Below are 288,358 nucleotides of genomic sequence, written 5' to 3'. Positions count from 1 at the left end.
GGCGTGTCGTTCCGCTCTTTTTAAATGTCGGCGTCGGGGCAGCATCCACCCCATTTAGCCAGCCCCTCACACCAGCTGGCATAACCCTTTCTTGACCAGCAGAACCCTCCTGTCTTTCCGGACCACCCAAGCGACGAGAGACGCCACATGGGAAGGAATAGCAACTCTTCACGAAATGCAATTAGAGAGGAAAACATTCATATCTTCCGAATTCTCAATACTAGAATTGTAATCACCATTCTAAGCTATACCTACCCAAATCGATTTACTAAGAATAAGATGATTGCGGTAAACATGAGAGAGGGTAGGCCACTGTGTGCATCGGAAAGGCATGCCACCTATCAACCCTTTCCATGGGAAAATGAGATTAACTGAATAGGTCATAGCTCTTGGCATCACTGCCATGCCTTCGATTTTTTTGTCAATGAGAAACATTGCGTCTGTGTTTTATTTCTACCAGCCTGTGGTGTGGTAGCTATATAGTTTATGGCATGCAACATTCAGTTTTCTATGAGATTCAGATGATTGAAACGTGCCAATGGCGGTTGAGCAGCAGCTGACTTTGGTCTCTAAGTCATGGTAGAAAAAAAGAAAGAAACAAAGTGTATGAAGCTGTACACTGATTTGGCGTGTTACAACCGAAAAAACAATGTATTGAACTGCTTATGAAGGAGCAGTGTAGGAACCCTCTAGTGTGACAGATAGTCTGTTGGATATGGTCCTCCTACAGTGCAGGTGATGAAACTTTACATCTGTCTGTGGAAGCGACTTCGATCACAAACCACCTGCTTCAATGAATTGTATATTTAATAAGATCGCCACATATGTTTCGGTAATAGACACGAATGCTCACTGAGAGACTAAGATCTCCTTCGGACTAGCTGTATGTAGTTTGGAGATGTGTCGCAAAATCTTCGTCCTTCCTCCATGCCAAGTATGATGTGTAGTCTTACTAATTTTCACAACATGAAACACCACTGTAACTGTTCGTACTATCTCTCCTACTACCTCGTGTTACAGGGGAAAGCTTCGTTGGGTGCTGATCTTACACACTGTAAACGGCTGGCTGAGATTTGACAGAATGTTCACATTTCCACCGAATGGTCTAAACGCGCACCTGTCGCATTAACTCAGCTCGTCCTGTTTCCCTACAAGATGCATAAGGTCTTAAATATAGCGCTCTCTGAATTCCGAACCGGTCAGGCTTAAATTGGGACAATCACATGGACTAAGCTGCAGGGAGGGTGGAGCAGAGACTTAAGAGCATTTACAAGATGACGAGGATCTGCCTAAAAAACAGAGCTGGAATTTCTGTCGTATAGGATCATTAGCAGACAGGTTCAAAAAATGTGACTCATTTCGAGATATGAGAGTGCCATGAATATGATTCACCAGTGGCTGTAATCATTAAAAGATGACTCTACAGGCTCCAACGCAAGTAAGTGGTTGAATGGATAGACTTAATTCCAAATCACGGACAGCATTTCTATCAGAAAGCGTAACACTGTCAGTGGCTCGTGTGTGTGTGTACCTGTAGACTGAAGACCACTTGTTATGAATGGTGACGGTAACGTAGTTGCGAATATCATGCTTTTAATATAACGGTCCTGATGTGAAATATATATTGTGGACTGTAGAATCCCTGTACAGTCAGCTTCAGATGTCATTTCTCAATACTGTTCCGTTGAAAGGAACATCGTGTCCCTCCACGGATTCCCATTTGACCTTCCTGGTAAGTGTAATCGCCAGCCGGAGTGGCCGAGCGGTTCTAGGCGCTTCAGTCTGGAACCGTGAGACCGCTACGGTCGCAGGTTCGAATCGTGTCTCGGGCATGGATGTGTGTGATGTCCTTAGGTTAGTTAGGTTTAAGTAGTTCTAAGTTCTAGGGGACTGATGACCTCAGAAGTTAAATCTCATAGTGCTCAGAGCCATTTTTTTGAGTGTAATCCGACTACAGGAAAAATCAAAAACTAAAATTACTCGCCATGCAAAGTGACTCTCATGATCAATTTAATTTCGAAATAACGAGTACATTCTGCGGTGATTGGTAGTTTTAGTATCAAAATAGTCGAAGTAATTCTTTTCCTGAGCGTACACAGGGTGGGTATGTCTCTGCTGATCATTTGTGATCGGTGGCGGTACACTTCGCTGGACGTGACAAAATAATGAGATGCGAGTGCAGTCGAACGTAAAAACTTTTACCGATTTTGCTCATAAAACTGAATGAAAATTGACCTCATCTATTTTCATGGACAGAGGACATTTATTATCGTCGCGAGTGTTTTTTTTCGTTTTTTAATAGTTCCTTTATTATAAGAGTGGAGTCGATGTTAAATAGTTCAGCGCAGAACGGCGGGCGACTTCTTTACGAGACCGCGGCTCCCCCTTGCTCGCAGCTAATGTGTCCTCCATGACGTTAAACAAAAGTATTTTCCACCACAGAACGCGAGGCCTGTTGGAGGCATCGAGGACCCGTCTAGTTTGTGACAGCTCGTCACCACAGCTACGCCCCCTAACCATTAGGGGCGGCTGGGTCGCTATGCTTTAGACAACCAAGATGCATTTGGGAAGGCCGTCCTTTTACCTCATATTGTTTAGTTAACTATACCTCCTTTTGTGTTGGCGGAGGACCATCCTATCAAGGCATCCAGCGACCACCACATGTCGCTAGTCTGCTGGTGGCGTAGCTCGCTCCCTCGGTCCATCCACCCTGTTGGTGGAGAGAGGGCCTCGATATTCGGAAGTTTGTGATTGTACATCGAGGAGAACGCAAGTTCAACTACTGTCTCCTCTGTAGTCTTTTAGGATTACGATTTCCCCCAGTACATGTACTGCGTTATGACCCGTTCAGCACGAGTGCTCGTTCCTCATGTCAATTTCTATGTGTAATTAGAAGCATGCCGCATATTTTCCATGAGCTGTGATAGCGTGTCTTGGATTCGGTTACCTGGATTGTAGGGTGATTTGCAGTCGGTGTCTCTAGCGAATTTCGACGTCAAATAATGGTAGATGCTGTACGCTAGTAGGTAATACACTTTTTAAAACTCCTCTCTGTCCAACACCAGCATCTAGTCAGCTGAACGTATTTCCCATCATAAAGAATAAAGATAGTACCTTACGCCCCAGCCTTTTTCACCCTAGCTTGTAGGTGTAGGTTAGAATTTGACTGATTCTGTCGCTGGTTTCGAGTGGTGTTGCGAAGTTTTTCCCAGCAGGATAACACCAGCTGTATGGTATCGTCAGTTTATGCAGCGTATTGCAATTTTTTCCGTCACTGTCTAGCGCTATACACATAGTTGCGTAATTAGGCCCGATCTTCCATGTGTTAGGGGGCGTACTTAGGCTTTCCACCCACTACAATCAGGGTTCGAGTCGCTGATATGTAGCGTTTTTACGTGCATTGAGTGTTTGTGCATGGCATTATTTTCGTTCGTTTAAGCGTTGTGGGCGTGTTTGCATAGCGTTACACATGCGATATTTCAGTGATCTACAAGTTGTTTGCACATTTGTATGCCATGTACTGGATTATTTCGGTAATTTACGAGTTGTTAGCGTCTCTTCTCGTCAATGTACTGCATTATTTATGGGTAGTTTCCAGGTCTGTAAACTGTATATTGTGACCTCAAGCACGTCAGGGTGTGCGTTTTGTATCAGTCTAATAACTAAACTGTGTTACATCTGTCCCTAAAAAAATTGTTCCAAAAATAAATAAAATACATTCTTTCCTCTCTCCAGCAGCCCAGAACAGGCTGATTCTTTTTCCCGCCAATTTTCCCCCTCCAGACCGGAGGAAGGATGAAGAGGCTGGGGCACACATGCAGCTGAGAAATACGCTTGTCGTCAGCATGATACTGTGCTCCTATTGACTGAACTGCACGATCACGTGACCTATCGCGGTGTCCTCTTGCGATGAACTGGCCAACGAGCTCTGTTCTTTGGTCTGCTGAATCGGCGGCTGTTGTTCCTTTTGTGTTGGGAGGTTGTACGTAGGTTGTAGAAATGACAGACATATGTTTCGATGCATTGTGTAATGCACCTTTATGCATCTCAATGCAAAGCATTTATTTGCAGGACCGTTCTTTTCCCCTTCATATGTTCAAGCACTAATGCTCACTTCCACTCTTCATGCAGTGAGCTGTGGATGCAGTCCTCCATTGAATGAGTTCATGTTGTTGTTGTTGTTGCTGTTGTGGTCTTCAGTCCTGAGACTGGTCTGATGCAGCTCTAAATGCATGTAATACAGCTATTAAAACTGCCCCCATCTGGCACCAACATCTTGCTAATTGAAACATGCTCCTTCCACACCAACATCTCTAGAAGCACTGATATCTCAACCTCTTGTGGTGGTAACACCACACTAAGCCGCTAATGATGTAGGTAGATAATAAATTAAAAATAATTCACCAATTTCAACAAATCTAAACAAATTTAAATAAATTATATTCGTACTGAATGGCATCATGAGCAGTTTCTAGTGGGGACAACACCATAATAACTCCCCTCAGCGGTAGGAGTAAGCTCTTAGTGCAAAATTCCCACCAAAATTCGAAATTCACACCCATTTTCCAAGAGGATGAGGCGCCATCATGCGAAAATTCGGAAACGGGGTAGGAGAGTTACTGGGTGACCTGTAGAAGCACATAACTCAGTTTCCCGCCAAAATTCAAACTTACTGCCAGGGGGGCGTGGCAATTTCAAGCCATAAGCCACTATCTTTTATCAACTGATGTCACGGCCACCATCTTTTATAACGTCATGGGTTGTTACCAAGTCGACAGACCGTCATCTGGGATGATATCATCGCCGCCATCATGAATGCATCTGGCAACAGTGGAGAGTGGGTTGGTACGAACTTTCTCCCATTACTAAGGTTCCGTGCAAGTTTGAATCAAATTTTATCTTCACAGTCTTTCTGCGATATATACGTTGAGGGAAGCAGCACATTTGTTGACTACCCTAGGGAGGTACGCTCTCGGAACTTTAAGGTACGCTCTCGGAACTTCAACAGTGAACCACCCAGCGATGCAGAACGCCTCTCGTGCAGCATATGCCGCTGGAGGTAGCTGATCATATCCGTGACACTTTCGTCCTCACTAAATGAACCTGTAACGAATCACGCTGCTCTTGTTTGAATCTTCTCGATTTTCTCTATCAATCCTATCTGCTATTGGAACAAATGGTTGAATGAATAAATGACTGTTTCAGATAGAACAAAGACTTGAATGAGCAAGAGGTTTGGGGAAATCCTTGCAAACTGCGTATGTCTCGTAACAGACGGTTGTCTAACTGGTTGGTGTTGGTAGCGCTATCGCGAAAACCAATACACAGTCGTCTGTCATGTGTCCACCGTGGAGTCTGCCACTGTTTAAAATTCATGAAATGAATATTAATCATTATGACAATTTACAATATTTATTTAATGTATTGTGCTGCTAGGAGTAATTCACGAAAAGCTAAAAAAAATTGTACAGAGACAGGTTTCGCATAGTTGTCATCCTGTCTGGAAGAAATTTATTGCCGTGAACTTACGAGAACGGGGCCGTTCAATGCAAGAAGAGGTGGCTAAGGTTCTCTTCAAAGCATTTTTCACTGAATTCGAGGAGATGGTGGTGGATTATATTGGAAAAGATTCGTCAATAAGTGCCCGCCAACTTTCCCGTGAAATACGCACTTGAAGAATACGATGTGGGGAGTACTAAGGAACTAAGTACACCACTATCACAAGTAATGTGTGTAAATAGTGAGGCCAAACAATTCTGAACTCATGACTCAATTCTGTCAATGGCTTATCCAGCGGAGCACTACAATGTCGAACTTTCTACAGTTTTGATTGTTGATGCGTGACGGCTTTCTTAACAGCAGCGGCAATGGCCAGTCTTTATTTGTTATACTGGATAAATAATCCAGAAATGGAAAGACGCATAGGCACTTGGTGTAAGTATTGTCGAAACCACGTACCTACCGACTTTATTCTTTGCAGACGACCATATACTAACGACTGAAAGTGGAGAAGATTTACTAAACTCTGTATAGGAACTTGCAACTGTAATCACAAGGTAAAATTTGAAAATTTCGGGAACAAAAACGAAGTAGCGGGTATAACTGGAAAGATCTTTATGAATAAAATTTCAATTAATATAAACATAATACTATAGGTAACAAATATTATTTGTGTTTTAGCCATATTTCTCATTCTACAAGCCACAATGACGTAGAGAATACTATAATAAATTAAGTAGGATATTAGTGGGAAAATTTGTTAAGCAAATGAGGAAAAAAAGTACAATTCAGAAGAGACAATACGATTGAAAACCATATATTCTATACGAGACTGAACGATGGTCCTGCCATCAAAAAGTAAAGGCCGAAAAACAACGCACAGATGAGACTCTTACGTTCCCTGAGTGGCGTAATTTCGAGGGAACAAGTGATAAATCAGCATATAAGGAGACAATGGCATGTAGAGGAAATAGTACATGACGTGCAAACATACCAAGGTAAATGACACCAGAATTTTATTAGGATACCGGAAACGAGGTTGTCACGAACAGTTTTTTCAGTAGTAACATCGAAGACTCCGCTCGAGGGCTGGGTGTTGTGTTGCGTCTTCTTTCGTATCGTCGTTATTGACATTCCAGTATTGAGATGAGTGTATGGGCATGTACCGAAAGTCAGTAAACTGGAAAAATAAAATGAAATAAAAAGAGGATTAGATCGAGACTTCATGGAAGATCACCAGTCACATGGAGCATTTCCTATGGGGGCCCTTGACGCCACTGGTGTGTGAAGCTCCAGCACTAACTGAATAGGAACTGACTGGTTGGGTTCTAGGAGCCTGTCTCATTAAACAACAGACAAAACGCATAAAACATTCTTGGACTTCTTGCTGCATCAGTTCAGGGTAAACCATCGAGCTTTCAACGATTACCTCCATCGTCTTTGTCAGGAGCAAATGACTGTCAAAACTGCTCCTGTGGCGGCCTTATATAGCTCAAGGACGGATTCTGATTGGTTGGCAATTACGTCATACTGTCGCAGATGGTGTCAACGTCTGCGCTGGTGGTGCCACCGCTCCCAACGTAGCGTAAACATTGCGATGAATATCTCTGGCTCTTGTCTCTATCGAGAGCTCGATTCCATGCAGCGCTAACATTATATACACTGTCAGTGTTGGAGATTTTCTCACACATTCTCATTTCTACAGCCTCTTTAATTATAGAATGCCAGCCAATATGTAGGAACCTTGGGCGAAACTTTTGTTTCGTTAAACAGTGCTTTATGTTTGTTTGTGTTGCTGTCCTGAGCAACTGCAGATTTCTCCAGTTCTAGATTCTTAATATGTCGTTGATGTTCTGCACAACGGTCAGAAACAATGAGGATGGACTGTCCGACGTAATTGCCTCTGCACTCACAAGGGATTTTATAAATCCCAGAGACCCTGAAGCCGAGACTGTCCTTAATAGGGCGTTGCATCTCCTTTATCTTCTTAGGAGGGCGGCAAATAGAATTGATACCTCGTCTTCCCAGGACTCTGCCTATTTTGCTGTATGTAGTGCTGCAGAATAAAAGGAATACAATCGGCGGCTTATTATGTGAATGTTCAAAAATTTCACGTTTCCTTTTTTTGGAGAACTGCGATTTCATATCACTTGACCCATAGCCGTTCTTTCGGAACACACAATTCAAATGATTACTTTCGGAATCCAAGTGGTCCTCTGCAGAAACAGGTTTTCCTCTGTTTACCGGTGTATGTAAAGGTGCTCTCTTCTGGAGTGGACTGTGAAAACTCTGGGCGCTAAGATATAAATCCGTGTGTGTCGGCTTGCGGTACACTGAGTGACCGAGACGTCCATCCGACTTTCTTTGTACAAAAACATCTAAAAATGGAAGCCTTCCTTCTTTCTCTGTCTCGATTATGAATTGTATGTTTGAGTGTATACTGTTCATATGTGCATGGAAGTGCTCAAGAGCTTCTAAGCTGTGTGGCCAGACCATAAAACTGTCGTTAACACAACGGTAAATTGAAGATGGACTTAATATCACTTGACCCATAGCCGATGGAACGTGCATTAAATTTGGCTATGAAGTCAGCGTTCTCCAAGAAAAAGAAAAGTGAAAATGTTGAACATTCACATGATGAACCACCGATTGCATTCCTTCCCTTCTGCGGCACTACATACAGCAAAATAGGTAGATTCCTGGAAAGACGAGGTATCAGATCTATTTTCCGCTCTCCTAAGAAGTTAAAGGAGACGCTACGCCGTTTTAAGGACAGTGTCGGCTTCAGGATCTCGGATTTACAACATCCCTTGTGAGTGCGGAAGCAATATATCGGTCAGCCCGTCCGCACCGTTTCCGACCGTTATGCAGAACATCAATGACATATTAAAAATCGAGAACTGGAGAAATCTGCAATTGCTGAGGGCAGCCTCACAAACAAACATAAAACACTGTGTGACGAAACAAAAGCTTCGTCCCAGGCTCCTACATATTGCGATTATGTAATTAAAGAGGCTGTAGAAATAAGAATGTGTGAGAAAACCTTCAGCCGTGACAGCGTATATAATGTTAGCGGTGCATGGAATCGAGCTCTCGATGCAGACAAGAGCCAGAGGTATTCACCGCAATATTTACGCTACGGCGGGAGCGGTGGCACTACCAGCGCAGACGTTGACACCATCAGCGATACCATGACGTAATTGCTGACCAATCAGAATCAGTTTTTGGGGTATGTAAGACCAACACAGGAGCAGTTTTGATAGTCATTTGTGCCAGACGAAGACGATGGAGGTAATCGTTGAAATCTCGATGTTACCCTGCTCTGGCGCGGCAAGAAGTCCGAGAATGTTTTATACAGCAATCCCGTCGCGAAAGGCATCGTTCTCAGACAACATGCATGTTTGGGATAGTATAGCAAAATTTTATTTGGCGTTTAATGCTGCACTGAGGCAAATGATCATCTTTTTTAGTAGTTTATGTGAGCTTGAGCTGTTACTGTGAGGTGTAAGTTGTTTATATCAGCAAAACTCATTCGTTTCTGGCGGTTAGTTCCTCTTCCCAAGGTACTCAGTTTAAAATATTCCACTACTTGTATAGCGTTGACTATGAAGGTTTACTGCACCCTGTGCAAATAAGCCAACGGCCGTGCTCCACTGGTAACACAGGTTTTCGTCAGATCACCGAATTTAAGCGCTGTAGGACTTGGTAAGCACTTGGGTGGGTGACTGCCTTGTTCTGTCGAGAGGCGTTGGCTAGTGAGTGCATTGAGCCCTTGTGACACTAACTACGGAGCTACTTGATTGAGAAGTTGCATCTCCGGCCGCCAAAACTGACAACGGCCGTGTGCCGTGTTCTGACCACTTGACCCTCCATATCCGCATTCTGTGACGCCTTTGAGACGAGGATGATATGGCGGTCGGTCAGTCCCGCTGCCCCTTTAAAGCCCGTTTGGACTGAGTTTGAGTACAAATAAGACAGCAGAGCTGACTAGCGCAAGTACTGTCATATGTTCCTCAGTTCTACTTGAAGCAAATTTTTACAAGATATTCTGAGCAAAACCATGATGACCTATTTACAATTAAATCACACAGATTCATGTAAACCAGTGCAAATACCAGTAATTTAGGTCAAGCGAGGCTTTACTCGCGCTTTTCACTCATTATATTCCTGATTGCAAATTACAAAGATACAGTTTTCTCGACGTTCTAAAACTTTCAGTTCTGTACTACAATTAACGCAAATATGTTGAATGTGTAATCAGGTGACTGAACTGAAAATTTATTTACTGGAAGATGCAACACGACACTGGACGGAGAGACAAGTACAGACGCTAAAGCAATATCGAATGTGCCTAGAGGACTGGATAAGGACAACTTAGCCTATATTTCGTGTTTTTTTATTAATGACTCGGCGGATAGTATTACTTGCAATCCTAGACTCTTTGTTAATGGTGCTGTTATATAAGTGGATGTTTTAAGCGATTAAATTTCAATAGCAACTAGTTACGTCTCGAAAAATTATCAGCCTGAGGAAAACACACATAATACAGAAAATATTGTTTCTGCGTCCTCCACTAAAATACGCAACACAATTAAAGAGTCGCAGCAACGGTGAATCAAGTCATAGAAATAACAGAGAGGTTGAAACACATAAGCTCAGTTTTATGCAAGATAGATGACTTTTGTCTCATTGTTGGGTCACTAGGGGACTACAGTATATATTTATTGGATATTGCTTATTACACACTGGTATGGTCAGTGCGGCATTGCTGCTGTCAAGTATGTGGAATCCACAACAGGTGAGACTAACATAGTATATGAAAAGCTTAAAATGAAGAGTGGTGAGAGTCTTCATAGGTTTATGGTCTGGCGAGCGAATGTAATCGAAATACTGGGAGACAGTAGAAGAAAGATGTCGTATATCTCTCGAAGGCCTGTTTATAAAATTACACGTATCAGCTCTCAGAATGGGAAATATAAAAATTTTTCAGATTCTAACATATCACTCAAGTAGCAACCGTGATGATAAACGTAAACTAACAGAAGCTTCGCCAGAGACATATAAACAGCCATTCTTAATACAACTCCTCCAGGAGAGTAACAGGAAGAATCTTATTGTTTGGTGCAATAAAAAGAAACCTTTGTCATAACGTCTGTAGTAATCCACAGGAAAAAGATGTATTACTTTCACTCGTTTCTGTTAGGTACTATAGATAGTCCTCATGGAAGGTTTTTTTGTTGAATTTCAAACCATGCAGTGTCACTGGCAAAACCATCGAACGGTATCTCGAGGCAGCGTCCTGACACCTATACTATCCAACATTTTTAGTAACGACTAGCATTCTTCACCTAATGTAAAGAGATGTATATATGTCTGACAATACGGTCTGTAGCTGACGTTCTTGTGCCTCGAGTAGGTCATCAGCCAGCATGGACAGACAGCGGAAGTTTTGTGAGAAAGACTATTGGACCTCCGGCGTCAGCACACGTCTCACAAACTAGTTTCCAAGCTTATAATTAAATGTGTCCTTTGAGACTCCCGTCTCGTTATTATCTCATGATAATGATCAAATATGATCGAAGCAGACTAAATCAATTAAAATTTGTGCCGCGGCCGGGACTCGAACCCGGGTCTTCTTGTTTACTAGGCAGATATGCTACCACTTCAACACCGAGGCACTTTGGCGGACGTAGCTGCACGAACTACCTAGGTCGAGTTCCCTCCCCAACACAAACTTTAATTCATTTTCCCTTAATGTCGTCACTATTGCCAGGGCTCGCCGGTATTGGCGAGCTACCCAGCATTGGACGTAGCGGGACGTCTGCTGTACCATATGGTGATCTTCTAAGATCTTATAATTAAATGTGTTAAAACACACACTTGTTTCTAAAAGCATTCGTAAGCAGTGTGTAGTTCGGCGGTGTCTGCTAACGTCTTCTCTCCTACCGAGTGATAAATATTGTCAGTTCCAACTGACTTATGCCTCCAGTGTGCAAATACAGGGGGTGCACAAAAATATGGAAACACCAGGCCTAACACTGTGTAGGAAAACAGTTGGCATACAAAACAACTGCCAGTCGCCTCGAAATGGATAAATACAGGTCCTGCACCGTTTTCAATGAATCTCATATCGTTCTCCTACAAAATAGTGGCAAGTTCAGGTAACGCTGATGGAAGTGGGTAGCAATAACGCTCCCCTCTTTCCAAAGTACACCACAAAGATACAAAAATCAGAGATCTGGTGAATGTGATGGCCAGGGGAGATGTGACAATTCACGCTTGTGCTCACAAAATCAGTCCTGAACGATGCGAGCTGCGTGAACAGAGGCCCAGCCTTCTTGAAACACAGCATCACCATTTGGTGACAAACACTGTATCATGCGATGTACCTGATCATCCAAAATGGTCACGTATTTCTTGATAGTAAACTGACCTTGCATAGTAAAGATGGGGCCGATGGAATGCAGTGAAAATCTGCTAAAATCAAAGCCTCTCCATATTACACTCGTAAACTCAGCCAGAATTTGGAAACAGTGTGAACCAAGATTCATACGATTCTTCCATTGCTCTGTATCCGGTTTTTACGGCTTCGGTACCACGTTTTCCTGTTACGGGAATTTGCATCACTGATTATTGGTTTTGGAATTCCAGCTCACCCTCCAAATTCCTTGGCTAAGAAGCACTCATTTTGTTGATGCCGACAGGATTCACGAGTGCGATATACTCGTACAGTGCTGCAGTTACTTTTGCTGGTGTCATCCTCTTATTTTTAGTCACAATCCTCTTCAATGTCCGTGCGTCACGATCACTCAACAAACGCTTTCGCCCGCGTTGTGACTTAGGGGATAGTGTTTTTCCGCTTACCCTTTATGAGATCTAAATCTTTGATATGGTGCTTGTTGAAACACCAAACACTTCGGATGCCTCGGTTACGGAAGCACACACTATATGAGGGCCAACAAATGATCCACGATCGCATTTACTTAGTTTCGACACGATGCACACAAAACTACGCAAACACTGTTCTGAACACTTGCGCCGCATTGAGGACACTGCACAGCTGCCGTTCGTGGTCAACTATAACAGCACAACGTGCAGGCGTGGCTACCATCTGCGTGTATGTTGAAGCATACATTTCTCGCATGGTTTCTATATTTTCGTCCAACGCCTGTAGACCAACACAAAAACACGTTCTCCGATATGAACATTCAATGGTGTTTGGGAGGTCTACTGGAACTTAACTGTCATCCCAGTCGTTCCGCTTTCCCTGTCAGTGTTTCCAGGCGACTTGGAGTCACACTGTAAAGGTCAATTGCACACTCCCTGGTGCGGCATACAGCCTATATAGCCACATCTCGAAGACATGCATTTCTAATTTTCATCTGAAAAATAAGGAGGCAGTAGGGAGCCTCAGCTATTACAGTTTGTCAGATGATAGAATCATGTCGAAACTACACTCCTGGAAATTGAAATAAGAACACCGTGAATTCATTGTCCCAGGAAGGGGAAACTTTATTGACACATTCCTGGGGTCGGATACATCACATGATCACACTGACAGAACCACAGGCACATAGACACAGACAACAGAGCATGCACAATGTCGGCACTAGTACGGTGTATATCTACCTTTCGCAGCAATGCAGGATGCTATTCTCCCATGGAGACGATCGTAGAGATGCTGGATGTAGTCCTGTGGAACGGCTTGTCATGCCATTTCCACCTGGCGCCTCAGTTGGACCAGCGTTCGTGCTGGACGTGCAGACCGCGTGAGACGACCCTTCATCCAGTCCCAAACATGCTCAATGGGGGACAGATCCGGAGATCTTGCTGGCCAGGGTAGTTGACTTACACCTTCTAGAGCACGTTGGGTGGCACGGGATACATGCGGACGTGCATTGTCCTGTTGGAACAGCAAGTTCCCTTGCCTGTCTAGGAATGGTAGAACGATAGGTTCGATGACGGTTTGGATGTACCATGCACTATTCAATGTCCCCTCGACGATCACCAGAGGTGTACGGCCAGTGTAGGAGATCGCTCCCCACACCATGATGCCGGGTGTTGGCCCTGTGTGCCTCGGTCGTATGCAGTCCTGATTGTGGCGCTCACCTGCACGGCGCCAAACACGCATACGACCATCATTGGCACCAAGGCAGAAGCGACTCTCATCGCTGAAGACGACACGTCTCCATTCGTCCCTCCATTCACGCCTGTCGCGACACCACTGGAGGCGGGCTGCACGATGTTGGGGCGTGAGCGGAAGACGGCCTAACGGTGTGCGGGACCGTAGCCCAGCTTCATGGAGACGGTTGCGAATGGTCCTCGCCGATACCCCAGGAGCAACAATGTCCCTAATTTGCTGGGAAGTGGCGGTGCGGTCCTCTACGGCACTGCGTAGGATCCTACGGTCTTGCTGTGCATCCGTGCGTCGCTGCGGTCCGGTCCCAGGTCGACGGGCACGTGCACCTTCCGCCGACCACTGGCGACAACATCGATGTACTGTGGAGACCTCACGCCCCACGTGTTGAGCAATTCGGCGGTACGTCCACCCGGCCTCCCGCATGTCCACTATACGCCCTCGCTCAAAGTCCGTCAACTGCACATACGGCTCACGTCCACGCTGTCGCGGCATGCTACCAGTGTTAAAGACTGCGATGGAGCTCCGTATGCGACGGCAAACTGGCTGACACTGACGGCGGCGGTGCACAAATGCTGCGCAGCTAGCGCCATTCGACGGCCAACACCGCGGTTCCTGGTGTGTCCGCTGTGCCGTGCGTGTGATCATTGCTTGTACAGCCCTCTCGCAGTGTCCGGAGCAAGTATGGTGGGTCTGACACACCGGTGTCAATGTGTTCTTTTTTCCATTTCCAGGAGTGTATTTGTAGAACAAGGAATGATCCAACACCAAAAAGTCTTTTTCACAAAGAGGTGGTGGTCACCGTAATGAAGATTTTGTGAAGATGAGCTCTGTGACTGTGCGGAAATTCAGACTTTGGAATACTTACGTAAGTGGAAGTATTACCTCTTTGCACTGAATAACATCTAATGCAGTGTCACAATAACTCCATTGATGAAGCCCATTATTGCGCTGAACACGTATTTACCACTTCATTGTAGCTATAATATGATTTTTAAGATTCCGTTATAATGTATCTTCAGTTTCTGTAATTGTATTGATTTAAACTCTGCATAGCTTGGTACATTTTTGTATTATCTGTAGATAAGTCGCTTTTGATTCGAATAAAGAAAGAAATTATGAATTCAACTGGAGGGAGATGGGGGAGGAATGTCCGACAATATGTGAAAGTTTCTTCCTTCGGCAACTGTTCCATCGCTCTACCAGCTTACTGTCGTAAATGAACCAAAATAAAGAAAATGTCCCCAAAATTTCTTTTTGATTTTAATTTATTAGGTGTAAATTTTTACTATAAAATTTCGGAAAGAGCTGTAAAGTACGCCTCATTATACACTGATTATTACCTGCTACACTCGCTGCACGGGATCTGATTACTATTGTAGATCACGTACTCTCTAATGTACGAGTTACGCGCAGCGAGAACTTAACTTTTAGTTAGTATCTCTTTGCGATCGCTTTTCACACTTCTGTGCGTTTCAGTTCGCCCTGCTCGTCACAAAATAAGCAAAGTTGTTACTGAATTGCTCGGATGAGTTTACGCGAGCTTGAGTTAAGCTCATTAGCGACAAAAGTGGAACAAAAAGTGGAACTCTGAATTCTGTACTGGTCATTCGGTCCGGCAGAGAAAGCTAAATGCAACGATTAGATCTTCAAACACGATATTACACTGAATTCAGACGTGCGCTTGTAGCGCGTGTGCGTCGTGGAACTTGCAGGGTAACGATATTTAGCAGGCTGTAATATTCCTGATTGGAATATTGCTATTAGAATTTTTGGTCACCTGGGATGCGAAAGCTGTAATAACAGTGTTGTGTTTATTTAAAACTCAACGTACTAATTTCACTGCTGTTGCAACAGTTTTAACTGCAGAGGTTATACCTAATTTTTTTAAGTTACTCGACTTCAGTTGGTAAAGACTGAAATAAGTAGATACTTACACTATTCCCTCCACTGTAAAGTTATTATCAAATAGATTTAATGTGAAATGTACTAATATTATTATGTATAGAGAAGTCTGTGAATACAGAGTGGATAAGGCAGATAATACTCTCTCATTCACGTAAATTGTAGTAGCTTTAACAATCGGCTACAGTCCAAGTTGGACATGCACTTGTGTTATCCATGTGGTTACTAAATAGGTGCTAACTTTCATTATGTTCTTTAACAACTCTCTTTCAGACGAAAATAAACGGAAATAGTTCGAGAAGAACAATGCCTAATTTCACTGAGGAAACCCAGGTAAGCAACGCCGTACAGTAATGAAATTCTTTAAGGAAACAATGCCTTCATAATAAGGTGCACTACTGTAATTCGTTGATATTTTAGCGATATACTTTCTAACTTTATTCTAGATGAGAAATAGTAATAGCACTATAAGAACACTGATTCATCGCTCATAAAGCCACGCAGGAATACCATGTTATACATAATCACACGCACAACAAACAAGGAAATGTACACTGAAGCACCAAAGAAACTGGTATAAGCATGCGTATTCAAATACATCTACATCTACGTGATTACTCTGCTATTCACAATAAAGTGCCTGGCAGAGGGTTCAATGAACCACCTTTCAAGCTGTCTCTCTACCGTTCCACTCTCGAACGGCACGCGGGAAAAACGAGCACTTAAATTTTTCTGTGCGAGACCTGATTTCTCTTATTTTATCGTGATCATCATTTCTCCTTATGTAGGTGGGTGCCAACAGAATGTTTTCGTAATCAGAGGCGAAAACTGGTGATTGAAATTTCATGAGAAGATCCCGTCGCAATGAAAAACGCCTTTGTTTTAATGATTGCCACTCCAATTCACGTATCATGTCTGTGACACTATCTCCCCTATTTCGTTATAATACAAAACGAGCTGCCCTTCATTGTACTTTTTCGATGTCATCCGTTAATCCCACCTGATGCGGACGCCACACCGCACAGCAATACTCCAGAACAGGGCGGACAAGCGTGGTGTAAGCAGTCTCTTTAGTAGACCTGTTGCACCTTCTAAGTTTACTCTACCCATAATATTATCTATGTGATCGTTCCAATGTAGGTTATTTGTAATTGTAATCCCTAAGTATTTAGTTGAATTTACAGCATTCAGATTTGTGTGACTTATAGCGTAATCGAAATTTAGCCTATTTCTTTTAGTACCCATGTGAATAACTTCACACTTTTCCTTATTCAGGGCCAACTGCCACTTTTCGCACCATACATTTATCTTATCTAAATCATTTTGCAAGTCGGTTTGATCATCTGATGACTTTACAAGACGGTAAATGAGTGCATCATCAGAAACAATCTAAGGCGGCTACTCAGATTGTGATATGTAAACAGGCGGATTAAGGAGCTGCGGTCGGCAACGCTTATATAAGACAAGTATCTGACGCAGTTGTCAGATCCGTGATTGTTGCTACAATGGCAGGTTATCAAGATTTAAGTGAGTTTGAACGTGGTGTTATAGTTGACGCACGAGTGATGGGACACAGCATCTCCGAGGTGGCGATGAAGTAGGGATTTTCCCTTACCATTTCAGGAAGTGTACCTTGAATATCACGAATCCCATAAAACATCAGATCTCCGATATCCCTGCGGCCGGAGGAAGATCCTGAAAGAATGTGAACAATATCTTGCATGGCGTTGAGTGTGGCCCTCCAAATCCATAGACTCCATATTCGCGTAATAGTCGAGAGATCCCGACCAGCAGTAATATCGAGAAGAAATAAACCCCAGTCTCGGTAGGCCACGATCCTGCTGCTGTCGAATTGCGGCAATTCCTGGCACAGGCTTCTCCTTCTTACACGAAGTATAACACCGTCTATCACAAATAGCTAATATTCAAATATGATATCTTTACGAGAAACACGCTACACAATCTTTCCTTATATACAGAATGTAAATAATTTGCTAGCACCACGTTATCCTCAAGCTGCATTCTCAGTGTTGGAATTTCATTGACTAGCACTGTGATTATATTTCTGTATTTTATTGAAACCTGCTTTTTGATTACTCACATATAATGAATAAAAAATTACTTTACAGCTCTGACAATCATTTTCTGTCAATTTCTTTACTAATTTTGTCGGAACTTTGACACTAAGGATGATACCTGAGGATGAGGACAAGGCAGCATGCCTCAGATGATGCAGTTCATCGCGCTTGTCGAACAGGGAGCAACAAATCCCGTCTCCAGTAAAATGTAGTAAAGGACAATGGTTGTCCGAGGAGCGGGTACTCAGTAACTACTGCAGTGCTGAATGGGACTATCTTACAGTAGTTAGACGATGTGCTCAGCCTGATGTTGTCGTTCATATAGTCCAAGGAGAGTCTTGCCGTATTTGGCTGACATATAGCATCGTTTGGGACCGGGTTTCTGATTTTCACTCCTGAGCCACGTACAAATATGCGCAATGGAGGCAATTCTGTTTCCTTCTCATGCCACTGACACAATAATATCGTCCACCCAAGAATTTTCCATCAGTTTGCTAGCACCACGTTATCCTCTCCCTCCTCTGAGTGTTAACGTCTCATGAGGAACTCCTTGAGTTCGACGTCGTAACAGGTTATTGACGTTTACGGCATTCGACGCTCCACATATTGTCTACCAAGTAATTACAATACTGGTTGCTGATTGCAGCGTGGGGCGGGTCTGCAGGTATCCAGTGGTGAGCACAGCATGAGGCTACGGGACGTAGTTGAACTGCTTAGACGACGAGTAAATTACAACAGTAGTACAGCGCAAGTAGAACTGATACAAAGCAGAGCAATGGCAACGATAAACAAAATAAACATTGCATTACATCTACAACAACAGTTGCCGAAGTTGACATGTCGTTGGAAAGGATTCCGAGGAATTTCGTAGAGTGAGAAAGAAGTAGCAGATGAAATATTAGCGTTTCAGCAAGATGAGTCAGTAGAATGGGGGGTGTCGTATTCGCTCGACAGTGCGGACAACGTGCATGAGGTGTTCGTGATTAACAAGTGAAAGTGATCCTGAAGCAGGTGTCACGTCATGCAGTTCATCAGCCTTGTCGGACAGGTAGCCACAGATCCCATCTCCAGTAAAACACAGTAAAGGACAATCGTTGTCCAAGGAGCGGATACTAAACATAATTATGTACGTGGAAGATCATCCGCAGCATAGTGAAATAACAATTATGAACGAATTTAGAAGTCCACTGCAATATTACCGTGTAGTGCTTAAGAAAAACTACAAATATTCAAGTGTTGGAAAAGGAGGACTGTTTACAAAAGCTGGTATTTGTGCGTTTCAAGGATGCTCGATAAAATTTACAGGCTGCGCGTGTTAGTGATCTACTACGTTATGCACATCAGATTGCGCGCGACGTAGATTATAGTGGTTTCAAAGGTAGCAGTGGATGGTTGCATAACTTCAATAGTGCTGCAGAACTGGAAGACGCAAGATAACGAAATTTCAAACAAAGCGTTGAGGCGGCGCGGTTCCTTCCGTACCTTTACGACGAACCTGCACCTACCTGTGAATATTGTCTCAGCAGATCATCAGTAGGGAAGCCGAGCGAAACCTACTGTACTTCGACGTGAACCAGGCTGCAATTAAAGTCACTATCTACGTTTCGGGAGAAAGTTTTCACACGAAATGAAAGGTGGGAAATTTTGTCCTTAATATATTCCAAAACTTAGGTGTACACTGCCAAGCCCGTGCTAGTCTCAACACGCTCACAACCCTTTTCACTCAAGTTAGCAAGTTTATGGTGTTGCATTTCCCGACAACTCAATAGCTACAAAAATATTTATTGTTTTTTTATTAAGAATGCTCACCAAATATTAAGTCTGTCGGTTCCTAATGCAGTTACAGTTTTTAGACACCGACCTGCTTAATACGCCGCGCGGAATTAATGTCTTTCCTCGTCACAAAATTCACTAAAAAATTCCGAAATTTCTACACACCCATATGAATAATTATGCCGTCACTTTACAACACTTTTGATGTATGAAACACTGCTAGATCGGCAACTTATCATTTCCATCGGAACTACTACTACACACGTCCGAACTGTTTCATGACTAGGCTCCGACTCCTCTCTTGAATACTCTAAGTCTTCTCTACTAGCAGAGAAGGCGCGCGAAGAATACTGCTTTACCATTGGTCAGTTTACTCAACAGCCAACATTCTCCCGCGTCAGTCCACGCTTTTCATCAATAACCAATCGGAAAATAGTAAACCTAACCACTGCACTTTTTACCGACGTAATTATCTAATATGCTCAAGTTTTGTTTATGCATAAAGTTATTTACTATTGTTATTTATTCCTGAATTAACTTTCCATTAACCATAAACTTACTTTATGAATCTATTCCACAAAAATCGCCTTTGTGCACATCCGTACTTCTTCGAAATGTTCCCACACTAAATCTCACTACATAACTCGTTAAACAATTATCTTCATATTAACCTTAAACCACATTCACGCATCATTCATACTGCTAAAACACATTTATAATATTTTACATACACAAAAAGACATAATAACACTTTATGAAAATACTAGAACAGTTTATGAAAAACATCTTTAGTGCACTCTAGGTGGCACAATCGAAACTAAATCATAGTCCCCTATCCAATACTGTCCTCTATAGGCTGATGCATAAACTACCTGCGCGTCCACTCTCGCGTCACCATCAGTCACTATCCAGCTCTGAGACACCTCTCCCACTTAACCGCCTCCAAGGCAGGATCGGTTTCCGGCGCTACGCCTCAGCGTCAACTTGACAATGCACAGCAGATTGCGGAATCGGCCCGAAATTTCTCAGATGAGATAAACAAACTTATCCCAACGTTTGGTAAAGAATTTGTTTTCAACTCTGACCACTTGGGATTTGGAGAGGAAATTAATTTGAAAAGAACCTGGGAAATTAGAGGTACCAAGAGAGTTGTCTCAACTTACATGAGTGCCTCAACGTATTCGTATACAACTATACCGACTGTTTATTTGTGTGGTAGATTGGCTGGAAAGGTATTTATTGTGTTGCAAGAAGTTGAAGGTGCTCTGTCCCATAAGATTCTTTCTCGTGTGCTTCAACTTGCAAGGGTAGTGTCACTGCAAGTAAGAGTGGGAAAACTGGCGTAAGAGAACTACAACTATGGTATGAACAGTGATTTTGACCGATAGCTTCTTAAAATAACTTATGTTTGCTTGATTCCTGGTTTACGTATAAAATCATGTTCCATTAGAGCAAACTACCCTCCTGAAAAGTGTGTGACATCGCAGTTCGTAGCGTCTGGAACCAGTGGATAAATGGAGCCTCTGGATGTTTGTTTTTTCCGTGCCTGTAAAACATATTAGACCACTGTCTGCAGCTACGCTACTCCAGTTTCACAATAAGCTCCGCGACAGACTGTTTCGCATTCGGTTGCATACCATCGCATTCCATCAGTTCTCATCATTCTTTAAGAGTGGATACCTAGCTGAACATCCTACACAGTTTGTAATTTGCAAGGAGTTCGTGTTACAGCTTGATGGTGCGAACCACTGTGATCACTGTGGAGCGTCATTTTTCATTCAGTGTAGAAGGTCTAAGTTAATGATTTGTTTTGAACATTTCTTGAATGTGGAGGATATCCATTTTGTGAAGTGTAATACGTACATCACATAGAAGGTAGATCTCCGCATCTCCCAGACTGTTCCCCCCCTGATGCACATGGTGAGCCGTTACCAGCTAATACGTTTCCTCTCATGATTAACAACAAAGCCCTTTCAAATAAACATTACTTAAGACTGAACTTCCAACCTAGCAAACAAGGGGTTCCTTGTCAGCGATTCCTGCCTGACTAAGTGAGCGTTGGCTTGGCATGCTCACACTCCTTGCCTTCCACATTTTCCTTTTGGTACCTTTGCTCATGTACACTGCAGAGGACGTCCACATTGCTTCTTCCTACCTATCGTTACGTTCCTTCTGCTATAGATTGACACGGATAAGTTACTTTAATTTCATATTAAAAAAGTTTTATAATATATTCACATAACACTTAACGATCATTTGTTAAATCTCAATTACGTAGTCAAATACAAATTTCAATTGCGCAAAGAAACACTGAAAACGTCCTCTCTAATTCTGCATATTACGAGAGCACGACAAGTGATCCGCAAATTCGCAACGTGTTTAATTCAGCCACAAAGTAATTTATTTTTCTGTCGGAGGGGAGACAGCTAAATGCGGATTTAGCCTCCTGTTAAAAGCACTATATGGAATATTCTCGCGTGAGTTACACCGTTGTTCCTTTATTTGGATTTATCTATGCTGTCATAAATGTAATTCGGCAGGTAAAGCTTTTTTTCATTTTATCTGTATGTTTTGATGTGACAAAGGATTGTTAAGTACTTCCAACGAAATTTATTATATCGTCAAGTGAGACTGTTTTATTTTGTTATTTCAAGCATGTCATTTCCTATGAGTGATATGCTTTGCAATGACGCGGGCCTGCGACATGTCAACATCATGATTATGACCATCACATGATCGTACTCATCAACCATTTGCCTTCCGTTACTGACTAACGACACCCTTAAGACTTCTGAAAGCCTTGGCTTACATGCCCCCTGCATCCAAATAGCTCCTGCAGATTTTCGAATGTTGTTTCCGCAGCTTCCAATAGGACGTCATCTCGGTCTTATTCTTACACTATGTGATGAAAAGTGTCCGGACACCTGGCTGAAAATGACTTACAAGTTCGTGACGCCCTCCAACGGTAATGCTGGAATTCAGTATGGTACTGGCCCACCCTTTTCCTTGATGACAGATTACACTCTCGCAGGCATACGTTCAATCATGTGCTGGAAGGTTTCTTGGGGAATGGCAGCCCATTCTTCAAGGAATGCTGCATTGAGGAGAGGTATTGATGTCGGTCGGTGAGGCCTGGCACGAAGTCGGCTTTCCAAAATATCCCAAAGGTGTTCTATAGGATTCAAGTCAGGGCTTTGTGCAGGCCAGTCCATTACATGGATGTTACTGTCGTGTAACCACTCCCCTACAGGCCGTGCATTATGAACAGGTGCTCGATCATGTTGAAGGATGCAATCGCCATCCCCGAATTTCTTTTCAACAGAGGGAAGCAAGAAGGTGATTAAAACATCATTGTAGACCTGTGCTGTGATAATGCCACGGTAAACAACAAGACCCCTCCATGAAAAACACGGCTACACCATAACACGACCGCCCGCGAATTTCAGTGTTGGCACAACACACGCTGGCAGACGACGTTCAGCGAGCATTCACCATACCCACACCATGCCATTGGATCGCCACATTGTGTACCGTGATTCGTCATTCCATATAACGTTTTTTCACTGTTCAATCGTACAATTTTTATGCTCCTTACATCAAGCAAGGCGCCGTTTGGCATTTACCAGCGTGATGTGTGGCTTATGAGCAGCTGCTCGACCATGAAATCCAAGTTTTCTCGCCTTCCGCCTAACTGTCATACTACTTGCAGTGGATCCTGATACAGTTTGGAATTCCTGTGTGATGCTCTGGATAGATGTCTGCCTATTACACATTATAACCCTCTTTAACTGTCGGCGGTCTGTGTCAGTCAACAGACGAGGTGAGCCTGTACGCTTTGGAGCTGTACGTGTCCCTTCACGTTTCCAGTTCACTATCATATCGGAAACAGTGAACCTAGGGATGTCTAGGAGTGTGGAAATCTCGCCTACACACGTACAATAAAAGTGACACCCAATTACCCGACTACGTTCGAAGTTCGTGAGTTCCGCGGAGCGCCCCATTGTGCTGTCTCACTATGTCTAATGCCTACTGAGGTCGCTGATATGGAGTACCTGGTAATAGCTGGCAGCACAATGCACCTAATATGAAAAACATGTTTTGTGGGTGTCCGGATACTTTTGATCACATAGTGTAGCTCTTGGAATCTAGCAAAGTACTTCTTTGCTCGATTTATCATGTTTTCACTTCGCTGTTACTTTTTCCTACGTATATTCCATTTGTATTACAGTCATAATTCTGTATTTCACTCCAGATTATACTTCGATGCATGTAACGTGTCAGGCAAGCCCAACACCTTACATGAAAACCCTGACATGATAAGCAAATCCAGTAGTATGTCACATAGCTCCGAATAAATCGTGACATTAAATTAACCAAAGTAATACGAGTAACGAGTGAGCAAATGGAATACCACAGACTAACACAAGAATGCCTAAATGCATGTCGTACCTTCCCACCATGAGGCAGACGCAGTTCCGAGGGGAGAAACGAGGACAGAAGCCGAGAGCAGAACCGTGTTAAGCTAGAAGGCCCTACGATAAGGGACCGACGGTCCAGCCTACCTGTACGACTTCACCACCCGCACGTTTAGCGTGAGACTTTTTTGCGTCTCAGGTACGTCAAGGACCACCCCCAGCCCATGTTAAAAGCTAGAGCCCTCCAGAAAAGCAGTATAGATCTTACGATAACACAGAAAGGGCCACTACCACCCGCAAGTTTTAGCGTGAGACTTTTCGCGTGTCTGTTACATTAGGACAATCCTCCAGCCCATGTTAAAAGATAGAGCCCTCCAGAAGAACAGTATGGATCTCACGATAACGCTAAAAGGACCTCACCAGCTGCAGGTTTTAGCGTGAGACTTTTTAGCGTCTCCGTTACGTTGCAAACTTTAAAAACATTGCCCCACCACGAAAAGTATAACGTTTCTCATTGGATAGACAGAATTTTTGTAGGCGGAGCTTAAGGTTAACATTGAGACCCTGATTGGTCAGATGAAAGTACAGCCAGATAGTTTTTTTTTAAACTAACTTCGGTAAATTGTTGTAAGGAGAAGTTAGGAAAGAGTTGGTTCCGAGACGGCGAGCTGGACGGCTGGTGCGCCGGCCGCTGTCGCCCTGACGCTGCCTTAACACCGACAAGGTAATGAACGCACGTGATGCCGCATTTTTGAGCGCATAAGGCTTCACTCAGAACTGCAGAAGACTCATCTGTTACACCCCTTTTTTGCGTAATACTAGTGTCGATCGTTAATTAAAACTCATGGTGTTCACATTTGCCACTTGAAGAACAGATTTGAAACGCGATGATTTTTCTGTTATATAGTTATTGAGGAGCCACATCAGCCATTGTAATTTACGACAAGTTAGGTAAGTAATTAAAGATAATTGAGAGTCACTGTAGACCATTTTGATAGTTTTCTCTTTTGTGAAACTTAATTTAAACCTAGATTATAGATGTGATATGGCATAGGTCATCCTTCGATCGATTGTAGAACTTGGAAACCCATTTAGGGAATATTCGTTCACATTTTTGTTGGACGCTGTTGGTTTTTACCATCCTGTATTAAAACACTTGCTTTTATCTATATTGCAATTTATAAACGATGTTTTGTGAATAGAATAAAATTATCAATGGTAAACTTAACTGCTTTTTCTTCGTTATTTTACCAGCTAACTAAAAATAGGAAAGCCTTGAACCCGTTTCACTTTATTTAGTTAGTATTCAGATTCTTTTACAGGGAGAGCAGTGGAACTGACGCTGAGATCATTTAGTATTTGGTTATATCATCGCTAGTTTCACTGAACTCTTCTGAATTCTACATGTCATGTGTGGTCTGGCGTCTCCTTACAACAACAGGTCCCAGGTTCAAACTAGTCAATTCCCTAAAAAACAAGCTCAGAGCGTCGTTGGGCGAAAGTGGTAGGGAGACACGATATAGAACAATCAGACACCACCATGAATGTTTAGATGCATATACACTGATGATGATGCAAAACTATATGACCACAGGCCATAAGCGGGGCAAAGACGAAAATGGAATGCGGACAATACGGGCCATAGATTTGTAAATTCACTCACATGAGAAACAAAGGGCTTTTCTTTATATCACGGCGCTTGGGAACGAGCGTATAGGAAACGGCGAAGTTGGTCGGCTGTTCGCATGCTTCTATCAAGAGCGTCTATGGAAAGTGGTTGATGGACGGTGAGACCACAAACTAGCGACAAGGTTCTGGAACTTGGAGGTAGGAGGCTTGCCTTTTCCGTAAAGCGGGATAGACGGCAGTCTGGCAGAGCCGGCGAAGCGGGATAGACGGCAATCTGGAAGATCTGGCGACAGATTACAATGCTGGTGTACGCACAGGTGTTTCGGAGTAAACAGCTCGGCGTGCATTGTTGAACACTGGGCTCCGCAACAGACGACCCCTACGTGGTCCACGTGGATCTACCAATTGTAGTGGATACGCTCTTCGTACAGAAACCACTGGCCCGTAATTTGAGGAAATTTCGTGAACTCTGCGTAGACATCTTGCGTCACACTCATGCAGAAGCTTACCAAGGACTTACCAAATCCATACCACGTAGTATCGATGCTGTTCAGCTTTCCAGAGGGACCTCAACGCGCTATTAATCAGGTAGTCGTAATGTTTTGGCTCATCACTGTATTTAGATGCAGATAATAATTCCTGCATGTTTCAGAGGAGCTGCGAAGTCAGCATTAAGCTGTAAACTGGTTCCACGTCATATAACATATATAAAACGTGATTTGTGGCTGTGGTGTTGCCAGTTATAACGATACTGTAGCTCTTTTTATGGACTGATCGTCATAACCAAGTGAAAAATCACGGAAACAGAAATAACCCAGTAAAATAGGAAGATATTAAGTCGAAAGTGAAGTTGTCGTTACCAGAGTGCTTCTGAAAACAAAGACCACATGTAAACTAGTACTGGTGAAAACTGCTTGTTAGCATAGAAAAGCATTGTTTAGGCCTTGGGATGGCAACTGGCGCTGTAAGACTGATATCCAATTTGGTCGAATGACAATTGGGCTTGATCCATGGGTTTCAGGATGCCATGTGAGGAAAGTGGGAGTTGAGTGTCACATGATATGACAGAGCTCCGATGGATGATACAGATTTACGGGTTGGTCAGAAACAGTCGGAAAAGCTTATAGGGATGTTGCAGGATAGGTTGTGCTGTAAAATAACTGTTGAGAAAAAATTCGATACGTTAGGCCGATTCAGAGTTAATTAGCATTGAAGTTGGCCAATTAGGCTGTTGCGCGCAAATTCAAGCGGCCCCCAGAGGCGATGTTGCCAAATGTGTTCTTCTTTTGGTCTCCTAAAAGCGAACAAGAGAGCGATACAAAAGTTGTACATGGGATTGTAATAAGAATCTAACCTAATCCAAAGTCTGAGCAGCCTCGTGCGCTGTCATCTACACCATGGGAACAACTCACACTAATTGTATCTGGCGGGCCGCTGCAATTTGTTTGTGCATAGGCATGATTGGCTCAATAAAAAGCTAATTAACTCAGAAACGACCTAACGTATCGAGCTTCCTTCTTAACAATTATTTCTCAGCCCAATATACTCTGTAACACCCTCATAAGCTTTTCAGCTTGTTCTTCACTACAGAAATGGTTCAAATGGCTCTGAGCACTATAGGACTTAACATCTATGGTCATCGAGCTTCCTTCTTAACAATTATTTCTCAGCCCAATATACTCTGTAACACCCTCATAAGCTTTTCAGCTTGTTCTTCACTACAGAAATGGTTCAAATGGCTCTGAGCACTATAGGACTTAACATCTATGGTCATCAGTCCCCTAGAACTTAGAACTACTTAAACCTAACCTAAGGACATCACACAACACCCAGTCATCACGAGGCAGCGAAAATCTCTGACCCCGCCGGGAATCGAACCCGGGAACCCGGGTGTGGGAAGCGAGAACGCTACCGCACGACCACGAGCTCTTCACCACATTGAGTGATATTAGCTACTGTAATAAAGAGAGTGCTGGCGCATCCAACTGATGCTGCTTTTTGCAACCACTGAAAGGTGACATAATCGTAGACAGTGCTTAGAAAGAGTTACGAAAGATGGGCGAAAGGACATACTGTGGGTACCCCTAGTTATAAGGAAACATTATCATGTCTGAATGCTAACGTTCGAAATTTAGCGAGTTTTCCTGAATACATTAGCCGTACATACGCTGCACTGCAAAGTATATGTTTTATATTTCCCACCACCAGTGTGTTTCCATCCTGTGTTCAGCCCGAAAATTGCACCCTATGTCCTTGACACGTTGGTGTATGAATAGCATAAATGAGGTGACAACCTTCACCGAAAAATTAGACGAGGCTAAAATAATCGTATAAGTCATTATAAATGGGACTATTTTCTATCACCAAGGAGCAGAAAACCTCGTGCTGTTCTATGAATAATATCTGAACTACATGAGAGTCCATTCATAACAATAAAGATGTAAGAAAACTCTTCTGTTATTTCCGTTCGTCTTTCTACATCAAAATATACATCCATGCTGTCTACTGAAGATGGTGCTTGTTATCGTATCAGTTATTAGAACTTCTTCCCGTCGCATTCACGTGTGGCGCGTGGGGAAGAATGGTTGCTTAAATGCCTCTGTGTGCTCTATTGTTAGTCTAATATTGTCCTCGCGATGCCTATGGGAGGGATACGTAGCGGGTTGTAGTATATTCATAAATTGTTCACTTAGAGCTCGTTCTCGAAACTTTCTAAATAGGCTTTGTCAGAGAAGAATGTGTCTATACACAAGCATCTGCCAGCTCAGTTAATTTAGCCTCTCCTTGGCACTATCCAGTGGGTCAAACAAGCCTGTGAGCTCTCGTGTTGTCCTTTTTTTATATGTTGGTCGTGCTTTGTACAGGCGCCATGCGCTTGAGCCATATTTTACGATGGATCGCAGGAGTGTTTTGCAAGCAGTCTCTGCCAATGACCCAGAGTCTGCTACCTGCATTATCTACGAATGAGCCTGTGTAATAGGTCCACTTCATATCTCTAAAACCTGTCAAACCCAGATATTTCTACGAACTGACTGATTGGAGCTGTGTCTCATTGATAATGTAATCGTAGCATACCAAGTTTTTTCGTTTTGAGAATTAGAGTATATTACATATAAAGGAAGTAACACCCCTGCGAAACCTTATCGTGATCCAACTGAATATTTGTGTAAATTTTTTCAGACAATATGTCGTTATAGATAACCGTATCATCTGGAAGAAATCAAACATTATTATGCTGACGGAAAAAAGTCGCGACACCAAGAAGGAGGTGTGCGATGTAAACCAAAGTTGGTAAGCATATTTTTACATGTGAAAGATATTGTATGTTCAAATTTCGCGCTAGTTGCATTAAGAGTGGCTCTAGTAGCGCCACTATGAGGATACAAATCAAGCTTGCTTTAAACACACGTTGAAACGGTAGTGAGCGTTAGTTACCTTTGAGACTCGACGTGGTGAGCTGATGTTAGTCAATAGTGTCTTTAAGGCGACAGAGACGCCATAATCAGCTCGTCAGTGAGTTTTATCGAGGTCGTGTGAAAGGGCTACGAGTAGCTGGCTGTTACTTATGCGATACTGCAGGATGACGTGGCAGGAATGTAGCCACTGCACATGATTACTGGCATTGGTGCTCACGAGAATGTACTATCGCAGGAAGACTGGGCTCCGGACGGCGACGTGGCACTGCCGAGAGGGAAGAACATCGTGTTCGGTGTAAGTCTCTGGCACATCGTACTGCATCTGCAGTAGCAATTTGAGCGGCAGTTGGCACCACGGTGACACGGCGAACTGTTATAACTCGGTTACTTCAAGGACAGTTCCGAACCAGAAGCCGTGTAGCGTGCGTTTAACTGACCCCAAACGAGCGCCATTTGCGACTTAAGTATTGTCAAGCGAGTGATGATTGGAGGGCAGGGTAGAGGTCTGTCGTGTTTTCGGATGAAAGCTGGTTCTGCCTTGGTGGCAGTGATACTGGTTAGAAGAAGGCCAGTTGGGGCCTGCAACCAACCTTTCTACGGTAAAGGCGCACTGGATCTACATCTAAAGTTATGGTCTGGGGTGAGATTTCGTATGACAGCAGGAGCACTCTCGTGGTTATCCTACGCACTCTGTCTGCAAGTTTGTACGTCAGTCTTGTGATTCGATCTGTTGTACAGCCATTCATGATCATCATTCCGGGAGGTGTTTTCCAACACGCAACGCTTGCCCACATACCGCTGCTATAAGCCAACATGCTCTACCGAGTGTTGGCATGTCGCCTTGGTCTGCTGAGCCACAAGATGTGCCTCCAAACGAGCATATAGAGGGTGTAATTGAACAACTCCATTGTCAGCTACAACCTGCATTAACCGTCCCTGTATTGGTCGGCAAAGTGCAACAGGTCATACCACAAACTGACTCCGGTACCTCTTCAACACAATGTATGCTTGCATTCAAAGTTCTGACGATTTAACCGGTTATTAATATAGCAGCATTTCATATTTGCAATGGCTTATTTCGAGTTTACTTTAACCTGTAATCTTGCAATATTACTCACTTAAATATATTATTTAGATAAATTTATTACGGAAATTTAGTTAATGTACATTAACTATTTTTTGACGTTGCAGTTTTATTCCGTCAATGTATTAATATTGCTTACCAGATCATAATATACAATATGAAGAGCAAGGATCCCAACACACTTCCTTGAGGCACGTCTGAAGTTACTTTTTCATTTATCGATGACTTCCTATCCAAGACAACACGCTGCATCCTCCCAAACCACGTATTTTCAATCCCGTCACAAATTTGCCCGATACCCCACATAATCGTGCTGTCGATAATAAACGTAGGTGTGGTATTGATCCGAATGCTGTTTAGAAGTCAATAAATACTGCATCTACCTGACTGCCTTGATCCACGGCTTTCAGTGTTACGTGATCTAGGAATCCATGGTTGTTGTAATAGAGAAGGTCAATCAGTTAGAAATACCTCATTACGTATGAGCTCAGAATATTTTCTAAGATTCTGCAACAAATGGATATCGAGGATATTGGATGGTAGTTTTGTGGATTGCTTCTGTTATTCTTGTAGAGAAGTGTGACCTTGACCTATGCTTTCTTCCAATTACTGGGCATGGTTTCTTGATCGAGGGATCTACGGTATATTCGGTATAGAATCTGACAGGGTTTCTAACAGCCCTGGTGTCTCTTAAATTTTAGTGTTTATAGCTCTTTTGCAACACCACTGACAGTAATATCCATATCACCCATCTTTGCTACGGTTCCAGAATTAAATTGGGGCAACTGTCGTTGAGCCTTTAGCAGCCTCTGGTGAAGTATCAGTGCAGCAGTTGTGCAGTATCGAGTCGCACATTTAGCTTTCATATTTGTTTTGTAGTTTTATGCTTAATTTCTTTCCGAGTGTTTGTGCGCTTGCATATTTAATTACATAAAATCCTTCCGTATTTCAGAGGAGTAATATCGCTTATTGATAGCCGTAGAGTATAAATTCGCGGAGTCGTTAGGTATTAGCAGTAGGATGGATAGGGTGTGTGCGTGCTGTGTGCGGGCATAGGAGGAAATGGCCGCGGTTCGCGAATAGCTAAGCGTGCTGTTGGCCTCGGTCAGCCGCCTTCAGGCTGCTGCCTCAAGGTGCAGCGACGGCGGATGGTCTGGCGCGTCGCTTGAGACACCCCAGGTGTCGCTTGCTGCGTCCGTTGACTCCGCCGCCGCGGCACCTTCTAGTGTACCCGGCGCGTTGGGGCCGCCCTCACCTCCGTGTGAGTGGCGGACTGCAACGCGTTCACGTCGCTCGAGGCGGAGGGCCAATGTGGAGGCTCGCCGGCTGGCCTCGCCCGTTAATCCTGTCAGTGGGCAGGTGGCCGCTCCTTCAGCAGGGCCCGAGCAGGCACATGGAAGCAAAGGCTTGCTGGTTATTGGGAGCTACAACGTTAGGCGGGTGATGGCGCCCCCTAGGGAAATAGCGTACAGGGCTGGAAAGAAATCGAACGTGCACTCGGTTTGTCTGTCGGGGGGCCTCATCCAAGATGTGGAGGCGGCCTTGCCTGCGGCTATCGAACGTACGGGGTGCAGTCGTTTGCAAGTAGATGCTCACGTCGGCACCAATGATGCTTGTCGCTTGGGTTCTGAGGCGATCCTCAGTTCGTACAGGCGGCTGGCGGATTTGTTGAAGACCGCTGGCCTCGCACACGGGGTGCAAGCAGAGCTCTCTATTTGCAGCATCGTTCCCAGAGTGGATTGGGTCCTTTGGTTTGGAGCCGAGTGGAGGGTCTCAACCAGAGGCTTCGTCGACTCTGTGATGGTTTGGCTGCAGATTTCTAGACTTGCGCTATTGGGAGGAGAATTGTAGGACGCCCCTAGATAGGTCAGGGGTGCACTACACAAAGGAAACGGCTACTCAGGTAGCAGAGTACTTGTGGCGTGCACATGGTTTTTTTTTAGGCTAGGCAGTAGTGCGAGGTGTCCTGATGAACACTCACCAGTCGACGTGCAGGCAGGGAAATCAGGACACGCTCAGTGTAAAGACACTACAGCTATCAAGATATTAGCAATAAATTTTCAGATTGTTCGGAATAATGTTCATGAATTTACTGCCCTCCAGGAAGCGTGTCGCGCGCAAATTATTCTCGGGGCTGAGACCTGGATGAACCCTGAAATAGGATGTCCTGAAATATTTAGTGAGAGTTGGAAAGACAGATTAGACACCGTAGGAGGTGGTGGTGTCTTCATTGCAGTTGCAAAAATACATTCTGTATCGCAGAAGTACTCGGATCATGCTATATTAGTCGGAGGCGACTTCAATCTACCTAGTATAGACTGGGATGTCTATGGATTCATTACAGGTGGTACAGACAAGCCGTCGTGTGAATTATTTTTGAAGACATTATCCGAAAACTGTCTTGAGCAGCTAAATCGACAGCCAACTCGTAATGGAAATATTTTAGATCTGGTAGCCACGAACAGACCAGACCTCATCGACGGTGTCAGTGTTGAGACAGGTATTAGTGATAATGATATTGTTATTACGACTATGGTTACGAAAGTTAAAAAGTCGGTCAAGAAGGCTAGGAGAGTATTCTTACTAGACAGAGCAGATAAGCAGTTGCTAGCATCCCACTTAGTAAATGAATCGACTTCATTTCCTTTCGGTACGATGGACGTGGAAGAATTATGGTCAAATTTTAAACACATATTAAATCACGCATTGGACAAGTATGTGCCGAAAAAGTGGGTTACGGACGGAAAAGACCCACCGTGGTTTAACAGCGCAATTCGGAGAATGCTCAGGAAGCAAAGGCAGTTGCACTCGCGGTACAAGAAAGATCGGGAGAATGAAGACAGGCAAAAGTTAGTAGAGATTCGTGCTGCTGTAAAAAGAGCGATACGCGAAGCATTCAACCACTACCACCGTCATACCTTAGCAAAAGATCTTGCTGGAAACCCGAGGAAATTCTGGTCTTATGTAAAATCGGTAAACGGGTCGAAGGCTTCCATCCAGTCACTCACTGATCAGTGTGGCCTGGCAACGAAAGACAGCAAAATGAAAGCTGAAATTTTAAATTTAGCATTTGAGAAAGCTTTCAAGCACGAGGATCGTACAAAAATACCGCCGTTTGAGACTCGTACAGATTCCCGTATGGAGCACATAGTGATAGACATCCTTGGGGTTGTGAAGCAGCTGAATGGGCTGAAAATAAATAAATCGCCAGGTGCTGATGGGATTCCAATTCGGTTTTACAGAGAGTACACTACTGCACTGGCTCCTTACTTAGCTTGCATTTATCGCGAATCTCATGCCCAACGTAAAGTCCCGAGCGACTGGAAAAAAGCACAGTTGACGCCTGTATATGAGAAGGACGGATCCTCAAAATTATAGACCGATATCCTTAACATCGGTATGTTGCAGGATTCTCGAACATATCCTCAGATCGAATATAATGAATTTCCTTGAGACAGAGAAGTTGCTGTTCATGCATCAGCACGGCTTTAGAAAGCAGCGCTCCTGCGAAATGCAACTCGCCCTTTTTTCGCGTGATATCTTGCGAACCATGGATGATGGGTATCAGACGGATGCCATATTCCTTGACTTCCGGAAAGCGTTTGACTTGGTGCCCCACTGCAGACTCCTAACAAAGGTACGAGCATATGCGATTGGTTACCAAGTATGTGAGTGGCTCGAAGACTTCTTAAGTAATAGAACCCAGTACGTTTTCCTCGATGTTGAGAGTTCATGGGAGGTGAGGGTATCATCTGGAGTGCCTCAGGGAAGTGTGGTAGGTCCGCTGTTGTTTTCTATCTGCATAAATGATCTTTTGGATTGGGTGGATAGCAATGTGCGGCTGTTTGCTGATGATGCTGTGGTGTACGGGAAGGTGTCGTCGTTGAGTGTCTGTAGGATGATACAAGATGACTTGGACAGGATTTGTGATTGGCGTAAGGAATGACAGCTAACTCTAAATATAGATAAATGTAAATTAATGCAGATGAATAGGAAAAAGAATCCTGTAATGTTTGAATACACCATTAGTAGTGTAGCGCTTGACACAGTCACGTCGATTAAATATTTGGGCGTAACACTGCAGAGCGATATGAAGTGGGACAAGCATGTAATGGCAGTTGTGGGGAAGGCGAATAGTCGTCTTCGGTTCATTGGTAGAATTTAGGGAAGATGTGGTTCATCTGTAAAGGAGACCGCTTATAAAACACTAATACGACCTATTCTTGAGTACTGCTCGAGCGTTTGGGATCCCTATCATGTCTGATTGAGGGAGGACATAGAAGCAATTCAGAGGCAGGCTGGTAGGTTTGATCATCACGCGAGTGTTACGGAAATGCTTCAGGAACTCGAGTTGGAGTCTCTAGAGGAAAGGAGGCGTTATTTTCGTGAATCACTACTGAGGAAATTTAGAGAACCAGCATTTGAGGCTGACTGCAGTACAATTTTACTGCCGCCAACTTATATTTCGCGGAAAGACCACAAAGATAAGAGAGATTAGGGCTCGTACAGAGGCATAGAGGCAGTCATTTTTCCCTCGTTCTGTTTGGGAGTGAAACAGGGAGAGAAGATGCTAGTTGTGGTACGAGGTGCCCTCCGCCACGCACCGTATGGTGGATTGCGGAGTATGTATGTAGATGTAGATGTAGATGTAGATTTTCCTTTGTGGGGAACAATCGAAAACAGAGTTCAGCATTTCTGCTTTAGTTTTGTTATCCTTACTGTCAGTTCCAGCCTCGTCCGTGATCGTCTGGGAATAATTTCGGTGCCACTAACAGCCTTTGCGTATTACTTGAATTTTACTGTGTTTTGCGAGAGATTTTTCGATAACATTCTGCTACATTTTCTTTGAAGGTTTCACGCATTGCCCTCTTGATTGCCAAACTCTTTTCACTCAGCATCTCCCCAAGACTACCATGCTTTCTTTTATACCGATTAGGCCGTGGGCTCTATTTCTTTGGAAGTTTCTTTACAGTTACCGTGTAACGTGGAGTGACCCTCCCATAGTGAATTGCTCTACTAGGTACAAATCTATCAAGTGCATGGTGAACTGTTCCTTTACACTTGAGCTACAGTTCTTCCACACACACCTGTTCAGAGTTAAATGTTTCACTTTCTTTATGAGATATGACACTACTGCTTATAATTAAGCTTTCGCTACTTGAGAGGGCACTCACGAAAAACAAATGGTCGTATTACTAAGAAACTTTGTGGAAACATTTTTAAGGACACGTGGAAGAGAAATAACGAATAAACCATTAAAAGACACACGTTTTAGTTTCCATATGAGAGAGTTAGATGTATTAATTGCGTACCATGTTTAAGTTGTTCATTGCGATGACCATCAACATCTACGACAGCCTAGAATTGCACAAGAGATTGGTCTACTTCTGCCCAAACCACCTCAGATAGGAAGCTGGCTACCTCCCTCGCTATGCTCATGTTCAACCTCCAAAGGGTGTTAGTGTCCCGTAGATAAACCATGTCCTTCAGGTAGCCACATAGCCAGACATCACAAGGATCCAAACATGGTGATCTTGGTGGCCACGTAGTTTGGAACGACCGATCAGTGATTCGGTTTTCTCCAAATGTGTTACAGAATGTCCGAATGACTTCACGAGCAATGTGAAGTGGAGCTCTATCGTGCATCCAAACATTTGAGTCCACAGTGAAAGCTCCCGTAGAGCACAGGTCGCACGCTGGAGAAGCAGATCACAGTAAAATGTGTCCGTCCTGGGGCCTTGGGGTCCGAGTTCATCAAAGAAAAATGTACCAATCATGAACTGGGTCGTGAAGCCACACCGCACAATGTTCACTACGCAGCGGAACTTCGCGAACGTTCGTTGGCAGTAACGATCCCCAAATTCGACAACTGTGAGTGTTCACTGCCCCATTGCGTGTTAAGTGCATTTCATCACTCCACAAAATCTTCCATGGCCACATGTCATCAAACGCAATCCCTGCAAGAAACGTCAGAACAAAGTATACCCGAATACCTGCGTCACGTGGTAAGCATTGGTGGGTAATGCGAAGTTTGGACGTTCATCAGTTCACAATTATTTGCAGTGATTTTCGAACGGTGAATCATGGAATATTCAGCTGTCGTCACACAGTTCGTGTACTCCTTGAAGATCGCACATTGCGTCCAGGAATCTCAACCACGTCTACAGTAACTTGTTCAACAGTTTGTGGCGCAACTGACTGTCGGCCGCTCCCAGGAGCAATTTACAAATCGCCAGTTAATCCGGACTTCAGATTTGTGTGCTTCAACCCCAGTGCGGAAAGAGGACCTCTCCGTATTCCTTCAATGCGTCGATACTCGCAGAGAACAGTAGCGCTACTGTTTTGATAAAACAGCTTTGGGATTAAAGTCCTGCTCACCTTTTCCAGACTCATGTTGACTGTCTGCAACTGTAATGCACACCGACGCTTGTGTTTCACCCCTACGTCGCCGTACCAGTACTGGCGAAATCACCACACTGACACTATTAACAAAGCAAATCAAGCAGCGAACAGTCTGAACATCGTTCCAATGAAGTTGGCCACCCATACGGTAAATAGTTTACCGTCTACATTGGCTCAAGCAAGGAAAGTGTAATTATAACCACCCCGTATGTTAATAAACACGTAAATCCTTCTACTTGTTTAACACTGCGGTGACAAAAGTCATGGGGTACTTCCTAATATCGTATCGGACGTCATATTGCCCTGTGTAGTGCAGCATCTCAACGTGGCATGGAGTCAGTAAGTCGTTGGAAGTTACAAGAACCCTCCACTCGTACTAAACCTCTAGAAATGATTCAATTTATCCGGTAAGTCCGTAGATGGTGGTATAAGGAGCTTACATTATAACTGGCCACTCTTTCCCACCCGAGATTTGTGATAATTAAGCCAGTTCGTCCTTGAACTGACCGAATATGAATTCTTCCTACCTGTAATGTGGAGAAGTTCTTTTAATTTTATGTCCCTTTGCGAGCCATAACGTCGCATTCTGGAAGTGCAATACTACTGTCTATGTTTCACGTAATGAAGCGGGAAGAAGTGTTTTGTGCAGATAATTTTTACATGAGATGCCATTAAGGTATGTTTATTTGAAAAACACCGTAAATTGAATTTGTTCACACTGATTGTAAGCTAACTATGGACGGTTCGAGAGCATGATCTACCAGACGACTAGATCAAAAGGCATCCTACTGACGACTGACATGGCCGAAGGGCTTCTAGGCGCTGCAGACTGGAACCGCGAGACCGCTACGGTCGCAGGTTCGAATCCTGCCTCGGGCATGGATGTGTGTGATGTCCTTAGGTTAGTTAGGTTTAACTAGTTCTAAGTTCTAAGTTCTAGGGGACTAATGACCTCAGCAGTTGAGTCCCATAGTGCTCAGAGCCATTTGAACCATTTGACGACTGACGACTATGGCGCACACCAGTAAAATCGGTATAGTTCGTAAAACATCGTACATCTTAGGTTATGACAAAGTTATTCAGTTATTTATAAATCTCAACGTTTCCTTACATTGTAAAATTACTAAAAGATAGTTTTTATGACCCATAGACTCCTTCTAATGTCTGAGTAGCAAAAGGTGACTTCTGTTAGCAAATGTTTATTAATTACAATTTACTTGATTCGCGTCAGAATAAATGTACTTTCCCTTCGTATCTCTTTGCTGACGCCAAAAGCGATTTCTGCATCGGCATCTCATCCCACTGGCTCTGAAAGCGCCAGATGGCCAAACGCCTCTATTAGCCAGTAAATAGCAAAACTGGAAATAAAGTAAATTGCTCTCTTATCTTCAAATAAGAGGTACCTTACAAAGCTCCGCAGAAACATTGAGGTATGCTGGCTCTATAGCGGTCCATAATTGCAAAAGTGCTGCCAGTGCAGGATTTTGTGGAGTAACTGACCTCTCGATTATGTCCCACAAATGTTCGATGGGATTCATGTTGGGCGTTCTGGGTGGCCAGATCATTGGCTCGAATTGTCCAGAATGTTCTTTACACCAATCATGAATACTGGTGATCCGATGACATGGCGCATTGTCATCCATAAAAATTCCATCTTTGTTTGGAAACATGAAGTCCATGAATGGCTGCAATTGATCTCCAAGTAGCCAGAATAACAATTTCCAGTCAACACTCGGTTCAATTGGACCAGAGGACCCAGTCAATTCCATGTAAATACAGCCGACACAATCATGGAGCCAGCAACAGCTTGCACGATGACTTATTGAGAACTTGGATCTATGACTTAGTGGCGTCTGCGCCGCACTCAGCTCCTATCATCAACTCTCAATTACCGAAATCGGGACTCATCCGACCAGGCCACAGTTTTACAGTGGTCTAGCGTCCAACCGTTATGGTCACGAACCAAGGAGAGACGCAGCAGGGGTTGTCGTGTTGTTAGCAAAGACACTCGCATCAGTCGTCTGCTGCCATGGCCCATTAACGTCCAATTTCGCCGCACTGTCCTAACGGATACATTCGTCACATATCCTACATTCATTTCTGCGATTATTTCACGATGTGTTGCTTGTCTGTTATCACGTATAAATCTATGTAAAGGCCTGCTGTCGGTCGTTAAGTGAAGGCCGTCGGCCAGTATGTTGTCCATGGTGAGAGGTAATGTCTGATATTTGGTACTCTTGCAGACGCTTGGCACTGTGGACCTCGGACCCACGAGTTCAGTAACTATCTCATTGCTTATTGAACGATTAAACTATTCATTAATTACAGTATGACTAGGGAATATATGTACTAGTATACTGAGGTTTTTCTGAATTCCCAACTATATCTGGAGGCCTATATCTGAGACCCAATTATAAGTTTGTTCCCACCCTTGATACTGAGTCTGACCCAAACAATCTCACATGAAGCCTCAGTTTCAGTCTCAGTTGATTTGGGTGCTCGTCTGCTGCGATAAATACACCACCCCCAGATTAGTTGAGATGCCTTATAATGATACCCAAATAAAAACTGATATTTTCGAATAGCATGACTTTCGTCATCACTGCGCACTTGGCTGTGTTCCTGAGTTCCACAAATTATTTTCTTAAACATGTTTGCATGGCCACAAATTTTCTTCCTAACGAGAATTTATAACTCGCCATGCATTGTTTATAAGGTCTAAAGCTGACTAACGGGGAATGTTTGTGTTCGAGTTCCTCTGAAATGGTCCGCAGCTCGTGGTCGTGCGGTAGCGTTCTCGCTTCCCGCGCCCGGGTTCCCGGATTCGATTCCCGGCGGGGTCAGGGATTTTCTCTGCCTCGTGATGAATGGGTGTTGTGTGATGTCCTTAGGTTAGTTAGTTTAAAGTAGTTTTAAGTTCTAGGCGACTGATGACCATAGATGTTAAGTCCTATAGTTCTCAGAGCCATTTGAACCATTTGAACCTCTGAAGTTAATATCAAGTGAGCCAGCATGGTAGAGGGAAATAAGCAGTTTAATGTGGAATCTGAATCACTGTGCAACTTAAGTCTTCCACATATGCAAATAGTTTACAGGGAAGAAAGTCACAGCAGCAAGAAGGCACTGACCCTGAAACGTTACAGGGCAAGAGAAGCAAAACAATACACACTCAGACATCACATTCAATACTAATGTCAGGAATAGTACTTCAGTCTCCTGAAAACCGTCGTGCTAAACATGAAAAATTATAGTTTCTGAACGTTTTGTTATTTAAATCAGTGGTTTCCATTTATAGAATTGTTACTCCAAAGGAAAGAAACGTCGGTAGGGGAGCTAGGGGTTAAAAGCAAAAGTGCTGAATAGTAACATCTCACATTTTTCGTAAAATGTCGTTCGTAGAATATCCCAGAGGGTGTAATAGGTTTCAGCTGTATTCCTAAGGATGAGAACAAAGGAGTAAGTTGGCTCTGTGAGAGAGAATAACTAGTTTTTAATGTGGTCGGCGTAAAAATAAATTTTCTATAATTTTTCTTACTGATTTTCTGGTAAGGGACTTTATTTTAACTAATACAGTAGTGGAAACCTATATAACGGAAGGGTTCCTACGAAAGTAAAAGTACAATGTCTGAAGCATACATGTCTCATATTTATTACGACAATAGTAGGTACATATCAGACAAACAATCATGACGGATTTACGTAGTTTCTTCCATAACATGTGTACCAAAATAAGGCGTTTGTATTTCCTGGATGGAAATTGATATAAAGGCACTTACTGTCCTGTTGTGTTACTGCAGTGTCAGTACTTTGACCCACCTCTGTTCTTCCTATTTAACAACTTTGACCCACCTCTGTTCTTCCTATTTAACACAAAAGTTCTCTTCGGCATTCATTTTGTTAGGGTTTGTAGGTGTTGCATATAAATTGTCGCCCCCTCTTTTCGTATCGCTCTTTTCAGCTCACGTACTGCCTCAAATGGTCTTCCGTTGCGATAAAGACAACCTGTAAGTATTCCCCAAAGGTTTTCCCCGGGGCTCAGATCTGGACTACATGCAGGTCATCGCAAGCCATCGGTATCTTTATTTTGAACCAACTTTTAGGTTGTAGCAGAAACATGCGCATATGCATTACCTTGTTTGTTGAAACATTAGACTTCCGTTCGCTAGATCTTTACACATTCTAATCACTTCTGTCTCTAACATCTCAGACCACATGTGAGTTCATCCTAGTGTTCAGCCAAGCAAAGCGTGATTTACCTTTAGCGCAGAAGGCTGCCAAAGTCGTAACATCTCCACAGCCAAAATTTCTGCTCATTCTTACCTGTTGCTGAGTTCTCAGATTATTCCAATTGTGCCGTGCGCAGAAGCCTTCCGAAAATTATTTTCTATTTACCCGACTGTATGAGCCTCTGTTAGAGTTGATGGTGGTATAGATTCTCTTTGCCGGAGAGTAACTCGTGTGAATGTGGTCCGCTAGGCGGCGGTTGCGTGTGGGCGAATAGGTTTTGGGTTAGCAGGAAGGTAGTGAGCTGGGCCGGTGTTTTGTGCCGAAAAACATGTTGGCTGGACCTAGAGTGATAGTTCGGCCCCCTTGGGGTTGAGGACCGTTTGTTTGATAAGAACCACCTCTTCTGGATTTAAGTGTTCGCTGATCGCACTGTACTGGTGTTCGTAGACATGTTGAGAGTGAACGGTGTCTACACTGTCGGATCCTGTATCCGTTGTCCGGAATAGATTGTCGGTCAAAGCAAAGCTGTAAGGTCTGTACAGTCTTCACTATGCTTTCGGTGCACCCTGGTTGCATTTATGGCAAGTACTTGTTCACTCCACGCGAAGCTGAGTAATTTCTCCTCAATATCTGGTTATTTTATTTGTTCATGTTGTAGAGGTTATCATTGAGTCTGCCATTGTGAACGCCAATTGTATTGCGTGTATGTGTGCAACCGGTTTTAACCGATTTATGTTTCAGGTTTTATTATGCCAATTTAATGATGTGTGTAATGTATCGCCAAGAAGTGTACGTAAGACTGAAGTGTGGAATAAATACGATTGGCAAGCTCAGGGCACTGTAAACCCACTGTTGCAGCCGTGGATGAATTCTAATGCTGCAGATCAATCTCTGAATTAAGTAATCACCTTTTGTTGTTGAACAATTCGCGCCTCCTTATTTGTCGTTCATCTGAAGGCGCTCCGCTGCTAAGCTTATTTTGATATTGTCTGGTACTTCCGTTCAGTGCTTGAGTAATTCTTAAATTGTGCCACGATTGAAACTGGTGTGCGTAAAACTTGTGATTAAGGGTCCCGGTGTAATTTTATTGTGTATTTTAAGTTCTGTTGCTAAATGATTTTATCTGAAGATAGTTTTGAAGTTTGAATTGATGTCAATTTATCATTATGAATTTTGAATAAGTTTTTACTATATGCCTTTTTGAGACAGGTTTGGTGGTTATAATTTTAATGCCAAGTAGTTATCTAGTTCCAGCTGAAAATTTTAATTTTTATTACTTTTGTGGCTTACGTGCTCATTTTACAGTATTATTTAAGGATTTTATATATACATCGTTAAATATATACAAAAATATACGTAATATAAACAAGCAAACAAACAATCCAGAGAAAATATTACAACTGAATATCTAGGTCTCTTAAGCACTCTGCAAGTCTTTGTGTTACCAAATGTAGCTCGCTGAGTCCACCAGGAAATTTTCGTAGCACACACTCTTCAATCAGTTGGTGCATAGTTTACACAGGATCGCCACAGTCATACGTCAGGGGGCATCTTTCAATCACCATTAGTACAAACAGATGCAACATCTTCCATGCCTTGTACGGAATCGATTCAGGAGCGGCCATAGTTTTCTGGGAAGACGAAGCTCATTCACACGTTTGTTAGAGTCAGTCATACAAGATGAGAGTTAATCGGAGGATACTTCTACCAGACCTCTTCCCGTTCTTGACAAACGTCATATGCAAGAGGCAATCTTGCATTAGCCATGGTGGTTTTCTACATATGAGTCTGTGGAAATGTGCATTCTGTAGTTGATTATATACTGTAGAAGTGAGTTCTGCTGAATGAAACACATTTCGAGCTCTCTTATTGCTGCTGCTTCTCGTCTTACTCATGGAGGCCCAAATTACATAATACAGGGAGCCAAGGAAGTGGTGTAGATTCAGTAGTGACTCTGATTATTCTCATTTCTTGGTGCAATGTGATGTCAAGTATACATAAATGTGCACTATTTTTCCATACTGGAGCACAATATCCTGCAGTCGGGCAGACTAATGCCACTATAGCAGTACGAAGAGAATCTGCATTTGCACCGCATCCTGACCAAGCTAGATTGCTGACAATATCAATTCTGATGTTCACCTTTTTGCTACCTTTTCTAAATGGTTTTTAAAGGTATGAGCCTGGTCTAAAATAACGCCCAAGTGCTTAGGGTATGGGTTATGTTCCAGCGGGACGTTTTCGAATACCACATTTAATTAGCGATTTGCCCCACTGTTATTAAAATGGTAAGCGTTTACCTCCGGTTTGGAGGGATTCGACTTCAATCCCAAGTTCTTGAAATAGTGGCCCATTATGTATAAATCTGTGGTAAAAAATCCTTCACACTCTTCCAGCTTTCTTGCTTGATAACCTAGTGCTAGGTCGTCAGCAAACCGTATCTTTTTAGCCCTAGTGTTGGGCATATTGCTGGTATAAAGATTAACAAGGATTGGTGTGAAGACAGATCTCTGTGGTAGCCCAACAGTCAGCTATCGTCATCTGCTCTCTTTGTTTGCAAGGGATACTTGAAATCATCTGTATCTGAGCATGCTATCCATTAAATTAGGCAACGTTTTACATGGTATGACTTCTGCAAATTGAAGTAGCAGGCCATGTCGCCATACGGTGTTAAATGCTGCCGCAAGATCAACAAATACTGCTGCAATCATTGATTTGGATTGGTACCCTGCTTCGATGAAAGATGTTAGTGCCAATACCTGATCACAGCAACTGGGATTCTATCGAAAACCGGCTTGATGCAGTGGAGTTACTTTGTCAGTTAGTGGCTTAATTCAGTTTAGCAACATTCTTTCTAGTATTTCATAAACTATGCTAATTAGTGTTATGGTCTCTGATGTGATGCTTCGATACCATCTTTACCAGGTTTTTTTGACAGCTATTACCTTTGCAGTCCTAAATTTTGTTGGCAATTTTCCAGTGATCGGCATCATATTATGTAGCTGCAACAGTCGCTGCTTAATTTTCGGATCCGCGTATTTTAGGAACTCTGGATACATTTCGTTGAAACCATCCACTCTGTTTGTATGCACACTTGCCAAAGCTTCCTATAGCTTATGGGTTATGAACTCATACTATTACATATATACTGTGCACAACTATTCCAACCGACGATATTACTTTTGCTATAAATACTAATCCTTTTTTCTTCTGGCTGGAACTATTAAGTTTTAATCTTAATGTGGAGTAACGGTGTCAGTTGTGATAGTGCCTTTAGTGAAAACGAATCCTTCTTGTGACCGTTTCTGCACAATTTAGCTCTTTCGAATGTCATCGGTAAGATATACTTACCAAGTGGTGTATATTAACAGATTTTATAGCAAGCCGAGGAATCGTAAGCGTACATAGAGGGTGCTCGTGCATCATTATGGAAGCTGTTGCTGCGGAAAATTAGTGAGTAGTTTGAAGAGAGAATGTGGCACATATTATGTGTCAATCCAGATATTTTTCCTGGAAAAACAGAAACAACGAGATTCCAAAACTAGGCAAATATGCACATAGCCGTATATTCGATGCCGAGCAGGAAAAGAAACTTGCAGACTACACTAAAAATTCTGCCGAACCGTACTATGGGTTGTCCGCGAGGAACATTAGGAAGTCAGCACATCAGCGTAATATACAGAATGTACTCACTTTCCCCGAGATATGATGTGAAAAAGAAATGGCTAGAACGGATTAGCTGAATGCCTTCCTGAAACTGAACAGTGCATCATCATTTCGTCGTACAGAAACAGCTAGCCTCGTTCGAGCAATGAAGTGCAGTATAGAAAAGATGTATCTAGTTTCCATACCGTGCAGGCTCCAATAAAAAAAAAGTTAGCAGAGGAGAAACAAGTTAGAGCACATGTAATGGGATAACTATTTGGCGGTTCCCACGTCACTGATCAAAACGCCCTCAGTCAGCTGATGAGGGAATTTGTGGATTCTTCAGATGTCGGGTGAGTTCTGAAATGGGTTCGTGAATGAAATGTCAGCCTGCAAGCTGAATGCCAATTTATAATATCCCAAAAATCGTTGCAGATGCCCTGTCTGAAGCTGAAAACCAAGGAATAGTCTGTCAGGATGCTTTTCAGGGTGTAGAAAAAATTACGCTACCAGTCACAATAAAAGATTATTTATTTGTCATACTACCGGTTTCGGGCTTGTGCCCATCCTCAGGTATTTATACAATCATGTATATATTTATGTTGCTTGAGATCACTGTATAAATAAAAAAAATATTTACTGGTGAGTAAACAGATACAAGTGGGAGAATTGTAAGTGGCAAGGCAGCATTTATCTGTACTTAATATAAAGATGAAGCATCGTTATTATTGTTACGCTGTGGTGACAGTACCTATAATAACGATGCTTCATCTTTATGTAAGTACAGATATATTTACGGCAAATGCTGTCTTGTCACTTACAAATCTCTCACTTCTATCTGTTTACTAACCAGAAAATAAGTGTTTTGTATTTATACAGTGATCTCCAACAATATAAACATCTACATGAATGTATAAATACCTCAAGATGGACACAAGCCCGAAACCGGTCGTGTGACAAATAAATAACCTTTTATTCTGACTGGTAGCGGAAATTTTTCTACACCCTATAAAGGAACAGTGACGGAGTTCACCAGCATCCACTATGGGTAAAATTCATTCAAGGATGCTTTGCAACTGGTATTTGGACATTTTACGAGAACATCTTCTAGATTAAGACTTTGCGCTATGCCAGGTTACTGACAGAATAAATCCAAAAAACGGCCCCAAGGATCCTACGAAGATCGGCTAGTAGTGCCCCGTCGCCGAAGGTAACTGAGGCTTCAGTTTTCATGTGAGATGGTGCGCCAAGACTCCTGGAGACAGCTTGAAGAAAACTCCCACAAGATGCCCGTCTAGAAGGAACGGAAAAAGTTCAGTTCTAAACACTCCCGAAATCCGAACTTGTAGAAATAGCAAATAAAACGAAGATAACTGCTGACAAATAAGTTCCAAAAATCCAAAGACAAAGAATGAACTCTTTCAAACTACATCACTTTTGGGTCGGCGGAACTGAGAACGACGAAGGTGATGTGAATGTTTCTGTCGTGTGTGCATAGACAATTAAAAAAAACAACAGCTCATGAGAGGATGTGGTGCAGTGTATAACATGATCGAAGTGGGCTCACGTTAGATACACAAAGGTAGAATAATTTTTCAGATTATAATTTATGTTTACTGCATGCTCGTCTTATAAATATTAGAATATTATATTCCTACCTATCAGTATTATAATATTTATACGACTACTTTTAGCCTTACAAACAGGTGTTACATTGCAATTCAGAATTTCACCTTTCTGTATGATGTCTTAAAAATTATAGCAGACAGTATATAATGGCATGAACAATCATGTTATAATTTGTTTGGAAGAAAATATACCATAACAAAACTATTAACGACACCAAGTGAATGTGTTACAATACTTCAGTTTACATACATGTGCTTTACACCAGCGAAATATATGTAACACAGTGTGAAATGTTATATAACTTGAAACATCAAAAATCTTCGTTACTCGAACTACTGCAATACAGTGAGCGCCACTACTGCCAGCTAAATAAAAGATTCAAACTACGGAAGGTACTAACTACTGATAGGTATAGTTAGCAAATGAAAGATTTTAATAGAGAACAAACAATGAATTTACCTTAATAGTCATCAAAAGTCATAATATATATTGCAGTTCATGACATCTAGTCTTACAAATTTCAAAACTCCGCCATTTCTCTCCTCACATCCACCACTGCTGGCGGCTCACCTCCAACTGCGCAACGTTACGCGCTGTTAACGTCCAGCTGCCCAACACTACAATGGCGAGTATTACAACAATGCCAACCAGCCACTGACTGCACACAGCACAGCCAGTGATTTTTCATACAGAGACCTATGTGGCGTTACCAATAAAAAAACCTAAACAGCCTACTTACAAACTGTTAATAATGAATAGATATTCGTTACTACAAAGAAGTAAGGATTTAATTCAATAAATTTCATAATTTTCCTGCAATAAGTGGATTATAATCACAAAATAACTGAATTTCGTTACAATTGAACCCGGATACTCTACACGACATGTTGAAAAATTTGGACATGGGAGACATTTATTTTTGAAATTCTGAACGTTGGCCGACTGTGCGAAATAACGAAAAAGATTTTCTCAAATTTAGCTGGATATCCTCAATATTTACTTCCGGTGAATCTTGTTGACCGGAAAGTATTCTGAGAGGGTACACACATCAGTTTAAGAATGCAACCCCAAATAAGCACTCAAAAATAATTCATAACAGAAAACAGTGAACTTTAATTACTTGCCCATGGAAGTTATATGATCAACTATCCATAAATTAATGTTTCATTAAGTACAGAGTTCAACTCGTTGAATTCGCCTGATATTGAATTAGGATAATGACACCATATACAGGAGAAAAGTAGGATAAATGAAGAAAATCTACGAAGAACAACACTAAAATACGATAATGATGGAATGAATTACTCCTATTGGAACATAGAGCTACAAAAAAATCATTAAATTAATTTTGTAGAATTTGAGTAGGGATGAGATGTGATTTTTTTTTTTAAATGGCCTTCCTGTAATGTTTCATCACTGCTCATTACGTAATGCATGAGGAATACATCTTCACGACAATTAACATCCAAATGACGAGATTTACGGTCGGTGTATCTCGGTTGTAGCTGTTTTACAACATCCTCGAGCACAGGAACTACGGCCGAAAGTAAATGAAGGTAAATTCCTGGCCATTAAGAGCTGCTACAGAAAATTAATGTTTCCAGTATTTAATGAGTTCTGTGAGTCTGCAGTGCGCCGTTTTCTCCCTTTTTCACGTTTTTAGTGCCTTCTTAATCAAAACTTCCCTTGGAGTTCCCTGAAGTCAGTTGTAGTTGTTGCATGCTTTGTTGCATCATCAGATGGCAAAATGAGGAACTAACAGTCGTTCAGGACAAAAATGTTTCACGCCTAGAGCGAGAAGATTTCGTTTTATGTGCTGACTCATGGCGACAGGGTAAGAGGTAGCTTACAAACAATTGAAAATGGAATGACTTCAGGTAATTAAAAATAAAGTTCTTCGTTAATGTAGAATATGTTATATATGGTAGACCATACGTAGGTTTAAAAGCGAGTTCAAACACTCTTCATTTCGCTAAAAATCTCAGTGGGACAACCACTTGCAGAATTAGTGTGATACATAGTTTTAGACACAGCGTTTACGGTACTACACTTAATGATGATGAAAAATTAATTTTAAAATCCTCCAAACTATCATACTTGAAGCAGAAGCGATGAGATAATAGCTTAATTTAGATAGCAGACAGTTGTCTAAAGTAAGGAGCTTTTACCAGATAAGCAACAAGGCTGGGAATTATGTATGATTAAGCTCCACCCACCTTGCCTCATTTGGTGTACAAATACATCAAAGCAACCTAATCCAGTACAATTAAAAAAAACACAGAAAAAGCCTGCCGGAGTGGCCGAGCGGTTCTAGGCGCTACAGTCTGGAACCGCGCGACCGCTACGGTCGCAGGTTGGAATCCTACCTCGGGCATGGATGTGTGTGATGTCTTTAGTTTAGTTAGGTTTAAGTAATTCTAAGTCCTAGGGGACTGATGACCTCAAAAGTTAAGTCCCATAGTAGCCAGAGGCACAGAAAAAGATTAAAATTTTATAATAACGAAAACTAGTAATGAAAGGCATTATGTACATCACTTGTTCGTATTGCGTAAATAAAGTTGTGTGCATGTTATTTAATCACCATGGCTATGATAGTTAATAATAATAGTAGGAAAGAAGAATATTGTGAGTCACCACTGTATATCACTAAATGCCAGACAGTTGGAGTTTTTCGCAGTAAATACCAAAGCACAAAATGTCTCAGACAAAGACGTTCGATGTTAAGAATCTTCCGAGCTACACACATTGAACCAACAGTGCTTAAAACTAATACAGGTGTGGGCAATGACATAAAATGCCTTAAAAATTAGATCTTCAGACCATCATTTATACACTCCTGGAAATGGAAAAAAGAACACATTGACACCGGTGTGTCAGACCCACCATACTTGCTCCGGACACTGCGAGAGGGCTGTACAAGCAATGATCACACGCACGGCACAGCGGACACACCAGGAACCGCGGTGTTGGCCGTCGAATGGCGCTAGCTGCGCAGCATTTGTGCACCGTCGCCGTCAGTGTCAGCCAGTTTGCCGTGGCATACGGAGCTCCATCGCAGTCATTAACACTGGTAGCATGCAGCGACAGCGTGGACGTGAACCGTATGTGCAGTTGACGGACTTTGAGCGAGGGCGTATAGTGGGCATGCGGGAGGCCGGGTGGACGTACCGCCGAATTGCTCAACACATGGGGCGTGAGGTCTCCACAGTACATCGATGTTGTCGCCAGTGGTCGGCGGAAGGTGCACGTGCCCGTCGACCTGGGACCGGACCGCAGCGACGCACGGATGCACGCCAAGACCGTAGGATCCTACGCAGTGCCGTAGGGGACCGCACCGCCACTTCCCATCAACTTAGGGACACAGTTGCTCCTGGGGTATCGGCGAGGACCATTCGCAACCGTCTCCATGAAGCTGGGCTACGGTCCCGCACACCGTTAGGCCGTCCTCCGCTCACGCCCCAACATCGTGCAGCCCGCCTCCAGTGGTGTCGCGACAGGCGTGAATGGAGGGACGAATGGAGACGTGTCGTCTTCAGCGATGAGAGTCGCTTTTGCCTTGGTGCCAATGATGGTCGTATGCGTGTTTGGCGCCGTGCAGGTGAGCGCCACAATCAGGACTGCATTCGACCGAGGCACACAGGGCCAACACCCGGCATCATGGTGTGGGGAGCGATCTCCTACACTGGCCGTACACCTCTGGTGCTCGTCGAGGGGACACTGAATAGTGCACGGTACATCCAAACCGTCATCGAACCCATCGTTCTACCATTCCTAGACCGGCAAGGGAACTTGCTGTTCCAACAGGACAATGCACGTTCGCATGTATCCCGTGCCACCCAACGTGCTCTAGAAGGTGTAAGTCAACTACCCTGGCCAGCAAGATCTCCGGATCTGTCCCCCATTGAGCATGTTTGGGACTGGATGAAGCGTCGTCTCACACGGTCTGCACGTCCAGCACGAACGCTGGTCCAACTGAGGTGCCAGGTGGAAATGGCATAGCAAGCCGTTCCACAGGACTACATCCAGCATCTCTACGATCGTCTCCATGGGAGAAAAGCAGCCTGCATTGCTGCGAAAGGTGGATATACACTGTACTAGTGCCGACATTGTGCATGCTCTGATGCCTGTGTCTATGTGCCTGTGGTTCTGTCAGTGTGATCATGTGATGTATCTGACCCCAGGAATGTGTCAATAAAGTTTCCCCTTCGTGGGACAATGAATTCACGGTGTTCTTATTTCAATTTCCAGGAGCGTAGTAAGCTGCCATAGAGATAAGTGTTCAAAAGAAATGTAGAATCTAGAAATGAAAATGTATTTGCTGCACTTGATCTGCTTCTATATTTCAGTCGCCAACTTTCTCCTACGAACGCTAAAATAGTTTATCGACTGCCATCTATGTACTGTGGAACAAAAGCAAACTGGTGCTTTACATTTATTATATAGGGAGAAATTACCATCGTCACAAAAAAAGAGAAATCAGAGCTCGGACGGAAAGATTCAGGTGTTCGTTTTCCTCATATGCTACTCGAGAGCGGAACGGCAGAGAAATAATCTAAGAATTGGTCTATGTACCCGCTGTAAAACACTTAGGTGTGAATTGCAGAGTAATCATGTACACTATCTAATACAAAGTATCCGGATGCCTATTACTGAACAATAATGTGGGGTGAATCCACCTTTCGCCTTTGTGACGGCTTGACATCCGATGGGGACTCTTTAAATGAGGTACCTGAACTCCTGTGGAGGAATGGCATCTTATTCTTCCTCAACAACCGAAATCAGAGAAGAGAGTGATGTACAATGAGGACTGGAGCGAAGTCGACGATCTGATTCAACTCAAACGTGTTCCGTTGCGTTCTGGTCAGCACTGAGGGCACGCCAGGACATTTCAAAAATTTTATTCTCCACTAGCCATTTCCTCACATATCATGCTTTACAACAGGGTGCATTGTCATGCTGATACAAACCATCATCGTCTCCGAACTGCTCCTCTACTGTTGTAAAATGTTGTCCTCTGCTGTTCTAAAATGTGTTCTTATCCTTCTACATTTGACGTTTTTTAAGCGCAAAAGGGGGACAACACCCTAATCATAACATCCATACCGTAGCATGACCTCTGTCGTACTTCTCAGCCGACAATACACCCGATGACAGGTAACGTTTTCTAGGCACCCCAACCCTTACATTGGCTTCTACAGGGTGTAGCGGGATTAATCACTTCAAATCACTCGTTTTCAGTCATCCACTGTCCAGTGGCGTCGCTCGTTAACCACCTCAAATGTCGCTTAGCACTCACTGGGTTATGAGGAGCTTCTCGATCATTCTACTACATTCGTTTTAAAATCCTACGCTCGATCATTGTGCTAGTTGGACTCCTGGTAATACTTCAGTACTCACGATTGACTGTATCCGCTGATGCGATTTCTTACAACCACGCTCAGCAGAGCCAGACAGTCTCTGTCCATCAGTATATGAAGTATGGCTAATCTTGGTTTAGCTGTGGTTATTCCTTCGCGTTTCCAATTCACAGTGACATCATAGACACCGTGTGGTTCTAGGCGCTTCAGTCTGGAATCGCGTGACCGCTACGGTCGCAGGTTCGAATCCTGTCTCGGGCATGGGTGTGTGTGATGTCATTAGGTTAATTAGGTTTAAGTAGTTCTAGGTTCTAGGGGACTGCTGACCATAGATGTAAAGTCCCACAGTGCTCAGATCCATTTGAACCACATCATAGACAGTCCACTTCGTTAGCTTGAGAAGGGAAGAAATCTCCCTGACGGATTTACTACTCAGTTGACATCCAATGACTAGTCCACGTTCGAAGTCACTGAGCCCTCCTGACCGAGCCACTCTCTTGTTACTACTTCTCTCCTGACAATAAAAATACTGCCCGTCTCCTTTTATACGGGCGGGTTCGCGCCTCATAACATCAATTCCACATTATATAGGAGTGTGCGGATATTTTTGATCGCATAGTGCAGATGTAGACGCAGATCAAACCAATTAGAAGTTGATATGCAACACGTGTTTGGCAGAGATCTGGCATCATATCAAGAAGTGTAAAGTACTGTACCTCAGACTAACACTGTTGCTTTTGCCTGCGACGTGTTGTCATATTCAGTACGAGGCACAGCTGTCTCTAAGGGAGAAACCTAACGGCGTCCCAGCCCTGATTATGCAAATGGCAGCGGGGTGGGCCGCGAACCTGAGGCCAGTCCCTCGTAAACAAAAGAGAGATGCGGGTGTGCGTGCTGCCGCAGCCGCCGCTTGGTCGCAGCCCAGGGCTGGGATTAGCAACTTGGGCGCAGCGCCACCTGCTGCCTCCTGCCTCACCTGTTAGCAGCCACTCCCGCTGTATTCTGCTCACCGCTACAGTGTCGACGTACTACTGCAAAGCTACCAGTAACAAAGTGACTACATTCACACGCTATTGCAATCGACGTTCGTTTCGTGCCGCTTTATAAGCTTATGCTTACTGAATTTTAGTTGCAATAATACCAGTTTGGCTTTATGTCGCACTTCTTAAATTTTTTTCTTGAGGTACATTCTCAGTTTTCTTCGATTCCATATAAAAATGTCCTGTGTGATATTTGGATTCAGGAGGACAACGGGGGAAAGGTACGCTGGGTCTTCGTAACGGCTAAATTCCGAAAAAAAGTTAAACATCGGTTTCGCAAAGCATTACATGTACATGATAAAGTAATTAATTACCTAAGCTAGGTAGATTCTTTACTTCATTTATCTCAAACGTATGGCTTCTCGTTTCAGAATTTCAAGAGAGGAAGAAAGTGGGCACAGTAACCTGGACCAACCCAGCAGTCTTTCACTTTCGCTTAGCTGTGAGCGCCGCGTGGCATCCCGGGTGCAGTCGACGATGGTGTAATCGATATCGCACAATGTTCTGTTCTCAGTTGTAGTAATACACTAATAATATACAGTGACATCAGTTAGTACGTGGAGAAGGTGATTAGAGGAGTGTCACCTTCCATATAAATAATTTCTACCATTTTATTGTAAGGCTAGTCACTTAAACAAGGTAGAATGCTCTGGAGAGGTATATCAAATCAGTCTTCATACTGTAAACATCAACAACAATTATGTGATTCTTGAGTTTCTCCCGGCGTATTTGCTAATCAAAAATCCACGGGTGTACTGCCGGTACACAGTATACAGTGCCCGTTGGACACTGTATACCGGCAGTACACCCGTGGATATTTTGATTATCAACAACAATTATAATTAACTGTGAACGTCATAAGGATGACAACACGAAAGTAGAATTCTACAGCCAACTGGAACAAACGTACAACTTATTAAGTAGGCACAATGTGAAAGTAGTGTTAGGAGATTTTAATGCCAAAGTAGAAAAGGAAGGAATCTACAAATCAACCATTGGAACTTTTAGCTTACACGAGGAAAGTTCAGATAATGGGAATCGACTTATAAACTTTGCAATGCCAAATGGTCTCACGATAAGCAGCACAAAATTTCAACATAAACGCATTCATTTAGGAACATGGATATCACCAGATGGAAAGGTGGTCAATCAAATAGATCATGTAGCTATCCAAAAACGATTCCAAAACAGTATTAAAGATGTCAGAACCTTTAGGGGAGAGGATTGTGACACAGACCACATGTTAATCATATCAAAAAAGAAAGTGAAACTCAAATGGAAAGTAAATATAAATAGAGAAGAAATTATAAGATATAACATAGGAAACCTGGCGAAAGTAGATATAAAATAAAATTTTACAAAAGAAATTAAAAGCAATCTAGCAAAACCGAGACTGACCAGTGCAGAACCACAGGATTTCGAAAGCAGATGGAGACACCTGAAAGACTGTATTCAAAAAGCAGCTTCCAAAATCATAGGTGAAAGAAAACGACCTAATAAAATTTGGCTTAACTCAAAGTGTCATGAAAAGTGCTGGAAAGAAGAAATTCGAGGAATGCATGGATTAAAGAAAGGGACAATATGACATTGAAGGAAAGATACTATAAACTCCGTCAAGATACGCAAAGAACCCTAAGACAAGAGAAAAGGGAATACGATAACAATATAATCAGAGAAGCAGAAGATGATTTCCAATATCACAGGACAAGGCAGATGTATCAAAATATAAAAAAATCCTTTGCTAAAGTCAATAAAAGGGAACAGTTTATAAAGGATCAGTATGGGAAAATATTGATCAACATAAGTGAGATACAAAAAAGATGGAAGACATGCTTTTCACAACTTCTCAACTGCAATGACCCACACTCTTACTTGAAATTGGAAGAACCTGATACAATTGATACAGCTGATACAGTTACTACCCCATCAGTAAATGAAATACAACAAGCAATAAAGAAATTAAAGAATAACAAGGCTTGTGGCGAGGACAAGATATACCCTGGGTTATTAAAGAATGGAGGCCCGCAACTGGAATTAGAAATACAGGCTGTAATAGAAACAATTTGGGAGCCAGAAACCATTCCTGCAGACTGGAAAAGTGCAATTGTGTGCCCCATATTTAAGAAGGATGATCCACTTGTTTGTGATAACCACAGAGGAATTGCCTTACTGGATGTAACCTAGAAAATCTTATCGAGCTGCCAATTCAACAGGCTGATACCAATAACAGAAGAACTGATTGGGGACTACCAATGCGGTTTCCGCAGAAACAGATCCACATTAGATCACTTATTCACCTTAACACAAGTAACTGAGAAGGCGTGGGAATTCAATGCAGATGTCTACATATTATTCGTAGATTTTAAAAAGACCTATGATAGCAGACACTTCTAAATATAACGAAGGAATTTAAAATACCTTCAAAATTAATCAGATTAGTTAAAATGTGTATAGATGAAAGTTTATGTCGCATAAAGACACCGGTAGGAGAAACTGAAGATTTTAAGGTGTACACTGGACTGAGACAAGGGGATGCCATTTCACCTATTTTATTTAACCTTGTCCTAGAGAAGATCGATAGAGAATTTTCTAAAACCAGTCCACAACAGAACATCTGGAAAAGTTTTGTTGCGGTATAGTCGGACCCATCTAACCTGTCCGATATTTTCTTACGAAATTTTCCTAATTACAAAAATGACAAGTATGAGTTGTTAGTGTCACTAACTTTTACTTGCAGCAATGTTTAGATGGTGTACAGTATCAAACTTTTAACGTCTGGAGACCACAGTCCTACTTGCTGGCTGTTTCTTGCAAATTGGGTGCACGTCCATCTGTTTCTGTGCAGGGGCGGCCCGTAGCTCGTCTGTGCATTGTGCAGTTACAAAAAACGCCGTTTGTGACAAACGCTTTTCCGAACACTGCTAACGCTTTTCTTTTAGTCAGTAGAGTATTAGCGTATGTTCTGCACTGTAAAAAAAAACAACAGTTTACTGGCTGTATCCTAAATACTTTCAACTAACATTGACCATGTGGAACTTAACTGGAATTTACTTCATTGTCAGGGCAAAGAAAACAAAACTATCACTGACATTTTTTACCATAGCATGATGAGGATAAGGGATTCGATTTATAACTTTGGAACATATACAAATAAAACTTCACCTGCACTAGCTACCAGCGTTGTGTTCTTCATAACTTAGTTCATCCTGAACACAGCAGCATTTAATCTGAAGACTTTAAGACAACTGGTATTACCTTAGCGTATGCCAATCACTCTGTAATGAATATTATTCTACGAAGATTTCGGTCGCCAACTCTGAAGGACAAAATACACTTTAATGTTCCTGAATTAATTTTGATTTTAGTGAAATAAAGTTAATTATCATTCCTAATTGCCTTTTATTTGGAGATAAGATGGATGCAAACTGTGAAAGTTCTATGTAGCACAACGGCTACCATTTTAAATTACATAATTAATGTAATATTACTTTGAAGTAAAATCAGATATCAGCAAGTTAGCAAAGCGATCACTATATATAAATGAACCAATAATAATTGGAATATAATTATCTGGAGCATTCGAGAAACAAGCATTGTAGCAAAATTTTGACCCAGATACGATGTTATAAATCGTATAAATTTACATACAAACCTTTTCTATGAAATTTATGACCAGAAACAGGGTTCAGAAAATGACCATTGGAGAAATAATTTACAAAGCTTTTTCAACATCTGATATTATTCCAAAATGATACAATAATAACTGATTGTAATTTTCTGGCATAGCTCTAAGCACAATTAAAGTTAGGAAAACTTTCTTGTCTTAAATGTTGAAGCTGTAGAAGTACCATCGCAAAGTTTTAATTGCTGGCAATTTGTTAAGCTCTTCACGTATCACAGCTGACGGACAAATGTATTGCGAACCACGTTTACAGCAGACATCAGTGTTCTTGAAGTGGCCATGGCTCAGAATTCCATCTAGTTTATGACCAGACAATCTTGCATTTTGCGACCCACAATTTTAGGAGACTACAGAGCGCCACAAATACCACCAAACACACCAAATCTCAGTATCTTACTTTCTATAACACACTATTTGCGCAATTTCATCTCCTCGGCAATAATACAGTTCCAAATCCGAACACACTGGTAATATCTCTTCTTCTCCCGCCTTTTCGACGCCTGCGCGCCACTCAGCGCTCCAAGATCATCCAAGCAATCCAATGTGAAACCCATAGTGGATCTCCGCCTTGCGTACATCTCGTTCCAAAGTGCTAATACATAATAATTGACCCTAAGAATATTACACTCATATTTACTTCAATGAAAATTCAGACAATCATATAACGATTATTAACAAATAGTTATTTATGCACTTTCATTCAGTTGGTATTAGAAAATTGAAAGTTGTTTTTAAAGACGACATTTCCATATCGACTCTTGCGTTCACAGAAAGAAACTAAACTTTTTTACAAATTTTAGTCTCAATATAAGCGCTTATGTGTCATAATGATGAGGCAGATGTGGAAATATTGCACATGCTATTTTGATGTTGTACGGCCACACATATGAGATGAAATTTAATAACGTGGCAGAGTGGACAGAGAGAGAGAGAGAGAGAGAGAGAGTGACAGAGAAAATTTACTGTGGTATATGAATCATAGAGATGGTGGTGACAGTGAGATAGACATGAAAATATTGTACATAATTTTTGACGTTGTACGTGAGCCGTGTCGGTTCGTTCTGGGTTTTGCATCTTTGCCTAATGGCGCGATTCGTCTCTGTCTAGTCGCCGGGTGGCACTTCGGTTCGTTTTTAGTTGCCTCTTTGGTTGCAGTTACTTGGAGATGGTTCTTGACCGCTTGGGCAGGCAGTCGGTCGCAGTCAGGAAGAGAGAGACAAGAGGCACATGCGACGTACGGTGAGCTGTTCACGGAGCTTAAGGGCGCACGATTGTCTAAGCGGCCGGTGGTCGGTAGAGTTGTGTTGGTCAGCAATACTTTGGCCTAATGTCGACGCTGCCGGTTTACTTTGGACTAAGGAGGCATCGTTGCTGATGTGGGTGTTGGAGTCCTGCCCATTTTCTGGTGGTGTGTGTTCTACCCTTTGGGGTTAAGGAACTACTTACTTGATTGACACATGTGCTCTCGTGTTGAAGTCGCTCGTGCTACGCTGTATTGCCTGTGGTTCTCCATCACTCTGTCTCAAGTGTTAAATTTATCTTTTGGTGCCTCTCTTTGAAATTATCTGAGTGGCATATTCAATGTGTTTTAAAATTTTTTATAACTACAACTTGTTCAGTGTCTATTTGCCTTGTCATCCAACCTAAAATTGACTGTGACAAATGTTCTAGGCCTCCATGCGTATTAGTGACCACTGAGATCGAAACTGAGTCTTATTTGTATTGGAAGTCGTTGCCTCGGCGCGCTGAGTGGCCGCGCGGTTAGAGGCGCCATGTCACTGATTGCGCGGTCTCTCCCGCCGGAAGTTCGAGTTCTCCCTCGGGCATGGTTGTGTGTGTTATTCTTACCATAAGTTAGTTTAAGTAGTGTGTAAGTCTAGGGACCGATGACCTCAGCAGTCTGGCCCCATAGCAATTCACACACATTTGAATTTGAGTCGTTGCTTCACTGACTGATTTAACGGCTGAAAAATTGCCTACGGCCGTGGTAAGCAAACGCTAGTGGCCCAGTGAATCTTGACTCGTTTGGATAGTTTAGTTCCGTAACTCTGATAAGATTTTGCCCTTTTCAAGAAAATTAATGTTTGTTTTAAATATAGTGACTGTTGTAGTTGTTTGAGTGTCAGCCCTCTAGATTTGCCTGTTACCTTTTAACACACCTAAGTTAATTCGTTTGAGTTGGCTGTGATTTCTTGCGTATTACATTGACTTCTTGTTATATTTTATTGCAAGATTAGCCGGTAGAAGTTCTTATCCTAATATTCTTGATGTAATGCGTAAGGTTTCGCTGGGGCTTGGGGTCGCGCTCACATTGAGTTTCTTGTCTTGGTCTGAGCATTTTCTTATGTTCTATGATTATTATGCATGAATTATATATTTGCTTATTTGCTTTCGGCTTTCCAAGTTGTTCGTAATTTCGAAGAGAGGCACCAAGAGGTAAATTTAACACTTGAGACAGCGTGATGGAGAACCACGGGCAATCCAGATTAGTGAGAGCAACTTCAACACAGGAGCACATGTTTCAATCAAGTAATGAGTACCTTACCCATCGGTTCATCGGGCGTAGCCTTTCTGCGTCGACTGTGTACGGGCGTGCGGACGGCGCGCCGCTTCCCGTCTCACCGTAGCCTCTGAGTGGCGGCTATCTTGCTATGGCATCCCTCTTAGGTTGAGTTTCTATCTCGTAGTAATCTGGACTTGATTTAACCGGAATTACCCGTTACCCGTTATTCTAAACCATCTTATTCAGAACTGGCCTACCATACCCACTCCTTCCAGGTTTTCCGTTTTTGAAGTTCGGTTTTAACGTAAAAGTTTTAATATTGGGTAATGCTCAATTTGTTAAATGATATTTTATTATTTTTCCACAGCAGTGTCTTGATTATGCCCAAGGGGTTTGATCAAATATTGGATATTTGTGTTGAGAATTGTTTCTCTGCTCGATGCATAAAATACTAGTATTTAACCAGCCTCAGCTTATCAAATACCAGACTTATGTAATTTTATGTTACTACACTTCTTGTAAGTTATATTTATATTTGTTAATGTCAAGCACCCCGTTTAGCCAGATGTTGGAATGGTAATCTTTAACATCTCTGCTGTCATTGTTTGCCCAGTTCTAGGCGTTTGGTTAAGTTATATTTGATTGTGCTACTTGTTTGTTAGTCCTTTCTTAATTGGTGTATTTTATTCATTTAAATTAAATAATTAATTATTGGTTCAATTGAAGATATTTTGCAGTAACTGCGTGAATCAGTTTTATTTTATTAGTGTTTTTGGTATCTGTGCAATAAAAGATTTTTGAACTTTTGTGAAGTAACAAATGACTTGTGATAAATTACCTGCATCTTACCCATGCCCGTTTAGTTGTTTACTTAACCTGGGGCGTCCAGTGACGTTTCAGTATGCACACGTATATGAGATGAAATTTAATGATGTGGCAGTACGCTATAGGCAAAGGTGGACATTTTTACAGTGTGTGTGTGTGTGTGTGTGTGTGTGTGTGTGTGTGTTGGTTGGTTGGTTTAAAAGAGGGGGGAAGGGACCAAACTGCTAGGTCATCGGTCCCTTGTTCCGAATAAAACAATGCCACAAGGGTGAGAGAAAAACAAGCAAGACTGACAACACAAAATGGAGAGAAAGGAAAAACCACAAGAACGACGGAAGGGCAACAAACAGATAAGTGGAAAAAAGGGGAGAAAAAAGCACAGAAACTCAAGGAACAGGCAGAGGAGATTAAAACGGCTGGCTGACCATGAGAATAAAAAGGAGAAGCCAGCCACTGTGCACCACGTTAAAATCTCCATCCTAAAAGCACTATGGTGGAGGACACGGGGACAAAGGACATGCGCTAAAATTTAGATCGAATGATAAAACCCACCCTCACGAATAAAACGTAAAACTGAATCAGCCAATGAGGCGTTATCAGATAAAATTAGAGGCAACGAGTCCGGTAACAGAAGATTTCGTCGCAGGACAGTCAAAGTGGGACAGTGCACCAGAATATCGGCCACTGTCAACTGGGTGCCGTACCGACACTGAGGCGTGTCTTCACGGCGCAGGGGGTAGCTGTGGGTCGCCCGGTCATGGCCAATGCGGAGCCGAAAGAGAACCACAGAGTCCCTGCGACAGGCCCGCATGGAGGACTGCCACACATTCGTAGTCTCCTTAATGGCACGCAGTTTGTTGTGCCTTCTGAGATTATGCCATTCCGTCTCCGAAAGCCGAAAAACCTGGCGACACAAAAACGAACGCAGGTCAGTTATTGGAATGCGGATCTCCATAAGCGGTTTCCATGTAGCCTGTTTGGCCAGCCTGTCAGCAAATTCGTTGCCTGGGATCCCGACGTGTCCTGGGGTCCACACAAACACCACAGAACGACCGGACCGTTCCAGGGCATAGATGGACTCCTGGATGGTCGCTACTAAAGGATGACAAGGGTAGCGCACTGGTCGATAGCTTGTAGGCTGCTTAAGGAGTCAGTACACAGACGAAACCACTCCCCAGGACATGAACGGATGTGTTCAAGAACACGAGATATAGCCACCAGCTCTACAGTGAAAACACTGCAGCCATTGAGCAAGGAATGCTGTTCAATATGTTCTCTATGGACATGTGCGAAGCCGACGTGACCATTAGCCATCGAGGCCCGGTGTAAACCACTTCATGGCCTCGGTACATGTCAAGAATCGAGACGAAGTGACAGCGGAGAGCCACGGGTTGAACTCTGTCCTTTGGGCCACGTGAAAGGTCCAGGCGAAGCCGCGGCTTAGGTGTACACCATGGAGGTGTACGTGATTGGACCTCGAGTATAGGTGGTAAAGGCAAGGACTCCAGTTCAGATAGAAGGGATCGGACGTGAACTGCAGTTGTAAGCTCTGACCTGGGCCGCCGATGTGGGTGGAAAAAGGAGACGGTAATTCGGATGCGCAGGAGAACTACGAACGTGTGCAACGTAACTGGTGAATAGTTGTGCACGCTTGACCTGCAATGGAGAGACTCCAGCCTCCGCAAGGACGTTGGTCACCGGACTCGTCCTAAAATTTCCCGTCGCTAGTCGAACACCGAAGTGGTGCAATGGCTCGAGTAAACGCAACGATGAGGGCGCCGCCGAACCGTAAACCAGACTCCCATAGTCAAGGCTGTATTGAACAAGGGCTCTGTATAGTTGCAGCAGCGTAGAGCGATCTGAACCCAAATTGGTGTTGCTCAGGCAGCGGAGGGAATTGAGGTGCTGTCAGCACTTCCGCTTAAGGTGACGAAGCCAAGTCAATCGGGCGTCGAAACCAAGTCCTAAAAATCGATACGTCTCCACTACAGTGAGGGGATCGTCAGTAAGGTAAAATTCTAGTTCCGGATGGACGATACGACGCCGACAGAAGTGCAAAACACACGACTTAGCGACCGGAAACTGAAAGCCGTTGGCTAGAGCCCATGACTGGCCTCGTGGATGGCTTCCGGTAGGCGCAGCGCAGAAACACCAGTACTGGTGGAGCAGTACGAAATGCAGAAGTCATCTATATACAGAGAGGTTGAGACGAACGGCCCTACAGCTGCTCCTAGACCGTTAGTGGCCACTAAAAATAGAGATAAACTCAATATAGAGTCCTGCGGGACCCCATTGTACAGGACATGAGGATAACTATGGGAGGCACCAACTTGGACACGGACAGTACAAAGCGACAGGATATTCTGGATAAAAATCGGGAGTGGGCCTCGGATACCTCACTCATATAATGCGCCAAGGATATAATGTCGCCAGGTGGTGTCATACGCTTTTCGTAAATAAAAAAACGGCAAGGTGTTGGCATCTGGAAAAGGCTATTCGGATGGTATACTCGAGGGACACAAGATTATCAGTGGTAGACCGACCGAGGCGGAAACCGCCCTGGCACGGAGCCAGTAGGCCACGTGACTCCAGGACCCAACCCAACCGCCGACGCACCATACCTTCCAGCAGCTTACAAAGAACGTTGGAGAGGCTGATGGGCCGATAGCTATCCATATCAAGCGGGTTTTTGCCGTGTTTGAGCACTGGTATGATGCTGCTCTCCCGCCAGTGCGACGGAAAGACGCCATCGCACCAGATCCGGTAGTAGACCACGAGGAGATGTCCCTTGTAGTCAGACGAAAGATGTTTAATCATCTGACTGTGGATCCGATCGGGCCCAGAGGCTGTCAGGGCATTGTTCATGAGCACTGAGGAGCTCCCACTCTGTAAATGGGGCGTTATAGGGTTTACTGTGGCGTGTAGTGAACGAGAGGACTTTCTCTTCCATCCGCCGTTTGAGATTACGAAAGGCTGGGGGGTAATTCTCCGACGCAGAGGCGCGAGCATAATGCTCAGCAAAGTGCTCGGCAATCGCGTTTGCGTCGTGCGGCAGGGCGGGGTCGGTCGGTCGTTCTTCGTTCTCCTTACTCTCTCTCAGTCACTTTCATCGAACATTTCACCTACCTCTATACTTCTTCTTTCCGACGTCCCTCCACTCAGCAGTCGTAGATACGCGCTAGGCATTGTATAGCAGTGTTGATGAAACAGCTACCTTATACCTACCACACAGAGGCCGCGTAACACAATTTGCAAATCAGTTCCTGTAAGTTCATTTTCACAAATTTCGGGCGGTAGGAGAAGGCAGTTTAATGGCATTATGCATTTGAAAATTCTGTTAATGTCTTTTTATTCCTAAGGAAGCATATGAAATTGCTATCAAATCCGTATTTAATAATGCAAAGGATCTTTCATTCCAAGTTCACTGTTTATCTAACATATTTCACACGTAAAAGCAGTCAGAATTCGAGCAACTCCGACCCGATTAATTTTGCGATCTAACAGTCACTGACCTACCACTATTAGCGAGTTGAACATTCGGTCGTGTCAGTGGTCTTCTATGTTAGAAGTGCTCGCCAAAGTATTCCATAAAGAAGACGGAATATGCCGCGCGCAAATGTCTCTACAACCAAAAGATCACACGCTTATAAAACTTCAACTAACTTATTTAGAAACATCAAACATTCCTCAAAATGTCCGTAACTTAAGCCGCCTTAGTCACGACACGTTTTAAACGCAATGGACTCACTAATTATTCGTTTTACATGTTATTTTCACGAAAACATCTAACATGGTGTTACTCGGAAGCAGGTTAGCGAGCGGCTCTCTCGATGCTCCTCTCCTCTCTGCCTATCTAACTGTCAGCAAGCGGGAACCGCTTAATTCTGATTGGCTATTGATCTGAATGACTAATCAGAATGATCCTTCCAGATCATTCTCGTGGCAAAACTTGCCTTAGCCAAACATAAATCAGATAGTCATTTACGTCATTACAATTTCAATTTCTAATATATTGTTTAATAAAATAGAACGAAATGCAAAATATTCTTTAAATTAATATAGAAAATTTTTCCGCTTCAGACTTTTATTCGGGCTGCTCTCTTACAAAAGCAAGCACACATCGACATACGTCATCTGTATCGTGGTTGCAACATAATTTTCCCACGGTTCAGTTTTATAAGGTTTTACATAAAATGACATTAAGTTTTAATGTATGTCCCACATACACTCTCTCATTCATTCCCTTGTATTCACACAACAAAATTATAAGCAAATAATAATTTTGAGCAGTTTTTTACACTATGAAATGCAACGTAACTAAAGTTTTGAAAAGAAAATCCTAATAAGTTGCTTTTATGAACTGTTAATTTTGTAATGGCTTATGTTGATAAGGAAAGTCATTTGGTTATTGTTCCTAATTGAGTTTTAAAATGTAAGTATCGTTTTTAGGATATTTTGGTAATTTTCATAATCTTCTGAACTATACTAGATAAACATCTGAAATTTTTACGACCTCCTTTCCTTGATAACAAAAGATTGTGTATCAAGTTTGAAGAAACTCGGATAATAATTACTATGGTTTATGTAGATTCCTAGGGGTATGAATTTGCGTACCGACTGATTGTTACTTGAGACCGTCCTCACGGCTGGCAACGTCAGCTGCGCTGTGAGTCAGAGCGAAGAAAAAACATAGCCATCTTGGAGCCACCGTCCTACACGGCTGCGTGCCTTACTGCATCGAATGTTATTTCGTAATAACTTACTACGTTATAGTAGGTAGAAAACATGCCAATTATGTTAACACCAAGAACAGCTGTAGGGATCTGGTATCCAAAAACTCGTTTGATTTTTGCCCAGACTTGGAAAGGTGAGGTATGGCACCCAGTGGTCGACACGTACCTCTTCCAACACTCCTGTTTCCGCCTTTTGATGAGCTGGCGAACGTGGGCACGGAGCTGTTTCAAGGCTATGAGGTGCTCCAGGGAAGGGTGCCGCTTATGCTGCCTCGACGACTTCCGGCGACCACCATGGAACTGTCTTTCGCTGGGGCACCCTAAAGAACGAGGGATCGCGTTTTCCGTCGCAGAAACGATCGTCGTAGTTACCTGCTCAACCGCCACATCGATGAGATTCAACGGTGACAGCAGAGGCGAAGGCTTCCCAGTCTGCCGTGTTTAAAGTCCATCTGGGCAGGTGTCCATGGGCCTGATTCCGGGGCATTGACAGGAAGATGGGGAAGTGGTCACTACTACACAGGTTATCGTGTGCTCTCCAGTGGATAGATGGGAAAAGTCCAGGTCTGCAAACCCAGAGATCAATGGCCGAATATGTGCCATGTGCCAAACAGAAATTTATGGCGGCCCCAGTATTTAAGAGGCAAATGTCAAGTTATGACAGTAAATTTTCGACGTCTCTGCCTCGGCCAGTAAGAACTGTGCCACTCCACAAGGGGTTCTGAGCGTTAAAATCTCTCAAAAGTAGTAAAGATTTAGGGAGTTGATCAATCAGTGCAGCCAATGCGTTCAACGGTACTGCACCATCTGGAGGAAGATATACGTTGCTGCAGTTATTTCCTGCTTCGTCCTTATCCTGACAGCCACAGCTTCAAGAGGGGTTTGAAGGGGTACCAGTTCACTGCATACTGAGTTCAGGACATATACGCAAACTCCACCTGACACTCTGTTATAGTTGCTACAGTTCATGTAATGTCCCTTATAGCCACGGAGGGCAGGGGTCCACATTGCTGGGAACCAGATTTCCTGGAGGGCAATGCAGAAAGCAGGTGTAAAGCTTAACAGTTGCCGTAGCTCAACCAGGTGGTGGAAAAAACCGCCGCAATTCCTCAGGAGGATGACGATATCGTGAGGCTGGGAAGGCATGAAGTGCACAAGGAGGCAGGTTATGCCTCAGGGTCACTTATTGCCTCCGACTTAGTATTTGTAGCCATTTATGTGGTGGATGAGGCATCGGTGATATCCAGGTCCGCAGGGGAAGCTAAGATCTCCACTACATGCTCAGATGCAGAACTGATAGGGAGTGGTGGTGTTGGAGCCACCAGAGGGTCCTGTTTCTTGGCAGGCTTCTTCATAGTTTGCTTGCTCTCTCACTTCTCTTTAGGGGCTTGCTGGGAAGATTTCTCTGAAGCAGCTTCAGGCATGGAGGAAGACCGTGAAACTCTCCTTCCAGCAGCTGTTGGCTTCTTGAGCCACTGGCGAGTGTCTGCCGTGGCATTAGTGGAGACCTTGGGAGAGAGGGCCCCAAGAAACCCCTTCCGCATGAGAGGAGCCGGAGTAGGCTGTAGCTTCCCCATCAGGGGGGAGGAGACCGATCTCCCCTGCGTTTTGGGGGGCCTTGCTCCCGAAGTAGGTTCTTTGGGAGCAACAGAGGAAGATTTTTCCCCTACCACCAAGGGAGCGGATGTATTCTGGTGGCCCAGAGGGCCCACTGGTCGTGACACAGAGTGAGGAACCACTGGAACTTGGGATGGCGATGGTGATGTAGCTGCAGCGTATGTCGACGTCAACCGAATGGGGTGTAATCCTTCGAATTTACGTTTAACCTCTGTGTAAGACAACCGGTCCAGGTTCTTGTGCTCCATGATTTTCCGCTCCTTTTGGAGTACTGGGCAGTCTGGCGAGCAGGGGGAGTGGTGCTCTCCACGGTTGATGCAAGTGGGAGGTGGCGCACATGGAGTATCTGGGTGCAGTGGACGGCCGCAGTCTCGACATGCGGCGCTGGAATTGCAGCGGGAAAAGATGTGCCTGAACTTCCAGCACTTAAACACTTAAAGCACCACATAGGGGGGGGGGGGGGGGAGACGTATGGTTTAACGTCACAGCGGTAAACTATCATCTTGACTTTTTCTATCAATGAATCACCCTCAAAGGCTAACATGAAGGCACCGGTACCAACCCTGTTGTCTTTGGGTCCCCTGTAAAATGAACATCCCACCGTTCTAAATTGGGGCAGAGCTCGTCGTCAGACTGCAAGAGGAGGTCACGATGTAAAATAATCCCCTGAACCATGTTGAGGCTTCTATGGGGAGTGACGGAAACAGGAGTATCACCCAGCTTGTCACAGGCGAGTAACGCTCGGTATTGGGCTGGGGATGCTGTCTGGATTAAGACTGCACCGTTTCGGATCTTGGACAGCGCTGTCACTTCTCCAAACTTATCCTCAAGTCGTTCAACGAAAAACTGAGGCTTCGTAGGTAGAAAACAGTCCCCATCGGTTCTGCTATAGACTAAAAACCGAGGCGTATATGTCTCTCTCTGTTCTGTAGCTCTACGTTCCTCCCATGGTGAAGCGAGAGAGGGAAACGATTGATGATCATACCTGTCGGCATTGTATTATATCTTTCCCTCCTTAGAGACTGTTGGATATTGCGTGCAGAGAAATGCATTATTGTCATGGGGGCGAAAGAGGACAGGAGGCAACGGAAGAAGATGACTTACTGGAAAGCGTCCTCGCCCAAATAGTTGAATTGCAGGTGGAGATGCAAAGCTATGACAAGAGATTCAGGAGATCAAATCTAAGGGCAGTCATGCATCAAGTAAGGCATCCTTCCCCATATGGCCCGCAGTTTCGTAGAATTTTGGAAGTAGCGGGTCAAACCATAGAATGGGACCTGAACTCATAGGGCCGAGGCTCCTTTTAGTCGCCTCTTACGACAGGCAGGAATACATCGGGCTTATTCTAACCCCCAGACCCACAGGGGGAGATGTGTGTGTGTGTGTGTGTGTGTGTGTGTGTGTGTGTGTGAATTATTTCAATATAACACTGACTGAAGAGGGGGAGGGGGAAAGAAGAGGGAGGTGAAGGAGTGGAGACATATCTTGCCGCATGATGATGACTATTGAGAAGATGGCTGGGATTTCCGTCTTATTGGACTGACACATTATTTCCCTTGCATTTGGCAACCTGCGCTACAAGCTGGTTCTAGAAACTTTCTAAGAGGGCTTTCCTGCGACAGAATGCGTCCATCTTACAGTGTCTGCTAGTTCAGTTCTTACACCATTATGTGACATTGTTACACGTGTCGAAAAATTGTGTGACCATTCATAGTGCCCTTCTGCGTATGCATTCAGTAGCACCTGTTAATCATATTTGGTACGAGTCGCACACATCTGAGTAATATTCTATGATGGGTCGCACGAGTGTTTTCGCTTCCTTGTAAACTGATTGCGTTTCCCTTGTATTCTACCAATGAATGGCATTCTGCCACATCCATTGCCTTAAACTTAAACAATGTGATCGTTCCATTTCATATCCCTGCAAATTGTTACACCCAGGTATTTGTATGTGTTAACCGATTACAATTGGAAATCATTGATATCATAGTCGTAGGCTATTAGGTTTTCTTCGTTCTGTGAAATACATAGTTTTACATTTCAGAAAATTTAAATCAAACTCCCGAACTTTGCACTCACAATGTCTTTGTCCTCTCCGCTCTTTCTATAACACAATCGTTGTCTATTATCTTCGAGTATTTATTATTTATCCACCTCTTCATCACTGCCACTGTTTTCTTGACACACAGCACAAAAAAGCTCGAAAATATTTGTATAAAAAATTTTGGGAAAAATTTTAAAGGTGCTGAGGAAGGTCCAATGAGTCTTTTAAATAAACAGGAACATATTCGCATGTTTTGTGCTCCGTTAGGAGCCTTTCTCCACTGGTTGCCTCCTTTTCCCTGCTGCAGCAGGACATGTAACTCAGATGAAAAGAACTGTATTGGTCAGTCAAATTGAGATTATACACTTTTGTGAAACTGAAATAACGGAAAACTAATTTTACACCTCAGACTGGAATTTACGTGTAAAAAAATATGTTGCATGTGCTTCATTACTACAATATGGGCTTCCCAGACGATACCGGAGACACATTACATAATATTTTTCCGTTCTAGGTCACTATATAAACTACGTTTTCGCCTCAAACCGAATTTTACGTTCGTATTTTACATGCTCAAGTAGAGTAACGTTGAACCTATCTCGGAAACGGGTAAAGGTATGAAGAACATTTTCAAGATTGTTCGAGATTGGGACCTTAGAAATAAATCGTAAAAATTATAGCCATTTGTTTTGCATAGCCGTCTAATCCGCGGCTGGGTTTTGGTGATTAAGAAACAAGTTTTTTGCGTGTTTCTCAATAGTGGAAAAATATTTTTGAGTACTAGGAGATGGCTCTTCTACATAAATGCCTAAAGAATATACTGTTAAAATTTTGAGCAATTTGGTGCGGTTATTTATTATTTAGATTTTGACTCATACCAGATTTTTCGTGTACAAGTACGGTGATTTTGAAACTCTGTATCTCAGAATCGGATAAAGCTATAAAGAAAATGTTCAAGGTTGTTTGAGATCGGAATCTAAGAAACATATGGTAAAAATTTCAGCAATTTGCAATGGGTAGCCATCTTGGAATTCTCGACTGGGTTTCGGTCCGCTGGTGACGGCAGACATATAGGAAAAACCGCTTTTTGATGGGTTTCCGAGGAACCGTCCATGAACTAACTGTTCCTTCGTAAGTCCCATTAAGCCCACCGTAGACCACGTCAGATGCATAAAGTACCAACCGAATTGCTCTATTTACCTAAGCCCAGAAGTGTGTGATATTCACACAGGGTGACAATTCTTGAACTGTATGAAATAAAATCGTCATAGCTACTGAATGGTTTGCATTACGACGTTAAAACTGCACGGTTGGCAGCAGGGCATGATGGGAATTAGTATGCTCATGCATGGTTTGGTGTAGCGACGAAGCCCACTTTCATTTGGATGGGTTCGTCAATAAGCAAAATTGGCGCATTTGGGAGACTGAGAATCCGCATTTCGCGATCGAGAAGCGTCTTCACTCTCAACGAGTGATAGTGTGGAGTGCAATGTCCCGTAACGGAATAATCATTGCGATATTCCTTGCTGGCACGGTGACTACCGAGCGGTATGTGAAGGTTTTGAAAGGTGATGTCATCCCCATTATCCTAAGTGACCCTGATTTCGACAAAATATGGTTCATACAAGACGGAGCTCGACCCCATCGAAGCAGGAGAGTGTCTGATATCCTGGAGGACCACTTTGGGGTACCCAGAGGCCAGTGGCATGGACCTCGATTGGCCGCCACATTCTCAGGATCTGAACACATGCGACTCCTTTTTGTGGGAGCACAGAAATAACCGCAAAACGATTGCTGAGCTGAAAACGTCATTCAGGAGGTCATCGAAAGCATCGATGCTCCGACACTTCAGCGGTTTGTGCATAATTTCGCTATTCGCCTGTGCAACATCATCGCCAACGATAGCAGGCATATCGAACATATCATAACCTGATTCTGAAATCAGTAGTGACGTTTACATGTTGAATAAAGTTTGTGCACGCTGTAGTTTGTAACTAATTTACGTTTTTTCAATATACTTCAATAAATTGTCACCATGTACTTTGACCATGTACTGTAGGATAATGACATTAATGCGCTCCTTCTGTTGGGTATACAAAGGGTCCCTTGCCCAAGGAGTATCCAAAACACTTGACTCTTCCTTTTTATCACCAACGGAAACTGAGATATGAGCACTGGAAATTCCCGTCTGTTGCATGCATAATGATTATCCGCAAGGTCATTAACACACAACATGGACAGGAAGGGCGATAACACACTTCCCTTGCCACAGTTGAACTTACTTCTACGTCTGTCGATGACTCTGCATCCACGCAAGTTGCTGCATCCTCTCAACCAATTAATCCTCGATCTAGTCATAAATTTCTGTTGATACTCTATATGATCGTACTTCTTCTAATAAGCGTTGATGTAGTACTGAAACAAGTCCTCCTTGGAAATAGAGGAATACTGCATCTACTTGATTGCCTTGATCAATGGGTTTCAGTACCTCATGTGAGAAAAATGTGAGTTGTGTAATCATAACATGTAGGCTTTCACGCCGGGGTCTTCATTAGTTGAAACTTCCGGCTGAGAGGCCGTGGTAGTTCTGTGAAATTTCTTCTTCTTGACGTATGGTGGCGCCCTCTTTGCGGTCTATACAAATAGGACCGCCACTGCCTGGTAGCCAGTCGTTGGCTCACCTCGGAAGATGTTGCCCGCAGTTGGTAACGAAACATCAGGAAGAATTAGTTTACAGATCGACCATGGCCTCTCAGCCCGGAAGTTTTAACTAATGAATGTGAGTTGTGTTTCACATGATCTATGTTCTCGAAATCTGTGATTTTACGCACGGAGAAATCATTCTGTTCAGCATACCTCATTAGGTTTGAGCGCAGAATACGTTCTGAGATTCTGCAATAAATAGATGTGAAGGACGCTAGATGATAATGTTTATCACTTCTACTACCCTTGTTGATGATGGCAGTGACTTGTGCTTTCTTCCAACAGCTTTACATAGCTTTTTGTGTGAAGGGACTACGGTACACTATAGTTAAAAGAACGGCTAACGAAGTCGCTAATTCTGTATAGAATCTGATAGGGATTCCTTCAGGGCCTGGAGTTTGTCCAGTTTTAACGACTTCAGTTGTTTCTTAGCGTTGGTAGGACTAATGTTTATTTCACTCACCTTTCCAGTGGTATGCCAATTAAACTTCAGAAATACTCCTGAGTTTTAGTGTGTAAATGTACATTTTAAACGAAATTAGGCATTTCTGCTTTTGCTTTGCTACCCTCAATTTAAGATCCTTAACTGGACACTTAACTTTGGTGCTAGTAAAAGCCTTTACATACGACCAGAATTTCTTTGGATTTTGTGGAAACAAATGCTATGGTAGTCTTTGAAAATTTCACAGCTAAACGTGTTTCATTCAACATCTATCTACTGTACAGTTCTCTGCTTTATTTTACATGAATTTTGCAGTTGTCTCTTTCTTTATATTGGCTGTTATGCCATGGAGGAACCCTTCAATCATACACTGTACTACAGCGTACGTACCTATCTACTGCACGGTCAACAGTTTTTAGTTAATTAGGAGTACAGTGACGGCTGTGGACGTGTGGAAGGGCGGTTCCTCTGGTGATCAGGACCACGATGGCTCTCCCACCTGGTCATTGGGGGTTCATGGATGATTTTTGAGAGGGGGTTCATGGCATGGGTACAGACGGTAGACATAAACAGTTCTTTATTAATTCATTCAAATAGGATAGTATTTCTGGTGTTGTGTAGTGTCAGCCTGTGACATTGCCACTTGTAACAGCAGGCTAGGCAGCTCGCAGAGTGGTCAGCACGCAAAGCCGAGAAAGCAGCGTGCTGAGATGGCATTATAGGCATGCTGAGTTGAGTCGACAGCGGGGGGCAGGAAAAAATGGAAATGTCGTGTGACTAGGGCCTCCCGTCGGGTAGACCGTTCGCCTGGTGCAAGTCTTTCGAGTTGACGCCACTTCGGCAACTTGCATGTCGATGGGGATGAAAATAATGATAAGGACAGCACAACACCCAATCCCTGAGCGGAGAAAATCTCCGACCCAGCCGGGAATCGCACCCGGGCCGTTAGGTATGACATTCCGTCGCGCTAACCACTCAGCTACCAGGGGCGGACGGGGGCCAGGACATATGCCGCTCCGTAATGGACACGAGGCAGGGCAGTAGCGTCTTCTCACTTTCTACAGTTCACGGTGCTGCCCCTATTCCGTGCACCGAAGCCGAAGCCTTGGGAGAAGTGTCATGCGGCTGACACACTCCAATGATGGTGAGCTAAGAATGTGGTCTTTTGATCACGTTCCAGCGTCGACGGCAATATAGCTACGGTGAAAAGTTCAAGGCTATAGCTGGAACCTGCTTTGTGCTGCTGCGCTGCCCAGCTGGTCGACAATGATAGTTGGCCTGGGAGGGGTTTAAATGCCGCTGCTTCCAACTGACTTTCCGGAAATGACTGCACTTTATCGCCATAGAAAGGTCTGGAAGAGGGTCGGTGATTGATGAACTGCGATTCATCGCCATGGAAAGGTCTGGAAGAGGATCGGTGATTGATGTTCGTCTGTTATCAGGCGGCAGTGGACCGAGCTTCAGAAATGCAGAAACTTGCTGGAGGCTGGCAAATGTCTCGGGTCATTGGCACACTGAAGCGGCGGCGCGGAAGCGGTGGCTTCTGCTTAGATTCTGTATTGGCAGGGGCGTTGTCTGGCCCAGATCAGAGCCTAGGTCGCAGTACTCTGACCATGGGTCTGGCAGTGTCTATTCCATTACAATTTCTTCTACCTATGGAAAAATTCTGACCCCGAATTTCTGTTGAAAACTGTCTGCAACTGTAGCCCTGTCATTTCATATTGTGGGAAGGAAACGGGAATCAGGAGAACACTCTAAATCATTCACTACGTGTATGCTAAAATTCGCATCTCCATCATTCTCGTATTACTTACACCCCATTCCTCTAATATCTCGAGTAATAGTATCATACGAGGCCTGTCTAAAAAGTATCCGACCTTTGGCCGGAAAAAAATATTTCGAATACCTGACGGGGTTGGGACCCTTATCCCCTTCAAAGTAGGCCCCTTGTACTTGCACACATTTAGTCCACCGATCCTTCCACTACTGGAAACACCTCTGGAAGTCTTCTTTTGGAATGCTGTTCAGCTCTGTCGTCGTGTTTCGCATTAGCTCTCCTCTACTCTCTAAACGCGATCCTTTCAGTGGCGTCTTCAATTTTGGAAACAACCAGAAGTTGCAAGGAGCCATGTCTGGAGAGTAGGGATGTATGTGAACGGCGGTATTCCATGTTTGGCCAAGAAATTTTGGATCAAGTGGGATGAATGTGCGGGGGCGTTGTCGTGATGCAGTTACCAGTTTTTCGCCGTCCACATGCCTGGTCATTAGCGTCGAACTGCGTCACGGAGTCGCAGGAGAACATCTTGATAGTACTCCTTTCTCACTGTTTGTCCTTCTGGTGCGTATCCATGATGCACAATTCCACGGACATCGAAGAAGATAGCATCACCTTGGTTTTGCCTCGCACCTGCCGCACTTTCTTCGACCTTGGAGACTCGGGATGCTTCCATTGCGACGACTGTCTTTTAGTTTCTGGGTCTTACCTGTACACCCATAACTCATCTCCAGTTATCACGGCGTTCCGAAACCCAGATTCAGTGTTCTTGGAGTACAGAAGGTCCTCTGCAACATCAAAACGGAGGTCTTTTTGTTCCGCCGATACGAACTTCGCAGCCACTCGGTGCATGCTAAACTCATCAGGCAAAATTGCATGTGCAGTATCTTTACTCACTCCAACCTCTTGGGCAATCTCGCGCACGGTCAAACGACGGTCTGCCATTAGCAAATTTTGCACTTTCTCAACAACAGCTGCACTCCGAGCACTTTGGGGCCTGCCAGAATGCTGGTCACTCTCCGCTGATGTGCGGCCACTTTTGAATCGGTTAAACCACTTCTTAATTGGTGTTACACCCATCGCATCTTCTCCAAACACCTGCTGAATCTTACGAATTGTTTCGCTTTGAGAATCACCAAGCTTTTGACAAAATTTGATGCAGTATCTTTGCTCAACACGTTCAGTCATCTTAAGAGAATCGTTAATCCGACGTACACGTTGTGTATCACCTCACTCAGCGACCGACAGGCAGCGACTGACGCTCTGGAAGGCGGGGACAAAATTCACGCATGCACGTAAAGGTCTCTTTCTTTACTGTATACAGTGGCGCCGTGCTATCGTTTCTGTTTTGCGAGGTAGAATCAAAGGTCGGATACTTTTTAGACAGATCTCGTATATAACGTTAAGTCGTGCTCTACATTTGCAGATTCAATATTACATACTCTCTGGTGATAACATTAGAAAACCAGGTCTCCGTGGCCTGTACACTTCTCTTTTCGTTAATCTTTGTGTATACTATCCTGTTACTTTATCACTAGGACCTAGATAGTAATGAAAACTACCTGCAGAAGGAAAGAATTCGTTGGCAGAATTACTGATGTCGAATTCTCAGTCCTACTGACTGGCAAGAACTCTATGACTCCATGAACACAATTCACTACGACTTCCTAACACACACTTCATCCTCATAATATATCAATAGACGCACTTAATGCTTAATCATTGTATTCCACACTACACTCCATAATGAACCATATTTGAACTCAGAGCTGCCTCTCATTCGAAGAGAATTCAGTTATTCTACTGGTTCTATTTTACTGAGCTCTCTGATAGCAAGGAATTACTTCTTGGGTCAAAGTCACATTTCAGCTTCCCTCCTGTGCGCTTAATACACATTTGGAAACCGCCACAAAACTATCTGTAGTACCAGATACGTTCTCCCATAATGTCATTTTTATACAGACACCATTAGCAGCTTAACTGCTATCATGTGCACTGTATACTGGTCCACACGGAGCACTTTAACTGATGTCGTCATGTCTAACGATCATCCTGTATCCGTGTGGTGTTATATTGTTGCTTTGGGTCAGTCACACATAATGAAAGGACAGGAAATTTGAATCATGCGTGTGTTCCAGTTCCTAGACCATGCTTTCTTGGTAAGTGCTGAGCTATCACTGTCTACAACTACCATATTATTTACTTTACAACATGAAATTAAATCACATTCACTACCAGACTATCCTAGTTCCTAACACACACTTTACTAATTATTCGAACTACCAATGTGTCCTACTAGACTAAACACGTTAAATCGCATATTTTATATAACATAAGTCTAATCTAAAAGCTCCTCTAATCTGTTACCTAAAACTCAATATTTACAATACTCACTCTGTCTTACAAAATTCATATTTACTGGTATTTTGGTCTGTTCCTAAGTTCTCTCTGCACTTACAGTTCCCCTCGTCAAAGCCAGGCACACTCCCAGCACTGGATTGCATATTGCCCTTTCCATCAGTATACCCAACAAGTCACGTCATAAGATTTAGAGCAAAGTGGCCTCTACCATACACTACAACTAGGTTAGAAAACGACAATGTAAACAAGAAGACTGCAAGGATACAAGAGACATATGATGCGGAGATACCAGAACACAAGAACCTCACTAGTGAAAATAGTCTCCGATGCTTTTCACGTATGTGGCTGTCCCAGTTCAATCTTCACTTATATTCTACTGTCATCAGAATGAAGCGTATCTACTTCGTCTCCACAGCGATCCACCGTTGATACCAAAATGTAGCGCTACAGCGAGATGCCCCATGTTAGGCGCAAAGATACTTTGGGTTGGAGATGAAATTGCGGTGGAGCAGTTTATAACTTCTCATCTCTTCTTGCTGCTGTCCCTTTCGCTCTGTGCTGGTAGATACTGAGCCGATAAAAAGCAGCGCTGAAGAAACGCTGACTAAATACTTGCCAAACAAAGGTCGCATAACTCGAGCTTGGAGGCAGAATTTGCAGGTTTGTAAAAATTTCGGGTGTCCGGGATACTAAATAACTTGCTCGAAAATGTTCATTGTTCGACTAATTAGGCTGTATTGCACCAAAAACAAGACGTAAATGCCTATGACGTCCGTATTTACGGTCAAAACTGTTACGGTGCAAGTTGGTTACTGTTTTAACTGCCGGCCGGAGTGGCCGAGCGGTTCTAGGCGCTACAGTCTGGAACCGCGAGACAGCTACGGCCGCAGGTTCGAATCCTGCCTCGGGCATGGATGTGTGTGATGTCCTTAGGTTAGTTAGATTTAACAAGTTCTAAGTTCTAGGGGACTGATGACCTCAGATTTATGTCCCATAGTGCTCAGAGCCATTTGAACCATTTTTGAACTGTTTTAACTACAATGATAAATACATAAACAGCCGGACGTTCACCCGTCCGATCCGAACAATTTTAACGTTCCACACAGTCACCGACCAACAACCGCGAGTTACCACATCAAGTCGCTCAGTGGGCTTCTTAGAAAGAAGTTCTCGCTATAGTAACTGCCGATCTTCACGAAACACGCCACGTGTCATTTGTAGTACAACAAGAAAGTTTACACGCAAATGGCTTCCAAACAAAACCACTTAAAATGGCTATACTTTCACTAAAATGTTTAATACTGTACTCGTTTTATAACTGCAAAGCGGAAACCGACAAAATGTAACACTGCCTTCATCTTGGCACAAATTTGTGTAGCGCAGTTTAACGCTGATGTATACTGCAAGAAGGTTCGTGAGTCACTCCTACCGACTCCGAACTGTATCACAAATACTACAGTACAATGATTTAGTCAGCCAATTAGAACAGCTCGAACCCTCAAATACTCGCAACAAATACTACAGTACAATGATTTAGTCAGACACTTAGAACAGCTCGAACCCTCAAATACTCGCAGTAATTCCTAAGTCATCCAACGGACTCACAGAAAGCAATTTATAAAAGACTTCATTTATTTACGAAACCAAATTGAATTTTAATGAAACAAAGTGTGACTTATCCTCAGAATTGAAGCACTAATTGATTTAACACCTAACATCTCTTCTGGCTGATTGTATACATAGGACACACATTACATACGTCACACGATTACTGACTGCGCAAAAATTACACCGAGCATAAATTTTATAGAATTCTTGATAAACTAAAACACTCACACTTTACGTATGCCCTCTCACCTTCACCACAACACTCACAAAACAAACTGTAATTAAATAATGCATTCTGAAGTAATTACTATTAAGTCAGCAAGCTACTGTAATGAAAACAAAGAAAAGTCTAGAAAAACAGCTTCTATGAATTGAATCTTTTTTGTTATAATTTCAACTGATTTTATAAAAGAATACTTTATTATTCCTACAGCAGTTTCATGACAGCAGAATAGGTATTAAGCGTTTTAGAAACAATTTTATATCCCGAAAAGTATTGAAGATATTGAACTGTGATTTTTACAGTATAGTTGTATTGTTAATCCAGATCTGTATATGAAATATGAAAAAGATGGAATGGAAATTAGTATTATTTCCTTATATGCATTAGGAATGTGCACCACGAGATCTCACGCACGTTACGATTTTGTTGGGCCAAACTTTTCCCGGGTTTTCGGCAAAATCTATTGCTAAGGTATGACGCTATGACAGTAGCAGTTATTGTAAGTTACAAGTATCTTTTTTTTCCTTACAGATGCACGAATTTCTATTAACTTTCGCCTGTCGTCATTTGCACGTTCTCTTTTGCACCGCAATTGCAGCAGCATTAGCTTCCTCAGCATTTTCCGAATTTAGTTGTTAAATCACAATTGGTCTTTTGCGTCTTAATCCACTTACTCGTCACATACATTTCTAGAGTGTGATTTACAATCAGTTTAAACTTTGGCCATAATTTCTCTACGTCCATCGTACTGGAACTAAATGATGTCAGTTCATAGTCTAGGTGCGATAATAACAGCTGCTTATGTGCTCTTTCTAGAATAAATACCCCCATAGTCTTCTTGATTGATTTATCAACCTTGGTAACCAGAGCCACTTTGATGACATGATGGTCATTAATCCCATTCTGTATACTGACGTCGTCGATTAGGTCAAGTCTGTTTGTAGCTACTAAGTCACAATTCCATTGTGTGTCGGCTGTTGAGCTGTCGAACTACCTGCTCAAGACACTTTTCGGAAAACGTGTTCCAAAGAACTTCGCAAGATTGTCAGTCTGTCCCCCCCGGCAATAATCCATAGACGTCCCAATCTATAGGCGGTAGATTAAAGGCACTTGCAACTAATATTACGTGATGTGAGTAACTGGGCACTACTACCCGTAGACTTTCTTATAATGACTGTAAAACCATCATAGCAGAATCGGACAGCCGGAAAAAAGATCCAACAATTAACTTTATTTCACCTAGACCTGGAATATGTGACCAGGCGACTTCTATCATACTCAAATTCGACCAGAGTAGAGACAATACTTTTTTGAGTGCAATGAACGCGCTCCTTCCTATAGTGTCTAATCTGTCTTTTCAATATAATTTCCATGAATTGCTGAATATCTTAGACCTCTCTGCTTAGGGTTTCATCCAGCTCTCGGTCTCAAACATAATTTGAGCTCGAGACTTTTCTTGGAGGAGTGTACATTCAATAATTTTGTTACGGCTGCGAGTTTTTTGACAAGTCTTCATCAACCTATTGCCTAGCCTAAAAAAAGCCATATATATTCACAAGTACTGTTACCTGAGCAGCTGCTTCCTTTGTGTAGAGCACCCGTTACCTATCAAGGGGAATCATATAATCCCCCACCCGATAACACAGGTCCAGGAAGCTGCAGCCAAGACCGTCACAGTCGACGAAGCCTTTGGTTGAGGTCAGGACATAAAGTCTTTGTGAATTTCATTCCGTGTACCCAGTTGGACAGCAACTATTCCTCGCAGGCAGACGCGTGCGCAATGTACGCACAGTCAGCATTTGAAAGAAGACACGTAGTTGGGCTCAAAGAAGCCCGTTTGAGTAATCGGCGAATCGCTCGGCATCTGAATAGGAGCAATGCTAGTATTCGATGATGTTGGCAGCATTTTATGAACCATGGCCGAACACAGCGTCAAGAAGGAAGCTGTCGACCTAGAGAGACGAAAGAACTTGAGGACCGAGCAATCGTCAGAAGGCTCTCAGAGATCTGGATTCATCGTTATCATCGATCCGACGTGCAACTGGTGCTTCAGTGGCGAAGAAGACCATTAATAGGCGGCTCACAGAAAAGGGGCTAAGCTGGCGGCGTCCCTGGCACCGAATACCGTTGACCTCTGTGTAGCAACAAGCAAGTATGCAGTGTTATCGGGCACATTATGCCAGGAATTTTATTGAATCTAGCAGAATTGTTTCCAGCGATGAGTCCCGCTTCGTAAAGAGCCTCAGTCTGTCACAAGAGGTCTGGAGAGATCCCGGACAGCAGTAAGATACCAACCTGACCGTCGTTCGCCATACGACAGACAATGAAGTGTGACGGCCTGGGGTGCCATTTAATTTCATGGCAGGACGCTTACAGCACAGCAGCGTCCTTCAGCACGGCGATTATCGACGATATTCTACGCCCTGTTTTGTTGTCCTTCGTGACAAGCCATCCTGTGCTTACATTTCAGCTCGGTAATGTCCGTCCGCACACGGCAAGAGTTTCTATTTCTTGTTTTGGTACTTGGCAAACCCTACCTTGGCCAGTAAGGTCACCGGGTCTCTCCCTAACTGAGAAAGATTAGAGTGTTATGGCTCGGGGTCTCCAACCAGCTAGGGGTTTTGAAAATCTAATGCGCCAATTGAACAGTATTTGGCACGATATCCATGACGAGGACATCAAACAACTCTACTAATCAGTGCCAAGCCGAATAACTGCTTGCATAATGGCCAGAAGTGGACCAACGCATTACTGGCTTGCTCAATTTGTGAAGCTTTTTCTCTTGAATAAATCATCCAATTTTTCTGAAACTGTAATCATTTGTTTGTTTGTAGACGTACATCATAGCTACCGATTTACATCCCTTTCGGATAATACCTCCGTGGTGTGTCTTATTTATATTTTTCTCAGAATGTATTTAATATTACAAGTGCACTGGGAACATTTTCTGGCCTTCTTCTCCTTCGTCCTTCACTTTCGACCGCCTTACCAATCTAATTTCTTACAGAATCAGTAATGTCGTTCTCATCTGTGGCCTCAGTTAATCGGTTCTGCGTTGTTGACGCCAGTCCAGCGGCTAAAGCCTTCAAGATTTTATATCGCATTGTATTCCAGTCTGCACTGTATCGCACTGCAGTATAGAGGGCTTTTACTGTAGTAATTACTCTCAACTGCACTTCAAATTTATCAGTGTGTAGTTGTACTTGTTATGTATTTGAAGATACCAAAAATATAATAAAAAGTATATAGCTTTTATAATCAAGACTCCAATTAGATATAACAAATCCGACACTTAAAACTGTAGTGAGTCTCAAGCCCGAAGGGTCAACGCTATACAAGTGGTAGAGGAACGAAAACGTAGTGCTCGTGATTAGGAAAAAATTCTCGTAAATGACTATGAGGTCTTGAATGAGCAGTTTGTATGATACTCATGTTTGTGAACCGTTCATGGTTCGCCAGAACAAATTGTTGCTGCTTTGACGATGGTAGCGCTTTTACGGTATGCCATGTGTCAAATGACAAACTTAGAATAAAGTCTGCACGTCTACAGATTCTGGTTATAGGTTGCGGTAGCGTGTGGTGGCGACAGCGGCTTCAGCTAGGGTATCCTGGTCTCACTGGCCGGGGACTCAAGTTCGACTGACTGATTCCTGCAAATAATCAATACTGAGACGATGCCAATACAACAACAGACTAACAGGGCACTATTTGTGTACAACAAGATATTAAAGGTCACAGTTTTTCAAACAGACACTACCTCCACAAATGGATCCCAACTTTTGTTTCCTTTTTACAGGTCGACTACCGTAATTTATCAGCACTGAGAAGACTAAGTTTTCAACAATCAGCGACTTCTGGTTATATAATTATACATAGTTATAAATTCGTTTTAAGTTAAGTAACAACGATGCTGCCTTTAAAAATAGAGAAGACGTTACTACTGCTAACACTAACATCATCACCATGGGTATTACTAAGAATACACCCTAAACGTTTCTTAATGACTGACGTTGGTATGTAGTATGCATTACGTCTGAATACTGAATGGTTGTTAGTCAAATAGTCATAAAACAACACTCAGGAAACTTATCCTAGAGGAAAAGGTCACAGCTCTCTCTGGTCAATAAACAGATTTATAATAAAACCAGACGTACAAGTGCAATGCTCGTTACCTTCACTGAATAATATGTGAATGACCGGTGAGTTTGGTCACTGCGCAACGGTAACTCCGTCACAGTGAGAACAACAAGTTTAGATGTGCCCCAGGTTACATTACATTTATTATTAGTGGGTCGTCTAACCGTAGAAACGTTGCAGAACAATTTAATGCATCTATGAATCTAAGTCACGACTGGCATTAACAAATATTTATTTGCTCTAATGAATGATATAAATCACAACAAAATTACCAGAGAACGAGGTTCCCTAAACTTAAATCAAATAACAAAATGACGCTAACACTACGGGGAAGTGCTAAAAAGTATGAGAATTATGTGGAGAAAGCGAGACAAAATCTGCTAATTTGGGAAGCTCGCGAAATCAAAGTCAACGATACAACAAGAAACCACAAATTACAAGCAAACCAAGCAACAAACGTTGAATTGAAAGCAAGCAAGTAATCAATGAACTGCTTAGAATATTGATGATGTTACCTCGACTGCGAAACTTACATTTCCCCAAGAACAGCTCGAGTGCGCCGGCCAGCACCATTTAGGAGTCCGTAGAGAAAATACCTAGCATGGCGGCACGGAGCTAAATATCCCAGAACTCCGTTCAACTACTTCACGTTTTGAAAAATTCCATATGGAGGAAACGACTTATTGCTGTTGCCATTGTGATGCAGAGTATATTGCTTATTTCATGAAAAAACAGGGGAATACAGTAGAAAGTTCCTATTGTTCACAGAAAAGATGCACATTAAAAAGCAACATGTTGGTACTGGGCTGCACTAGTTTCTTCTCGATTGCTTAACTTCTTCGTGCCAAGCACTGTGGTTGGGTGAAAGCAGCCGTTTTTCTCACTCTGGCCCTGTGGCAACTCGACATTTGATGTTCGTGTAGAAAAGGAAGAAATGTCAAACTCAATTATTGTCTCGGAGTGGCAGCGGCTGGATGGCACTCCCTGTCCTCAGCTAGGTCAAGCGCCGGCTCTGCTCACAAAAGCCTGAATCAGGCCCCAGCTTCACTTCGTAAAAGCTGTCCCTCTCCTTGGGGAGGTTTGCCTCTGCTAATGAGATTCACTGACTGTTTTCTGTCTAGAACCGGATCCTGAGGCCACACCGAGAGTGTACCTTCCCAGCAGGAAAAACTTAACGCCTTCCTCCCAAGCCAGAATATCCAGTGCTTTCAACCACATAACCACCAAGTAGTGGTAGAAAATGATACGGTATCACTTCCCGATATGTGACAGTAATGTCACATTCAACATAGGCTATGTCTACCTCTTCTATAATTATTTCTAATATTATTATGATGCATAACCATAGAAAACTGTATATCTGTTTAACAGTTTTTTTTTTTGCATCAGAGATTCCTCATAGTTACTCAGTGCTATACTCTGTGCCCAGTCTGTCGATTCACTTCCTGCTCTGTCTGTGTTGCAGACGACGTTGTAAAGGACTCTGAATTCTTCACCAGTATCAATTTCGGTAGCCTCGTTGTCTCCACACTTTTCTTCTATATCCCCTGGCTTCTGGGGGTAATTCTCTGGTCCTAGGGCACATTGCTATATCCAACGTCGATCGTCACCTCATGACGACCCACGTCACCCCAGTCTCTTGGATGCCATGGGTTCACAGACCTGTACTTCAATGGCGATGCTATTCCCTTGGTAAAGAGGCAGTAGGTTGATTGAAATAATGTACCTCTCATCCCGCTTTGAATAATGCATTATCAATATTGTCGAGTATCTGCCAGGTTGTCTCATAGTGCAGAATCTCTCTAGAGTAAGGTATTGCCGCCCAGCACTAGCCAAGTTCACATACAAATGTCATTCCCTGAAAGTGTGTTACGAAAATTCTTCTCATCCTCGGGCACATTCGTTTGTGTCTCTCCTTCTAATTCGGAGTAAATACGTGACATACAAACCAAGGCCCTCAGAAAGCAGGTCAGCCCTCTTGACAGCTTCAGGTGTTGTAATTCAGGCGTTCATTTGAAGTTTGTGAAGAAGTTAGGTTTGTTTTCATTTCCGGTGTCTTTCCAATGTTCCTGCCATAGGAGTATCTGGATTCCTATTTGTTTTCCATCTCTGGTGCTCATTATGGACTCTTCTGTCTGGAACGAAAGAAAGGAAGAATCAAAGAAGAACAGAGCTTAACGTCCCGTCGACAGCGAGGTCTTAGAGACGGAGCGCAAGCTCGGATTACGAAACGATGGGGAAGGAAATAGGCGGTGCCCTTTTTCAAAGGAACCACCCCGGGATTTGCCTGGAGCGTGCACTGTACCGGAATTGCCCTCTATTACTTCACGTAACTAACCCTGTTGTTAGCAGACACAACCCATTCACAACAAGAGAAGAAATGGGGGAATTTTTTTTAAATAGTCTTACGAATAATGATCTATAATGTGAAGGAACGCAGCGGTAACACTCTCGCTACACACAATTTCAAGTTCTATGGAATTGCAGTTGAGCACACAAATTGCAGATATTTGCGTGGATTGTTATCGATATGGTTTTTAACTATCTTTTTGTTATGTGTTATTATCTTACGGTCAATACCAGTGACTTTTAATAGGTTGTTCCTCCCTCATTGACGTCAACACACTAATGAAAAAATGCAATTGCGTGCCGTTCACTGTAATACCAAAGATTAAATAACATAAACTGATCGAAATTAATCTGAAACTTTTTGTCTAAACACGTATGTAAGAGGTAGCGCTCTATAACAGAAAAAACTTATTTTTTTAAATCTTAACCTTATAGAGTAGCCAAAAATCTCTGCCAGCAATACACACGTCAGACCGCTCTTTTACCGCTTCATATTCACTTAGCTTTTGAGCTTTTGGTAAAATCACAGTAAAAGTTGATATATTTTGCTACCCTCTTACTTACGCGTAATACCGTCACCAAAAATCCAAAATGCTTTAAATGTGCGTATTTGGACAGATACAGTCAGCGATCTGTTTTGTTGCTACGGCATCGCACGTCAATAATGTAAACACTGTCTATGTCTTTAGATTAGGAAACTACGTTCGGGAATCAGTCCTTCGCATTTGCTGAACTTTTAAATACATAACTCAATATAACATCAAAAATAGTTCAAATGGCTCTGAGCACTATGGGACATAACATCTGAGGTCATCAGTCCCCTAGAACTTAGAACTACTTAAACCTAACTAATGTAAGGACATCACACACATCCATGCCCGAGGCAGGATTCGAAGCTGCGATCATATCGGTCGCGCGGTTCCAGAGTGTAGTGTTTAGAACCGCTCGGCCACACCGGCCGGCTAACATCCTTTTAAAACAAACTACACTCCTAATTGTTTTATTATGATTTTCTCAGTTAAATGATCTTAAAGTGAAAATTCTTTAGCTGATAAACATTTCAGATTACCTGTCTTGGCTTCATTTGTCACTAACGAATCTCTGAATTTGACAGCTCTCTTCTACTGGTTAATATTCCACATTTTAAGATCTCGCTTGTTTCTGTCATAACGAATGATTACTCGCAAATGGCAATTATTTAGTAACTTCGGGATAAATGAGAATGGGGGCCTAGGTTTGGACTTTTAAACAAAATTAAGATTATTTCCTTCTCTTTAGTAACTACGTACAGAGACAAACGCTAACGAGTGCTCGAGTGACAAACAAAACTAAATCCCCACTCTAAACTAAATGAAGTAATAAAAAAACAATACCACAAATTTTAACTCAATTGAAAACACAAACTGCAAAATTCTCAGCCCCTTCAGGAGTTAGCTATCACTGATACCACTCACAAAACGACAATGAAAATGTGTTGCTCGTCATTATTAACCACAGGAATAATGGTTTCAGTGGAATTCCGCTTAAATATGGTGCCATTAGGGTATTGATCAACACCAAACGTTACTATCACAGCTCTGAGTTCGGTGAACTTTATCAAATTTGGGAACCACTGGTCTGGGTGCTCCAGTAACTATCTTCAAATCTCTTCAAAAATCGCTTTACAATTAATCACAGCACCCACTTTACAGGCGTGCTACAGATACACCTCGACTCGAATAGCTTCAGCCCCATCGCTGAAAAAAAAAACAATACTTCTTCGATTCACGGTTCACAGTCCTCAAAAAGCTCGTAGCCGCGTTACAAGTACAAAACTTAAACCCAGACTCTGTTAACTGAAGAATGCGACACTGCAACAATTTTTCAAAATAAATCGAGGAGCACAATAAAATAAAATTTTTTCCAGCCCATACCCGTTACTGCAATCTATCTGCAAAATACAGACACTCTCAGTCATACGTTTAAAATTGTGGAAGCCGTCTACACACACTCTTAGCGTCTCTTAAGTGTTTCTCATTGCTCCTCGATAGTAACTGCCTCTCCTCGGGTATAAAACCATAGCTGAACCATTTAGTAGACAAATTATATCTTAACAGTTATTAGTGAGCAATATGTAACCGTCGGTAGTTCTTCTAGAGGCTAGCTGGTGCACGTTGGTCCTGGCTGTAGTACTCTGTGGTTATCTCTGGGCTGACAGATGATCTTTACTGCTACATCCTGATCGTGCTGTACAATGTACTCCACTATCTGCACAAATACACAAGAGTTTATACATGTACGAAGTAAATATTTTCTGATATAACTAGTTTTGTACAGAAGAATGCTGAAGATTAGATGGGTAGATCACATAACTAATGAGGAGGTATTGAATAGAATTGGAGAGAAGAGAAATTTGTGGCATAACTTGACTAGAAGAAGGGATCGGTTAGTAGGGTATATTCTGAGACATCAAGGGATCTCCAGTTTAATATTGGAGGGCAGCGTGGAGGGTAAAAGTCGTAGAGGGAGACTAAGAGATGAATACACTAAACAGATTCAGAAGGATGTAGGTTGCAGTAGGTACTGGGAGATGAAGAGGCTTGCACAGGATAGACTAGCATGGAGAGCTACATCAAGCCAGTCTCTGGACTGAAGACCACAACAACAACAACACCAACACAACTAGCTTTGGGGGAAGGAAATTTAAGGAGACTGCACCAGCAAAGAATACAGGGAAATGAGGAAGATCACAATGGAAAGAAGGCTGTATAAGAGTTACGAATGCGTACAGGGACAGTATAAATCATTATTATGGCTTTACTAGTTATGACATTAACTGTCGTCTGAAGCTGGAGATGTCATTCAGTTCTCTAACATACTGCAGAGTCGGGTTTCTACTTCTGAGAGAAAGTGGCTGAAGGACGGAATGGACAGAAAAGATTGTGCTCAGATGGGAATTGTTGTTTTTGCCATGTTGCTGAGACAAGAGCGTTAAGGTCGAGAAGGGATATGGAGGACAGTGTACGTTGACAAGACAGTAGAGAAGACAGAGCGTATGGAAATCTTTGCATGTGTCTGAACGCAGCCAGCATAGCAGTGTATATGACGTTGAAACGTGATCAAAGCGTCTAACGTCACTGATGCAACGAACACAGGTACTCATAACCAGTTCCAGGCGCCGTGAGCTTTCCTAAGAAAGACCATGCAGGATAACACCACTGTAATCAATAATTGGAAGTATAAGTGTTTGTACAATTATTTTAGGTCATGAGGATAGAATTTTCTATATTTTTGTAGGCATGGAGAGATTCTGATGGCTTTTTGTACTTTGCAATTACATGCTCAGTACAATTTAGATTTTCATCTATTGTTAGTCCTAGACTCTTCGCTGAAGGAGAGAAGTTGATATTTGTCCCATTTAGGGTCAAATATGGTTCGTGTTAATGATCCTAGAATGACCAACCACTAGCACATTGGTTTTGTATGGATTGAGATTTATCCCTATATCCTGCAAACATTTTCATAGTTCATACGGATCAGTACTGAGATTGCCGATAGCTGGTTTTGAACTTAGATACGAATGGAGGTCATCGGCATAAATCTGATATTGTAGTTGGACAAAGCTGCTTCGAATCCGGTTCTGTCTCTCATCAAACAACAGAGGGACAGAATTAGTGCTACCTCACCTGTTGATTGATAATAACTATCGATATTTCTGATGTTGGTTATCCTTGTTTGTGTTGACACTTGTTCTGTGTGTGGTGTCTTCCTTGTTTCTCCTCTGTGAACCGAGGCATTAACTTTGCTTGCACATTTCTTCTTCCTTGCATTTGTGCCTTGAGAATGGCAGGATGTGCTCGTGTCGAAATATCAGCGGTGTTCGACGACGTCACCCGGCAGCAAACCCGTAAGTTATTTGAACATTCAATTCGCCGGGAAAAGTCAAGGTCTCACATCATATTCAATGGTATCGTCGACCTATGTTTTGGCAAGTACTTGCTGTCCGTTGTGACAAACACACATTGTTTGTGCACTGCGCCTCGCTGACGATATATTTTAGTTTCTATGTTTTATTACGTCCACAATTCAGTTTTGTGCACTTCGCCAACTTTGTTTTAATCAGAACGTTTTAGAAAAAAGCGAAATGACTCTGGAATAAACAAAAGTTTTATTACAGTCGCGAAGGACGGAATATTTCTCAGTATTACATACGACACCTATCTGGTACTTAAATTAAATGAGATATTGTTATACAGTCAATTTTATATAAAACGTAGGTATCTTCTCCATATTTCATTCTCAACATTGTGGCAACTAAAATCGACCATACGGAAAGTAAGTATACGCTATGGACTTTTAGCTCTGCAAACTCTTCAAAATATCGCCGGCCGCGGTGGTCTCGCGGTTCTAGGCGCGCAGTCCGGAGCCGTGCGACTGCTACGGTCGCAGGTTCGAATCCTGCCTCGGGCATGGATGTGTGTGATGTCCTTAGGTTAGTTAGGTTTAAGTAGTTCTAAGTTCTAGGGGACTAATGACCACAGCAGTTGAGTCCCATAGTGCTCAGAGCCATTTGAACCATTTTCTTCAAAATATCGTGCAATGGTTTACTACATTTAATGCTGCACAATAACTGCGTTGACCATCGAAACAAAATTAAATCATTTATGGGGGGAAGGTATCAGTCATGAAGATGTGTAAAAATCAAATTTTTGGGCTAAATAGTTTTTATGAAATTGAATGATAAATGTGTCAAAGCAGTCGGAACACCATGTGTGTGCTCAGGCGAGCAATGCAGTGATGTCAAAATCGAGCACAGCGCGGAATGCGGGAAGCACGTCTCTGTAGCAGCGGAAGGGTCAATGCGGCCGTGGTGGCTTTACTTCATAAACTGCGCCTAAGTTTGCGAACTATTCTATACTATGGCGCTGCTTCTCTTGGCGCGTGCGTCGTGTGCAACTGGCAACGCAGCAATCTCCCGCGTCTGGGCGGGCATGCGCGAGCCGCCAAGATAAAAGAATTGAACTATAGTAACTGTCCATGTATTGAGCGACCAAGTGCGGCAGGCATGGAACTCCATGCCAGAAACTGAAATCTGGCACCTGTACAACACAATGCATGCACGTTTCCATGCTTGCATTCAACATTCTGGCGGTTAGATCGGCTATTAGTGTACCAGCATTTCACATTTTCAGTAGCTTATCTTGCGTTTACATTAACCTGAGATCTTGTAATGTTAATTCACGAAATTTCATTACCATACATTAATTATTTTTTGGTACTGCTATTCTTTTTCTGTGAATCTAGTTGTTCCCAGCGATGTTAACGAATATAGCGAATACTTTAAAATTCCAGTTCTTTTACTTTTTGTATCTCTTCAATTCATTAAGTGAGAAATTGTAAAGCAATATTTCTATAGGTACATAATAAACCTTAAATGATGCATTATTGCTATATAATGACATTTTTTATGGTTAGCTATTATAAAATTGACCCCGGTAGGGCCTCAGTACAGGATCAGCCTAGAGGTCCACAGATATCAAATACAGGCCTGAACGTCATTGTGAGACAAAGCTCTTAGCAAGTTAAGCATTCTGCAGACATGCAGTAGTACAGTATTAAGCAGCACTTTATTTTCATGCAGATCAGCATCAACTTATCAGATTGACTGTACTTACTTCGTGTTGGCGCAGGTAGAACGTGGTGTTCCTGTGCGTGACGTACCTGGTGCCGGTGACGGCGATGGCGGTGTGCTACGGGCTGATGGGCCGGCAGCTGTGGGGAGACCGCGCCATCGGCGAGAGCACCGACCGCCAGCAGGAGGCCGTCCGCTCCAAGAGGAAGGTACTCACCCTTACCGCGTCTTTGTCTGCTGTGCTTAAAAATGCCCTTATAAGCATTTCCTAAGGCGAATGCGATTAAAACGTGAACAAGACAAGCACGCCGGACAAAAAATTCCTCACCTCCAGTAGACATCTCGCTAAATCGTGCAACTGCGTCCAGCCTTCATAATGGCCACAAATTTCTCCAGGTTAAACGTATTTAGCTGAAGCACTCACTGATATTTAAATCCCGTAGCTATTGATCGTTACGTATAGCCGTTGTTCAAATTAGTCGCAGTAATTTCTACAGGATTCGAATCGGGTGATTTAGCGGGCCACTAAAACGCGATTTGGTGCCTAAGTGACTAGAAAACAGGTAATATATACGGGAAAGAGCGTCTACAGCCTACACTAAGGTGTCAAAAGTTATGGGACCCCTCGTAATGTACTGTCGGACCTCCTTTTGTCCGGCGTAGTGCAGCAACTCCACATGGTAACTACTTAAAAAGTCGTTGGAAGCCCCTGGAGAAATGTTGAGGCATGCTGCCTCTACGGTCGTCCATACATGCGAAAGTGTTGCCGATGACATATTTTGTGCACGAACTGATTGCTCCATTATGTCCCATAAATGTCCAATGGGATTAATGCCGTGCGATCTGCTTGGCCAATTCATTCGCTCGACTTATCCAGAATGTTCTTCAAACCAATCGCGAACAACTGTGTCCCGGTGACGTGGCGCATTGTCATCCATAACATTTGGGAACATGAAATCCATGAATGGCTGTAAATGGTCTCCGAGTAGCTGAACATCCAGAGGACCCTGTCCATTCCATGTAAACACAGCCCACACTACTATGCAACCACCACCAGCTTGCACGGTGCTTTCTTAACAACTTGGGTCCATGGCTTCGTTGATTCTGCACCATGCTCGAACACTACGATCAGATCTTACCAACGGAAATTGGTGCTCATCAGACTACACCACGGTTTTTCAGTCATCTTGGGCACAACCGCTATGGTCGTGAGTCCAGGAGGGGTGCTGCAGGCGATGTTGTACTGTTAGCAAAGGCACTCGAGTCGGTCCCTTGCTACCATAACCCATTAACGCCAAATTTCGCTTCACTGTCCTAGAGGATACGTTCGTCGTACCACACACATAGATTATTTTAAGTTATTTGACGCAGTCTTTCTCGACTGTTAGCACTGACAGCTCTATGCAAACGCCGCTGCTCTCGCTCGTTAAATGAAGGTTGTCAGCCACTACGTTGTCTGTGCTGAGAGGTCCCACCTCAGTGTACACTGTGTGATGAAAAGTACCTGGACACCTGGATGAAAATGACTTACAAGTTCGTGGCGCCCTCCATCGGTAATACTGGAGTTCAATATGGTGTTGTCCCACCCTTAGCCTTGATGACAGCTTCCGATCTCGCAGGAATACGTTCAATCAGATGCTGTAAGGTTTCTTGGGGAATGGCAGCTCATTCTTCAAGGAGTGCTGCACTGAGGACAGGTATGGATGTCGGTCGGTGATGCCTGGCACGAAGTCTGCGTTCCAAAACATCACAAAGGTGTTCTATAGGATCCAGGTCAGGACTCTGAGCAGGACAGTCCATTACAGGGCTGTTACTGTCGTGTAACCACTCCGCCACAGGCCGTGCATTATGAACAGGTGCTCCATCGTGTTGAAACATGCAGTCGCCATCATCGAATTGCTATTCAACAGAGGGAAGCAAGAAGGTGCTTAAAACATCAATGGAGGCCTGTGCTGCGAATAGTGCCATGCAAAACAACAAGGGGTGCAAGCCCCCCCCCCCATAAAAAGCATGACCACACCATAACACCACCATCTCAGAATTTTACTGTTGGCACTACACACAGTGGCAGATAACGTACACTGGCCCTTCGCCCTACCCACACCCTGCCATCGGATTGCCAGGTTATGTACCGCGATTCGTCACTACGCACAATGTCTTTCTACTGTTCAATCGTCCAATATTTACGCTCCTTATACCAAGAAAGGCGTCGTTTGGCATTTACCAGCTTAGGAGAAGCCGCTCGACCATAAAATCCAAGTTTTCTCACCTCCCACTTAATATGTCATAGTACTTGACGTGGAACCTGATGCAGTTTGGAATTCCTGTGTGATGGTCTGGATAGATGTCTGCCTGTTATACATTACTACCCTGTTCAGCTGTCGGCGGTCTGTATCTGTCAACAGGCGAGGTCAGCCTGTACGCTTTGGTGCCGTACGTGTCCCTTCACGTTTCCACTTCACTATCATATCGGAAACAGTGAACCTAGGGATGTTTAGGAGTGTGGAATGCTCACGAGCAGATATATGACACAAGTAACGCCCAATCACCTGACCACGTTCGAAGCCCGTGAGTTCCGCTGAGCCCCCCATTCTGCTCTCTCACGATGTCTAATGACTACTGAGGTCGCTGATATGGAGTACCTGGCAGTAGGTGCGTGCACAATGCACATAATATGAAAAACGTATGTTTTTTGGGGTGTCCGGTTACTTTTGATCATATAATGTAGTATTCTGGGCACACTCTTCATGATGTGGGTCGCGGAATGTTGAATTCCCTAACGATTTCCGAAACAGAATGTTCCACGTATATAGCTCCAACTACCGTTCCGCATTCATAGTTTGTTAATTCCCGTCGTGCGGCCATAATCACGTCGGGAACCTATCCAAAGCAATCACCTAAGTACAAAAGCTCCGCCATTGCACTACCCTTTTACGTTGTGTACGCGATGCTGCCGCCATATGTACATCAGGATACCGCTTTCTCATGGCATTTGTCACTTCAGTCTATTCATAATAAAGATCTAGGAAAAAGGGAAAAACTTGGTCACTGGGAAGATTGATATATCCATCCTTATTGATGGTACCCTGAATGAATAAGCGCAAGTCATGGTATGCAAAATACCACCAAAACGTAAGAGATCCAGTTTTGACCATAGTTACGCCATCCATACGTCGCTGCCTGACCAGCTCAGTGGGTCGTGGTGCACTCGTCGCCTTCTATCATTTAAAAAGAGGGGAAATTGTGACATTTCATAGCACGTTACACTCATCCGGTAAGCCGTAATTTTTCCCGAGGGTATGTAGCTCTATTCTATGGTTAAATGATAATGGCATCCTTTTGGGTAAAAAGTTCCGTAGGTAAAATAGTCCACCATTCGGTTTACCGGGAGGGGACTACTCGGAAGGACGTCGTTATCAGGAGGAATGAAACTGGCGTCCTACAGGTTGGAGCCTGAAATGTCAGGTCCCTTAATGGAGCCTGTAGGTTAGAAATTTAAAAAGGGAAACGGATAGGTTAAAGTTAGATATAGTGGAACTTAATGAAGTTTGTTGACAGGACGAACAGGACCTCTGATCAGGTGAATACACGGTTATAAAAAAAAAAAAAATCAGGTAGGGGTAATGCAGGAGTAAGTTTAATAATGAATAAAAAATATGAACTCTATTAGCTATTGTGAACAGCATAGTGAACGCATTATTGTAACGAAGATACTCACTAAGCCCACACCCACCACAGTAGTACAAGTTTATATGCCAACTAGCTCCGCAGATGAGGAAGAGACTGAGGAAATGTACGATGAGATAAAACAAATTATTTAGATAATTACGGGAGAAGAAAATTTAATAATCATGGGGGACTGGAATTGGATAGTAGAAAAAGGAAGAGAAGGAAAAGCAGTAGGTGAATATAGATTTGGGGAAAGGAATGAAAGAGTAAGCCGCCTGCTAGAATTTTGCAAAGAACAGAATGTAATCATAGCTAACACTTGGTTTAAGAATCATGAAAGAAGGTTGTATAAGTGTAAGAGACCTAGTGACACCGGGAGGTTTCAGATTGATTATATAATGGTAACACAGAGATTTCGGAACCAGGTTTTAAACTGTAAGACACTTCCAGAGGCAGATGTGGACTCGGACCATAATTTATTGGTTATGAACCGTAGATTAAAGTGACGAAACTGCAAAAAGCTAAGAATTTAAGGAGATGAGACCTGGATAAATTGAAAGGACCAGAGTTTGTAGAGAATTTCGGAGGGAGCATTAGGGAAGGATTGACAAGAACAGGGATATGAACTAGTGGAGACAACACAGCATCAAGTAGGTAAAAAGACGAGGGCTCGAAGAAATCATTGAGTAACGCAAGAGATATGAAACTGTACTGATCAAAGAAGAAAATATAAAAATGCAGTAAATGAACCAGGCGAAAAGGAATGCAAACTCTTAAAGAACGAAATCGACAAGAAGTGCAGAATGACTAAGCAAGAATGGCTGGAGAGCAAAGTAACGATGTAGATGCATGTATCACTAGCGGTAAGATAGAGGCCGCGTACAGAAAAATTAGAGAGACCTTTGGTGAAAAGAGAACCACCTGTATGAATATCAAGAGCTCAGAGGGAAAACCAGTCCTAAGCAAAGAAGGGAAAGAAGTAAGGTGAAAGGTTTATGTAAAGGGTCTATACAAGGGAGATGTACCTGAGGTCAATGTTATGGAAATGGAAGAGGATTTAGATTACGATGAGGCGGGAATATGTTACTGCGTCAGGAATTTGACAGAGCACTGAAACACCAAAGCCGAAACAAGGCCCCATGAGTAGACAATATTCCTTCAGAGCTACTAATAGCCTTGGGAGAGCCAGCCATGACAAAACTTTTTCATCTGGTGAGTGAGAGGTATGAGGCAGGCGAAATACCCTCAGATTACAAGAAGAAGATAATAGTTCAAATTACAAAGAAAACAGGTGCTGATACGTGAGAAAATTACCGAACTATCAGTTTAATAAGTCACGATTGCAAAATACTAACACGAATTCTTTGCAGAAGAATGGAAAAACTGGTAGAAACCGTCCTCGGTGAAGATCAGTTTGGATTCTGGAGAAATGTAGGAACACGAGTGGTAATACTGACCCTACGACTTCTCATAGAAGATAGGTTAAGGAATGGCAAACCTACGTGTATAGCATTTGTAGACTTAGAAAACGCTTTTGACAATTTTGACTGGAATACTGTCTTTCAAATTCTAAATATGACAGGGTGCGAAAGCCTATTTACAATTTGTACAGAAACCAGATAGCAGTTGTAAGAGTCGAGGCGCACGAATGGGAAGCAGCAGTTGAGAAGGGAGTGAGACAAGGTTGTAGCCGGTCCCCTATGTTATTCAATATGTATATTGAGCAAGCTGTAAAGGAAAGAAAAGAAAAATTTGGAGCAGGAATTTATGTCCAGAGAGAAGAAATAAAAACTTTGAGGTTTTCCGATGACATTGTAGTACTGTCAGAGACAGCAAAGGACTTGGAAGAGCAGTTGAAAGGAATGGACTAGAAGATGGGATCGGTTAGTAGGACACACTCTGAGGCATCAAGGGATCACCAGTTTAGTACTGGAGACAAGCGTGAGGGATAAAACTCGTAGAGGGAGACCCAGAGACGAATACAGTAAGCATATTCAGAAGGATGTAGCTTGCAGTAGGTACTCGGAGATGAAGAGGCTTGCGCAGGGTAGAATAGTATGAAGAGCTGCATCAAAGGAGTCTTTGGACTGAAGACCACAACAACAATAACAAATGGAATGTATTTCATGTGCTAAAATGGCTTGAAGTTCACATGTATCTTCGCATCACAGTCGTAAATTCATTTGGTTCGATGATCTTCGTAAGACTATCACAGAGCAGCTAAGATTGCCCCTAATTATACCATGCACATGTTGCCTAGCTAGTCCTATTGTTTTTCGTTAAAAATATTTTTTTTTGTTCTTGTACTGTTCAAAGCTGATGCAGTCTGGCCTAAGCGTCTAGTTGAACTGCTACTTCAACAGACGTTGTTTGTACTTCAAAACTACTGACGACGATTGCTTCTCAACGCAACTTCTTTAGTAATCAAAGGACAACTTTGCAAAGGAGTTACGTGTTTGGAACTGGCTCCCAGCTATTAGGGACATGTATTTCTTCACTCTTTTGCGGACTTAGAAATGTAATGAAATCATTTTACATAGGGATACCACCTCTCTTCCCCGCCAAGACTGACTGACTTCCTTTGCAAACCATGCTGGGCCCGTCCAGTTGTATCCCGAAGAGGGAATAAAACTAATCTCCTCGTGAAACATCAAATTTTTCCTCTTCTACTTCAGAACATGCTGGACCAGGATCACTTCGACAGCTGAACAATCCATTAGTGCAGACTAACATATAAGTGTGCGATGATAATAGAAGATGTGGTAAAATAATGTTTTACAAATCTAATTTGGAATACAGATCCTCGTGTACTTGATTACACACAAGGGGCAGTCCAATGAAAACAAGACAAATGGAAAAAGCAAGCAAACTTCTTACTGTTTCAAAAGCAATCGCCATAGCTATTAACACATATACAGGGTGTTACAAAAAGGTACGACCAAACTCTCAGGAAACATTTCTCACACACAAACAAAGAAAATACACTCCTGGAAATGGAAAAAAGAACACATTGACACCGGTGTGTCAGACCCACCATACTTGCTCCGGACACTGCGAGAGGGCTGTACAAGCAATGATCACACGCACGGCACAGCGGACACACCAGGAACCGCGGTGTTGGCCGTCGAATGGCGCTAGCTGCGCAGCATTTGTGCACCGCCGCCGTCAGTGTCAGCCAGTTTGCCGTGGCATACGGAGCTCCATCGCAGTCTTTAACACTGGTAGCATGCCGCGACAGCGTGGACGTGAACCGTATGTGCAGTTGACGGACTTTGAGCGAGGGCGTATAGTGGGCATGCGGGAGGCCGGGTGGACGTACCGCCGAATTGCTCAACACGTGGGGCGAAAGGTCTCCACAGTACATCGGTGTTGTCGCCAGTGGTCGGCGGAAGGTGCACGTGCCCGTCGACCTGGGACCGGACCGCAGCGACGCACGGATGCACGCCAAGACCGTAGGACCCTACGCAGTGTCGTAGGGGACCGCACCGCCACTTCCCAGCAAATTAGGGACACTGTTGCTCCTGGGGTATCGGCGAGGACCATTCACAACCGTCTCCATGAAGCTGGGCTACTGTCCCGCACACCGTTAGGCCGTCTTCCGCTCACGCCCCAACATCGTGCAGCCCGCCTCCAGTGGTGTCGCGACAGGCGTGAATGGAGGGACGAATGGAGACGTGTCGTCTTCAGCGACGAGTCGCTTCTGCCTTGGTGCCAATGATGGTCGTATGCGTGTTTGGCGCCGTGCAGGTGAGCGCCACAATCAGGACTGCATACGACCGAGGCACACAGGGCCAACACCCGGCATCATGGTGTGGGGAGCGATCTCCTACACTGGCCGTACACCTCTGGTGATCGTCGAGGGGACACTGAATAGTGCACGGTACATCCAAACCGTCATCGAACCCATAGTTCTACCATTCCTAGACCGGCAAGGGAACTTGCTGTTCCAACAGGACAATGCACGTCCGCATGTATCCCGTGCCACCCAACGTGCTCTAGAAGGTGTAAGTCAACTACCCTGGCCAGCAAGATCTCCGGATCTGTCCCCCATTGAGCATGTTTGGGACTGGATGAAGCGTCGTCTCACGCGGTCTGCACGTCCAGCACGAACGCTGGTCCAACTGAGGCGCCAGGTGGAAATGGCATGGCAAGCCGTTCCACAGGACTACATACAGCATCTCTACGAACGTCTCCATGGGAGAATAGCAGCCTGCATTGCTGCGAAAGGTGGATATATACTGTACTAGTGCCGACATTGTGCATGCTCTGTTGCCTGTGTCTATGTGCCTGTGGTTCTGTCAGTGTGATCATGTGATGTATCTGACCCCAGGAATGTGTCAATAAAGTTTCCCCTTCCTGGGACAATGAATTCACGGTGTTCTTATTTCAATTTCCAGGAGTGTATATTATGTGGACATGTGTTCGGACACGCTTACTTTCCATGTTAGAGCTCATTTTATTACTTCTCTTCAAATCACATTAATCATGGAATGGAAACACACAGCAACAGAACGAACCATTGTGACTTCAAACACTTTGTTACAGGAAATGTTCAAAATGTCCGTCGCTAGCGAGGATCTATGCATCCACCCTCCGTCGCGTGGAATCAGTGATGCGCTGATGCAGCCCTGGAGAATGACGTATTGTATCACAGCCGTCCACAATACGAGCACGAAGAGTCTCTACAATTGGTACCGGGGCTGCGTAGACAAGAGATTTCAAATGCCCCCCACAAATGAAAGTCAAGAGGGTTGAGGTCAGGAGAGCGTGGAGGCTATGGAATTGGTCCGCCTCTACCAATCCATCGGTCACCGAATCTGTTGTTGAGAAGCGTACGAACACTTCGACTGAAACGTGCAGGAGCTCCATCGTGCAAGAACCACATGTTGTGTCGTACTTGTAAAGGCACATGTTCTAGTAGCACATGTAGAGTATCCCGTATGAAATCATAATAACGTGCTCAATTGATCGTAGGTGGAAGAACATGGGGCCCAATCAAGACATCACCAACAATGCCTGCCCAAACGTCCACAGAAAATCTGTGTTGATGACGTGATTGCACAATTGCATGCGGATTCTCGTCAGCCCACACATGTTGATTGTGAAAATTTACAATTTGATCACGTTGTAATGAAGCCTCATCCGTAAAGACAACATTTGCACTGAAATGAGGATTGACACGTTGTTGGATGCACCATTCGCAGAAGTGTACCCGTAGAGGCCAATTAGCTGCTGGTAGTGCCTGCACATGCTGTATATGGTACGGAAACAACTGGTTCTCCCGTAGCACTCTCCATACAGTGACGTGGTCAACGTTACCTTGTACAGCAGCAACTTCTCTGACGCTCACATTAGTGTTATCGTTAACTGCACGAAAAATTGCCTCGTCCATTGCTTGTGTCCTCGTCGTTCTAGGTCTTCCCCAAGCGCGAGTCATGGGCTGGAACGTTCCGTCCTCCCTAAGACGCCGATCAATTGCTTCGAACGTCTTCCCGTCGGGACACTTTCGTTCTGGAAATCTGTCTCGATATAAACGTACTGAGCCACAGCTATTGCCCCGTGCTAATCCATACATCAAATGGGCATCTGCCAACTCCGCATTTGTAAACATTGCACTGACGGCAAAACCACGTTCGTGATGAACACTAACCTGTTGATGCTACGTACTGATGTGCTTGATGCTAGTACTGTAGAGCAATGAGTCGCATGTCAACACAAGCACCGAAGTCAACATTACCTTCCTTCAATTGGGCCAACTGGCAGTAAATCGAGGAAGTACAGTACATACTGACGAAACTAAAATGAGCTCTAACATGGAAATTAAGCGTTTCCGGACACATATCCACATAACATCTTTTCTTTATTTGTGTGTGAGGTATGTTTCCTGAAAGTTTGGCCGTACCTTTTTGTAACACCCTGTATGTAACTGCGAGACAAGACGGTCAATATCTTCATGGGAAAATGTTTGCGGTTTCCTACGAACCATGATTGTACACAGGGGTGCACCTTTTCGCCCGGAGCAAATCGACACCCACGAATATTCACATATTGCCAAGGTTGTCTAGAGTACACTGCAGAATCCCTTAAACATTCACCATACAATCCCTATTTCTCCCCATGCGTTTGCAATATTTTTGGTTCCCTGAAGAAAGACTTTCGTGTTAGTCGATTGGCTTCGGACGGAGAAGTGCACGCCTAGGTACAATCATGGTCCCGTGGGCAGTCGCAAACATTTTCCCATGAAGGCACTATCCGTTTTGTCTCTCAGTGGGCTAAATGTATTAACTGTTATGGCGATTGATTTGAAATAACAAAAAGTTTACTTGCTTTTATCCATATGTCACGTTTTCATTTGACTGTCCTTTATAAATATAACTGACGTCATTTTAAAATTCAGGGTGAAAACTGGATCTAGACATGATTCATAACAAATCATAGACTGTCAGTTTTCACGGAAATTCGAAAGGAATTGTCACTAGTGAGCAATATACAAATGTTAGTTGCTGGGATGATCTGCAGTTAGGTGGAACATCGATAAATGGTAATCAGAGAATGATCAGTAAATCTACTGCACCGTAAGTTGCCTCCATAATTTTTAACGGTTGCTCATCAGTCTCAGCATGGAGATTGAATACGCAGCTAGCCTTAGAGTCAGCCGTGGCCAGAGGAAGCCTCTCACGGACGATTTCATCAATGATCCTTAAATGTGAAAGTCTTGCTGATCAGTACATCTGGAACGCCCTCTAAAAACTATTTCGTACTAAGTACTTACAAAACTGAGTCCGACCCACTCTGACAGCCCTCAAAGGCCTCTCGATAACGCAATTTAATACGTTAAGCGTTTTGGGGATCACTGATTCAAAGTTTCAGAGGAATGATAATCTAGTAAAGTTGTTGTTGAAAATGAAGCTCAAGAGTGCTCACAGAAATTTTCATACTGAGAATGATGCCCTTCATGCTCAATTGCGAGATGTGCACGTAGCAACTATAGAATCTGAAGTTATAGCTTAGCATCGCTTTCTCCAAAATCTTTCACATCAGAGTATAACATCCCAGCTCCTCCACCAAATTATAACATTTCAGCTCCTCAACACCAAATTAAAACGTTGCATTACGAGGTGTCTGCTTCGTGCAAAAGGTCTTGAGTTCATATTGACGACAACAAGTAATTCTTCATTACAGACGTTTATTTACAAACAGAACTGACAGACTTCACAGACTCAACAACTGACTCTCAGAGCTAACCGCACTGCATATCCGAACTGGCAACTGACAACTCGTAGGTGTATTAATATCTTTCCAAACAATGAGAGTCTTTGACAATGTTTTGTTTACAATACGATAGCAATTCACGACTTAAAACTAAATTAGACATTACAGAATTTTAGTACAGATTAAAGTAAGTAAAAGGATTAGTACATATAAATTCTTACAAGCATAATTTCCAAATAGATTTTATAACATTTTTCTACCAGCTTCTGGATAACCTTCACCAGATTTGTACCGATGTTTCCAGAAATATCTTGACATTTGATTCTGGATATTTCTTGAGTGATTTAGAACAACTATTTATATGTAAAATGATTTAAATCGTGTTTCAAAACGTAAATAAATCTTTTTAGCAATATTTCTTGATACAAATCGTCTTTCGAAATTAGGTTATGAAACAGTTTTCACAAGTTTTCGTATTTTTGCGATCATAATATAGAATTTCTCCATAGAAAGTTCCAGAAGTGTGCATTAAACGTTCATTTACAGACTTTCTCTTTAGCTGGTGAGCTTTTTTAAATGTATCTTGTCCATATTATACGAAATAATTTAGCTCAAAACTGATAATTTATACAATTAATCAGAGCTACAGCAAACAGTGAGTCTTTCTTTTACAAAATGAAATATAATTACAAAATTGAATGAAAATAGGTTACTAACACTAATATATATTTACATTAATTCTATTTTTGTTCTTTCTGTGCAAAATGTCCTAATATTGACACAGTACAATATTTAAACATCACCAAAGTTTCCGTTTACATTTTGCATATCTGTATCGACATCCCCTAAAAGTCTACAGTATCGAATACTTCAATATGTCCCAATATGTCCTGTAATGTTACAAGAGGCAGCTGACATGTTGCTGTTGAAGGATTGGAAGAGCTGCAAAATCCACGAAAAGGCTGCAGTGTACTGGTCGCCTTATCTCGGATTTACACTAGTGACTTCGACAGCAAATGTGACAACGCTAAGTACGCTTCCTTGCTCCCTGCTCAGACTGAACTAAAAGAGGTTTCCCGACTCGATACATGAAATGTCTCCATTGCACGAAGGATAAAGATGGCAAGACGTCCTGGAACCTATCTTGGTGGAAAGATGAGAGGATATTATGCATATAAGCTGTATTATAGACCCTCTAAGTATCGAAAATCACTCCTACGCGTAAGTGTTATTTGCACTGTAAAGGTGTTATATATTCATCTCCAGCAACGTCAGGCTATCAGTGATGGAATTGTATGTGCTAAATTACATCATGGAAACGTCTGCATAGCTGCCTGGAATGAAGAACACACAGACAAGGTGATGGTTCACGAGAATCCAATTCCCACACTCACAAAGGTCAATTTTAGTATTTCTTATTTTTGGAACCTTTGTTGTGGTGACAGAATAATGCGTTCTAGCTGGGGGTCATTTCAGAGTGAAGATACGCGACTGGGCTAGGTCTCTGTCGTTGTTGTGAGTATCTGTTCTTCTTCACAACAGTTGCTGGGCATCTCTCACCTTGCTCAGAAATCATTCTAATGATGTGTGTCAATATTGTGGCGTTTATGGAACGATATTTGTGGAGTGTCAGTTACGTCATGGTTTTTCTTGTGCTTCTCGATATATTAGTTGTATTTTTCCCTTACTAACCGAAAGGCTGTAAAATTATCCACACATCGTAGGCTCTGTAAGCTAATGGTAGGGTGGCATAACCCTTTTAGACTAAGGATAGTCTCTCTTCGTAGATGGTTTGAAAGTTTGGAATGGATTTATAAGTGTCTTGGGAAATCGTAGTCGAAATGTGAGCACTGCGTCTCTGTGGGCATCTATCTGGGAGAATGCTGGAAATATAGTCCAATCGGGAAGTGGCCAATGGAATGAAATTCATCGATCACTACACGCTTAACATCTTAAATATGCTTAGAGAACATATTGAGAGACGAATGATGGATAATGGCCTCATGGCAGTGCTGCAGTACATCCCCTCCTTCGTGTTCGGAAGACATAAGCCTGTTGAATGTACCAGGTGCTTAAAAACTCTATCCCGCCGACTTTTGATGGCAGTTCATGTGAGTTGAACTTTCCACAAAGGAGAAACTTTCGGAGAAGCTGTATTGCAAGTTTATTGGGAACCTCAGTGTTTTAATATTTATTATGTTGTAGATATGGCAAACACATTGTTACGTCATATGGCACCTGGCATAGATTAGGAAGAGATAGCTTGTTCAGATCCGGCACGATATCTTCTTTCGGCCCATGTTTAGTCTACTTGCAAAACAAATTTTCTTTTTGCAACTTTAGAATTCCGCTTCTCCTGACAGTGTGGAAAGAAACAGAAACAAAAATTTCTAAAATTACAACAAATCAATGCTGAAATTTAGTTTGTAGTGCACGAGTAAAACAATAAAAATTTAATTCTGGTTTTTACTGAATTTATTAGTTACTGCACTCTGTACACGTCGTGTAGCTCGGAAATTTCTTGTAACGAAGAGGAAGTAATATCTTTTTATCAGCTTAAGATACACACTAAATGGACTTCAGACTGTCGAAGAATCTACATCTACATCCACATACATACTCCGCAATCCACCATCGGTGCGTGGTGAAGGGTACCTCGTACCACAACTACCATTTTCTCTCCCTGTTCCACTCCCAAACAGAACGAGGTAAAACTGACTGCCTATATGCCTCTGTACGAGCCCTAATCTCTCTTATCTTATCTTTGTGGTCTTTCCGCGAAATAAAAGTTGGCGGCAGTAAAATTGTACTGCAGTCAGCCTCAAATGCTGGTTCTCTAAATTCACGAAAAGAACGCCTCCTTTCCTCCAGAGACTCCCACTCGAGTTCCTGAAGCATTTCCGTAACACTCGCGTGATACTCAAACCTACCAGTAACAAATCTAGCAGCCCGCCTCTGAATTGCTTCTATATCCTCCCTCAATCCGACCTGATAGGGATCCCAAATGTTCGAGCAGTACTCAAGAATAGGTCGTATTAGTGTTTTATAAGCGGTCTCCTTTACAGATGAACCACATCTTCCCAAAATTCTACCAATGAACAGAAGATGACTATCCGCCTTCCCCACAACTGCCATTACATGCTTGTCCCACTTCATATCGCTCTGCAATGTTGCGCCCAAATATTTAATCGACGTGACTGTGTCAAGTGCTACACTACTAATGGAGTACTCAAACATTACGGGATTCTTTTTGCTATTCATGTGCATTAATTTACATTTATCTATATTTAGAGTTAGCTGCCATTCTTTACACCAATCACAAATTCTATCCAAGTCATCTTGTATCCTCCTACAGTCACTCAACGACGACACCTTCCCGTACACCACAGCATCAACAGCAAACAGCCGCACGTTGCTATTCACACTCTCCAAAAGATCATTTATGTAGATGGAAAACAACAGCGGACCTACCACACTTCCCTGGGGCACTCCAGATGATACCCTCACCTCCGATGAACACTCACCATCGAGGACAACGTACTGGGTTCTATTACTTGAGAAGTCTTCGAGCCACTCACATACTTGGTAACCAATCCCATATGCTCGTACCTTAGTTAGGAGTCTGCAGTGGGGCACCGAGTCAAACGCTTTCCGGAAGTCAAGGAATATGGGATCCGTCTGATACTCTTCATCCATGGTTCGCAAGATATCATGTGAAAAAAGGGCGAGTTGCGATTCGCAGGAGCGATGCTTTCTAAAGCCATGCTGATGCATGGAGAGTAACTTCTCTGTCTCAAGGAAATTCATTATATTCGAACTGAGAATATGTTCGAGAATCCTGCAATAAACCGATGTTAAGGATATTGGTTTGTAATTTTGAGGATCCGTTCTTCAGCTTTCTTATATAAAGGCGTCACCTGCGCTTTTTTCCAGTCGCTCGGGACTTTTACGTTGGGCAAGAGATTCGCGATAAATGCAAGCTAAGTGAGGAGCCAATGCAGTAGAGGACTCTCTGTAAAACCGACTTGGAATCTCATCAGTACCTGGCGATTTATTTATTTTCAACCCATTCAGCTGCTTCACAACCCCAGGGAAAAAGTCCTTCCACTCACTATAACTCATCTATAAGATTTGTAGGTCAGGAGTTTGGTAATATTGGAAAGGCGACATCGAGCAACGTAAACAGTTGCAGTATTACAATGGTATGTACTGTAAAGCACTTTAATATACAAGGTAAACAGATAAAAAGAAAAAATTACCAAAGTCCTCTCTTAGGTGATACTTTCACGAATCATTTTGAAAAGGTGTTCTTAGGCAAAGAACAAAATAAAAAATTGATTTAGGCTTGTAGACAATGTCCGTCTCCGTAGCTGAGTGGTCATTGTGCTTCCAGTGTAAATAAAACGGACAATGAGAGTGAGAGCGAAGTTCGACCACGTGCACCACCATACCGCATTTAATGACGCCATTAGCTGCGGATGATACGGTGGTCCGTCGGGCCCGATTTGCCTGTCTATGGTCTTATGCTGTTTCTACGAACTGGCAACCACAGACAGCTCTACGCATTCCTGGAACATCCAAATTTGCGGTACAAAAACATACAGAAGTCCATTAACTTCTTGGGGATTAACATAGACACCAGTCAGATACAGTGTTTCAAAATTCACAGGAAACCTGTAACAACAGACGCTCTAATATCATTCAACAATACGGATTCCCGGGTTCGATTCCCGGCGGGGTCAGGGATTTTCTCTGCCTCGTGATGGCTGGGTGTTGTGTGATGTCCCTACGTTAGTTAGGTTTAAGTAGTTCTAAGTTCTAGGGGACTGATGACCATAAATGTTAAGCCCCATAGTGCTCAGAGCCATTTGAACCGTTTTTGAACAATACGGATAAAACTGATTTATTAAGTAATAATGGTGTTCATAAAATAAATTGCGTTGACTGCAACTGGTTGTTTATTCAAATGGTTCGAAAATGGCTCTGAGCACAATGGGACTTAACATCTGAGGTCATCAGTCCCCATGAACTTAGAACTACGTAAACATAACGAACCTAAGGGTATCACACACATCCATTCCCGAGGGAGGAATTGAACCTGCGCTGTAGCAGTCGCGCGGTTCCGGACTGAAGCGCTTAAACCTCTCGACCATAGCGACCGGCGGGTTGTTTGTTGATCAAGACTCCTCTTTCGCTGAAAATACGCTGGAGGGAGGTCATAGCTACTGAATCAGAACATAAGCTCTACATACAGCCAACAAAAGAAAAAAAAGACCTTTACCTACTACAAGCACTTGAGGCAAATAAGCGTTTGCTCAAAGCTCCCACCTGGTTCTGAATGATGAGTTACTCTGAACACATATCCATGCTTAAGCTTAACATGACGCAATCAACGAGCCACATATTCACGGAACTCAGTACCAACGATCTCACTCATCTCAACAAACTTGTACCAATTGATATACTTCACTTTGTTTTCCAGTGCAGTCATTAGTATTACGAGGGTCAGTCAAAAAGTAATGCCTCCTATTTTTTTTCTACGTTTAATTGTCAGGAAATTTAAATGCAATTACATAGGTTGAAAACCACAACATTGAGGATCATTTTGTCATTTTTCAATGTAATCTCCGCCCATCTCTACAGTTTTGGTCCATCTTTGAACAAGGGCATGTATCCCAGCACGGTAAAAATCACAGCTCTGCTTCCTAAGCCGTTGACGCACGGATGTTTTGACGGCCTCCTCATCTTCAAAATGAATCCCACGATGAGCTTCTTCATCTGCAGTCACCCGACGGTCACCACGAATGATGTCATCAACTTGCTGAATGTTTTGTGGAGTCACTGCACTCACCGGCCTGCCGCTCCGCTTTTCGTCAGTCAACGGTGTTTGCCCTTCAGCTTCCTTACAACGACGAACCCATCGTCTAACAGTGCTGACATCCACTGTAACAACACCATACACCTTCTTCAGTCTTTCATGAATGCGTATGGGCGTTTCACCTTCTGCATTCAAGAATTCAATCACACAACGCTGTCTCAAACGAACATCGATGTCGGCCATCTTACAAACTTCTGATGTGCTGCCACCTGTTGACACAGAAAGTTACTACTGCAGTGGATTGCAGAAGAAGGTTTGAGGAATGGCGCCAAATTCAAATTTTTCACTTAACTTAATTTTTTTAAGTAGAAAAAAAATGGGAGGCATTACTTTTTGACCGACCCTCGTACATGCATAGAACTTGTATATTTTAATATTTTCCATTATATTTTAATATTCCGTATTTTCTTTATGTATTTTGCTTGTAATGTCCATTTTGTAAACTTAACTGTAACATGTTTAATATATAATACGAATGATGAATGCTCGATTTGACAGCGAAGTCTGCTTTTGGGCTGCGGTGGGGCGAGGACGTCCGCTGCGCCCCGCCGTGCGCGACCGTGAGCGCTTGCTTGTGTTTACCTTCTCGCGACGCGAGTTGTATTAGTTCCAAGTTCGGTGCGACTATGGCACACACATGGCGCCACGATACGATCAAAATTACCTTCCAACCAGATCACGCGCGTCCTCGAGCCTATGAAATAGAACAGTTCATACGCGACGATCTACGTTTAGATCCGGCGACTGTCGTCGGAATACATTTTTCTATAACGGCGAGCGTGGTTTATGTTAAAATGACCAGTGCAGAGGTCTGCGCGACAGTGGTGTCCAAATACTCGAACTCTCTCAGATTCAAACATTCTGACGGACATATCGGTGCAGTGACGGTGGATCATGCAGGCATGGGCCTAAGGACTGTAAGGGTTTTTGAGCTCCCCTTCGAGGTCCCAGAGGAAGTTGTCATTTTAAAGTCATTAGTTACTAACTAACTAACTGAATTGCTAATTAATTGATATTTAGAAAATGGGAATCTCTCACTTTAGACAGGTATGAGCCGAGCAAAGTTATGAGGGACGTGAAAGAACGGCCTGGGTTCGACAGCCGTGCTAGAAAGCTGCTACGAAAGCAAAGCAAGAAATGCTAAATGTTTTCAAAAGTAGGGGGATCTGAACCCCACTCCTCTAGAACACGAGTCCAGTGCTGGAACCACTCCGCCGCCTTGCTCCATGCATAGAAGTGAACGCTTTCCAGGTGGCAACCATTGACACGATGCTAGAAACAGTACTGCCACGTGCATTTCCAATAACAAGCCGTTTGTTAGAGTTTTACATACCGAATCGTGTATTCATGGTAGGAACCGAGCCGTAGTATTTAACGAGCAATAGTTATAGCTACTTCTCACTGTCGGCAGATGCCAGTCGTTGTTCGATCAGTGGCACGCGCGGAAAACAGGCGCCTGGTGAGCGGAGACCCCTCGTTATCCAATTTCTTTCTTCGGTTCCCCCGAAAGGATTAGAGGTCATGAGGCTGCACGTGTTACTTCATTATACCGGACTCCTACTTCCGCCGTGTTACGGAGCCAGTAGAAAGGAAGGAATGGAGGTTTGAGTTTAACGTCTCTGCAAACATGAAAGTCGTCAGAGGCGGAGGCAAGCTCGGTTGGAAGAGGACGGAGAAAGGAATCGGGTGATTCATTCTTCAAGGAATTGTCTTGTCATTAGCCAGAAGGAATTTCCGGAAAGCATAGAATTAAGTGATATCGGAAGAGTCTTCTTGTAAATATGTGCGGATTATGCCGATAAAAAGTTTCTCCAGCTCCACTTGTTGCCATCAATACGTGATTCACCTTTTAATACCGATGTTCTTAGGGAAAGGACAACTCATCACTAAGTGTAGCCAATATTGTGCTGTTTGCTTTAGGAGATGGGTGTAGCAAATAAATTCGTCAAAAGTATCATGCTTCTTGCTGCGTGCTTAGCGACATGAAGCAAAATAGATAAAAGTTTATGAAAACATGCTACACCATCAAGAAAACGTGTAAGTGATATACAACTGCCGGCTGCTGTGGCCGAGCTGTTCTAGGCGCTTCAGTCCGGAACCGCGCAGCTGCTACGGTCGCAGGTTCGAATCCTACCTCGGGCGTGGCTGTGTGTGATGTCCTTAGGTTAGTTAGGTTTAAGTAGTTCTAAGTCTAGGCGACTGATGACCTCAGAATGTTAAGTCCCATAGTGCTTAGAGCCATTTGAACCATTTGATATACAAACTCTTAGAGTTTCAAAGCGAGAGTGCCATGTACAATTTTAGAACTACCAAACGGTAAAGCGTAAGTGCGCTGTGCTACGAACTTTGAACTAATATACGAAAGACCGCATTGAACGACTTTGTTATGTTGTCTGGCAAAGAAAAACATTTCATGAGACATTGCTAATGCTAGTGGAGAAGGATCTCCACAGGCCCAAACAATTAAATGTACATGGCATGAAAACTATAAGGGTGACCCCGAAAGGGAAATTATGACGTTGTTGTAAATTAAATAAATTCTTCGTCGAGTGGAAGATGAACTTGGACTGAGAATATCTGGTGCCATGTGAGCGAAACCAGCATGGTGTCAGAGAGGTTCAGTGAAACTGAAAGGCATCTGAAATTGAAAACACTCAGCTATGTAGAAAGTACAAGGAGTAGTAATATATGTTTAATTATTAACTCGAGGAAATAAAATTACGTATTACTTTGAAGTGATAATTAAAACTACATTGCGCAACAACATTAAAGGATCGCTTTTCTGAAATCTCGTAATTGTCTCCCACTGCGACGTAGAAGTTTGAAATTTGATTCAAAGGTGCTTACAAACTTACTCTGTGATAATTCAAATGCATGGAGATCTACAGCATTACCCTCGGGCTCGGGTCGGTTACACAGCAAAGTGTCGACACATTCACGTGATGAATGAGTGAGTTACTGATGTCACAATGGCACAAAATTCCACCACAATTCTGTCCACCGCCACCATGGATGTGTCTCACGATGGGAATTTCGCCACGCCCCCTCTTACCCATATGCCTCTGCGATGGAGGTCAGGAGTGCGACGCTCTCCGTTGAAATCACGCTGTTTCATTGTGGGTTACAGAGGGAAACATTTAAGCCGCTCAGAATCAACACGAAACGGCCTGGGGTGGCTTAAAAGGCGTCAATGAAACCACTCCATTCCTTAGGGTTTTGATTCCTACACATTCCTTAGACGGCCCCATTTGTATACACATATTTCAATGTCGCATCTATCAGTGATAACGCCACAGGAGGGCGCGAAACAAGAGGGCTCAGTAAAGTATAAGCACACTTTGCTGCTTCGGATCTCGTTCAAATTCCATGGAATCGCTTTTAACGGTACCTATTGGTTATACCCTGCATTCCAGAGCAAAAATTGCGGTCGCAGTACACTCCAAAGGGGTTGTATTACGTTCAGTAAGGTTGCAGATCTACTATGTCGTTAGAGTAGGGCTGCATCGTCCCGGGGTGTGTGTCGGACGTTGTCAGGAAATTAATCCTGTTGCTCACTGAACCGCAAACTGTCGTTTCTGACTGTGAAATGTGTGGAAATTTGTGGTAAGGACTATGGGACCAAACTGCTAAGGTCATCGCGTACCGTGGCAAGACGCCGTAGACCGCACTGCTATTCCGCGTGGAGCGAAATATGTGGCAATCAACGCCCCAAGGGATGGGGTGGTTTCATTGATGCCCTTTGTGCCACCTCCTGAGGTCTTTTTGTGTCGATTCTGAGTAGCGGTTTGTCTGAAATATTTTCGTCTACCGCCCATAAGGAAATCTCGTGATTTCAACGCTGGGTGTCGCGCTTCTGATCTCCACCGCAGACGGTTGAAAAGAAGGCGTGAAATGTGGGTAAGAGGGCATGTGACGATCTTCCCATCATGCGACGCTTCCACTATGACGTTCCCATAATTATTGTGAAATTTGGTGGCAATGTGACATCATTAACTCACCTTAAACCTCACATGAACTTTCGAGCTCTGGCCTTTTTTCGCACGTGGTGACACCTTACTGCGTGAACCGTCGCCGAGTACACGGGCGACGTCGCATGACATTATTACAAAGGAAGGTCGTAGGCACCTTCGAGCCAAATTTCAAACTTATGCGTCGCAATGGCTGAGAATGACAGTGTTTCCAAATAGTGATCCTTTAATTGTGTTGCGCAGTGTATATGACCCGCCCCTCACAGATTTCCGAAGGAGCATAACATCAACTTTGGAGTCAAGAATGTGCATCTCAGTCTTCGTATTATTGGGTTCTGTCTAAGAAATTATTCACAGATGTACTAGTACTTCTATTTTAGTAGGGACATTTGTTATACACGGTGCCTAACATACTACAGACCTTTAAATTAACACATTGATTAACAGTTTGTGTCTCAGGAAAATATGTGAACTCTCTGAAACATAGTAATGTATAGAGTTTTTGTTACAGGATCGAAAACAAACATGGCGAAGCCATAGTTACGCTCTTAACAAATGAAGTGGGTAGTGAAATGCTATTCTAAAACGGAGAATGAGGAGTACATTTCGACGACGTTTGATAATAATTGAATGGGGAACACCATCAGTGATTGCAAGAATCCAAGACCATCACAATTTAACTGTATGATGCTAAGAAGGTGTAGCAGAACTCGCCGATTTTCCGCGTGACCGACCCCTAAATTTTTACAGATCAGATCGTGTGGAATTCAACGTATACATTTTTAGTAATTGCCAGTATACTTTTTAATTACAAAAATAACAAGTGTAAGCCGATTTATATTAAATATTTTTACTTGCAACAGTGTTTAAATATTAAATAGAATGAAACTGTTAACATTAAAAGAAACTACTGTCTAGGTTGCTCACTGTTGCGTACTAACTGGCCGCTGGACCATCCGTTTTTGTGCTCAGGCGGCCTGTGGCTTGACTGCGCTTGTGTGGCTACAAAACCTACCGTTCATGATGCGCGCACACACACACGCAAACAAACAAACACACACACACACACACACACACGCACACACACACACACACACACTCTGTTTCCAGGAACATATACACTTTTGCTCACTCACTTTAATATTGGATTCATTCTGCATCTCGCAAACTCTTTAATTAATGCATTTCAGACACTTTTAATTTCTTCTGACCATGTGGAACCTAACTAGGTTTTATTGCACACTGTCTTGTATGTGGAACAACCGCAGCCTAAGCAGACATCTTGAGTGATAAACGCTTGGCTGCTCTTGTAAATAGTATACTTGTGACCGTTTCATAGCCTAGACGCCACATCGTCAAGTTAGAAATGGTGAATCGTGACATTAAAGTTGCAACATGGACGGAACCGAACATTTGTTGTTGGTTGGTTGCTTGGTTTGGGGAGGGGACCAAATAGCAAGGTCACCGGTCCCATCGGATTAAGGAAGGATGACGAAGGATGTCGCGTGTGCCTTTTCAAAGAAACCATCCTGGCATTTGGCTGAAGCGATTTTGAGAAATCACGGAAAACCTAAATCAGGATGGCCTAACGTGGGTTTAAACCGTCTTCCTCCCGAATGTGAGTCCAGTGTGCTAACCACTGAGCCACTTCGCTCTGTACAATTCTTGTTTTTTAATGAATGACGTGACTAGCGCATCGTCACGTGAGAGGAAAGTAGACGAGGAATGTTCGGTCCTGTCCACTTTGCAACTTTAATGTAATGAGTCGCCATATTTACTCTGATGATACGGCTTCTGCGATACGAAACCAATTGATAAAAAGTTATTCACAAGTGCAGCCAAGCGGTTATTCAAGATAACTGGAATTTACTCCATTGGCAATCAAAAGCTATTACTAATTCCTTTCCGAAAAGCGATGAAGAAATGGTGTTCAATTTATGATTTTGACACATATATAAATGACACTTCGCTGCCTAACTGAGTGGTATTTCTTACAACTTAGTTTTATCCTCATCACAACAGTATTTGTTTGAAGAATAGTAGAAAACTGGTGTTCCCTTAGCGCATGGCAACATATCTATAAAAAAAATCTATGAAGATTTCTGTTGCTAGCTCTGAACGAAGCAGTTTAACCTTAACGTTTTAGGAATAACTTTACTGTTACTGAAATAAAGTTGATCGTCTTTTATCATATTGATTTTTACTTAGAGACAAGACGGATACAAACTGTGAAAGTATGAGTAATAGGGGCACAAAGATTTCAGACAACTGAAAGTTGCCTGTTTGGGCGATATTTCTGTATCGAATTCTGCGGTTACAGATAAATTTTAAATTTTTTGTATGTATTTGGGCTCATTTCAGAAAGTTGCCTTATAAAAGGACACTTCAAAAGAAAGTGAAGATTGTATATCACATAATGCATCTAATGAATATGTTTAGTAATGCACTAGCAGATGTGATAGCGCACAGAATCGGTTTCAGAGAAACAGCGAGTAGCCATAGGAACCGAGTGGTCAACGGCGAAAACACTACACAAATCCGAAAGGATGTGACACGAAATAAGTATGTGTGCCAACGGTGGTGCGTATGTCTCGATCTCGATGTCTGATTCCGGCGAGGATACTAAATCCCACCACCATTTAAAAGAGGTGTAGGTTCGAAAATGGTTAAACCTATGTTTTTCCCGCCGGGGAAAGGGGGAGAGCTGTGCTGATAGCCTGCTAGTGCCTCCAGGAGAATATGAAATTCCCTCAGTTTGCCATCACCGTAGCGGTCCAATAATTGCTGCGGATGCTGATGCGACGTTGAGACTATCGGTGATTGCAGTGTTGTAGAAAGTGACTTAGCCTCGCTGTGTTGACCGTCCTCACCGGTTAGATCGTCAGCTGCCGTCACTGGTAGCGGTGGCATGGGCTCAGATTGTACAAGAAACCCTGACAGTCTGCGGGAAAAGCTTGAAAACATGGTCGTCGGGAATGGCGAGACTTGAGATCCCCTGAGTAGAGGACCAAGAAGAGAATGTGCCCAAATATCACTGCCATCAGTATCAGCATTCCTGGATTCGATAATGTCAAGATCAGCTTTCCCACTGGCGTCCATGACAGTAACTACAGGAATGTGAAGTAAAGCTATACGTCTCCAGAGACCTGACTGTCTGGCTGGCTGAGATATATATGCCTAAGGGAGTCAATGTGTGCTAGCTAAGGCTGCACACATGTTTCAGATTTTTTATGTTGAAAATTTCTTAGGATTTTTGATGGTTTATCGAATAAGACAAGCAAATAATCTAGTACAAAATCTTTGTTAATTTCTGCATATACATTTGCACACAGAAAACGACCCTTTCTTCATGTTTGTTCCTTATAATCTTAGTAAGACCCAGATTAATTTTTAATTTATAATTGAAATGTGCATCTGGATCACATACTTTTTCCTCTAGCCAGTAATGTGGCAGTATGTTCTTCAGTATTTACCCCTGTAAAGTATCTCTTTTATTGCTTTAAAAGTCCCTTCTTGAAATCTTCTAGCTGTGAGTATTCAGGGAGTTTAATTTTCTCTCTTATTTCCTGCATAACACTATTGTTATAAAACTCCACATCTGTCTAGGTAGTTGTTGTCAGCTATCCTGCTGCTCTTTTTTGTGGAATTTCCGTGCAGAAACTTAAATTTACAACTTTTTCGAGCGAGTGGTCATCAAATGTTATTTCATTGGATTTCAGCTCTGAAAAGGGTTATTTTGTTGTTAGGTGTATAGCATCTAGTTCACCGCATTTAGGTATAATGTAATGATCACTTTTTAGCAGATCCATGTGGGAATGGATTGCCGGTCTCTGTAACCGACCGGTTCGAGGCGCTTCAGTCCGGAACCGCGCTGCTGCTATGGTCGCAGGTTCGAATCCTTCCTCGGACATGGATGTGTGTGATGTCCTTAGGTTATTTAGGTTTAAGTAGTTCTAAGTCTAGGGGACTGATGACCTCAGATGTTAAGTCCCATGGTGCTTGGAGCCATTTGAATTTTGGGAATGGATTTTGTAAACAGATATTTCGTACGTCCTTTAATGTAGTATGTGTGCTCCAATCCATCATTTTCGTTCAGCACTGCAACATATGGCCACTTACAACTGCTGTTTACAGTAAATGCTAATATCTTGTATTCCCCAGTCATAGCCAGAATTCTCCGTACACTGTGTTTAAAGCTATATTGAAAATTTGTTTGCACGTTGGCAGTAATGTTTTAGCCACATAATCCAATTTCCAAGTTTTAAGTTGATATACCCCATTTCCATATTTATTTTTGTGCACATAACACATTAACTGCACTTAAAGGTGTAATTTCTTTAACGCTCGAGTGGTTTAAGTCCGTAGGATACATTGACTCTTTTTCTTAAGTCTTGTGGAATACCATTGTTGACAGCAATCAGTGCTAATTTGAAAATATCTATATTTGATGGGATTGTGGAGAGCAGTGTCCAAGATTGAAATATGTTTGTCCTGCTTTAATATAGCACTTCTGTATAACACATTTTTGTCTTTGTTGGAATCAGTATTAAGAATATCCGTGTTGTTTAAAGGTAGGTAATTAAAACTTTATGCAGGCGCAACTTAGCCTGTAAACTTTTTTCGGTCTTGAGTGTCTTGAAGACTTACTTGTACGCTTGTCAGTTTTTGTGTCTTCTAATTACGCCAGTAGACAAACTGCAGAACATTGAAACTTTCTGGCAGATTAAAACTGTGTGCCCGACCGAGACTCGAACTCGGGACCTTTGCCTTTCGCGGGCAAGAGCTCTACCAACTGAGCTACCGAAGCACGACTCACGCCCGCTACTCACAGCTTTACTTCTGCCAGTATCCGTCTCCTACCTTCCAAACTTCACAGAAGCTCTTCTGCGAAACTTGCAGAACTAGCACTCCTGAAAGAAAGGATATTGCGGAGACATGGCTTAGCCACAGCCTGGGGGATGTTTCCAGAATGAGATTTTCACTCTGCAGCGGAGTGTGCGCTGATATGAAACTTCCTGGCAGATTAAAACTGTGTGCCCGACCGAGACTCGAACTCGGGACCTTTGCCTTTCGCGCTCAAGTGCTCTACCAACTGAGCTACCGAAGCACGACTCACGCCCGGTACACTGTGAGTACCGGGCGTGAGTCGTGCTTCGGTAGCTCAGTTGGTAGAGCACTTGCCCGCGAAAGGCAAAGGTCCCGAGTTCGAGTCTCGGTCGGGCACACAGTTTTAATCTGCCAGAAAGTTTCATATCAGCGCACACTCCGCTGCAGAGTGAAAATCCCATTCTGCAGAACATTGTTTGAAACCACACAGCAACTGTTTTGAAGTTGTTCGTTAACTGATTCCACATGGAAGCAATGGGCACAGAGTAGAGTTGAGGACATTGTTAAGACCGTTTGTTGGTGTTTAATACACTGAAACGATCTTGCACCGGGCCAAACACACGACTCATTCTGGAGCTATATCTTGTAGTCTCCAGCCCGGTAATACCACGTTCTTTAGTCACGGAACACGTAAAATTTTTTGCAGTCGCATGTCTGGACTTATTATATAATGGATAAGATGCTTACCGATAACCTTGTTGACTCCCAGGTAAGTCATTGCACATATAAGTTTGTTGTATATATTTACTGTACAGTTGGAGCTCAGCCACGTTATACAGACAATCCCAACTGCCATGTCGTTGTACACAAGCAAGTTGCTGTTTCCCTGGCAATATCCTTCCATTCAGAAGCGATGGTTTGATATTACGTAGTCACTCATATCTGTTTTATTGAAAGTGACAAAATCTTGCGTTATGTCGAAATGCAAAGCTATAATACCCATCTACACGAATCTGCTACAATATTCTAGGTTCCTCTTCCATTAGAACGTCCTTTTTAACATCGGCTAATACCACTTTATATGCTATACTAACAGGATTTTAATATTTCTTCGAACTCATTTCCAGTGCTTCATTATCGATTTTTTCCAATAGTCTTCTTGCTGTCACACTGTCATTAACATGTAAGGGAAGCTGTGGGTCTGCCTTGACACCTGTCTCACAGTGACGAACTTGGAGAATTTACTATGTTGATAACAACTAAATGAACCAACCATCTCCTTTAACGTTACTGACCGTCCCTTGTCTAATCGCCACTGACAGTCCACTTGATCACACATTTTAACTAGCGTAATGTCGTCTTGCTAAGGAGCATACCATTTTCGGGATAATTTATGTTGCCAATGTCACTAACAAGATTGTTCAGGTTCTCCAGTAATAACCACAAACCAAAACGTATGTCGGTTGGTCTCGTCTTCCTCCATAATAGCTGAGGGATGTTAAGCACTTTGGAGTAATCTATTTTGAAACTTTCCGCTACAACAGAAGACTGATCGGTTTCGGCTATCAAACCTCGTTTTATACTCTATAGAACTAAGATTGGGACATTTGGCGAGTTACCATCACATAACGGCAATTCTGTGAGTTATTCGTTAGTTAATACTACATGGAAGTCATTGGCATAGAGTACAGTGGAACACATAGTAATTACTGTTTATTGGTGTCCAATACATTTAAACTGTCTTGCATAGGGCCAAACACACATTTCAGTCTGTTCGCAGCTACAAGATTCTATTATGAGGTAAACTGGCAGACATCATAACCCCCCAAAAAACTCCTATGAGGTTTCCTATTTGCAGTGTTCTAGGTGAATGTATTTCAGATGGGCGCCAAAACCTAACAGTTACAGATACTTATCGTAAAAAAAAAACAGGCGTTTGAGCATGAGATCGACATATGGTAAAAATTATTTGCATGGATCGCATACTGATAGTAAAGCACATAAATTGTCATTGGGTTTCCCGCCTTCGATCGGTTCTCAGAAGATTGTAGGAAACACACGTGTGCGATTCTAGGTGCGACAGCTGTTAGCAGAATGTGGCTTTACCTACCATAATTGGCAGCTACGTTTTCTCAATGCTGTTATAGTACAAGACTGATGGTATCTGTGTGCGAATTCGACCCAGTAGAAAGTGTACAAAGACTCCCACTGTGGCAACTGTCTCTGTGTTTATATCATAAAGCATGGATTCAACTTCCTGTTCCAAACACAAACGGAGCCGAGGGAAGTATGTCTGGCTCTGTACTCAGTGGCATGGATGTGCGATGGTAGCTGGGTGCTGAGAAACACGAAACACTGCTCCGAATGGGCTTCCAAAACTCGAGTGCAAACTGAATTTCCATCTTCCGCTGCACCTGTGTGTGCTGGGGCCCTGAAGCTCCCTGCGCAATGCTCCATGTATACTGCTAGCTGGCTAGGTGGCGTCCGTGTGGTTTACAGTTGCTGTCTATGTTAATTTATATATGTGCATCAAGATGTGGCGCTGACAAACGGATGGATGTAGGACACACGTTATTCCAGTATTCCGACGTTTTTTCCTTTACCCATCTGGGTAGCTCAGCTGTCAGCTTTGGCGGGTGAGTCATATGCATCTGGTGTGGGTGGCACATGGCAGCGAATAACATTGTAAAAGATGACTTGTGGTAGTTCTTACAAAAAACACGTCGACTCTATGGTGGGTAGTAGAATTCGTCTTTCCTTATAGTGAGCCAGTGATCCTAACCAAGAATGGCTCTGAGCACTATGGGACTTAACATCTGAGGTCATCAGTCCCCTAGACTTAGAACTACTTAAACCTAACTAAACAAGGACATCACACACATCCACGCCCGAGGCAGGATTCGAACCTGCGACCGTAGCAGCAGCGCGGTTCCGGACTGAAGCGCCTAGAACCGCTCGGCCACAGCTGCCGGCCTTGATCCTAATCGTGTTCTCTTAATTTCAGGCCGCTAACGCTACCAACTACCTTACACTTCCATTTTGGTCTATTCCACCAATTTTTTACTGCTATTTATGCTTAACAAGAATGACATACACTGAGGTGAAAAAAATCATGGGATACCTCCTAATGTTGTGACGGACCTCCTTTTTTCTGTGTAGCGCAGCAATAATGGAGTCAAAAAGTCGTTGGAAGTCTTCTGCAGAAGTGCTGATCCATACTGCCTCTATAGCCGTCCATGATTGCCAAAGTGTTGCCGGTGCAGGATTTTGTGCACGAACTGACCTCTCGATTATGTCCCATAAATGTTCAATGGGATTCATTTCGAACGATCGGGATTTTCAAATAATTTGCTCGAACTGTCCAGGACGTTCTTCAAACTAACCGCGAACAACTGTGGCCTGGTGACTTAGAGCATTGTCATCCATAAAAAATTCCGTAGTTATTTGGGAACATGTTGTCAATCAATGGCTGCAAATTGTGTCAGCTGGTTCAATTGGACCAGAAGACCCCGTCCATTCCACATAAACACTGCCCACAACATTATGGTGCCATCACCATCTTGCAAGTGCCTTGTTGACAACTTGGGTCCATGGCTTCTTCGGTCTGCGCCACACTCGAACCCTACCATCAGCTCTTACCAACTGAAACTGGGACTCATCTGACCAGGCCACGGTTTTCCAGTCGTTTAGGGCGCAATCGATATAATCTCGAGCCCAGGAGAGGCGCTGCAGGCGATGTCATGCTGTTAGCAAAGGCACTTGCGTCAGTGATCTGCTGCCGTAGCCCATTTGTACCATATTTCACCGTACTGTCCTATCGGATGTGGTTGCCGTACGCCCCACATTGATTTCTGCTGTTATTTCACATATTGTTGTTTGCTGCTAGCACCGACAACTCGACGCAAACGCCGCTGCTCTGTCGTTATATCAAATCCGTCGGCTACTGCATTTTCCGTGGTGAGAGCTAATGCCAGAAATGTGGTATTCTCGGCACTGCGGACCTCGTAATATTGAATTCTCTAATAATTTCCGAAATGGAATATCCCATGCTTCTAGTTTCAAATTCCATTCTGCATTTGAAGTCTGTTAATTCCTGTCATGATGTGTTAATCACGTCGGCAACATTTTTCTCATGAATCACCTGAGCAAAAATTACAGCTCCGCAAATACACTGTCCTTCTATATCTTGTGTTAATAAAACTGCCCCCATCTATATATGGGCATATCACTATCCCATGACTTATGTCATGTCAATGTATGGTCATGTTAATATCATTACTATCATTAACTATATTCTGTCTGTATGCGGCTTTAATAAACTACACTGACTCCAACAAATACGATACAGATGTGCTATATTAAACATAGAGAAACTTTTTTTTTAACTGCAAACCCACAAACGATGTTATTCTAGCGGTGCTGTCTTTCCTATGTATGGAACTTTGCATTTCACCATATTGGAATGTCCTGTAATAGTCAGTACCTTTTAGCAATCACCCACTTGGTAGGACTGCATGTGTATGTGTGTGTGTGTGTGTGTGTGTGTGTGTGTTGATAGGGATGAAAATAAATAGAGATAGATGAAATACTTACTGATAGGCAATTCTAGCACAGCTCTCAACTCGCAAGATGTGCAATTCCAGGTGTTGGTGGACTCAATCAGGTAAATGCATGTTCCTACCATTCCACTGCATTGCCATTATTTGCTGAACAACATTCTTCCTGCCTGCAGTGATACACTCCTCCGTTATCATGGCTTTCCATGTGAGCGTATTTTTCTGATACACGTTTGCAACAAATAAAGCTGTTCAGCTCCTCTTTCCTCAACGCAAATGTCTCATTGACTGAACACATGAGACCTGGACGCACTTACAGACAGTAAAGAAATGACGTTGCTCGTGCAACTGAACTATAAAAATTTAAATTGCTCAAAGGGTGGGGGCGCTAAGCATGCACCCCATTGGTGCCCAGGAGCCTGTTGGCGTTAACACCATTGTCCACAGGGGAAGACTGAGGGGGATGTAATTCAGGGAATTATGTCATTGCCCCAGAGGTCGGATGCTGGCGTCAGCGATTCCACGAAATATGATGCCGAAGTCATCAGTTCCGGGAAAGCTGATACTGATGTCGGTGATCTTTGCGATGTGGTTTTCAACCGATCTGACTAAAAATCCTAAATGGTTTTGCTTTTGCGTAAAATCTGTAAGCGGCTCTAAATTCTCCTCAGTCACTCATTTACCTTATTGGTGCTGAAAATGGCTCTGAGCACTATGGGACTCAACTGCTGTGGTCATCAGTCCCCTAGAACTTAGAAATACTTAAACCTAACTAACCTAAGGACATCACACACATCCATGCCCGAGGCAGGATTCGAACCTGCGACCGTAGCAGTCGCACGGTTACGGACTGCGCGCCTAGAACCGCGAGACCACCGCGGCCGGCATTGGTGCTGAAACTACATAACGAAGAGAAGGCTGAAGTACAGAATTCGGTCTTCCAAAAATTTTCACCGTGGAAGATTGTAGTACGGCTCCTGCTTGCAATCATGATACATACGTTGTAATGGTACATACTGAGATGACCGATCTCGAAATAGAAGTAAACCTACAATCGTTCAGTAGTGGAAAGACATCAGGATCTGATGAGTGCCGTCAATGCGAACAAGAGGTGACCGAGACGTGTAACCAATGACACCCCATACCATCACGCCGGTTGATACGCCAGTATGGCGATGACGAATACACGCTTCCAATGTGCGATCACCGCGATGTCGCCAATGCTATAAACGGAACCTGGAGTTACTGAAGAGCAGTGACAGTTGTTAATAAAGAATAGGTGTGGTGGAACTCAAAACCCAAACTGACCAGTCAGAGACAGGGCCATACGCAGGGTTAAGTTTGTAGAACACCAAGGAAACAAGAGAGATCATGGTGCTTCTCCTGTTACCTACTCTGTTGCTAGGTTTGCTGTGAGAACTTCAACTTTTACTAAAAGGAGGCTCAAGACTTTGGTCGAGACAGTAAGTGGTAATGATCTGGGTCATTGGTTGTAAATGCTTGATCCAGTCTGTCCAACGCATCTAATACATATCAGTAGATGCTTTCATCTCAGCTGTATACCGTGATAGCCATCAATTGCTCGACTCCAACAAACGCTTGGTAATGAAGTTCATAGCGTACCCAAACAAAAATTTACCTGTCAGTGCTCAATTTGCCACAGTCATTACACCCAGAAAATTAAATATACATTTTTTTAAATATGACATGAGCCCTTTGGTGAAGTACAATTGTACTGGAATCTTCGCCCAGCGTAGAATCCCAAGAAACCGCATATAAGAAATGCTACAGAATGGCCCACAACATTACAGACCAATATTCTTAATGTGGTTTGCTGCAGAATTATTGAACATATTCGAATATAGAAAATAATAAATTTCCTTTTAGGAAGAAAAGCATACATTCACAAATCAAAACAGGTTTAGAATACTTAGCATTTGCAAACTCAGTGTACCCTTTTCTTGCACTATATCCTGTGAACCATTGATGAAGGACTACTGGCAAATTCCATGTGCCTAGATTTCCGCATATTGTATGACATACTGCCACAGTGCAAGTTGTAAACGAAAGTCTGAGCATGCGGAATAGGTTCGAATGGCTTGAAAACTTTAATGTAATAGGACTCAGTATGCTCCCCTGGACGTAAAGTATTCATAGACGACAAAGATATAGTGAAGAGTGCTCCTGGTAAGTGTAACAGGGCCACTCTAGGGCCGCTTTATACACAAACGACCTGACGGTTAGCGTGAGTAGCAATCTGCGGCTGTTTGCTAATAACGTTGCAGCGTACAGAAAAATATGATCTTTAAGTAACAGCATAAGGATAGAAGATGACCTAGGTATAATATCTATTTAGTACGATAATGGGAGCCTGCTCTAAATGTGGGAAAATTTCAGTAATGAAGAGAAGTAGGACAAAGTAATAACGTAGTGTTAATGATGTATTGATTGATATGCCATATCTATTAAATATCTAGGGGTAACGATGCAAAGCGACATGAAATGGCACAAGCACATAAGGTAGCTTGTAGGAAAGGCAAATGGTTGGGATAATGCTCTGAAAGTTTAGTTAATACGTACAAGAGAATGAGCACTGAATACTTCTGTGAGCATCCTTGAGTACCGTTCGAGGTTTTGGGATTCCCACAAGGTCACATTAAATGACGACATCGAAGCATTTCAGAGCCGTGCTCTGCAAATGGCCACACTTAAGTTCACTATTTGTAAATAATCAATGTAATTGACATAAATTATCTCCAGGAGCCAGAAAGAGTAACAAAACCCCACATCACAAAACAGCTTGACTAAAATATCTTAACATCTTCAGTTATTGTCTTGTATGTTGTACCCTATAGTTTTTCTACTAATCACGGAAACGGAGAACGGTTCCTGTTGTAAGTTCGCTCATAGCTAAGAATTTACTTCAGATGACATGTGCAACTGGAGGGAATTTGTTAGATCTCGTGTATTTGTATTGCCTATGTAATATTTCACATTTCCCTCATAAAATTTGTTGGAATAATTTGCATTTGAGTCTACTATCGAAGACAACAAGTAAATACTCTGACAGTGTGCAAAAATTGAGCTGTTTGGTGAGGCATAAAGTCGATATATATCATACACCAATTCCCGCAACAGAAGTGCACTATCTATACTACGCAAAAAAGTTTCTGCGACGCGTCATACAGCATCTTCTGGGCTGAGGCCTTTCTTTTCTGGTGTCCACATATGAGAAAAGAAAGACCTCATCTCAGAAGTTCGTGTGAAATATAAGATAGTTAATGATCGTGAGGTATAAGGTAGGTTAATGATATCCAACTGGCACCACAATTCGGCGCCACGCCATCGTGGACGTATCACATGATGGGAAGGTCGTCACACGCCCTCTTACCAACTTTTCACCCCGTATTTTGATGCCTCTGCGATGGAGGTCAAAAGCACGTTACACACGCGTTTTCTTATGCGTGACAGAGGAAAACATTTCAGACACACCGCCACTCAGAATCGATTCGAAAAGCCCTCAGGAGGTGGCATAAAGGGCATCAATGAAAACACCACTTCTTTGGGACATTGATTCCTAAACATTTCGCACTCGAAAACGACAGTTCACAGTGCGATCAGCAACCGGGCGACGTTCTTGTCAACGTTCGTCACAGCTGACACCCCATGGACGATTTAGGCCTAATCTAAGGACATAGTGGGGCTGCAACACAATGAACGTCAACCGACTACTTTGGGGTGTAATGCGAGCGCAATTTTTGCTCTGATATACAGGGTGCAACCACTAACGACCGTTCAATGAGAAATGAACGCCATTCAAAGCAGCAACAGATGTTCATGCGTTTTCACCCCTCCTGTTTTGTCCTTCATGTGGGGTGACCATGGAGGAGAAGGGGAGAGGGAGGGAGGGAAAGAAGGAGGGTACAAGAAGAGTGACATGTGCGTCAATAAAACGGCGAAAACTCCCCAGATCCATAACATTCTCTGTGTCATCCATGCTCCTTTCCTGAGCATGTTAAAAATGTATCTGTCAGAGACTTCAACGCCCATTCAACTAAGTGTTGTTTCGTGGCTGCTCTAAGGCCTGACGGCGGACAATCCCTTCGAAAAATGGTTCAAATGGCTCTGACCACTATGGGACTTAACATCGGTGGTCATCAGTCACCTAGAACTTAGAAGTAATTAAACCTAACTAACCTAAGGACATCACACACATCCATGCCCGAAGCAGTATCGAACCTGCGACCGTTGCGGTCATGCGGTTCCAGACTGAAGCGCCTAGAACCGCACGGCCACACCGGCCGGCCAATCCCTTCGAATTCGACAACCGTTTTGAGGGGATTTCATTCCCTCATGTGCTAGAGCAGCCGCCAGGCACTACTGAACTGTAGGGGTTTTGAAGTCCCTGACAGGTACATTTTTAACGTGTTCAGCAAAGGACCGTCGATGACACCGAAGGTGTGGCCGACCGGGGCCCTTATCGTTTTATTCGGGGACATGTCTATCTTGCAGACCCTCCTCCCCGCCCCCCCCCCCCCGCCCCCCATCCCTCTTCCCCATGAGCATGAGATAGGGAGGAGTGGAAAAGGAAGACTGAAAAAGCATAAATACGTTTTGCTACTTCGGATGACGTTTAGATTGGTTTTGAACTGTCCCTGTTGGCTCCACTACATGAACCAGAGCAAACAGTGCGGTCGCGCTATACTCTAAAGGGATCCTATGATATTCAGTGGAGTTGTAGCCCCACGATGTCCTTAGAGCAGCATTAAATCGCTCGGAGGGTGTCATTGGTGAGGAACGTTATAAAGAACGTTGGCCTGTTGCTCATCGCACGACAAACTGTCGCTTTAGACGGAATCAGGGCCCCAAAAGAAGTGGTGTTTTCAGTGATATCCTTGTTGCCATCTCCTGTGGTCTTTTCGTGTCAACTTTGAGCGACGATGTGTCTGAATTGTCTTTCTCTGTCACCTCTAAAAATTACGCAATTTCAACGCTGGATGTCGCGCTTCTGACCCCCATCGCAGAAGCGTCAAAAGATGGGGTATGATATGTGTAAGAGGTCGTGTGAAGGCCTTTTCATCATGTGAGACTTTCACGATCGTGTTGCGCAGAATTGTGGTTAAATGTGGTGGCACTGTCGCATCATTAACCCATCTTACAACCCACATGAACCTCTGAGCTATGGCAGTTTCCGCTCATGGTCGACACCTTGCTGTTAGAATGTCGCCGACCCTGGGGGCGACGTTGCAGGGTGCGATGCTTTTGCACTATTATATGGGAAGGTTGCAGTCACATTTGAGCCAAATTTCAGACTTATACGTCGCAATGGGAGACAATTACGGAGTTTCTAAAAAGTGATGCATTTCTGCGCAGAGTATAAATTAGTTGTTTCTTTTCTTACGCTGCATGGATCTCCTTCGACTTTGCTAACTGACTGTGTCGTCACTTAATCCTTTTTCAGTTAGTCAAAGAGGGAGGGTGGATACAGTGAGATGTCTCAAGAAACCATACAGAAGGCTGACTGTGTATGATGCAGGTGGTGCGTATGCTGGTGCTGGTGGTATCGATCTTCGCGAGCTGCTGGCTGCCATACCACGCCTACTTCGTGTACGCGTACCATGACCCAGCAATGGCGTCCAGTTCGTACGCGCAGCACCTCTACCTCTCCTTCTACTGGCTCGCCATGGCCAATGCCGGCGTAAACCCTGCAATCTACTACTGGATGAACAACAGGTGAGTATTCCTTATTTTCGCTCAAGTAATTCCAAAATGAGTAAGATATAACTGACGGAAATTGGTCTTGTGCGTGGCGAGTACAGGAGTGTCAAATAGAAACGCGAGTCCCCAATACGATAAAGGAGACAAAACACCAATACGTAAGGAATGTTTATTTCGATATCTACACAATCACTGTCTTTATTTATTTGCGACCATATCTATGATTTGCTACAAAGAAACAAAAGGAAACTGTACAACTGGTTGTATGATTATATAAAAGATAAAAGTTAAATAACATTTATGCAACTACATAATTATTAAGTAAATTCTAGCAATGAAACTGAATGTTATTTTAAATGAAAACTGTAATCTGAATTCAGGTGTCAACTCGTAGTATGTTCTTTTTACGAAAGCATAGTCTCACGCTTTGGTTCTGTGTGACACAAGCTACCTGCCATTGTAAACCACATATCATCTTGCAGTATATTAATGACATTCTTCTCTTTAGTTACAAAATATATCACAATAGCTGTGTCACATAATACATGGAATATCACCTCTTGTCATCAGCTCAGAGTTTTATCCACCTAGAGGTGCTCTCACAGGTCCCTCTCTATCGTGGATCTCTTGCAGGCTACTTCCCCTCTTATATTGCAAATATGTAAGAAATGGCAACATGCAGTGCAATAGAGTCCCCATTTATTCATGCTACGAATATTATACTATTTTACCAACTGTTGTTTTACAACTTATTACTTACAATTTGCTGTATTCTGCGAGGGTGTTCAATAAGTAATGCAACACATTTTTTTTCTCGACCAGTTTCGGTTGAAAAACTGCTGAATTTACTACGAGACATTGTAGAATTCTCCGACTTCAGCCCATATAATTCCGTGACGATCCGACAGGTGGCGGCGCTATGCGTAGCTTTCAAAATGGCGTCTGTAACGCTGGTGCGTTCCAAGGAAAAAACTGTCATTGCGTTTCGTTTGGAGGAAAACCAGAGCATTGCAGATATTCATACGACAGGGAGAATGTCTACGGAGGCTTGGTAGTGAACAAAAGCACGGTGAGACTTTGGGTGAGGCATCTGTCATCATTGCACCAAGGGCACGTAAACCTGTCCGATCTCCTGCGTGCCGGCCGGCAGCTCACAGCTGTGACTCCTGTAGTGTTGGAACATATGGACACTCTCATTCAAGGTGATCGTTGGATCACAATAAAACACCTGCACAACTGGACATCTCTATTGGTAGTGATGACACAGTCGCCCACCAGTTGGGGTATTGAAAGGTGAGTGCCCGCTGGATTCCTTGTTGCCTAACAGAAACCCGTAAAGAACAACGAAGGACCATATGTGAACTGCCTGGTCTCCTCCCCCCAAACAACCCCAAACGATCTCTCACCTTCCCACTTCCAACTTGTTCGCCCTATATAGGATGCACTCCATGGGAAGCAGTACTTTAATGATGGGTAGGTTATTGATGCAGTAAGACTTTGGCTTCGACGTCGACGAGCAGAGTGATACTATGCGGGCTTACAGGACCTCCCAGTGAGTTGGCGTAACGGGGATTATTGGCGTAACGGAGGTTATCTTGAAAAACAGAGTTCTGTAGCCAAAAGAGTGGGGAATAATGTGGTGTATTGAAATGCTTTCAGAAAAAAAGTAGTTGCATTACATATTGAACATCTGTCGTAGGTAATGTAAATATCTGGTATGTTAATTTGTGTTCTGTGTTTTAATTTATATCCTTCTGTTTTAACTTCTTTGTTTATAATGTACCTCTGTATATTAGAAGAGTAAAAGACGGATCTGCAAAATTGTTGAGCTACGTCGGTAACATCGCTTTGCTGCAAAATTCTTGAATGTGCTCTGCGTTCGAATATAATAAATTTATTTAGACGGAAGAGCTTATGTCAGAAAATCAGTGCGGTTTTAGAAAGCATCGCTCATGCGAAACTCAGGTTTACCTTTTCTCACATGATATTCTGCGAACCATAGAAGAAGGGAATGAGGCAGATTCCACATTCGTAGATTTCAGGAAAGCATTTGACGTGATGCTAAATTAAAGCCTGTTAACGAAGGTCCGAACATAATGATTACGTTCCCAGACATGGGATTGGCATGAATACTTCATTGGTGATAAAATGCAGTAAGTTGTGATCGATGACGTGTAATCATCAGAGAGAATACTTTCGTCAGGAGTGCCCCAGTTAAGTGTGATCGGATTGCGCTTGTTCTCTATAAACATAAAGGATCTGACGGACAGGTTGACTAGCACTCTGCGGCTGTTTGCTGATGATGCTGTGGTTTATGGGAAGGTGTCGTTTTTTAGTGACTGTAGGAAGATACACGATTACTTTGATGAAATTTATCGTTGGTGCGGTGAATGGCACCTTTCTCTAAATGTGGAAACATGTGAGTGGGGAAAGCTATGTCATAATGTTAGAATACAGCATCAGTTGTTTGCTACTTGACACAGTCATGTCCATTAAATATCTAGGCGTAACAATGTAAACTGATATTTGAAATAGAACGAAAACTTGTGTGCGGTAATAGGAACGGCGAATAGTCGACATTGGTTTATTTGAAGAACTTTAAGGTACTGAAGTTCATCCATAAAGGAGACCGCATATACTCGTACGGCACTTGTTCGACCCATTCTTGGGTATTGCTCGAGTTTTTGAGATCTCCATCAGGTGATATTAAAGGAGGACATCGACAAAATTCAGAGGCGACCTATAAGCTTTATTACAGGTAGATTCGGTCAACGTGCGTCTATTACAGAAATTTTTTGTAAACTCAAGTGAGCATCCATGGAAAGAAGACGACACTCCATTCAGGACACACTACTGAGAAAATTTGAAGCTGACTGCGGAACGATTGTACTGCCACTAACGTGCAATTTTCCATAAAGCCACGAAAATAATGTAAGAGGAATTAATATCCATACGGAGGCATATAGACAATCATTCTTCCCTCGTTCTATTTGTGAGTAGCACAGGAAGTAAATGACAAGTAGCGATACAAGCTACCCTCCGCCATGCACCGTACGGTGGTTTGTGGTGTATGCATGTGGAAGTAGATGTAGATGCAGAAATAGTCAGCTTATTAATTTGTCCACGAGTATTTCATGTTCTTTATATTCAGTATCAGTTCTGTTTCTTACTTCTTCACGAACAAAGAAAGACTTCGATCTTACATAGAATTTTGACAGATACACTACTAGCCATTAAAATTGCTACACGAAGAAGAAATGCAGATGATAAACGGGTATTCATTGGACAAATATATTATACTAGAACTGACATGTGATTACATTTTCACGCAATTTGGGTGCACAGAGCATGAGAAATCAGTACCCAGAACAACCACCTCTGGCCGTAATAACGGCCTTTATACGCTTGGGCATTGTGTCAAACAGAGCGTGGATGGCGTGTACAGGTACAGCTGCTCATGCAGCTTCAACATGACACCACAGTTCATCAAGAGTAGTGACTGGCGTATTGTGACAAGCCAATTGATCGGCCACCACTGACCAGACGCTTGCCAGGGTAGCAGTCGAACATTTTCTGTATACAGAAAGGGCCGTAAAGGAGCTGCAACATGCGGTCGTGCATTATCCTGCTGAAATGGAGGGTTTCACAGGTTTCGAATGAAAGGTAGAGCCACGGGTCGTAACACATCTGAAATGTAACGTCCACTGTTCAAAGTGCGGTCAATGCGAACATGAGGTGATCGAGACGTGTAACCAATGGCACCCCATACCATCACGCCGGGTGATGCGCCAGTATGGCGATGACGAATATACGCTTCCAATGTGCGTTCACCGCGATGTCACCCAACACGGATGCGACGATCATGATGCTGTAAACGGAACCTCGATTCATCCAAAAAAATGATATTTTGCCATTCGTGCACCCAGGTTCGTCGTTGAGTACACCATCGCAGGTGCTCCTGTCTGTGGTGCAGCGTCAAGGGTAACCGCATAACCGCAGCCATGGTCTCCGAGCTGATAGTCCATGCTGCTCCAAACGTCGTCGAACTGTTCGTGCAGATGTTTGTTGTCTTGCAAACGTCCCCATCTTTTGACTCAGGGATCAAGACGTGGCTGCACGATCCGTTACAGCCATGCGGATAAGATGCCTGTGATCTCGACTGCTAGTGATACGAGGCCGTTGGGATCCAGCACGGCGTTCCGTATTACCCTTCTGAACCCATCGATTCCATATTCTGCTAACAGTCATTGGACCTCGATCAGGCGAGCAGCAATGTCGCGATACGATAAACCTCAGTCGCGATGCTACAATCCGACCTTTATCAAAGTGGGAAACGTGATAGTACGCGTTCCTCCTCTTTACACAAGGCATCACAACAACGTTTCATCAGGCAACGCCGGTCAACTGCTGTTTGTGTATGAGAAATCGGTTGGAAACTTTCCTCATGTCAGCACGTTGTAGGTGTCGCCACAGGCGCCAACCTTGTGTGAATGCTCTGAAAAGCTAATCATTTGCATATCATAGCATCTTCTTCCTGTCAGTTAAATTTCGCGTCTGTAGAACGTCATCTTCGTGGTGTAGCAATTTTAATGGCCAGTAGAATGTGCTCCTTATTACTTACAATTCATATGGTTAAGTGGATTAAAACTCTAGAACCATACAGAAAATACCATTCCTTGATTCACTTAAATAACAGGTTTGACACATTTCTTTATCGAATTCCGTAACTTGTTTCTCCTTCCGTGAAATGTAGCTCAGAAGCAATGTCTTTAATTTTTAGTGTTTCGTTCTTAATTCTCCTCTTTTACGATGCCTCAGTATCTCCAAATTATCACATATATTCTTAATACCATCGTAGATTAGTTCGGAGGCCGTCTCACCTGTGCTAACTGTGGTGCCTGGAATCTTCCAGTGACTGGATTTTATCTAGCCAACTACAGATCCTGAGTATCTTCTGACTCCTTTACACATAATCTGTTACGTAATTGGTCTAATACGTTATCAGATTCCTATGATCTATTCGGAGATTACCAATCAATACCATATTAGGAGCATTACAGGAGTAATAATGGACTCAGTAAATTTGTCAACAACAACTGAGTAGTATTTCACTAATTAAATTAATAGTTGTGAAATCTGTACATGGAAAAAATAATATATTAATTACCACCGCATCCAAAATATCTGCAAAAATACATAAGTTTCTTCAGCAATACAATGTTCATATCAAGTGATACAATGTTATTTTCATGGCCAAAATGTCTGTTAAATTACATAAAGGAGTGAATCTCAAAATATTGAAACACTGAAAATGTATGTCAAAAAATACATCAATGAAACACACAACGTCTATGTGACACATCATAATGTTAATCCAACATATAAAATGTATGTCAAAACTGCATTAAAGGGGTACCTTACAGTATTTCCACATGTAAAATGTCTGAAAATATATGTAACCCTCTTCAGCAACATAATGTTTATGTCATGTCATAATGTTATTTTCATATCTATCTCATGTCTATTAAAATGTATACAGGGCGTAACTTACAGTATATCTGCTTCTAAATTGTCATAAAACAGTCCAGAATAGCATGCTTAGCAGGCAATTCACATTTCGTCCTAGAACTAAATGAGGCTATGCACAAAAACTCAAAGCTGACCAAGTACCTTTTTAGTGTGTGAAAAAGGTAATGCATTAAAATATGTGAATAACGTCATTGAATAGGTAAAATGTAACTTTATTTCTATTGCTCTTTATCCTGGACATACCTGTGGTAGGAGTTTTAGCCAATGACGTTATATTTTCCAGCACCATATCAAAATAGACTGTACAAAAATCATGTATTTTGAGGTGGTCGTTGATGTGTTGTCTCACTTAAGTTCTATATTTTCGAAACACACAAGTTTCAATTCATATTGCAGCATACTCCAATTGTTAACACAATTTCACATGGTCAGACACAATAATGGATAAAGTTCCACAAGCAGGGAAAAGTCCAATACCTTGTAAATATGACACTTGTATCAAAAGGAAGTTACTTCAGAACGCATGTAGGGTGTTGACTGTAATATGCAAGTATAAGTAAAGGTCTCTGAAGTGAACCAAACTCGATATTTGCACTAAAATGTACTTGTCTGAATTAGTTCCCAAAATACATAAAGAATTTTTTCTATAACAGTAGGAAGCATACTCATCTCTCTTAATGTCATTAGTGATCTAAATTACAGCTTAAGCGCATTTCTCAGTGACCATAGTTTATCACTGTACCGCACTATTGAGAAACTGCAGGTGAATGTCTGGAGGATGTCTAAGGGCTTCCCAGTGAAACTTGTGCAATGTGATGTATTGTGCAGTTTGTGACAGTTCATTGCAACATGTCAAGTATGATGCAACGTGACAGTTTTACTATAACATGGTGATGTATGTGACAATTAGTTACAATTTTGTTGTAACATGGCGATGTGTGAGGCAATTTGTTGCAGTTTTCTTGGATGATTATAAGTAACCCAAAACATGGGATAATTTGTAACAATTTTTCTGTAAAATGTAGATGATGTCGACAATATGTGTTGTAATGTCCACTGTGCAAGAGCATAAGTTACCATTGTCAGCAAAAGATGACAAATGATTAGTACTGCAAGACAAAGTTAATACCATAGTATATCGTCACTATCAAGTTTGGCTGATTCTGAAAATTAGGTGGTTAGTACTGTTGTAGAACAAATCTTTATGTATTGTAATAAATAATATGATCAATTTGTTGATTGTTTGAAATGTTGTACGACGATGGTACAATGCTTGTTGACAAGTGCTACCATAACTTAGATCACCAATGTCAATAAGCAAGTTATGTGTGTTTTGTACTGTCATAGAAAAAAATTCTTTACATTCAATTAAACAGGCAAACTTTTGTTTCTTTACAAACTAGTACATTCACCAACCGATTGTTTTCGACAAGTGTGCTAAAGCTATAATCAGATCAGCAGTAGTACCACGTGTGTTGTATAATGTTATACACCAATTATTCACAAATTTTGATAAATAATACAATTTTATTATGGTGCAAATATCGGATTTTGTTCATGATCAAAGTCCTGTAGTTTTACTTGTGTCTCATGATAATCATCCTGCATGTCTTTCGTAGTGGAAATGTTTATATGTTTTGATAATTAATTTTATTTAGCTGCAAAGCTTCCATTTTTAAAGTATAAAAGTTGCCTCTCTTGGAGCACCCTTATTCATTATTGTCATTGTCCGTATTGTGCTGTGTTTACATTTTGTATATGCTGCATTATGAAGTTATAGTTGAGTATTGAGAAAATGTGCAGTTTAAGTGACACATCAAATTAATACTATTTCAAAATGCACCATTTTTGGTACAGTCCATAGTCTCTCAATATGTTACAACAGGTATCTTCACAAATAAAAGTAATAAATATAAGGCATATGGTTTTTTTTGGAGGGGTGGCGGGCTCGTTATGGTTGTAATTGTTACAGCATCATATAGGTACAAGACGATGTTATATAATGATTAATATATGAAAATACCCCTTCACATATTTTGACATATTTTACATGAGAAAATACCATTGTGACACTGGACATAAACATTGTGTTGCTGATGAAGCTTACGTGTTCTTGCAGACTTTTAGGCATGCAAATAATGTAAGTCACATCTTTTACATATTTTTGGCCTACATTTATGACGTGTTAATAACATTGACATAAACGTTGTGTGCGTGTGCTTACATATTTTTAAAAGTAACATATCTCGTTTGCATTACCAGTAACATAGTCTCATTTAAGCCAAGGAAAAATTGCCAAATATTACATTTTATACCTGATAATAGCACTGAGACATTCATTGTGCGTGCTCACAATTTTTGACACATAATACAGACATCTTAGGTGTGAAAATATTTGATTTGAGATTCCATCGTGCATCATCCTATTACTGTTGTTTTGTTGCTGGTGTAGCACGTAAATTGCATTTTTCAGTGTCTGAGTTAATGTGAGAAAAACCAACGCGTCATTTATCTATTAATACAGCTGCATGAATGTCAATACTACAGTCAGACGTCCAGTTTTTGTTTTATTTCATTTGTACTTATTGATTAATTTATCATTGCAAGATTAGGGCTATCAGGCACTCTCTTACATTTAACCAAGTGTTCTCAATATTTTTCATTGCGTATATTATAGTAAACGCGTTATATTAAATTTAGGAAAATAAAATTTAAAATACTACAGATAATGAAACATACATGCAGTATATTTTTTGATAAATCCAACAATAATTAAAGATTACAGTAATTCAACTTTCTAATTATGAGTGATAGCCGCAATGGGCATGGAGCAAGGGATGTATGAGAGAGGAGAAGATGAATGCGATAACACATAGCTGAAGAATACTGGTGAAGAGAAGGTGACCTGACTCACAGAGAAAGGAACAGAGAAACAAGCATAACTGCGAGAAGTTAGGAGCAGCGGTTTTTCCATTTGATGGAGGGGAAGTTGGTCAAATACGCGAAGTTTGGGGAAGTGCTGTGAGGACGACAGAAACTAGTGCTTCAACTTTTCTTAAAAATTACAGGGCACTGAACTGTAATGGTTCTGTTTTATAAATGAGCACAGCTAGGATACTAGATGCGTATGACCTTGTGTTTCTGTTATGATGCACGCAAGGTTTTCATCTCTGAAGTGAGGTACAGGGGTACTTGCACACAGAGGAGCTGGTGAAGTAGACATAGTGTTGTGGTCCCTTAGCATGTCTGGCCGTAAGCACCCTATCTGTGCATACGAAGCACTGACATGGTCATATCGACGATCGTTGTACATGCAGTGAACATCAACATTCATGGTTAGCTCTGTCATTTGTTTTCACTATTGGAACCATCATGAATTACAGCACAATAGTAAAGGTTAGGCAGAACAAGTGATTGCACAAATTTGCGTTTCACATCTTGTAAAAATAGATTCCGAAACTTTTTGAGGATATAGAGGCAAACAGAAGTCTTCTGGCACATGGCGATAGTACTCTCCGTTCAGTTGAATTGCTCATCCAAAGTTACACCCAAGTTCTTTACTGCTTTCTGGTATGGTATTGGGACGCCATCCAGTTGAATGGGAATCAACCGAAGGCAAAATTCTTAACTTGTTAATTTCTGGTGGGATACTAAGTTGACTTGCAACGTTTTTCCATTTAGCTCAACTCTTAGATTTTTGCCCACGTTACCGCTGAAAACATATCATAATATACCTGGGAAATCACTGTATCTATATCTTTGGGTCTGGCACTTAGGTAGAGATGAAGATCGTTGGAACACAAATGATATTACAGGAAAACAAATCCGATGAAAAAGCGTTGACATTCAAGGGAAACAGAAGTGGGCCTAAGACTAACTCTGGGAGCTCCTGAAAGCACGTTTCCGGAATTATTTTTCAATTCCGCACATAACACTTTGATGTCTGTTATTCACATAGCTTTGACACCACTTCAGCACGCTAACTGAGAAATTTATGTCTCGCTTTTTCCTTAGCTGTATGTCAAAGCTGACAATATCAAAGACTTTGCTATGTCTAGTAGTGATAATGTTGTGGCCTCAAGGCTGTCCATGGCGTATTTCAAGTCATCAGTTACCTTAATTAGTGCAGTGTTCGTGCTATGGTGTTTGCGAAAGCCGGACTGATATTTATCAAGTAAGCTGAATTCGCACAAGTATTCCGTAATTTGGTTATAAACGATATATTACAGGGACTTGGAAACTGCAAGTAATATACTGATTGGCATACATATCATTCACCATTCGACGTAATTCTGTTTTCAGTCACGGAGCAGGAAGTTTTCTTACACGGACTGAGCGTATAGAGGCATGTTTGAAATCAGAGCAGTGAGTTTATTAGCAAATTCATGGACTTTACCATCAATTAAGGACTTTCTGATTAAGTGATGTAATGAAGTATTCGAGCAATCGTCTGTTAGAGCGTCAGGATGTATATTTTTAATGTTACTACAAGTTACGTAACGCGATTTGAGTTTCTGGGGCCTACACGGTATAGGCATGAATATTCCATCGCATGCCGAGAGGCCTGGAGCCGACGTATGACCTATATCGGTTACTTAGTCGATCTTGTTCATTGCTATTATATCTACAAGAGTGTGACTGTGCGCCGTATGGTGCATAGGTTCTAATGGAAGAATATTCATGTTGTTACAACTAAATAGTCTTCTTAGATTAATTGTGGAGGGAGTGTTTCCCAATAAGTCTATGTTCAGGTTTTGCATTACGATGACATCTTTGTATGGACAATGTAGTGGATGTAATTCCGACTGAAAGGAAGTCATTGAGCTGTTTTTTGGCAGCTTGTTGACGGCGCTAGTTAAGCACTTCTGTCCCTGTACATTTATTTCAGTGAACATGATTTCAGACTGTCCTTCTTCGGTAGTGTTTACTGTGCTTGAGCCTTCGTGTTTGAAATCAGATATTATACAGGGTATTATTAAATTCCCGTTACAACTTCTAAAACATGCTGAGGGGAGTGAGAAAGTAAAGTTTGGGGTTGGAACACGTGTTTGAAAATATGTTGGTAACGCGAACATTTTTCCAAGTAATTGATTTGGCGTGACCTAGCACATCACTTGTTTCACAATTCTACTCATTAATAACGAAATAAACAAAAAGGAAACGTGATACAGTATGGCGTCTTCCAGTTCAAGTGTGCGGCGTCTCCTTGGAGCACCACAGTCACGCCTGCTGAAGGTGAAGGTATCCTTTCTCGAATTAGTTGCTTAACTGTGGCGAAAATTGTATGCGATGTAGTCGGTCGTTGAGGAGAACGATCTTGATAGAGGCGACGAGAAGCTCTTCCATTACCGTGAGATTCACCATTCAGAAGGACCATGTCGGTGTACTCTGCAGACGTGTACTCACCCATGTTGCTCTAACACTCACAGACACGTGAATGAGACTCGAACAGGGTCAGAGAGGTAGGATGCGCGTCAAATGGTACCCGCCGATCCAATGACTAACCTGTTGCATATTTACAAAGGAAATATATCCAGACGGCTGTAGCAGGGTAATGGTACGTTTCTGGACATGGGTTCCTATTCAAAATACAATGTACTCACTACGCTCTACAAGTCCTAGAAGTTTGTAACCGGATTTCCGTACACCCTGTACACTCCCCGAAACCCCCACTTCGTTTGTTTGAGCTGTCCGACCTAATACATGTATATCCTGGGAGATGAATACATACACGGGATATGTGTGGTTTCAGCGATGTTTCGGGCAGGAGAATTACATGACAGCTTACAGGATGTTGAAATGAGCTAGTAACAGCTCTGCCGCTCTCCGCTGAGTTGTCTGGAAGAGGCTGTCTTAGAGGTGTGTCCTTGATTAAGCGCGTGCCTGCGCTGTGGAGCAGTGACCTGCATTACCGGGAAGAGGCATACCTCGGCCAATGGCTGCCAAGAGTTTTGCACACCATAGTGGTTCTTGCACACGGCGCTGAAACTGCGGAAATCGCAAGGTTAAAGTTTACTTAGCTTACAGAGGAGTGTGAAGCAGAGTTTTCATTGCGAATGAATGTGTTTGAGATAGTGAGGACTGTGAGGACAATTAACCCTGTGTATTAAATAATGATATGTGGTTACCATATAGTACAGATCAGAGTTGGAAGAGTGAGGAGGATGATTTACAAGGCCAACGCTGCCAGCAGAGAAAAATAGGTTTAATAATTACGAAATTCCCTCAGAAAACAATTAAATTAGAAGTTACTAAAATAAAACTGATTGTGATTTGGTTTCTGGTAGTTTAAACCAAGAAGGTGAGTGAGTGATGTTAGGGTGTCATGAATTCTTAAACCTAGCGCAGCTGTCCACGGCTACTTTCCAGAAGCTCATTGACTCTCTTCCTGCACGTCTCGCAGCATTCAGTGCTATAGTAGGTGGTTATTCAAGTTTTTGACAGGTGCTCACATCAATGTGACTGCATCGTGTAGTTACCTAACACCCCACCATGTCAAACGCTGCAATTCGGAGCTCTCTGGAAACAGCGGGATGCAACTTGCGTCGGAGAAGCGGGAAAGATGATAATATGCATGACATGTAATACCTCATCCGATATTGAAAACATAACAAAAAATCCCGAGTCATTATTTTTCAGCACGCCTACGTATATAAAAAAAATCTTTTAGAGGTCATATCGCATCGACATTTCACGCTGGTATTAGTTTGCATATACAGGATGTAAATTTTAAGTTGACAGACCAGAATAACTCGAAAAATAAGCTTCACACGAAAAAATGTGTAGAATCCAAAGTTGATTATTTTCGAGGGGGACATCTGCTGATGCTAAAATTAGCCCGCCACCCCAGCCCAGCCCCCTGGATTCAAGAAAATCCATGTCCTCATTTTTGCCTGTAAAATGGTTACGGATAAATAAAAAATACTTATTTGCTTGGTAAATTTTGATTCGCTAAAACTACTTAGTTAGCTAGTCAGATGATTTGTTTGATAAGGAAAAGTTGTGTGGCCTCATGACCACGAAACAAACAAAACTTATCCGAATCTGCTGAAAAAATTAATATTTGGGTCGACATTTGTAAAACTGTAATTCCTCTATCTCAGAGAGTTTTAGTTTTAGCGAACCAGAATTTACGGAGGAAATAAGTATTTTTTATTTATCCGTAACCATTTTCCAGGCAAAAATGAGAACATGGATTTTCTTGAATTACAGCGCCAACTACCAAGAATCAAAACAAATGTTAAGACAAAATGGACATAGCTTTTTATATAGAATCTGATTCTGCAATAAAAAAATTGGGGTTCCCATATGAAATTTTAAAGTTACCTCCCGCCCCACCCTCAGGGGTGGGCTAATTTTTGCACCAGCAGATGTCCCCTTCGAAAATAATCAACTTTGGATTCTACACATTTTTTCGTGTGAAGCTTATTTTTCGAGTTATTCTGGTTTGTCAACTTAAAATTTACACCTTGTATAAAACCACGTCATAGTGTGAACAAACGTCTGATAGACCACTTCTTGTCTTTCTTTCAAGATGATTTCACGATTTTACTAGAAATCTATAGGTCGTTCAAACCATCTTATTTCTTTGCCTTTTTCAGGGCTGTTTAACGCTTGGAGTTGTGCTACGACGTGTATGAACTTTTCCGCTTGCAGATGCCTCATGTAACGGTGTGTTTCAGCTACATGACGAACAAAGGAGGTTTCAATCTTTTCATGGTGTGAGACACTGTACTCTCACTTAGAGAAAATGAAGCTTTTAGAGGATTTTCCCACATAACGTATCATTTTGTTTTAAATTTCAACCTTGAGTTGACAGTAGTACCTCAAAATTATTGAGATTTTTGTGCGAGCTGTCCATGACAAAAGTATTCCAGCTGACACGCTAAATCGATAAGGCAGGTGAAACACACTACGACTTCAGGGAGAACGTAATAGTTCCACCGCAAAGAAGTCAGGCCCCGACAGTTCTGAGTATCATGGAACCATTAGTTCACTATGTCATGGATTCAGAAGAGAAACACGAATTATTTATAGAAGAAGAGGAAAACTTATAGAAACCGATATTGGGGAAGTTCAGTTTAGGTTCCGGAGAAATGTGGAAGATAGGTTCAAGAAGCGAAAATTCCTGTTTATAGCATTTGTAGAGACTGAGTAAGCTTTTGATAATCTTGATCGGAATACACTCTTAGTAATTATTAAGGAAGCAGCGATAAAACACACGAAGCGAAAGGTCATCTAGCCTACAACTTGTACAGAACTCAAACAGGGTTTGTAAGAGTGTAAGAATCTGAACGAGAAGCTGTTGTTGAGAAATAGCAGTTGAACGGAATGGATAGTGACTTGAAAATAGGTTACAAGATGAACATCAAGAAAAGTAAAAGCGGAGTAATGGAATGCACAGGAGTTAAATTAGACTGCGCTGTGGGAATTATATTAGGATATATTAAACCAGATGTAGTCGATAAACTTTGCTATTTGAGCAACAAAGTAACTAATGACGGCTGAAGCACAGAGAAGATAAGTTGCAGATTAGCTATAGCAAGAAAAATATTCATGAAAAGAGAAATTTGTTAATATCGAATATAAATTTACATGTGAGGAATTCTTTTCTGTAAGCATTTGTTTGGAATTTTGCCTTATAAATAAGTGAAATGTGGAGAATATACAGTTCAGACAAGAACAGTCGCAGGCCACAGGAGTGATGAGGAACCAGAGTTAAGGCCCAGTTTCCGGCGGCGCTATTCTCCTCACCACCCTACCTGTCGCAGCTTGCAACCAGCAGTGGAGGAATGGGTGGGGGGAGATAGCAGCATAAAGAAGGTGGGATGAAGAAAAGACACTCATTCTACATGCATCACCTGAAGATGACCGCAAGCTACGCCGTCGAGATATCGTATTACGAAAACGACTGCACCCAGCTGGACACCCGACAACAATACAAACAGTTGATTCGTCGGGAAAGCCTAAGATCACACAAGAATAGAATAGAAGCTTTTAAAATGTGGTTATGAGGGAAGAATGCCGAATGTTACATCAAATGACAAATGAAGGATGTTAAATCAAACTGGGAGAAAATAAATTTATGGTACAAATTACCTTAATGAAGAGGTTGATTGATGGTACACATCCTGAAGTATCAAGGAATCTTCAGTTTGGTACATGGGAGAAGTGTGGGCAGTTGAAATTGCAGACGGAGACCAAAAATTGAGTAAAACAAGCAGTTTAAAACCTATTTAGCTTACAGCAACGATGCAGAGATGAAGAGACTTGCACAGGACTGACTGGCATGGGTAACTTCAACAGACCAGTCCCAAGAATTGAAGACCACAAAGACAACAAGATGTTGTGGACTTTTATAAGAAGTAAAACATTACATGTCACTTTAATAAATGAACTGATTCCTTCAGCTTATATAAAAAGGACCAGTGACTTACACTAAAATTCCTCACACTTCCCAAATATGTTTCTTTCTTTTTTCATTTTTTTGGTATTATTTCAGTTCGCATGAAGTACAAGACATAAAGAGCAATAACAAGTAATTAAAAATACAGATAAACAAGCCTTTGCAAAGACATTAACAACATTTTAAAGCAGGCCAAATGTTTCAGATTAAAGACTCAATATAATTTTTATAGACATGGATACACATCTGTAAACGAGCATGTAGAAAGCGAAGAACAGAAGTGTTTCTTCTTGAATGTAGTTCCAGGCCTGAACAGTGTGTCCCTTCTTGTCATGTGGCGTCGATGGTGTTGCCTGGTACACAGTTTTTCTCAACATTCCTAAACATTCACTCTGCAACTTACCAGAAGAACCATGTAAAAGACGAGATTGAAATACTCTTTCGTCTGCAGGTTCAGAATGTATTTCCAGCGCGTTCTCTGCCGTATATTCTGCTGCCTGGCCATGCGCAAGCACCGTGATGCGATGCTTGGGTTGGCCTACTTCAGGAACCAAACAAACCAAACCCGCTGCAACTCCGAGAGCGCGAGAGCCAGACTTAGAGCAAGTAAGTTACCTTTCCATTCGCTTCTCGATTATTATGTAAGACTTCTTGATATGCTTTAGTGTCATTTATTGGTAATATCGTGCTGTCTACTAACCTAATGTATATACAAACTAAACTGACGGAAAAAAATCGCAACACCAAAAAATAATTAATGTAGAGTAATGATATTTCGGGAATACATCTGTCTAGATATTTATGTGATTAAAATATAAAACTCACAGGTAAATGTAAGCGCGAGATAAGCCTTTGCAAATGTGAGTCTTGCTACACTAATGACCGGTGTGACAGCCTCAATATTGAATGCAAGCATGCAAACGTGCATGCACTGTATTGTACAGGTGCCGGATGACAGTTTGTGGGTTGGAGTCCAATGCTGTTGCACTTGGCCCTCAACGCAAGGACTGTTAATGCTGTTTGTGAATGACGCTGAAGCTGTAGTCCGATGATACCCCATATTCTTTCGATTTGAAACACATGTGGTGAACGAGCACGCCAAGGGAACATGTCGACACCTTGTAGATAATGTTTTGCTACAACAGCGGTATGTGGTCGGATGTTATCCTGTTGGAAAACACTCCCAAGGACTGCTGTTCATGAATGGCAGCACAACACGTCGATCAACTAGACTGACGAACCAATTTGCAATCAGGGCACGTGGGATAACCACGAGAGTCCTCCTGCTGTCATACAAAATAGCACCTCTGACCATAACTCCAGGTGTAGGTCCAGTGCGTCTAGCACGCAGACATGTGGTTTGCAGGCTCTCAACTGGCCTCCTTCAAACCAACTTACGGACGTCACTGGTACCGAGGCAGAACCAGATGTCATCAGAAAACACAACAGACTAACCTGCTCTCCAATAAGCTGTTGTTTGATACCACTGAAGTCGCTATTCGCGGTGATTTGGGGTCAGTGGAATGCACGCTACACCTGTCTTGGAGTTGTACTTGAAGTAACCGGTTTGTAACAGTTCGTTGCGTCGCTGTGATGTCAACTGCTGCTCAAATTGCTGCTGCCGATGCAGAACGATGCACCAGAGCCATATGCCGAACACGACAGTCTTCCCTCTCGGTAGTTCCACGTGGTCGTCCGAGCCTTGTCTTCTTGCTACCTTACATTCTCGTTACCACTGCGGTCAACAATAATGTACGGTGGCTACATTCCTGCCAAGTCTTCCTGCAGTATCGCAAAAGCAATATCCAGCTTCTCTTAGCCAACACGACCTTGTTCACTCCCAAACTCAGTGAAGTGTTGATAATAGAATCTATATTGCTTTAAAGGCATACTTGAGTAACATCAGCTCCCGTCGTCCAGTCTCAAAGATAACTAACTCTCACGACCGTTGCAGCGTGTATTTAAAGCAGATCTGATTTGCACCCACATAGTAACGCTACTAGCATGCTATAGGCGGGAAATTTTAACAGGCGTCATCTTTCAGATGTTGGAAAACGCCTACCAACTTTCGTTTATGTCGCAAAATTTCTTCTTGATATTGCGATCTTTTTCCGTCAGCAGAGATTAGTTTTTTGTGCTGTTGGATTTGTATTAACATCATTTACGATCTGTGACCCCCATTCTCACTGCCAAGACACAGGCTCGTTATCGTTTTTCTACAACGTTTTGATGAACCAGAATACTTGAACGTCTGTGTTGCCATTTCAGCTACAACAGAACTAAAGAACTTAATTTGAAGCGATATTCACTGCTAACAGCAATGTCTAAGAGTAGGAAGTAACAGAAATAAGAAAAAATTATCATTTGATAATTATTGCCCACAACACTGTAAGAGATTTTCACGGAAATGTACATGAGACTTGAGACTTTTTAAATAGTGAAAGAATTTATTTCTAGAATACATACATTTTGCGAATATTTGGATGGCATAACGTTCTCAGAGCTTCTGTGCGTGGTTATTTTATATGGATTGCTCACAATCACTGGATGATCTGGTCGTAGAGCGTAAAGTGTAGTGCGCTGGTTTGAGAGATAGGGAAGTGAGCCAGACGTGGATCGAATCCATGTGGTGCATTAGTGACCGTTTGTCTGGTACAACTATCAGCTGTTAATATGGTCTTTAAAAGGTTTTTCACGTCGCTTACGCAAGTCCTGGGCTGATCCCCTACGTTTAGCTCATGAAAGACAATACACGGACAGTTAAAATACGATAACAAACAGAATAAAGTTCACACAAATAACAGACAGATCGTGTACACGACTTCCCTCCCTTAGGTTAATTGACGACTGTGGTGGCAGCAAGGCCAGCCCACCACTAAGTTAAATTACAATGTTTCCCAAATAACGAAAACAGCAGAGCCCATACGACGGCGTAAACGCTAGAAAAGTGAGAGATCGCTATCGCTGTTTAAACATAGGATGGATTCGAGTACTGATGAATCAGTGTGTTATGAGGGACGTAAATTCCAACTGTAGTGAATACGGAAGTTAAAATTTATTCATTAAGATATTTCTGTTTAATGTAACGTTCAGTCAACGTTAGTCATGTTTTATTTAATGAAGCGATACTGTCAAAATAAGCAAGTGTAGTTCTGCGCTCACTTTTCGTTCAGTACGAGGTACTGAAAACAGAAAACGAATAATGCCTTGCTCGCCAATGAGAGCAGTGTCGAAACATGTATAGTTGCAGTTTTCTTGAAAGTGTACATAGAATCTGGAGTAAGGACAGAAACTGAATTCAACTAATTGCGAGAGGAGTTAAGAATTAGCAAATGTAGTTTTCTACAAATTTATAATAGTGCAATGCTTTTGGACACTTATTGGATCTATAAATTGTTACTGCTATATAATTTGGACACAAGTGGCCTAAAACTCAACTATGGAAAACCCTTCCAGTTTCCAATAATGATAGCGTAGTCCAAGTTCACTACCTCTCTGTTTCTTCCTTTTTTACTTGTGGATGCACGTCGTTAAAAATTTTTAGCCTGTTTTGTCACAACTGAACAGTATTCAGCACTTTTTAAGATACATAGCTGAGCCCGCTTCTATAGGCATACAAGAGTTTTGTAATTCAACAATCCCGTAGGGTAGAGCCCCCTGCAATACATAAGTTTTGTCAAGCAAACATTATGATTTGAAATTAACAACAGTAATATATTCAATTAGATTTTCCCACTGCAGTGGCATTCTAGATTTCAAAATCTTATGACCTATGATTTAAAAATATTTTTAGTTTTCTGTGTAACACAGCTCTGATGAATTGTAGAAATGACATAACGTAACACATTAAGCTGCTGTTTAATTTATTGTACTTAAAAGAATTATATATGAGATATTATGTGTTTTGAGATAAATATGTAACTCATGGTGTTAAGTGTTGCTTGTATTTTTACTATGATTTTCAAATAAGTTTTCACCTGAAATTTTCCGGTATCCATGACGTGTGTACAACAGGTGCTAGGTAATTGGCTTTGGCCTTTTTTTATGATTTTGGCTGCGGATCAAGTCTCATGTGAGGCAGCAGACACCAGTGGCCAAGTTAAATGAAACAAGTCTTCATCATGCCACACACAGACGAAGCGCCTTTCATTGTGATGCAAACTGTTGGGACCTAGTCTGGCCTGCTCTTTCCATAGCTCATGGAGATTACATAAAACATTTTTAATCACATCTGCATTTTGAAGGGTATAAGCAGGCTACACAAAGTAGTGAGTTGACTAAAATGGTACCTACCAGGAAATGCAAATATTATCAACAATCATTTTTATCAGTTTGTCTAATATTCTGTGCATTTATAAAATATCTGCACTGTTTCTTTTAACTGATGATTTCTTCCCTCTTTCCATTCTTGACAGATATATGGGACATACACGAGTCTGTCTTCTGTAACATATTCATGAAAGAAAATTTAAGCTTATGTTAAGACTGACCATAAAATATGATGCGCACTCAACTACTGAGTAACCTCATAATAAAACATCTTGAACATTGCATAATCACCATTTCTATGTTAATGCTATGTTTTTACAAACTCATTCAGCAATACATAGTATTACTGAATTTATGTGTGCAAGACAGCCATCAACCATACATAAATTTTCATAAGTAGAGTAATTATGTGTGAGCTTTCCTTCTCTATAGTCTTTAGGTAACACATAGTTGTTAAATTTTGTTTTTCTGTGCCTAGATAACGTCTGAAGGTTTATAGCCATCATGCAATTGAAGTATAATTAAGAAAAGAATTATAGATTCAGTTTTAAGCTTTCCACCTTAACATGATGTACATTGTTTTATCTCACATACTTTTTTAGAATATAGAATTAGTATATAGAATTTGTATAATATATAATATTAAAACATTTAGAGAGTAATATAATACAGATTTAGTGACTTACAAATCCATGTGAAGCTGACTTAACATTAATTCAGAATGCAAATGCAAATTCAACAAAATTAGAGTAATAACTAAATATTTATTACTTATTTGAATGTAGGTATTGATGTATATTTATTGATAAGTTTGGTTTTGAAGACAACAAGGTTTAAGAGAAGACCACATACACTCCTGGAGATTGAAATAAGAACACCGTGAATTCATTGTCCCAAGAAGGGGAAACTTTATTGACACATTCCTGGGGTCAGATACATCACATGATCACACTGACAGAACCACAGGCACATAGACACAGGCAACAGAGCATGCACAATGTCGGCACTAGTATAGTGTATATCCACCTTTCGCAGCAATGCAGGCTGCTATTTTACCGTGGAGACGATCGTAGAGATGCTGGATGTAGTCCTGTGGAACGGCTTGCCATGCCATTTCCACCTGGCGCCTCAGTTGGACCAGCGTTCGTGCTGGACATGCAGACCGCGTGAGACGACGCTTCATCCAGTCCCAAACATGCTCAATGGGGGACAGATCCGGAGATCTTGCTGGCCAGGGTAGTTGACTTACACCTTCTAGAGTACGTTGGGTGGCACGGGATACATGCGGACGTGCATTGTCCTGTTGGAACAGCAAGTTCCCTTGCCGGTCTAGGAATGGTAGAACGATGGGTTCGATGACGGTTTGGATGTACCGTGCACTATTCAGTGTCCCCTCGACGATCACCAGAGGTGTACGGCCAGTGTAGGAGATCGCTCCCCACACCATGATGCCGGGTGTTGGCCCTGTGTGCCTCGGTCGTATGCAGACCTGATTGTGGCGCTCACCTGCATGGCGCCAAACACGCATACGACCATCATTGGCACCAAGGCAGAAGCGACTCTCATCGCTGAAGACGACACGTCTCCATTCGTCCCTCCATTCACGCCTGTCGCGACACCACTGGAGGCTGGCTGCACGATGTTGGGGCGTGAGCGGAAGACGGCCTAACGGTGTGCGGGACCGTAGCCCAGCTTCATGGAGACGGTTGCGAATGGTCCTCGCCGATACCCCAGGAGCAACAGTGTCCCTAATTTGCTGGGAAGTGGCGGTGCGGTCCCCTACGGCACTGCGTAGGATCCTACGGTCTTGGCGTGCATCCGTGAGTCGCTGCGGTCCGGTCCCAGGTCGACGGGCACGTGCACCTTCCGCCGACCACTGGCGACAACATCGATGTACTGTGGACACCTCACGCCCACGTGTTGAGCAATTCGGTGGTACGTCCACCCGGCCTCCCGCATGCCCACTATACGCCCTCGCTCGAAGACCGTCAACTGCACATGCGGTTCACGTCCACGCTGTCGCGGCGTACTACCAGTGTTCAAGACTGCAATGAAGCTCCGTATGCCATGGCAAACTGGCTGACACTGACGGTGGCGGTGCACAAATGCTGCGGAGCTGGCGCCATTCGACGGCCAACACCGCGGTTCCTGGTGTGTCCGCTGTGCCGTGCGTGTGATCATTGCTTGTACAGCCCTCTCGCAGTGTCCGGAGCAAGTATGGTGGGTCTGACACACCGGTGTCAATGTGTTCTTTTTTCCATTTCCAGGAGTGTAAGTTAATGATATGGAAATGTGCTAATGTAAAGCTAGGAGATTTCCAGATAGATCATGAGGCCATAGGTCAGAAATTCCATAAGGAAATCTATGATGTTAAGCTGCTGTGTGGCGTCAATGTTGATTCGGACTACTACATTTCAAAAATTAAAATGAAACTGACACCTAAAAGATAAAGCAAACCTCAAAAGTTATATACAAAGATAACATATGACCCTAGTTATATTGTTAATAATCAGATATATTACGAGAGATGAAGAACACATTTAAGTCACAAACTAGAAGCCACTGTCAATCGATTAAAAGTCTTGGCTGAAGAAGTAGCTCCTGTACGGAAACGTAAGAAACATACTAGGTGGAATGAGGAATGCGATGTAGCGATTCAACGTAGATATTAGGCCTAGTTAAATGACCAACAAAAGAGAACTGAAAGCTCCAGGGACGAATAAATAAATTCTAAACGATCAACCACCAAAGAAATTAGAAGGCTCAAAAGGCAATTTCATGACTCGCTGAAATCTATTGACGGTGCTTTGAATCGCCACAAGACAAGAGATTACTATGAGACCTTCAAACAGTGCCAGTAGAAATACACTCCAAATAGTTCAAATGTCTCGGTGCACTATGGGACTCAAACATCTGAGGTCATCAGTCCCCTACATCTTGAAACTACTTAAACGTAACTAACCTAAGGACATCACACACATCCATGCCCGAGGCAGGATTTCAACCTGCGACCATATCGGTCGCGCAGTTCCAGACTGAAACGCCTAGAACCGCTCGGCCACACCGGCCGGCAAATACACGCCACCTACTCTTCTGATTAAGGATACAAATGGAAAGGTAGCACATATAAATTAAGACAGTTCAATGATTAGGCTAAATATTTGAAACAGTTACTAAATAGCGCGGAACCAGAACATAATTTGGGATTCGACCCCTATCCAAGAAACAAAACGAATTTAGAAAGAGCTATACCACCACATCCAGATGAATTACAAGCAGCGATTAACTCACTTCGGAATTACAAAGCAGCAGGTGAGAACCAACTAGTGGCAGAACTTTCGAAATATGCAAATGTACAAATTATTCTGAACCTACAGAAGCATATTACTAACATTCTAAACTGAGAAGTTACCAGAGGAATGGAATGTTGCAATAATCCATCCACTACACAAAAAAGGAAATAGATTGGATCCAAATAATTATAGGGGTATATCCCTACTGTATATTACTTATAAAACTTTTTCCAGCTTTCTGTATTTTATTCATGAACAGATTGATTGTGAACTAGGCGAATATCAAGGAAGCTTTCGTCCAGGACGAATCAAATCATTAGTCTAAAATGGATGATGAAACATCAGCGGGTCAGGGACAAGAAACTAGTGATCAAGTTTGTCGATATTTAAACCGCATACGATAGTATCCATCGCGAAACTCTACTATCAATTCTTAAAGAATTAGGTTTACATCACAAACTTGTCAACCACGTTGCAGTCACATTTCAAAATACTAAACCCAGAGTAAGGTTCAGAAACGAATTCTCTGAACCTTCCGAGATTCATACTGGCAATGGACAAGGCGATGGATTGTCTCCATTATCGTTTAGTTGTGTGCTGCGGAAAATCATGCGTGAATGGCAGAAGATATGCCCACCGTCTGTTAAGATTGGAAGAAAGATTCGACTTAACTGCCTTGCATTTGCAGATGATTTGGCACTGCTAGTAAACAATATTTATGAAGAAGAGGTTCAGATAGAACAAACAGAACCATTAGCGGCAAAGTTCGGATTGCAAATTTCATTTGAGAAAACAGAAATGATGCCTAGCTTCCAAGCTGACACATCCCATACGATACTCCATAACGATCGAAAAGTTAAAGTAGTAAAAAATGTTTAAATATATTGGTGAGATTATTATCTGGAATATTAATGAAAGAGCATTAATAGATAGTAGAACATTAAAACTTCACCGAACGCAGAGAACCACGTGGCCAACATACAAAAAACGATCTCTCTCAATAAATGATAAATTTTGACAGTACTCCTCCATAGTTAAACCGGAGGCAACATATGCAAGTGGAACACTATTCAGTCTAAATATTCAAGCAACAAATGACGAATTGCAGAAAGTTGATAGAAGAATACTCAGAACAATTAACAGTATGAAACATCAAGTTAATGGGCAGTGGAGACTTTTGCCCAATTCAATAGTGTATAAAGAAAGTGAAGTCTTTATTGATATAATGCGGTAAAGAAGGATTGTATTTTTCTGCCATATATCTGGCCTACCAAATACTAGAACACTGAAGCAACTTTTTGGCAACTTCTGGGACAGTAAAACCAATAACATCTGGTTTAAAGACGTACAAAGTGATCTGGATGAACTGAACATCACCACACACCAAATTCAACACAGAGAAGAGAAACTGCTTCTGAAGAACAAATACACACGGCTGACATTCAGACAATCAAAACGGAAGAAGTATGTCTTATCTGCAGGAGAACGAGCAGCCAGGTCATAGCGAATGAAGAAGTTTTAGGAAACGAAGAAATTGCTAATTGCTATGACCTGAACTTAATCATTGTAGACTCTGTTGTACTATGTTTGGTTTTAGTGCTCCAATGTAGTCGTAAACTACGTAAATAAATAAATAAATGGTTCAAAAATGGTTCAAATGGCTCTGAGCACTATGGGACATTACATCTGAGGTCATCAGTCCCCTAGAACTTAGAACTACTTAAACCGAACTAATCTAAGGACATTACACGCATCCATGCCCGAGGCAGGATTCGAACCTGCGACCGTAGCATTCGCGCGGTTCCGGACTGTGAGCCTAGAACCGCTAGACAACCGCGGCCGGCAAATAAATAAATAAATAAGACTGATAAGAGAAACTATACTAAGGAACTGTAATTGCCAACTTTTATTAGTCCTAATTGCTATATATCCAAATTACTAACAAATTAACTAAAATATTTTAAAATAATCTGCAAGAAAAACTAAAATAAACATATTTCATTTCGTCTCATAAGCTGCAAAAATTATTTTGCTATGAAACAGAGAGTAGAAGTTTAAAATGTGAATACGAACTATAAGTTATTTTTCTCATTTTTTCTATTATCTAGGATTTACATATGAATATGGGAATATGATAACTAATCGTGACGAATATTATAGCGATGATGGAGAATGAGAAACATGATGTTGAGAAATTTATCACCATATCAAATAAATGCTTTGACACTATTTTAGCACAGCGACTATATATGGGCATATTAGTGTGGGTCTTAGGGGTGTATTGCAGCAGCACTGACAGCAGGTGATGTGTGATGTGTTGTAAGGCAGGTTAGCTTGCTGAAACAGCGGACTCAGGAGTACTACACAAATTCGTGCAGCAAGAGGCAGGCAGATCTTCACACTGGTATTGGCAGTGATGTTTTAGGATACATGAATGGTAGCGGAACATATGCATAAGAAGCATGCCACTGCCGATTTTAAGTACTGGATATTTTATATAAACATTATTCTCAGTCCTGCCGCTCTGCGAGGACAAAGGGGTTGTGCCAGGCGTGTTCTCCACATAAAACTGCAAGTATAATTCACTGGTCTGAGTCCACGATGGGGCAACAGTTGTATGCCCTTAGCCCCTCCTGGAATTACAACCATGGTGCCTTCCACGGGTCCACTCCAGCAATCCATACAACTCCTGCACGCTGGACCCAGTCACGCCCCATGCACAGCAGCGATCGTCTGCCAACGCAGGATGAGCACCACAATTGAGTATGCTTCCGTAGTTGTGACGCAGCCAAAGTGCAGCCTGGGACTGCAGCGTGTAAACTGCATGTCAGCATTGCGGGTCATGTAAGCAGCGAGCCCAGCAGCATTCAGCCACCAGCCAGCTGCTCAGCGTCTGATCCGGTGAACTATAAAACACAGATGCTTCAATAAACAAGTTTTTAACTTCGCAGCCACCTCTATCTGGAGCCTCCTAGGCTCTATCCTCGCCTCCATCACCGGCTTGCACCAGCCAGGCTCATTGCTGCCCCTCCCTTCACTGGGGATGGAGAAGTTTAGTGTTAAAATTAGCAGCATCGTCTTCACCCATCATGGCTTCTAGACCATGACCTATAATGTCAAAATGGGGTGGTGAGTGATGGATAACTCGGTTGTTTGTGGGAGGTGGTAGGAAACATGGAAGGGAGGCGTGACTGTGATCTTAACTTGAAGGTTGCTTTCTTACGCTGGAAGAGCCGACTGAGACATATAGGTTTCGGGGTAATGTAGAGAGCGGTAGTTGGTTTATGTAAGATGAACCCAATGTAACTTGCGTGTTTGCTTGGATATACTGTGCTATGCACAGGGTCAGTGGTTCTATTATATGTGTGTGTTCATATTGGAAGGCAGTGTAGAAAGTCTAGTTGGCTCATGATATGATGTAAAGACTAATTTAGAGTTAGTTTGTGGAGTTGTGATTTATGTATGTATTGTTGTGTTTGTTGAACAGTAAGAGTGAAGGCTGGCAGAGTCAGGGATGCAAGGTTTGCAGGAGCTGGAAGCAGTGAAAGCATTGTTAGAGCCGGCCGGGGTGGTCGAGCGGTTCTAGGCGCGTCAGTCTGGAACCGCGGGACCACTATGGACGCAGGTTCGAATCGTGCCTGGGGCATGGATGTTTGTGATGTCCTTAGGTTAGTTAGGGTAAAGTAGTTCTAAGTTCTAGGGGACTGATGACCTCAGAAGTTAAGTTCCATAGTGCTCAGAGCCATTTGTACCATTCTGAGAAAATGTATGATAACTGACAACTGATAATGCATAGTTTCAGAAAACATCGTTCGTGTGCAACGCAGCTAGCTGTTTATTCGCACGAAATAATGGCTGCTATCGACAGGGGATCTCAGGTTGATTCCGCATTTCTGGATTTTCGGAAAGCTTTTGACACCGTTCCTCACAAGCGACTTCTAATCAAGCTGCCGGCCTATGGGGTATCGTATCAGTTGTGAGACTGGATTCGTGATTTCCTGTCAGGAAGGTCGCAGTTCGTAGTAATAGACGGCAAATCATCGAGTAAAACTGAAGTGATATCAGGTGTTGCCCAGGGAAGCGTCCTGGGACCTCTGATGTTCCTCATCTATGTAAATGACCTGGGTGACAATCTGAGCGGTTCTCTTAGGTTGTTCGCAGATGATGCTGTAATATACCTTCTAGTAAGGTCATTTGAAGACCAGTATCAGTTGCAAAGCGATTTAGAAAAGATTGCTAAATGGTGTGGCAGGTGGCAGTTGACGCTAAATAACGAAACGTGTGAGGTGATCCACATGAGTTCCAAAAGAAATCCGTTGGAATTCGATTACTCGATAAATAGTACAATTCTCAAGGCTGTCAATTCAGCTAAGTACCTGGGTGTTAAAATCACGAACAACTTCAGTTGGAAAGACCACATAGATAATACTGTTGGGAAGGCGAGCCAAAGGTTGCGTTTCATTGGTAGGACACTTAGAAGATGCAACAAGTCCACTAAAGAGACAGCTTACACTACACTCGTTCGTCCTCTGTTAGAATATTGCTGCGTGGTGTGGGATCCTTACCAGGTGGGATTGACGGAGGACATCGAAAGGGTGCAAAAAGGGGCAGCTCGATTTGTACTATCACTCAATAGGGGAGAGAGAGTGGCAGATATGATACGCGAGTTGGGATAGAAGTCATTACAGCAAAGACGTTTTTCGTCGCGGCGAGATCTATTTACGAAATTTCAGTCACCAACTTTCTCTTCTGAATGCAAAAATATTTTGTCGAGCCCAACCTACATAGGCAGGAATGATCATCAAAATAAAATAAGAGAAATCAGAGCTCGAACAGAAAGGTTTAGGTGTTCGTTTTTCCCACGCCCTGTTCGGGAGTGGAATGGTAGAGAGATAGTATGATTGTGGTTCGATGAACCCTCTGCCAAGCACTTAAATGTGAATTACAGAGTAGTTATGTAGATGTAGATGTAGATGTAGATGTTACATGGGAAGTTGACAGCTAGGGTCAAATAGTTAGCACTGCTTCAGGTATCGCAGCAAGAGTTGGATGCAGATCCTACACGATTAATCGCTCCCTTTTCTGGAAAATCATGTGAGAAATTGCCGACTTTCTTAGGTGAACGTAAGGTCTTAGCAGAGATGGGTGACTGGACCCACAGTCTGTTACTGCAGATAGCAAACCTGCGAATAGTGGGAGAAGCGAAAACTTGTGTAAGGTGTACAGACTGTGGCAAAATTTGAGCAGTAGGAGAAGGGGATTTTGTAAATATATATACAAAAAAAACATAACAGTGCAGGGTAATTTCAGGAGCTGTGGTGCACTGTCTAGAAGATGCATGGGGAAACTGTGGATGATTTTGTGGACACGATGAGAAAAATTAATGTATACTTGTACCAGTTGAAGCAGAGTGATGCAAAAATGCCATTTTATTGCAAGAAGCTAAGTAGAGGGTGCCTGATGCTTTTCTGAGTGCATTGCCGTTGGGTATGTCAAGAAGAGTGTGTACAGGTGCATCAAATGATGGCATTCTGCTATTAGGTTAGCAATGGAATACGAAAAAATTGACATATCAGTAGGGGGAATGTATGGACATGGAATATTTTCTGTAGACATTAAGTGTTATTGCGTGGATGAATGGGACATTTATAGAGGGTGTGTCGCCAGCCACAGTTAAATAGAGAAAATAGAAGGTATCAGCAGCAGAGGTTTGGTAATGAACATAGGCGTGGATGAAGAGGTGGTAACCGGCTGTTAAACGCAAGGGAGGACCCAAAGTGGTTCTAAAGGCCCAACCATTAAAATTAGATACGTATGTAGAGGTGGAATGTGCACTAATTGGTGTTGTTATACGTAAAGAGTTCAAGTTTTTGTCGGACACAGGGACGCATATGTCATTGGAAACTTAGTGGGTATGAGGCAATGACCTGCCACGATTTAAGTTATGTGGAGTTGGGGATAACTATGTGAAGCCATTGTGGTCAGTGGACAGAGATTTTCCTGTGGGGGCGGTTCGGCTTAACCAGTGTGTGGCAGTTGTACCTCACGTAGGTGAGAGCTGCAGCACGATTCTGGGGTTAGATTTTTGGTATTATCATTGCCCCAAAATTGACATTTGGCATTGTACAACAGAATCTATTCGAAAGCTATGGGAAGCTATTGCCAGTGTAGAACTGTCGCGAGCTATGTAGCATATTGGACAAACCAATTAAACTGTGTAAAATTGCACTAAGGCTTGATTCAAATATTGTGAAGCAGGTGGCATTGGGAAATCGCTTTGAGTGAATGTGGAGCCAGATCCACCTGTAGGTATGTTACATGTTGAAGAGAGTCTGGAAGAGAATGAATGATAGAATGCATCCACCTAGATGTTTTATCAAGAGAAGCGTTGTACACATTCAAGAGAGAAATGGAAGGAAGGCGTCACCTGTAAATATAGATAATTTTGTCGCCAAAGAAGTGAAGTTAGGGAAGGGGATCTTGGTAGCTAGTTTGGAGATTCTGGGTCAGGATGAGCTTTTCGCGATAGTGTCAACCACAAATAACCAAGTGCTACTGTTAAGACTGCATTACTTGGGAAAGTGGAGCACCTAAATGGAGTGGAATGGAGAGAGAGAGAGAGAGAGAGAGAGAGAGAGAGAGAGAGAGAGAGAGAGAGAGCAGAGAGCAGATGGAAGAACTACTGTTGCTATTTGAGGACTTTTTTCACAGGATCCATTGCCATAACCAGTGTATCGGAAACCACATCAGTTACTAGATATTTGCAACTGGTTATGGGAGACTTTATTAACCAACAGTTAGCTAAAACATGATAATGGAAGAGTAACAGTCCATGTGGAGCAGGGATTGTGGTTTTACCAAAGAAATCTATTGATGGTCGTGCTGTGATTACCGTCACCTGACCAGAAAGACTATAACGGAAACATACCCTATCCTCAACACTACTGAGCCATCAGTAACTTGGGACAACATCGGTTCTTTCTGACCACGGCTGTGGAATCACATGAACATGTATTAGGTTTTCATGAAGGGTGCAGAACAACAAACTGGAGAATGGCTGAATGATATTGGTGGAGAGGAAGGAAAGCGGATGTAGATCAATATGTGAGGAACTGCATGCAGGGTGCACAGTGATCAGATCTGAATCATAAGCACATATCATTGCAGAGGCTATTGGAAGTATAAGAACCATTTGATGAACTTGGAATCGATGTATTGGGACCGTTAGATTGAACGCCAGCAGGAAACTGATTAGTATTAACAACGGCTCAAATGGCTCAGAGCACTATGGGACTTAAAATCCGAGATCATCAGCCCCTAGAACTCAGAACTACTTAAACTGAACTAACCTAAGGAGATCACACACATCCATGCCTGAGGCAGGATTCGAACCTGCGACTGTCGTGGTCGCGCGGTTCCAGACTGAATTGCCTAGAACCGCTCGGCCACACCGGCCCGCTATTAACAATGATAAATCAAGTTTCTTGGTACTCTAACGTGGTTGTTAAGCTGAACAAGCAGGCAGTGACAGTTGCACAGGCCATGGTAAACAACTAGATGTTGAAGTTTGGATTGCCATGTGCGATAACTACAGACCAGGTTACGAATTTCATGTCGGACTTATTCAAGGAGCTATGTTAGTTGTTGTATGTGAAGAAATTCTCCTCTTCATATGCAAGTCGATGGTAGGATGCTGAGTTACTGTTTGGATGCATATCTCAGTCACAGGGATACGTATCTTAGGTATGTCTTAACAAATAATTACAAAATGCGAACAAATACTGACAAGGGAAACTCCCCATCGCACCTCCCACAGATTTAGTGGTAAGAGAGTCCAGTGGACAGTCCGTCAAAAAATGAACACTGATCAAGCATAAAAATAGTGAGGAGGTGTAGTGGACTGCGAAAAAAAGCAAAAATAGAAACAGTGAACAGTCCAAGTACAAGAAGTGCAATATAGAGCTGCGTGGAACAGGTACGGCTTCGTAGTTAAGTGGTCATGGTGTTCGACTCGAAAGTGGCAATATTTGTTTTATTTCCCTGTTCACTGTATTCAAATTTATGTTTTTGGTCGTAGTATAGCGTCCATTTTCAACAGCGAGGTGTGAAGAAAAGACGTATAATTAAAGTTGATTCTGCACAACTACTCTATTACCAGGCGAAAGGAAGTGGCTTTAGAATGGGAAGCGCAAACGTTTGATGACAAGGCGACAAGTGAACCGAATCCTCTACCGGAAAACACGTATGGTTTGTCATTCACGACATTAGTGACAATACGTGTGTCATACGATAGGAATCTCTTATCGACGCACCTAATTTGTACGCCTGCTTAATGAGTGAGAGATGCCTTCTTGCCTGATTTAGGTGTTGATATGAATGTGTATCTGATAACTCCAAGGAAATGATGAAAACATAATAGTTTGTCACAAAAGCTGCAACAAATGAACGCAACAGTTTCACAATCACTCTGTGCTCTGTCAAAATGTTTTGAATGTTTTTGATGTTGCTTTCTATTTTGGAAGTTTTGACTCTTGAATTCCTCTATTTTAACATAGTTCACAGCCGTTCATTTGTTGTTTCCATTTCTGCGAGACGTCTATGTGGTGTCTCGACTGCTCTCACTATTCATCACATTTACTTGCGACGGTAACGTATTCTTACCACATGACTAATACTCTACAACTAGTGTATAGAATGACAGCTGCCGAAACTACAGAAAGAGAACAAACATTACAGTGACCGGATGGAGGCAGTTCATAATGTTGCGAAAAAAGTAAAAATATAAAAAAGGTCGCACGAACGAATTTTGATAGCCTTGAGTACTTTCCCGGGACGCCGTGGCTCTTCCACTTCACTTGATGTTGCACTTATTAAGCTTGGACCGTTCACTGTTTCTATTTTGCTTTTTTCTTTTCTCATTTCAGTACACCTTCTTCGTATTTTCACGCTTGAACTGTGTTCAGTTTTTGGTGGGCTATCCACTGGCCCATCTTACCACTAAATCCGAGGGTGGTGCGATGGGAAGTTTCCCCTGTGAGTTGTGACTGGACAAGATGGTGTAATGTCAGAAAATATTGTCACCGCTCGATCTGATAAACGCAAAGAAAGGTAAAGTTGGGGATTAGATACACGAGTTTGTAAAAACAGTACAAGAAATATGAAAACAAGTATAGAAGGTGAATATGAAGGCGTTAGAGAAGCAGGAGGAATCACTAAATGGTACAACAACACTACTGCAGTATAAAGTAGGACAATGGGTGATATTATCCAATTCTTACAGGCCATAAAGTAAGACGAACAATTCATCAAAGATATCAGGGACACTATCAGGTGGTGAAGACTACTTCAACAATCAACGTGAAGCTTCAGCTGCCAACAAGAATGACAATAGTGCATGTTGGACATCTACAACAACTTCCAGGTGGTCCAAAGTCGATTCCAGCAGTTTCGAGGGCAGAGCTGGAGAAGAACACGAGGAGAAGGATTCAGAGTAAGAGACAAGGTGTAGCTTCTGCAAGACGTACCGTAAGCATAAAGATCAAAAAAATGAGAGGCGTTTGTCCAGGTACATTTTTTTATATTTGCTTGTGTATAGCATTGTAGTGAATAATTTATGTTAGTGTAAAGATTTTTTCTCTTACTTTTGTTGTGTGTGAACGGGCTTGGAAGTGGCAACAATCTTCGGAGGGGGGAGGAAGAATTGCATTAGTCCCTGTCCTTAGGCTGTAATTCGTGAAGGGCAAGAATGGAAGGACTGTGAGTCATAGCAGTATTGCATTTTGTTGCGTGGATCACGGCGGGGGCGTTGAAGAACCAGCACCTGGAAGGAGGAGTACGTTCTTGAGTGAAGAGTATGAGATAGTTTCCAGCCATCAGTGGGTGCTGGAGTTGGTTTTTAAAGCATGGAAAATGTGAAAATGGGTGCTGAGTTTGGAAGAATTATTCGACGGACTTTGGCAAGGTGCCAAGAGCAAGGGGGTGCTCAAGAAAGTCTCAGGGCAGTCAGTGTGATAAACTGCATAGATCCTGCGAGGAGCTACGAGAACATATGAGAGAGGTAGTCGCAGTTGTGCCACATACACAACGAAAAAAATTTCGAAGACAATATTAGCGACGTCAGCTGAAGTTGATATCAGACAATGAGACGAAACTGGAATATTAATCCAAATTATTCACTGATTGCGAATTTCGTCATGTAACATCAATGATATCTATAGAAACTGTCGAAGTAGTAAAATACCTCGCAGAGATAAGTAAGTCGGCAGAGGAGTGGCAAGCCCCGCAGATAGCGAATATGGAGAGTGAAGTTCTTAACAATACATGGTAGTTACGGAAAGTGATGGATAGAGTAATGGACTACGCTAATGCGTCAGAGGCCACGATGAATCGGAATTTGAGAGTGCTGCAAGCACGGGTAGAAGAATTGGACAAGGGAATTATAGTGACGAGGCTGTTACAACCATTAGGAGATAGTGTATGGGACACACGAATGGTAGTGTCAAACTTTCAAGAATCCATACATCACGTATTGCATTGACAACTGAGCGGTAATCTCCTGTCACCTGACAGTACTTGTTAGGATTACAGTAAGCATGGAGAAAACTGCATCTTGAGTTAAGCCTGATTATGGAACTCAATAGACGAAACCTCTCTACTACCACATACCAACACTAGAAATGAAAACTGACCAAGTAGGGTTATATATTCTAATTCAATTTCTAGTAACAGGAAGCCATGCAAATTTTTAGTGTTGTGCCATTCACCGGCCGGTGTGGCCGTGCGGTTCTAGGCGCTTCAGTCTGGAACCGCGCGAGTGCTACGGTCGCAGGTTCGAATCCTTCCTCGGGCATTGATGTGTGTGATGTCCTCAGTTTAGTTAGGTTTAAGTAGTTCTAAGTTCTAGGGGACTGATGACCTCAGATGTTAAGTCCCATAGTGCTCAGATCCATTTGAACTTCTGGTGACATGACAGCAGTGGCGAGATGGTAGGTGCAGGGGAAGCTTCAGGTTGCAGACAGACTGAAGGGAAGTGGGTTATTAATCAAGAGGTCTACATACGACATAAGAGGACAAACCTTCCATCCGACAACCAAGATCACGCAACTGAAAGTATCAAAACTGCAACTATATTGGCCAAACATACCTTAGGAATTCCTTTGGAATTATTGCCAACGTAGAATATAACATTATTAAATCATACTTTACAACCTGATCCATTCCATGTATCAATTCATTGTCACATGGGAGGGCGCATTTCAGCCAAACAGTTAATGCACAATGTAAACTGATCTGCCAGAACATTATTCCACCTACCTAATAGCTGTATGTCCACCTTTGACATGGATAACAGTGGCAGCGCGTCGTGGCATGGAAGCAATGAGGGCTTGGTAGGTCGCTGGAGGGAGTTGGCACTACATCTGCACACATTAGTCATCTAATTCCAGTGACTTTCGGGGAGCGGGACTATGAGCTCTGACGCAACGTTCAATCACATCCAAGATGTGTTCGATGGGATACAGATATGGTGCGTTGGGGGGCCAGCACATCATTTTGAACTTGCCACTGTGTTCCTCGAACCACTCCATCACCCTCCTGGTCTTGTAACATGGTGCATTAGTTGTTGAAAAATGCCACTGCCACCGGGAAATATGATCGTCATGAAGGGATGTGCGTGGCCTGCAACCAAAGTACGATACTCCTTGGCCGTCACGGTGCCTTCCACGAGTTCAGGTGGGTCCATGGATGCTCACATGAATGTTCTCCAGAGCATAATGGAGTCACCGCCAGCTTGTCTGCGTCCTGCGTTACACGTATCAAGGAGCAGTTGCGCTGGAAGACGACGGATCCGCACCATTCCATCGGTATGATATAGAAGGTATCGGGATCCGTCATATCATGCAACGCTCTGCCACTGTGTCAACGTCCAGCGCTGACGGTCATGAGCCCATTTCAGTCGTGGTTGCCGATGTCGTGCTGTTCTCATTTTGAACATGCATGGGTCATCGATTGCGGAGGCCAATGGTTGGGAGTGTTCGGGGCACTGCGTGTTCAGACACACTTGTATTCTGCCCAGAATTAATATCTGACGTTAGTTCCTCCACAGTTTGCAGCATGTCCTGTTTTACCCGTCTGCTCAGCCTACGACGTCCGACATCTGTAATGAGGGGTGGTTGCTCAACATCACGACGTCTGGACGTGGTTTCACCTTGGTTTCGTCACGTGGTGAAGACACTCACTCCAGCACTCTAACACCACCCGATAAGTCGTGTAGTTCTCGAAATGGTCGAGCCTCCGAGCCATCACAATATGCCCTCGGTCAAACTCAGATAGATGGCAAGCCTTCGCTGTTCTACACACAGGCGGCACTCTCACTGATACTACATGCACCGTGTGTGTGTCTGCGTAGCAGTCATTCCTCGCGAGGTAACTCTGCTTTCGCCTGGACGGGTTAATGTCGATTGATGGGCGGTGATCATAATTTTCTTGGTGATCGGTGTAGAGCAATACAGAGGACAAAGACGCATGACAATGATTTTGAGTGCCACTGTGCCAAGTGCAATAGTGACTCTGGCTCTGCTGTACGTAGTTTTCATTCTCCTGAGACTCAGAGCCGACCGTTAGCATAAACCAGCGATAGTGCAGATTCTAGCAGACAGGATCCTTAGAGTATAAGATGTAAATTTGTTCTTAAGAAAAACAAGACAACGGTCCAAGCCGCGAACGTTAAAATACCCAAATATGCAAAACCAGTGTGATAAATATACTAATAACCAACGTAGCAATAAGCAGCATAGTGAGAAAGGTTGGATACGGTATCTAAGCTATGTGGTTTTGGTTATAAATTTTCTCTTTTCTTTGTACGAGTGTGTAGGATAGTGTGAAACTGAGTATAAGGTTGACCCAAGGAACTGGGTCTTGTTCAGAGGGAAGGGGACGGGGGTAGTGGTAATGTAGCGCACATCTTCGGGGAATACAGAACAATTTATAGCTGGCTGGTCAGTGTCCTGTTGCATCTCAGGATTTACCCTACTAATTTTCAATTTATCGATTCCATCACTGTTGTTGGGTTAATCATCGTAATTCTTACTCCCTGTTTCTGTAGCAGCTGACTGGAAGACACGATCTTTGCATCTCAAAATACCCTTTGATTTATAATAAATTAACCATTGTACTATATATCTCAGTATTTTGATTTGTGATAACGTGTTCGGTCCTTGCATACAAGCATTACTCTCCTCCGAGCTACTCAACCATTCTGATTACATTGTAGTCACCAGCTACTTGGAGTGGCTTTAAAGGTGCCATACGGTTGAAAGTTTTTGCAGCCTTTTTGTATGTATAGATGAAAAAGGAAGGGCATGGTTAGGGCTGAAAATCTAAATCAGTCACAGAAGAGTGGGTGGGAAAACTGGCCGTTATCTAGCCAGTGAAACCATCCTAAAATTTACCTTACATGATTTAGAGAAACCACATAAATCCTTAAGGAGGACAACTAAACTATGATTTGTACCCCAATCCTGCCGATATCGTAGTATTAATCATAGGGTGATTTCACACTATTCTGAAAATGAAATAAGGGCTCCTCATATAAAAGTATGACGAAAGGAGAGCAGGAAATTTCCAGTCCCTCCATTAGGACCTGCACAAGACATAAGTTAGTAGAGTTTATTTCAGGATATTATTCCCGTGCTTACTGTAATTATATGAAATTCCTGTAGATTATAACTGCGTCGGTATTCAAGCGACAAGTACAATTGTGAAATTATTTTATTGTTGTAAAAACTGTAGAAGAACAACAGAAGAAATAGAGCCGTAACTCATTATAGCATTAATTTATTTAATGTCCGTTTCATTCTTCACCCTCAACGGTACATCGAGCTGCTCAGGATCATTTGATCGAAATACTCGACGATCTAGTAGTAGGGTAGAGGGAATAGTAATTGGAAATATTGGAGGGATGCACCTAGTTCCACTATTTGCCTTACAACAAAGGAGAACCTCCGGAAAACCAGCAGAGTTAATTCAAAGCCTTAGATGTTTTCCAGGTTTCTTTCTGTTTTACTCGTTAGATCAACAGTTGTAGATTTAATAAATCGTTGAGTTGTTGATATAGTCACTAGTGCAAATGAAAATATAGGTGAGTTTTCGCCTGACTCGTTTCATACTTTGCTCACAAGAGCATCAGTAATGGGCTGAAATTATGCAACGTATTTCAAAAGAGTCATCTGATTTCATAAGACTATATGTGGGCGATCCATAAGTAATGTAACACCTTTTTTCTGAAATCGGGTTGGTTTTATGCAGGATTCCAATACACCATATTATTCAAGACTCTTTTGGCACAAAATCTCATTTTTCAACATAACATCCGTTCAATGAGACGGCCATACGCCATCTTACTCGGAGGGTCTGTATGCCCGCATGGTATCATTCCACAGGTCGACGTCGGAGCCAACGTATTCCTGCATGATTTACCTCCCCATCATCCAAGTACTATTTACCGCGGGGTGCGTCGTTCATCGGGCCAAACAAATGTAATCTGTATAGTGCGAGAACGGGGCTGTAGGGATGGATGAGGAAGGATAGTTGAAAGATGTTTGGTGAGCTCCTGTCGGGTGCGCAGACTTATTTGAGACCTTGAGTTGTCATGCAGAAGGAGACATTCGTCCTCATTTTTGTGACAACAAACAAGCCGAAGTAGATTCTTCAATTTCCTGAGTGTAGTACAATACATTTCAGAGTTGGTCTTGCTCCATGAGTGAGGACATCAAACACAATAGCCCGTCCAGAGTCCCAGAAGACTGTCACCATGACTTCACCGGCTGAGGGTGCGGCTTTGAGCTTTTTTTACAGAGACGTGGTGTGGCACCACTCCATGAACCAGGTTCTAAGTGATGAACTCCGTGTTAACACATGTGTCGAAGTCCAACAAAAAATTGTCACGATCAGCTTCTTACGCGGAAGCAATTCCGCACAAATTGTCGTTCGTTGCTCATTATGATATTCTGCTAGGAACCTAGCGGTCACACCCCTTTGAGTACCTCAACTGGTGGACGACTCTGTCAGTACTATCAACAGAGACGTCCATTTGAGCAGTGACGTGTTTGTGGTCCGTCGATCATCTGTAACTGAGAGGGTCCGCACGTTCCAACACTACAGTAATCACAGCTGTTAGCGGCTGGCCAGCAGGCGGGGGATCGTACAGCTTTGCACAACTTTGTTGGCCTTGCCCAGCGATTCACCACGCTTTTGTTCACTACCAGGTCTCTGTAGACATTCTGCAAGCAGCTATGAATATCTGTGATGCTCTGGTTTTCTTCCAAGGGAAACTCAATGAGAGCTCTCTGCTTCGAACGCCACCTCCGTTACAGATTCCATTTTGAAGGCCACGTATGGCGCTGCCATCCATCGCAACTTCATGAATCTATAGGGGAGGAATCCCATAACAAATTCCGCATTTTTCAACCTAAACTGACAGAGCAAGGAAATGTGTGGTATTATTATTATTATTATTATTTACAGAACCATGCGATTTTACGAGCGTGTATCTTTCACTTACATCTACATACAACTTTGGGATACTATTTATAATTGGATTTAGCAAGAATGTTTTCATCTACCTTTACAAAATTTTAATTGTTATCTCCACTAGATGCACGACAAATATTAAGACGATAGTTACCTTCGTCCAAATTTTAGGGACGATGTTTGTAGGTACAATATTCTCTGCTAATTGCTACGCGGTGTCACAGTTCAACCAAATTTGTTGGAAGCGGAGAGACATAGATGGGTCTTTCAGAAACATCCACAAGCAAATAATCACACACTGTGTGAACAGGCGATCCTCGAAGCCAGTACTATGGTGTGAGATCCCTACACCCCTTACGGACGATGTAACATTGAGACCATACTCTTGACGAATATTACGCCACACAATTAAAACAGAATTGCGCCTTTTGAAGTGGAGAATGTAGAGAAACTGTTGTTGCCGTGTTATCACTATCTCGAGTCGACAAACACTGGACAATGAACAAAAAGGCGTACGAGTTTTCTGCACCAAGAAGAACCGAAGCGTGAACCACTTGAACGGGCAACTTGTAACTACTGCGAAGATAAACTTTTATTTCCAATGCGTAGGTTAAGCTGCAGCCGTAACTTCTATGTTCATTCTAGTGGAAGCTGTGGTCTTGTGAAATACGATGTATCTTCCTTGAAAAATCATTTGTCATAAAAATCCTTGAATGGTTGCTTTACAGAATGTATCTTATATATTTACTACTTTAAAGACTGTAAACAGTCCGTATTGCTTGATGATTTGTGTGAAATTTAGTATGTGCATTTACAATTTTCCTCTAATTTCCTCACCTGCACTGGCAATTTCCTCCAGTATTAAGAAGTATATACTACAGAACATTTAAAGAAACGGTGGATGGATGTTTAAAAGTATTATATAATGTCAGGTCATTATGATACTTTCATGAAGAGAAAGATATGTTTTTGGGAGAATTATAGACTTAAGCTTCAGTTCCACGTGTGATGACACTAAAAAACTGTACCAGTCTTTCATGACAATTATGGAGCGACCCGTATTCTCCCTGACATACACTACACATAGCACAGAGGCAACATTGCAAGTCCACAAAAAATTAAAATAAAGAAAGAGTATGGCTTTAATATTGTGATTTGGGTCCTTTAATAGCCATAAAAGATGATGTGATTCTCTTGTATACGGTTATTCGGCTGAATATTTATATATAGCAGATCACATGAATGAAATCACAATTCACCTATCAAACCCCACTCTCTTTCGCGTCAAATTTCCAGAGACACCAGATGAAATGCGTGAATTTCAGTTTACAAAATCAGCAAAGAATTATTAACAGAATTTTGACCATTCGAGGTGAATTCCAATTCGTGAAAAGCCGATTTCTGCCATACTGATCTCCTTCAACCAGGACACATAAATTGTTTTACTTCCTGTCGCCAGGTGCGCATTTTTGAACTCTCGAAGCTGGGCAATATATTTTAAGATAACTTTATTCTTGAAAGACAAAAAATCAGTACATCCCCTTTAGAAGTTTCCAATTTACTCTAGAGTTATTGTTGCAACATTGCATGAGGACTACATGATATGATGACATTTACAGCTGAATAGGATAAACTGTTCTGAGGTATCAGGTATCGAGCCATTCTTAGTACGTGGTGTAGCTACCACAGGCGGCAATGCAGGAGCTGACTCTGTCATCCAGTCGATCGTGCAGCTGGCGAATACTGTCTTGGGATACGTTATTCCACGCCTGCTCGACCTGTTTAAATAGTTCGGTAAGAGCTGTTGGCTGACGAGGCGCACGAGTCACTTCTCGTCCCATCATATCGTACACGTGTTCGATTAGGGACAAGTTCGGACATCGTGTTTGCCAGGGAAGTTGCTGCACGTCTTGCTGAACACGTTGAGTTCCACGGGCAGTCTCTGGGCGAGCATTATCCTGCTGGAATAACACATCACAATCCGGGTCTAACAAAATTCTGCACGTACCAACGCTCGTCAGCGTCCCTTCCAAAAGCAGCAAAGGTGAACGTGAGCTGTAGTTTAACGCACCATAGACCATAAGTCCTGGGGTGGGGCCAGTGTGGCTTGTACGAATGCACTCCGTGAGACAGCGGTCACCAGATTAACATCGTACTCACGAAGGACCATCAGAAGCGTGCAGGCAGAATTTGCTTTCATCGCTGAAGGCCACAGTGCTCCATTCAATCCTGTGACGACACCAATCGAGTCGTGCACGTCGATGCTGTAGTGTGAGTGGAAGCCGTGCTAGAGGTGTGCGTTCCTGTATTCCCACTGCTAGTAAACGGTTCGTGTGGACTTTTCTAGGCTCACAAGCACTTCTCTCTTATTTCTTCTGTGGTAGCTGTACGACCTGCCACTGCTGCCCTTACAATACGACAATCCTGGCAGGCCTATGTGCTGTGTGGACGTCCAGAACCTCTTCTACAGGTGTGAGAATGTTCACGTGACCACTGACACCAGCATCACTGCACAGCTGATGTAGCACGTCCGGCTTTTGTCCCAGTTCTGGGAAGGCCACAAATTAACCCCGAAATTCGCTCATTTGGCTGTAGGAAGAATGAGTACGTCTCAATGCCATGATTGCCTGCTTGCTTCACACGTTTGCCCCACACTTAGCCTTCTGGCTGTGAGCAGTCAGTATTAAAGAGTAGACACACATGGTGCTCTGGCAATAATGCCACTATATCTGTTGGTCGGCAACTTTGGAACCATTATCAGTATATTTACTATCTGCCCAAGTGGCATATGGCGTCACTGGATCAAATTCTACCTCGTGTTTCCAGGTGTACTAATTTTCTTTCCATCAATGTATTACTGGGAAAGTACAAAATGTGATAAGATCTATATCGTTTGAATGATAGCTTAATGACTAATGGAGTTACAGTAGAGTAATGTGAGTACCGAGAGCAGGAAATACTGATTCTGTCAGTACTGGAACTGTTATTCTGAAAACAATAAGTAATAACGAGGTTATAGATAATTTCTGTAGCGTGACATGTAGTTGCAAAACAGTTAGTAAGATTATCTGAAATGTTCATTTTAAGACTGCTGTTTTTGAAAATTATTATATTTAAACTACAGAGAAGTAAGTTTTAAGTTTTAATTGAAATACTCATTTTTGCATGGACTTCAATGTCAACTTTTTGTTGGTTTTCTATAATACACTCCTGGAAATGGAAAAAAGAACACATTGACACCGGTGTGTCAGACCCACCATACTTGCTGCGGACACTGCGAGAGGGCTGTACAAGCAATGATCACACGCACGGCACAGCGGACACACCAGGAACCGCGGTGTTGGCCGTCGAATGGCGCTAGCTGCGCAGCATTTGTGCACCGCCGCCGTCAGTGTCAGCCAGTTTGCCGTGGCATACGGAGCTCCATCGCAGTCTTTAACACTGGTAGCATGCCGCGACAGCGTGGACGTGAACCGTATGTGCAGTTGACGGACTTTGAGCGAGGGCGTATAGTGGGCATGCGGGAGGCCGGGTGGACGTACCGCCGAATTGCTCAACACGTGGGGCGTGAGGTCTCCACAGTACATCGATGTTGTCGCCAGTGGTCGGCGGAAGGTGCACGTGCCCGTCGACCTGGGACCGGACCGCAGCGACTCACGGATGCACGCCAAGACCGTAGGATCCTACGCAGTGCCGTAGGGGACCGCACCGCCACTTCGCAGCAAATTAGGGACACTTTTGCTCCTGGGGTATCGGCGAGGACCATTCGCAACCGTCTCCATGAAGCTGGGCTACGGTCCCGCACACCGTTAGGCCGTCTTCCGCTCACGCCCCAACATCGTGCAGCCCGCCTCCAGTGGTGTCGCGACAGGCCTGAATGGAGGGACGAATGGAGACGTGTCGTCTTCAGCGATGAGAGTCGCTTCTGCCTTGGTGCCAATGATGATCGTATGCGTGTTTGGCGCCGTGCAGGTGAGCGCCACAATCAGGACTGCATACGACCGAGGCACACAGGGCCAACACCCGGCATCATGGTGTGGGGAGCGATCTCCTACACTGGCCGTACACCTCTGGTGATCGTCGAGGGGACACTGAATAGTGCACGGTACATCCAAACCGTCATCGAACCCATCGTTCTACCATTCCTAGACCGGCAAGGGAACTTGCTGTTCCAACAGGACAATGCACGTCCGCATGTATCCCGTGCCACCCAACGTGCTCTAGAAGGTGTAAGTCAATTACCCTGGCCAGCAAGATCTCCGGATCTCTCCCCCATTGAGCATGTTTGGGACTGGATGAAACGTCGTCTCACGCGGTCTGCACGTGCAGCACGAACGCTGGTCCAACTGAGGCGCCAGGTGGAAATGGCATGGCAAGCCGTTCCACAGGACTACATCCAGCATCTCTACGATCGTCTCCATGGGAGAATAGCAGCCTGCATTGCTGCGAAAGGTGGATATACACTGTACTAGTGCCGACATTGTGCATGCTCTGTTGCCTGTGTCTATGTGCCTGTGGTTCTGTCAGTGTGATCATGTGATGTATCTGACCCCAGGAATGTGTCAATAAAGTTTCCCCTTCCTGGGACAATGAATTCACGGCGTTCTTATTCAATTTCCAGGAGTGTATATAGATGTTCATAACGATGTTGACAAATCTAAGGAATGTCTCAATGATGTCCTCGTATGGGTCGCACCACACGCTTAGCCTAGTGACTTATATTTTCCACATACGAAGATAAGGAACGATTCATAATTGCATTCTGTCACAGGCAACGCGGCTGCCCAATTGCGACAGCGGACGCAGGAATCGCAGCTGACGGAGCAGCAGGAGCAGCAGCAGCACATGGACAGCGCGGATGCATCGTGACGGCAGCACGCGTTGTCGCCTGTCCAGCGGCCGTGTCGTGCTGCAGCAGCCGGCCTCTGTAGCTGTCACGCGATCACGGCCTGCTGGCTTCCCCAGTCCTCGCTACAACACTGTTTGCATGCTTTTCGCATTCCGTAGCGGGCTAGAGCGGAGGCAATGAAGCGGGACAGACGTACTATCAACGAGGTTTGTCCAGAAAGTAAGATCCGATCGGTCGCGAAATGGAAACTACAGTGAAAACCAGAAACGTTTTATTTGCAACAGTTAGCTACGATTTCCACCTACTTCTCTGCATAGGCGACGCTCCAGCTTCTTATTTTATCGTAGTGTTGTATCAACTTTCCAATATCCTCGTCATAGAAAGCAACTGCCTGTGCTTTCGGCCAGTTATCTGCACTGGCCTGCAGTTCGTTGTCTGTGGAAATTTTTTGTCTTCATAGCGGTTCTTGTGAGCAGAGAAGAGACTCACAGGGAGCCAATTACGGACTTCTCATCGGAAGCGCTGCAGGCGCTTCTTCATTGCCCCTGCAGAGTGCGGCCTAGAAGTGGCATGAAGAAGGAACAGCTCGACAGTTGTGTTATGTGGGCTGCATGACACAGGCGAAATATCTAACCAGGCCCTCATACTTGGCGGGAGACGCTATTCCCTACGCATCTTTACGTATCACTGTTCATTCAAAACTGAAAAGAGAGACGCAACACGATCGACAGGCATACTAGAAATACTGCTCAACACCTCTGTGCAAAGCCTTACCGGATTTTCCCAGTGGTTTCCATTTCACGACCAATCGGAATTCACTTTCTGGAGAAACCTCGTAAATGTGGAATATCACTAAATCTGGGGAGAAAAAGGAAGTTCTATTCACTGTCTTCATTTCCTCTGCCATTAGTTGAGAAAAACAATTCGTTTTAGATTTCCTCCCCTAAAAAAATTTTTCTTTAACCGTTGAAGCTGATAAATCTGTCATTGGAAAGCCTGGCAGTGAGGGTGGTGTGCACACTTCAGCCGTTGCTTACCCTGGTGACTGGCAACACTGGGATAAGCGTCACACAGCACCTCTGTTTCTCATTGCGACTGTTCCTAGATAAATTTATACTCTCTGAGAACTTTCGCTGTCGCTTCAAACCTAATACTTGTCAAATTTGCTTTGGATCGCACATAGTGAACACTACAGAGACGAAGTACCTTCACCATACGTATTCTAACAAGAAATTGAAAGCTAAACGTTCTACGCGGGTGGAATGTGAACGCTACAGACGAATCGGGAAGACTGATACTATTGGCTGCAGAATCACGTGGTACACAAGTTCATCATCCAATGCTCACTGCCAGTAACATGTTACAATGTCCACTTTAGGCAGACTACTTTGCTAACTTCTGCATCACGTGTTGTTTCAATAGGGCTTCTTTATTGGGGATTAGAATTTTATCTACTCAATCATTTACTCATACATGTTAGTTTCCTTCAAGCAACTCACTGGTGGCGCTACAGCTGATGATGTCCACGTACCCATCGTAGGACGGTCTGTAAAATGTCGTAGTTGTGTTATGCCATCTTCAAGTGGAAGTCGTACAGTGACTAGTTCTTCTCCGGCCTGTTATGGCGTGTCGTGTGTGTTCGTACAATGTAGTCTTTATGGGTAGTATTTACATTCTTGGTGACTTTAATTGCAATGGTATTACGCCATCGACTAAGGCATGTTTCTATGTGTGAATGTTTGAATGCTGCAATGGACCAACGCACACTGATTGTCACGGTAGCAATGTACAATATTCCTTTCACACTCAATCAGGTGCACATAGGAACTTCCAAAAGTAGCGCCAACAACCGGCATAAATAAGACAAAAGCAATTGTTGTCTAACAAAAGGGGGGAACCGGCGGTAGAGATCATGCGCTAAGACCAGAGAATCTCCAAATCCAAATCTCTGGTACTGGAATTTTTTCAAGACTTTGCTAGGTTGTACAGAGAAGCCACATAAATTACGAAACACAAAAACAACTTCAACACAAAAGAAGGATAGAAACTGGACAAGTTGCGGATCTGAGAGGTAAAAAGCAAACAACAACTACTCTTCTGCAGTACGGGCTTTTCAGAATCAAACAAGCTCAGAAAGATGAACTAGACAGTTCGGCTCTCTAAGCTTGTTTGATTGCGGAAAATGACTATAGAAGTCTTTATAACCTCTGAGGATGTCTCCAGCATTAGAAGGTAAAGCGCTAGACACAGAAACATGCCTTAGACCATGGCAACCTAAAATAACCAAGAACGTGTTTCGTGTGGATGTCTCTGACGAGTGGCTGTACAGCTTAATGTGTTGTCTTTTGTCACTATGCCGGCACGTAGTCTACTTCTTTCAGACAACACCCCTCTCTCCTCTCACGCAGCTCCAAAAATACCGTCATCAACAGTGTCATGTTTCCTCACTTCATTACAGAGTTCTGAGAGGTTTGGAATATAGACCACGTCCTTGACACAAAGCCTGAGGATCGGAAAGGTTACACAACTACCTCTTCTTCACTTTCCGGCAACATACTGACGACTACAATGACTGCTACTAATGGGGTTCGAACCAGCTACTTTAAAGTCCCGTGCCACTGCACAAGTGTGCTTTACAGACTACTGAAACAGACGCTTGTATTGTCCTCTCAATAAGACATAATAACTGTCCATCTGTTTATACTAAAAATACTAATTTGCTTTACTAAACATAATCATTATAGCCCAAAAAGGAGACAACTGCTAAAATTATACTTCGTAAGTATTTAAAGAAACATCATATCTTCCAGGAATAATGTTCATAATTCTAAAAAAAATATTTACCTTTTGATGGGCATTTTGTTATTTCGTTCCCTGCAGATTTCTGGGTTGTTGTTCTTATATAAAAATCTAGAAAACGATGATTTCGGAAAGAGCACGGTAATAATAGGAACATTCTTTAGAAAGAGTTGTGATTTCGGAGATCTGGTTATCTTTCTTATTAAATATTACAGTTTTCTTCTATAAACACAATAACATCAGTCTTCAAAAAATGCCTTATTTTCTTAAACAATAAATAGTAACATCTTCAATTTTTCAATTTTTACACCCTTACTTACATTTTTGTGTAGCACTGCATTGCTTTGCGACCTCTCTATTTTCAAGTCTTTTTAATCATCACTCTGCAAGGCAACATTATGTGAATGATAATAATAATAATAATAATAATAATTACAAAATTAATATTTACTCGAAGGTAGAGGTAGGTGCATAAGCTGAAATGTGACTTATCCAGCAGTTTATGGCAGCAAGTTTTCCAGTGTGAAACCTACATATCATGGATTAGGTAGAAACTCCTTTCAGTTCTTAATGGACGACAGATGTTTAGGAATGTTTCCTACAACGGTAATTGCGCAGTGAGACGTTAAGAGACAGAAATACGTCGTATCCAGAGGCAAAGAGGGAAGAGAGTTCTCCAGTGTAGCGAGAGCGTTGCTGAACAGCGACAAATAGTTTCTGGTGTAATAATAGCTGTTCTGCTTCGCTGAACAATGAGTTTCAGCATGTTGATACCCATTTACACATCAGCAGAGTACATGAAAAATTACACAAGCACAGTGAGGAACTATTAGGATTTTTGCCAAAAATATTTGATTTTTCACGTTTCTGAATTTCATTTTTGTGGAGTAAATCACAGTCCAAAAGACAATTTGGCATTTTGTGTTTAGAGGGAATGTCTTCGGAACAATCACTGTACATAAAATTGTTTTCATATAAAATATTATATGTAATCAATGTTCTTGAAAACTACATAATCAGTTTTAGTAATAATTTAAAATTTTTCAAAATACCTCTTCACCATTAATTAACTTTCAAAAATGAAAACTTCTGTCACGACATAATCTACAGAAGCTTTCAAGTCACATACGTCCCTGTGTAATAAATCTGATTTCTGAAATACCATGTCTGGAAAATAGACATTACACAACGTGCTGCCGGAGTATTTTCAACATACATAATTAAAATAGCTAAACATTCATTACTATTCTGATTAATTGTTTTACTTATGCTTGTTTAATGATTCAAACTCTTAATTTATTTACGTTTTACGTTCATGTTTCTTTTTTATTTGTTTGTTAGTTTACTGTTTCACATACGTAATTTTTTAATTGAAAAGATAAATAATTCATTATTATGACAGTAAATAATTCCTATAACAACATTCTATAAATAAATGCTTAAAACATAATTTTTTCACCATACACATAAAATGAACGTAATTTCTTCATGTGATATTTACTACAGAGAAGACAATTTGAAACAAAAATCACCAGGATTTAAAATTGTCGGGGGTGATCCCCTAAATATGCTGATTTGCTTCAGGCATATTTCAGTTCATTGGTAAACGTTGCCGAAGAGAACTGATTGGGTACTGGTGACTGCAGCTTGATTATATTTTTTCTCAAGTGAAGACTGACCACATAATCATTCAGCAGCACTAGACGTGAAAATCTTCTCACAAAGTTCTTCCAACATTGAAAGCTGTATACGTCCCACAGCTGTACCTGTTCCATCGAGCCCTTCGGATCACCAGGTGAACAAATTCCTTGTCCTCAAGTATGGTGCACTAAGCACTCTGACCACCACAATAGTCTAACAACAATACAGATATTTCTCCCTCAATAGGAAAGAGAACATCTCTCAGATATCTCTTGACCCGATCAGATGTTTGTTTACTAGATATAAATGCTGTCACGAGGAGATTCGGGTTTTCAAAAAGAGTTTCTTTAATTCTCGGTCCGAACTCACCATTAGTTTCTTTGAAATTATGGGAGGGCGGGAGGCAAGTATGAGAAAAGTTGAGCGCATGTGGTTTGACTTGTGCTGTAAGAAATGATTTGGTCAAATTTCGGTTTAAGGTATGTGTATTTTTGGTTTTCCGCCAAACTGAAGCAAAATGCAGAGGATATAGTATGAAGGCTTTCCAATGTGTGTAGCCTTGGAAAGGTAGTTCCCATTGATAACAGAATAAAATGCGACCAAATGAGGAAAAATCGATACATTCAATTTTTCTGAACAACAGTCGCCCATTTACGAAAAAGATCGATGAGGGTGATCCGTGACAATCTTGTTTAATCAGAAATAATACGATACAGACCACTAACAATTGAATTGAAGGTAAACCAATTTTTAAATAGGTGTTGTTCTTCATCCTCTGTCGTACTGGTATACAATGCATGTAGTAAATGTTTACAGGTGTCTATTGTGCACTTGCAGTGTTATATCTGTAGCAAATGTACACGGGTGTCTATTGTATACATGCAGTATTAATAAAATGATACAATTTTGTAACTTATTGTTTTGTGCCCTGATTAGCTGTTCGTAATGATGAGTGTTTAAAGGAATTTCTTTCTATCAACGTAGACTGTCAAAGACAATTTATGAAATAAGATATTAGTGTATTCTCAATTTCAGAAACATTGGAACGAGTGCGTATGTACCAATGAGACAGTGAGCTAAACACTGTAATTTTCTTGTTCTGAATGATACTCGGGCTTCACTTTTAGTTATTTGCTGGCCAAAAACAGTCTCCGTAGGCTGCAAATTATATGTGTGCACTGAAGATGTTTCACATAATGCTATATTTATGTACAGTAATTCTCTACAAAAGATAGTAAATTTGTAATATGTTTACCAACTACATAAAATAAAAATTAAAAACAGAAGTCACTTAATAAAAAATTAATTTGAAAACCGAATAGTGGGAAATTTATGTGACAATCACATAAAAAGTTAATCTCTGCTCTAACGTAATTCCATCCTTAAAAAGAACCACACATGCCATTCCGGTATGGCTATCTTGGTATAGCCTTCCTGGAGTTTCATGTGTCCTGAGCAGATAACACCCACATTTACGTCGGTGATGATAGAACTGTTTGGTTGCACGACATCATACTGAAATCTGATGAGATAAATGTTTTTAAAAATAATAATTAAAAAAGTTTAATTACAAGAATCAAAAAATGAAATATTTCCTAAAATTTCTAAAGAGTAACACCAACATCCTTCTACTCACACATACACCCTCCCGCACGCACAGCACTTTCTTCTGACAATGTTCCACTTTTGGTGTGCAACTGTCTTAGCTTGGGACTACATGTTACCTCACTGTTTGTAGTTCCCTCGCATGTATGAAGCTCAACATATGTGGTTTCACATTATGCTGCAACAAAATGGTTTAGTGAAAATTCGATTAAAGGTATGTATAATTCTGGTTTTCTGCCAAACTGAAGCAGAATACAGGGGATACAGTATGAAGACTTTCCATTGTGTGTAGGCTTGGAAGAGTAGTTCTCATTGCTAATACAAGAAAATGCAACCAAATAAGGAAAAGTCGGTACATTCACCTTTTATGAAAAACAATCGCCAAGTTACGGAAAATATCGCTTACGGATGAGCCACCTACAATTTTGTTTTACCACAAATAATTCAGTACTGACCATTAATAAATACCCATGAGTCTTTTGTGAATGTGAGGTAAATCAACTCTTAAATTGGTGTTTTCAATCACCCTCTGTGATACTGGCACTTAACGTGTCAAGTAAATGTTTACAGGTGTCTGTTGTGTACATGCATTGTTATAATGTGTGTAGCAAATGTTTGCAGGCGTCTATTGTGTACATGCAGTGTTACAATGTATGTATTAAATATTTGAGGTTTCTGTTATGTACATGCAGTGATAATAAAATGATGCAATTTTATAACTGATTGTTTATTCTGCTGATTAGGAGTTCTTAGCGGAGAGGGTCAGACAAAACTTCCGACGTAGGTTGTCAAAGACAATTTCTGACATAAGACACTGATGTATTCTTGGTTTCAAAAACACTGGAACAAGTGAATGTGTACCAATAAGTCAAGAGCAAAGCACTGTGATTCTCTTGTTGTGAATCATGCTCAGGCTTCACATCTAGCTATTTTCTGGACTAAAACTCGCTCCGTAAACTGCAAATTATGAGTATGTGTTATATTTATATATAGTAATTCTCTACCAAACACAGTAACATGTATACCAGTTAAACAAGTATTTAAAGTAAAAATTAAAAGCAGAAGTCATTTAATAAAAAATGTATGTGAGAAAATTAATCACATAAAAAGTTAAATCTGTTCTAACGTAACTCCACTCTTATAGTCACAGATGCCACTACGATGTGTGGGTGTCTTGGTATAGCCTCCCTGGTGTTTCATATGTCCTTATCAGATAACACCCACATTTTCATCAATGATGATAGTATTGTATGTTGACACATCATACTGAAATCTGACGAAACACGTGTTGTGCAAACTAATAAACGTTTATAAAATGTACTAGAATCAAAAAATAAAATATTTTCCAAAATTTTAGTGAGAATAGACACACGCACACACGAGCGTAAAATAAAAGCTTGTCACATATCAGTTTGTAAAAAAAAAGTGTGTTACAGGAAACACAGAGTTCAAAGAGAAAATACTCAGTACACGTGTCTCGCTGATCGCTAAACTAAATGGGATGGCCTACAGATAAACTAAAAATGGATGCGCCAGTCACTCTGGACACCCTAAAATTTCCAACATAATAATATACGATTTGAACAATTTACAACATTTTAAAACGGGTAACACTGTTGTCTAGTTATTAGCTAACATAGAGGTCCGGTCATCACCTGAAATTACTGCTGCCCTCTCGCTAGAATACAAGCTACACGCAATATAAACACTTTAGCTTGTAAACACTGATAGTGGGAACATAATCCTCAGTAATGTTTTCCTGGAATCAAGATATCATCTGACTATCTAAGTAATCCTACATAAACATTGCCTTTAAAAGCAGACAAGGTCAATACTTAAAAGCAAAGGAAATTATGTGGATATGAAGTCCTCGTCATACTTTAAAATAGAAACACCAGATTCTCTGCTTCGCTAATCCTTGTTACTCCTGATAGACCAAAGCGTTCTTTCCATAAATCAGTAAACATCAGTCACATCATGGTGTTGCCATTTTAAATTAAGACGAAGACTTCATATCCATACAATTTTGTTGTTATACTTTGACCTTGTGTGCTTTCGAAGAGCATGCTTATCAAGTTTAACTGGGTCAGTCAGATGATGGGAGACAGACTCCCAAAACATGTGAGGATTATGTTCCTAACATCGGTGGCTGTATACTAAAGTATTTATAACTATGACTTTCACAACCGTTGCCTCCGGTCCGTAAGATGGGCAATGTTAGTATGCTTCTGCAAGCAAGGCATTGAAGTGTTTATATAAATATAGGAACTTCACACGTAAGTTATTTAAAACTGTCGGCTGTGTTATGTTCAACAAAGGATGCACTAATAATGATCTTAACCTGAATTATATATACTTGGAAATAGGTGATCACAAATCTAGAGCGGGGTAACTGGCAGTGTTAAAGGGAAAAAGACTGTGGCTACTTACTGAAATTATTCGTGCTAAAAAGATAAGTAGAGAACTAGATGCAGTACTGTATAAAATTAGAGATACACGGCAGAAAAAAAATTTGGAAAAGACTAAAAAGTCAGATTGATGATGTATTGTGGAGGGAATCCGTAAATGAGAAACTGAGGCAGGATAACAAGTTGCTTAATCTCAGCAGAGTCACATGTAAAACAAGGAGGGCAAAACAACTGCGTAACTTTAGTTTGTACGCAAGAATGGTGAATTAAACGGACATTGTGTTTGTGGGAGATGACAATATACTTCTAAATAAAGGCTTGAAACTAAATAATGAACAGATGTTTGTTGTAGGTTTGTGAGTAGCGGGTTACGGTGTGGGATTTGTTCCAAGTATTTTCTAAGGGGGGAATGCCGTGGGGAAGCCAGTGGACATTCTAACGAGTCCTCTCCTCGGAATGCAAAATCTGTAGTAGAAATAAGCTGAAAGAGGAGCAGGAGCGTAAGATCTGTGCCCTTAAGGTGCAGTTACAATACGCTAAGGTCCCTCAGGGGGCCCGGCATTCGTTTTCTGGGTACGGGCTTGGCGAACCCGGGGTCTTCGAGCTGTGGACTGGTGTGCGCAGCCAGTTTGCTTATACCGTAAGCTCTGGGCATGCTTCAGCGACCACCGTGTGGCGCAACGGTGGAACGTTGTGTGTCTTAGGGACCGGGGATCTTGGCTTGATTGCCTGGATCACGAGGACGGTACATACCTCTATAAGAAACCCTTCAATCTTAAGGTGTGCTGCGTACCGATTCGATGCATGGCTGTTGAGGTGGAACAGTCGGTAGCGGGCAACCTCTGGGGAGCAGTAGGCACTACCGCCCAGTCCGACAAGAGGGCTAGGTTAGCCAGTCCTCCTGACCCCGGCGTCAGCAAACGTACAGCAGTTCTGAGTAACAGAGCACATTCTGAAAACCAGAATGTGTTTTTAATAATGAAAGGGAAGGAGGGTTCCTTTGAAAAGGTTTCGCCATTCTATATCTAAAAGGGTCTAGAAGAAATAGCTGGAACTTTAAAATCAGTAAAGCGTTTACGGAATGGGACACTGCTTGTTGAAACATCAACTGCTCAGCAAGCAGTTAACCTTCAAACAGCTAAAAACTTGGGGTAATACACTATCGATACAGAGCTTCACAGCACCCTGAACTCCAGTAAGGGTGTTGTTACCTGTAGGGATCTCGTTGACATTCCTGTAGAAGAATTAAAGAGGGAGGGAATTGTTGACGTTCAGAACATCATGAAAAGGGTGGATGGGAACCTGGTGAAATCTGACTCCTTCATTTATACTTTCAATACCCCCAAACTCCCAGAACACGTCAAGGCAGGATTTCTTCGACTAAAAGCCCGGTCGCATGTCCCAAACCCAATGCGCTGTTTTAAGTGCCAGCGTTTTGGGCATCCAACTCTAGGGTGTAAAGGAGAAGCGATGTGTGGCAACTGTAGTAAGGCTGCGCATGACGGAATTGACTGTTCGTCGCCTGTCAGATGTATAAACTGTTCTGAAAGCCACCCTGTTTGGAGTAGGGACTGTAGAATCTTCCTAGAGGAACGTAAAATACAAGAAATAAAAACAACTAAGCGTATCCCCTACAGTGAAGCCAAAAAGATCTTTAAGGCCATGCAGCCCCCCACATTCGTTACGTCTTTTTGCTTCCATTGTTCAGAAGCCGCCTCCAAAGGTCGATGCATCTGCACAGACGGAGGTTGTTAGTGTTGGCACGAACACCTGCACATGTCAGTGCACTTGCAGGGCAGCAAGTGTATCAGAGCCTGTAGACCCTCCTAGAACAGCAGAGAAAGGTACAGTAGCTAACACTGAAGAGCCCCAAGCATCTCCGAATCCTGAGGCTGTTCCAAAGCCCAGCATGGTCATAAATACTCCATCTCCGGTTCCAGCAAAGCTCTCTAAACAAAGGAAAGCACATGTGAAGCAGCACCAACAGATTAAATCGGCTGGTAAACCCTCGGATCATGTTAATGTGGTCCCGCTAGACGCTTCATCCGACTCTTCTCCAGAGCTGATGGAGTCCGAGAATATGGGGCAATCATCTCGCCCCAAGACTGCGCCTCCACCCGCTGTAGTCTCCCCACCGCGGCGGAAAGAGAGGCAGAAAATACAACCATCGTGATGGCTCCCATACTACAATGGAACCTGCAAGGGTTCAGGACACATGTCGAGGAACTACGTCTCTTGCTTCAGGATAGACCTATGTGTCTATGTCTGCAAGAGACAAATTTCAGTGAAACATACACCCCTGAGCTACGTGGTTATGTCCTCCACAAAAAGGACGACCTGAGTGGACAGAGAGCTCGAGGAGGAGTAGGTATCTTCGTCAACACCGACTACCACTCCTCGCCTCTCTCCCTCACGACGTATTTACAGGCAGTTGCAATACTAGTACATGTGCGCCATATGCTAACAGTATGTTCGCTTTACCTGCCCCCACATGATGTGCTTGACGAAGAGGCTCTCAGTGATCTTCTTACACAGCTCCCCCACCCCTTCATCCTCTGTGGTGATTTTAATGCACACAATATGCTTTGGGGCTCTGTGAGTACTTGCCCCAGGGGTAGAACAATTGAGACGCTTCTTCTGTTTACCAGTGCCTATTTGATAAATACAGGTCAAAGCACACATTTTTGCATTGCAACTGGGTCGTTCTGTGCCATTGATCTATCGCTTTGCTCTCCAGCCATCGCCCTCACTGCTGCATGGGAAGTGGTTGATGACTTACACGGCAGCGATCACTTCCCCATCCGGATTCACCTGCCACATGCAGTGGAACCGGAAAGGAAACCGCCTCGATGGGTGCTCGGTAGAGCCAACTGGGCACTGTATAGTCAACTCGCCCAGTTTGAACATCGGGTCAGTGTCCAGGAATGGGTGGATCATATTACTGACGTGATCCACCGCACTAGTGAAGCGTCCATCCCACAGTCCACGGGACAACCGAAGCGGCAGCCTGTCCCTTGGTGGAGCGACGAATGCCGCTGTGCAGTCAGGGCTAGCCGGGCAGCTCTGCGTAGGTTAAAATGCAGGCCAACTGTAGAGAACCTTGCAGCTCTCCGGGTGGCGACGGCAAAGTGTCGTCGGATTATACGAGAGAGCAAGAAGAGGTCATGGCAGCAGTTCCTTAACACCATTAATCGTTCTACACGAAGTTCCATTGTATGGGAGACCATCAGGAGGATTTCTGGGAGAGGTGGAAGGTGCCCTATGGCTGCTATAATGTGGAATGGTACTCTCCAAACGACCCCAAAAGATATTGCCCAGTCTATGGCGGCTCATTTTGCAGCTATTACTGAAACTGCCAGTCAGAATCCAGCTTTCGAGCCCCACACAGTGGCTGCTGAGAGGAGCAGTTTTGACTTCCGCTCACCCAATACAGAAGAGTACAACTGACCCTTTTCCATGTGGGAACTGGATTCTGCATTGTGTGGGGCTCGTGATACATCCCCTGGTCAGGATAGAATCCACTATAGCATGCTGCGGCAGCTCACAGGGAGAAATAAAGAAATCCTCCTCCAACTTTTTAATCTAGTTAGGATGTCCGGTCACTTCCCCATCTCGTGGCGTGAAGCAATTTTAATTCCTGTTTTAAAACCTGGGAAAGACCGCACGTGGCCGGGTAGTTACCGTAGTGTTGCCCTCACTAGCTGCGTGGGAAAGACCTTGGAGCGGATGGTCAACCGCCGCCTTGTCTGGATGTTAGAATCCAGACAACTCTTTAGTTGCTTTCAGTGTGGGTTCAGGAGGTATCGCTCCACCTTTGATAACGTGGCCCTCCTGGAGGCGGCCATACAACAGGCTTTCCTGCACCAGCATCACATGTTGGGAATATTTTTTGACATTGAAAAGGCATACGACACTACTTGGAGGCATCTTATCATCAGGCAGCTCCACGAATGGGGTTTTCCTGGATGTCTTCCGAATTTTATTCGGTCCTTCCTGTCGCCACGTTATTTTCGGTACCGAGTCGGAGACGTACTGTCTAGTCGCTTTGAACAAGAGAACGGTATCTCGCAAGGTAGTGTTTTAAGTGTGACGGTTTTTGCTATTGCTATTAATAGTATTACGTCTGTTGTGAAAAGTCCTGTGCGGTGTTCCTTGTTTGCGGACGATTTCTCTGTATTTTGCTCGTCTTCAAGCCTTGCAACAACGACTCGACAGTTGCAACTCACTCTTCGACGTTTGGATGAATGGGCACGAAAGAGTGGTTTTAAGTTTTCAACTGATAAGTCGGTGTGTGTTCTTTTTAACCGTTCTCGTTCCATTTTTGACTTGCCTGAGTTGAGGATGAGGGACACCGTTCTGAATTTTAAAGACACGGTGAAGTTTATGGGCCTCACTTTTGATTCTAAGCTTACGTGGCTGCCACACATTAAGGAACTGAAAAAACGGTCTCTTAAGGCACTGTCTATTATAAAATGTCTTAGTCACCTTACATGAGAAGCAGACAGGACTTGTCTGCTCCGGTTTTACAGAGCCTTCGTGCGGTCCCGGCTTGATTATGGATGCACGGTGTATGGGTCTGCAAGACCCACTTATTTGAAGCTGTTGGATGTGGTGCACCATGAGGGGATTCGGCTGGCCACTGGGGCGTTCAGAACGAGCCCCATACCGAGCCTGTGTGCAGAGGCAGGTGAACCGCCACTTCACCTCCGGCGGCGTCTACTAATGGTGCGCCAGGCCTATCAGGCATTATCCACACCATACACGACTTCATACCACACTGTTGCTCGGCCTCCACTGGAAAGGCTTTTTCGCAACCGCCAACGAGCAACAAGGCCCTATGGGATTCGTGCAAAGGATTGCATTTTACAGATGGGTGTGGCCGGTTTTAATGTTTCACGTCGAGGTTGGAGCAGATATCCACCTTGGCTCCTCCAGAGGCCCTGACTGATTTTAGATTTGGCAAATTTTAAGAAAGACAGTACATCAGATTTTACTTTCAAATCTTAATTTTTTAACATTTTAGATAGGCATCATGATTTTACAGTAGTATACACTGATGGATCCCAACAGGGGGATTTTCTTGGCTGCTCAGTAGTGTTCCCCGAACGTGTCATCAGGATTCGCCTTCCCCAGGAATACACTGTTTTTTCCGCCGAACTTCACGCAATCCTGAAGGCACTGGAGCATATACGGTATACTCAGGGAAAAAACTTCCTAATTTGCTATGACTCACTGAGCGCATTACAGTCACTGCAGAACCTGTACCCAGCGGAGAAGTTGGAACAGCTGATTTACGACCAACTGTACATCCTCCAACGACAGGGCAAGCAAGTGTCCTTTTGCTGGGTGCCAGGGCATGTGGGCATACGGGGAAATGAACAAGGTGATAGAGCTGCCAAGGACGCCTGCAGATTACCGGAGGTGACACAATGTTCTATTTCTTTGCAAGATGTTGTTTCTGTGCTGCGGCGGAAGTATATGCAATTGTGGGAGGAGGAATGGCTGGCGGTGAGGGACAATAAGCTGCGATTGGTGAACCCACCATCCAGCCGTGGTGTTCCTCCTGCCGGTCACCTAGGCGTGACGAAGTGACCCTTACACGTCTTCGCATAGGGCACTGTCCTCTTACGCATGCCTTCTTACTACGGCGAGAGGAACCCCCGCTGTGTGATGCCTGTAGCGTACGGATCACTGTGCGCCACATTTTAGTTGAGTGTGATTTATATCGTTCTGTCAGGGCGGAAGTTAATATTAGTGGGGATCTGCCCTCGATTTTAGCCGATGACGAGGCGAGTGTCAAGAAAGTTATAAGGTACTGTGATGTTTCTGGGCTTCAGCCTACAATTATAGGTTGGAATTTTTAGTGTGTTGCCGAGTGGCTTACCACTCCTTTTTATACTTGTGATAGGCCTGTTCCAAACATGTGCTATGTATTTCATTTTATCCCTTTCCCCTACGTTCTCTTGCAGTTATCCTTTTTATGTGCTGCTTTCCACTTTGCAACTGTTGACTTGCAAATTGCCTATGTAGCCTTTTACCTTTAATTTTAGTCCTACTTTTGCATTTGCTGTATTTTAGTGAAACTCGTCCGTTGTTGTTTCCGTTCGGGCGCTAAAGACTACACTGTTGAGCGCCCATAACACCATATCCACCACCACCAATACGCTAAGGAGGAACTAGATAGGTCGAGTAGGGTGAAGGGTGCTGGGAAATGGAAACTGGCAGTTAGTAAGAAGGCATCTAAGAGGAGGTATTCAGACAGTTTTACTTAGTGTGTATGCAGTGGGTTTGACCAACTGTCAGAGTTGAGTGGAGATGAGCCTCTTGTAGCTGTAGGTGTAGGAAACAAGCAACAGTCGTCAGAAGTTAGGAGGCCGAACCCAGTTGCAAAGTCTAACGGAAAGAAGAAGTTCTGCTGGTAGGTAATTTACACGATAGATGTATGGGCAAGCAGTTGCAGCAAGTGCTGGGGAGTGAGTATACCAGGTCACCAGCATTGTAAAGCCTAGTGCAGGGTTAGCTCAGTTGACTGACAGCATAGGGGAGATATGTAGGAATTTTACGAAAGGGAATCAGTTAGTCATTGTGGGTGTTGCAGGAAACAATCTTGGTAAGAACGGAGAATATGATGTAGTTGGTGATCTATAAAGACAGCTACTCACACTGGTGGCACGAACGTGCACTTTGTGCACCTGTTTCAATATTATCATCGGCCTCATTTTAATGCGGCTATTACGCGTGTTAACATGGGGCTGGAGAAGGCACTGACGGCAGATTGCATGGCTCACACTGCGGTGGTGCCAGCTGAGTCTGCCAGTAGATCGGGTTTCACTTCACATGGCCTGCACCTCAGTAGGTGTGGGAGGGGGAGGCTGTCAAAGCTTTTAGGTGACAGTGGAGTGGCTGGTGGTGGGATCACTCATGGAAAAATTCCTGTAGTGGTTGATGTTAGAGCTGCACACTTTTTAGACTGAAGTCAGCTGATAGGTATAATTTGCTTAAGGGGAAGTTCTTCTAACTAAGGAATCACCTTCAGAGGAGGTTAGGTATCTGAGTAGAGAAGAAATGAACATATTTCATCAAAATGTAACACGTATTAGAGATAAAACTGGTAAACATCTTATAGATGTTGACTCTGATATTATTGGTATGTCGGAGCGCCACTTAAATAATTTGGCAGTTCAGAGGCTTCCATTACCAAGATTCAGATTAGATGGCTGTTTTTCAAGGAGTTCCTTGTAGTGTGGGGGCGTGGCCATGTACGCAAGAAACGATCTTCCACTTGAGTCCATAGGCGTATCACGTCACTGCACAGAACAGATACCTGAATGTTGTGCAGAGGCAGTTGAATTTAGTGAAGCTAAACTTGCAATTTTTGTTGTTTATAGGTCCCCTAACTCTGACTTCAGAGCATTTCTGCTCAAGCTAGAGAGGGTTCTTGATTCACTTTGTAGGAAGTACCAGAAATTATGTTGTGACTTCAATATTAATTCTGTATATGATTGTGTAAGGAAAAGGATGTTGGTAGCTCTCCCTAAATTCATATGATCTGATGCAGAGTGTGTTTTTTCCAACTAGTGTACAGTGGAACAATAACACGGCCATAGACAATATTTTTATTCTTTCTTCATTACAAGATGGCCATTCTGTTAGTAAAAGTGTGAATGGTCTTTCGGACCGTGATGCACAAATTTTAACACTAAAATACTTTTGTACTCAAACAAATGTCAGATATAATTACAAATTATGTAGGAAAGATAATTCAACGGCGGTAGAGAGATTTTTAAAACTCATCAAGGAACAAGAGTAGCAGGATGTTTATAGTGCCGGTAACATAGATGACAAATATAACACTTTTCTTAACATATTTTTCATGCTCTTTGAGAGTTGCTTTCCATTAGAACAGGGTACTAGCAGTAAAAGGCAGCCTGGGTGGCTGACTAGTGGTATAAGGATTCATATAGAACAAAGTGGGAATATATCAAAATGTTAGAAGTAGTCACAATCAAGCTACAGTAGCGCATTACAAACTGTACTGTAAGGTGCTTAAAAATGTTACTAGGAAGGCAAAGAGTATGTGGTACGCAAATAGAATAGCTCATTCACACGATAAAATTAAAACCATATGGTCAGTTATGAAGGAAGCATCTGGTCAGCAGCGCAAGGTCGATGATATTAAGTCAGTTCGCAGTAAAAATATTTCTGTTACTGATAAGTCATGAAAGTTAACCCGCGGTTTTGACTATATAAAATGACTGAGAATGTAGTAAAATTTAATAATGACATTTACTTTTTAAAAGAAAAACAGACATAAATTATAGTTGTTCATTGAATACAGTAAACAACTAACATTTGGGTTGAGAGAACAATGGACAAGGATCTTTGGTAGCAGAAGTGAGTCAAGTACTCTGGCCTTAAAAATGTGGATAACCCAATCTGAATTGATCTGACGCTGAGCAGACTAATTGATAATCTAAGGAAGTCTATATAGATGCAGCTGAGAGCAAGTGGCGATTGAGATCTGTTCGTCCTGACAAGGCTCGAGCAGCAGTACGTTACCCTGTTTGCTTCGTGCAGCTATGTAACTTCCAGCTGGCGAGATGTGTACGGCGGAGGCAAGGCGGAAGGTGGCACCTGTGAATCGATGGCGGCCACGAAAGAAATGCACGATCTCACAGTCTAGTGATCAGGCAGACGGATCACAATTTACAAATCACGGTAGATTTCAGCGTGTGACACAGCCGTTCGCTGGTCGTACCAAGGACCAATATGGTGCACTTATACGACAGAGCGCACAAGGATACCAAACGTCAAGACTGGTAAACCAAAAACGAGTAAGCGTGCCCTCGGCAAACGAGTAGTCCGAGACGTTTGAAGTCACACTGTCTGTACAGTAAGAACTTCACCATAGGCTCCCTGTCTTGCAAGTGAAGTCAGTCCCAGGACAGGTCCCAAGCACCAACCATGCGTGCCAGAGCTTCGACCAGAAGATCATTTCCAGACCGAAGTCCAGAACCCGAGTGCCGCGCACCTCTCCAGATAAAAATTCCGTTTTTCCGCAAAGTGCACGAACGACACCACCTTCACCCTTTCTTGAGCCTTTCACTGGGCTGCAGAGGCGCTAAATCTCCCATCCTACACGTCAGCACAAACTCATGTTGAACCAGCACAAGAGTTAAGAAACCTGCATCTCTGAAAAGAAAAGAAACTGCCAGTTACTGGCTTTTTTAACTTTTCGCGGAGGGGAAGAAGGTTTTCCCTGAAGTCGCGTTGCTTCCCTTGGTAACCAGCGAACAGACACATTCTTAAATATCTTTATCTAAAGCGCCTGTGTCTTGGAGCATGTTAGTTCTAGATATGAGGTGTAATAAAGATTCTATCTGAAAACGTTTCTCAGACGTCGGAGTTTCTCATACAACCGAAGCGGCCGATGGGAGTGGGTCACAGGCCTATTTGCAGAATCGGTGAACACGAAAATAGTGAATTTTTATTATGTGTGGCTCTTCACACAATGCCTGGCTTATGACTCCAATGTGCAGACGCATCCCTTCAGTCCTTCACCCCCAGCCCAGCCTTTGTCTGGTGTCAACGCAGGTATAGCTTGGCATTTTTCTGCTTGAGACCTGTCTCGACTAGGGGCTGCTCTGTCTGCCCTGTATGGTTGTGGACCTGTCAGGCAAGATTTACTGAGGGATGGGCTCACCACCAGTTGCTTTCAACTTCCAACATGCCGTTTCTGTGAGCTAAGAACCAAAAAAATACCTCATGCTTTTACCGCCCTATCAGGCTCCATCAACGTCTGCTCAGGCCATTAACTATCTAGAGTCTCGCTCAAAGTGTGCAATGTTATAACAAAATCTTTAATAATTTTCTGTATACGACAAATAGGTGAGAGAGTAACTTGCTCTCTCACACTGCCCTCTACCTGCCATTGATTTCTGCATGGGTAGTGTCTCACTTCAATATTGGTTAGTGTGACATGAACCAGAGGGAATCATTGAAAATAGTAGCAGAATCTCATCCTTATAAGCGATATATATGTGTGAAAAAGGTAACTTCGTCAACCAGGATTGCTCATGGCTAAAACACATCCTATCTTGACCTCATTCATTCCAGGTGTCATTCACTCACATGAAGCTGCAAGCCAGCAAGAGTACATGAAAAGTTTGCTGTGAGTAGTGTGAATTATGTTAGACCCAGGGGCCATTGCTACATCAAAGACTTGTGATAAACATTTGATAGGCAGTTAAAAGGCCTTGCAGCAAGAAAGTATACCCATTCACACCATATCCTGAGATCAGAGATGTCTAATGTCCCTAATAATATACAATATCCTGGAGTATGAAATGTTTTGTGCTCATTGATTTACCCCTACTCTATCACTCATTTGCTCACATTCATGAAACACATACATTCTCAAATTCTCAATGAACAAGGAAATTACATGTGTAATATGTTTCTCTTTTTACTTAAGTTGTGTAATTTGTGTATTATTTTCTGTGACATGAAAACAAATACAGGTACATAATGAGAGCCTTAATAAATGTGCAGAACAACATATGTATCACAATCAAGATAGTTCAATTGATACATACAAAACACAAAAAGATATTCCGTAATTATATTGCAGAAAGGTATCCTATCGCTCCCTCCACAAGAGTGTCTGGGGAGACAAAATTTACAATTGAAAATGTCACATGAATTGAAAACATGGCACTAATGCACTCGCATAAACTGTGACTGGTAGGACTGAAGAACAGAAATTTGCGCAAGAGTGGAATGGCCTCTCACTCAGTGCATGACGTGGCAGATGTGGCGGCAGACGTCTCTGGCATTCCCTCTCGTCTGAAGGCAGCATTTGGCGACTAGGCAGCAACCGGCATCTGTGGGCAGCTTACGGACCACAGCTGGACCCTTGGCATCATCCTGGTCAGGCAGCAGTTAGCTGTCAGAGACTGGCGTGACAGCATTGCATTTGAGTGCAACCCGCCCCCTGGCATATAAATCCATTCTGTGTTAGCAGGACGTGAGGCAGCCCTGCTCTTCCCACTCACCTCTGTATCGGAATGGACCTGCCGGCGTGGGAAATCGGATTAGCTCGCCTTTTGTCGATGGAACACGTCCCTCTCGGCACCCCACTGAGTTAGGTAGGCCTGGCAGGCGCATCAACTGTGATGGCACACGACTCTCTTGTCCCTTCATTAGTGGCCTGGTGGGGCGTCGGCCGCTAGGGGTTGCTGCCAGCACATGGTGGCATCCCACTGTCTGCGCTGGCTTGAGACATACCGCCCCCACTGGTAGACGACAGGGCTGCATGACACAGGCACATCACCTGGACCTGGCTGCGGCCTGGTTCTGTCGCAATGGGGGGTCCCCCACACCTGGGCTGCCACAGCTGGCTGAGAGGCATTACCACTGCCCACTCCCTTCGCCCTCACTGGCTGGCGTGGGCCATGACCTCCAGTCTGCTGTGCTGGTGGTTCCGGAATCTGCACAATCATCAAGTGTAGTGAAGCGTCATATTCTCTCACTAATGTGATTACATCAATATAACTCATTTACATAAAAAGAATATAATGATGAATACAATTTTTTCCTTACTTAATGTATTTAATTATTTAGTTATTTTATTTCTAAGGACACAAATCAAAAAATAAATTTAATGACTGCAGCGCCCTGTTAACGTTGTATGGATGTAAATTATGTGGTATGAGGTGTCTTTGTTTGTGTGTGCATGTGTTTTTGTTAGTTTTTGGTTAGTTCTATTCATGTCATACATTCAAATTTTAATATGGCGCTACCTCTATACCTCCACCAGACGTGCAGACTTCTGCCAATAGTAGATACTAACTTATTGTACTACCCTACGCCTTTGCTAATACTACCTGTAACACCGTTATCGATTGTGAGTAACTGGTACAGTCTATGTAATTATGAAGTGTTTATTCTTTACGCATTAAGTTCTTTGAATTGTTGGAGGGAAATGGAAATTTATGCTGTGTATTTTTGTTTAACTGAACAGTGTGCTTAAATAATGAACCTTTATTAAATATGCCTGTTTGTATACACAAAATTATATGTAAATAGCTGATTCATACTTAGAGATTTTATATGATGTAACTTAAAAGGCGTAGGGAAACCCCTCCACTACGGAAGGGGCTGGGCATCCAAGAAAAGGTGCAAGTGGCGGTCTGTCTGGGCGGCAAGAGACAGAGAACATTGGGCAGTAAGTGGCCAGCATTCGCATAGTCAACACCTCAGGTGTCAAGTGAGGTATTCTGAAACCAAATCTATGATGGAATGGCCTCGGATGAGATTCCGGCTGGAAAACTGTGTTCACGTATTTGGAACTGCTCTAAAATGATTAACTCGACGCAAAGAAGAAAAGAAATAGAGCATTAAACCGCCAGAGAGGAGACCAGATAGCTGCCACGTGCTTGTCACCACTGTTGCGCCACTGCTTCAACTAATTTGGGAAACATATGTTTATACCAGTATGAACCAGTGTGCTTTGTGTGTTTTTGAAATAATAATTCAAGTGTTGCAAAATTTGTGTTTGACCAATGAAATTGTCCACTTCATGATACCAAGTAGCGTCCTATACTAAAAGTGCTAAGACAGAGTATCCTGTTAATGAAGAACTAATACTTTGTTTTTAATTAAATGTGTCTAAGTTTCAGTGCTAAAGAGCATAAATGTAGTTAGTTAAAACACTTGCTTCACAAGTAGTAAAAGAGGCACATAATATTAAACTTATGAAAAGCTTTAATTTGCTATGATCTGCTTTTACTTTGAAAATAGCAAAGTTCTAGTACAAACGAACATAATTGTGGTTAGTTAAAATCACTTGTTTCACTAGTGGTACTATAAGGCATTTAACTGTGATCCTATTTGAAATTTAACTCTAGCTTGAAATCGTTTTGAAGTTAATTAAGCATATTGTGAGTGCAAATGGTTATAAAGCATTGCAAAGATAATTAATATCAAGTGGGCTGAGGAATCAGTATTATTGTAATGAAAAGTGTTTCTGTAAGATGTGCATAGTTGATGATAAAGGAAGGAACAGTTTAAGGGCCCCCATTTTAAATTTTGCCAGCAGGAGAAAGTTAATTTGAATCTGGTCTGTGCTCACGAATCTGAAACATCACCACTGTGGAATACAAGGGATAAAATGCATGAAAATTCGTTTCGGTGTATAACGCAACTCGCGTTGTGCGCTACCTGTTTCCTAATAACCGAACTTCTAGTCCTATAACCTATGTGTTATTTCAGTGTCATACTATTGCATTTGTGATGTGTATATGTGTGTTAGTCAAACTTGAACTCTTGTCAGGTGCCACTTAGTCTTGTGTTGTCTTTGGGAACATTTTTTGTGCTGAATTAGTTAAAGGTTGAGGTGATGATTGTAGTTAACAGGGGTGAAGTCTCTTTTACATTTCTGTGATTGCTAACCTACGCTGTTGATAATTACTGCTACCCACTGTGTAGTTCGTCAGGTTGTTGCAGGTGTTCATTGGACTTTTCTAAGAAAGAATTTATAAAAGTCCCTTTTGCAAGGGTATATATAAATCCATTGAGAATAAGGTTTTCACCTTGTTAATCCTAATTAGGCTGGCGACCGTTTAATATCTCATTTATGGAACTTTATTGCTTTCATTTCCTACATAATTAAAGGCTTTCTTCTTTCCACTAATTGCTATAGAACAAAATTCAGGTTCGATACCCTCTGTCCGTTAGGCTGAAGCACGGTCAAACAGCTTACTGCAAGTTAAGGTCACAGTTGGCACATTTAACACTCCGCGGTGGCGTTATACTTGGCTTTCCTGTGACAGGACTAGAAGTTCAGTTATTAGGAAACCGGTAGCGTGCAACGCCGGTTGCTTTATACACCGAAATGAATTCTCATGCACTTTATTCCTTGGATACTCCTGTTTCATTTCTCAATGTCCGGCTGTGTTCTCTGCTGACGCTGAAGTGGCCAGGAAGTGCGTCTACTCACTCAGGTGTTGGTGATTTGCCTGAAAACTTTGAAGTGGCATTTCATGATTGTGTACACATGATTGTACGTAGTACAAGGATGGCTCCTGTCTGCTCTGTCAGTATCACTGCTGCTGAAATGAAACACAAGCATTATGCATTATTTACATCTATATATAAATATTTTTATAATTCGCCACTCTACCATGACTTGCACTTGTCCGTGCTAATTCACCATACACAATATTTCGCCTACGGCGCTTACATGGCGCTGGCATAGGTCCACCATGAGACAAGCTACATCACACGACAGGAGATGGCTCATATCACACTGAGTCTCAGCGTCGATACGCGCCCAAAGCGTGGACTACTAACACATACAAAACACATCCGAAAATCGAGACGCACATACTCATATCACACTGAGTCTTAGCGTCGACACGCGCCCAAAGCGTGGACTATTAACATCATACGAAACACATCTGAAAATTGAGACGCACATGCTCTGTGGCACCATTTACCTTTTCGACACCAAGAAAAACATAAAGTGACGTACATCCGTCCCTTGGACAGTGTACAAGAAACCAAGGAAAGCAAACAGAAACAATTTCATCGACCATGGTGATAATCGCGAAGGCTCTTCTACGAGAATGTTGTAACAGAGTACGTCGCTCAATTGCGGAAATCGGATAACAGTTGTGAGGTCCAAAGATATAATAGCAGTATTTAGTTATTTAGATCACTCAGTGTTGCAACGTGTATGGTTTGGAATGCCACAAAAAGGGCCAACTGGTGATTAAATATAACTGGCAACAGAATTTTAATACAATCTGCTACCTGCCAGTGAATGTTGGCGTGAAGATGACACAAATACACAACTCATTTGTCCACGTTCAACAAGGACTCATGCTGAAAACTAATGGAAATGAGAAACAAACAAAATAGCACCGAAGTAGAAGAAATGGAAAATTATGCTATGAATACCTACATTAAATTACGTTAAACCGTTCCTCCATGGAGACTACATACTGCACCTTTTATTCACTTGGCACTTCTCTTGTATCATCGTACTCTAACAGGTTAATATCGCTCGTTCCGATAGTTTCTGTGGCATTGTTTCGAGCTGAGTCCATAGCAGCTGTGTGTCAATTCCTGTTTGAATGTTCTCTGCGTGACCCCTGCGATGGGTTAGGAAGGCTCAGTTCCACATACTCGATATGTTGGTCATTCCATTGACTTTGACCGTTGTATGTCCTACAATTGCTTTGCTGTTGGTTGCTAGAATCCTGTTGATCCTGATTAGAATTCTGTTACTCTCTCCCGTATCCGTTTCGTCGGTAGTTGTTGTTGTTGTGATTGTAATATTCAGGATTTTTTAAGTTCTCGCGGAGGGGGAAGATGGTTTTCCCCGAAGTCGTGTTGCTTCCCGTGGCAACAAGTGAACAGACACATTCTTAAAGATCTTTATCTAAACCGCCTGTGCCTTGGAGCATGTTAGTCCTAGCTAAGATGTGTAATAAAGGTGCTATCTCCAAACGTTTCTCAGACGTTAGAGTTTCTTATATAACCAAGGTGGCCAATGGAAGTGGGTCACAGGCCTATTTGTAGGATCAGTGAACACGAAAACTTGTGAATTTTTATTACGTGTGGCTGTGCACACAGTGCTCGGTTTATAAGTCCACTGTGTAAACGTGTACCTTCGGTCCGTCGCCCCCAGCTCAATTCAGGTATAGCTCGGCACTGTTCTGCTTGAGATCTGTCTCGAGTAGGGGCTGCTCTGTCTGTCCTGTATGGCTGTGGGCCTTTTCCGCAAGATTTACTGATGGATGGGCTCACCGCCAATTGTTTTCAACTTCCAATATCCCGTTTCTGCGAGCTAAGAACCATAAAAATACCTCATGCCTTTACCGCCCTACCAGTCTCCATTAACGTCTGCTCAGGCTGTTAACTTTCTAGAGTCTCGCTCAAGGTGCGTAAGGTTGTAACAAAATATTTAATAATTTTCCGTATACCAAAAATAGGTGAGAGAGTATCTTGTCCTCTCTCAGTCAGATATATGTACATTATTTAACAATCTTTTCTGAACATTTTTGGTGAATTAAATACAAATTTTATATCTTCAGGGAATCATATAACTTTCTTGGAAAATGCCTCTCCAAGATTGATGTTTAAAATACTCCGCTGTAATACAGACACGGGGGAGATTGAGTCAATAATGAAGTAACTGATGACTGAGGACTTTCATGGATACGATGGAGTGGCTAGCAGAATAATAAAGTACAGTGCTGCACATCTTAGCACTGTATGTAGTTATATTTGTAATTTTTCTTTAAGAATGATCGGTTTCCTGGACGATTAAAATACTCAGTAGCAAAGCCGCTTCATAAAAAGGGAGAAAGAGATAATGTAGACAATTTTAGACCTATTTCTATTCCACCATTGTTTGATAAAGTTTTGAATAGGCTGTGTATATAAGGATAATTGATCATTTTGTGCCACTTAATTTGCTGTCAAATGTACAGTTTGGCTTTAGAAGTCGTTTAACAACTGAAAATGCTATATTCTCTTTTCTGTGTAAGGTACAGTATGGATTAAACAAAAGATTTCGAGCACTAGGCATATTTTTTTAATTTAACTAAAGTGTTCGATTGTGTTTATCACAAAATATTGCTCCAGAAATAGGACCATTGCATCAAACCAGTCTCAGGACTGAAGACCACAACAACAACACGGAATACAGGGAGTAGCTCACAATTGGTTCACCTCTCACTTTAACAGTAGATAGCAAAAGTTCATTATTCACAGTGTTGAGAATTGCTGTGGTGTAGGGTTTGAGTGGGTATGGTCAAATGAGGGGTTCCTCAGGGATCAGTGTTGGGGCCACTCCTGTTCCTTATTTATAGAAATTGTATGCCCTCTAGTATAACGGGTAATTCTAAACTATTTTTGTTTGATGGTTACAACAGCTTGGTACTAAATGATGTTTTGTGCAATACTGGCTCTGTTTCAAATAGAGCAGTTCATGAAATAAGTTCATGGCTTGTAGAAAATAAACTGACGCTAAATCATAGTAATACTCAGTTTTTACAGTTTCTAACACACAATTCAACAAAACCCGAGTTTTTAATTTCATGAAGTGGGCACAAGACTAGTGAAACTGAACAGTTCAAATTTCTAGGTGTTCAGGTAGATAGTAAACTGGCGCGGAAAGCCCACATTCAGAATCTTTTTCAGAAGCTTAATGCTGCCATTTTTAATATTCGATAGGTACCTGCAGTAAGTGATCGTTCGACACAAAAATTAGTCTACTTTGTTTATTTTCATTCGCTTATGTCGTATGGTATTATATTTTGGAGTAACTCTTCCCACTCTAAACGGATATTTTTGGCTCAGAAACGGGCTGTTTGGGCAACATGTGGTGTAAGTTCGCGAACCTCTTGTCGACCTCTGTTCACTAGTCTGGGTATTTTAGGATTGCCCTCTCAATGTATAGATTCTTTACTGTCGTTTCTTGTTAACAATATCAGTTTATTCCCAAGAGTTAGCAGCTTTCACTCAGTTAATTCTCGGCAGAAATCAATCCTGCCTTTGGATCCGACTTCCTTAACTCTTATGAAAAAGGTGTGCAGTATACAGCTGCATCCATTTTCAATAAGCTATCACAAGAATTCAAAAATCTTGGCAGTAATTCACGCGCTTTCAAATCGAAACTGAAGAGTTTCCTCGTGGGTCACTCCTTCTATTCTGTTGAGGATTTCCTTGAAAAATTAAGCTGATTTTTACGTTGTACTGTTGATTGCGTTTACTTAAATTTATTGCTTGACTTTGGTTGATAAACATTTCATTTTATCTGTTACTACTTTTACGTTGTAATTTCATGTACTGACACGTTCCATGGCCTTGGAGATTTGCTCCTGAATTTAGTCCTACGAAACTAGACGTGTAAATAAGTAAATAAATGAGTATGAAAGTAACGATGGAGACAGTCATTGCTGCTAAAATAGCGACTGACTTAGCGAAACTTAACCGCAACGATGTTGGTCATGTACGGCCCAGTTGGCGTAAGGCCATAGTAGTTGAATTAAGTAAAAGGTGAAATGGTAGGAAATATCATGAATGTAATACGGACTGAAAGAAAATTATATACATTAACAAGAAACTAATCAATGGGAAAGCTATTGCTATTAAGCCAGATAAAGAGGTTGCTTTATTGATCGTTAAAGAAGAATACGTCAGTTAAACACTGTAATTTTCTGATGAGAACGGTATATTTAAAAAAGCCTATATATGTAACTGGTGAGATTCAAAAGTAACTCAACAGGGCCCTTAAGCCTACACGTTTCCCATGTACGGATGATAAGAAGACAGCCACGCGGGATAGCCGCAAGGTCTATGGGCATTTTGTCACGGTTCGCGTGGCTCCCCCCGTCGGAAGTTCGAGTTCTCCCTCGGGCATGGGTGTGTGTGTCGTCCTTAGCGTAAGTCAGTTTAAGTTCGAGTAAATAGTGTGTAAGCTTAGGGACCGAGAACCTCAGAAGTTTGGTCACATAAGACCTTACCACAAATTTCCAATTTACAAGAAGAGAAAATGTCATGGTACGAGACCCATGGAACCTACGTTAAAATCAAAATTAAAGGTTCACTAAGCAAATAATTCGGTGAAACTCCTTTTTAATACAAGAATGTGTCCTGCTTACAGACTGACGAATATAATCAGCCACTTCATTAGAGACAATTAGGTGAGGCGTAAAAGTTACTCTGTAAGCAACATTGTGGGCCTCAATAAACGAAACTAAAGCTAAGCTGGTCACTGAATCTTCCATATTAGTGTCCGTGGACATTAAAAACTTGTACTCCAATGTTACGGTGGATAAAGCGATCAAGATTATTAAAAATAACCCTATCAAACATAATAAGGTCTTGAGAGCGGAAAGGTTTGGTTGATAGAGCTGTAGTGGCTTGTCACTGATGTTATCTATTTTTCATGTAACAACAGATTCTACATACAAACAAACGGGTTGAAGTATTTCGGGTACAATGCGCAAATCTTTATCAAGACTCTGGCAGAGAATGTTTTAAAATCTTGTGATTCTTTATAGGAATAGGTAATATATTAAAAACAGCATGCACATGACACGTTGTTGCTCGTAGATGCAACTTAGGAAGGCATTGATATAATAGTTGGTAAATTTAATGGGTTACATGATAAAATATATTTCACTGTGGAGCTCGAAAATAATTATCGTATTTCGTTCTTAGACCCGGAGGTAATGAGGCAAGACAAATTGCATCTCATCAAGATCTTCAGTAAGCGAACTGCAGCCATTATTGTGGTTTCGAACCACTTAAGAGTGCAGCAGGAAGGTTAAGCGAATTAAACATTATTAAACAGATAGCAGTAAATAGGGCGTATGGTGTGAAGATGGTTAATCGTCTTATCCATAGGCAGAAGAAGAAAAGGAAAGAGAAAACAGCAAGGGATAAGAATATCGCCACTATACTATAATTTGAAAAATTTCACAGGACCTGGCGAACGTTTTTCGGTCGTACAACGTCCAATTGTGGTTCGCAGCAAAAACCTTAATGATATATAGTGTAAAGTCAGAAGTTTTCAACAAAATGAGTAAATCTGAACAAGTGGGTGTTTATGAAATACAGGGCTCATAGTGTAAAGCGATAGCCGGCCGCGGTGGTCTCGCGCTTCTAGGCGCGCAGTCCGGAACCGTGCGACTGCTACGGTCGCAGGTTCGAATCCTGCCTAGAGCATGGATGTGTGTGATGTCCTTAGGTTAGTTAGGTTTAATTAGTTCTACGTTCTAGGCGACTGATGACCTCAGAAGTTAAGTCGCATAGTGCTCAGAGCCATTTGAACCATTTTTTTTTTTTTTTGTAAAGCGATATATATAGGACAAACGGGTAGGAAATTTTCGGCAAGATATAGGGCGTATGCAGTCGTACACTGAGCAGCTACGAGAGATCGGTGGTGTCCAAACATATATAGGGTACATGAGACTAGCCATCCCCTGAAAGAAACATAAGAGGATTTAGAGGTGATGCATATAGATAATAAAGGAAGAAACTTGACCTACTAGAGGAAGTTGAAATAGCAATCCACTGAATTAAGTTTGATAATGTTCATAATATAAAAAAGGGCGAGGATGTTAATGCCTTCTTCTATGATTTTTTGGATCCTTTTAGGGCGTTCTTCCGATAAATTTTGCATAGATGACTACGGGTATGGTTTCTCTCCAATTACTTTGTAATGAGTTTGGATTGTAATTGAACGGCTGACGGCACAGTGCAGTGTGTGAGAGGTGTACACAGATGTACGAATTAGTTGTCCACGGTGAGGCAGCTGATGTGACCAGTGTTTACCGTTTTAACGAAAGAATGCTTTGGTGGATAGACGGTAAAGTGGATAAGTGGAGATGAGAATTTGGTGTTGCCATTTTAAAAGCAAGACGAGGAAACCATGTCCAAATAAATTTATTTGTTTTATATTTTGACCTTGTTTTCTTTATAAATGCATGTTTATGTAGGATAATTTGGACAGACAGATGATGGGAGCTTCACTCCAAAAACGCGTTTGTGAGGATTATGTTCCTAATATTAGTGGTTGTATGCTAAATTATTTATAACGATTATGTTAACAACGGCTAACTCCGGTCCTTTAGATGGGCAATGTTAGAATGAAATACTCTCAGTTGAAAGATGATATATTTACGTACATACTCCACAAGCTCCACAAACTCGTGGCTCTTCGCCTGAGAAGAACGCCACGGGTAGAGGTTGATTACCTATATGGAGAACATTCAAAGCCACGGCACATCCTATCTATGGGACTGGAAGGAGGATCATCGTGGTCGAATAGTTGATTTTCAAGACGCAACTAATTTTCAGTCAGTTCCAGCTACTCTTCCACATAATGACGTATGAATATCCGGCTCAGCAGTTAGGAAACTGATTTCAGAGAGACAAACATATTTCTACGGTGTGTCCCTCACAAGCTTCCTTGGCTTCAATATCGACTTCATCGCTTCCCCGAATCTCGAAGTGCGTGGTACAGCTTACTTTACTTGTCCACCTAAATAAGGGTGTCCTGAATAACCTGAGGTGTTACATCTGCAGGATATATATGTGAAACCGATTAGGGGAATCGGAGCAGTTTATAAGTATAGGGTGATCCACACGTGTGCAACAACTCTTAGAAAAAAAGAAGCATATTCATAAACGGAAGTCAGCGCCAAGTGTTATGAAGTTGAAGAGGTGGAAAACTTGTGTTGGAAATTTTGGATAATGCCATCTTCGTTGTGTCTTTTAATATCCAAACCGAATGGAGATTGCGTAACATAAGACACATATAGAGAATTACACGAGAAGAACAATGGTTTCTTTCATTTGAGCACAGCTTGAAACGTCCCCTTAAAAAAATTATACTTGACTGTGCTTAAATTGACACACAATATTTTTTTAGCGCAACGCAATCTGACTTTGAATAATCCCTACAAAAGAATGGCCCTGTCTAACATTAACCTATACTTTTCACAAATCACTTACCTCACAAAAATCTTCGTTACTCGAACTACTGCAATACAGCGAGCGCCACTACTGCGAGCTAAATAAAAGATTCAAACTACTGAAGGCACTAACTACTGATTGTCATAGTTAGCAAATGAAAGATTTTGATAGAGAACAAACAATGTATTTACCTTAATAGTGTCCAAAAGTCATAATATATAGAGCAGTTCATGACATCCATTCTTACAAATGTGCTGTTTCTGATGGACACACGTCCAGATCATCCGCCCTCAAAAATCCACCACTGCTGGCGGCTCACCTCCAACTGCGCAACGGTACGCGATGTTCACAGCCAGCTGCCCAACACTACAATAGCAAACAACAATGCTAACCAGCCACAGACTGCCCACAGCAAAGCCAGTGATTTTCATACAGACCGCTACGTGGCGTTACCAATAAAAAAACCTAAACTGCCTACTTACAAGCTTTATTCGTTCTCGAGGTACATCGCAATTTTCACACAACAAGGCAAATGCTGGTGATACATAAAGGCCACAGCGGGTGCTCTACATGGTGTCCAGAACGTTGTTTGTTTGTTGATATTCGCTTAACCCATTCCTGATTGACTTGAACCAACACATGTACTGGAAGCACCATTAATCCGCTCTGAGGTATTGATGTACGGATGACCAATTTTCTGCGAGAGGCGGCGAGTATTGTGTTGTGGACTCTTGCTGAACGATGCCACAATAGCGGCTAATGTTGATTCGTCCGTAGTCGTTTCCGATAGCGTAGCATTCGGTTTATGTGCGACAGAAACAGTTTCACGGAATATCGCGAGAAGTTTCTAAACCGAGCTGTGGTATTGGGTGACCTTTCTGGGCCCCATTAATTAAACAGTGAAGTTCTCTCTCCTGATAACAGGACGATCTCAATGCTTCCAGCTTGTGTTAACACCATCACCTTTCACGTAACCTATAAGGATGAAACATCAGTTACTATTAGAGAATGCATAAAACTATGCTCAAATCAAAGGCAAGATTGTTTTTGTCGTGTAATTCTCTATCTATTCGATATGTCTCATGACTCCCTATCAGTTTAAAAACTGCTAGCTAAATCGGGGATGGCAGCTTCCAAAATGGGCACCATGTTGATGATATGGGCTCACACGTTTTCTCACTTTTTCGTCTCACACTAGTTGACTTTAAACTTCTGTTTATCCACTTGATTTTGTTTCATAAGACTGGTTCCACAACTACGAACTATGCGGTACTTTGACATCTGTCTGCAGTATGTAACAGCTTCAATATTCTGTTACGGCACAGAGTAATACGGGTTCAAAGTTATAAAATTTTTAACGGAGTTCAACCACTTTGATGTAAGATAGGCCGGTCACGCCACGATTAGCGGAGGACCAGGACGGACGGTGATACAAGACAGACGGGTAGCACAGCCTGCAAGTCTGCAGTAGCTGAGTGAGAGGGTACGCGCAGCGGGAAAACAGAGGACAGCGACTAAACGAAATATCGCACACTCTCGATTGCGCGGCGGAATGCCGCAAGAAGCAATACCCACGGCTAGGGAAAACACCCTTAGACCAATTTAACTAGCTGCTAAGAGAAAATTAAAGCAATGGTAGCAGAATGACAAGGCCACATGCGATCAACACTAGTAAACCGCGCGTCACATAATTACGGAGAGCTCTTTAAATACCGGAGCCCCAGCTCCAAGTAGGAGAACGGTTCAGGTCAATGGGGACGATGTAGTCCGTGTCTAAGACATTCTGTTCCGTGACCATATTGTTTCAGTAAGTCTTGTCTCGGACCAACCAGCGCGGAACCAGCCAGCCGTGGAGTGCCACAGAGCTGAACTCCATTGACGAACTTCATGCTGTGTAACACCAACCACTACTGATGAGAGAGCTGATGAACTACCAGCAGCAGTGCAGTACCAGGTTCCGTATTCTCTGAGTGTGAGATGGAAGACGACGACCAGGCCAGCAGTACTAGGTTCAGAGCCTGCCGCCTACACCACACCGCGGATTGAGTGGGCCAGGGAAGAAGAGACAAGGAGTGGGATCGAGTACACTCACTTAGCCGATAGCAGATATCCATGCTGTACTAGGATGTTCTACACATCCGTATCGACACAAGAGGAACGACGTCACGCTAGGACGCAGGCGCAAGGATTGCCGCAACGCCGGACACCGAGAGTCTGACCATGACCAGGACAGGAGGCAACTAAGGCCAATAGCGCACCACCATTTGTACAGTTGTCACAATAAACAATTAACTGAATAATCATGTTTTCTTAGAGCCACGAGCGCTTCTCGACGATTCCTGACATCGTTCAGAGGCGTCATCCGCTCGGCTCTTCTGTAATTCACTTCTTGAAAGGATTTGCTGATGCAACTGGACAGTAGTGCGCCTTTATACAGGGTTGTTCACTGAAGAGTTGATTGTGCAGTTCTTCGATGCCTCGCCTTTGATTAAACTCTTATATTAATATTATTTCACATTTGATTTTGAAACTCTTGTAGTAGCGGCTCCGCTACGTGAATAACCGTTTTTTATATAAACCCATATGTATATAAAACAGTTGCTGGCACACCAGGGAAACCTGATATTATTGCTGTCGTGCGTCAACGTAATCAGTATATTAGTAACAGTGAAACTTTTTTCATCGCCGCTAAAATTCCACGGGTAACACTATTTCCTGTCTCTTAACACGAGTCAGCTACCAATCCTCTGCGCTATTAACACTCTCAGTTTATTTCACGCATACTCTGAAATCCAACGGAATCGGCACGTAGTTGCAACTCTTGCTCATTCTACATTGATAAAGTTTCACCGAAAATTGCTAGACGGCATACAAGTGCGCTGGTTAGCGGTCAGCGAGGATGGCTCACCTGCCTGCTGAAGTTGTCACTGGGTGTTAGGCCTGCGGAAAGCTGGGTACTTGCAAAATGTCCGTCACGAATGCAGATGCTTGTTGTAATAATTGGGAACTTTCTCAGCATATAAGAACGACTTCTCCAGCGGACGATCTTCTTCATACCATATGGACTATGACTAAGGTTTACTGAAACGGAAACTGCACCAATCTTACATAATTGAAGGGTAATACTATGCCACAGTAATATCTAATCTCCCATCACGTCCTTGGTATCAAAACTGTAAATACAACAGAAGCATCATCTACATCTACATCTACATACATACTCCGCAATCCACCATACGGTGCGTGGTGGAGGGTACCTCGTACCGCAACCAGCACCTTCTCTCCCAGTTCCACTCCCAAACAGAACGAGGGGAAAATGACTGCCTATATGCCTCTGTACGAGCCCTCATCTCTCTTATCTTATCTTTGTGGCATTTCCGCGAAATTTAAGTTGGCGGCAGTAAAATTGTACTGCAGTCAGCCTCAAATGTTGGTTCTCTAAATTTCCTCAGTAGCGATTCACGAAAAGAACGCCTCCTTTCCTCTAGAGACTCCCACCCGAGTTCCTGAAGCATTTCCGTAACACTCGTGTGACGATCAAAGCTACCAGTAACAAATCTGGCAGCCCACCTCTGAATTGCTTCTATGTCCTCCCTCAATCCGACCTGATAGGGATCCCAAACACTCGAGCAGTACTCAAGAAAAGGTCGTATTAGTGTTTTATGAGCCGTCTCCTTTACAGATGAACCACATCTTCCCAAAATTCTTCCAATGAACCGAAGACGACTGTCCGCCTTCCCCACAACTGCCATTACATGCTTGTCCCACTTCATATCGCTCTGAAATGTTGCACCCAAATATTTAATCGAAGTGACTGTGTCAAGTGCTACACTACTAATGGAGTACTCAAACATTACGGGATTCTTTTTCCTATTCATGTGCATTCATTTACATTTATCTATATTTAGAGTTAGCTGCCATTCTTTACACCAATCACAAATCCTATCCAAGTCATCTTGTATCCTCCTACAGTCACTCAACGACGACACCTTCCCGTACATCACAGCATCAACAGCAAACAGCCGCACGTTGCTATTCACACTCTCCAAAAGATCATTTATGTAGATAGAAAACAACAGCGGACCTACCACACTTCCCTGGGGCACTTCAGATGATACCCTCACCTCCGATGAACACTCACCATTGAGGATAACGTACTTTGTTCTATTACTTAAGAAATCTTCGAGCCACTCAAGTACTTGGGAACCAATCCCATACTCTCGTACCTTAGTTAGGAGTCTGCAGTGGGGCACCGAGTCAAACGCTTTCCGGAAGTCAAGGAATATGGCATCCGTCTGATACCTTTAATCCATGATTCGCAAGATATCATGTGAAAAAAGGACGAGTTGCGTTTCGCAGGAGCGATGGTTTCTAAAGCCGTGCTGATGCCCGGACAGCAACTTCTCTGTCTCAAGGAAATTCATTATATTCGAACTGAGAATATGTTCGAGAATCCTCAACAAACCGATGTTAAGGATACTGGTCTGTAATTTTGAGGATCCGTCCTTCTACCCTTCTTATATACAGGCGTCATCTGCTCTTTTTTTCAGTCGCTCGGGACTTTACGTTGGGCAAGAGATTTGCGATAAATGCAAGCTAAGTAAGGAGCCAGTGCAGTAGAGTACTCTCTGTAAAACCGAATTGGAATCCCATCAGCACCTGGCGATTTATTTATTTTCAACCCATTCAGCTGCTTCACAACCCCAGGGATGTCTATTACTATGTCCTCCATACGGGAATCTGTACGAGACTCAAACGGCGGTATGTTTGTACGATCCTCCTGTGTGAAAGATTTCTCAAATGATAAGTTTAAAATCTCAGCTTTCGTTTTGCTGTCTTCTTTTGCCAGGCCAGACTGATGAGTGAGTGGCTGGATGGAAGCCTTTGACCCGCTTACCGATTTTACATAAGACTAGAATTTCCTTGGGTTTTCAGCAAGGTCTTTTGCTAAAGTATGGCGGTGGTAGTGCTTGTATGCTTCGCGCATCGCTCTTTTAACAGAATCACGAATCTCTACTAACTTTTGCCTGTCCTCATTCTCCCGATCTTTCTTGTACCGCGAGTGCAACTGCCTTTATTTCCTGAGCATTCTCCGAATTGCTTTGTTAACCCACGGTGGGTCTTTTCCGTCCGTAACCCACTTTTTCGGCACATACTTGTCCAATGAGTGATTTACAGTGTGTTTAATATTTGCCCGTAATTCTTCCGCGTCCATCGTCCCGGAAATAAATAAAGTCGATTCATAGTGACAATGGCACGCTTTCTATGAAATCACAGGATATTCCGGCAGCGTTTCTACCGTATTAACGTGATCCCATATTCATCTTGTGAATGTGGCAGTGAGGAAGATGTTAAGCACATTTTCTTTGGCTGCGACAGAAGATCTGAATAAACGAGGATACTATTGCAAACTGTTATGTCCTCTGGCATTGCTTAGCGACAGAAGACCCAAACGTGTGAGGGCTCCTACATTATTTTGTAGTAGAAGGATCAATAAGAATATACTATAATACCTTTTATATCTATAATATCTTTTGTATCTATAATATCTTTCATCTTAATGTTTTTTGTCTATTAATTTATATCATTTCTTTACATAATGGATTTATTTTAAAGTAATATGAAGGTATGTGGCAATTACTATTGAAAACATACTTGTATCACACGTTCTGTGGCAACAGTTTCATGCTGTTGCACACTTAAACATTGAAAATCAACCTGAGGCTGTGTACTGATGTCTAACACCCACAAAAAAGACATTTCCTAAAATGCAGAAATTAAAGAAATATGGCTTTCTGGTTTAAATAAAATAGGGAGGCAGGTATTATATCAACAGCTTTATACTTTTTTAAACAGTATCATTAAGGAAGGTAGAACAGCAAGAGAATGGAAAGAAAGGATTACAATTCCAGTATATAAGAAAGGAGATGTATGAATATTAAATAATTACTGAAGAATTACTGTGCTTGATACCACCTTCAAACTATCAATATCAGTAATTAGAGACAGAGTGCACAATTAGTAAGAAATATCAGAAGAACAGCAAGGATTCAAGAAAAACATGAGCACAATAGACGATATTTTCACTTTAAGATAGAATTTGGAGAAATTCATAGAGTTCAATAATCCAGACTGCGTGTACTTCTGTGTCTTGTCAAACACCTTTGATACGATTAGAAAAAATGATATAATTCAAACCTTAATCGAGTGCCAATGGGTTTATTGAAAATCACAGAAGATATAAGTACAGGCAATAAAACGAGAATTAAGACATACAATGGATTCACAAATGTAATTATACTGGATAAAGAAATTAGAAAAGGAGACTGATTAAGCCCACTTTTGTTCAACTTGTAGTGGGGTACATCATTGATGACGTAAGAAAGAAATAGGACTGCAAAATGTGAAATAAGGTGGTAAGTATTTTATGTTATACTCATGATGCTGTACTGATAACAAATAACGAGGATAATTTACTATAAAAATGGAAGCAGATGGCGTAGCAATTAAATAAGTGGTGAGCTACAATTATCTAGGGGCTGTTACCACCAGTTACAAAGACTTAAGCACTGAAGTGTAAAATCAAGTGACAAAGACAGTAAGGGTAGCTGGAAGAGTTGGGTTGGGTTCTTTGGGGAAGGAGACCAGACAGAGAGGTCATCGGTCTCATCGGATTAAGGAAGGACGGGGAAGGAAGTCGGCCGTGCCCTTTCAAAGGAACCATCCCGGCATTTGCCTGGAGCAATTTAGGGAAATCACGGAAAACCTAAATCATGTTGGCCGGACGCGGAATTGAACCGTCGTCCTACCGAATGCGAGTGAAGTGTGCTAGCCACTGCTCCATTTCGCTCGGTGGGCTTGTTTGGACATATGTATCAGAAACTAGAGCAGGAACGAAAAAGATATAACAAAAGTTAACGGCAGTGGGATTGAAGGTAATAAGAAAGATCCAAGGAGTAAACATGATAATGAGGTCCCACACTCCGAGGAGCGTAGGGGACAATGTGGGAGACCCACACCGCCATACTAGGTAAGGTCCTAGCGGAGGTGGTTTGCCATTGCCTTCCTCCGACCGTAATGGGGATGAATGATGATGATGAACACGAAACAACATCACCCAGTCATCTCGAGGCAGGGAAAAATCCCTGAACCGCCGGGAATCAAACCCGGAACCCAGTGCGCGGGAAGCGAGAACGTCCATGAGCTGCGGAGCCAAGAGTAATAATTCTGGACAAAAGGACAAATGTATCGATAAGGGAACAGTGTGGGTTACAAAATATAAATAAATGGACGAAGACAAGAAAAAGAAATTAAAAGGATAATATGGAAAGGACAGACACCACAAGACTAGCTAAAGACTGTGAACATGGATGACTGCAAAGGAAACGACTACCTGGGAGATAACCCAAGGGATGAGACGGCAGTTGGTCCAGTACATCGACGGTATAAGACCGACAAACAGAGCAACACTAGTCAGCAGCAGAAGAAGAAGGAGGAGGAGGAGGAGGAGGAGGAGGAGAGGCTATCTTTGCTCCATTGTGGATCCACCCACGGTAAATAAAAGCAGTAGGTGAAATTCAATAGAGCGCGATTCTACTTTGACTGGATTTGTGGCGGAGCTCCGCCATGTAGGTTACACCAAGAAAAACAGCACGGAGTTATCACCCGAAAACATGGCGTTCTCCCAGCAAACACAAAGGAGCAGTCACCAGTTCCTGCTTGACAGTAGTCGCTTTTGCTATCAGGTAAAATGACAGCAAATGTTACTCCGTGTGACAAGGAACTTTATTTCTGCCCCTGCTGACTGTGTTACTAGCACGGCACATATCTACATCTCTGCCTCCTAATGCGTTGCAGTGCTTCTGTCTAACGTTCCTGCAGTAAGTCACTACCAGATCTGTCACGTTTAACGTACTATTAACAGCATCAGTTCTGCATGCATCAACTAAATTAGCTAAAGCGTTATTAACACCCTGTGTACGTGCCCACGGTATAAGTGTCCCAGGAGGAATGGGACAATGTTCAGAGATATGACAAGAGCCATCCTTTGAAGCAAAAATTTCATATGGATATATGCCCTATTCCGAATGGTTTTCGAGGCAGAACACATTTAATGTACATTGTTATTTATTTTCTGTATTATGCAATACACTGCCAGGTTTAGGCATGTACACATGTGCAACATTACAACATATGGTCCACAAAGTATCAACTGAAAAATACATATTTCTAACATATTCACTTCTACGCATTATCGAGCACGTCACATTGCAACTGTTGTAGAGTTCACAATAAATGTCCGAATATCCCATTATCAACTTCAGAGCTATTGTGCGCTCTTGGGAGAACATGTTGTGTTCATTGTGCGAATGCTTCTGCACGCTCCTTAATGAGGACAGTAACGTCCGTGACTCGACTAAGCAATTCATCATGCGTATTCACTTTTCCTTTGTACACCTCGGGCTTCATGCAACTTCATACACAAAATTCTAACGGCCTAAGATCTGGCAATCTAGGTGGCCAGTTAATTGCAACACAATGACTGATTCAGCGATTAAGGCAAGTGTGGTTGAGATGTTCCCTCATACGTCCGGAGAATTGTTGAGGGTCCCCGTCTCCTTCATGTTGGAAGTACACTGCAGTCCGTTTGAACAAAGGAAAGTTCTCAAGGTGTTCAATAAACGAATTTTTGAGAGAATGCAAATAATTATGTCCCGTCATTCGCTCTTCTGATATGACTGGACATATCAACATGTTGATTATGACACTGCACCACATGTGTTCTATCTATCGGAAGCCATTCGTAATAGAGCATAAGACAACATGAAGCTTTTTGCTACAACGAGCGTTGTTGCCATATCCCCGAATACTGACCATTCCTCCTGGAACACCTTGTATTAGGTGAACTATTCAGCCATGTTTAGCATAGTAGGATGGTAAAACGCGATTGCAACAAAAGATCAAATATATCGACCTAAGAAATTAAATTTTATGTTACCTTACAGCCGTTATCAATACATCCCTCATTAAAATATTCACGTTATAGAGGAAAGCAGTTGGTAAGAATTAAATGGATGCCCTTGGATAAATCAAGAGCGTAATAATGACAAAAGTTTATTCGCAAGCTTACAATAATAATGATATCAAGTCTGGTGGCAAGGGTCGTGTGTAGGGCGTGGAGTGTCGTGGTTGCTGATTCCACAGAGCAGCCTCGACAAAACTGACAGCCCTGGCGTAAAGAGGCTGTAGTGGGAACGATCCCCATCAGCAGGATGGCGGTGAGGACCTGACCAGTCAGTGGGCTGGATCTGGTGTCTCACAGCTGTGCTAGCACTGCCTGGCGTGGGCGTATATCTCAGAGTTGATCTATGGACCCCAGCGCGAGCGGTATTGTCAGTGCTGATAGCTGAAGAGTGAGCCTGCATTGAGTGACCAGCACCAGCAAAGATTGTGCACACTGGCTGATGACCTGGATAGCCCAGGATTGAACTGCGGACCCCCAAGTAGGCGGCCTGCAGTGGATGGAAATCAGTCGGCAGGTGGCGCTCCGGCTGGAAGGCATCAGGTTAGTAACATTCGGACTTAGCCGCGACACGGCGACCCACAGCAGTTAGCCTTCTGCCGCCGAGCAGTGTGTCAGCAGTGCACAAGTAGCAGCATTACTGCATTTACTAGGCAGTCTTGTATTTTAATAACCATTTAAATTTTGTGTCGAATTTTTTGTGCTCTCTATAGATTAGTTCAGACGTTCTTTGCACAATAGTATTTAGCATGGATAGGGACTGCGACTGCTGTGTTCGGATGCGGGCTGAATTGGCATCCCTTCGCTCCCAGCTTCAGGCAGTGTTGCCTTCGGTCACACAGCTTGAGGCTGTTGCCAATGGGCATCAGTGTGGGGGTCTGGACAGGGGTTTGTCGGGGATGGCCAGCTCGCCCAACGCATCTCCCGATCGGACTACGGCTGTGGCTGCCCGGGATATTGCCCACATTGAGGCTGACCCCTCACCCATGATAGAGTGGGAGGTCGTCTCGAGGTGTGGCAGGGGGCAAAAGACATTCCAGAGAGCTGAACGGAAGGCCTCTCCAGTTTGTCTGACGAACCAGTTTCTGGCTCTGTCTCTGGCTCATACTGATCTTTGGCTGGACATGGCTGCTTCTCCTTTTCCAGAGGTTACCCCTCAGTCTGCAAGATCCGGGCGGTCGCAGGGGCTGGGCTTACTGGTAGTTGGGAGCTCCAACATCAGGCGCATAATGGGGCCCCTTAGGGATATGGCGGCAAGGTAGGGGAAGAAAACCAATGTGACTACGTGTGCATACTGGAGGGGTGGGGGGTGTTATTCCAGATGTGGAAAGGGTCCTTCTGGATGCCATGAAGGGTACACGGTGCACCCATCTGCACTTGGTCGCTCATGTCCGCATCAATGATGTATGTCGCTATGGATCGGAGGAAATCCTCTCTGGCTTCCGGCGGGTATCTGATTTGGTGAAGACTGCCAGAGTCGCTAGCGGGATGAAAGCAGAGCTCACCAACTGCAGCCTTGTCGGCAGGACTGACTGCGAACCTTTGGTACAGAGCCGAGTGGAGGGTCTGAATCAGAGGCTGAGACGGTTCTGCGTCCGTGTGGGCTGCAGATTCCTCACTTGCGCCATAGGGTGGTGGGGTTTCGGGTTCCGCTGGGTAGGTCAGGAGTCGACTACACACAGCAGGCGGCTACATGGGTAGCAGGAGTTGTGTGGCGTGGGCTGGGCAGTTTTTTAGGTTATATGATCTCAGGCAAGTACAGAAAAGGCAACAGCCGCAAAGGGTGTGGGGCAAAGTCAGGACATGCGGGGACCAAGCAGCAATCGGTATTGTAATTGTAAACTGTCGAAGCTGCGTTGGTAAAGTACCAGAACTTCAAGCGCTGACAGAAAGCACCGAAGCAGAAATAATTATAGGTACAGAAAGCTGGATCAAGCCAGAAATAAATTCAGCCGAAATTTTTACAAAGGCACAGACGGTGTTTAGAAAGGATAGATTGCATGCAACCGGTGGTGGCGTGTTTGTCACTGTTAGTAGTAGTTTATCCTATAGTGAAATAGAAGTGGATAGTTCCTATGAATTATTATGGGTGGAGGTTATACTCAACAACCGAGCTAGGTTAATAACTGGCTCCTTTTACCGACCTCCCAACTCAGCAACATTCGTGGCAGAACAACTGAGAGAATATCTGCAATACATTTCACATAAATTTCCTAAGCATGTTACAGTCTTTTTTTGATAAAGGAAAATTAGGTATGAACCTCAATTAAAATGGTTTGAAATTATATTACACTCCTGGAAATGGAAAAAAGAACACATTGACACCGGTGTGTCAGACCCACCATACTTGCTCCGGACACTGCGAGAGGGCTGTACAAGCAATGATCACACGCACGGCACAGCGGACACACCAGGAACCGCGGTGTTGGCCGTCGAATGGCGCTAGCTGCGCAGCATTTGTGCACCGCCGCCGTCAGTGTCAGCCAGTTTGCCGTGGCATACGGAGCTCCATCGCAGTCTTTAACACTGGTAGCATGCCGCGACAGCGTGGACGTGAACCGTATGTGCAGCTGACGGACTTTGAGCGAGGGCGTATAGTGGGCATGCGGGAGGCCGGGTGGACGTACCGCCGAATTGCTCAACACGTGGGGCGTGAGGTCTCCACAGTACATCGATGTTGTCGCCAGTGGTCAGCGGAACGTGCACGTGCCCGTCGAGCTGGGACCGGACCGCAGCGACGCACGGATGCACGCCAAGACCGTAGGATCCTACGCAGTGCCGTAGGGGACCGCACCGCCACTTCCCAGCAAATTAGGGACACTGTTGCTCCTGGGGTATCGGCGAGGACCATTCGCAACCGTCTCCATGAAGCTGGGCTACGGTCCCGCACACCGTTAGGCCGTCTTCCGCTCACGCCCCAACATCGTGCAGCCCGCCTCCAGTGGTGTCGCGACAGGCGTGAATGGAGGGACGAATGGAGACGTGTCGTCTTCAGCGATGAGAGTCGCTTCTGCCTTGGTGCCAATGATGGTCGTATGCGTGTTTGGCGCCGTGTAGGTGAGCGCCACAATCAGGACTGCATACGACCGAGGCACACAGGGCCAACACCCGGCATCATGGTGTGGGGAGCGATCTCCTACACTGGCCGTACACCTCTGGTGATCGTCAAGGGGACACTGAATAGTGCACGGTACATCCAAACCGTCATCGAACCCATCGTCCTACCATTCCTAGACCGGCAAGGGAACTTGCTGTTCCAACAGGACAATGCACGTCCGCATGTATCCCGTGCCACCCAACGTGCTCTAGAAGGTGTAAGTCAACTACCCTGGCCAGCAAGATCTCCGGATCTGTCCCGCCTTGAGCATGTTTGGGACTGGATGAAGCGTCGTCTCACGCGGTCTGCACGTCCAGCACGAACACTGGTCCAACTGAGGCGCCAGGTGAAAATGGCATGGCAAGCCGTTTCACAGGACTACATCCAGCATCTCTACGATCGTCTCCATGGGAGAATAGCAGCCTGCATTGCTGCGAAAGGTGGATATACACTGCACTAGTGCCGACATTGCGCATGTTCTGTTGCCTGTGTCTATGTGCCTGTGGTTCTGTCAGTGTGATCATGTGATGTATCTGATACCAGGAATGTGTCAATAAAGTTTCCCCTTCCTGGGACAATGAATTCACGGTGTTCTTATTTCAATTTCCAGGAGTGTATTTTAAATAAGATATCTGTATATTTTAATGTTAAGTTTATTAATCAAAATTCATTTTATTAAACCTTTATAAAATTGTAATCTATATAAATGAATATCCTTTGCTGCCACATGGTAAAGCCTATGGCAATTAAAATTGAACTTCATAACGAACAATTGATTCGTGCTGATAACTTCTAATTGATGCTCAAAAAAAGAAAGAGAAATATAAACATTGGTGGAAATTTACTTACAACATTAGGTAAAGCCTGTTACGAAACAATTATTGAACATTACACAAAAAGAAATATGAAGGAGAATGTATTCATTTGTTATATGCTGAATTATCGTATTTAGCTGCTGGTGGTTCATTAACTGATGGATCAGCTGCTGTAGCTACTGCAGCATTGAGCAGGAAAAAAGCTAGTAAAGGATTACAGGAAGAAAAGATATATTTCAACTATAAAGAAGAAAGACGCTGAAGTGCAATAATTAGTAACAAAAAATATTTCCTAGAAATAATTAAAAATACAGTGAGCCATTATAAAATTTAGGTATAGATAATGTTGCTAAGGTATTAAAAATTAAACATTTTAGAGGAATATTCATAATTGATGAATTACATTATAATATGTAACTGATATTTGTTCAAAATGTGCTTGGGCGTTCCCAGATAAATAAAAAACCGGTGAAAATATTTCAGAATCTCTTGAAAACATTTTAAAAGTAAGATACCCAAGAAACTTACAAACAGATAATTGTAAACAATTTTATAAAAAAGATTTTCAAGAAACTCTTTAAAAAATAGAATTTAATTATTACTCAACTATCTCTGAATTAAAGTCTTTAGTTGTTGTAGATCTAATGGAGCATTAAATAAAAACATGTGGAAAAACTTTGATAATTATTAATTGGTTAATTTAATTAAAACAGTTGGTGAATATAATAATACAATATATTCAACAATAAAAATGTAGCCCACAGATATCATTGAAAAAGTTATTAAAAGTATTTGCTCGAAATAATAATAACAAAAATATAAAATATGTGATAAAGTTCGAATCAATAAATGAAAAGGAATTTCTGAAAAAGGATGTGCTACAAATTGGTGAACATAAAATTTTGAAATTGAAGTAGTGTATATTCAGATCGAATAACATAAGTTAAAAGGTATAAAAGCCAATTTTTATGACCAAGTGTTACAAAAGCACAATTTCCAGATTTATATACTTTTAAGAAAACAAAAGGGAAAGAGGATGAAGTTTTTGCTAAATGGCTTGGTTTTGATAATTCTAATAATAGTTGGGTATCAAAAAATAATGTTATTGTATAAAAATATTTAAAATGATTGCCCCAGTGCTATCTATGGGTACGACTTCACAGGTTTTTGCCAGGACAGTAAAGTCCAAGAAATATACTCCAGATTTATAAACTAGAAACACTGTTTCCCACCATCTGTTCAACAGTTAAGATGAGATTCCATCTTTAGAACGGAGTGAGAATTTATAGAATTTACTGCAATCTGTGTGGCAAATTATACAAGGTGCCTCTGAAAAGTTCGGGGAATGGTCTCAGAAAATGAAGGAAACAAGTGTTATAAACGAAATACCTTAACTGGCCTTCAAAGTAATCATCATTAGCTACAACATACTTCTGACAACGACTGTAAAGCTGTTGGGAAAAATGAGTTAACGCATGTTGTCGAATCGCTCGAAGCACAGTGGTCACACACTATTGGATATCCGTATCGTTACAGGAGATGAGACCTGGTGCCACAGTAGTCACCGAGCAACAGTCAGTGCCATGGTGTTCATCCTCTCCTGAGTTTCCCTCAGATAATATTCATGGTGCACCAAGTACTTGCTGTTGGAAACGGCCGTTCACATGGTCTTAATCTTGGATTTCTGAGAGCCAACATCTTTTGGCAGGTGGGGAGGCTATACTCACCATGCCACTGTCCGTCGATTCGTCTCTGCATCGTATTGGTACTAGCAAGCCTCAGCTCCTGTAATGGAACAGGTAACCAACAATGCCTGACCGTGGGCTTTGAACAATTCCACAAGATGCTTTTGTTGACGGTTTCCAACAGTCTTACAGTCGATGCCAGGCGTTACTTGTAGCGAATGGTGTTTACTTTAAAGGCCAGTAAAGGTATTTTGTTTGTAACTTGTTTTATTTATTTTCTGAAACCATTCACTGAACTTTTCAGACATATCTCTGTAGGTCAATTAGGTGAGGTTATACCCACTAGAATGACTGAGCATGAAAGGAGTTGGAGACTGAGAAAGAAAGATCCCACTTTTGCTGGACATGATCTGAATGACTGTCATTGATATGATATGGAACGTGATATTCTTCATAAAGGGAGTAAAGGAAGACAATTAATATTACTTAAAATTTTGGCCATTAGTAAACACCAGTCCAAGAATCCTGAACTGATCCTTAATGACAAACACAATTTCATTACTCACCATTATTGAAGTAGCAGCCAGTTAGTATTCCTGTCACCATTAGGTAATAACTGTTCCACACCCACCTTCCATAGACTTCTTTCTTGCCCTTCCTTTATATAGTCTGTTCATCACATTCACCAGTTTGTCTATGTGAGATAGTAGCCTCGTGCCATTAATCACGTTTAGAACATTTCTGTTTTATATACTCACATAATTTTAATATTTGATTGTACTGTAATGTAAGATATAGTCATAAAATGTCACATATCTTTCTACAGCATTCTTTGTATAGCAGTGAATTCTCGCTGAAGTTGTGGGGAGTATCTGTTAAAAATTAAGTTATTTAATTATGGCCTAAGAAGCCAAAAACCAGTTCATAATGAACTAATAAATAATATTGTGGAACATTAAGATGTTGTATTCAGCTTATTAATATTATTTCAGTTCGCTATACAGGCAAAATCAAAACATTAGGTAAGTTGGCTTTTCATTTACTTGATAAAGTTTTGCATATACTGAATCTAAAGCTCTGCTTTGTCATTTACAAATGTTTAAGTGTCAGAAAGTGACCGGGATAAAATCTGTTCATGAAAGTTCATACGACCTTCAGGGATATCTCGGAGGTCTTTATGAACATCTTCTCTCTCACTCAGTTTTGTATAAACTTTATCGTCTTGATATAATGCTTGAGTGGGAAACGTGTGTGGAACAGCTTTTCCTGACTGAGACAGATGAAAGGTGTGTTCGGTCAGTCCACGAAGACAGATGCTTTTTACAACACACCCTTTATATTTAGGCCAATACTGAACGCAACTGAAGTAGGATATATTGAAGTGCTGTTCCCTCTCTCTAGAAGAACGTAATGTTCCTAGGCGCACTGTAATCTTCTTGTAAAATTGCGGATACCATTTGGTTGTAAGCAGTCTCACTAGTTTCAACCATTTTCAAAGAAAATGCGATAGTTCTTGAAGATGCTACAACAAGCTGTTAATATTTATAGGGTTGCGTAAATCCTGTCTATTTTCTTAAGAGCACATTTTATCATTCTGAAATTCCGACCACACTGAGAGAATGAATGTCCTCTTAGTGGATAATAGTATCAAACCGAATGATATCTGTTAAAGCTAAGTAAAACTTTACAATAGTGTTATTCTTGTTTTGTCCACTAAAGCTGTCGCTAAATAAGCGTAATTCTGATATGTCCTTTGCTACAAATTCGTCAATATAATCAATAAGAAATGACACTACTCCATCTTCCTTTTCTCCCCTATCCCTCCTTGTACATGTAGCAATGGGTATTCTTTTATTTTTTTTGCGCATCTTAAAATTGTGAATGGAAAACATGTTAATGGATAACTGCCTCTAGTAGAAGACATTTTGCACTAGTATTGCTGGCATGTATAGGTTTTGCATGAAGTCAAACACCATTGCCACAGTTTTTTCATTATTCATACATTTTTCTGTGCTTTTCTTTGAAGCACTATAAGATTTACTATTTCTACTTTAGCGAATCATTAGTTCAGCTGCTGTTACCCTTTTGGCTGTTTCATTCAGATTGAGGTTTTTAATTTTATTGTTTAATGCTTGTAATTGTGGATATCCAATACACAGTGCAAAGTTTTCGTTGAAGTTTATCTTAATACTTGGATGTGTCTCTTTAAGTTGTGAATACATCTGGCTCGCAGACAAGGACGAGTCTCAACAATGAATTATTTTACCAAAATAATGACTTTGCTTTACAGGAAACATTTCATTATGTACCCAGATAAGCTTCAGCTTCTTTACCTTTATAGCATTTCCACTGGATCTCTCTCCCCTGCGTCATGTGTTGACTGTCCCAGAACTAGCGATATGAGAAGTCTGCACTTTTTTCTCATGTACAGCAGTGTTTTTGTTTAAATGCTTTGTCTCTCAGAGTTGGGTCTTCTCTGTGTGGTCTATGTTGTGGTGGAGTGACCACCTCAATCATCTGTTGCTAATGAAGATCCTGTTCATCCTTTGTGTTCATCCTATAGTGAGTTAAGAATATTTCATCCTGTTCCTCTTCAGTGATAATTTCAAAACATTTCTTCTCGCACCTGTAAGTTGAGAAACCGAACACAGTCCTATAAAATCTGATGTCATATATAGCTTTTCATACTAAAACTAAGAAGTTGTAGCATCAGGTTATTACTTGGGGCAAATAAGTCAAATGCAGTATGATTCTAATTGTAAGTTGTTTATTCTCATTGTGCGTTTAAGTACTGAATGCTGCCACCACATCAGTACTAATACGGACAATTAAACAATGTTGTACAAACGTAGGCATACAAATATATCTACCCTTATAACGATCTGAAAAGTCGGTCTTTGAACAGCGTCTCACAATTGTATATTACAGAATTTTAAATTATTTACTTTGAGAGATAACAAACAACATATATAATTTCCTAAATGTACTAACTGTTGCGCCTACAGTTAAAAGTGATAAACTCCTTGATATTTACCTGCATGTTCAGCCTTTTTATCGGGAAGGTATTATCTTTCCAATATAGGAAATGTGTACTTCACCACTTACACGAGTATTCTTAATAGGATTGCTTTTATATTTCTCACTTCTCTCAACAACTGCCTCCCTTTTCTTAGGAAAAACGTAAAGCATAGTCTCATTTTCCGTCATTTTATAGTTTGTGGATATTTTGGCGATACTGACGCTCATGCGTTGGAAAGCAGAAAACTGCAATGTTTTGGCGATACTAGTGCTCAAACGTGGGAAAGCAGAAAAGTACCCGAGTCAGTGACTTAGGAACCCCTCTGCAGTGCAGATTGTTTTCGTACATGATTTGTCACTCTTACTATGTCAATGACATAGACACCTTTCTGCTTAAATCTGTGTATGTGCATGGATACCGAAAATGGCTGTATCTCAGTTGCACCCCAAAAGTTACTTAGGTACCTTTTCGGAATGACGTATTCACTTATAATTTATTAACAAATTATTACACTGATATAATTATATAATGACGTTTCATAGATTCCATACAACTCCAGAAAGCAGTGTACTATGTTATTAAAGTATAAAATGAGTTAATTGACAAATGGAAAAAGTTGTTGTTTCACGGATTTAAAAATAGTAAATGTTGAAAATATGTAAAAGAAGTTGTTCATAATAACTGTAATCAGTTTAAGAAATTCCGGTGTTTTCCAAATCCCTTCCCTACTTTGAAAATTTGTGGATAATTCATTAGCAAATTGTATACACCACGCTAACAGATGTAACATTTGGTAACAAATAAAAGAAAAGTATAAAGCCTAATTTCATGGATGATATTATATTTACAGTACGCAAGCTAGAACGGAAAAGAATGTTATAGTTATAATTGAAGAGAGAGAATTTGGTTCTCAAAAGGTACATGAATCATACTATTAAAGGAAAAATATTTATTAGTTCCAGTTCCTGAGATACATACTATAAAATATTCCAGTGGTATGCTGTTTAACTGTAAGGAAACTCTGAAGACACACAGATGTCCTTGGAGACCACAGCTTCAGGTAAGCGACCGCAGTCCAATTACAAGTTCTGCGGACAAACTGATTAAACGAGTTCGCTTTTGTGGCTGGTTCTTTTCTGAATCTCAGAGAGGTCCCGAAGCGGCAACCAATTTGTTGGCTGCCGGCTGCATAAGATTTGTGGGGTTTTTCTGCTTTCTATAGTTGTCAAAGTCTTGACACGGAAAAAACCACTGTCGTATATTGTTAATGTTAACTAATACGTAAACAACAAATACGATTTACATGGTACCGGAAATATATCTCTCACACTGAATGTGGTATGAAAATAAGCGTACGTAAAAACTTCACTCTCGGGTTCAATGCACTTACGCAGTATAAGAACAAAAGTAAACTGAAACGCTGTTTCTGAAAATAAAGGTAAAAGTTAACAGTGGACCTGGAAAAATTAGTAACATACAAATGACTGACGGTAGCGACTATCCTCTACGCCGTGCATAATTTGCCTCTTAGGTAATAAAATAGGTGCGTATCATGCAGGCGTGGATTCAAAGAATGGCCGGGGGAAGGGGTTATCAAGGGGTCATGGCCTCCCCTCCAAATTTTTTATAGTAGAAGCATACATATTGTCACATATATCAATCGCAAAATTTCGCAGCAATTTTTTAGAGAATAAAGTAGCAGGAAGAATAAGTGTCTCAAAAATGGCAAAGGTGTCTACGATTTACAAGCTACGTGTAGTAGATGAGTTGCATTTGCTTGGGTGAGAGCGTGTCCAGAGGGATGGACATGTAGTCCGACCGGTAACGTTCTGGCCAGGTACCAGCCAATCTGTACAAGCTGGCATACCTGCTGTCAACTAAACGTCATACACAGTTAGTAATTACAGACATAGAACCGGTAAACCATAGGAAGGCGAACAAAGTAAAACAGAAGAGGAAAGACCATCCACTTAACTAAAGAAACAGGGCGGAAACAAAAGAACATCATTTATACACTCCTGTGGTCGTAATTTGGAGACCAGTGTTCATAATACCAGTGCTTAGTGAAGTAGTGATAGTGAATGTATACTTCGATTTTATACTGCGTAAATTACGAAATTATCAAAATTATGAGAGTCCATTGCCATTATAGTTCGTAAAGCAAGAGCGTGACACGTGTACTTCTCAAATTTTAGAGATGTATGTCTTTCACAAGAAATTACACATGGTCGATAAGAATAGAAGCATTTGGAACTGTGGTTCTACAGATGTCTACTGAATGATTATTAACATACATCGGACGACTAATGAAGAGGAACTAAATTTAACTGAGGAGGAAAGAAATGTATGATTTCACCTGAAAAGAAGAAGTGATCGGTTAATAGGGCACGTCCTGTGGCAACAAGGAATCGTCAGTGTAGTAACGGAGAGTATTATGGAGGTTGGGCCTAGGGGAGAGGGGGGCAAAAATTGTAAAGGTTGACCAAACAGTTTCAAATAGATTTACACTGCAGCAATTACGTAGAAATGAAGGCTCTTGCACAAGATAGAATAGCGTGGACAGCTGCATCAAAAGAGGTCTGTTACCAAAAGACTTCAGAGCCAAAACCTCGTCATTGTAAACCAGAGGGTCAGCACAGTTTAGTATCCCTTGTAAAGGAACCGTATCCGACACTAAAACTAAGGTTCCAAATTACTCCGACGGAAAAATTAATCGCAAGATAATGAAGGAGTTGTATGACATAGACGAAAGTTGGTAGGCGTGTTTCCACATCTGAAAGAAGATGTCAGTTAAATTTTAGCGCCAATCGCGTACTTGTGACGCTAGATGCGTCACTATGAGGATGCAAATCAGGTTTGCTTTAAATAAAAGCTGTAACGTCCGTGAGCGTTTGTTACCTTAAGGTCGGACGTGGTTAATTGGTTTTAGTCATGAAATCCATTAACGCGACAAAGATGCCATTATCAACACCTCACTGAGTTTTAAAAATGTCATGTAATAGTGCTGCGAGAAGCTGCATGTTCCTTCTGTGACACTGAAGAAAGATTTGGCAGGAATGTAGCCACTGTACATGATTGCTGGCACCAGTGGTCACGAGAATGTATGGCCTCAAGAATACCGGGCTCCGGACGGCCACTGGTGCTAGCGACAAGGGAGACCATCGTGTTCAGCGTATGGCTCTGGCGCATCGTACTGCATCTGCAGCAGACATTTGAGCAGGATATGGCACCACAGGGACACAACGAACTGTTGCAGATCGTTTATTTCAAGAGCAGTTTCGAGCCAGACGCAATGTAGTGTGCATTCCATTGAGCTCAAACCACCACCATTTGCGACTTTATTGGCGTCAAGCAAGAGCTCATTAGACTACAGGGTGGAGGTCTGCTAAGCGTTCTGAAGAAAGTTGGTTCTCCCTTGCCGCCACTGATTAGTCCCGAGGTTAGAAGGAGGCCAATTGAGGACCACCGCGGGGAGTGGTCGCGCGTTCTAGAGCGCCATGTCACGGACTGTGCGGCCCCTCCCGCCGGAGGTTCGAAGCCTCCCTCGGGCATGGGTGTGTGTGTTGTTCTTAGCATACGTTAGTTTAAGTAGTGTGTAAGTCTAGGGACAGATGACCTCAGCAGTTTGGTCCGTTAGGAACACACACACATTTGAACAGTTGAGGACCTGCAACCAACTTGTTTTCGTGCTAGACACACTGCACCTACACCTGGACTTATGGTCTGGAGTGCGATTTCGTATGATAGCAGGAGAACTCGTGGTTATCCCACGCACCCTGACTTCAGATCTGTATGCCAGTCAGATGATTCGTCTTGTTGTGGTGTCATTCATGAACAGTGTCCTAGGGATCTTTTGCAACAGGATAACGCTCGTCCACATATCGGTGTTGTAACTCAACATGCTCTGCAGAGCATCGACTTGTTGCCTTGGCATGCTCGATCACCAAACCTGTCTCCAATAGAGCACATATAGGACATCACCGCATGTCAACTCCAACATCATCGACAATCAGCACTAACAGTCACTGTATTGACCGACTAAGTGCAACAGGCATCGAAGTTCATCCCACAAACTGACTTCTGCCACCTGTGCAACACAATGCATGCACGTATGCATGCTTACATTCAACATTCTGGCTGTTACACTAGTTATTAATGTAGCAGCATTTCACATTTTGCAATGGCTTATCTCGCGCTTGCATTGACCTGTGGTTTGGCAGTGCTAATCACTTAAATATGTTACCTAGACAAATGTTTGATTAAATTTCATTAATCTAAATTAATTAAGTTTTGGTGTTGCGAAATTTTTCGTCGATGTGTCTCCAAGTACAATGGGACATTTGTTACCGCGAACCCATACAATTTTGTTAAGCTGTGACGAGACTCTTGGGATGGTACTGATAGCTTGGCACCGTAAACGCACAATACTGTAGTGTCTCTCACACGGTGTCACGTGGTGATACGGAATGTATCAAAACTGGTAGCGTAAACTGTTGTATGCTCAAGTATACGAAAGTAGAAGAAACATTTTTCCAGTCCACATGGATCCGCAAACGCGACGATGGCGAGATAATTACGAATGCGTGTTTACTACCTGCCACAGACTTCACCATGAAATATTGCCCTAGTTTGTACAAATTTATTTGAAATGTACGTTTCGATCGATTATGAATCTAAGTGTGCTCAAATTGTCGTAAACGCACATGCTGTCTGTGAGCCATCGCATCAAGAACCTTACTGACAGAATGTGTGGTTATGGGTACTAGGTTATCGTATCATTCGCCCTCATATTCTTCTACGAGGTTACCGTCTCACTGAGTCAAAATTCTTCCAATAAAACTTTATGGACAAGGATACCTTCACTTTTGCGGCGGGACCTTACAGGATAGCTTGCGTACGTTTTCCTATAGCAACGGTGGGAAATTTAATAGATCCATTATCGGGCATTGGCACATTGCGATGCTGATATAAGACGACATTGAATTCGCGAATAGTCCAAGATGGATAGGACCAGTAGGGCTTGACCTTCACGACGATCCAACCTATGGAGTTTTCTGTCCCAAGTCATCACAGGAGTGAAGTGTACAGCACTCCTGTTGATAGGGTTGAAGAATGTTGACGTCGAATTGACAGTCTTTAAGGGACTATCCGGGGGTAATTCTCTAAAACGTTCGACGAATGTGATTTTTTATTAACATAGGACATGGATGAAATTTGAGTCCAATAAAATGAATACTTGAGCGAAATGTTTATATTTGTAATACTTTTGTGCTAAATCGTGTAATATTTTATACTGAAATAAATAGTGGCACGTAATCACACATTTGCTTTAATCTCACAAACGGCTCGTTTTTGGATCCTTGTTCAGTGGAAAAATTTTCCTTCTGTTGTTTTGTGCTGTCATCTGCGTGAGTTTACCTATAATACACCGTGTAGACATTGAATTACTGGACACTATGTCAAGTTTGAATGCCGCATATTGCGCTAATTTCAACATTGTAATGAAGATTATGATTCACTGTAATGACGTGCATACGGTAAGTGTAGCAGCCTGAGCCCTTTCTGCTTCGGCCGCGAGACAACGCCAGCTACTACCAGCTACGACTGATGGCCTGGTTCAGTCAGACAGTGCTAAAAGGGGCACGCGAATTTACTATGCACCTCCTCCTGAGGGCTAGTGTGCTAGGTCAGTCACCTGGATCAATATGATTGCGGGGCAAACGGATTTTTTGCAAGAAAATTAGCAGTCAGCCCCAAGAAATTTAAGACTCATAAGCTCCAGAAATAAACTGATTTCCCAAAATCAAAAAGTCACTGCGAACTGATTAGATCTTGCATCACAGGAAATAACTAGAATGAGAAATTAATTGGAGCCTTTGCAATTTAAGTAGATCAGCCACCAATTAAATTCATGTCCATTGTCTATTAAGAAAGAACGAAGGTCAAAGAAATTATTAGTCGTCCTCAGGTGCTTCAAGTTATGAAGCTAGAAGCTGTTGGAATCTTCTCTCTGGTATTCTGTAACAATATCATTAACTGCCAAAAATCTCTTCCTTCGATTTCCATACGTCGTGTTCGCCTCACTTACTTTTTTCTGAATGCTTAAGCACGAGTTTCTATCTGTTCAGCTATGCAATTCCGATTTCCTTAACTATTTCCGTTTATGTCGTAGCTACCGTATTCATGAGTGCAGAAATGCCAACAAACTCGCTCAAAAAGAACTGCAACGTGTATATACGTTCAGAGTATCAAGCAGTAATGACAATAGTGTATCAGGAAACACTCATTATTGGCAGTGTTCGCCGGCCGGTGTGGCCGAACGGTTCTAGGCGCTTCAGCCTGGAACCACGCGACCGGTACGGTCGCAGGTTCGAATCCTGCCTCGTGCATGGATGTGTGTGATGTCCTTAGGTTAGTTCGGTTGAAGTAGTTCTAAGTTCTACAAGACTGATGACCTCAGACGTTAAGTCCCATAGTGCCCAGAGCCATTTTTTGGTAGTTTTAAAACCACCAAAGAACTGCAGCGAAGAACGAAGGACTGCAACCTAAACATACGAGTAGAGGTAATGACAGTAATGTACAGGGGCGACCGCTGGCCGATCCAAAAAGAATCATTTTTTAGCGGTGTTCATGAAGACGCTATCTATCGCGCAGCCTACAACGGACGAGTTGAGGAGCGTATCTCTTGAAGACTTGAAGACTGGAGGGTGTACTATACATAGGGCACTGTGGAAGGTACTGATAGATGTGTGCTGTTTCTGACTGTAACCAGCAATTCCGTATTGATATAGGTAATTAAGAAAGTGAAGGAAATGGTAAGTATTCAATATAACGTCGGAACAGAGCAAACATTTCTGAACATGAGATGTACATATGTGGGGATAGGAGGAGGTTGTTGCATCCCGCTTTTGACGACATGTATAGGAGGTCGAGCTGTCAAGACTTACGAGTGGGGGTCTAGGACTGACGTTAAATGATAAAACAGGAAATTCGATCCAATAAAGAAAATATATTTCAGTCTACTGGACATAAGGGCGCACATTTGGGGGAAGTAACCAGGTGCAGGCCAATATAAGAGGTCCAACAACTCAATAAAGTGGACAACGGGAGGGGAGGGGAGGCGGTTCTTGTTAAGGCTTTACCTTCCATGAAAGACGTCTGTCCTGCTCAAGATCTGGATCACAAGAGAGAGAAGAAACTGTGCTCTGCTCTGCAGAACCCTCCAGAGTCCACACACATGATCTGCCTTCCACACACGCTAGTGGCGAAAACCGATGACTTAAATTTAGTAGCAATTTAAACAGTGAGCTGAGGGCGTCCCTTGTCAGCAGCTTTAACCGGAAAGAACTGCCTCGGTTCTGAAAGGCAGGTAACTTGTGTCACGTAGGCACAACCGAAGTTACACTGGGAGAACACTTATAAAGATTTGACTGAGGCCTTTGAAATACAATTTTTAAACCACGACTGGCTGCCACCCTGTATATTCCTTCATCTTTCCAGAAGAGTGGTGACTTACATTGCTTACAAAAGGGTGTCAGTCACTCTCCAAAGAGACGGTCTACCCTAATAGGGGCCTTTATGGCAAGGAAGAGATCTGTTACAATAATTCATTTAGTGTATGGGGAGGACACTTACATGAAATCAAGTTTATCAAATTTTATGAGTTTAGAAAATAGCAAAGCATTAAATATTCAGATTTTATGCAGAAATACAATATCTTCTGTAATAAATAAAATCATGATTGAACAAATAATCAAATCTTAAAATAAACGAAGTTAAAATCGTGCCAGAGGTCTTCACAAAAGAGGAATGAGCTACTATGGTTACTGTAAGATTGGGGAAAAATCTATTATTAATTTAATGTTGCAGTACTATACTCAGTGTCGTACAAAGTAGATGCTTTCCGAACTGAATGAGCACTGATCTCTCTATTATTTACATGCACACCTAGAAATGTGTTGTTGTTTTTGTTGTCTGCCTATTATTAATCTCGTTGCTACATAAGGGAACTAATACCAAAATATAAAATGTATCCTAAGCATGACAGAATACTTAATTCTCTAAAATAAATAAATTTGCGTGATAGACAAAATAAGCCAGCTAAATGCAAAACATTAATACTACACTTGGATTAGAACAGGATTAATTACGTTTGAAAAGAGCAGTAACGAAGGGAAAATCTTGCTACATCCTCCATGTATTAGTTACAGGTAATAATTGCACAAAGTTCCACAGGCTATAAAATATCAACACAGTTATAGTAAAATGTAGACTGCAGTTAGCAAGCTGAAGAGATGGTGTACTATAAATCACATGAAAAACTTACCTTCATTAACCCACGTTAGAACACAAAACAAAAAACCTCATCCTATACTCACAGAATATTGGAATTATGGATAAAATTAGGGGATAACATAGACTACACAAGAAATCCACAAATTTCTAATATAAAAATTTTACCTACCCACTTTTAAGACACCTTAAATTAATTCACAAAATAACAGTCCTTCAAAACGTATCACATTTAGGATTACATAGTGAGAAAGACAGTGAAACATTACACCTAGATCCAAGTTATGGAGCAATTTCAGCTGGTAAATCATAGCATAGACTAGACAGAGCATCTGATAAACCATCACTGCTTTAACTTGGCTACATAATTCGAAAAAGGCCAATGCGGCCAAATAACAGTGAAAGTCTCAGAAAAGCCAAAAGAAAAGATACACTCATTTAATTACAAACACCTGAAATTGTCTCACGCACATAACTTTGTTTTGCATGTAAATTAATTATTCATAACTGAGGCACATGAAAAGTAACAAGAATGGAATTTTCACTCTGCAGCGGAGTGTGCGCTGATACAAAACTTCCTGGCAGACTAAAACTGAATGCCGGACCGAGACTCGAACTCGGGACTTTCGCTTATAAGTGTTCAACCAACCTCATACACTCCTGGGAATGGAAAAAAGAACACATTGACACCGGTGTGTCAGACTCACCATACTTGCTCCGGACACTGCGAGAGGGCTGTACAAGCAAAGATCACACGCACGGCACAGCGGACACACCAGGAACCGCGGTGTTGGCCGTCGAATGGCGCTAGCTGCGCAGCATTTGTGCACCGCCGCCGTCAGTCTCAGCCAGTTTGCCGTGGCATACGGAGCTCCATCGCAGTCTTTAACACTGGTAGCATGCCGCGACAGCGTGGACGTGAACCGTATGTGCAGTTGACGGACTTTGAGCGAGGGTGTATAGTGGGCATGCGGGAGGCCGGGTGGACGTACCGCCGAATTGCTCAACACGTGGGGCGTGAGGTCTCCACAGTACATCGATGTTGTCGCCAGTGGTCGGCGGAAGGTGCACGTGCCCGTCGACCTGGGACCGGACCGCAGCGACGCACGGATGCACGCCAAGACCGTAGGATCCTACGCAGTGCCGTAGGGGACCGCACCGCCACTTCCCAGCAAATTAGGGACACTGTTGCTCCTGGGGTATCGGCGAGGACCATTCGCAACCGTCTCCCTGAAGCTGGGCTACGGTCCCGCACACCGTTAGGCCGTCTTCCGCTCACGCCCCAACATCGTGCAGCCCGCCTCCAGTTGTGTCGCGACAGGCGTGAATGGAGGGACGAATGGAGAGGTGTCGTCTTCAGCGATGAGAGTCGCTTCTTCCTTGGTGCCAATGATGGTCGTATGCGTGTTTGGCGCCGTGCAGGTGAGCGCCACAATCAGGACTGTATACGACCGAGGCACACAGGGCCAACATCCGGCATCATGGTGTGGGGAGTTTGGAACGAAGGAGATGAGGTACTGGCGGCTGTAAAGCTATGAGGACAGGTCATGAGTCGTGCTTGGGTAGCTCTGTCGATAGAGCACTTGCCAGCGGAAAGCAATGTCCCGAGTTCGAATCTCGGTCCAGCACACAGTTTTAATCTGTCAGGAAGTTTCAATAATTAACATGGTTAAAATGTGACCAAGCTGTGGTCGGAATGGTTACTGGTTGGCCGACAAATAATAGCGTGGATAACTGTAATCAATATCTCCCATAAATTACTGGTCAAGATTCGACATACCAAAATATTATGAAACTGCAAAATGTGGATATAATCTGCTCTTAAATACCCTCCTGGAAATTGAAATAAGAACACCGTGAATTCATTGTCCCAGGAAGGGGAAACTTTATTGGCACTTTCCTGGGGCCAGATACATCACATGATCACACTGACAGAACCACAGGCACATAGACACAGGCAACAGAGCATGCACAATGTCGGCACTAGTACAATGTATATCCACCTTTCGCAGCAATGCAGGCTGCTATTCTCCCATGGAGACGATCGTAGAGATGCTGTATGTAGTCCTGTGGAACGGCTTGCCATGCCATTTCCACCTGGCGCCTCAGTGGGACCAGCGTTCGTGCTGGACGTGCAGACCGCGTGAGACGACGCTTCATCCAGTCCCAAACATGCTCAATGGGGGACAGATCCGGAGATCTTGCTAGCCAGGGTAGTTGACTTACACCTTCTAGAGCACGTTGGGTGGCACGGGATACATGCGGACGTGCATTGTCCTGTTGGAACAGCAAGTTCCCTTGCCGGTCTAGGAATGGTAGAACGATGGGTTCGATGACGGTTTGGATGTACCGTGCACTTTTCAGTGTCCCTCGACGATCACCAGAGGTGTACGGCCAGTGTAGGAGATCGCTCCCCACACCATGATGCCGGGTGTTGGCCCTGTGTGCCTCGGTCGTATGCAGTCCTGATTGTGGCGCTCACCTGCAAGGCGCCAAACACGCATACGACCATCATTGGCACCAAGGCAGAAGCGACTCTCATCGCTGAAGACGACACGTCTCCATGCGTTCCTCCATTCACGCCTGTCGCGACACCACTGGAGGCGGCCTGCACGATGTTGGGGCGTGAGCGGAAGACGGCCTAACGGTGTGCGGGACCGTAGCCCAGCTTCAGGGAGACGGTTGCGAATGGTCCTCGCCGATACCCCAGGAGCAACAGTGTCCCTAATTTGCTGGGAAGTGGCGGTGCGGTCCCCTACGGCACTGCGTAGGATCCTACGGTCTTGGCGTGCATCCGTGCGTCGCTGCGGTCCAGTCCCAGGTCGGCGGGCACGTGCACCTTCCGCCGACCACTGGCGACAACATCGATGTACTGTGGAGACCTCACGCCCCACGTGTTGAGCAATTTGGCGGTACGTCCACCTGGCCTCCCGCATGCCCACTATACGCCCTCGCTCAAAGTCTGTCAACTGCACATACGGTTCACGTCCACGCTGTCGCGGCATGCTACCAGTGTTAAAGACTGCGATGGAGCTCCGTATGCCACGGCAAACTGGCTGACAGTGACGGCGGCGGTGCACAAATGCTGCGCAGCTAGCGCCATTCGACGGCCAACACCGCGGTTCCTGGTGTGTCCGCTGTGCCGTGCGTGTGATCATTGCTTGTACAGCCCTCTCGCAGTGTCCGGAGCAAGTATGGTGGGTCTGACACACCAGTGTCAATGTGTTCTTTTTTCCATTTCCAGGAGTGTATTTATAGGGCGAATGCACCGACTGTAAGGTATTTCTGGACATCATACTATTTCAACTTAAAGTACTCATTAACTGTACAAGACACAATCCTTAGAATGCTTATCGGAATCCCAGGACCACAAAATAAAATCATATTATTATATCACAGTTATGGAAAGAACATAAGCAGAAGTACTTGATGTAACGTACGTGTGGAAACTCGTTATACCCATTATTTTATGTAACAATACTGCTCATTACCTTATGAGTCAAGAAGAGGGAAAACCAAGGTCCACTAATTCAATACCACTCTAAGTCCCTTGTCAGGAAAATATAAAAAATTACTAATTCCCATTCATGTAAAAGAGGTAAAAATCTGAAAATACAGCAATAAAGTACAAAATATAAAGTTATTAGCATGGACAAAACACAAGGCAAAACACTGGAGATGGTAAACGAAATAAAACTGTCCGCAGCCACAAAACTACTTATAAATACCCTCATCCTGGTCATAAAATTTCACTCGAAAGAAGAGAAAGAAGGCTTTGACTTTTCATTCATTTCACAATATACGAAAGGGTTCACGGCTAGAATGAGATTTGGCGCGATAGAAACTCATGCATGTTACCAAACTTCAGACTGGCAGACGCGTCGCTTCCAAGTGGGTAGCAAGGCAGGGAAGGTGATAGGCCTATGTGACGTCACTGAACATGATAGTGGCCCAGACGAGTAACGGAAAGGAATGGTACAGCACTGCACGGCACAGGTGTGACGGATAGCAAAGGACAGAGAACTCGGTATCTCTAAGAAGAGGACTATGCGGGGAGAGAAGGAGAAACGGCGTGATGTTACTGAAGTGGTGAAGGGTAAGCGGAGCTTTAGTAGGCTCCGCATAGCGCAGGGGGAAGCGAGTGATGTGGCAATGCTGGAAAAGAGGGGAAATGCAGCGATGGTGCTAAAGCGAGCTTTAAGTAAGCGTATGTTTTTAAACCACAGCTGGTGATATGTGCCAATGGTGTGACGTAAAGTACACGGAAAAACAGAGTAAGACACTGCTGTCTGACATCAGCTTAAACAGCAATAACAATCAGTACAGAGAGACACCAAATTTGTACATGAAAGGATCTTAACATTTATACGATAAAAAACAGAGTTTTAAAAGACTTATTTCAGTCGTTAGTACGGTACTTGTTTTAATTTTGAAACAGTGTACATTTATGTGCTGAATTTCAACAAACACAAAATTCAAAAATTGCTGCCCAGCAGTTTTAAGAATTCGTTGCCCGCATACAAACCACTACAGAGTCGCCTGAAGACGATGAAAATTATAATACGCAAGGATCGCAGTGAGATAGAGTATTGTAGTTCGGAATTCAGTTAGATGTCGCTAAGGAAAATTACATATTAACTTCATGGAAACCAGTCAGGAAGATTTTAAAAAGGGAGGCTGAAGGGAAACGGTCAGTTCAGCGGATATAAGAATTAAAAACGAGCAATTATTTTTAACTCTCATGAGTGGTGCCTCAAAAGAAATACGGAAATAAATGCTTCCAAACCGACAATGGAATTTGCTCGTCTGTAGATAAGTGGGATGTTAGTTACAAAAATTTGATGGAAATTCGAAGTATAACGATCTATTGAACAATGAAACAGAAACAGAGTAGCCATAGTAAAAAGAGGTTGCACATTCTGTGTTTGATAAGAAAACTAAACACTCAAGGAACGGACTTGTCGGCGCGCGGGATTAGCCGAGCGGTCTAGGGCGCTGCAGTCATGGACTGTGCGCCTGGTCCCGGCGGAGATTCGAGTCCTCCCTCGGGCATGGGTGTGTGTGTCTCTCTTAGGACAATTTTGATTAAGTAGTATGGAAGCTTAGGGACTGATGACCTAAGTAGTTAAGTCTCATAAGATTTCACACACATTGTAACATTGTAACTGACTTGTCAAGAGTAGCATTGCAGAAAAACTTCATTAAGGTAAACATTATGCATTCTTTCGGACAACAGGCCAATTCTCCTTCATCAACCATTATAACTCTTAATACTTTACGTCACTTAATACAGCGTATGTTCGTGCACTGAGTTAACCAGTTACAAGCAACTATCGTTTACGGAAAGAACATGAGGCATCGGTATTGAAAGATATCAACATGGGGAGATAAAATATAGAGATACGCGGAAAGAAGAAAAAGAGAAGACGGGGAAAGCTAAATCCTTTCGTTCCCAAATCCGACATGTCACACAGCGACCCAATGATATGAGCAACGCAAGTGCTAACTGTGTAGTCTGTGGAGCAAGGAGTAGGAACCTACTTTTATAAGAGGACACAGAAATGATGCTTTTAGGAAAGATGAAAGAAATAAGCATACATCATGCCACGAAAACGAAAAGGAAGAAAATGGAATGAACGGTTGTAAGAATCTGTGCTTGTCAGACACATTTTGCTATCTGTAAATCCCTGTAAATCCCTGTAAACTATCTGAAAACTTTCAAAAATACACCTACATAAACTTCTCATTACAACAACTAAGAATGAAATACTTCAAAATCAAAGAGTTTCAATCAAGGATAAGAAACCCAACGATGTTGTTGTTGTTGTGGTCTTCAGCCCTGAGACTGGTTTGATGCAGCTCCCCATGCTACTCTATCCTGTGCAAGCTTCTTCATCTCCCAGTACCTACTGCAGCCTACATACTTCTGAATCTGTTTAGTGTATCCATCTCTTGGTCTCCCTCTACGATTTTTACCCTCCACGCTGCCCTCCAATACTAAATTGGTGATCCCTTGATGCCTCAGAACATGTCCTACCAACCGATCCCTTCTTCCAGCCAAGTTGTGCCACAAACTCCTCTTCTCCCCAATCCTATTCAGTACCTCCTCATTAGTTATGTGTTCTACCCATCTAATCTTCAGCATTCTTCTGTATCACCACATTTAGGAAGCTTCTATTCTCTTCTTGTCCATACTATTTATCGTCCATGTTTCACTTCCATACAAGGCCACACTCCAAACAAAAACTTTCAGAAACGACTTCCTGACACTTAAATCTATGCTCGATGTTAACAAATTTCTCTTCTTCAGAAACGCTTTCCTTGCTATTGCCAGTCTACATTTTATATCCTCTCTACTTCGGCCATCATCAGTTATTTTGCTCCCCAAATAGCAAAACTTCTTTACTACTTTAAGTGTTTCATTTCCTAATCTAATTTCCTCGGCATCACCTGATTTAATTTGACTGCATTCCATTGTCCTCGTTTTGCTTTTGTTGATGTTCATCTTATATCCTCCTTTCAAGACACTGTCCATTCCGTTCAACTGTTCTTCCAAGTCCTTTGCTGTCTCCACAATGTCATCGGCGAACCTTAAAGTTTTTATTTTTTCTCCATGGATTTTAATACCCAACGATAGTATGTGTATAAATTACACAGGCATTAACTATCCAACCAACATACATATGAAGTGCTTATCTAGGAACAGTTACACATTCACTATAACTCACAGTAATTATATTAACAAAAATTCGAAGTTCAAATTGTTATTTTAAGTAAAGACATCTCCAAACAACAGGCCATAACTGTACAAGAAGCAAAATTGAACCCTACACATTGTACTTCTAAGTATTGAGAGGCAAAACCCATACGAGCAGCAACGCTAATGAGGCGTAAAACCATGGACTAGTATCGCAAAATCCAGGAAAATTTTCTCTCTAAACATATTTGAATGAGACAGAAACCGAGCTGTAAAAATCTCAATTCATTTTAAATTGTAACTTACCGATCTGAGAATCCCTATTCACCTTCTACGTTATCCCCGTAAGAAATGCCTACTGTGCCTCAATACATAGTAAAACTTAACAGTGCACCCGTCGCATCGCGGTGTTTGTAATGCAGCGCGGCGGCGACGACGGCGACAGAGGCAGTACGCACTCAGTACCCGCGTAGCGGCGGCATAGCGGCGGACGCGGCTTTCTGCACAGCGGCGGAAGTAGGCACCCCATGTGTTAAGGCCAGTGCACTGAGACAGCAGCGGGCGTCCGTGGGGCGGCGAACGTGGGCAGCGCCCGTGGGCGGCACGGTGGCAGGTGGTCTGCGCAGCTAATCAGTAGTAACTTCATAGCCGGCAACGCGCACATTTCGGCCGGTAAGCAGCGCGGCCTACCACGTTGCACTCAGCGGACGGGAGCGTCAGTGGGCGACGCAAGTGGGCGACATGTTGCTTTTGGGCGGCGTCAGCGGCAGAGGCAGGGGTAGGGAAGATATGGCACCCGGCTGAGAGTTAGAGTGCGGTGACTCGGAAGTTAGACTGGCTGCTAGCGTGAAATGGGACCGGCGCGCACGCAGCTAGTACGTGTTCTGAACGGCTCATCTCAGTTTGCATGAGTCTTTTCTTCCTGCAAGCGGTTCGCCGGACCTTTGGCAGCGCTGCTTGGCCGACAGCAGGCTGGAAATCGTCCCCGGTGCCTCCGAAATTGCGGAATAACAACAGCGAATACTGGTCGTCCACGCAACATCAAACATGAACCAAAGGTAAACGGCCGCCCTATGGACCGAAAGGTGGGAACGTATCGCGCTTCACATACAAAAGTAGAAGTGCAGGTATAGGAGGAACTTGCATCCCACTATGACGACAATCTAAATGACGTCAAGCGGTCAGGACTTGTGAGTAGGCATCCAGGGCTGACTTAAAATGATAAACAGGAAATCGGGTAGAATAAAAAGAATATATTTTAGTGTACAGGATACAAAGCGCTGGCCTAGGGAGGAAGTTACGAGTCTAGGAGGTCGAACAGTTAAATGAAGTGGGCAACTGGACGGGGGGCGGTTCATGTTTAATGGGACAAGTGTGAGCACTCAGAGGCTCTTTCGTGAGACGTACTGAAATGCCTGGAATAGCTGATTGTTTCCCTGTCACCAGCTTCTAATTAAGAGAATGGATTGTCTTTAAATCCAAACAGAAAAAGTCACTCGAAGCAGCATTCACTGCACAGTGAAGACTGTTGTAATTTCGAGGACGTCCACTTTGCCGTTTTCAGAGGGTTTATCGTAGCGTCAGGGTAATGTTTCTGTTCATCAGTCAACAAAATTTGAAAAAGAGTGGGTCTGTCAGAAGGCAGCACTGACTAGAGTTGTCCTGATCTCGTGGAGTAGAGAACCGGTGAGAGATCCTGGTCGAGTGAGGAAGGTAAGGTCAGAAGGACCAGGATTCGCAGTGGTACCCATAGCTTAGAATTTCATAGAACTTTGCCATTCGTGTACAGGCGTTTGTCATGTTAGTCCAGGCGTATGAGATCCTGAAGTGTAGCTTTGTATTAATGGTAACTGATCGGCAGCTGCTACTTTCATCTACATCCATACTCCGCAAGCCACCTGACGGTGTGTGGCGGAGGGTACCCTGAGTACCTCTATCGGTTCTCCCTTCTATTCCAGTCTCGTATTGTACGTGGAAAGAAGGATTGTCGGTATGCTTCTGTGTGGACTCTAATCTCTCTGATTTTATCCTCATGGTCTCTTCGCGAGATATACGTAGGAGGGAGCAATATACTGCTTGACTCTTCGGTGAAGGTATGTTCTCGAAACTTTAACAAAAGCTCGTACCGAGCTACTGAGCGTCTCTCCTGCAGAGTCTTCCACTGGAGTTTATCTATCATCTCCGTAACGCTTTCGCGATTACTAAATGATCCTGTAACGAAGCGCGCTGCTCTCCGTTGGATCTTCTCTATCTCTTCTATCAACCCTATCTGGTGCGGATCCCACACTGCTGAGCAGTATTCAAGCAGTGGGTGAACAAGCGTACTGTAACCTACTTCCTTTGTTGTCGGATTGCATTTCCTTAGGATTCTTCCAATGAATCTCAGTCTGGCATCTGCTTTACCGACGATCAACTTTATATGATCATTCCATTTTAAATCACTCCTAATGCGTACTCCCAGATAATTTATGGAATTAACTGCTTCCAGTTTCTGACCTGCTATTTTGTAGCTAAATGATAAGGGACCTATCTTTCTATGTATTCGCATCACATTACACTTGTCTACATTGAGATTCAATTGCCATTCCGTGCACCATGCGTCAATTCGCTGCAGATCCTCCTGAATTTCAGTATAATTTTCGATTGTTGCAACCTCTCGATACACCACAGCATCATCTGCAAAAAGCCTCAGTGAACTTCCGATGTCATCCACAAGGTCATTTATGTATATTGTGAATAGCAACGGTCGTATGACACTCCCCTGCGGCACACCTGAAATCACTATTACTTCGGAAGACTTCTCTCCATTGAGAATGACATGCTGTTTTCTGTTATCTAGGAACTCCTCAATCCAATCACACAATTGATCTGATAGTCCGTATGCTCTTACTTTGTTCATTAAACGACTGTGGGGAACTGTGTCAAACGCCTTGCGGAAGTCAAGAAACACGGCATCTACCTGTGAACCCGTGTCTAAGGCCCTCTGAGTCTCGTGGACGAATAGCGCGAGCTGGGATTCACTCGACCTTCTTTTTCGAAACCCATGCTGATTCCTACAGAGTAGATATCTAGTCTCCAGAAAAGACATTATACTCGAACATAATACGTGTTCCAAAATTCTACAACTGATCGACGTTAGAGATATAGGTCTATAGTTCTGCACATGTGTTCGACGTCCCTTCTTGAAAACGGGGATGACCTGTGCCCTTTTCCAATCCTTTGGAACGCTTCGCTCTTCTAGAGACCTACGGTACACCGCTGCAAGAAGGGGGGCAAGTTCCTTCGCGTACTCTGTGTAAAAGGTGCCAGACAATAACATCCGTTTAAACTATGTATGGGGAGCTAATATTTCGTTTGAGGAGAAGCAGCCAGAAGTAAGGGGCTTTCTGAGGACTGTTCAAGTGTAAATAATCAGCATTGTTTCACTTTAAAGTGTTTGATTTTGGTGTAAGTTTCCAACATTCGTATCTTTGAACTATAATCGCACCACATTTTGTTTCTAGATAGTTGTAAGAACATTGTAAGGAGTCATTTGGTGTTAAGTGGAGATTATTAGCGCTGTATTTTCCCCGTCCGTTGATAATCACTCCGGGTTTCTATGAGCGAAATTGAACTGTTGCAGGGCGGTGACGGCTAGTTGCAGAGTTGTGAGATGGAACCTTGACTCATGAGTCAGAGAGAGGCTTGAGGACATAATATAAAAAGATTGCACCCAAATAGGTGCCTGCCTGCAATGTTCCGTGTGTCTAAAAGTAGTAACTAATACTCTGTAAAGCAACCTTGAACTTTTCATTAACATAATGAGCATATTATTGTCTTTCTTTTTCATTTCTAGTTTGTGATGGAATTATTATAATCGTGTTACTACTAAGTTTTGCGAAAGATAACTGCAATCAATCTAGCTGTGTTCCATAACAGATATATTTTGTAGGAACGAAATGCTTGTAACCTAATATATTTACACCTCTACATCCGCACTCCTAATCCTTTTATTAGTTTGTAATTGTAAATACCCCATTCATGAGCAATAAATTTTATAATTTATAGATCTAATTAAAATAGTTAGCTTCCCAGCATCCGGTTTTGACTAAATCCGACACTACAGAAATGGCGCCTAGCGGTGGGCGTATGGAACCTTGCAAGCCGTTGCTTGCTTTAATCATAAATATATGTCTGAGTGAAGATAACGGATATTATCTTTACATAAAGATAAATATTATCTTATCAATAATCTTCAAATTATGCGCTGCTCACATGTTTCTTCTGTATAATTTAGGAAATTTATTCGTGACGTCTTTGTTGCCCTTTGCCTTTCAGAAGTTAAATTAATAATCAAATAAACTAATTTAAGAATATTGAACCTAAAATGGATGGTATACGCATCTACCACCTCCATAAAATAAAAACAGTGAATAGTAGAGGGAGTATGAATGACAACAGTGGCGCATTTAAGTCTACAACATAATGACAAGTTTTATTAACACTTTTGTGATTACCAATTTCTGGAGAACAAGCTGATAAATCTAACACAAAATGACAAACACAAATCAGTTAAGGAATGGTGTCTGACAGGCAAAGCATACATTGGGGTGCAAGCTATACAAATTCTCCCCTGAATTAGTCCCTTTTATAACGCAATCTGTCTTTGTTTACATGGATCCCCTGTGAGGTCCAGCTTTATTCAAATGGAATGAACTACCACTAGCTCTACCACAGATTATGATTCAACTGAGGATAGGGAGCTGTGAATATCATTTAACAGCCCTACGCCGGTGCACTATTACGTTACCCGTTCACCATGTTTCAGGCTACAGCAGAAAATGGCGCGCTGTTTGCGAGGACCGGTCACTGCGGCAGCTGTAATGTTCTGACGCGTGCACGAAAATGTACAAACTACGTTGTCTGGCGTTCTGACTATCAGAACGCGGGAAACTTCCCTTTCAGAGCCGTGAAATTCCGGCAGATTTTAGTGTGAGGTGCACCCATTCGCTGGTCTGGCCAAACCAATCTGACTCACAGGCACGACGGTGCGTGCTGCACTTCTCAAGCGTCAGACAATCGACTCAGAACCAATAAGTTCACCAGTGTGACACACGATATGTCCGAGGTGATATTCTGCCACAAGATACAGACCACACGTCTCAAAAAAAGCGTTCAAATGGCTCTGAGCACTATGAGACTTAACATCTGTGGTCATCAGTCCCCTAGAACTTAGAACTACTTAAACCTAACTAACCTAAGGACATCACACAACACCCAGCCATCACGAGCACACGTCTCACACGCTAGGGAAACACCTGAAGTTCTCCACCAGGAAAGGGTCAGAAGACGGAGTCTCGAGAGGAATCACCATCACTTTCAACCAAGCCTCGGTACGGGAGCCGAATTGGCGAAACGAAACCGCCCCCACATTGCACAAACCAATCGAACTGTCTTCTACTCATTGAATCTCCCCTGTTGACTGTGCTGTTTGCCTGGTAGAGAATCTAGACACCGCACCGGCGTTCCCACGCTGTGGGAGCAAGCCTTCACCTTGCATATCCTGAGAGAAGCCAATCAGCGACTCAAAATCTGTCTCTGTTGATCCATGATGAACATGGGACATCTACTGGTTAAGTAATTATCAATAAAATTCGCCAACAGCCGTGTAATTGTTCGCTGTTGGTAAAGTTCATTGATAATTACCAGATCTCACCTGTCTGAAAAACAAGATTGTGGACTAGGGAGGCGTCTTTCTCACGGTAAGCACGGCCATAGGCGATTATCCCCAAGTGTAACTATAGTCGAAAACCACCAACGGGAACACATCGCTCAACTGGCGACACCCATAATGGAACCACAGCGAAAAAAGGAAAAAAAGAAACATACTTAAACGTCAACACTCCTTGGGCGTGGATAACCTACGTCTACCTCGCAAGATACCGCCATCGGTATCGGTGGCATGATAAAAATCACGCCAAGACCCACTATCTGATCGCAACTCAACTTCTGTGGCACTACTACTGCCTCCTCGCTACGAATGGTGGAACAGACTGTGCAATCGCCCCACCTGCAATGCATACAATATCAACGGAAGAAACCAAACCATTACTACATTCGAAGATAAATTCTGAAAATAATTGTGTCTCCAAGGCTTGTGCAATTATTGCTGCACTAGAAAATGAAATTTTCACTCTATTCCAACACATATCTTTGCTGTGGCGTGACAAGCTAATAATGTAGCAATACTCAAGTGCTAAACAAACCAGTTTTATTATAAAGCGAAGAGGTTTACTCAGGGAAATCGACACATTGCTATCCACGAAATAATTTTCTATCTGTGAAGTATGAGAGGATACCAGTACATCTGAAATTTGCAGTAAATTATGAATGTGCAAATACTGTACAGAGAGCTACAAACGCCTAACTCATTGATCAGATGTCACAGGAGAAGTCTTATTAGCTAATTATAGTAATAAATCATCCAAAAAGTATAAGTGCAAACAACTACAGAACAATACACTAAATGACTACATAAATAAATTGGAAACAATTGAAATGATTCTTAACATTAAATTAACGATATAAATGTACATGTCTTATTCTATGAAGGGTTTCACATGGCAGATGTGATGAATCCCTAAAGACTTCTTGGCTTTGAATGTTTCGAGTTCCATCGTGTTCGGATGAGCTACCCTACGAACTCGAACAGGTCCGATTTAAATAGGGTAAAATTTGTGGAACAGATACTTTCGCTTATACTATAGTTCGAAGCTTTTGACAAGACTTTTTGTCAGACATGAAATTCTCGTTTCCAAGCTTTCCTGTCCCACGCATCCTTTCTCTTTGCACCAGCCACCAGAAAACTTCTGAGATCCAGTTCTACGACATTTGTGTGTTATTTGTGGGTTCGCAGCGGAAAGACTACTACTTCACGTATCAGGTCTTTGAGATGCCTATTTTTTTTAGCACGGTCACTGGCGCCATTCTTTGCTTAATAGAGTCACTAAGGATACTGTCTTGTCCACTGATGAAAGCAGCAGAAGAGACATTCAAACCAAATGATACCCATTTGAATTGATAACATTTACCGAACGCAAGAAATGCCGTATATGTCCGGCAGTCAGGTCGGTGGGTTGTTTTCCAGAAGATTGAAATTAAATCGATCGTGGAGAAAACAGTGAGTCCATGGAAATTTTGTAGCAGCTCTTCTAGCTCTTTCGGCCGAACCGTCTTCTGTTCAATAACTGTGTTTATTTGGCGTGAATATAGCACCAAGTACATCGAGTCGTCTTGTTACTCAACCACAGAGATTGGATTATTGTACGCAGAGGACGCTGGTTCAATCATATCATCATCGAGGGTTTTCTTGATCACCAAGCAGACTTTTTGCCGGTATGCCAGTGGTATTTAGCAGAAAGACAGAAAAAATTGTTGTACATATTCGAACTTTCTAACTGCACCTCTCTTTGGCAGAAGTACACCTGCATTCTTTCTTAAGAGACTCTCCAGATACACCAGATACACTTTGTCGCACGATGGGATACATTGTCTACGTTGCTCAGCATGCTATCTATTGCACTGTGCATTTCTTGATGAATTTGTCTCGCCTGTTGTGCTGTCGGTCTACTTCCGTAACAACGTGATGGCCCTTCGTCTCCTACCCACAGGTATTGTAGTTCAGGTTTAAACACTCCTCCGGTAGCTGTGCTCGTACTGCGCGATCTACAAGTGACGATCTGAGCACGCCCTTTTTCTTTACAGTGTAAGTCCATCCCGTCCTAGACCCAGAAATATCTGCTGTTCGTTTAAGAAGTATATTCCAAATACCGCCTCCATAGATAGAGCGGGGACGACAAGGAAATTTGTCTGTGGCATATACCCTTGGCAGTTAACCACCAACTGAGTTTAAAATTGTACCTCAGCGTGCTACCGCATCAGTGCACCTTTTATTCCTGTTTTAGCGATTTTGAGGGCAGGCTCTGGGTGCTTCTCAATGTATCAATTGTATGCACTCTCTCATATGGCCGTAATATGGCTCTCTCTGTCGACAGTGCCCGTCAGACCGACGTCCCTGGTGATTACATGATTGATAGGGTGTAAATCCTTTTACTAATCACCTTTTTTCTCATACAAAAATTCTCCTATGTCCTCATACTCTAATATGTTTGTTTAAGGCTGAGGTCGCAGTGGCCGACTGTCGGTTCCTACGCGGACTTCTGTTGCAGTTTCGGTTTGACGGCTTAGGTGGTCTGATTTCCACTACGTCATTTTCTTGATCATGTTGCGGACTTGGTCTACCAACCCCTCCATTATTCCTCGTTTGCCCTGAGTTCCAGATCGGCTGCATCAACTGGTTAGAGTTTTGCATTTCCTTCCTGTTGCTATTTCTGCTTTCTTGAAAGCACAAGTCACAGGTCACATGTTTCGATCAAATGGATGAATAGTAGTTGGTGCACAGAAGAAAGACGCATTTCTCGCAATTTTTACATTGTTTGCCAACGACGTAGCGGGAAATCCGAGGTCGCATAATCAACAGGCCTAGAACGGACGTAAACAGCTGGCATGCACCTGAAAAAACAAAACTGACCGTTTGAAAGTGCACCTGTCAGGAGACATGGAATATTCTGACACGCACATGAGCATGTTCACGCAATTTATAAAGCCACACGTAGACAGAGACAGATGAACACTATCCCGATCTGGATTACACTATACTGTTCAATATTTATTAGAAAAAAAATCACGGTAATTATCATGTTATATGCCCCAACTGAAAACACAATAAAATGAAGTTTGACTGCCAATTAAAAAATGTAACAGAAAAATGACCCAAGTTTTACAAGCACTTTGCTTCAAACTGCAACTGTCACTTCTTAGCACACGTTTAATCACCGTACAGCAACTTTTTCTTGTAAGAAGAGTATCTCCAAAAGCTCCTCCCAAGTAGCTGGTGGCTGTTTCAGTACTGTTGACGTAGTGATGGTGTCGGGGCCCGACCACTTTTAGCGACACTTCCGATTCGATCGGCAGGCAAGGTCGGTATTCTCAGCCAGCTGTCACTGCATTCAGACATGGCAGAACCTGCAGCCCCTCATCACCACCTTTTTTTTAATGCCGCATAGGAGGGTCTATACCTTTTTACCGAACACGACGGTTGTGTAAAATGTTTAGTGTGTGAAAGTATTGAACCATATGAAGAAATTCAATTTAAGACGTCATTATGCAGTAAATCACGCGGTGGAGTACGACAAATATCTCGATAGCGAACGAAAGGCAATAATCCTGGAACTGAAAGCCTGCTTTTCAAACAAAGTAAGTTACCACTTAATAATAAGTTTTGTTTGTAATATGGTGGTCTTGGGACGAATAACACAAAACTGCTTCGTTTCAACAATTACCATGACAGTTTCGAGAGTTTGTGTTACAGATATTATCTGATAAAAATATTTCATATTATTTGCAGGACGTTAATCATTGTAGAAGAGATTCTTCTGTGAGAGATAGCTACAGAATTTCTCATCAGATAGCTGTGCAGTTGAAGCCATTTGCTGAAAGTGAATTTATTAAGGAATGCCTTGTAATAGCGGCGGGAGTGCTGTGCCCGCAACTGGTTCCACAGCTACAGTACGTGTCAATATCTCGAGATACTCCAATAGCCGAATTGAAGAATTAGCAGAAGATTTGGAGGCTCAGGGGACAATGAATATTAACGACAGTGTTGCATTTTCTTTGCCTTTGATGACTCTCTTGACTTGCGCCGGCCGGAGTGTCCGAGCGGTTCTAGGCGCTTCAGTCTGGAACCGCGTGACTGCTACGGTCGCAGGTTCGAATCGTGCCTAGGGCATGGATGTGTGTGGCGTCCTTAGGTTAGTTAGGTTTAAGTAATTCTAAGTTCTGGGGACTGATGACCTCAGATGTTAAGTCCCATAGTGCTCAGAGCCATTTGAACCATTTCTTGACTTGTCATACACAGCACAGCTAGTAATTTTCGTTAGGACAGTTAACAAAATGCTGGAAGTTCACGAGGAGATGATAGATCTCATCCTGCTGAAGGACTCAACAACAGATCAAGACATGTTCGATGCACTTGAAGCAGCTATGGAGAAGTTTGTCTTCTCTGGAATTACTAACCTCCAGAGCAACAGACGGTGCTCCAGCTATGAGTGGCGAAATCAGTGGCTTAGTAGGGCGCGTCCTGAGAAAAATGAAGTCATAATCTTCTAGTTATCCCCATACATTGCCTGATTCATCAACAGTACTTTTGTTCCATAAGCGTAAAATTGATTAATGTAATGAGCTTGGCTGTGAAAATGACTAATTCTATTCGAGCAAAAGGACTCAATCATCGCTTCCGTAAAGCTTTTCTGAACGATGTCGGTGATGAACAAGGAGATTTACCTTATCACTGTGAGCTACAATTGCTCAGTAATGCTAAAGTTCTGGAGCGCTTCATGGAACTGCGCCAACAAATATCGTTATTCATGAATATGAAAGGAGAAAGTGTCCCTAACTGTCGGATGATAGATGGATTAGTGATTTATTCTTTTACAAACATTCGTCACAGAAGCGATACCGGAAAATTCATAGACATGTAGCACTAATGCTGAGTTTATTCAGACCAACGGAGAATTGCCAGCAGTTCTTTTTCCTAATGAGACAGTCGAAAACACGACTGAGATTCTCAATTTTCATATTATCATCTGAAATATGATTTGAGACTGAGGTGTACTCAATCAGTCATACCCAACATTGAAGCTCTTACACAAGGGAAAGTAAGTAAATATAGAAAGCAGCAATAGAAATCTGAATTGGATTAATTTAGTATATTTTCTTTGTTGTTCAGTTTCCTAGTTTTGTCTTCCAGCTTGCCATAATCCATTTCTTATTTAGTTCATATTTACATTCTTTTTATCCTTCTTTATATACTGGAAATGTTTTCTTGAATTCGAAAATCTGTTTGGCATTAAGACTACTGGATTATGCGTCTTCATTAGATGTTCAGCATGTTTAATTAGAATTGTGATTCCTTTTTAAGTTTTCTTTAGTGTAAATATCCCCAACTGCCCACCAGAGAAATGGTTTGGTAGTGACTAAGCAATCTAAAAAGCTGTCTTATGTTTACAACACAATCTTCCACAAACGGAGAATAACCCAGGTTTGCGCAGTGCTGCTCGGCTGTCACTGTCAAGTGAACAGTCTGGTGATCGGCTCTAGCGCCCGCAGAGCTCCGACGGAGCCCGAGCAACGGGTGGAATCATGCTACTCCACAGAGCAGAACTTCGAATGACCTTCTTCTAGACGGTCGGCGATACGGCTAGGTCACGATATCTGTGCTAGCAATCCAGTGTTTTTATAGTTTTCTGCAGAGCAGCTTCGTTAATTTTGCGCTGGTTAAATTTTTTTGTGGATTTTTCTTGGAAAATGTGTATTTCTGAGCAGCAACAACTCATGATTCTTTTAGCACTACAGTGTGGCAGAAGAAAAAGACGATATCTGGTGCACCCACTTAATGCAAAAAGAGAAGAATTTAGTGAATAACTACATCTCTGTAGGGAACTGCAGACACATCAAGATAGATTGTTTTTTCCATAGTTTCGTGTCTCAAGACAAAGTTTCAAGGAACTACAAGATCCACAGCAACAGAGCATTGAGAAATGACTACGAACTGGAGAAGGCCTATTGAAACCAGGGAAATATTAGCCGTTTGTCTGAGGTAAGATAATCTGAAATACATGGTGTGAATGGTATAAGCCGACAAAAAATCATAAGTACCGAATTAAAACGTCTAGAAACATGTTTGTCCATTTTATATAGTTATCCTAGGAACAAAAACAGTTCATCTAGGGGAAATATTTTTGGAAAAGTAGACATTACCGCTGTGCGTATCGACACCGCAGGAGTGAGTGGCAAACACACATGCCACAACAGCCTGCGTGATTGTGTCACTATAGTACGCTCATCGTCGGCAGTTTCCTGTGCAGACATTATTGCAACCCCAAGAAAAGTTGCGATGGAAGGGAGATTTACTATCACTAAACTATGCGACATTCATTTAATTTATGGCGAGGGCGAAAGTTGTTGCAAGGGCATGACTGATTACAATCTTCTCGGTTTTCAAGCCACGTAAATTCCAGTAAATTTCTCGACCTTTCGATGGCTAGCTCCGCCATCGTCGTCAGGAGTAAAACAATTGACTGCCGGGGCTGACACTATTTCCCGCTTATATACCTACGATTGCGGCCACTGCCATCAATCAGAGAGGGCCGAAACGACGCGTGAGCGGAAGGCGACTATGGCAGCTCATAGCACCACCAGCCCGTCGCGGGACCGAGTGACGTCAGGGGGTGCGAGGGGTCGGCGCCACGTTTGAAAGTGCAGTTTGCTCGGAACCGTGGCGGGCCGAAGCTGCTATGAGATGCCCACCTCGCCTTCCGCGCACGCATCGTTTCTGCCCTCTCTGACTGGTGCCAGTGGCTGTAATCGTGGGTATATAAGCGGGAAATAGTGCCAGCCCAGTAACACAACCACTGACTCAGGCAGGAGTAACTGACCGCGACAGACGTAGCAACAGATAAGAACCGCATTTGTCATTTACCAGTTCCTAACCACGAGTGAATTTTATTATATCGTCTGTGTGCTTTAATAGTTTAGTTTCTTGAGTTTATGCGGGTAAATTTAACAACTAATAGCCACAGTTCTCACATTTTCGTTTGCGTCAGAAAGTAAACCGATTTTGTGATATATTACAAGTTAAAAATCAGGGTCAAATTATTTAGTTTCACCTGAGTGCTTCGGTAGTTAGGTTTTTGAATATCTGTGTATTACTAGACACAGTTTGTGCGTTTTCGGCAGGTTCTACAGTAGAATTGTGCAGGTGCTGATAGTCCGTTTATCTGCATAGTTTAGTTTTCCACGGTCTTTAGTATGGACAGGGACAGCGATTGTTGTATTAGGATGCGAGCCGAGTTAGTGACACGTTGCTCTCAGCTTCAGGCTGTGATGCCTTCGGTTACGCAGCTGGAGGCTGCAGTGGATGGGCACCACTGTTGTGGGCCGGCCTTGGGGATCCAACGGACGTCTAGCACGTCAGAGTCCTCCGATCGGTCCTCGCCGGTGGCCAACCCAGTAACTGCTCGCACTGAGGCTGACCCCTCACCTGTGGTCGAGTGGGAGGTCGCCCTGGGGCGAAGCAGGTGGTGAAAGACTTCCCAGGCGGCCGCACATATTGCCTCCCCAGTTTGTCTGACAAACAGGTCCCAGGTGCTGTCTGTGGCTGACACTGGCACTGAGCCAGATGCTATCGCCTGTCCTGTTTCACAGGAAACTACTCAGCCTGCAAGATCCGGGTAATCGCAGAGGGTGCGATTATTGGTATTTGGGAGCTCCAAAGTTAGGCGCGTTATGGGGCCCCTTAGGGACTTGACTGACAAGAAGGGTAAGAAACCCAATGTGCACTCCGTGTGTATACCGGGTGGAGTCATTCCAGAAGTGGAAAGGGTGCTCCTGGGTGCCATGAACAGCACAGGGTGCAGCCAACTGCACGTGGTTGCTCACGTCGGTACCAATGATGTGTGTCACTCTGGATCAGAAGAGATTCTCTCTGGTTTCGAGCGACTAAAAGAAGTGGTAAGGGCTGCCAGTCTTGCTTGCAAGAGGAAAGCAAATCTGACCATTTGCATAATAGTCGACAGGACCGATTGTGGACCTCTGGTATAGAGCCGAGTGGAGGGTATGAATCAGATGCTCAGACGGTTCTGCGACCGTATAGGCTGCAGATTCCTCGACTTCCGCCAAAGGGTGGTTGGGTTTCGAGTTCCGCTGTATAGGTCAGGTGTCCACTATACGCAGGAGGCAGCTACATTGGTAGCAGGGGCTGTGTGGCGTGGACTGGGCGGTTTTTAGGTTGAAGGGTCTCGGGAAACACAGTCACAAAGGGTGCAGGCTGAACACAGGAAAAATGTAGATACAGGAACCATTGGTATAACAGTTGTAAATTGTCGTAGCTGTGTTGGGAGAGTACCAGAGCTCCAAGCGCTAATAGAAAGCACTGATGCTCAAATCATTATAGGCAGGGAAAGCTGGCAAAGCCGGATATAAACTCTGCCGAAATTTTGCGAAGAACCTAACGGTGTTCCTAAAGGATAGGCTAAACACGGTTGGCGGAGGCGTGTTAGTTGCTGTCAGAAGCAGTTTAACTTGTCGCGAAATTGAAGCAGATACTTCCTGTGAGTTAGTATGGACAGACGTCTTTGTTGGCAACCGGAATGAAATAATAATGTGATCCTTTTACCGACCTCCCAGTTCAGATGATACAGTTGCTGAAATGTTCAAAGAAAACTTGAGGTTGATTTCAAACACGTACCCGACTCATACGATAATAGTTGGTGGTGACTTTAATTTACCCTCGATATGTTGGCGAAAATACATGTTTAATTCTGGAGGTACGCATAAAATATCATCCGAAATTGTACTATACGCATTCTCTGAAAATTATTTCGAGCAGTTAGTTCATGAGCCCACGCGAATTGTAAACGGTTGTGAAAGCACACTTGACCTCTTAGCAACAAATAATCCTGAGCTAATAATAAGCATCAAAACCGATATATTGATTAGTGAACACAGGGTTGTCGTAGCGAGATTGAATACTGTAATCCCCAAATCCTCGAAAAAAAAGCGAAAAATATACCTATTCAAAAAAACAGTTAAAAATTCACTTGACGCATTACTAAGAGACAATCTCCACTCATTCCAAATTAATAATATAAGTATAGACCAGATGTGGCTTAAATTCAAAGAAATAGTATCGGCAGCAATTGAGAGATTTATACCAAATAAATTAACAAACGACGGAGCTGATCCTCCTTGGTACACAAAACGGGTTAGACCACTGTTGCAGAAACAACGAAACAAACATGCCAAATTTAAACAGACGCAAAATCCCCAAGATTGACGATCTTTTACAGAAGCTCGAATTTTAGCGCGGACCTTAATGCGAGATGGTTATAACAGTTTCTACAACGAAACTTTATCTCGAAACCTGGCAGAAAATCCAAAGCAATCCTGGTCGTATGTGAAGTATGTTACCGGCAAGAAACAATCAATGCCTTCTCGGTACTATAGCAATGGTAATACCAACAAAGACAGTACTGCCAAAGCAGACTTACTGAACACAGCCTTCCGAAATGCCTTCGCAAAAGAAGACGAATGCCAACATGAGTAACGTAGAAGTAAATATCCTCGGAGTAGTCAAGCAACTTAAATCACTTAATAAAAGCAAGTCTTCTGGTCCAGACTGTATACCAATTAATTTCCTTTCGGAGTATGCTGATGCATTAGCGCCATACTTAACAATCATATACAACCGTTCGCTCGACGAAAGATCCGTAACCATAGAATGGAAAGTTGCACAGGTCACACCAATGTTCAAGAAAGGTAGTAGGAGCAATCCGCTAAATTACAGGCCCATATCATTAACGTCGATATGCAGCAGGATTTTAGAACATATATTGTGTTCGAACATAATGAATTACCTCGAAGAAAACGGTCTATTGACACACAGTCAACATGGGTTTGGAAAACATCGTTCCTGTGAAACGCAAACTAGCTCTTTATTCACATGAAGTGCTGAATGCTATTGACAAGGGATTTAAGATCGATTCCGTATTTCTGGATTTCCAGAAGGCTTTTGACATTGTACCACACAAGTGACTCGTAGTGAAATGGCGCGATTATGGAATATCGTCTTAGATATGTAACTGGATTTGTGATTTCCTGTCAGAGAGGTCACAACTCGTAATAATTGACGGAAAGTCATCGAGCAAAACAGAAGCGATTTCTGGCGTTCCCCAAGGTAGTGTTAACGACCCTTTGCTGTTCCTTATCTACACTCCTGGAAATGGAAAAAAGAACACATTGACACCGGTGTGTCAGACCCACCATACTTGCTCCGGACACTGCGAGAGGGCTGTACAAGCAATGATCACACGCACGGCACAGCGGACACACCAGGAACCGCGGTGTTGGCCGTCGAATGGCGCTAGCTGCGCAGCATTTGTGCACCGCCGCCGTCAGTGTCAGCCAGTTTGCCGTGGCATACGGAGCTCCATCGCAGTCTTTAACACTGGTAGCATGCCGCGATAGTGTGGACGTGAACCGTATGTGCAGTTGACGGACTTTGAGCGAGGGCGTATAGTGGGCATGCGGGAGGCCGGGTGGACGTACCGCCGAATTGCTCAACACGTGGGGCGTGAGGTCTCCACAGTACATCGATGTTGTCGCCAGTGATCGGCGGAAGGTGCACGTGCCCGTCGACCTGGGACCGGACCGCAACGACGCACGGATGCACGCCAAGACCGTAGGATCCTACGCAGTGCCGTAGGGGACCGCACCGCCACTTCCCAGCAAATTAGGGACACTGTTGGTCCAGGGGTATCGGCGAGGACCATTCGCAACCGTCTCCATGAAGTTGGGCTACGGTCCCGCACACCGTTACGGCGTCTTCCGCTCACGCCCCAACATCGTGCAGCCCGCCTCCAGTGGTGTCGCGACAGGCGTGAATGGAGGAACGAATGGAGACGTGTCGTCTTCAGCGATGAGAGTCGCTTCTGCCATGGTGCCAATGATGGTCGTATGCGTGTTTGGCGCCGTGCATGTGAGAGCCACAATCAGGACTGCATACGACCGAGGCACACAGGGCCAACACCCGGCATCATGGTGTGGGGAGCGATCTCCTACACTGGCCGTACACCTCTGGTGATCGTCGAGGGGACACTGAATAGTGCACGGTACATCCAAACCGTCATCGAACCCATCGTTCTACCATTCCTAGACCAGCAAGGGAACTTGCTGTTCCAACAGGACAATGCACGTCCGCATGTGTCCCGTGCCACCCAACGTGCTCTAGAAGGTGTAAGTCAACTACCCTGGCCAGCAAGATCTCCGGATCTGTCCCCCATTGAGCATGTTTGGGACTCGTTGAAGCGTCGTCTCACGCGGTCTGCACGTCCAGCACGAACGCTGGTCTAACTGAGGCGCCAGGTGGAAATGGCATGGCAAGCCGTTCCACAGGACTACATCCAGCATCTCTACGATCGTCTCCATGGGAGAATATCAGCCTGCATTGCTGCGAAAGGGGGATATACACTGTACTAGTGCCGACATTGTGCATGCTCTGTTGCCTGTGTCTATGTGCCTGTGGTTCTGTGAGTGTGATCATGTGATGTATCTAACCACAGGAATGTGTCAATAAAGTTTACCCTTCCTGGGACAATGAATTCACGGTGTTCTTATTTCAATTTCCAGGAGTGTATATAAACGATTTGGGAGACAATCTGAGCAACCGCCTTCGGTTGTTTGCAAATGACGCTGTCGTTTATCGACTAATAAAGTCATCAGAAGATTAAAACAAACTACAAAAAGATTTAGAAGAAATATCAGAATGGTGCGAAAAGTGGCAGTTGACCATAAATAACGAAAAGTGTGAGGTCATCCGCATGAGTGCTAAAAGGAAAGCGTTAAACTTTAGTTACACGATAAATCAGTCTAATCTAAAAGCAGTGAATTCAACTAAATACCTAGGAATTACAATTACGAACAACTTAATTGGAAGGAACACATAGAAAATGTTGTGGGAAAGGCTAACCAAAGACAGTGTTTTATCGGCAGGACACTTGGAAAATGTAACAGACCTACTAAGGAGACTGCCTACTTTACGCTTGTCCGTCCACTTTTAGAATACTGTTGCACGGTGGGGGATCCTTATCAGATAGGACTGACTGAGTACATCGAAAAAGTTCAAAGAAAGGTAGCACGTTTTGTGTTATCGTGAAATATGGGAGAGAGTGTCACAGAAATGATACAGGATTAGGGATCGACATCGTTAAAAGAAAGACGTTTTTCGTTGCGACGGAATTTTCTCACGAAATTACAATCACCTACTTTCTCCTTCGAATGCGAAAATATTTTGTTGACACCAATTTACATACAGAGGAACGATCACCATGATAAAATAAGGGAAACCAAAGCTCGTACGGAAAGATATAGGTGTTCATTCTTCCCGCTCGCTGCACGAGAGTGGAATCATAGAAAATTGTGGAGGTGGTTCGATGAACCCTCTGCCAGGCACTTAAATGTGATTTGCAGGGTACCCATGTAGATGTAGATTTCGTCCTCGCTTCCCCCAACCTCCTTGGACGTATCACTCCGGAGGTCTTCGATCCCATTGGCAGTGACCGCCTACCAGTCCTTCTCACCATCTCCTTTGACCCTCGCCCTTCCCCAGCTCCCCGCCTTGTCACCCCCCCCCCCCCCCCCAAAAGTCGTTCACGACTACCGTCATGCAGACTAGAATGCCTACCGGTAATCCATCAACATCTAGGTAGGATGACTCCCCTTGTACTATCCTGATGACATCGCTCATGCCTCGTACTTCCTCCAAAAGACCGTCTCTGGCACTGTGGTGGCCCACATTCCCACCAAACTTATCCACCCTCAACGTCCTCTCGTTCCTCCACAGGACATACTCCTTGTCCGTGAATCCCACCGGCTCTAGCGTTCCTTCCTCCGCACTCGTGACCGGGACACACTCCTCCGCCACTGGAAATTAGAAAGACACGTTCAAGACCTTCTGACAGCAAACAAACGACCGGGATGGCGACATACATGCACACGACTCAACGCCACCTTCCATGTCAACTCTTCCAAGTTCAGATCTGCTTTCCACCGCCTTACTGGTAACTATCCCTCCCCGTATTACCCAATCTTCCATGACAACCACTCCTTTCCTGACAACCTGAGTAATGCTAGCCATTTTGCTTCCCACCTCTCTGAAGTCTTCTCCACCCCCGATGACCCTCACTTTGATTACTCCCTCTTCCCTGATGACCTTGATAGCATCGATACCACTGTCTCACTGGTTGCTCCCAGCTTCTGGTACTTAGACCAGTTACTGGTCTCAGACGTGAACACTCCTGTCGCAGCACATGACATTAAACTCATCCTCCTCTCCAAATGCAACACCACCACTGGTCACGATTGCATTACCTGATGACACCTCAAGGAATGCCCTCTCTCCTTCCTCGCCGCTCTGGCCACCCTGTGCAAAACCATCCTCTCCACTGGCTTCTATCCCAACCTGTGGAAGGCTTCCTTCAACCTGTTCTTTCTTAAACATGGGAAACCCCCTTCCGACACCTCTTCCTATCGCCCCCTCTGCCCCACCTCCGTGTTCAGTAAGGTCATTGAGTCCATCCTCTCCTGTCACATCCATCACCACCTAACTTAACACCACATCCTCCTACTTCCTCCCTATTACGCAGTGTAGTTTCCAGCCCTCCTCCTCCACCAACGACCAGCTCCTTAACCTCACCCATCTCCTCTCCCTCCAACTTTACTCCTTTCGCTCTTCTATTTTTATTTCCATTGACATCCAGAACTCCCATGACTGTATATAGCATTCAGTGCTGTTTTTCAAGCCCCAGACCTACACCCTTCCTATTAACTTCAGCTGTCTCACTGCCTCCTTCCTCTCCTGCCGTCCTACCTATGCCAGCATTCATAATACAAATTCTTGTACCTTCTACCATACCACAGTTGTACTCCATTGCTCCATCCTTCCTCTTCTACTACATCTCCTGTACACTGCTGATGTCTCCAAGCCACCACTATCTGTCCATCTCCCTGAAGGATATGCTGATGACACCGCCTGACATGCCCTTTATCCTACCCTTCAACAGTCCCTGCACTCCCAGAAAACCCACCTAAACCAGTTTACCACTTGATGCCACCTCCTTCGAATCAATCCTTCTAAGACCTGGGGAGTCATTATAGAATGTACCACTTCCTCCTTTTGGCTCCATGATTTCTACCTTACCATCTATGACTGCTCTATCCAACTTACCCCCACTTTGAAATACCTTGGCCTCACCACTGGCTGTCACCTCACCTACACTCCTTACCATCCAATGCAAAGCCCACAGTAGACTCTGCCTCCTGAAACTCCTGTCTGGCTGGAGCTGGTGACTGGACCCTTCCACCATCCTTCAACAAAATCCTTTGTTACACTAGTGTTGCATGGATCTTCACCCATCCCAAATTATATAAAGCCCTCGAAATCCTTCAACGCCATGCACTCTGCCTCACTTTCTGTATCTGTCTCCCATCCCCCATGAGAATCTTCTATTACTTCATATCCTTCTGACATCTCCCCCTTCTCTTTGAACATATCTGTATCCTCTACGCCTACCACTGTCTCGACCCCTCTCAGTGCCTGGGGCTCCATTCTTTTCCACTCCCCACCTGCTGCCGCGCCATTACCAATGTGTCTCCCTTTCTTTTCATTTCCACACCCTCCCCCTCCTCTCCCAAAGAAACTTCCAATGTCTTCCCATCTCAGATGATGTGCTTTGCTCTGATATTTATCCTTCCTTCCAACTCTGACCCTCCTCTTCCTCTCCACTCCTTCCTTGAGCTCTCTCTCCTTCCCTTCCCCCTCTTCTGTTTCCTCCCTTCCGCCCTGTCCTTCTCATTTCTCCTTTCCTAGTCCTTGCGCTCTATCCTCATCTCCTGCTCCTTGGTGTGGTACCGACTCCACCCCTTCCGCTTTTCCTGCCACCCCTCCACCCCATCTCTCTTTATTCTCTCCCTCCTCTCAACCCTCTCCTTCCTTGGCAGGCCCTTCAAATTTTAATGAAGCTACTCTTTCACGGTTTGCTGCTCGCCGTCTATGTAACATCAGTGCAGTGTGCAATCAGTGACGTCGTCCTGTTTTTAATTATGCTATTCGTGCTGTTAGTGTTTATGTGCTACGTCGTTATGGAGTGCCATTTTAAATGTGTGTGGATTTTATGTAAAAGTGCATCGTCAATCTACATGTTTTTTTGTACATTTCCACAGCAATTGCTGCCCCCTTCTCATGTGTGCATTTCATCTTTTATCCCCGTATTTCATATATGTAATGCTCTTCTGTGGTATTTTATGCCATCTCTTGGCTGAAGAGCGGCGAACTGTGCTGCTGCCAGCCTACCCCTTCCCCTATGGTGACGGGGAATGAAACGACAGTAAAGAAAAAAAGTAGACATGGCAGTCAGTAGTTTTACTCTTGACGACGATGGCTGAGCTAGCCAGCGAAATCTCGAGAATTTTGTTGGAACTGACGTGGCTTGAAAACCGAGAGGATTTTATCCAGCGAAGAAATACGTTTGAAGCTGAGGAACAAATTCCGGACCGTATCTACGAAGATCCTGCTCAGAGCACCAAGCTTTATGAATAGAGAATTTCTGGGACAGTGGATAGGATGTTTTGGTCCACGTCGATGGCCAGCGCGTAGTCCTGATTGAAATGAACTGGATTTTTACTTTTGGGGCCATATGAAGGGACTTATTTATGCTCAGCAAGTACAAAATGTGGACGAACTTACGCAGAGATTTTCAGTGCTGCCAATACTATAAAGGAAAATGTGCGTGTGTGTGAGCGTGTGCCACTAAAGTGGGTTAGCCTTAATGAAGGGTGTATCTAATCGAATGGTGGGCATTTTCCTCACTTATTGCAATACTTCTCCAACAGGAAACAAAGTAATGTGGATTTCATGTTCGTTACGATACTGCTGTAGAAAAGGAAAACAATCTGAATTTAATTTTTATCATGGTATTGTTGTAAAAAAAACAGTTGATTGTAATTAACGTACAACAAATTACGTGGTAATTGGTTGTTTTTGTACTAAGGGAAACACATTTCACTAGATGTCAGTTTTTTTTACTACCACTCCCTTCGTTATGGTAATGTTATAAAAGAGAAAACGTCTGGTTGTACTTAATTCGTTATTTATGTAAAATGATTTACACGTTCTTGACAATCCAGTGGCTGTTTACATTGCTTGTTCAGCATTGTTGTATACGTCCAATACTTACACTGCTATGGTTCGTCTGTTACCTTTCTCTGACCACCGTGCCGATGTCGGTAATACACACTCAAGGTCATGGGCTGTCATCTGAAAATGTAAATATCAATGCGATACTATGACATTTCATTAGAATTTTTTGCAAAGTACACCGAGATCGTCTGTATAATTATCGCAGCTTATATCTGTTACACTCTGTGTACTCGCACCCATGTTACATGAACAACTACTTATTTCAATGTGTTAGGAAACATTACAAACATAATGTTAAGTAATATACATAAATATAAGTAATATAGGGAGATTTAAATCATATACGAAGGTACTTTTTGGCTAATCCGCGTCTCCGAAATATCATTTCGTGCAGGAGTGCTAGTCCCGCAAGTTTCGCAGGAGAACTTCCGTGAAGTTTGGGAAGTAAAGGTGTGTGTGTGTGGGGGGGGGGGGAGGGGGGGGTGATGAGGGGGGGGGGGGAAGGAATGGGGTGGCGGTCGTGAGTAGTGCTTGGGTAGTTCAGTTGGTAGAGCACTGTCATGCGAAGGCAAAGATCCTCAGATCGAGTTTTAATCTACCAGGAAGTTTCACAAATAAAGACGTTTTATATTTAGATATGTACCTACGTATGTAGCTTTCTTGTTCAAGCATTTCTTCCTTTTTCTTTTATTTCTATAACAGATTGTAATTTTCCCTATCTCCGGATATTTGGCAATAGCCGATAGTCAGCAAACCACCGCTTTTCTTTACGGTTGGGACGTTCAACTGTTTCCAAGATAGCGAGAGAAGTTTATCGAGAAATATGGAATGTTTTATGGCCAATCTGTTTGCCTCATCCCATGAAACAGATGTGGAAAAAGGCTGATGAAGGCTTTTCAGTGCTGTGAGGTTTTCCTAAGTGTATTGGAAGTACAGATGAGAAATGCATCAAATTAAAATGTCCCACGAGTGGTAGTTCTGACTGCTGTTGTTACAAAAATCACTTCTCACTCGTTCTTTTAACTGTGGTGGGCCCATTCTAGAAGTTTATGGTAGTTGATGTAGGAACACATAAACAACATATCGACGGTGCAGTTCTTCAGCGTTCAGGTTTCTGTCGACAGTACAATGATGGAAAAACAATTCTACCTACAAAGCCACTACCTGGCAGACATATCCCATCTCTCATGTTATCTTTGGTGACGAAGGCTTTGCTCTTAGGACGTACCTAATGACACCGTATTCAAAATCCGCAATGATCTGCGATCCAAGAAAAATACGTTTCACTGCACAGCTGATACGAGCACGTCATGTGGTAGAAAATACGTTCGTTATATATATTTCAAAGCCTTAGTGTCCCGTGCGCGTGTTCTATTTTCTTGGGGCCAGTTCGTAACGACAGCTCACTCGTACTTTCTGCTTCCCGCGGGGTCGGTGTACTGCTGGCCCCGAGAGAGGACAGTGAGTATCCGAGAGCAGTGTATATACCTGTAGAGGCACTTGCATGACGCTGGTGGAAGTTGTTTACTGGCCGATAGACAGGAGAGCTCCGAGGTCCCACTGACGTGTCGATATCGAGTGGGGCTGATCATTGCTGTGAATATGGAGGCCGCGCTCTGAAGTCTCTTTGACTGTTGACGCCCTGTGGAGCTCTTTGATTAACACGTCAGGCAATGAACGCAAGACGCTCATTTAGACTGCCGGATATTGTGATTCCTTTAGCTGACGGCGAGGCTGGTGCCCAGCGAAGTATTGGTTTCGCATGAGACTCACCCAACGCATTCTGGTTCCGTCTGTGTGTTTGTTAAGTTAAAGGTTTCTCCTGTGACTTTGCAGACGCTTGTGCCTGGGGAACTTGCATAAATTTTAACTCTTTTCATATTGGTATTCACATTGTAGCCTCTTGCACATGACGGCGATACTTTCAATACATTTTAGAGTGCCCAATCTGTGGAATGTGATATTAGGATAATTGAAGTTTTGTGCAAACTGCTGGTTTGGTCAGTTGTGATTTACATGTGCTAATATGCCGTTACTGTGTTAGAGACATATGCTCTGATTTATTGACTTGTTGTAGTGTGAGCAATCGATGGGTCGTTGTACGTGAATAACTGGGAAAATATTGCTTTGGTCAGTTGCTATTTATTGTTTGTTGTTGTATACTAATTTGCACTATTCCAGCCAGTGAATTAAGTTCTGTTATAAATGTGAGTAATTAATTTTATATACCGGATGTTAGGGGTGCAAGTGCAGATATTTTGATCATTGATACATTAATATGTTTCCAGGTCATTATGTTAGTTGTTTTTTCTTCCAATCTACCAGTCTTCCCGAAAACACGTTACATAAATTCCTACCTGATGTTTTCTGCACGATAGTAACTCCGATGTTAAGTGGACTACACATGTCAATGTAGACTAGCCGTTTTGTGCTCATGTGTCTACACTTCAACATTTGACCTACTGTCGAGGGCAAAATAACCTTCTCCCCCCCGCCCTCAGCGACACTGATATTCAGTTTAAATCACAACCAAGGTATCTGTGTATACTATCTATCGTTTAATATCATTCGGTGGCCAGCGCCCTTTGGTTTACTCACATGCCTGATGAGGTTATTTTTTTTGCTTATGAGCGTCCTACAGCCACCCAGCGTAGCTTTAACTTTGTTGTTGTTGTTGTCTTCAGTCCTGAGACTGGTTTGATGCAGCTCTCCATGCTACTCTATCCTGTGCAAGCTGCTTCATCTCCCAGTACCTACTGCAACCTACATCCTTCTGAATCTGCTTAGTGTACTCATCTCTCGGTCTCCCTCTACGATTTTTACCCTCCACGCTGCCCTCCAATGCTAAATTTGTGATCCCTTGATGCCTCAAAACATGTCCTACCAACCGATCCCTTCTTCTAGTCAAGTTGTGCCACAAACTTCTCTTCTCCCCAATCCTATTCAATACCTCCTCATTAGTTACGTGATCTATCCACCTTATCTTCAGTATTCTTCTGTAGCACCACATTTCGAAAGCTTCTATTCTCTTCTTGTCCAAACTAGTTATCGTCCATGTTTCACTTCCATACATGGCTACACTCCAAACAAATACTTTCAGGAACGACTTCCTGATACATAAATCTATATTCGATGTTAACAAATTTCTCTTCTTCAGAAACGCTTTCCTTGCCATTGCTAGTCTACATTTTATACCCTCTCTACTTCGACCATCATCAGTTATTTTACTTCCTAAATAGCAAAACTCCTTTGCTACTTTAAGTGTCTCATTTCCTAATCTAATTCCCTCAGCATCACCCGATTTAATTTGACTACATTCCATTATCCTCGTTTTGCTTTTGTTAATGTTCATCTTATATCCTCCTTTCAAGACACTGTCCATTCCGTTCAACTGCTCTTCCAAGTCCTTTGCCGTCTCTGACAGAATTACAATGTCATCGGCGAACCTCAAAGTTTTTACTTCGTCTCCATGAATTTTAATACCTACTCCAAATTTTTCTTTTGTTTCCTTTACTGCTTGCTCAATATACAGATTGAATAACATCGGGGAGAGGCTACAACCCTGTCTCACTCCTTTCCCAACCACTGCTTCCCTTTCATGCCCATCGACTCTTATTACTGCCATCTGGTTTCTGTACAAATTATAAATAGCCTTTCGCTCCCTGTATTTTACCCCTGCCATCTTTAGAATTTGAAAAAGAGTATTCCAGTCAACATTGTCAAAAGCTTTCTCTAAGTCTACAAATGCTAGAAACGTAGGTTTGCCTTTTCTTAATCTTTCTTCTAAGATAAGTCGTAAGGTCAGTATTGCCTCACGTGTTCCAACATTTCGACGGAATCCAAACTGATCCTCCCCGAGGTCTGCATCTACCAGTCTTTCCATTCGTCTGTAAAGAATTCGGGTTAGTATTTTGCAGCCGTGGCTTATTAAACTGATAGTTCGGTAATTTTCACATCTGTCAGCACCTGCTTTCTTTGGGATTGGAATTATTATATTCTTCTTGAAGTCTGAGGGTATTTCGCCTGTCTCATACATCTTGCTCACCAGCTGGTAGAGTTTTGTCATGACTGGCTCTCCCAAGGCCGTCAGTAGTTCTAATGGAATGTTGTCTACTCCGGGGGCCTTGTTTCGACTCAGGTCTTTCAGTGCTCTGTCAAACTCTTCACGCAGTATCGTATCTCCCATTTCGTCTTCATCTACATCCTCTTCTATTTCCATAATATTGTCCCTAAGTACATCGCCCTTGTATAAACCTTCTATATACTCCTTCCACCTTTCTGCCTTCCCTTCTTTGCTTAGAACTGGGCTGCCATCTGAGCTCTTGATATTCATACACGAGGTTCTCTTCTCTCCAAAGGTCTCTTTAATTTTCCTGTAGGCAGTATCTATCTTACCCCTAGTGAGATAAGCTTCTACATCCTTACATTTGTCCTCTAGCCATCCCTGTTTAGCCATTTTGCACTTCCTGTCAATCTCATTTTTGAGACGTTTGTATTCCTTTTTGCCTGCTTCATTTACTGCATTTTTATATTTTCTCCTTTCATCAATTAAATTCAATATTTCTTCTGTTACCCAAGGATTTCTAGCAGCCCTCGTCTTTGTACCTACTTTATCCTCTGCTGCCTTCACTACTACATCCCTCAGAGCTACCCATTCTTCTTCTACTGTATTTCTTTCCCCTATTCCTGTCAATTGTCCCCTAATGCTCTCTCTGAAACTCTGTACAACCTCTGGTTCTTTCAGTTCATCCAGGTCCCATCTCCTTAATTTCCCACATTTTGGCAGTTTCTTCAGTTTTAATCTACAGGTCATAACCAATAGATTGTGGTCAGAGTCCACATCTGCCCCTGGAAATGTCTTACAACTTAAAACCTGGTTCCTAAATCTCTGTCTTACCATTATATAATCTATCTGATACCTTTTAGTATCTCCAGGGTTCTTCCACGTATACAACCTTCTTTCATGATTCTTAAACCAAGTGTTAGCTATGATTAAGTTGTGCTCTGTGCAAAATTCTACTAGGCGGCTTCCTCTTTCATTTTTTAGCCCCAATCCATATTCACCTACTATGTTTCCTTCTCTCCCTTTCCCTACACTCGAATTCCAGTCACCCATTACTATTAAATTTTCGTCTCCCTTCACTATCTGAATAATTTCTTTTATTTGATCATACATTTCTTCAATTTCTTCATCATCTGCAGAGCTAGTTGGCATATAAACTTGTACTACTGTAGTAGGTGTGGGCTTCGTATCTATCTTGGCCACAATAATGCGTTCACTATGCTGTTTGTAGTAGCTTACCCGCATTCCTATTTTCCTATTCATTATTAAACCTACTCCTGCATTACCCATATTTGATTTTGTGTTTATAACCCTGTAGTCACCTGACCAGAAGTCTTGTTCCTCCTGCCACCGAACTTCACTAATTCCCACTATATCTAACTTTAACCTATCCATTTCCCTTTTTAAATTTTCTAACCTACCTGCCCGATTAAGGGATCTGACCTTCCACGCTCCGATCCGTAGAACGCCAGTTTTCTTTCTCCTGATAACGACATCCTCCTGAGTAGTCCCCGCCCGGAGATCCGAATGGGGGACTATTTTATCTCCGGAATATTTTACCCAAGAGGATGCCATCATCATTTAATCATACAGTAAAGCTGCATGTCCTCGGGAAAAATTACAGCTGTAGTTTCCCCTTGCTTTCAGCCGTTCGCAGTACCAGCACAGCAAGGCCGTTTTGGTTAATGTTGCAAGGCCAGATCAGTCAATCATCCAGACTGTTGCCCCTGCAACTACTGAAAAGGCTGCTGCCCCTCTTCAGGAACCACACGTTTGTCTGGCCTCTCAACAGATACCCCTCCGTTGTGGTTGCACCTACGGTACGGCCATCTGTATCTCTGAGGCACGCAAGCCTCCCCACCAACGGCAAGGTCCATGGTTCATGGGGGGGCTGCTTTAACTTTATGGTACTTGAAACCACTTGAAACGCTGTTGACTTTTGGGCACGTCTCGGTGCTTGTTTAAAAAGAAAACTCCCGCCGGGGGTTCGAGATTAAGTAGTGCGTAAGTCTAGGGACCGATGACCTATGTAGTTTGGTTCCTTAGGAAATCACACACATTTAAAAAGAAAAGAAAAACAAACTTCAGTTAAGTGTATCTACATAGTTAGAGCAGTTGTTTGGTTATTTTCATTTCCTAATTCCTTGAAAATAATAGTTGCGCAGAAAAGGGAGTTGGTTCAAATGGCTCTGAGCACTATGGGACTCAACTTCTGAGGTCATTAGTCCCCTAGAACTTAGAACTAGTTAAACTTAACTAACCAGAGGACATCACACGCATCCATGCCCAAGGCAGGATTCGAACCAGCGACCGTAGCGGTCTCGCGGTTCCAGACTGCAGCACCTAGAACCGCACGGCCACTTCGGACGGTGAAAAGGGAGTGGTTCACGTGAAATTATTTGTATGGTCACATGTGACCGACATGACAGAAGTTCCCTTTGGCCGAAATGATGCATATGTATTGCAATTAATTTATTTACGGAGAAAAGTTAAAAGAGCCCCATTATTCGATGCCTCTTGACTTGATACATTTGTTGGCTCAGAATAACGTATAAACATAACCCCAAGTTGTTCTATCCCAGATACACCACCGAGTGTTCTTTGATAAAATTTTAGTTCTGTCTTGTAGGCCGGCCGAAGTGGCCTTGCGGTTCTAGGCGCTGCAGTCTGGAACCGCGAGACCACTACGGTCGCAGGTTCGAATCCTGCCTTGGGCATGGATGTGTGTGATGTCCTCTGGTTAGTTAGGTTTAACTAGTTCTAAGTTCTAGGGGACTAATGACCTCAGAAGTTGAGTCCCATACTGCTCAGAGCCATTTGAACCATTTTTTTCTCTCTTGTAGCCTGAGTAATAATGTTTTGCCTTTGTATTTCTTTAAGATATGGTAACCTTGTGTTTGTACTTGATCTGCTCGGTGAAGAGTGCTAAACAGAAGAATAACTCACTAATTGTTCTGCCTAAGAGGATTTATTTTTATGTTTGTCGCCTGCTTCAGTGGGATTTTCAGAGCTCGCATGCCATATCACAACTGTTCAATAGTTTTGGGGAATGTAACTGAGTGAGTACATTTAAAATTACACACGGCCTTGAAAAAGAGGCACTTTGTGTGTGTCTTGTAAATGCTTGCTAGATGAACAAAGAAAATTCCTGTTACATTTGCTGATACTCTGTAAAACCTTTATTAGACTAAAACTGAGATTATTTTTTTGCGGGAATTATTACTCTATAGATGTGGCAGTCAGGGCGAACAGGCTTAGATGGTGGGGTCATGTTACACGCATGGGAGAAGCAAGGTTACCCAAGAGACTCATGGCTTCAGCAGTAGAGGGTAGGAGGAGTCGGGGCAGACCAAGGAGAAGGTACCTGGATTCGCTTAAGAATGATTTTGAAGTAATAGGTTTAACATCAGAAGAGGCGCCAATGTTAGCACAGAATAGGGGATCATGGAGGAATTTTATAAGGGGGCTATGCTCCAGACTGAACGCTGAAAGGCATAATCAGTCTTAAATAATGATGATGATGATGATGGGAATTATTTTGAACAATCAGTGCAATATGTCGAAGCTACTGTGTTACTGCATTATGGTGTACCGACTTAGAAAGTGAGCCTCTGAATGTTCCTTGGAACTGACGTTACTACTTTTTTGCGCTACTTAATAATAAATAATAACTACCTAATAAAATAATCTTCTGAAATAGGAACTTATTCGTTCTTACCAGTAATGTCCAGCTCTTCGGCAATCACGACCCATGTTTCTGACATTTTTACCCTCATTTTTATAGAAGTGGTGTGACGTGTCGTAAAGATACACGTACTTTCTCACGTATTCTGTCAACAATTCAGTTTCTTCCCCCATACTAAAAAATTTTTCTCAACGAACTAATACGGGTTGCCTTGATCACGCGATAACTTTGTGATTCCATACATACGTATCGCCTGCCACGTGTGTGACAGGGATGATGCTGTGTTTCATCATACAACTATATCCCCGGTAGCTGCGAACAGCAGTCGCTGCCGGACGCGGCAGACCGCTTCCTGCGTGCCAAAGCCTTTACGGGGAACTGCACGGTTGTGCGGTCGGTCTGCAGGCGTTGGAGCCCTCCCGCTTCTTCTGCGTCGCGGACCGTCCGCGTCACTTAAATAAAAAGAAACAAATTGGTGCGTGCAGAAAAACTATGTTTCAGCAAAAGCATATCACTAGCGCCGTAAGAAGATTTCTATGCAGAGTATTTCAAAAATTTTCTACATCGCTTGGAAAGTTAAATACTGACGCTTTAAACAGTAATGTTGGGAGAAGAACACACGTGTGGGAGAACATCGCATAAAGACTATAAGAACTGGAAAAAGCGTTTGAAGACATGACAGAAGATCAGTGAAAATATAATACTGGGTTTTAATAGTTTGAATGAGGCAAATGAAAAGAAAGGCGGATTGTAAACTCAGATTTTCTTTGTATTTTTATATTCTTTATCTAAGAAATTCATAATTACGTACAGTTAAAGAATTTCAGAAATTCAAAATTCAGCCTCTGCACAGCAAAATGGATACTAATACAAAACAATTTTGCTCTAATGAATATTTCTGTCCGTGAGACATTTGGTGAATATGTGCTGTCTGCCAGCGCACAGCTACTGTACCAACAAAATACTCCGCGAATTTATCTCGTAGCGTATTACTCTGCCTACCAAAAGAATAACATATTGGGTGACTTCAGATATTTATCCATCTCTTTTCTAAGAAAATTATTCAAATGCAACACGATTTTACAATAAACATTGCTAGATCAATATCGACATTCAGGAGTGGGTGTTAATCTTTCCACTTCTGACCTGAGAAACTGAAAATGCAATCAGTAAACTTCTGTACTCGAGTAAGTCAGTAATTACAAATATTTTTTGTTGGTTCAAGTGTTTTCGCGCATACGCCTTTAAAATAGGTTGTCGTAAGTCGGAGTAATAGATACCCTTTTCAGATATTTGGGTGTCAGACTGTCTTGTATTCTAGCGAAAAGAACGAATAGACATACGAAAACAATCATAAAGTTTGTCTTCACCATTACACAGTTTGGAATACAGTGTGACGAACGATTCCTTCGTGCATCTTTGTTTCACGATAGGATACACCGAGCATCTTCCCTCGCATGTGGAATTCCTCTTTTTGCGTATCAGATAAGCTGAATTGCCTTTTAATTGCAGCGAGCTCATGTCTGTACAGGACGATGTGCTACAGCACAGATCACAGAATACAGAACAGCGCACTCGCTCGAATGCACAAAACCTCGCGCACCAGCCCGACTGTGATAACCACTGACGCAGGTCCGCCAGCGGCGCGCGGAACGTGGAGCTCGGGCCATCTCCTTAAGTGTGTAACGGGCCTTAGCAGCGCCAGTTATGTTGATAGTTTGAGTGGAGCAGTCTATTGCCCGACGGATCTCTGTAACAGTTTTGAAACGATTGCCATGACGTGCTTATTTCGTCTCAGGAATAATGGCTTGTTCGTGGAGTGTGGTGTGTGTGGTACAGCAATTCCCAGCCCCATCGACCAATAAATTAGTCAAAACATGCGCCATATGCGCCCGAGTATTGTCCTGCAAGCTGATGAGCGAGTCTTGCAGAAAGTTCGCCAGTTTTTGTTCTCTAACTTGGTCGCAGACTATGTTCCAAAACTGAACACATATTGCAAAGTTTGTTTCCACTGTGTTTAGTGTTTAAATGCAGGTAGATGTACCGTATTAAAATTAAAAGAGCCTTCAAACACGACGTGGTAAGTTTATGAGTATAACACTTCCCACCAAAAAAGATGTGCCACGATCTACAAACACGGTAGATATCTGTAAATAAAGTTGCCTACGCCTCATGTTGTAAAGATGTCTCGTAACCGTAATCCCGTTTGGTTTCTTCTCCACTGGCAGCAGACTCTAACCGGCATGCAGTAAAGAGCCCATGACAAAGTGGCAGATGGATGAGAATTTAGTGCTGTTAAAAATGACATTATGGAATGTTGGGGTGCAACCTGATTTTTATTTCTCTTTACAGAATCAAAAACTGAAGAGAAAGATTTGGGAGGCTAGTCTCCTATCATTATTCATGGTAAGCTTTACGTATTCTAATTATTTTAGAGCACTCCAAAACTTAACAATAAGAGAGCTCCGCAGGATCTTAAAAATCACAAAATACACACCTCTCTCAAGAACGTCGCCCAAGGCAATTTTAGTAAATTATTCCGTCTTAAAGCGAAATCACATTTTATACACCAATTCAAGTATTGCCTCGCCCGAAAATGATCACAAAGTAGTAGTGAGCTATCGGAACAGTTTAGCACGTGTCCTCTCAGGGCGCCCCTGTTATCGGTCCGTGGTTTTCGCCGATGACTATCAACGTTAACTGAGATTAGTACTTAGATTGTCGTGAGTGGGTTGAAGGTCTATGAAATCATTAGTAACAAGCTGTCATTGTAAGTAACGTCAGAAGCGCGACTGGAGATATACATTAATATTCAAACAGTAAATGTGCACTGAAGCCACAAGTCATGGGACAACGCCTCACATCGTGTCGGACCTCCTTTTTCCCGCGTTGTGGAGCAACTGGGCGTGGCATTGACTCAACAAGTCGTTGGAAGTTCCCTGTAGAAATGTTGAGCCATGCCGCCTCTCCGCCTCTATAGTTTTCCACAATGGCGAAAGCGTTGCCGGTACAGGAATTTGTGCTCGATATGATCACTCGATTATCACCCACAAATGTCCAGTGGGATTTATGTCGGGCGATCTGGGTTGCCAAATCAGTCGCTCGAACTGCCCAGAATGTTCTTCGAGCAAAATGCAAACAGTTGTGGCACGATGATATAGCGCATTGTCATCCTTCCAAATTTCATCCATTTTTGGGAACATGAAGTCCACGAATGGTTGCAAATGGTTTCCAAGTATCTGAACATAACCGTTTCCAGCAAATGATTCATGTAAACTCAGCCCACACCATTAAGGATCCACATCAGCTTGCACATTGCCTGGTTTATAACATGGATCCATGACTTCAAGGGGTCTGCTCCAAAATTGAATAGTATCATCAGGTCTTACCATCTGAAATCGGAACTCATCTGACCAGGTCAAGGTCTTCCAATAATCTAGGATCCAACTGATATGGTCACGAACCCAGGAGAAGCGCGGTAGGCGATAACGTGCTCTTAGCAAAAGCACTCGCGTCGGTCGTCTGCCGCCATGGTCAATTAACGTCAGATTTCGCCGCACTATCCTAACGGATACGTTAGTAGTACGTCTCCCATTGATTCCTGCGGTTTCTTCACGCAGTGATACTTGTCTGTTAACACTGACATCTCTACACAAAGGCCGCTGCTCACGGTTGTTAAGTGAAGGTCGTCGACCACGGCATTTACTTGGAGGGTTACTACCTGAAGTGTGGTATTCGTAATACTGTGGATCTGGGAATATTCAATTCCCTAACGAGTTGCGAAATGGAATGTCCCATATGTCTATCTCCAACTATCATTCCATGTTCAAAGTCTGTTAATTCCTGTCGTGCGGCCCCAATCAAGTCACAAGCCTTTTCACGTAAATCACGTGAGTACAAATGACGGATCCGCCAATGCACTGCCCTTTTATACCTGTTGTACGCAATACTGCTGCCATCGTTATATGTGCATACCGCTATACCACGACTTGTCTCCTCAGCGTGAATGAGGATGCTTCATATGAAGCTTTGCCACTGAATCCCTGCCGATAGTAAAGGTTCCAACATTCTTTCACCCACCCCACCGTTCTCTTGCTTTGGCAGCATATAACGCGTCGTATGACGTGTACGGTTCTCGTTATCTTACACTGACATCAACCTTTCTATGGTGATTATTGAAAGTAGGAATAAAAGTGTAATGAATGTAAGTGGAGATATAGCATGTGCGTGACATACCACCAACAAAAAATTTTCTTAAGCTCCAACTTTACTAATTCCTTATCTGCACTGTTACGTGACTTTTCCGTGATATTTTGATTTCAGTATTCCAAGATTACTTTAAATTTTAAGGAATTTGTCTCTAGTGTCGAAATACACTGACGAACAGAAAATAGCAGCGTCAAGAAGGAGTTGTGTGACATAAACGAAAGAAATAAAGTTTGTAGACTTGGATCTACATCTGAAAGACGATGTCTATTCTCATTTCTTACCAGTCGCATAAGAATGATGCTAGTTGCGCCACTAAGAGGATGGAAATTAGGTTTACTTTAAATATACACTGTAACAGGCGTGAGCATTAGTTACCTTTTAGAGTGGATGAGGTGAGTTTATGTTAGTCACCTTTTAGGTGACAAAGACGCCATTATCAACACCCCACTGAGTTTGAACGAGGTCCTGCAATAGGGCTACGAGAAGCTGGATATTGCTTCTACGATACTGCAGAAAAGCTTGGCAGGAATGTAACCACTGCATATGATTGCTGGCGGGGGTGGTTACAGGAATCTATGGTCGGAGGAAGACCGGACTCCAAACGGCCACGTGGCACTACCGAGAGGGTAGACCATCGTGTTGGGCGTTTGGTTCTGCCGCACCGTACTGCATCTGCAGCAGAAATCTGAGCAGTAGTTGGCACCACAGTGACACAACAAACTGTTACAAATCGGTTACTTGAAGGACAGCTCCGAGCCAGTCGCCCTAAAGCGTGAATTTCACGGACCCCCAACCACCGCCGTTAGCGACTTCAGTAGTGTCAAGCGAGAGCTCATTGGAGGGCAAGGTTGAGGTCTGTTGTGTTTTCTGATGAAAGCTGGTTCTGCCTCGATGCAGTTGATGGCCGCTTCTTGGTTAGGAGGGCAGTTGAGTACTTTCAACCTATCTGTCTGCTTGACGGACACACAGGACCTACGCCTGGAGCTATGTTCCAGGTTATGATTTTGAAATTTCGGCGAAAACAGGGGTGCGCTATGGGGAGAGACGGGTAATATACAACATATGCAAGAGCCACGAGGGAGTAATACTAGCAGAAGCTCAAGAACGAAGTGATCGGATTAAAAAGGGTGTAAGACAGAGATGTAGTCTTTCGCACCTTGTGTTCAATCTGTACATCGAAGTAGCAATGATGGAAACAAAAGAAACGTTGAGGAGTGGAATTACAAATGCATGGTGAAAGGATATCAACGATACGATTCGCTGATGACATTGCTATCCTCAGTGAAAGTGAAGAATTAGATGATTTGCATAATGGAATTAACAGTCTAATGAGTACAGAATGTGGACTGAGAGTAAATCGAAGGAAGACTAAACTAATGAGAAGTAGCAGAAGTTGGAACAGCGAGAAACGTAACAACAGGATTGATGGTCACGAACTAGATGAAGTTAAGGAATTCTACTGCCTAAGCAGCAAAATGATCAGTGATGGGTGGAGCAAGGAGGACATCAAAATCAGATTAGTAGTGGCAAAAAGGGCATTCCTGGCCAAGAGATGTCTACTAATATCAAACATACACCTTAATATCAGGAAGAAATTTCCGAGAATGTACGTTTGGAGCACAGCATTGAATGGAAGTGAAGCATGGACTGTGGGAACTTACTGATGCTAGTTCTTTATTTAATAAGGTTGTTGGAGACAGGGATGCCCCATTCAGGTAAAGCTGACAATAAATCAGAGTGTTTCTGCTAGACAGAGCAGATAAGAAGTTACTAATATCTTGCTTAGTCAGTGAATTGGCATAACTTAGTACCAGTAAGATGAGTATAGAGGAATTGTAGGCAACGTTTAAGCAGATTGTAAATCGTGCTCTGGAAAATTATGTGGCTCGTAGGAGGATTAAGGACGGAAAAGACCGGCCATGATTTAATAACGACAATAGCAACATGCTGAGGAAGTAGGGGCTGTTGCACTCTCGGTTCAAACGAGAACGCACGAAAAACGACAAGAAAATGTTAGCAGAGTTTCGTGCGTCTGTGAAAATATCTATGCGCGAAGCATACAACTACTAACACCGTCATACCTTAGCAAAATATGTGGAAGAGAACCTGAGAAAACCGCCGAACGGTTCTATGGCTTCCATCCAGTCACTTGTTGACCAGGCTGCTGTGCTAGTTGAAGATAGCGAAACGAAAGCCGAAGTTTTCAATTTCATCTTCAAGAAATAGTTCACGCTAGACAATTATACAAACGTACAGTCATTTGACTATCGGACGGTTTCCCGCATGGACGACATAGTAATAGTGTCCCTGGCGTAGAGGAAACACTGAAGGATTTGAAAGCGAATATAACACCAGGTCTGGATGGTATCCCAAATCTGTTTTAGAAAGAATACTCTACGGCACTGGCCCTTACCTGTTCTCGGATTTATCGTGAATCTCTCTCTCTCAGCACAAGGTTCCAAGCAACTAGAAACAAGCGCAGGTGACTACTGTATATATGAAGGGTATAAGGACGGACCCACAAAATTACAAACATATTTCCCTAACCTGGGTTTGCTGTGGAATCCTTGAATGTATTCTCAGTCCGAATATGATATACTTTCTTGAGTCTTAGAACCTTATGTCTATGAATCATCACGGTTTTAGAAAGCATCGCTCGTGCGAAACTCAGCTTACGCTTGTCTCACATGATATATTACGAACCATGGTTGAAGATCAGTAGCATGATTCCTTATATGTAGATTACCGGAAAGCATTTAACACGGAGCCCCGCAGCAGGCTGTTAACGAAGATACGAACATAAGGAGTACGTTCACAGGTATAACCGTGGCTCGAAGATTTCTTACATAATGGAAACCAGTATGTTGACCTCGACGGCGGGTGTTCATCAGACACAAGGGTATCGTCAGGCTTGCCCCAGGGAAATGTGATAGGACCGCTGTTGTACTCTTTATATGTAAATGATTTGGCGGACAGTGTCAGCAGCAATCTGCGATTGTTTGCTGCAGATACTGTGGTGTAAAGTAAGGTGTCGAAATTGAATGACTTTAGAAAGATACGACTTAGACAAAACTTCCAACTAGCGTGATGAGTGGCAGCTAGCTATAAATGAGGAAAAATTTAAGTTAATGCGGATGGGAAGGAAGAACAAGTCTATAATGTTTGGATATATTATTAGTAGTGTCCTGCTTGACGCAATAAAGTAGTTTAAATATCTGGGCGTAACTTTACAAAGCGGTATGACATGGAACGAGCATGTGAGACCCGTGGTAGGGAAGGCAAATAGTGGACTTCGGTTTATTTTAGGAAAATGTGGTTCATATGTAAAGGAGACCACATATAGGACGCTGGTGCACTTATTCCTGAGTACTGCTCGAGTGCTTGAGATCCATACCATGTCGGATTAAAGGAAGACGTCGAAGCAGTTCAGAAATGGGCTGCTAGATTTGTTGCCGGTAGGTTCGAACACTCAGCTGTTACGGAGATGGTTCAGGAACTCAAATGGGACTCCCTGGAAGGAAGGCGACCTTTCTTTCGAGGGACACTATTGCGAACCGACATTTGAAGCTGACCACAGAAGGAATCTATCGCCGCCAATATACATTCGCATAAGGACCACGAAACTAAGACGCGAGAAATTCGCGCTGATAAGGAGGCACATAATCTGTTACGCCTTCGCCAATGTAGCCCCTGCGGGCCGGCATCACATCTAACACGATGCAGGATCGAGATTGCGTATGCCCAAAGGCGTAAGCAATGGTAAACATCGGCTATTTTGGAAACAGCCATTTCACGTACTACTTCCTGCAGAGGGAGTTCGAGATGGCTTGCAGGAAGTATTACTACACCAACACCTGATTGGCTGACCTATACTATTTAAAGACTAGAACCAGCACCGGACGTCAGCTCACGCCGAATACCGACATCAAGGACGTCTCCACCGAAGACTACGTCTTCGCCATCGGAATAGTATTTGGAATTAAGTGTGTGTGTTACAACGGACTTTTGTGGGAAACTTAGAAGTTATCTTTTGTTGCCTCTAGTAGAAAATTCTTACTGGCTTTGTGATTGTGACTTTTCGTTGTTATTCAGTCATTTCCATATAGACACACGTAAATAAAAGTTGTGTTGTAAAAACCTTCGGATTGTCAGTTACAACATAATCAGTCTTTTTCCCTTGCTCTATTTGCGAACGGATTAGGAAAGGGAATGACTAGTAGTGGTATAGGGTACTCTCATCCTCACACCATACTATGGCTTGCGAAGGAAGCATACCGGTTTGGACGTAAATTTAATCTACCTATTAATATGTCACTCCATCGATTTATAGGCACACAAAACTCAATGAAGACTGTTGTCTCTTATTTATCGAGGAAGAACTGCTAATTGTCTCAGGGTGAAAATTCTCCGTATTGGCTTCTAATTTTGTTAGTGCTGTCACTTCACGAGACGTATGTGAGAGGTAGTAATGTTTGCCCACAGTACTTAGAAGAAGCGACCTAGAACGCAACCGTCAACTCCTCTTTCGTCACAGTATCGTTTACCTGCCATATTCTCACGAATCTTCCAGTCTTCGATATATAGCATTTGAATGTACATGATTTTCACGAGTAAGAAATGTCCCCCGCGAAATCACAGACCCCTGCTAATTCTCTCGTAATCCAACCACGTTCTGACAGCACTGTTCCATTATTTAGAAGGCTGTACAGCCCTCTACCCGTCCTGACTAGACAGAGAGGTACTATAACGAGCAAAATAACACATTAACGTACTGGAGGAAATTCACAACCATATGCAGACTGCACAGAGAAATTAAGAAGCGTAACATCTACAGTTCATCAGAATCCATGGACATTCTATAAATATCACCATGTACATGTCATGATCTCCTTTAATGTATTCCTATGACTACTACATTAGAAATACAGCAGCTCAATGGTGTCAGAGCCTTCGTTGACAGCACAGTCTGCCCTCTCTCCCACCCAGCTCCCCACTCCTCTCCCCCTCTTCTTGTTACCACCTCCCCTTCCCCCCGTCCCTTCTTACATTATTTCCCCCTCTGCCCCCTCTTACCCCTTTCCAACCCCTTACCCCTCTCCACATGTCCCTTTCTCCCTTTCCTCCACCTCCGCCCCACTCTCTCCGCTCTCCCTCTCCCTCACTTTTCGACCGGAAGTCTCAGCTTCGTTACTAATAATTCACCGACCTTTTGGCACTTGCTTGTGGCAGTGGAGACAAGTCCTGGCTGTGGCGCTCTCTGGTGGTTGCATTGTTCACTAGGTCAGTCGGTCTCTGCATGTCTAAGATGTGCACACATACCGAGAAATTTTCCAACAAGGCACCACTTCCAACTTGTAATAGTGTAATTACGTAACTAGGACATGTAATTACTGGATGTGAAATTTTCCCGCTAAATAAGGAGATTCTGCCTCTGAAAAACAGTGGAATACGTCTACTGATACTGTATTTGCTAAGGTTGTAGGGGGAGGAGAACTTTCAGAGTTGGCAGTATGGACCAGTACAAAGAAAAAAAATGTCCAATAAACCTAGGTTCTAAAATGCAAACCTGAGGAGCTATGAGCACTTCATCTTCGCTACTGTGGAACACATCTCCTCTATTGGAAAACTGCTCGTAGATCTTAGGGTATGCATTTTAGAGCCCATGTTTAATGGACATTTTTTTCTTATGTTGATACATACTACCACCTCTGAAAGTTGCGTTCAGTACCGTCTAAGCAATAACAATACCAGTACAATGCACGAGTATCCCACTGTCAGAGATATCAGAAAGGTATTCGGTTATAACTTTCGACTTCTTCGTTTCCAGTAGAGGGAACCTTATCTCAGACTGATACATTTATCATTGTCCATCATCCTAAAAAGTTTGTAACATTGTAACAGAATCACTCTGTATATACATACATTTCAAGACAGTGGAGCCTATAACTTTGGTGCTCTGTAGCGTCGCTGGACATAGGTTTCGGACATAGGTTCCTATGCGAAACTTTATCTACTAAGTTCCCTCTACAGCCTCTAGAAGTGTGTAACATGAAATGTGAACACCCTGTATGGTGTATACAGTGGTATATAGAAAAGGGGAGAACAACACCCTAAGTGGAAAAGTTATGCGAGAAGCATTTACGCCGAATTCATTAAGGAAAATGTAAAGTGAAAAAAAGTATTAGTGCCTCTTACAGTCTAAATCAGCAATCCGGTGGGTCAGATTTTCCTTAATAGGAGTGAAGTGTAACAGCTTAACCCAGAGCCAGTGCCCAGAGTTGCAGCCTAATCGCCGACGACCAGCCTCTAACCGCCTCAAGTCAACGACCTATTCTGGCAGAAGCACACTTTGCAGAGCAGTCGCTTCCACATCGTCCACTTCAAGAAGGCAACAGCTAAATCGAATGACAATGACCAAACATTAAGAAACTTCTGTGGTTCGACCTTCGGACTTCGGTTACTGGTCTCTGTTCGATGTACTTCCATGCGACATTCAAACAAGTGCCCAGTACCTGCATTTAAAACACCAGAGCCAGCCTATCATCATCAGTACAACTGGGTCATGTAATTATGCTCAGCTCGTGTCAGTCGACGTTGTATTCACGCCACAACCACCACTGCCACTGCTGGCACTGGGACACGAACCGCCGAACGTGGCATGACCTCCCAGGCCCATTCCTTCAGGAATTTTTAAAGGACCTAGTTTTCAAGCCACGCGTAGATTCTGCCTTGTCGGGCACCTTTCTCCAGGAAAACGGTGTGCCTCAGGGTTCCTTCATGAGCGTTGTCATCTTTGCTAGCGCCATTAACCCTATAACGGGTTGTCTCCCGCTGGGCATCTCCTGCTCCCTTTTCTTTGACAATTTTGCCATCTATTGCATATCTCTACGGACTTGTCTCATTGAGCGGCGTCTTCAGCGGTGTCTCGATTGTCTTTACTCACGGAGAATCGACAATGGGTTTCGTTTTTCCACCGATAAAACCGTTTGTATGAATTTCTTTTAGACCAATTGGTTTCTTCCGCCGTATTTACATCTTGGGTCTGTTGCTCTTCCGTTCGTTGAAACTACGAAATTTCTGGAACTCATACTCGATAGGAAACTTTCTTGGTCCTCCCAGGTGTGTTACCTGGCAGCCCGCTGTATGCGGTCCCTCAGAGTACTACGTGTCCTCAATGGCACTTCCTAGGGTGCAGATCGAACCACCCTCCTCCGTTTGTATCGGTTCCATATCCATTCGAAACTAGACTACGGATGTTTCGTTTATACATCTACACGTCCGTCTCAATACTACCAACCATCGTGCCATTCATATGGCCAATGCCACCTTTTACACTTGCCTGCTTGAGAGTCTGTATGCAGAATAAGCCGAACTACCGCTGTCCTACCGCTGTCCTTTCTCCTTAGCAAATATGCATGCCATTTACCTGCCATACGTGGCCACCCATCCTATGCCACCTTCTTCGATTACGTCTTTTATAGTCAGTATGGGGCGCGTCCCTCTTCTTTGTTATCTCCGGGAGATCGCTTTCGGCTCTTGCTCCGACAGTTTAGCTTCACGCTCCCTGCAACTTATCCCGGTGAATGTGAACCGTTCACCACCTTGGCTTCGTGCGGCGGCCGTGTTCACCGTGGCCTTCATTCGCTTCCTGAAACTCGCTTTATCGTCTACAGTTTCACGACATTCGCATGCAACTTCGCGATAGTGCCTTTGTGTACACTGATGACTCCCTGACTGACGGTGGTGTTGGGTATGTCTACGTGATTGGCGCTGGCGTTTTCTGGTATCAGCTTTCGGTACACTGCTCAGTGTTTACAGCAGATCTCTTCGCCCTGTATCAGGCCACGCAGTACATCCGGCGACACAGGCTTTTCAACTGTGTCAGACTCTCTCAGCGGCCTTCAAAGCTTCTGTGTGCTGTACACCGTCAATCCCTTATTGCCACGGGTCCAGGAAAGCTGTCGATCGCTCGCTCTTGATGGAGCCATTGTGATGTTTATGTGTGTTTCCGGGTCATATCGGTCTGACAGGAAACGAGGCTGCTGAAGCTGCTGCCAAGGGTGCAGTCCTCATACCTCATCCCGTTAGTTCTTACGTTCCCTCCGATGATCTCTGTGTTGTCGTGTGTCAGCAGGTGGTGTCACTTTGGCATCACCACTGGTCCTCCCTCCATGGGTAGAGGATCCGGGTTATTAAGCCTCTCCCAACGGCGTGGACGACATCCTCTCGGCCCTGTCGACGCGAGAAGATCGTTTTAACTATGTTGCGTACTGGGCACTGCCGTTTTAGCCATCACAATTTGTTGAGGCTTGTTCCCCCACCACTATGTGCACATTGCGCCCAACTTTTAACTGTCTGCCATTGCGTAACGGAATGCCCATTCTTTTAACAGCTTACGTTCCAGTTTGTATTTTCCGCCAGAGGTATCGACCGTTTTAGCTAACGACGAGCAGGCTGTCGACCGCTTTTTACGTTTTATCCGTTGTAGCAATATGCCGAAGGCCATTTAATTGTTAGTTCTGGATCTCCATTTCTATGTGACGTATTTCGGAGACCTTTCTCCACGTCCCTGGTTTTAGCTGTGTTATCTTCCGTCGAGTGGAATTGACGTGTAGTCGTTTATAACTTCTCTCTTTGTCTTCCTGTTCTACGAGATGCATTCAAGTTCTAAGGCCACCGATTTTTTTTTCTCCGGACTGGAAAGAGAAACATGCGCATTGTTTTAAAATGAGGCCGCGTTCATTGTGAATGCGTCCCGGAGATGGCAGCACCGTACGGCAGATGGGATTCTACCGCCATCGGCGAGAATGATAACTGTTTTAAATACTTAAAATGGCGACGTTTTCCTTGCTAGAAGAGCGTGCAATCATTCGTTTTCTGAATTTGCGTGGTGTGAAACCAATTGAAATTCATCGACAGTTGAAGGAGACATGTGGTGATAGAGTTATGGATGTGTCGAAAGTGCGTTCGTGGGTGCGACAGTTTAATGAAGGCAGAACATCGTGTGACAACAAACAGAAACAACCTCGGGCTCACACAAGCTGGTCTGACGACATGATCGAGAAAGTGGAGAGAATTGTTTTGGGGCATCGTCGAATGACTGTTGAACAGATCGCCTCCAGAGTTGGCATTTCTGTGGGTTCTGTGCACACAATCCTGCATGACGACCTGAAAATGCGAAAAGTGTCATTCAGGTGGGTGCCACGAATGCTGACGGACGACCACATGGCTGCCCGTGTGGCATGTTGCCAAGCAATGTTGACGCGCAATGACAGCACGAATGGGACTTTCTTTTCGTCGGTTGTGACAATGTATGAGACGTGGATGCCATTTTTCAATCCAGAAACAAAGCGCCAGTCAGCTCAATGGAATCACACAGATTCACCGCCAGTGCTGAAAAAAATGATGGTGTCCATGTTATGGGACAGTGAGGGCGTAATCCTTACCCATTGCGTTCCAAAGGGCACTACGGTAACAGGTGCATCCTACGAAAATGTTTTGAGGAACAAATTCCTTCCTGCACTGCAACAAAAACGTCCAGGAAGGGCTGCGCGTGTGCTGTTTCACTAAGACAACGCACCCGCACATCGAACTAACGTTACGCAACAGTTTCTTCGTGATAACAACTTTGAAGTGATTCCTCATGATCCCTACTCACCTGACCTGGCTCCTAGTGACTTTTGGCTTTTTGCAACAATGAAAGACACTCTCCGTGGCCGCACATTCACCAGCCGTGCTGCTATTGCCTCAGCGATTTTCCAGCGGTCACAACAGACTCCTAAAGAAGCCTTCGCCGCTGCCATGGAATCATGGCGTCAGCGTTGTGAAAAATGTGTACGTCTGTAGGGCGATTACGTCGAGACGTAACGCCAGTTTCATCGATTTCGGGTGAGTAGTTAATTAGAAAAAAAAATCGGAGGCCTTAGAACTTGAATGCACCTCGTACAGTATTGACATGCGGGCGTATGACCCTAGTTGTTTCTGCGCCCGAAAACAAAAACATACAAATCTCCCATGCCCGTAGCAGCCAGCAACTCGCTGCCACTCTCCAGCCTGCAGTTCTACGTCCATCACGATGGGAGTCGTTTAGGGCGAGCCAGCCTAGCCCCAGCTACTGGACAACGCGCTGCTCCAGTGACATCTAGCTTTAGCAGCAACTTCTCACGCTTAAGTTGAGGTAGCAACACTGTGCGCTACAATTCATGAGGATCGTGTGCTCTGGCGCGTCGGTGCCCGCACATTCGGATCCGAGGTTTATCACTAGCCGCCCGCCTTTTGTCAATTGCAAACACGCAAAAATTGGCTGCCTTCATTGTCGACTTCTCCATTTGCCTTCATCTACTGAGTCCACTCAACTACCTCTAGAAGTGTTTAACATGAAATGTGAAACATCCTGTGTAATTCTTGCGATTCTCCCCCTCTCCCGGCCTATCTCTCTCCCCGCCCTCTCTCTCCACCCTTACCTCTCTGGCGTATGCACGACTATCCAATGGACCTGCAAGTTAGAGAATGGTTAGGATAGGATGTGGGCAATTCAGCGGTAAGATGGAAGTATACAATATTTTTTATCATCAGTATTACTATTGTAACGTGTTGTGACCGCGACCGGAACGCCTGCGGGGTGGTCGAGAAAGCGCGGCGGAACCAAACGGCGAGAGGCCAGCGAACAAACAAATGAACGGAAAGAACGGACACGAAACAACGACAGACGGTGGAGAGAGACCTTACGACGACAACACGCAATAAGCAAAGGAGTGACAGAGACAACCAAACGAATCCAAGACGTCCACTAGTAATGAAAACAAAGAACGATGTATAGAGACTCACGCAGCGATTAGACTCGCTGGCTGAGCGAGAGGCAGGCGCTAAAATACTCTATCGGGCTATTGGCCGCTGGAACCACGTGTTCCACTGTGGCGCCCTCACACTAAATGCGGGCCAGGACGTGCGCGCCGCCACAGCTTACGGCGCGATGGTGCAGAGACCTCTAGGGGTCTTCGACGTCCATGACGTCTGGCGGGGATTCAAATTCCGCGGCGCGCGGTACCAGAATTACACTGGCACATGAAGTGGTTTTCCCTATGGTGATACGTTGGTGACAATGTTCCGTCTGATATTTTGTCACATGGTCGTGCAGGTGTTCCATAGTTAGCTGTTCATTTTGTGAGACTGTAATCTGACCCAGGGAGGCAAGAAGGGATGCGTCTAGCGTGTCATTTAACTAAGTTAGTTTATCCGCGATCAGGATCTTAAAGGGTATATCCAGTAGTTAGATGAACGAGTAGGTTATGTTTAGCATTCTCGTTCTAGTGAGGGTGTGGGGTCACCAGAATGTAGATACTGATATGTCATATCGTGTACCATTTATCACCAGCCCTTGCTCTGTGGTTCTAGTCACCGCACGCCATCAAAATGACATTTTTCATAGCAGGTGCAAATGACTGGTTCCGGTTTTGCCACTGTGAATGTTCAAAGAAATAGTACTTCCAATTGCATTTTTCTTTTGCATTTTAGCCATGTTCAGAGAATTTTTCCATTCAGAATGTTTCAGAACATTCCATAATATTCGGGAACTATCATGTTATACTCTGCACGGTGATCAATAAGAATTCCCAGAAAATGATGACCATTATAGTCGGCAGATAATATCAACTTCGCGTTGATTTGAATGCTTCTTCTCCGTTTCTGCGTGAAGTCTGAACCCAACGTCTCATGCGCAGTTTTGAACTCTCTCTAGCAGTGTGTAAACCTCTGTGTTCGCATTTACTGAACAAATGTGGCACCAGTTTTACATTAAACACTATCCTAGTTAAATCTTGTCATGAATTGGGCCGCACTCTCGCTTCTGATGTCCTGGTTCCATACATCTTTAATCTTTGATCTTATATCCTTCGAATGCAACATCTTCAAGTGAGATACGTCACTCGTTTCTTATCTATTGGAAATGAAGAACAGACTCTTTATATACCGAAATCAATTTTGGGTGAATTTTCGTTGGCAGTAACGATCCTACAATAATTTTGTTACTGCACAGTACGCCATTCGATTCATTTGAACGAAACGCGAGTAGCGCTATTTTACAAATATATATAGTATGCAATTTTGAAGAGGTAGTTCCCAAGTGACTGACATTGCTGCTGAACGTGATAGGACAAAAAAAGAAATTTCATTAATACCGACGTCATTTCAGGCCGAGACTGACAAGGAAACAGTCAGTTCTATGGAGCCACAAAAAACTTTGATCATATGCTCAATAACATGAAATGTCTCACAGGTAGTAAAAGATATATTAAATTAAGCTTAAAATCTTTCCTTCAGGACAACTTCTTCAATCTCAAAGAAGAATTTTTAATTAAAATCTAACACATGTAGAGCTGGAAAAAACTATATTTAACTGTATAGTTAGTTACATGATTGATATTAAAGACTAATGTATTTAATTATTTTATAGGCAGCGTGTCCTTTAGTCACATGTAAATTGCCAGCATGCAACCACACTCAAAAACAAATCACGTACACGTTGCCTGTAAACTGATGTTTCGAGTTATTTTCATAACACTTTTGCGAATAGTCTAACTACTTTCTCTTTGCCTTACTTGAAGTCCCTTCCAATGCAACCTAATTTTTATTTCATATCATAATTACGTCGTTCAAATAAGCCAAATGGTCTGCTTGTTTGAGTTCCTACATCTACCGGTAATTCCCAATATGCATCTCAGCAATACTTGTTGCAGAACTCTCACCTTTTGAATGGTTTTCTCATTAAAAGTCGATGTCTCGGTGCCACAAGCCAGAAATGACAACGCGCCGTGATTGTCAACTGTTCTTGTGATAAACCTATTTGCTTTACAAAAAATAAATCCTGAAGTTTGTAGGTTTATTGTTAATAAATAAGTTTAATCTCACAGTAACAGTATTTCAGATCTTTTTCCAAAATTGTTGTGTTCTTTTTCACTATAGCATTTTATCTGCACTAGAAGCAAGGAGTATGAGTATAACCCTTTTATCTACATGTGCATCTACATATATGGTCCAGAAGCTACCATTTGATACATGGCACAGAGCATTTTGTACTACTGCTAGTCGTTCACGTTCGTGTCCCACTAGTGGATGGAGTGAGGGATGAACATCTGTCTATATGTTCGCTACAGACCCTGATTTCTCTTGTTATCGCAGCCTTATGTGAGATGCGCATTGGTGGCTGTAGGATCTTGCTGTAGTCTGTCGCAAATGTTTTAACTTTCTCAACAGTACTTCCCGAAAAGAACGCCTTCTGATCTCCAGGGACACCCATTTGAGCTTACTAAGAATTTCCTAAATATTCGTGTCATCATCAAATTTACTGGTAACAAATGTAGCAGCACGCCTCTAAATTACTTCAATCTCTTTCTTTAATCTGACTTAGGGGGGATCCCAAATACTCGAGGAGTACTCGAGAATGGGTTGTGCAAATGTTCTGTACGCAGTCTCTTTGAAGAAACAAAAGTCTATCATTCACCTTCTCCACAACTGACCTGAAATGTCCGTTATATTTCATTTCTCTCTGCGTTGCCACAACTAGATATTTAATAAACATAACTGTCTGAAGCACAACGAAACGGATGTGTTCCAGAGACGTTACGTTAACTCTAGCTACTTTTTATTTTTCGCCGTTTAATAGCCTCGGAACTTCTTTCGTGGCTTATCAGTATAGTTTTTCGGACATGGATTCTTCTTTTATGACTTACCTTTAAATTTTGTAGTTCTCACTTCCTCGATATTGTCTAGTAGATGCCATAGCACAGACATATTCTTCAGTGTACTAACACTGGTCACATCAGTGCCTTGTTTCTCAAGAGCTGTCATCACAAACTTTCTGCACCCGGCAATTGAATCATAAGCTTTCTCTATGAATCTTCTTTGTAGAATTTCCCATAAAATGATCAGTTTTGCTATGCACATTATCTTCTAAATCCATCTTCTTACTTTGTGATTAAAATCCTATACTTTTCTGTTTGGTAGGTCATAACTTTATTTAGTTCCTTGTATAATTATGAACTATCTGTGTTCCCTGTCATCCCTTGAAGGATAATAAAATTTATAGAGATCGTGAAATGCTTATCTTTGTTGGTAGTTCCTGTACCGTCTGCTGTCTTAACTTATAAAACGAGATGTCTGAGAAACTGCTATTTCTATTTAGCTTCCATCATACTGTAATAATTGTTTTCAGTCGTTTCTCATAGCAGAGTTTCATTAGACATTATATTCTCTCGGAGACAATTCCAAATGGTTTTGTTCAGTTTGGAGTAGGGGTTGGGAAATGCACTCTCGCGGGCGCGGGCGCCTGTGAGTGCCCACACAGCTTGCTCTCGGACGCTCTCAGCCAGCAGCCTCACGCCTCCACCTCCCTCCTAACATCAAGCGATTTTTTTTTCGGTGCACGTGATCGCGTTGCAGGGCGGCCCTCTTTCATTTCGTGTCGTTGGTACTCTAAGTGGCATTCGTGGTAGGACAAAATTAGTGAGAAGGAAATGGCTGACGAAGATGCGCAAAAGGAAATTATATCGAATCCCTACGCTTTAACCCACAGTGGGAAGAAGAATACCTTTTTTATTGAAACACAAACCGGCCCTCGGTGCTTGTTCTGTATGCTATTTTATCGGCGTGGAAGAAGTAAGACACTAAGAGACATTTTCGGATCCTTGAAGAGAAATTCGTAGTTACTTTGGATACTGAGGAAAGAAACGGCAAACTCCTCGAGCTAAAATAGAAGAGTGAGGTCAGTGATATCTTGAATATGTTACTACTATTTAGAACGCATTATGTGGTTCTGCACTATATTTTACTTCTCCTTTGTAATGTGTTTACAGTAAGAGAACCATGCCATCCGCAATGGTGGTGCACTGAGAGTGACCTATCACATAGCTCTTAAAATAGCCAAAACAGCTCGTTCCTTCAGCGGCGGAGGATTTGTTTTGCTGCAGTAACAATCTTGTGTCCAGTGGATCTAACCAATTTTCGAAACAGTTCTTCTTTCGCGGAGAACAGTTTGTAGTTGCATTGCAGAAATGGCAAACGACGTGGAAACACAACTGAAGGATAAGGGTAAAGATTTGGTTATTATCTCTTTGGCTTTTGAAGAAAGCAAGAATGTAACGAATGTTACTGAGCTTTTTGCTGTATTTTGATGTGTTGACGCTGAGTTGAACTTGATGGAAGGCCTCTTCGGTTAAGAAACAATGCACGACACAACTACGGCCGACGATATATTTTCTTGCTTAGGAAACATTGTTGACATATATGACCTTTATTGGGGAAAACTTTCATTGACTTTAATTCCTGTAATTGTTGATCAAGGGTCTGTCTTGATAAGAAAAAAGGTGAAAGAAGTTACTATCCAGCAGTGAACACCAGCAATACACTGCGTCCTACATAACGTCAATCTGCTGGCAAAACGTGCCAGAATATCTTCCGTCATGAAACTCTTCGTAAAAACAGTTAATAAACTGAGATCTCACAGTTTGGGACATCGGCAGTTTCAATCCTTCCTGGCGGAGTTATGGTGGCCGTGTCGAAGTGTTGTTTTAGAACTTTCTTTTTCGTAAAGACGCAGTGTAATTCAAGGAGTGTGTATTACATCTTGCATTTCTAACTGACCTTACAAACCACATACATGTTGTGAGTACAACTTTGCAGGGTACACATAAACTAATTACCTATGTTTGCGACACCGGCTTTGACCTTTGAAGGAAATTTACTATTGTGGATAAAGCGACTTCTAGAGAGGTTATTTGCGCATTATTTGAATGTTGCACCAATTACGAATGAAATAAATACTGAAAAGGAGAGAAAGAGGGAACATTTTGATGAATTTGTTACGGTGCTAAGGCTTTGTTACAAAAGTTTAACCGTAGAATTAGTAACTGAAATCGATTTGAACTTCATTTTAGTTTGTTTTTTTTGCAACTCTTTTGCAGAGGAAGATGAAAGTACGCCTCCTGGAATTCAGTCGGAGCTCACTGACTTTCAGTCCACTCATGTGCTCACGTAGAGGTTTTGTACTAAAGAAAATATTGCAATGTTTACAAGAACTTCCCTCGACAACAGTTTCCGTAGTTGTTTCAAATACTTCTCAAGTTGCGGTATGACCGGGGACCACATATTTGTGTGAAAGTTTTTTTCAACAATGAAATTAGCAAAAGCGCGTCTCAGGAGTATTCTTATTGGCGTTCATCTGACTGGAGCAATGCTTTTGATGACGAGCCATCTCACTCCAAGCATCGAGTTGCTCGTGAAAAATATTTAAGGACAACAGTAGAGTGGTGAAAATAGCTGGTTCTTTGTTTTTTAGTAACAGGCCACCTCCGAACGTAACAAATCTCGGTAAGATGACATGTATTAAGTTAAGAGATGTTTAATTTAAAAATAACATGCTTTCTTAGCTTATTACTTTGTCTGCGTTGTATTTGTGACCATGACATAGTCGACGAGAGTGATGTTTTATTCTCTTTTTTGATCCCTATTCCCCCACTCTCCATTCTCTACTGACCTGAACTACAGAATTTGGAACGTTTCGTGCTGCCTGTAATTGCTGTCAACATACGCAATGTATTACTTTGTGGCGGTGCAGTACTCATTAAAGCATAACGCAGTGAATAGAGTATAGTCTTTATTTCTTTCTTTGCCATTGTGTTATGTTCTGTGAAACAGCAGGCAGTCAACCACTTTTCTTTCGTCTGCTGGTCCCGCCGGAACGTGCCTCTCCACCCGTCCTTTTTCCGAACGAAGCTGGAACGATTCATTCAAAATTGGAAACTAAATTTCATTCACTGACAAACATAGGAAACACACGGCTGTTTAACAACCTAGTAATTTCCAGAATGAAACTTGCACTCTGCAACGGAGTGTGCGCCGATATGAAACTACCTGGTAGATTAAAACTGCGTGGCGGACTGAGACTCGAACTCGGGACCTTTGCCTTTCGCGGGCAAGTGCTCTACCAACTTTTCTTTTTTCTCTTTTTGCTCGTTATTGTTCGTTCTGTTTGTTCGATGCGGACACCCCATGACGCTTGTTCATGTTCATCATTGATCCGTTGACTGAGTTTTTTATTACAGAGGGCTGCTAACCCTCTCACCGAACACGCTGGGAGAGCTTCTGCGAAGTTTGGAAGGTAGGGGACGAGGTACTGGCGGAAGTAAGCCTGGAACGATGGGTTGTAAGTCGTTCTTGGGTAGTTCAGTTGGTGGAGCACTTACCCGCGAAAGGCAAAGGTTCCGAGTTTGAGCTCGCGTCCGGCACGCAGTTTTAATCTTCCAGGGAGATTCAGTCTAATAAATGATACGCACAGCCTTATGTGACGAGATGGCGCATAAAATCATGCACGCTAGAGTAAATTCATTTTCCATTCTTCACGACAGAATTATTATAAGCTCACTAGTATCACTTTTTCATTTGATGTCACTTTTGTGTAAGACAAGATTGGTCTTTATGGCTACACTTCCGCAGATACTACGCACATGTTATTTTGCATCGTAAGTATTCATTGTATTGTCGTCCGTAATTTTGACTCTGGTGCCGTTATCTCTTAATCAGGTAGCTCCTCAGCTGGCATCACAAAAATGAGTACACCCCGGTCCATTCCTCCGGTCGACGACAATTCCCCTGCAGTACCGGGAATCGAACTCCAGTCCCTCCCATGATGATCTATTGTACTGATCATTTGGTTACAGAAACAGACTCCGAGGAATATATTCTGTTTATTTCTAGCATAAGCCATGTCATTATATCGGAGACGAGATCAGTTTTTGAATTGTTGTCGTTAATTGTCTTGTTTATAATTACATATGTACAATCATTTACTCTCAATGCAATTCCTGTATAGAAAATGTTTGCCTCGATTTTAATTTCATTTACCTCGTTTTTGCAATGTTTCAGCTAACTGTAATGTATGCACCTCCTTTTCTAACATTAGTATCGTGCCATCAGCTCCTAAAGTTATGTAATTTACTTTCCCTGAATTTAAAGTAACAGAAGCATCTGGGTTCATAAAATCCCAAGGTTGATTTCCGTAAGTACACTAGTCTTGATGTTCCTTCGAGCGAGCAGGAATATGTCCCAGATAGTTCTCCGTGGTGGTACAGCCTCAGATAATCCTACCTATGGTATAACAGCCTGCCAAGGACCGTAGAATTTGGTGACACTCGTAAGTAATGGTTCATTGACCTCAATAAAGCTATAATCACAACCTCCTCAGCGCAGCTCTTAATGATTTTGAACATTAGAGCCAGACATCAACGCAACCTGTTCGGATGCTGGTCATGTAAAAGAAAGGACGTCAGGTCTTCACTCAGTTAACGTATGCGTCTGTAAAACAAGTTGAATTAGCTTAATTAGTGTATTTCCAGAAACAGACGTAGTAAGACGGAGAAAAAAAGATCCCCATGACCAACGATCACTCATTTGGAAGTAACTCGATAATATGCAAGCATTAGTAGGAATTATTGTTATAGTTGTCGAAGTGCTACGTCCTTTCTCATTTTCCAGGAATGGTATAACGAAACCACCCAGGAATGGTATAACGAAACCATCAATTTTTTTTTATAAGTCGTACACGACATTTTACGCCCAGATTGAGATAAATAACTCTTTTTGTACAGAAACACGACTGGTTGCAGTTATAGCACTGACATGTCATAAATGATTCCTTAATGATTTTGAGTCTGAATATTACATTTCAGGTGCCTATAATCGACAACAATACTTCATTTATAAATATTATGCTTTGCGTTTAACAACTTATCCATACTGAATCCGTATTTTGACATGTGAGCGACTTTTGTGAATGGATGCGTATTCATGTTAAGAGAGATGACTGGTATATTGACTTCTCGCGGTCATGGGTGTTAGCATTTACAACATACTACGCAGACCAGTGGAGTTTTCTGTGATTCTCATACGTAGTTCCCGTGGAATAATAGGGCGGTTTAAGCGTGTGACCACCCTGTCGATAGGACGTTAAACCAAGAAAAAGTAGATGTTTTATTCATTGTGTGACGGTAAATTGGTGGCCCGCTAACGAACTGTGTTTAAGGTATGCTAAGGAGGGGGTGACAAATCAAGCTGTATCTCCTAAGCACTCAGCTACCTGCCAGTGCTACGGGAAGGTCGTTGCACAGTAATTATTTCCCGAACTCTGCGACTATAGCCGTCTCCACTTTTCGAGATGCAATTGGACGCCGGTCATCAGCTCGTGATATTTACATAGACAATGAGGCAAGCCATTCTGAACTATGTGCCACGTTTATGAAGGAGAGAGTTGTCTGGTTTGTCTCAGAAGAACACATGTAAAACTGATGTCTATAATACGACGCACACATCACAAAATCATAGAAGTATTGACGTTCGTTGGATTTTTGCAACAACTTAGTTGTTTTATCAGAAATTATTTTTCTTTTCCATCAGCATAACTGGAATTTGTGCAAGCGTTTGTGTTTGTGGAATGTTACCAAACAGTGACAATTCATGTCAACATTTTTAATTTTGCCTGTACGAAAAATGTATTTCAAATAGTGCTATGTGATTCACATAGAAATACAGAGATAATTTATTACAGAAGCAGTTGTATTACTCGGTTACCTGTTATTTCGACAGATTTCGTATTATGTAAAAAAGAATTGTAAGGAGTGCCACAAATGGGAAATAACTGCTGGCTACCACCTGTTATTCGGGCAGGTGTGACATATTTTTCTCCTAAAGAAAATATGTATTCACGTCTATCAAATGTTCTTTGTCACAACGAAACTACTGGTTCACCTTAATTGCAAATTATGTGCGTAAACTCAAAATATATTTTGCAGTGTAGTCCAAACGTCCAGTAATGTTGACGGACGGCATCATTGCACTCAAATGTTGCCAAGGTTCTATCTACTACGCTGCAAAAGTTTCGCTGGGAAGCCCTTACACATCCTCCATAGGGTCCCGAGCACTCCTTATGAGGTGTATGTTTTTGGAGCCGTAAAGAAAGTCATTCCTGGCCGTCAATTGGATTCGGGAGAGAAGGTGCCTATCTGGTTGCGTTCATGCTTCTGCAGGCAACCGAAAACATTTTTCTATATAGGCGTTGAGTGTCTTGTCTCAGTGGGATAGATGTATTAACAGCTACGGCGATTATTTAACATTTCTTCCTTACATATGGCTCTCTACATTCTCTGCAGGAGCACTGCGTGAACATTACGTGCTGCAGAAAGCATCTGTGACAACTCCTTCGATTTATCGAACCCACTTTTTCGGGGTCGCTAAACATTGACATATCAACGAATCTCTGTAGTGCCTCAAGAATTTTCTGCGAAATTCGACACACTTACCGCTTTTTGTATGAAAAAGTTACTGTGCTAGTAATACATCTCTATGGGTGAGAGTGGGGAACAAAAAGGCTGGTGTAAACCCATAACACAGAAATACCTGGACCAATTTATATATGCTGTGGTAGAAAGATACTGCTGCTAATCGTAAAGATGGGGTGGGATGAGAGGAGACGAGATATAAAAATGTCAGAAAATGGCCTGTTGGTATCTTTTCCAGACTTAAAGTACTTTAAAAGTATAAAGCGCAATCTCTATTATTTGTCTTGCAGGAAATGTATTCAAAGTTGCGAATATGAAGAACAATCAGCTGTCTAATGAAATGTGAATGGAAATTCATGCCTTACCGGCACTCGAATCGAGATTTCCCTCTTATCGCCAACGATCGCCTTACCATTTTTTTTTTGTTTTTTTGTTTTTACACTTACCATCTCACAATATTATTGTGATCCTGCCAGACGAATCACTAAGACGAGAAGAAACAAAAATTAACCGTATTCTTTCTATGGATACAATACTCGTTCCCGCTTTATTTAGTTGGTATACGATACGCTAAATATATTACTGGAATCGGTGGCCAGTGAGTTCCCAGAATATCAATGGAGAAGTTTCTGAATCCATTTTAAGTCGCATTGCAGTGATGCAGATATCTATCGCGACTAACAAACTGCAGAATCAAACAGCTTATCATTAATGATAGTTTATCAGTGCTACCTAAATCCGAAGATCTGTTGACGGCTTCCAAAACCACACATTCTATTAGGGGATATGATTACGACGGTTTATTCTGTTTGTCAGTGACCTTATTTGGAAAAATATAGACGGCACGGTAGCTCAGCGTGTTTGGTCAGAGGGTTAGCTACCTTCTGTAATAAAAGAACTGAGTAGATGGATCAACGATGATGAACTTGAACGGATGTCATGGAACGTCCGATCCAAACAAATACAGGGAACGAAACGACCAAAATGAGATTATTTAGCCGGCACGGTAGCTCAGCGTGTTCGGCCAGAGGGCTGCTCACCCTCTGTTATAAAAAACTGAGTAAAGGAATCAACGATCAGCTTGAACGGATGTCTTGTGACGTCTGCCCAGGCCAAACGCAACGAATAATACCGATCAAGATGAAGAAAAAAGTAAAAACGAAAAAAAAAAATGAAAAGAAGAAAAGAAAAAGAAATGGTCAGCGTGATAGAATGTCAATCCTTAGGGCCCGGGTTCGACTCCCGGCTGGGTCGCAGAGTATCTTCGCTCAGTAACTGGTGTTGTGTTGTCCTAATCATCATCATTTCATCCCCATCGACACGCAAGTCGCCGAAGTGGCGTCAAACGGAAAGTCTTGCACCCGACGACCGGTCTGCCCGACGGGAGGCCCTAGTCACACGACATTTTTTTACATACAGATACATCCTATGGTACAGTATTTGTTCCCTAGTGATGATACTGTGTTCCGTGACGACAGAGCCCCTGTTCACACAGCTTGCAACGTCCAGCGCTGGTTTTTTGAGCACGAAAATGGATTGTCGCCTCTCCCCTAAGTACAAGCGTCACCAGATCTCAATATTATTCAGCCTTTCAGATCTACTTTGGAGGGAAGGGTGCTTGACTGCTATCCACCTCGTTCGTTACCTGAATTGTTACTATTTTGCAGGAAGATTGGTGTAGGGCCCCGGTGAAAATCAAGCACGACCTGTAATTATCTATTCTGAGACGACTGGAAACTGTTTTAAATGCCAATAGTTTTCCTACGCCGTGTTAGGCGTGGATATGTATCGTATTTTCGGCGTTTATACTTTTCATTCCGCCCACTGTACTTTAAATATTGACAATGAAAAATATGAATGTTTCTATTAGCTTTGAAAATTCATAACGTCTATATGCCATAAGTGATATTAACGAAATATGTCTCAGCTCAAAATGTTTGAACAGTGTTATCTGAAAACAGATCCAGAATTTATATTACGTCAATAAACTTCAAGCTTTGAGGCGGAATTTGATTCTTAGCGTTAAAATCATATTTTAGTGAAAATGAAATTGCACAACAAAGAATGTAGAGTTAGTATCGGATAATAAGCTAGAATAATTATCTGTAGACGATTGATTGTCATTAGGTTTAGTACAGATAACAGTAAATAATGCTGAAGCTAACCATTACACTGTATAAGATATAAATAACGCAAAAATCAAGGACACCAGCATAAAACTAATGTCACCATCGAAAACCCGGTAGAATTCTAGCCTTAATTCATATGTAGTACCTATGGTAGCAATTAATTCAATATGGATTTTATTTGTTAGAATACACATGTGCACCCAACGAGAGACGATATGTGAGATTTTTCGATAAAAATCAATGAAACTAGTACTTTTAATACATCAGTGCTGAAGTGCAAGTCGTGTAGACTGTTTAAATGTATAGTTTTCGTAGTAACATTTACAGAATATGTAAATTTTTTAGGTTTTGCAACGATAGATCTAGTCTATGTAAGGGCAGCGTCTATGTGACCAGGACAGTTCACTTTGACAGGTCAGGACATGAGGACGTGCGCTGGCGAACGGCATGTCATTCGTGACAGCGGTATATAAAATTTTTCGGGTGACGTGTTTAGGGCCTTTTAGACCTTCTGCAGGCGTTTTACTCTGATCTTCAGCCTCGTGTTTAGAGGCTTAAGAAATTTCAGAATAGGCTTTTGGACTTTGAAAACTCATACAACTTTGGAACCAACGTGGTATGCCACATGTAGTGCATTCTTGATCAATTTCACGAATTAATCTGTGGTTGCACTCACAGTTTTACCGCAAGGGTTGAATAAACATTTTCATTAGAATACGGTATCCAACTTGTGTTAAGGAAATTTGTCCATTTCAACAACCTTAATTTTTCCTGAAATTTAATCGAATTATAGGAAGTTAACAGAAAACTGATAGGGTAATGCGAGAGGTTTGTAGGTGTCCGCTACACGCACACCAAGCCAACAAACTTCAGAAATCGATCATACACTTAGTTAACCACTTTGACAGACGGAGACAGTGTAGGGACTATAGTACTTAGCAGTCACTGTCTTACATTCGTTGTTGAACTGTCAGTGTTGACGAGAAGTATTGATTGAAGTGCTGAAAAAACTAAGAAGGCAAACATGACACATGATAAAACCATACCAGGAAGTAACAAGTGTAGTGGAGCCTGAGGGGCAACACTGGAAATACTGGTGAGGGAAAAGTAAAAAATACAAAAACGAAATGACATTTATTTCAAGCGAAACAGTAAACCAGCGAAAATTTTTACAAAGAATCTCTTAGCAATGGGGAATGTAAATGAACTGTCAACTGGGAACAGAAAAATATATAACAGTGAACAAAGTCTCCCAGTAGGGAAAAGCGACCTGAATAAGATACAAAATCACAGAATTAGTCTTCATTTCTTAAAGAAAAAAGGTTAATTGTTGGGAAAGAATTAAAACAGCTACAGAGTATAAGATGCTTTAAAATGACATTATAACTATTTTCTTAAAGTTACATACGTAAATGATAAAAAATGAAAACAGTGTATCACATTTTGGACCAAATTTCTTAATTATGAGGCCGGCCGGAGTGGGTGAGCGGTTCTAGGCGCTACAGTCAGGAACCGCGCGACCGCTGCGGTCGCAGGTTCGAATCCTGCCTCGGGCATGGATGTGTGTGATGTCCTTAGGTTAGGTAGGTTTAAGTAGTTCTACGTTCTAGGGGCTGATTACCTCGGAAGTTAAGTCCCATAGTGCTCAGAGCCATTTGAACCATTTAATTATGACGTAGCTCATTCAGAATATGATACACATGTGACATTGGTATGGACAACGAAGATAGGAGGTCTTTCCATTTCCATCTCGGGCGCACAATCACCAAGCTGGAGGTGAGATACGTTAGGCGACGGATCACGTTCATCTGGTGTCTTAGCCGCAAAATCGCCAGGGGGCTGGTCGGTGGATTGAGAATCGTCAACTTGTCTTGGGCGGCAGTGAACCAGGAGTGAGTTCCACAGCTCGGGCCGCAAAGGGATTTTTCTCGTCCTCGTGCAACGTGTCACCATCTAGCGAAGCATTTCCTGCG

At 42.8% G+C, this 288,358-nt stretch overlaps 1 protein-coding gene across 1 annotated transcript; it reads left to right on the top strand.

Annotated features, from left to right (window-relative positions):
- The first annotated feature begins 52,075 nt into the window (after nt 1–52,075).
- LOC126298075 (tachykinin-like peptides receptor 86C) lies at nt 52,076–167,570 on the top strand. Its single transcript, XM_049989394.1, has 5 exons — nt 52,076–52,249; nt 88,911–89,057; nt 124,495–124,691; nt 140,063–140,217; nt 167,473–167,570. The coding sequence occupies exons 1-5, from the start codon at nt 52,076–52,078 to the stop codon at nt 167,568–167,570; spliced, it is 771 nt and encodes a 256-aa protein (XP_049845351.1).
- Nucleotides 167,571–288,358: the final 120,788 nt, after the last annotated feature.

This window comes from Schistocerca gregaria, chromosome X, assembly GCF_023897955.1.
Source record: "Schistocerca gregaria isolate iqSchGreg1 chromosome X, iqSchGreg1.2, whole genome shotgun sequence".
NCBI classification, from domain to species: Eukaryota; Metazoa; Arthropoda; class Insecta; order Orthoptera; family Acrididae; genus Schistocerca; species Schistocerca gregaria.
The sequence above is the reverse complement of the archived record's forward strand: the minus strand, read 5'-3'. Positions and strand labels throughout refer to the sequence as shown.

Coding starts and splice junctions, on each gene's coding strand:
- LOC126298075 (XM_049989394.1), top strand. CDS start 52,076: ATGCGGGTGTGCGTGCTGCCGCAGCCGCCGCTTGGTCGCAGCCCAGGG. Junction 52,250..88,910: donor GCAAAGCTACCAGTAACAAA/GTGACTACATTC, acceptor TGGCGCAGGTAG/AACGTGGTGTTCCTGTGCGT. Junction 140,218..167,472: donor GAGAGCCAGACTTAGAGCAA/GTAAGTTACCTT, acceptor ATTCTGTCACAG/GCAACGCGGCTGCCCAATTG.